Source organism: Erpetoichthys calabaricus, chromosome 4 (assembly GCF_900747795.2).
Source record: "Erpetoichthys calabaricus chromosome 4, fErpCal1.3, whole genome shotgun sequence".
Taxonomy (NCBI): Eukaryota; Metazoa; Chordata; class Cladistia; order Polypteriformes; family Polypteridae; genus Erpetoichthys; species Erpetoichthys calabaricus.
In genome coordinates this window covers 252270933-252501375 of record NC_041397.2, presented here as the reverse complement: position 1 = coordinate 252501375, position 230443 = coordinate 252270933, and the positions used below count along the sequence as shown (strand labels likewise).

Genomic DNA, 230443 nt, shown 5'->3' with positions numbered 1-230443 from the left:
GCATATTGTAATTTTTTTAGTTAGCCAATAAAAGGTGTCATTTTGCTTGGCTTTTCTCTCCATTCATAATGGCTAACATGGTACAACACCCTAGTACTATAAAAGTATTCAGTTAAAGTACTACTTCTGATTGCCAGAGGTGGCCCAAAAGTTGATAGGATTCCTTATTTTGTACAAGATGTACAAAATCTCATTGACCTAGGCCAAAGTGTTTTCAAGTTATCGTGTTTACACACAGACAGACATAATTTCTAAAATAGTATTTTCGGACTCGGGAAGGTCTAAAATGTCAAGATTCGTCATAATCTTAAGGTAAAATTTTTTCATGATTCCTATACTTTCGCTATACGAGAAAGTAAAAAAACAGAGACTAAATGGTTACAGTTACTTTTTATAAAATGTAACATGTTACTAACAACGTGTCACTTTTTCTTCTTTTGCATAACAAACCGCACATTTCATTGACCAGCATTTACTATTAAATCCTAAGCCCATATTCTAACCTTCATGAAACTGACCTAAAACACAGTCAGATTTGATCATTTTCTTGCGTTTTATAAGTATATTTAGTCCTTCATATGCTGTGAAATAAAATACACCGATCCCCATTTTCCAACCGTACCTCAAGCCCTGAAGTTTTGCGGTATGAACACTCGCCATTCTACCGCACAATCAATCTGTTTGAACAAATTGGTAGCAGATAGCTGGATGAAAACTAAACCGACGCTTTATCGATAGGTTTTTGTTACTCTGTTGCTTGAAGCCGCTTGGCTGTGCGATTGAGCCCTGCAAAAGACTGGTGTATTGTCCACCACATTTGCTTCTTGCCTTATGCCTAGTGCTGCTGTGATAATCACTGGCTCCCTGTGACCCTAAACTGGGCAGATTAAATTTACCCCTCAGAACAGGCAGGATTAAATGAATACCTATAACGGTTGTTCAGGTCATTTCACTTGATTGCACACTCCACATGGGCTTTAAACACTTCCTTAGCTGTCACTGGACGGTCAGAGAGCACATGTGCATGATGCTATACCAGCAGGCAAGTCTTTTGGGGCAAAAAGGCAATAGTTCTGCCAAATTCATCCATCTATCCATTATCCAACCCGCTATATTCTAACTACAGGGTCACGGGGGTCTGCTGGAGCCAATCCCAGCCAACACAGGGCGCAAGGCAGGAAACAAACCCCGGGCAGTTATTTTTTTTTTTTTGGAGTGGCGACAAAGAGTTGTAACTTAGTAATACAAATCTGTTTTAAGTAATGCAGGTATTTCTACTTTAATACAAATTGCATTAGGTTACTCCTTACCTTAAAAAGTAATCTGACTATGTAATGCACATCCCTTTTAACATGTTACCCCCTGCACTGCTTATAAACAAATGAAAATAATGAAAAGATTAATCAGATTAATCACTTCTCTGGACTGAGCTGAGGCATCTCAGATGATTTGAGATGCCTACTGCTTTCTTACTGGTCAGTTTTACCAGCCATATGGCCCACTAGGTGAAGACCCAAAGAAGGGCCCAGGGCATGCTGGCGGGATTATATTTCAAAAAGGCCTCAGAATGTTGTTATCCAACTGTGGATCAAATCTTCTTACACAATTATGAGCAACAAACCTTTCTTGAGCTAGTTAGGGGCAAAGTTTTTTTTTTACTTTAATATCTGGATATTACTTTGGTTTACATGCATAATTTAAATGACATTCCTGCGTTCTGACCTTTGCTAGCTGGCTGACTTTGGTTTAGCCTCACCCTAGTGGCTACTTCATCTTTTGCTTTTTTAATTATCATAATCATAAACATAATGAATAAAAAAAACACCACAGTGTTTATAAACCCTTCATTGGAAGATCTCAGAAGAGATTAAAGCTTGAGAAATAATAAAGATTATTTAAAAGTTATATTCTAGGGTTGATGTTGATAATATCTGGACAACAATTCTGGTTTTGTGCTTTTGTTTTAGTAATCGGTATAATAACCTCCTGTATAAAAGGCCACCCAATGACTCCTAGCCCTAAAACATTTGCACATCTCTGCTGCTCTCAATGTAAACGGCTGTTTAATCAGACACACCATTTTAAAATTCCAAAGGTTTTGTTATCCTTAATATGTTAAAGTAAGAGATGAACACAATATAAAAATGATATATTATTTAATGTAGATTGCAAAAGTTGAAGGATGACTATATTCATAGGAGATACCTAAATGTATGGGTTGTTTGAAATTGAAAATAAACAATATTTAAGTTAAAAAGAAGGGATTCCTAAAATACACCACACATATACTGTTGTTAAATAAAGTAATATCAACTGTATAAGAATAACTGTCTTATACAAACCACACCAGCATCCATCCATCCATCCATCCATCCATATATCCTGCTGAAATCACAATTTGGGAGCCCCTGCTAATTTTGTTATAAACTGTACTTGCTTTGGTTCTGTTTCTAATTGTTTGTTTCTACCATTTTTATTGACGTCTTCACAGTAGTTATTCATGTTTATTTTCCTAATGGTTATTGCCATTTTCAGGCATAAAATCTTTATGGCTGAGGCTATGTTGTTAATGTAACCGTGTCCATTGTTTGTTAGGTGACCTACTTAGCACTAAGCATGACATGACATCATGTTATGCCTTGTGTCCAAGATTAAAACAATTGCTTTTCTTTAGCCATACTGTAACAGGCAGTTTAGAATGTAACAGGCAGTTTAGAATGTTTATTTGCTCTTTCAATCTCAATTTTGCCTCATTTTTGGATGTTGATGATTTGATGTTTTCTTGTGTTGTTTTGACATTGGACTCACTCTTTAGTACTCGTCTATTTTGTGCACCTTTTTCCTTTATATGTTTTGCTTTCCACTGCTCTCATAACATATCCATTGATCCAATTTTAAACCAATTAAGGGTCAAAGGGGACTGTAGCCTGCTCAGCATCAGGTGAAAGGCAGGAAACAACCCTGCATATGGCAAATACTAAATTATGTTATAGATGTCAAATCATACTGTAGATAAAGTGCTATTCAACATTAGAACAATTGTGATGCGAACAGGCTGTTCAGGCCAACAACCTTGTTTATCCTATTTACTTTGATTGTCCAAAATAACATTAAGCAGAAATTTCAAGGTCCTTAAAGTCCTGCTCTTTACCACACTACTTGGTAATTTATTCCATGCGTCCATGGTTTTCGTGAAAAAAAACTTTCAACATTTGTGTGAAATCTGGCCCTAACAATGTTTACCGATGTTCTTGTTGAAGAACTTATTTTAAAGTAATAGCATGGATCTACTGTACTAATTCCATTAATATATTTAAGTGCTTCAGCTATATCACCTCTTAATCTGAAAAGGTTTATCTTCCTCAATGTTTCCGTATAGCTCATACCTCTAAATACTGGAATCAGCTGAGTCATTCTCCTTGGACTTTCTCTAGTGCTACTTTGTCTTTTCTGTAAAATGGAGACCAAAACTGATCAGAGTATTCCAGGTGTGATCTCACTAATGTGTGTTATAAATTTAGCATAACCTCCCTTGACTTGTACTCCACACATCGTGCTGTATAACCCAACATAATTAGCCTTCTTGATCTCTTCTGTCTGGGTGTTGATAATGATGAGTCTACCAGACTCCTTATTTCTTCTCATAAAGTGTACTTTCAAGTTTCAGACCTCCTATTCTGTATTTAAATCTGAAAATTCTGCTTACTATGTGTAACACCTTACATTTGCTTACAATAAATTTCATCTGCCACAACTCTGCCTAAGCCTCTATGCCCGGGGTTGGCAACCTTTCCCATATTAAGTGTTAATTTACAAGCATTAGACAACTGGCATGTCAGCGGAGTATAGCATATAGTTTATTTTTAGTTTTTGCAGTCGTAGTTGTACTTTTAAAGGCAAGTTAAATTCATCTTAATTATTATATTAACTGTTCCAAACAAAACAAACATGTTCATATTTACCATTAACATTACCGCTACAGTTTCAGCGTGATCTCTATCTTAATTTCAGCTGCACACAAACTTCTGAATGATCTGTTATAATTCAGCTGCAGGATGAACTTAACTCTGTCTTCAGTTATGAAAAAATTTGTTTGCACATACAAGTGGATCCAAAGCCAAGATTAATGCAAATGCCACCTTTCTCAAACATGAGAATTTGTCTGGTAAACTCTCTCAGCAGGCCACAGTGGATGCTTCTTGGTCAGAGTCAGAGTTTCAAATGTTTCGCAGAGCTCTGTGAATTTACATGTTCACAGTGAAAATGTTTTCAGCTCAGTTTACTGTATTTCAAACTCCTCAATTCCATCTATTCAAGCAGGGGTAAAGCCAGGTTTTTCTACTCAAACTTTTTCGGATTGATCAAAAAAGAAAACATTGGGATGTTTTGCTCAAAGTCTTGACATCTGGTGGATAATTCCATTTCAAGATCTTGAATGCACTGAATGATGTCTTCAAGGTTGACAGGCTGAAGTGATGACAACATCCTCAAGTAACTAAATAACAAAAGCTTCCAGTTTGAATATCACAAGAGAATACTTCAGTTTTCACCAGAAATGCTTTCCATGCGTCAAATACAGCTAACACAGTTTGGCCTGCACCTTGTAACTGCAGAGTGAGTGTGCTGAGATATTCTGTAATATCCCTCAAAAACATACAATTTACTATCCATCACCCATCCTCTAGAAATGTGTGGATCACATTGAAGCACTCAACAAACTGCTCCAAATCCTTCCAGGCACTGAGCCATCTCACAGGGCACTGGAGAGGCAAATCATCATATGCACTGCCCATCTCCTACCGTAGTGATCAAGACTCTCAGTGGGTTATTGATGAATGAGTGATGAGAATATTAATAATTCTAACGACTGTGTCTATAACAGTGGTCAAAGCAGGCTTAGATATTTAGACACATGGATATTCCTGGTGAATAATGCAATGAAGCTTCATGACTGGGTGACTAATCTGATTTTCAGTTACACTCACAAACCCCATCTACTTCCCTGCAATAGCAAAGACACCATCTATTGTAATGGTGAATATTGTCTTCATGTCTATACCACTTCTTTCAAAACAGGAGGTAAAAGCTCTTGCCATATCTTCTTCTTTAGTAGTGTAGTACATAGGCCTGTGGCACCAAAGTTCCTCACTTACCGGTATATCGATTTCATTGCAGTGTCTTGCAACAATAGCTAGACATGAGATGACATTGATACCCACAACTTCGTCCATAGCCACCTTGAACGCCGGTACATCTGTCAGTGCTACTTTCTGCTGGAAATGAACGCTTTCTACCATTTCAAAAATCCACTTTTAAATTGTTCTTGCTGAATCAGGAAAAACTATAATTCTGGACATGATTGTTTCTTTGTTTTGCAATCCATTAAATGGAACCTCTGCATTGCTTAGGAAGGCTTCTTTCAAGTACTTACCATTTATAAATTTTTTTATGTATTTGGTGATACACTCTGAGAGTTTATAGCTTCTTTCTGTTGCCTGAGTTTGGGTATTGCATAGACTTTGTAACACACCAGTTTGCTTTTCATAATGTGCTACTGACCTCCTTATAAATTCTCCTCTTTTGCCCTTATCCTTGATTTTGCCTTATGCTTCATTTCGAAGAGATGCCCAACATCTGATGTTCAGCACAAAACATTTTCACAATGCAGACTGCATGCAGTTCAATCCCTTCTTGGAAAAAAAAAAACAAACTCCTTCATCCACTTTGGCTGAAAAGAATGATTGCTACTTTTGCCTGCCATTTTGCACAGTATTAATTCCAGGCCACTCAATTAGAATGTGACCTATGTATATAATTTATGTATATTAAAAATTAAAAAGTGGCCCAACATTAATCTCTGAGAGACATCACTTTTAACATTAACTAATATGAAAAGTTTCCCTCACAACTATCCTTAGTATTCTGTAGTTGAGCCAATTTTGTATCCACCTACAAGTGAATTCCCACTTCTCTTACTTTGGTCACTAACCTTTCAGGTAGTACCTTATCAAAAGCCTTCTGAAAATGAAGATAAACAGCATCATATGCACCTCTCTTGTTGTATGTCTTTATCGCTTCCTCATGGACATCCGGCATACAATGTCATAAAAATCCAATGAACAAAATATATCAACCCAAATATAATTATCAAAAAAGTTCAAATGTTTTGCGGTATTAAGAAAAGGTTACAATTTCAACAAAAAACAAAACAAAACACAAAAATCTCAAAATAAGGATGAAGCCAAAAAAAGAGAAAGAAAAGGGAAGATATCATCAGCAACATCTTCATCACCTGTTTAATTGTTCTCATGTCACCAAACATCACCTCCAACATACAGTATTGTGATTCAAAGTTAGCCTTATCATTAATTCTATAAAAGTGCTGTGAGGCTACAAAATGGCAAAAACAAAAAAATGATAGCCTTGAGAATTACATAGAAATCTGTGAATCTGTTCAGGGCTGCTGCCTCACAACTCCAGAGTTTTGCATTCATATCTTATTGTTGACTATGTGGGGTTTTTCTCCAGCACTCCGTTTTTTTCCTCCCTCATCCCAAAATTATACGGGTTAGTTTAACTGGTGACTCTAAACTGGCTCGGGGTGAGTAGGTGTGAATGCGTCTGTGAGTGTGCCCACAGCGCTCTGTCAAGGGTCGTTTCCTGCCGTGAGCACAGTAGACTTTATCTCCATGTAGGTTAAATAATGGACAGATAGATTCCATTCAGAGCTCAGAAAATTTTAACAAAGTTTAGGAATAAAAAAAAATGGATATAAATGTCAGAATTTATTGGGAAATCAGATGAAATACAGTTCCTTCATATGCAGGTTAGCCATCGCCTCTTATGATTATTTAACGGCCTGCATTTCAATGATGTGTTAAGTGCAGACTTTATGAAGCCAGGGCTCAACTAGAAGGCGCTTTTCCTTTCAACTAATGAGATTTAATTTTCTTGGACTTTGATCAAAATATTCTGGGCAATTGAGAGGCCTAAGATGAAATAATCAATAAAATATGTACAAAATGAAATGTATAAAATAACATAAATGATTGATGGATCATAAACCGGAGATAGAAATAACAGATTTTAGATGTATTTTTAGAATTAACCCTAAGTCTCATGAGCAGAGCACAAATCCAGTAAGGGGGAAGCCTGTATGACTGCACCCACAAGCCTCCTACCCATCACACAACAGTTGCTTACACTGCCATTAAAATGTTCATCATACCGAATCCATCAGGCAGCAGCCTCATGTCAGCATCAATGACACAATGTTACTCTAGTTGAACACTTCTAAGAATGCTTCTTTATTACTCATTCTGTGATTTAGAAAAAAAAGTAATCTGGACTTTTGTTCTTTGTTTAGAAAAGATCTTCCATTAAAAACTCTTATTTTTAAAAGTCCATCCGGAAAAAAACCCATCTACTAACACTTGCTGTTCTGATTTCATTGACCTCTTTTTGATGTCAAATTATCTCCACTAAACTCATACAGAACTTTAAATTCAAACACTTATCATAATTGGTAAAGTCATATCAAAATGGCAGAATTACATAATAAACAGAATTACAAGTCTCTGTGGGAGTCCCTGATCAACCCTGGAATCTAATGAATATTACCAGCTTTGGCAGATGGTAACATTTATTACCATAGCCCAAGAAGTACATTTATGAAGTTAAAAAAAAATGAGTTAACACCGTCATTTATTACCACTTGGACTGCTTTTCTGTAATCACACATTTTCTCCTAAAGCTTATTTATAAATACCAGGAGGTCCCAAAAATTTCCCAGAATTGAAACATACAGGTAATTACAAAACAGCAATTCTATTTTATTCATCTTGAAAATACTCTCCTTGAGATGCAATACACTTGTCCCAGTGCTTCTCCCATTCCTGGAAACATTTTCTGCACTCATCTTTTGCTTCCATATGTAGGGCCTCCTGTGTTTTATCCTGGATTTTTAAACATGATAGCAAAGCTTTTTCCCTCAATTTTACTTTCTCACAGGCTGTGAGATCTGGCAAATACAGGGGGGTGCAAACCAACTACCACTTTGTTTTTGTTCAAAAGGTCTTTCACTGACAATGCAGTGTATTCAGGTGTGATGTCATTGTGCAAAATCCAGTTTTGGACGCACATCTTCTCCGGATGGTGTCACACACGTGTGATTAGAGGATAGCCCAGCGCTTGAAAACACTGGGAAAAGGGTTAGTCAAAGGTGCTAATGCCTTCTCTCTTAATTCATACAGAACCACAGAAGATTAAGTAACTTTCCTCCCTTCCAGATGACCTCACTTCCAAACCAACCTAGTGACCTTCCTGCTGCCTCAATAAAAATTCTCAGTCTTTTCAAGTCTTGTTTTTTTCATTGTTTTCAGCTTTCAAGACTGGTTTCAGTCTTTTTTGATTACTCTTCCAGACAATATACAGGGCCAATCCCCAAATCTTTATTTTATTTTGTGCCATTACTCTACATTGGATTTTCCTGACGCTTTCCTTGTGACAACTCAGCGGTTCAATGTAAGAGTATTGCATCTCAAGGAGAGTATTTTCAAGGTGAATTGCTGCTTTATAAGAAAAGGTTTATTTTAACAATCCCAGGAATTTTTGGTTCCCTCCTCGTATATATTTTCTTCATAACAAATTCATCAACATTTATTTCAATAGCGCATTTCCACACAAAGGATGTGGTTCAAGTGCTTTACAACATGTCAAAGAAGTAGGTACATGCAAAAGAAGAACAAATTACATTTAGGTAAGAATAATAATGAATAAAAAGTATACAAAAGATAAATAAATAATGCCCATTAACATAAGAAGGATATATAAGTAAGAGGAAGCCTGTTTTTCAATAATGCACTATTATTTTTATTTTAACATGCAATTAAAACATCTGTCTGTCTAGAATTTTATAGGTTGTATAATGTTCAAATGATTTTGAACTGGACCCCCTCGAATATTTAACTCACAAACTTAATTTCACAATTAAAAGAGAAAGGGAAAGCCATGGAATATTCTGTGCTCAAGAAGTATCACATAGCGACACAGCAGAACTCATAAGTCAGGTCATCTTCAGAATGGCTTTCTGGGATCTGTGGTAGCCACCACACAACTCAGTAAGACCAGCAAGAGAGAGGTCTACAAGCAGTTCTTTTCTTATGCACAACAATCCTCCAGATGAAAAAGAGGCTCATTAGGTTTTATTTCCTAGTGAGAATCTGGAGATCCAGAAATTTCTACTTTTTTCCAGTTTTATTTCCAAACATAACTTCTAACAGAGTTAGAGTTTTTTTGTGGTTTGCGTACCATGAGAGGATAAGGAACTGCTGGTGTTAATTAATAGAAGTGCTTTTGCAGAACCACTGGCCTGCCTGGAGATGGGCTGCGGTGTGCACAGCTTGGCCTCTCGGCATGGCCCAGGAAAACTGATCACCCTTATGCTCATTCTATTTATGTGTCTCTTCTATCCACCTATGCAGGCATAATAATGTTGTTGTTTATTTCTTTATTTCTTTGAAATAATGCAAAAAGTATTTAAACATTTTCGGTAAGAAAATGGAGGCACATTTGTTTGCAAGTAGTGGAATCTGAGCTGTGCAAACACTGAGACGAAGAGGTTTGTCAGAGAGGCTGACAGCTTGACTTGCAGACTAATGCCAGATTCCAGAGGACGGCTTTTTTTGCTGCCAAGTGTTTCTCATCTAGTCAGATAAATAGGCCATTAACGGTATTTTATTTGACATTCTCTCTGAAGGAAGTTTGACTCCCTTGGGTGTTTCTTCTAGAACAACATGATGACCACCTAACAAATTTTGCTTATACCTAAGTTACTACTTTCTACTTGAATTGTGGAGCTGCTTTGAATTTATATACAATCCAAAAATGTCACAAAAACAACATACTTTGAGATTCACTCTCAATTTACTAGCATCTACTAATAGTATGAACAGTAGAAGAAAAATACATACGGCCCTCTTGCCTTCTGTGCTTCAAGGCTACTGATTTGCTTAGGTACAACTTAAAACATTTCTCAAGCCAGAGTTTCATTGAAGTTGTCTTAGGCTGGGTTTATACTTCACGCAACGCACCGCATGCTGAAGCAGACGCTCCTGCTACGCAAGCGTTGTACTGTTTACACTTGCGCGCATACTTTATGTAAATCTGGAGGAATCTACCAGGTGGCAGTGCGAGATATTATCACGGGGAGAACAGGTTCGGCTTTGCTGTGCTGTGAATTGCCAGAAACACCCATTAAATTCCGATGACACCTTACCGCAATATCTCTGAAAAGGATGTTTAATGATTAAATCCATCAATCCAGGGATGTGTCCATTCCATCAAGCATTGGGCATGAGGCTGAAACAATCCCCGGATGAGGCATCAGCTCATCGCAAGGACAATACAAGCACACACACTCACATACACACTAGCGTCATTTTAGTGTCACCAAATCTGCATATCTTTGGAAGGAAACTGGAGCACACTGTGGAAACCCAGCAGGAAAACATGTAAACTCCAGGCAGGGAATATAAGCGACGTGACTCCCTGCGAGACAGCAATGCTACCGCTCTGCCACCATGTCACCCCCATGTGTGTAATTATTAACAGTGTTCATTATTTAAACGAAATTAACGATTTATCTATAAAATGTAACATACATACTTTAATGCATTTCATCATGAAAGTGATATCAAGTATAAATCTTAGGATTCTAAATGTGCAGAGAGTTGGAATATCATTCATTTAATGTGTTCAGTGTGGCGATCTATTGCTGTCAGGTCAGGAGGAAGCCCCAGAAAAAAAGACGGCACAAAAGATGGTATGTGAGACTTTTAAAATGTATCGTGTCATTACGATCGGGAATATGCGACGCTTGAATGTAAAAGCACCACTTTTTTCATTTGTATGTCGGCATTTTGCTTCACCACATCAAACCATTTATCAAACATCGAAGCATGCACATCGAACCTACTAGGATCCGCATAGCAGCTTTCTGTCATATATAGATAGTAAACAGAGACTCTGACATCACGTTCTGACTTTTATCACACTGCGCCCCCCTGACTTTTTGCTGGTACTGCAACTCGCGCACGCGTCTTGTTAATTTCTGAGGACCTGCTCAGAGGATGCGTCAAATGAATGCTGGGAACACATGGCAGTCATGATGTGTGCACATATGCATTCTGAGAGTGAAGTATAAACAAGCCCTTATACATTATTGGAAGGAATGACACATTTGAAAGGCATGCTGCACAATGGGTTACCAATAAATACTGAGGAGCAAAAAGTCCACTGAAGATTGGGGACGTGTCAACAATAAATCTAGTGTACTTTTAAACAAAACCTGATTGAAGCAGCAGCCCCCCTCTAATCACCACATACAGTGCTATGTAGCAGGTGACCACCTGATCTTTCAGGTATAAATCATCTGGGCACTAGCTAATGCTCCAATGGTGGTTGATTCATTTTACAATTTCTTATTAAACTGTTCAAGCACATACCATTTTAAAATCTGAAAAATGTTAAGTGAACTTCAGAAACAAAATTAAACCAACATGGATGAATGACATTTAAGATTGGCAATATATGTATTGTATTGTATTGACCCCAATCTCTTTGACACTCACTGCACACCCAGCCTACCTGGAAAGGGTCTCTCTTTGAACTGCCTTTCCCAAGGTTTCTTCCATTTTTTTCCCTATTAGGTTTTTTTTCAGGAGTTTTTCTTTGTCTTCTTAAGAGAGTAAAGGTTGGAGGGCTGTCAAGAGGCAGAGCCTGTTAAAGCCCATTGCAGCACTTCTTGTGTGATTTTTGGGCTATACAAAAATACATTGTATTGTATTGTGTAATATCACATTCTAAAACATGTTTATCAATTAATCAATGACCTGTAAATGAACTCTCTGGACACAGAGCAGTGTCGTGAACAGTGGTACTGTGAGAATGTTAGACAGCCTATAACTTTTATTTTCTTTTTCCCCAGAGAACTGGACAGCAAAGAAAACAGACCGGACAGTATCCTTCACAAGAGAAAGTGTTTGCACATCCTATTCTTATCAAAGCTTTTGGGCAGACTTGTCCATCACCAGAGTAGCCTGCCAATTATCTGTGTGTAACTGTTCTGATGTGAAATTTTAAATACAACTTGATAAATATTTTGTATGTCTTTATTTGTAAATTAGGCAAAGCGATGTAATATTAGTGTTACATTAGTGAGAAGCATTCATGTTTAAACCCCCCCCCCCCCCCACACACACTTTTATCAATGTGTCTCTTTGAATTATACGATAGGGTTTGTGGGGGGAGGGGGGGAGTGCCCCAAACCAGTTTGGCAAGTGTTTCTCTGCTAAAGTCTCTCTCTCAATCCCCGTAGGAAAGCCAGGCTGCCTAACTGCCAAGCTTTACCTTAACATATGGTTTGGAGAGCAGGTGTGAGGGTGTTCTATCCCCCATTGGTCTGAAGTATGACTGTTTGGAACTGGCTTGTATCAGAAGCCTTTAAGTACCATGATGTCCTATTGGCTCTAGGGGTTGGACAGAAAACCTATAAATTTGCTCACTCCCTCACTCTCTCACCAAACTGATGAATGACCATCTCACACCATGAACTGAAAAGGACAATACAATGAAGAGCACAGCTCGGCAGCAATATGCTCGGCAGGCATGCTGCCTGTTCTAAAGAAAGTTGACCACCAATGATGCCTTAACTAGAGACATTTTAAATAACTAACAAGTCTGTGCTGCCTGAAACTACACATCACCATTTATCAGGTTGTACCATGATGATGAATGACCATCTCACACCATGAACTGAAAAGGACAACACAATGAAGAGCACAGCTTGGCAGCCATATTGAGACAGGCATGCGGCCTGTTCTGAAGAAAGGTGACCACCAATGATGCATTAACTAGAGACATTTTAAATAACTAACAAGTCTGTGTGCCGCCTGAAACTACACATCACCATTTATCAGGTTGTATCGTTGCCAATATTCAAATGTACTTTGCATATTGTTATTATTTATGAATATTATCAATAATACATTGTTTAAATTGTAATTTAATTCCTGCTTGTCTTTTACTACACCTAATTACCTGAGGTTATAGATGTAGAAGGTAAGGTGGGGAGAAGTTATATACTGTAATACCTTATAAACAGTGGTAAGTCTGTGAGATCTGAGGCATTCTGACAAAGGCTACATATTAATAATACAAAAGGGGAAGTAGAGTAATGAGTAAAATATTACTCTACCGATACAAAACAATTGGCGTAGTCAGCAGGATTTTGGGATAACCATGTTTTGCACTCTGTTTGCAAATACTGTTGATGTATATATGTGTGTATCTATGTGAATTTTAGGGCACCCAGTGTACAAATGCGGTGGAAGTAAAACATTGGTTGCTGAATGGAATATAACCAACAAAGTGTTGAGACTTCATGTGTGTCACAAGGACACCCGCATGTTTGTTAGTGCTGGTGGTAGTGAGTCCCTAATTAAAGTGCTAAGGAGTGGTGGGACATGCATGAGTCATTCATACGGCACTTAAGTGGTTATAGTCTTAAGGAGTGGTGGGACATGCGTGCGTCATTCATATGGCACTTAAGTGGTTAAAGTGCTTATGGAGTGGTGGGACATGCATGCGTCATTCATATGACACTTATTCATTTAGGATCTTTGTGTATGTATGTGTATGTTTGCTTACAGGGGACAAAAGTAGGCCAACCCATAATGAATTTGGCAAATTGTATTAGAGTAGTATTGTAGATTTAGAAATGCCTAAATTCATAGCAGCCATCTTTCAGTGGAGTGGCAGAGGCAAGCAGGCTAAAGCGAGGAAATGGAAACCTGTAGTGCAGGTACAGAAAGCAGAAGCTGAGCTGAGCATGCTACAAAATGGAAGGGAGCTGGAAGGATTAAAAGCAGGAAAACAGAGATCAGGTATAAAGAAGACAGCTGCTGTTATAAGAGGTTTACTATCTTGTATTATTGGTAATAAGGAAGATCAGTATGAAAAAGAAAATAGCAAAGTGAATGAAAGTGAAAATTGTGGAATGTTGTGTGAAAGTTTTGAGGAATGTAACAGTTGGTGTGAAAATTGTGAAGTGCTAGCATGTAGAACACCCACTGATAAAGTGGAAAGCAGTGAAAGCTGTGGAAAAAAGAAGTGTAAACCACCCATGGTGAAAGTTATGGCAGTAGTAACAGGATCTGACTGGAACCCTAAAACATGGGTGGGTGAATTACATGTGACGGATGAGTGCTCAAATAAAGTGTGGGAATGTGAGCAAAAGGAGAGGGATGAAAGGAAGGGAAAACAGAAAGGGTGTTTCCTTCAGTTATTCTCCACCGCACCACAATCTCCAGGTGATTCTGAGGTCTGTCCAGGATTTAAAGAACATGCTACACTGATAGATATTTCACCACTGTTAGGAAAGGTAATCAGCGCTGCATTGAAATTTGATTTGGGAAAAAGAAATCCGATAGAAGGCAGAGAAGCTGGTGAGTTTGAATGGCAATTGTTGACTGAAGGGCATGAACTGGATAATGGCATATGGGTACTGAGTGAAGAAAGTGTGGAATTAAAGCAAGGAACAATGGAAATGAAATGAGTTCAAGTGCTTGTGTGTGAAAGGTCTGAAAATGCTAGTGCAAGGATGGCTGAGTTGGAAAGAAAGTGCACCCGTTTAGAAGTTGGTTTGAATGAAACAGGACAAGCCAAAGAAGAAAGGATGGGGGGTGGTGCAGCAGGAAGGTTTACAAGCTCAGGCAGCAAGTCAGGAATGCACAGGAGTGTGAAGGTCCTAATGGCTCTGCTATGCCCAGCTGTAATTAAAAAGCACACACATTTAGGTTCAGTAATTAGAAACCTAACTGACCAGTTGTATAAAAAGACATCCTATGAAACTCCATGTAATAAAATGGAGAAAAGTGAGCTGGTCTTGAGTAAAGAACAAAGGTCAGTTTTAGGAGAGGGACAAAAAATGGAATTGACAAAAAATGGAAGGGTAGCGCAGGAAGACAGGAGAGGGAAATAGTTATTTCTGTTTCAATTTCCTGATCTTTTGCAATAGTGCTACTTCTATTGTAAGATTTTACGGGCTTTGGGTTGGTGCAGGTAATAAATAGTGAAGGAAATTGGCAGAGTAAAGTCCATGCAGGAGATTGGGTTACAACTAGCATATTGGAGTGGAGTGGCACTAGTGACTTTAATTTTCATGTAGATAATCAATGTGACCAAAAAGTAAAAGAATTTATGAACCTCCTGGACTCTTTTGATTTGAGACAGCTCGTTAATCAGCCTACACATAAAGCAGGTCATACGTTAGACTTAGTAATTACTAAAGGACTAAAAGTTGATATAAAGCAGGTCATTGATACGGGTCTTTCAGACCATTTTCTTCTACTTTTTAATATAGAAATAATGATAGAAAACACTCATGAGAAGCATATTGTTAAAAAAACGCTTCTTTGACTCATCAGCAACTTTAAAACTTACAAACATTCTAACCAATCAGTCCGTTTATAGTGCCAACTATAATAGCGAGGAGAATGTAAATAGTAAGGTGGAAAGATTTAATACTAAAGTGAGGGCTGCTGTTGACATAGTTGCACCTGAAAAGACAGTTAAAAAATCTTCTAGCATTGTTATACCTTGGAAGACCCAAAGAGTGTCTGATTTAAAGAGAACATGCCGTAGAGCTGAGCGTAAATGGAGGAAGACTAAACTAACTATTGACTATGAGATATTAAAAGTTAAAATAACAGAATACAATAACACAGTCCATCTTGAGAGGCGCTGCTATTTCTCTAAGATTATAAATAACAATGCTAGTAATCCCAGAGTCTTATTTTCGACAATTGATCATCTGTTAAACCCAGGTAACTCAAAGGAATGCCTCCTAAGTACTTCCAGTAAAACCTGTGAGGCTATCGCTGTATTTTTCAATCAAAAAATTAATGATATTAGAAATAACATAGTATATCTCCCCAACACTAAGGATCCTCCGAAACCCCAGTACTCCATAATAAATAAATTAGAGTCTTTCACTAGGATAGATTTACCTGATTTACATAAAATAATTTCTCAAATGAAACCATCCACCTGTGCCCTTGACCCAATACCAACAAATTTTTTCAAAGAAGTATCGGGTGTGCTTATTGATAATGTTCTTGACATAGTAAATTCGTCATTAGATACGGGGGTCTTCCCAGACTGTCTTAAGACTGCGGTAGTTAAACCCCTACTTAAGAAAAATAATCTCGACCCCTCTGCTCTTGAAAATTATAGACCCATCTCTAACCTGCCTTTCTTAAGTAAAATTCTAGAGAAGGCAGTCATTATGCAGTTAAATGAGCACCTCAATAAACATGCTATTCTTGATAAATTTCAGTCAGGTTTTAGAACAAATCACAGCACAGAAACTGCACTCGTTAAAGTAGTAAATGACTTGCGGGTAAATGCAGACAGAGGCCATTTATCTGTTCTCATCCTTTTAGATTTGAGTGCCGCATTTGACACCATTGATCATAATATTCTTAAGAATCGCCTTAGTCAATGGGTGGGCCTCTCTGGCAGTGTCTTAAATTGGTTTGAATCCTACCTGGCAGGGAGAAAATTCTTTGTTAGTTGTGGTAATTATAACTCAAAGACACATGATATTCTATATGGTGTTCCACAAGGCTCTATCCTGGGTCCGCTGCTCTTCTCAATCTACATGCTTCCATTAGGTCAGATTATCTCGGGACATAACGTGAGCTACCACAGCTATGCTGATGACACACAGCTGTATTTATCAATAGCACCTGATGACCCCAAATCTCTTGATTCGCTAACACAATGTCTAACCTGTATCTCAGAATGGATGAATAGTAACTTTCTCAAATTAAATAAAGAAAAAACCGAAATCTTAGTGATTGGCAATAATGGATACAATGAGGCTATTAGAAATAAACTGGATGCATTAGGATTAAAAGTCAAATCGGAGGTAAAAAGCTTAGGGGTAACCGTTGATTGTAATCTGAATTTTAAATCGCATATTAATAAGATCACTAGGACAGCATTTTTTCACCTAAGGAACATAGCAAAAGTTAGACCTCTTATATCATCGAAAGATGCAGAGAAATTAGTTCATGCGTTTGTCTTTAGTCGGCTAGATTACTGTAATGCACTCCTCTCAGGACTACCCAAAAAAGACATCAATCGTTTGCAATTAGTGCAGAATGCAGCTGCTAGAATCCTTACCAGGAAAAGAAAATCCGAACACATTTCTCCAGTTTTGATGTTACTACACTGGTTACCTGTGTCATTCAGAATTGACTTTAAAATTCTGCTTATGGTTTATAAAGCTTTAAATAATCTCGCCCCGTCTTATATATCGGAATGTCTGACACCTTATATTCCAAATCGCAACCTCAGATCCTCAACTGAGTGTCTCCTTAGAATTCCAAGAGCAAAACTTAAAAGAAGTGGTGAGGCGGCCTTCTGCTGTTATGCACCTAAAATCTGGAATAGCCTGCCAGTAGGAATTCGCCAGGCTAATACAGTGGAGCACTTTAAAAAACTACTGAAAACACATTACTTTAACATGGCCTTCTCATAACTTCACTGTAATTTAATCCTGACACTGTATATCCAATTCATTATAATAACTATTCATTCAAAATTTGTACTAACCCCTACTCTCTCTTCTGTTTCCTTTTCCGGTGTCCTATTGGTGGTGGCTTGTGCCACCACCATCTACCCAAAGCACCATGATGTTCCAACAATGATGGATGGATTAAAAGCCAGAAGTCTGTATAACCATCAGCATCAAGTGACTCCGTGAGAACCCTAACTACAAAGAGGACTATTTCATTTATGTTAGGTAGAATGCCCAAAGGGGACTGGGCGGTCTCGTGGCCTGGAACCCCTACAGATTTTATTTTTTTCTCCAGCCTTCTGGAGTTTTTTTTTGTTTTTTCTGTCCACCCTGGCCATCGGACCTTACTCCTTTTTATGTTAACTAAGGTTGTCTTATTTTAATTTCTTATTTGTCTTTTATTCTTCTTTTCTTCATTATGTAAAGCACTTTGAGCTACTTTTTGTATGAAAATGTGCTATATAAATAAATGTTGTTGTTGTTGTTGTTCCAATGAATGCCTAGAAGCAAAGTTTGAGTGTTGGCGCCAAGTTGACAACCAAGAAGGTGAGATGGACAGAAACTGCTTTGTCATCTTATTTTGCAGACCTGCCTAAATAGCGGAAATGACCAAAGGCAAAGACTAAAGATGACTAGAAGAACTGAAGAGACAGCAAGAAAAAGACACTGGGGTTTAAGTGAGTAACAAGTCCACAAGTCGCATAATAATAGGACTAGTCACAATAGCTATAGTTTAAAAGGAAAGGTTTGTTCATTACTGCAGCAAATTTGTATTCCAAGGGGTGGAAACTGCGCAAACCAGTTAGGTATGTCAAAAATAAGGACATTCATTTTGGGCTTATAATAATAATAATAATTCTTTTGCATTTATATAGTGCTTTTCTCACTACTCAAAGCACTCAGCAATTGCAGGTTAAGGGCCTTGCTCAAGGGCCCAAAAGAGCAGAGTCCCTATTGGCATTTACGGGATTCGAACTGGCAATCTTCCGATTGCTAGTGCAGATCCCTAGCCTCAGAGTGTAGATTCTGGGTATTAATTAATTAAGTATGATAATTAATATAATTGATACTATTATAAGAAAAAGGTATACTAAGAAAATTGGTGAACGTTTCAAAATAGCAGGTGCAGCTGGTACATTTGCAAGTTACTGTATATGGGCTTCGATGTTAAGATATAGTTTTATTCGGAAAATATGGAAGCCCTGCTGAGGTTTTCTGAACCGAGGTGTTTAGCACAGTTAGTATACATATGGTGAGCAAACAACTCTAGGGGTGGCCTACAGGGGGAATGATGAGAGTTGCATAGCTGTGATGTATCATGGTGGTGATGCCAGCCTATACTGGTAAAGGCTGATGGCAGTCAAGAATTGCACCATGGGTAGAAAAGTACAAGAGGCAACTAAGTCAACCCCAATTGTGTGAAGAGGGGCCACAAATGTTGGTTTGTGAACAGTTTATGCAGTGGTACATGTGCTCTCACTTGGGCAGAAGTGGTTGTACCGGCACCTGTGGTATGTTACCTTTCAAATTTTGAAGTTAATATGACAGCTGCATATGCTTAAATGAATAGTTTGGGACAGGGGTCTAATTAGCAGTTAGACACAAAATCAGCTCAGATTAAGAAAAGAATTCACGCAATAGACTTAAATTGCAGACTTAAATCAAGCAGGAGCATATACAAGTCATCAGGAGCGCATCCAAGTTCTTCAGATTGTCTTTGAAATAAAGAAGATATGTAATGGACAAATGGTCACACACAACTTTTAACACTGGGAGAGCAAATACTGCAAATCAAAGCACAAGTTATTCAACAGACTCTTCAAACAATTAAGACTGTTTAATTATAAAGACATTGTACAAATGATTTATTGGGGTGGAATGTTGTGATGTGAAATTTTGCATACAACTTGATAAATATTTTGTATGTCTTTATTTGTAACTTAGGCAAAGCAATGTAATATTAGTGTTATATTAGTGAGAAGCATTCATGTTTACCCCCCCCCCCACCCCCCACACTTTTAGGAATGTGTCTCTTTGAATTATACGATAGGGTTGGGGGGGGGGGGGGGGGAAGTGCCTCAAACCAGTCTGGCAAGTGTCTCTCTGCTAAAGTCTCTCTCTCAACCCCCGCAGGAAAGCCAGGCTGCCTTACAGCCAAGCTTTACCTTAACATATGGTTTGGAGAGCAGGTGTGAGGGTGTTCTATACCCCCATTGGTCTGAAGTATGACTGTTGGAACTGACTTGTATCAGAAGCCTTTAAGTACCATGATGTCCTATTGGCTCTAGGGGTTAGACAGAAAACATAAATTTGCTCACTCCCTCACTCTCTCTCTCTTACCAAACTGATGAATGACCGTCTCACACACCATGAACTGAAAAGGACAACACAATGAAGAGCACAGCTTGGCAGCCATATTGAGACAGGCATGTTGCCTGTTCTAAAGAAAGTTGACCACCAATGATTCCTTAACTAGAGACATTTTAAATAACTAACAAGTCTGTGCTGCCTGAAACTACACATCACCATTTATCAGGTTGTATGGTGCCCAGTATTCAAATGTACTTTGCATATTGTTATTATTAATGAATATTATCAATAACTAGCAAAATACCCGCGCTTCGCAGCGGAGAAGTAGTGTGTTAAAGAGGTTATGTAAACATATATATACATAAACATATATACTTATATACATATGTACATATACACATATCTACATATATACATATATATATATATATATACATATAGACATCCACATATATATACATATATCAACATATATATACACATACATATACACACATACATACATACACACATATATATATATATATATATATAAATATATATACTGTATATACACATACAGACACATATATATATATATATATATATATATATATATAGCAAAATACCCACGGTTTGCAGCGGAGAAGTAGTGTGTTAAAGAGGTTATGTAACCATATAGCTACGCAAACCCAGGAAGACATGGAATCGTTTAAATCAAGTATCATTACATCTTCCTTTCTTAAAGAGAAGTAAGGCAGTACTTATAAGCTTACATATTTATATATAGACATACATATATATATATATATATATATATATATATATATATATATATATATATCCGAAGCCGTGCAAGCACACTCCTTTGAGAATGCAACGTATAGTTGTACAGAAGAAAAGCAATCTTGCCTCAAATGAATGGCAACCTTTTGTAGGTCTATGAAGTTAATTTAAACTTTAGGTTTACGCGGTGCTTTCTTTCCGAAGTACCTGCACTCATGAATATGTCTGTATGTGTCAGTCGGTCAAATCCACGCGCTTCGCACCGGCGAAGTACCGCTTTTAAATTTTTATTAAGAAGAAAATAAAACGTTTTTAAATTGAGGGAAAATATACAAATAACAGTTTGTTAAGGATCAGTTTTTTTGTGAAGCTGCCTTTACTCGAGTGATCACTTCGAGCTGACTTGGTGGCCAAGTGTAAGCGTTACCTGGAAGTAACCACCCATACAATCAGATTGTGAATCAGACTACGAATGCCGTGAATGTAATTACACACTCACTGCACTTGCTTACGGTAATCGAACCTCAGACGTCAGCGCTACAGGGGCTTAGCAGCGGTGAAGTATTGGTTTTAAATTTTAATTAAGAACAAAAGAAAACCTCAGAGGTTCGATTCCCGAAAGGGAGTGAAGTGAGTGTCCGGCTACCTACCAGGTAAAGCTTATGGTCGGACAGCAAGTGACGTAACATCAGCCACGGTGCCTTCAGTTGTGAGAAGCAGATCATAGAATGATTGAAAATAGTTTTGCATTTACCTTTTTAGTAGAAGGCGAGCTTTTAAGCCTGAGAAATCACCCTGTAAATGCACACGTTTATTTGCACATGTGTTAATATGTATGGTTACACAGTATTAAAAGACAGTGAACAACGTCAGTTACCTTTGTTCCCGCGTTTGATAAAAGGCGAGCTTTTAAGCCTGAGAAATCACCCCGTAAATGCAGACGTTTAATTGCACGTGTTAATATGTATGCTTACACAGTATTAAAAGACAGTCAAAAATTAACGTCATTTACCTTCGTTTGTCTGTATGTGTCAGTCGGTCAAATCCACGCGCTTCGCACCGGCGAAGTACCGCTTTTAAATTTTTATTAAGAAGAAAATAAAACGTTTTTAAATTGAGGGAAAATATACTAATAACAGTTTGTTAAGGATCATTTTTTTTGTGAAGCTGCCTTTACTCGAGTGATCACTTCGAGCTGACTTGGTGGCCAAGTGTAAGCGTTACCTGGAAGTAACCACCCATACAATCAGATTGTGAATCAGACTACGAATGCCGTGAATGTAATTACACACTCACTGCACTTGCTTACGGTAATCGAACCTCAGACGTCAGCGCTACAGGGGCTTAGCAGCGGTGAAGTATTGGTTTTAAATTTTAATTAAGAACAAAAGAAAACCTCAGAGGTTCGATTCCCGAAAGGGAGTGAAGTGAGTGTCCGGCTACCTACCAGGTAAAGCTTATGGTCGGACAGCAAGTGACGTAACATCAGCCACGGTGCCTTCAGTTGTGAGAAGCAGATCATAGAATGATTGAAAATAGTTTTGCATTTACCTTTTTAGTAAAAGGCGAGCTTTTAAGCCTGAGAAATCACCCCGTAAATGCACACGTTTAATTGCACATGTGTTAATATGTATGGTTACACAGTATTAAAAGACAGTGAAGAACGTGATTTACCTTTGTTCCCGCGTTTGATAAAAGGCGAGCTTTTAAGCCTGAGAAATCACCCTGTAAATGCACACGTTTAATTGCACGTGTTAATATGTATGCTTACACAGTATTAAAAGACAGTCAAAAATTAACGTCATTTACCTTCGTTCCTGCGTTTGACTCGTGCTGTAAATCTCTTCCTTGTTTTTAGGTCACGTGATTAGGTAGGAGGCGTGATGACGCGATACGTGACTCCGCCTCCTCCATTACAGTATATGGACAAAAAAATATGTTCCAGTTATGACCATTACGCGTAGAATTTCGAAATGAAACCTGCCTAACTTTTGTAAGTAAGCTGTAAGGAATGAGCCTACCAAATTTCAGCCTTCCACCTACACGGGAAGTTGGAGAATTAGTGATGAGTGAGTCAGTCAGTCAGTGAGTGAGTCAGTCAGTCAGTCAGTCAGTCAGTGAGGGCTTTGCCTTTTATTAGTATAGATACATTGTTTAAATTGTAACTTAACTCCTGCTTGTCTTTTACTACACCTAATTGCCTGAGGTTATAGATGTAGAAGGGAAGTTGGGGTGAAGTTATATACTGTAATACCTTATCAACAGTGGAAAGTCTGTGAGATCTGAGGCATTTTGACAAAGGCTACATATTAATAATAAAATAGGGAAAAGTAGAGTAAAATATTACTCGACCAAGACAAAACAGTAACATTATAAGGTACAGAACCTCACATGGAAGGGTAGCGCAGGAAGACAGGAGAGGGAAATAGTTATTTCTGTTTCAATTTCCTGATCTTTTGCAATAGTGCTACTTCTATTGTAAGATTTTACGGGCTTTGGGTTGGTGCAGGTAATAAATAGTGAAGGAAATTGGCAGAGTAAAGTCCATGCAGGAGATTGGGTTACAACTAGCACATTGGAGTGGAGTGGCACTAGTGGCCAAGCTGTTCCAATGAATGCCTAGAAGCAAAGTTTGAGTGTTGGCGCCAAGTTGACAACCAAGAAGGTGAGATGGACAGAAACTGCTTTGTCATCTTATTTTGCAGACCTGCCTATCTTATTTTGCAGACCTGCCTAAATAGCGGAAATGACCAAAGGCAAAGACTAAAGATGACTAGAAGAACTGAAGAGACAGCAAGAAAAAGACACTGGGGTTTAAGTGAGTAACAAGTCCACAAGTCGCATAATAATAGGACTAGTCACAATAGCTATAGTTTAAAAGGAAAGGTTTGTTCATTACTGCAGCAAATTTGTATTCCAAGGGGTGGAAACTGCGCAAACCAGTTAGGTATGTCAAAAATAAGGACATTCATTTTGGGCTTATAATAATAATAATAATAATTCTTTTGCATTTATATAGTGCTTTTCTCACTACTCAAAGCACTCAGCAATTGCAGGTTAAGGGCCTTGCTCAACATTATAAGGTACAGAACCTCACATGTGTCTTTTGGCATAAAGCACAGCCCAATCGAGAGTGACAAGAGAGAAAACTGAGACTGCAAAGAGAGATTCTCCATTCCATCAGAGAGACTCCGTTCACCTGGAGCTCAAAGACGTCATCCGCACATTAGCCCGACTGCTGATTTCATCTTTGCAAATTCATCTACTACCTTCATCTTTACAGAAAATATCATTTAAGCTTTGTGAATTTGATTCAAGGTTGTATTTTTATGAGGGCTTTAAATCCAGACTGTACTATTATTCACTATTTATTATCATTGATTTAATTTACTTCACTTGCTGTTATTCTATTTTAATATATACTTCATCTGTTCGTCTTGAGTTACTGAAGAATAAAGTAGACACAGGATGCCTGGCATGGGATATTTCCACTTTCTTTTACACAGAGCTAGTAGGCTGAGGGAGACGTCCCAATAGTGAACAACACAATGGGAGAAATGCATCATCGGCTGGTAAGTGGCATTGCCCAGGGTGTATCAGCTTCTATGTATCTAGGTTATTCTTAGGGATCAGTGTGTGCCCGTCTTTAGGTCCAAATTATATCCTGGGACACCATGAAGTTGCCTCAGCCTTTATATGTGTAGGTTATTCTTGGGGGAAACAGATCAACCTCTAGGTCTAGGTTATATTCACAGACATTTTTCATGCTAAAGCTAGTGAGTCCCTACATGGAGTACAGAGGAGTGACTGGCTGTGCAGACATCACTCATAATCTGTGCTTAAGTGGGTAGGGACTGCATGTGTGTGTTGCCATTGGCATTTATAAACTAACATATTTACTAAAATGGACTAATAATATCACATATAAATCAGGGCCTCGTTTACACTTCTGAAGGAGAGGATTGTTTTCAATGAAACATAAAATGGGATATGCTTTTATTGAGCTCTGGGGCTATTTCAGCATAAGTTTTAGGAAGAATACAGTAACAGATTACTTAGTTTATCTTAATATGTTTATGTACTTAATTTATTGACATTTTTTTTTCAATAATTAAAAAAATTAATAAGTACTCAGTGCCACATGAAGCAATCATTTAGGATGTTTTCAATTTGATAAGAATTTGTTAAAATTCTGCTGACCCCATAATAATACAAATGCTAAGTCAAATAAGGAGAAGCTTGCATTCCAGGCACTTTTCAAATCTCAAGGACACTACGGAAATCCCTTTTACTTGTTGAACTTAATAAGTCTGATTTCCTTATTACTTAGCCAGCTGTCTGCTGGAGCCCCTCAATCAGTCATTTCCCTTTATCTACAAGAGTTCACACAACTAATAATGACAGGCATTTTCATTCTTTTTTGCAATTCAATTCAGTCCATCACTATTGATTCTGTTTATTTAATTCAAAGCAAATGTGTGTCTGTATTCGGAAAATCTTTACAGAACTACACATCTCTCCTAATAAAGCTTGCTGAACCCTAGACTTTGAGCTTTTTTATTTTTTAAATTACATCAATTGAAACCAAGTGCATCAAAGATTACATCTTTATCTTTAACTACTGCATAAAGAAAGACCATGTTTGAGAAGACACAGGAACAATTCCTCCATGAATCTTCAAATCTGGGCATTTGTAATACCTGTAAAATTAACATTAAAATTGCAAAGGATGAACAAATTAAAAAATTTAGCTTAAATATAGCATCACATACAATACCAAGACTGTCGACTTAGCCAAATCTCATGAGAAGTGACAGTTTATGCTAATAAACATTAATACATTTGTAATCATTAATACATTTGTTACAATCTTAGAAAGTTAAAGTTTTGAGTTAAACTCATATTAATGTTTGTTTAATTTGAATAGAATATAATTTCTTCCATAGTCATAGACAATGGTATACTCTTTTCCCCCTATGAGTTAGTAAGAGATAGAACCTTCTTACTATAACTGAGAAACAGTGTGATAATAGGTTCAGTTGTGTTTAGAACAGGTCCCAGTAAGCAGTGACTTGAAAGACCCATTTTCAACTTAGAAATGGGATAAGCATACAGTTTTCTGACCGTTTTGAAATGGTTCACAAATGTGTTGAAATGGTTCATAAATGATAAGTAAATAGTAACGATTTAAGATGTAACAAGATTAAGCTTAGAACTGAATTTTTCTTAACATGAATTTTTTCTCTTTTTTGCTATTTTAATTTTCTTTTTTGTGTGAACTGTTTTACTTTGAAACTTAACTAAACTTTTAAAAATGAAAATATTTTGTCTGTGGAATCATTTCTGCGTGTCAGGCTTTTGTTGAATCCCATTTTTTAAGTTAGAGCTGCTGAACTTTGGTAACTTTGGAAAACCGCAGCTACAACATTATTAAAAAAAACTTACATTTTAATTATAAAATTCTACAATTTTTATCATATAATATTCCAATTGTGTAATTGTTTTGCTAATGTGCCCACATTGGACATTAATGTTGAAAAGTCACAGTATTAGTATAAAATCAATGTGCTCTGAATATTTGAATAAAAACCATTTGTACTATCAGATGTCATTTAAATTGACTGATACTAAGCGTTATTAAGAACCCACACATGTCATTACTGTTTTAGGTCTAAGAAGCCAGAGGTCAAACATTTCACATATTTGGGGTGAAGAGAAATGCAGAGCAACTGGGGAGAACAAACTTGGACATGAAGACAACGTGTAAACTCCACAGAGATAAAGGCAGGATTGAAAATCTCACCAAGACCCTTCTGTCTGCTTGGCACCATGCAGTGAAACTATTGGATTAACCTAATGAGTGATAATTTATTAATTAATAAACAATGCCAGACAAACATTTTATTATGGCACACACAGAAAAAGTGCACTTAGCAGTGAAATGAAGCAAACAAACAAACAAAATCTCATTCAAAGTTACATATCTCAAAAAAGGAATGTATACATGTTGATTTTAATAAATGTTGCCATGGCTCCAGCAGGGATTTCATTTCTATACATCTATTAATTAATAAACAACAAGACTTTCTAAAATCATAATAGTTTGTTGTTTATATCCTAACCAACCAATACAGGCCAACAATGATCACCAGGTCTAAATTCAGAAGAAAACAAAACTACAGAAGAAATGCACAATATGTGGAAGAAAACCCCCTGAGGAAGACAGGACAAGTTCAATCAATTAGATTTTTATTCAGTCACAGATGAGTACCTGGGTTGTACATTGCAAGGCAGAAGAGCAAAGTTCCATTTTTCGATTGGCTTTTTATAATTTCTTCTTCCTCCCCCGTCCCCTTACTTAATCAAAAAGCATAATATAATTTACTTATGCATTTTATTTTATTACGCTAATAGGCCATCTGTTCTTATTTTTTTCACTTGTCAGATAGACCCTAAAGAAGGAAGGTCATCTTTCATGTGTCAAATAGATGCATTCCTAAAGAAACTGGAAATTTTCCTGGGTTAGCTCACTGTACCGTCTTATGACAGAAGCCTGTATGAATAACCTGCTGTTATAGAAAAATGGCTTTGTCAGCTATTAGTAGCTTGCAAGCAGTTAATTTTTCTTTCACAAATAATAACTAATAAATTAGTTGTCCTTCATGCTATGGCTACTGTCTTACTGAAAAACTCCCCTTTCAGGAAGACCAAAAGCCTTAACCAGTGCACTTGAGTACAGCTTCCAAAGCTCATGTGGACCCATCTTGCCCTTTGGGACACCCCTGGATCTGTGCCTGAGAGGCCCATTCAGGGATCGGTCCATTGTTGTAACCCAGTATTGTTCACAGCTGCTCCAGGGGGCCACCCAAAAGCTTACTTTCTTGATTTTTTTCAAATCTAGAGTGACAACACTAACTTGAAGACATGGACTGTGTTACGTTGACTAAAGTTGACAGTACTAGTAGCAATACGCAGCAGTTTTTCATTATTTTAAAGTATGCTGACGTAGTCCACTTTAATATGTACACCAAGTGGCCAGAGGTAAGGGTGCATTGATACGATTTTTTGACAACAGAAACTGATGCCGAGCATGGAGACAATAAATCAATGTTCATAAAATGTAGACTTGTTTTAATTGCAGAGGAACTGCCATTTATTAACTAACATATTTATCAAAAAGAATTAATAATAGCACATATAAATTAGGGCCACATTTTTGCTTCTGATTCTCACCATTGAAACATAAAATGGGATGTGCGTTTATTGACATTGGGGCAAATTTCAAAGATAAGTCTTAGAAAGATTAGATTACTTTGTTTATCTTAACATGTTTATGCACTAAATTTAATGACATTTCCTTTTTGATAATTGAAAAATTAACAATGATTACTAAATACTCAGTGGAAGATAGAGGGTTGAAAATAAATAGAATATATGAGTTTTAATCATGATCAGGATTCAGAAGTTAGCCTGCAGGAAGAGCTATTCGAAAGAGTCGATAAAATTAAATATCTAGGATGAGTGGTAGCCCAAGATGGAAAACTAGAAGCAGAGATAACCCGCAAAGTGCAGTGTACATAGGACAATTGGAAGACATTATCAGGAGTATAGTGTGATCCAAGAATTAAGGTGAAGTGAAGGTTAAAGATAAGGTTTTTAAGACCAGCAATGGTGTATGGAACTGAGACATGGGCAGTACAGGGGGCTTGTGATGATGCGGGTTCTGCTCCATGTTCCCATCACTCTTTTGGGAGCCTCTTGGACCCGACACTATGGGTAATGTAACTGGATGAGCTGGACAATGAGGACACCAAACGAAGCAAGGGGAAGGTGCAAAGTTCAAACAGTGCTTTTATTTAAAACAGTCAAAGCCAAAAAGTGTTCAAAAAATGTGCAGTGCTGCAAAACATTTCAATAAATATATAATCCATAAAACCGTTGTAAAAAGTGGAGATTGAAATTCAAATAAATAATTCCTTTAAAACGAGGTAAAAACACTGATGGGAAGCAGTCACTTCTTTAAAAACCCGGTGCTTTCTTCTTTAACTGGCGGCTCCCCTGCTTCTCCCATATGGGCCATGCAACAGGGGAGTCGCCCTACCTGCAGGTGCAGCTGACTTTCCTTCTGCTGGCCTGGTAGCCTTCCATCACCTGACTACGTACAGCCATCATGCCAGACCAAGACTCATGTTCCCCAGCAACCACGGCGCTCACGCTGGGGATCACTCTCCCAAGCCTCCCCGACTCCTGCTGCCTTCTGCGGACTTATGTGGTGAGCCAACCTCCTTCTAGGTCACTCCAGTTCCTAATATCCTCAGCTGGAGCGACCGTTTCCTGCTGCCCCTACCGAGTATCAACCTAACAATCCTCCTCCAGGGCTCTCTTCCCAGCTGCCTGCATTGATCAGCGAGCCTGCTCTTCGTGTCTCGCTTGCTCACTCACACCCACACTGGATCTTTCCTTCTCCTGCCTTCTTCTTCCACTCTTAACCTCAGTTCTCTTTTCCAATCTTTTTTTCCTCCCCTCCACACTCACGCTCCTACTATACAGTATATAATGGGGACATGGCACAGGTGTAGCGATTACAGACGACTCCTCACATGTGCACTTAAGTGAGAAAATGCCCATGCCACATTGCGTCCGAGAACACTCCAGCCACACTACCACACCTCCTCTTTAAGCAGTGACTGCGTTGATTATTTATTTTAAAACTGGCAGTTCTTTCTGAGCTATATCACAGGGCTCAGGAGCTGAGGTTAGAGGTGGCAGAAATGAGAATGTTGAGATGGAGTTACAAAAAAGAACAGAATAAGAATGAGACAAGTAGAGGTTCAATAAAAGTGGGGGAGATATCTAAAAAAAGTACGGGAAAGCAGGTTGAAGTGGTATGGACATGTGATGAGCAGAGACAATGAATATGCAAGAAAAAAGCTATGGAAATGGAAGTACAGAAGAAGAGAAAGTGAGGGAGGCCAAAGCAATGGTGGAAGAATAAAGTAAAAGAAGATCTAAAAGTAAATGGCTTGACTGGTGAAGAGGTGCAGGGCTGAGCTGTATGGAGAAGGTTGATTAAGCATATCAACCCCACATAGAAGTGGGAAAAGATAAAAAGGAAGAAGACTGGATACTTAGTGCTACATGAACCAATAAACACTGGGATAATTTAGGAATTTTTCAAACAATGTTAATGTAAAGAAAATCACTAAATATTAAGGTATAAATCGCAACATAATGGCATGAATTCCACCACACAGCCTTCTTAATCCCTGGCACTGCAGTAAACCTTTGAGAGTGTCACAAAAATAGGAAGACACCGCTAGAATTGCTCAGTCTACTGCAATACAATTACCTGGAATTGTCACTTGGATTAGTCACTTTAAGACTTGGTCAGAAAAGTAGAGAAACACAGCCAGCTCAAACTAATAACACATGCAACAACTGAATGACTTTCTGTTAATAACAAACATATTGCGTTCTGGAAAAACAGCAGGGACAACAACACATGGCCAATGTGACTTATTAACACTAGTTATGTTTAATATCTTCCTGCTTTTTTGCTTTGTTGTTTTCATTTTGATCAACTGATTAGCACTTCAAACTCCAATCCAATCATGCAAGCAACCTTTATGTTAGAATAGAATAGAATAGAATGCCTTTTATTGTCACTATACACATGTACAATGAGATTAAAAGCAGCTCCTTCAGTGCAGACATATATGTAGAACAAAACAAGTAAATAAACAAATAAACAAATGGTGCAAAAAGTTGCAAAGAAGTTGCAAAAAAAGTTCTGCGACGCTATATACATATGGAAAGAATAATAACTATTGCACTATTAGGTTATTGCACATTACGTAAATACTGGAAAGAATAAATAACTATTGCACTATTGGGTTATTGCATATTATTTAAATACTGGAAAGAATAAATAACTATTGCCCTATTGGGTTATTGCACATAATTTAAATATTGCACAATAATGATGATCATGTGCAGTAAGTAGTGGATGTATATAGTATATAGTCTTTTTACAGGTAACACTATCCCAGGGTACACAACTAAAGTATAATTTGTGTCAATTGTGGCAACTGAACAGGTAACCCTGTGGTTCCATTTGTTTAGTTTGTTATCAGTAAGCTGACTGGAAGAAATAAGAGTTTTATTGTCAATGATTGTTAACTGTCCATAGTTATTAACATCCAGAGACTATGTATTATGTATTTATTTATTTGGCTGACCAAGACAACATACAACATTTGAGATACAATTGGCTACATTTCTTTTTGTTTTTCCAGTTGGACCACAGGTGGATGAAGTGACTTCCTCATGGGTGCACAATGTCAGTAGAAGATTCTACTACCTAGAGATTCAAATACCTTGACAAGGTATTCAGTGCACATGTTCAAATTAATTAGAAAATATTGTAAAATCAAGCTAATAAAATACATTAGTTTTTGTATTATCTGAACCTATGAACTGCGGTGGGTTGGCACCCTGCCCAGGATTGTTTCCTGCCTTGTGCCCTGTGTTGGCTGGGATTGGCTCCGGCAGACCCCCGTGACCCTGTGTTCGGATTCAGCGGGTTGGAAAATGGATGGATGGATGGATGGATGAACCTATGAACTTGTAAGAATCTATTGTATGTTTCCTTAGTTAGAGCAACACAGACAATATTGAAATGTAAATTCATTTATTTCACCACGGCATCTTTTTGCACACCAGTTCTTTACTGACATATTGTGATTTGAAAGGCAGCAAGCTTGTCAGTGTGTTCCAATACCAACAATTTTTTTCAAAGAAGTATCGGGCGTGCTAATTGATAATGTTCTTGACATAGTAAATTTGTCATTAGATACAGGGGTCTTTCCCAGACTGTCTTAAGACTGCTGTTAAACCTCTACTTAAGAAAAATAATCTCGACCCCTCTGCTCTTGAAAATTTTAGACCCATCTCTAACCTGCCTTTCTTAAGGAAAATTCTAGAGAAGGCAGGCAACATGCTATACTTGATAAATTTCAGTCAGGTTTTAGAACAAATCGCAGCACAGAAACTACACTCGTTAAAGTAGTAAATGATTTGCAGGTAAATGCAGACAGTGGTCATTTATCTGTTCTCATCCTCTTAGATCTGAGTGCCGCATTTAACACCATTGATCACAATATTCTTAGAAATCGCCTTAGTCAATGGGTGGGCCTCTCTGGCAGCGTCTTAAATTGGTTTGAATCCTACCTGGCAGGGAGAAAATTCTTTGTTAGTTGTGGTAATTACAACTCAAAGACACATGATATCCTATATGGTGTTCCACAAGGCTCTATCCTGGGTCCGCTGCTCTTTTCAATCTACATGCTTCCGTTAGGTCAGATTATCTCAGGGCACAACGTGAGCTACCACAGCTATGCTGATGACACACAGCTGTATTTATCAATTGCACCTGATGACCCCGATTCTCTTGATTCACTAACACAATGTCTAACTTATATATCAGAATGGATGAATAGTAACTTTCTCAAGTTAAATAAAGAGAAAACTGAAATCTTACTGATTGGCAATAATGGATACAATGAGTCTATTAGAAATAAACTGGATGCATTAGGAATAAAAGTCAAAAACGGAGGTAAAAAGCTTAGGGGTAACTGTTGACTGTAAGCTAAATTTTAAATCGCATATTAATCAGATCACTAGGACAGCATTTTTTCACTTAAGAAACATAGCAAAAGTTAGACCTCTTATATCATTGAAAGATGCTGAGAAATTAGTTCACGCGTTTGTTTTCAGTCGACTAGATTACTGTAACGCACTCCTCTCAGGACTACCCAAAAAAGGCATAAATCGTTTACAACTAGTGCAGAATGCAGCTGCTAGAATCCTAACTAGGAAAAGAAAATCTGAGCACATCTCTCCAGTTTTGATGTCACTACACTGGATACCTGTGTCATTCAGGATTGACTTTAAAATTCTGCTTATGGTTTATAAAGCCTTAAATAATCTCGCCCCATCTTATATATCGGAATGTCTGATGTCTTATATTCCAAATCGTAACCTCAGATCCTCAACTGAGTGTCTCCTTAGAATTCCAAGAGCAAAACTTAAAAGAAGTGGTGAGGTGGCCTTCTGCTGTTATGCACCTAAAATCTGGAATAGCCTGCCAGTAGGAATTCGCCAGGCTAATACAGTGGAGCACTTTAAAAAACTACTGAAAACACATTACTTTAACATGGCCTTTTCATAACTTTACTGTAATTTAAATCCTGATACTCTGTATATCCAATTCATTATAATAACTATTCATGGTGGCTCTAAAATCTGTACTAACCCCTACTCTCTCTTCTGTTTCCTTTTCCGGTGTCCTATTGGTGGTGGCGCAACCATCTACTCAAAGCACCATGATGTTCCAACAATGATGGATGGATTAAAAGCCAGAAGTCTGTATGACCATCAGCATCAAGTGACTCCGTGAGAACCCTAACTACAAAGAGGACTATTTCATTTATGTTAGGTAGAATGCCCAGAGGGGACTGGGCAGTCTCGTGGCCTGGAACCCCTACAGATTTTATTTTTTTCTCCAGCTTTCTGGAGTTTTTTTTTGTTTTTTCTGTCCACCCTGGCCATCGGACCTTACTCCTTTCTATGTTAACTAATGTTGTTTTATTTTAATTTCTTATTTTGTCTTTTATTTTTCTTTTCTTCATTATGTAAAGCACTTTGAGCTACTTTTTGTATGAAAATGTGCTATATAAATAAATGTTGTTGTTGTTCCGTAGAAAATATGTGAGAAATGGAATGTTTGGTGTGAACTATACTGTACATCTCTCAAGCATCACTTGTACAGTATGTGTTACTACAACAATGTAATCAGCTGTCATTTTTTATTTGTCAGCTTTAAAATTTGTGTAGTTTTAGAAAGAAAGGAAAAAAAAACTTATGTTCCTTAATAAGAATTTAGTAACTATAGACACAGAACTTGGTATTGACTGCAGTTTTCTGTGTCCCCCTTAACATCTAGATGAAAATGTAGAAATTTTGCATAATTTGGAAATTAATGAAGGTTTGTCCATAGGAAAGACTACATGGACTTTGGTATTGAAATGCTGAACTGACAATAATGGAATTACTTGATTTAGTTTACATGTAACAGTTTGTCTTTGTTTTAGCACTGTTGGTTGATTTGGTTAAGGTTTAATAATTAATGGATTTTTATTTTACAAAGGGTTTGATCCAATCATTTGAATTTGTATATTAATTATTCACTGAGTGCATTTAAATACTTTTTTAGAATTAGAATAAAATGGAGGCATGATATTGGTGTGTGGGTGTGTGTGTGTGTGTGTGTGTGTGTGTGTGTGTGTGTGTGTGTGTGTGTGTGTGTCCTGTGGCAGGCTGGTGCCGTGCCCGGGGTTTGTTTCCTGCCTTGCGCCCTGTGATGGCTGGGATTGACTCCAGCAGAACCCCCCGTGACCCTATAGTTAGGATATAGCGGGTTGGATAATGGATGGATGGATGGATGGATGATTCAGCCCTGACAAGCCTAACAGACAGGAGATATAAAGTAGACAATAACCTGAAGAGAGGGTCTTCTTCTCTGTTTTAAGAATGACATAAGCTGCTATGAGTTTCTCTTTGGAGAGACTCTGTAACTAAGAAATGTGCCACCTGTAACAAAGATCACCTTAAAACTACTGCAGCTGCTAGAGTCTAGGTCATATTCTGCATGTAGTACCTTTGCCTGTGATTAATTTCAGTAGAGGTGAGAGAAGACATTTTCAATAGATAGCCTGAGCATAGTGTAGTTTTGGGTGATATGGCACTATATGAGCAATTGTAGAAGATGTATATGGTGTGAGAAGAAGTTGTTACTTAATTGTCATTGTTGCCTTTGACAATGCCACAGATTAAAACAAAAAAACCCCAAAAACATTAGCATGATTCCCACCCAGTGATACCAAATTAATTTAGTATGCAAAAGGATTTTAACTTCTGCCCACCCACCCAGCTGGGATGCCAGAAATATGAAGAGATCTATATAATTTTAAAATGAGGTTCATAAATCACAATTAAATAGCTGTCACTTTCTCTGTTGTTGTCTGGAAGTGGTGATAGACTATTGTTCAACAGATAACAAAGACCTGCTTGCTGCAATAAACCAAATAAAACAATTGATTTGTAAAATTACGATAGCTTAGTTGAACATTCTCTCTACAACAGAAAAAGGCACATAACTTATGAATTCTTATCTTTCAATCCATATATAGTAGTCAAGATTGGTAAGTACTTTAGCTAGTTATGAAGTTTCTAGTGCCAGTGCAAGTGGCATTGATTTGTTTATTTAGTCATCACTGATTCTGTGTACGTGAGAGATGCTGCTCTGAACTTGGAACAGAAAATAGGGAGTGAAACTTATAACAGCTAAAATCGTATCCTTCACAAATTCTAGTATACTTCAGTTACAGTGACACCAATACTTCAACTGGCATTATCTTATCTACTAAGTTACAATTAATAGTTCTTGCAAACAAAGTAGGTGTACATATTGTCTAATGATGCATTGTTCCTTTCCGGAATAGTATTTTTCCAGCACATGTGAAAGAAGATTAAGCATACTTTCTTTGCTTCACCTTGGTTACACCATATTGTTGTGGATGGTACTGCAGTTTTTTCTTGAAGGCTTTACACACTGTATCCTCTTTTGACTAGCATAAAGTTACATCTGCTGGACAGCTGATCATCAGTCAGTCTCAATCTTTATCAAGACAAATGTGTGGCTTTTATGGATGGTCTCTCTCTTGCTTGTGCACTTGCTCTTTCTTTGCAAGTGGCCCACTTATCAAACTCCAATACAGACGTGTCTTCTACTCTTTCTGTCCATCACCAAGGTGCCCTTTGGTGTATAAAGGTTTACTGTAGCCATTGTTGCACCCACACCCTAGGCAATAGGGTCCCTGTTATACACAGCAGAAGTAATGTTCAGTTTGAGAGCAGTAAACATGTAAAGAGAGAGTGTAGGTCTAGAATGTTACAATGATTTTTAAAGGAAGGAGTAGATGTAAACCCAACCTTTTGGTTGACAGTTGGTGGGAAGTTTTGTCCATCAATGTTGTCCTTCATTGAGTTATGGTCCTTTGTTCATTAACCTGGGTGCTCAGATGGTGCCTCAAAGAGACATCTGTGGATAGTCACTAGGACTGAACATTTTAAGTCTTAGAGGCTACATTCTGAAAAAGGCGCTCTGGAGAGACAATTGACACTCTTTCTGGAATTGTCTGGTATTTTGCTTTTAAGTAAAGTTCTTGGATGCCATAGTGTAGAAAAATGGGTAAAGCCAGTCTGTCCTGCACATGGGTGTACCTTCATGGCTAAACTCCCAACTGCCTAGTGGGCATGCTATGGCTGACAGTTCTAGAGTCCAGGTAAGATGCTATATATTACTACGGTTTTTGAGTATATGCTCTCACAATGGAAAGAGCCAAAATTTAGTGTCTTTGTGAAAAGTAAGGCATCTTCCATGATATTTCACCCCCACTTCTTTGAAACACTCAGCATTCAGCTCAGGGTTCAAACTTGGTTTTGAAATGACAAAATTTGAAGGCATATTGTGTGATGATGTACTCATTGCATTTTTGAATACATTTTGTTTTACATATTATAATTTGATCTTTAAGTTCAATAAGCTTTGTAAAAAATAAAATGATAGAGATTCTATATAGAATAACACTGAATAAACTTTTTTTTAACATGCAGATTATACATTTTATTCTCTCTAATAATACACACCTTAACCCTACCCTATCCTGTCCCTATTAATAACAACAGAGTTATTTTTACAAAAAAAAAAGAAACTGCAAGAGTAAATGAATAGTCTTTAAAATATAGGAACAGAGAGATTACTCATATTAATCTTTTGAAAACACTGAAGGGTCTCTTTTCATAAGGTTGTTAATGGGCATATGGAGTAAATAAATGTTAACTCAATGATAAGAACAGGAGTGAAGGCCAGTGCAGTAATAAAGACTGGAGGATTAAAATAGAAAATAAAATGCATTTGGCTACACTTTAGTTTAAGCATCCATTATCAAGAAATGTTTAATAGTCAATAAACATTTTACTAACTAAGACAACTCTTGAAATATGTCAGTCATTTTTCTTTATTTTAAATCTTATTAAAAAGGCTTACAATATGTTATATGACGTACAGGATGTTAGAATTTGCAATATGATGGCCAAGAACATGAACGAGGAGCGTTTTTGAAGAATTAATGTCAACACAGTTAAAATTTGGCTAAAAATGACGGTTTGCCCATCTTTCCTCTTTCTCACATGAGCAAAATGAACAAAGAACTCAGGGAACTTTTCTTTCCTTACAGGCATTCCTATGCAAATGGTGATACAGTAGTTTTACTCCAATATGTCTTTAAAAATCCAAAATAGTTTTATGATGCAAATCATGTCTTAAAATTCAGATTATTTAGTAAAGTGCTATATCATAATGGATTTCATACATTATATAGACTACATTTATTTTTAACAGTAATACCTTTTATCAGTAAAATAAGTTTATGGGGAAAAATGCACAAAGTGCTAAAGAGGAATTGTTGCTTGCTGAACTTAATTAAAAGCCTTTGTTCTTGTGATTTATTTAAAGGCAATTGAGTTCTGTTGAAAATTGGAAAAAGAAGAAACCGGATTCAGAATACAGAAGGGTTCAAACCAATGTCAAATTTGAAATTGATCATTTTAACAGGACTGCTCAGGCAAATGTGCTCAAAAAGATCAATGTCGTTAGCAATTGGAAACTGAATAAGAAGAGACCATGACACGCATCCCATGTTAATGAGCCAAAAGGATGTCAGGAGCCAGCTGATTGGTAGTGATGGCTTTAACATTGCAGAAGACAAGCCTCATGAGTGAAGCATGAGACAGTATTTCATTGCTCCTGGCTGGCTATATAAGATTTATGAAAATCACTGATTTAAGTAGACACATCCGGGAAGATGACTCATAGCAAACAGAAGTGAATAAAAAAATAATCTTTTTTATTGTCCTTTACAGAAAAGTTTTTCAGAAATCTACAGAAGGTAAAAAAAATGCAAAGGCAGTCTAAATTTAAGCTTTCAGAAGCAATCCATAAGGCAGGCCCAACATCCAAAATAAGATTCTAAATAAGGGAAAATTAGGGAAAAAGTATTTTAAAGAAGTCTTAATCAAAGATGATATTTGTAGAAGACTTTGGAAGAGTGTGCTCCTTTCTTTATGTCTTAGTGGATCTGTTATGTGATGACTGCATAGCTGACACAATAAATAATGTAGTTGGAATGCAAAGCAAGCATAGTGATGGGAGGAGCCAAGGGTGGAGTCTCAGCCAATGCCGGCTTTTTGATTTGCTTAGTAACTTTAATGACCTGCTATTAGTAAAGGGCATGATTGTTTTAACTCTGTTTTTAGAAACAGAACAAAACTTTAACAAAGAATATAGTGAAAAAATACATTATTTTCAGTAAAAACTCTCACCATGCTGCTTTTCTTTTTCTGTTCCATTTTGTTTTAAATAAAGAAGATCTTATATGTTCAAATAAACTTGGATTTTTAAAGTACTGTGATAGAGAAATGAAGGACGGCTTTCAGGTTTTTCCTAAGCACAGACTTTAGTCACACAGGGTCAACAGCAAGTTCGAAGAGGATAAAGTGGTTCTGCCTAGGAGAGACAAGAGGCAGTTGAAGAAGAAAAGGGAACAAAAGACATCAGTCAAAAAGTCTAGCCAAAGTTAATTGCCAAAAAGACAGAACATCCAAGCATGAAGCTCAAAATAGAAACCTAAATTGGTGTTAAAGTTCGAAACACTTTGGTGGGGGCTGAGGCGCATATTTTCAAAACAAGGTATATTCATAACAGAAATCAGACACGTCAAAGTTAGAGTTCATAATAACAATCCCAAATAAACAGGAAGTACACGCCGCTGACCAATGTATTGTCCCAATGGTAACATCATATGTCACGTACTCCTGGGGCCTCATTTATAAAGCTTGTCTATTCACAAAAAGGGACTTGGGTACATATGCAACCCCACATAAATGTCGAGATTTATAAAAGAAAACTTGAAATGAGAACATACATATATTTATGGCAGCTCTGACCCATGTGTACATAACATTTAGAGAAACTGGGAAATGATGATACTCTTGATCAAGTAGAGAAATACAACCAAACCAGATAAATGATCACTTGCATGCATTCTTCTTATAACTGAGATGTTATAATAAAGTGTGTTGACGTGAAAAACGTATTAAAGTTCACATGTAGTGAATATGATGCACAGACTGTATTTTTGTTTCATTTTAAGAGGACCAATGGTGCATATTTGCACTGAAGAGCATTTTTGTTTTTTTCGTCAGTTTAGACATCCTGCTGTCACTTCTTAGGTTACTGGCCGACAGGTCAGGAAAATATTAGTCAAGCTTCACTATGTCATGTCCACTGCTGGAAGCATTTAACTGACCGACAAAGTGCTACATCCAGTTTTTGTACATACTGTACATATGATGTAACATGTTGTTACCACATAAAAAGGCAATTTTCAGCAGTGTCTGTTTTCCTAACGCAATCAGGGCACTCTAATGCACAAATATTGCAACCAGGGCACCTAGCGAGCATGAAGCTGCTTTTGTTAACCGTAAGCAGTTACTATACATTCTATTAACATGCAAGTAATGTGCGATACCAAGATGAGCCTGACAATCATCAGGACGGCTCTGGCATAATGCTGCATAAAAAGGCATGTCCTATTACAGATGCCCTTCACAGATTGAAATCAGAGGGCATGGATATGTTTCTTTTCCTTCTTCCATTACATGCACACTCTGTCAGTGACCAGCAATTCGTTTTGTTGGCAGACATCAGACCTTTTTTTTTATTTCAAGCATGGTGCGACTGAAGCTCACAGTATTTAGCGCAGCAGTAACATGGGGCCATTCTACATATTTGTGTTTGTTGCCGACACCTGCTGTTAGGTCACCAACTTAATGTTCTTTGTGTACCTCTAATCTAGAGACAAAAACTTCTATCTCGCACTACTGGATGTGTCATGTGGCTGCAGTACCAGCCAATGAAGGTCTGCAGCATCGTGACTGCATATGTGTGAAGTTAATTAACATGCTCCATAAATGGTTGTTTCAGGCTGGCACCAGATGGTGTTTGAGGCGCGTTCACAAATGCACATTTACAAGATGACTGAAGCAGTGTAACAAAAAACGATGTGTCATAATAGCACTGAGGCTTATAGGAGTTGTGCTACTTGCCGGCCTTACTGTTAAACTACAAACAGGGTTTAGTATGTGTTTTCTGGTCAGCTCAGCTCTTCAGTCTCGAATACAGTGCTAACTGCACTGATACTGCGTAGTTAGGGAATGTGGTTAGTGAATAAAGCTGCCAACAAGAAGAATATAAGATAAGGAGATGCTAGATTCTCCTCAAGTTGTAATCCTTATCAGTGTCTATTGCATTATATAGCAATGCTTTTTAACAGATTATAGAGAGGTTGTACAATTATGTGTTATTTTAATGCATAAAAATAATTTGTTCTGAGATATTTCAGATAAGGAAGACAGATATTTTAAAATAAAATAGTTATATTCACCGATATTGGAGACGAGTTGCATGTTGAGTAGCACATGCAAGTAGTAATTCAACTGTACCCCGTACACTTCACCATACTGACCCCATAAACATTCAAAGCCAGGCTATATTACCCCTAAAAAGTCATGCATCCAAAATATAAAAGATCTTTCAGATTGGTAAGATATGTGATTCCATGTTGGTTCTCTATACCAGGATCACTCTTTACCTAACTTTTGGTTCCATTTATGTTCCCAAAGGAGTAGGCATTAGGTCAAACGCTATAATTCACTTTTTGACAGGCTGGCTTGATCTGCAGATCTTGTTGATCTGATAACAATTTTCTTTCAGTTCTTTGCCCAAGAGCTGATGGATCATGTTAGCATGAAAACATGCCATTGTTTTATTCCACATTGCTGTCCAAATATGTGACTGTGCTGAGGTGTTGTATTTCCCACGGTTTTGCCCACTACTTCATTTTGTTTTCCTGTGTGAACTTTCTAAAAATCTGTTATCAATGTAAAAGCTGTTTTAGAAGTAGAGTGTCACTTGAAGTTCAAGCCTTTTAATATTTGATGGACATTCTATCCCGTTCGTCATCTTACACATGATTGCCACAACAAGACAAGCTGCAAGGTTTTGCTCAACAGGTATGACTAATTTTTCAAGTTATGAACAAAAGCTTCTTATTCATTTGTCCTATTAAGCACCATTTCTTATAACAGTTTATTGGAGTTGACCTCAATAAAGATGTACGTACACATGTCGGGCACACCATGTACTGGTAATGGGCGTCCTCATTTGAAAATTAAAAAAAAAAAAAAGTTTGTCTCTATCATGTGGAAAAGACAAGAAATCACTCAGATCAATTAACTATTTGTTTTTATCATTCAGACGTCTGTCCCTGGATTCTAATTTTGTCTTTTGTATTACTTTTTGCTGCACCTTTGTATCCATCATGTGTGAGCATCTTCTTGTTTTTTTTATTCATCATGCCTCACAATCTGCACAGTAATAATGGCATGCTCTGTCTGCTGAGCTTAATGGTGCGACTTCCTCATCTGAGAAGCCACAGCTTGGGGGTTGAGTAGACAGGGAGATTCCCTTTAAGGCAGAGTTGGGCAGTGCAGTTGAGCAGCACAAACCTGACAGCACCACTTAGTTCCTTTTTCATCACAAGGCAGATTGTGAGTGTGTGACTAAAAATCCAAATAGAAAATGTCCAACGTAAAGGGTAAACCCAAAAGACAGAACAGAAAACAACTCCTCCAGTTCCAGAATTGATTGTTTTCAAATGCATGGCTTGTATAGTTAAGTGAGGAAAAATCTTCAACATAATCAGCATTGGGCTCAGCTTCAAATCAAAAAGTCACCATTGATACACATATTTTTATTTTGTATAGCATCTTTCATGGCTGGGATTATTTCAAATTGAAATAATAGCAAACAACAAAACCATCTTATTCAAATTACATTAAAGTTAAATTTTTATTTTACCATTACTATCTTTTGTTTATGCAAAAAGCAGCTACATGTCACGTGACCATGAACAGCACTTAAATGACAAATGTAGAAGTTCTGCTATGTATACAGTTGCTCTGCATGTAGCCTCATGTCTCGGTGGATAAAATCTGAAAATTAATTTAAGAATTCAGAAAATTAAGTGAATATGGAAAGGTGATTAGGTAATGGTCACTTCATGGGCCAGGTGGCAAATGTGGCCTTTGAGTCAAGATAACAGTGGCGAGAGATGGATTGAAAGTAATTACGCCTAATGAGCATAAGGAAATATTGGTGGAAAAAACAAACCAACGAGATGAGGGAATTGTATTTTAGGAGTCAAATAGTAATGAAAAATATACAAAGCATGGTCCTTTAGTGATAAGAATTGTAATAAATATGAGGCTTGCCCGGAATAAGGGTCTCACTTCATTGAACTGAGATGGCTTTGTGTCTTAGTCTTACTCTGATTGCTCATCCAAAAACTTGGAGTGTTTGTCTTTGAGGTGAGAATGAGTTTTTCTCCACGACAGTTTCATTTTGTTTTTCAATTTTCTTCTGTTCCAGACTTCTCTTTTGATTTGCCCTTATGTTTTGTTTGCTGATCTGATCTATTTGATCATGACCTTCGCCTATCCCTCTTTACGAGTCTGCCTGATGTGACATGTCTTTGCATCTTACAATATTTATAATTGATGTTCCAGTTGAACATGTGTAGCACTTTGCACTTTTCCATATTAAACTGCATTTGTAACTGTTTTCCCAGTTATGAAGATCATTCAGTTTTTTTGAATGGTTGTTGCTGCCTCCTCAGTATTTGCCATCCCTTCATCTATACTGTAGTGTTATCTGTGTAATTCACAAGTTTACTACCTCTACTGGAAGTGTGAAGTACTTGTGGACTAATATGCTCAGCTAAAATAAAAGGTTACAGGCCATTAAAGGCTTAAATCTCATTATTAAGAAGCATAATACACAAAATATTGAGGAAAGCAGACCAAAGTGGAATGTATAACGTGAGGGTGACACCTGGAGAAGTAAGTATTGCACAATTAGTTGGTACATGTTTCCTTAAGAGGCATTAGCTCTCTGGAAATGTGTTCTTTTGAATTGCGGCGTTTTAATTAACCTGAATTTAAATAATTATAAATAAAAAAGGTATTATCCCCACCCCTCATGCAATATGACGGTTACAAGATTACATGAGAAGCATAAAGGATAATCTAGCTCTTTATTGACGGGTTCACGCGGTATTACAAACGGGAAGCTTATGACAGACATATCAAGCATGTGGGTATCTTGATCTACTCAGCCTTGCCATCTTTCGTTTGCCACGCTGAAAAGATTTTAACCGGACGGAATACATAACCTTCCTCCCGGCCTCGGACGGAAGACATAATCTTCTGCCCAGCAGCTTCAAAGTGTTGGCCGTAGTTCCATCCTTATATTCGGGTTGCTCCATGTGCAGGCTCCTTCTCTTGGATCCAAACAAGGACAGGAAAGGACTCAAACCCCACCTTCAAAAATACAGGAGTAGCACAATGCCTACATACAGTTCTCATTCTCCCAACAAGGAAAGTGTGCTGACAGAGGACAGAAATATACTAGTCTGTCTTTAGGCTGACTATTCAATTCTCCAGTTGTCTTTTGGCTCTCTAGTCCTGTGCTTGGCTCGGCAATTCTAAATGAAGATGCGGTGTCCCTGTGTACCATACTTGGTCTGCCTGTATGAATGAGTCCATAACAGTGGGCACAGAGAACAGTGACATTAAACTTAAATAACAAAACATAGTATAACAGTACAATAAGGCAAAAGTAAAAGGATGAAGCTGAAAGTCTGAAAACTAAAGACTGGAATGTAATTCATGTGTTTGCTAATGTGTGTGGCATTTGCCTGTTAAACCTGTGATCTCTTGGTGCCCTGAATAGAAGAATAACAAGACTAACAGCAGTAAGACCATGATGTACATGACAGATTATGTCAACTTTAAACAGGAGAAATACATGTGTTTTTCACAAACTCATCACATTGTAGTTCCCACCAATTTCTTCCACAATGTATTCATAATTCAATATGGGATTTTTACAACCTAATGATTCTGTCATTTGATAGCAGTAAAATTGATTTGATTAAGGTTAGTAGCGAAGAGTTGAAGCTGTCCACATTTCTAAATAAAAGCAGATCTTATTATTAATCATTTCAGCTTTAGTGAACACTTGCTGTCTAGAGTACAGGGTTGATGAGATACTTAAACTTGCCAATACTGATTGTTTCATTAATGCATGTCTGCTTATGTTTCCATCACATAATTGGATTGCTAATAATGCTTAAAAAATTTGCTGTTTGTTCATGCCTTGCTAATGTTTAATTTCACTTTCATCTGTTTTTCTAATTACTTTAGTAGGCAGCCTTTCAGTTTTAGCATTGACATTTTTTCCTTGTAAATGTACAACCCTGTATTGGAATAATCATGTTTAGAAAGTGAATGAAATTTACGTCTACAGCAATGATTGTACAAATATACTTTTATTCAACCAATTTTTATTCTCATTACATTGTTCAGGGTCATGAGGGCTGAAAAAGGTATGAAAGCAAGGCAGGCTCACATAAAAATCATGACCTAAACTATCACAAGTTGTAAAAAATATCTGAAAGGTCCAAATATTTGAAAAAATCTGAATAAATACAAGGAGAAAATTTAACCAACACACAGGCAATATTGTGTTAGACCACAATAATGATGTGTTGAGTAACACTGGATTTGCTGCAAAGATGGACTGCTGTCCCATGACCTGTAACTTTATTAAATGGGTTTGAAAATGTTATAATATGTTATGTAAAATGACAATATAAGGAAACACATGAGCTAAGACTTAATTGATTTTGGATAGATTTCTTCTAATTTAGCCACCGGGGACAAACAGTATAAGGAAGTGCATCCAACTGTAAAATTTTAGCTAAAACTGCAATGAAGCAATTCGATCAGCTTCGTAAAATACTAGAGTGTATTGCATAGGGGATGTGCAGGGGCCTCGTCTGACCCCTGTGAGAACTGAGTGAGGGCTACTGAGCCAACTGTTTTGCTTTTATTTAACAAAAAAATCTGCCAAAGGATTAAGCAAAATTTACTTAGAAGAAGGGGCCTGAGTTGCCTCGAAAGCTTTCATATTGTAATCTTTTTAGTTAGCCAATAAAAGGTGTAATTTTGCTTGGCTTTTCTCTACATTAAAGTAAACTAAATAATCATAAATAGCAAGATGTGGTCTTGAGTGAGCATTATAAGATCAAGAAAAGATGGAAGAGGTCCTTTGAAAAGCTGTTGAATGAAGAAAATCTAAGGACAGTATTTAGAATGGAGACCCAAATAAATTATTAATACCAGGAATAAATAGGAAGGCAGTGAAGGAAGCACTGAAAAGAAAGAAAAATGGAAAGACAAGAGTACCAGATGAAATACCAGCAGAAGTTTGGAAGAGTTCAGGAGAAGAGTGAGTAGCTGTGTTGTTTATATAATGTCAGAGATCTACAAACAGGAGAGAATACCAGAGGAGTGGAGGAACAGCATGATTGTATCCAGGAGAAAGAATATGTGGGCAAAAGAGTGATGGGAATGGAAGTACAGGGAAAAGAAAGTGATTGAGGCCAAAGCGGAGGTGGATGGATAAAATAAAAGAAGATCTGAAGGACAAAGATCTAGCAGGGGAGGTGGTGCAGGACTGAGCTATATGGAGAAGGTTGATCACACACATCGATCCCACACAGAAGAGGATAAAGGATAAATTTATTTGTATATTGCTTTTATCTCATAGCTCCAGAGTCCCAGTGTGAATCCAGTGTTGTCTATGTGGAGTCTACGCATTCTAACCAGTCTGTGTGGATGGAAGGATGTTATTATGTGTCTGAGCTGCGATACACAGTCTCCCTGTCTAGGGTTGGTTCCTGCCTTGCATCTAATGCTGCTGAGATAGGGAGAGGCTCCCAATGGCCCTGGACTGTATAAGTAATTTGGAAGATGAATGAATAGATGGTTTCATTGCAATCTGACAGTTCACAATGAATGGAGAAGAAAGTACACAGATAGGACATGCCACCCCTTCTAAAATGTCAGTATGACCAGCCTTTTAATTAAAAACTATGAACATTGGAATTGTAATAAGAGCAGGTCTTTTAGCCCAACAAGCCTGTCCATAATAACATCAAGTTGAGTTTTGATGGTCCCTAAAGTCCTACTCTCCAACACACTACTTGGTAATTTATTCCATGCTCCTTTTCTTGTTTGTTTGAAATCTGCCCTTATCAAGTTATTAACCATGTCCCTGTAATCTTGTTGCAGAATTAATTTTAAACTAATCGGTGGCAACCACTGTACTAATTCCCTTCATCATTTTAAACACTTTGATCATGCCACATCTTAATCTCTGTTTGCTTGAACTGAAAAGGTTCAACTCCTTCAGTCTCTCTTCATGGCTCATACCACTCAGAGTAGGAATCAGTCTAGTCACTTTTCTCTGAACTTTGTCTAGCACTGTTACATCTTTTTTGTAATATGAGGACCAAAACTGAACACAGTATCCAGGTGAGACCTCACTAGTGCGTTGCATCACTTAAACATAACCTCCCTTGACCTGTACTCCACACTTTGTGCTATTTAACTTAACATCAAATTAAATAAAGAGAAAACTGAAATCTTAGTGATTGGCAATAATGGATACAATGAGGCTATTAGAAATAAAGTGGATGCATTAGGATTAAAAGTCAAAACGGAGGTAAAAAGCTTAGGGGTAACTGTTGACTGTAATCTAAATTTTAAATCGCATATTAATCAGATCACTAGGACAGCATTTTTTCACTTAAGAAACATAGCAAAAGTTAGACCTCTTATATCATTGAAAGATGCTGAGAAATTAGTTCACACGTTTGTTTTTAGTCGACTAGATTACTGTAACGCACTCCTCTCAGGACTACCCAAAAAAGACATAAATCGTTTGCAACTAGTGCAGAATGCAGCTGCTAGAATCCTTACCAGGAAAAGAAAATCCGAGCACATTTCTCCAGTTTTGATGTCACTACACTGGTTACCTGTGTCATTCAGGATTGACTTTAAAATTCTGCTTATGGTTTATAAAGCTTTAAATAATCTTGCTCCATCTTATATATCGGAATGTCTGACGTCTTATATTCCAAATTGCAACCTCAGATCCTCAACTGAGTGTCTCCTTAGAATTCCAAAAGCAAAACTTAAAGGAAGTGGTGAGGCGGCCTTCTGCTGTTATGCACCTAAAATCTGGAATAGCCTGCCAGTAGGAATTCGCCAGGCTAATACAGTGGAGCACTTTAACAAACTGCTGAAAACACATTACTTTAACATGGCCTTCTCATAACTTCACTGTAATTTAAATCCTGATACTCTGTATATCCAATTCATTATAATAACTATTCATGGTGACTCTAAAATCTGTACTAACCCCTACTCTCTCTTCTGTTTCCTTTTCCGGTGTCCTTTTGGTGGTGGCGCATCTACTCAAAGCATCATGATGTTCCAACAACGATGGATGGGTTAAAAGCCAGAAGTCTGTATGACCATCAGCATCAAGTGACTCCGTGAGAACCCTAACTACAAAGAGGACTATTTCATTTATGTTAGGTAGAATGCCCAGAGGGGCCTGGGCGATCTCGTGGCCTGCAACCCCTACAGATTTTATTTTTTTCTCTTTTTTTTTTTGTTTTTTCTGTCCACCCTGGCCATCGGACCTTACTCCTTTTCTATGTTAACTAATGTTGTCTTATTTTAATTTCTTATTTTGTCTTGTTTTTCTTTTCTTCATTATATAAAAGCACTTTGAGCTACTTTTTATATGAAAATGTGCTATATAAATAAATGTTGTTGTTGTTGTTACTTTCAGGTTTTAGGCCTCCTATTGCATATTCAAAACACAATCTACGGCGACTACATACAGAAGATTAAATAGGCTCAGGAAATTGAGTTGCAGACCAACAGTAAACAGTCCATATATCAATAAACTCATTTATCAGGCAAAAAGAAACAACCAAACCTGGACCAGGTGCATTCCATGTCAGGGACTACTCACTCAGACCCTCATAAGCATTCAGCCTGGGTTAGGTAAGAGTCACCCGTCAAGCAAATTGCACATTTTTTTAACTTGAGGAGTATAATCAAGAACCGGAAGAAAATCTCTCATATACAAGGCCAGAATTTAAACCCAGTATTCTGGAGCTGTGAGGAATCAATGTAAACTACTCTAAGGTTTCAAATGTGTGTGGGAAGGCATAGTTTAGTAGTCTAGAGTCAGTTGCAATGTATAAGAAATATTTGTGCTGTTTGAAATAACAACATTAACGTAAATGCTTTGTTGAAGCTTTAGCTTGTACTGCTTCATTTTTCATAAATATAAAATAACCACAATAACAATACTATAGTTACTATTACTAATAATTATCCATATGTAGTAGCATAGGAAACACAAACATTGTAAAATGAAACTAAATGATCAATGCAACAGCATAACTGTATCTCTAGGTTTTAAATGCATTGCTAAAGTCTGATTTAATTCAAAGTCAAAATGTAAAAGTCTCCCAAATGTGCTTACTTTGAAACTTGCATCAAAACTTATCAGATATCATCCTCCATTGATCACTGTCATCTATGCATTTATTGCTGACCCTCTCTCACATCTACTCCAGGATTGCTAAAAAGATCTTTATAGTCGTCTACTTGCCTTGTGAATTGAGTGAATGATGATTCTTCACATATGTTGCAGTGTATAAAGTAAATATTAGTTATGGGTCAGTGTTTAAAGACGATTATCATATTCTGATTGCATCAGGTTTTATGATTATATTAGGCTACTTGTTTTATCTTTTTCATGGGCTTAAATTAAACTGATATGTTTATGGTTTATGGGACTGCTCTGGAATGATTTTGCTGTCACCTAGTTGGCTGACCTACCTTCACAAGTAGCCTGTAGCAATATAAAGAGGGAAATATACCAGGTATGGAGTTTTCAACTCGATTTTACCAGAATTACTTTTTCCTAATGTTGCTCCAAATTTAGACTACACATATGACTTTGCCCTATGGCACCCTTCCACATCTAATAATCTGTATGTACAGTATCTGTAAACATCAATCTTTTTGTTTGTTTGTTCTTTATGCATTTGGACATGGTACAAGCAACTGGCACAAAACTTTTCTGAGATCATCCTCTCATCCAGGAGGAAGCCAGCAACGATATGTTAAGTAGTAAGTGTTATAAAATCAAATGTTATTTCTGGGGCGGCACGGTGGCGCAGTGGGTAGCACTGCTGCCTCGCAGTTGGGAGACCTGGGGACCTGGGTTCGCTTCCCGGGTCCTCCCTGCGTGGAGTTTGCATGTTCTCCCCGTGTCTGCGTGGGTTTCCTCCGGGCGCTCCGGTTTCCTCCCACAGTCCAAAGACATGCAGGTTAGGTGGATTGGTGATTCTAAATTGGCCTCTAGTGTGTGCTTGGTGTGTGGGTGTGTTTGTGTGTGTCCTGCAGTGGGTTGGCACCCTGCCCAGGATTGGTTCCCTGCCTTGTGCCCTGTGTTGGCTGGGATTGGCTCCAGCAGACCCCCGTGACCCTGTGTTCGGATTCAGCGGGTTGGAAAATGGATGGATGGATGGATGTTATTTCTGGATTTATTTATTCATTTTACGTTCATGTTTTTACTGTGATATCGTTTTTGTGCCCCTGTTCATTGGCACTGCCATATTCTTTTACTGTTGTCGCTGCAACTGCTGGTTACTTGACATCATCATCCTCCAGCTATAAAGCATGGTGGTACAGCAATAGCTTTATCGTAGTATTTGGATAAACAACCAACCTGTTTTCATTATTGCTTTGATTTTTGCTTATAGTCCTGGCTTGTTGTTCGATTCTTTGCTGATTTTTGGTTTCGGTCTTATTTTAAGGACATTCATTTTCAACTGTTCTTTTAGGGGCACAAAGCTTTTCAAATGACCATTTTAGTACAGACTTGACATTTTCTTGTTGAATAACACTAAGACTACTTTTATACGAAAAAACATTTCTGGTATGCTTGCAACACTCCTGCATCCAAATGATTCAAATGATAAATATATAGTAACACCAGAAACATGAACAACCTGTCTGAGCAACAATACATAAACTGCAAAAGAATGGCAGCTTTCGGGGGGTTGAGACTCCGGAAGACAGGATACCCAAGCTAAAGGTCTTTTAAAGTTGTCGGCTTTAAGAAACACTTGGGTTTTTCCATGATCAACTTTACACGCCATGTTCGATAGTTGGGACTGTGCATGTCTTTGCCTCAGTTTTAAATCTAAAAAAATTGTGTACTAAGCTGCTTTAGAATGAAACATTGTTTTTCAATGCAAGACAGCCTTTCACCTCACCCATGACCCTGATTTGTATTAAGTGGTGTGAAGGCTATGGGGTGCCAGTGAACCCTAAACCCCAAACACAAAAACACAAGAGTCTTGGGTTGAAATATGGGATGTTTATTACAAGCACCTATTATACATAAACACAAAAACAAGTTATCTCTTCTCCTCTTTTTCCTCTTCTCCTCTCTCTACCACACTGCTCCCCTCCAGTCGAGTGTTGCCTTCCTTCTTTCCAGCTCCAAATCACCTGAACAAGGCACCACAGTCCCTTTTATTAAGGACCTAGGAGTACTTCCGCTGCTAAGGCTCTGGCCCGATGGAAGCATTTCAGGGTGATATGGAAGTCCCGAATAACAAGGAGTGTCTCTCTCTGCAATGCCTTCTTGTGGCACCCAAATACTCCAGCAGGGCTGCACTTCCACACTACACATTCCCTGTTGGTTTCTGGCCAGGCACCCATATCCAGAGTCACTGCCATCTAGCATCTGGGGGAAATAAACTTTCTCCAGAGACAGTCCTTCTCTGACCTTCTCTTTCATCCTGGTCAGAAGAAGGTACTACAAATATATCCAGTCAGGACAATAATCCATCTGCCTGGGGCTTCCTGTCTGGGTAAGGAATCTTCTTTCTTGGTTGGGATGTCCATCCACCTGAGGAGTCTCTTTAGGAGCTGGCACCTTTCTCTCTCTTAGCCAGGATTCCTGTCTGTCCACTTGGATGGTAAGGAACCATCCCCTCTCCCGGTCGAGATGCCAGTCCATCCCATGTGGCACTTACACCAGGTTTCACCTCTCTCTTTATCTCTCTTCTTTATGTCTATGCAGCTCAATAGCGAAAATTATATACTAAATAACATCCTACATGGGGTTATGAAAGGAAGGTCCTGCCTCTCTTCTTTTAGCAAAGCGTAGAGCTTTGATCAATCAGTTCCATTTTCAACTTGGCCCCTTCCTCAAAGACACAAATCAATACTGCGAGTACGGAGGCAATCCTTCTTGTATCTTTTATAATATATGAACATAAGGAAATATGATTATCATTTCATTTCAGTGATAATCTAACAAAAGTCCATTTCTTGTTGCTTTCCATTTGTCACTTATTTTGACTTGAATTTTTGCCCACTCTTTGACAGTAGTGTGATGTCTGAGGGCTTTCCTGGATGTTCAGCCCACTTCAGCACCACATTTTAATTGAACTTATGGTTGGATTTTGGCTTTGCTACTCTAGGACTGCCTATTTCTTCTTCTTTTTGAGCCATCTTACTTATGCTTTGCTCATATGCCTTGCTTTCTTATAAAATGTTCCCTGGCACATTGTGGAAATCATATTTAATTAATTGATAGCAAGCTGCTGAAGAAATCAAACTGAAAAGCAGTCTCAGGCTTTAATACCACCATGCATTACTCCAAGAACAAGAGGTTTCTTCCATTCAAAGTAAGTTTCTTCGGTTTATACCATATATAACTCTATATATTTTATAATAACTCTACATATTGTATAACTCTATATATACTCAACCACTAAGTGATGCAAAATTGAGTTCTGTACTCCTTTTTGATAGAAGATGGATATCCCCAGCTTTGTTTCAACTAAGACCACGTTATTTGAATCTTTTTCTGACACTTTACTGTTGTTATGTCTTTTTCATTTTTAATTCTTTATTATTTTTTATGTTAATACTTTTGTTTATGTGTACACTTTTTTGTCAGTTTGTTTATTATTTAGTTTAAGGTAGTACATTGTATGCGCTTGGTGTTGGTGAGTTTGCATGTGTTTTGCTTGTTGTTATTATTGAATTAATGGATTTTTGACCTATTTGCTCTGTTTCTTAGCCACTATATTTAGATTTTGTTTTGGGACTCTGCTTGTTACTAGATTGCCCTTTTTAGGCAACTCCTTTTGTGTCTTTCTGTCTTTGAGCTTTCTTTTGTTATACAAAACATTTTTAAAATAAATGTTTTATTTATAAGATTCAACACTTGCCCCTTTGTCTCCTAGCCAAGGCTTTACGATCATCCTGTTTCTAGTTGAAAATTTTTGATATATTGGGACATTTAAGATTATTCTTTTAACTTTAAATTAGAAGTGGATTATGTCCCTTGGGTAGGCGAAAGTTATCCAGTCGTGTTTGATCTCAGGCTGCCTTTTTTGCACCCCCTCTTGGCAGACAAGTGGAGATTCCTGCCTGCATTTTGGAATTCTCACACCATTTTGGCCATTATGAGTGAATGGATTACTACAACTGTTACTGTGGGACGCTGACAGGAAATGCTAACCTAGTATTCTTATATACTTCTTTGAGCACCATTTTTTCGGCACATAAGTGTGATGACCTGTACCTGAAAAATCGACTTTGCTCCATTGATAGAATTTGTAAATAACTGACCTTAAATTCCCTTGAAGTGGTTTTGTAGCTCCTACCATACACATGAGCTTTAGAAATGTTTCTTTTGAGAACTTCTGGAAACTACTGGATGTTGATTTTGACAGGATGTACTGTATTAGAACTCACTTGTTTGGTTAAAATCAAACTTTACCAAGCTTCATATCATTCTGATAGTTCAGCCCTTCCAGGTTTTATTCAAGAATCAGTTGCAGTGGGTTTGGTGTACCTGATGCTGCCATAAATTGTATTACAATCAGTGAAATTAGTTCTGAATATTGTTTTCTTTTTTTAATCTTCTTTTCTTAGAATTTTAATTTTATTTTTATGAAGAAGCTGAAGAAGAAGATTCCTTTGCATGCCTAATCAATTGTATTCATGGACTTGGACCTTTTTAAAGTGGCCCGCTTTATCAGTATTCAAAACATGTTATATACAACCTGCAATGACCATTGCTTTCCTAAAGACCCCCCTTTAACATGCTTTTCGTGTATAGATTGTATCTGTATATCATTTAGCTGGATTAGATGTACAAAATGACATTAAAATGTACCTTTAGGGTCTTCTTACTTTTATCTGTGCAGCACAGTGCACTGCAGCTACTAGCCTGTAGTTAGAATGGAAACTGGCTACTTGTGCTGACCCACAAAGAAAAAGTGAAAAGAAGATGACATACCACAATCCTGTAAGGAACTTTAGTGTATTCACATGCAGCCAAAGATATGAAATTCTCATGAAGAAGATGGCAACTTGACTTAACAGATGCTTCAGTGGCCACTCTACTCACTTTTAAATGCTACAAAGATATCAGGGCTTGCAACCCTTCTGTAGATTTCCAGACGGACACTACAACCCTACCTGATCTTTTGTCTCTGCTGATGATTTGATGATCATATGTGCATATAATAAGAATTTGCATTTCCAGCTATATTAGAAGTGATTGTTGTCCATTTCTGACCAACTCTGAATGTTGTATGTGTGATCCATCACCAATGCATTTAAAACCAGCTTTATAATGTTGTCAAGAGCCATCTGACCATGATGCATGTTAATATAGGCATAAAAGGAGGTACTTTGTTTTAGCTACAGATTTTTGCATTTTCTGTAATTTTTTCACTCAGTGCCAGTTTTGATCTTGTGGTTACACCTTTGAAATGTTCAAGAAATGAAATGCTAATACAGAGGTTAGACAGTTTCAAAGAGAGACGTGAGGCACCATATTGTGATTGTGACGAGCGTAGAGGCATTTTTGTGTTTTGTTTGAAGAAAAAAAATGTTAAAGTAGTTTTTGACATATTCTCACATATACTGAGTATATAAAGTGCTGTTTTTGGCCCTCAGTAAAAATGAGACCAACATTGTTGTTAACATTGTGTTGATGTCGCCACGTGAAGCTACACTGTGTAATCATTGGATTTAAAATCTCAGAGAATTCCATTGGGTGTTTAGTATTAGATAGAAAAATCCTAAACTTGACTAATGCCCTTTTTTCTCTGTATTCTGACCACAATTTTTTGAACTTTGGTAATTGATAATTTGTCTCATTCCTATTCCTTGTTTTGACCTAAGCCAATTGATTCACCCTTTTTTGCTTTCATTTGCCATTTATTTTCACCCTTTTCAAGCATTTGTCCATCTAAATTCACAACAGATTGCCATCAGTTCTAGGAATAAATAAGCTTGAGATGCTTATTTTTCTGTCAATTAAACTTGCATTTTTGTTGTTTAATTATTTGCCAAATGCAATTTTTAGGGTATTTTGTTAGATTAGTTAACCTGTAATTGACTGAAAATATTCATATGGGTGCCAGTTTTCTGGCAGTGTCTTTTCATTCTCATACTACAGTCTTGTCCTTAACAACTCATTTTGAATACATGTTCCCATGAGCCATTCATGATCATTTCTCTAAATAGCCAGAAAGGTGATAAATAAATTCATCTTTAAGAAAGAAATCTTTAAAATCTCAAAATTAATTGGCACTATTGAAATTTAAATTAAAATGGAAATTACAGGAAAGAGGAAAAAGAATGAACACTTACGATTGATATGAAAGACTTGTTGTTAAGCCTTTGGCTTGAGCATCACGCCTCTCTGTGGGAAGAAAACAAATAAAATGAGCAGCGTAAACCCCGTGAGCTGTAACTAATCAGTTAGTCTTTCCAAATAAGATCAGTGATCTAGATATACAAGTCCCACTCACAAAAGCAACAAAGTGGAGAAATGAAAAGACATCCTAATACGTCACATACAGAAATGTGTCCTTCCGTGACTGAATTTGATGCATAAATATTTACAAGTACATTACAATCTGAATTTGTTCCATACAAAGAGATAATAAATTCCCATTAGGTTCCTGAGAGAAAATAAATGAACTATGGAGAAAGAAGACTGCCATTTAATTTGAGTTAATGAAGACAAAGTGCAGCTTCAGTCTGCTGTGCACTGTGAATCTTTAGCTCAGGAAATATTTCCTTTATGAGTTTTGGTGAGTGGGCAAAGAATACTAGAAGAAAAGGATGACATTTCCGTGGCATTTAGCTTTATTCAAGTTGTCTCTACCACACTGACAAATGCCAAAATTCTGCTTAAACACCATGTGTTATTAAAATGCATGGGATGAGAGAACAACCCTAGCCTGGTTCTTTGCTTAAAGAGGAGATGCAAAGGAAGAAATGTTGCGAAATGAACGAAAATGAACAACGCTAAGTTTACAACCCCACCTGACTAACTGATTTACATTACAAGATCGAGGTTGTTATCTAAAAATGATGTGCGAGACCCATACTAACCAACCATTCCAATACAGCCAACTTTACATTGCAAAGTTTCTGAGAGCTCTAAATATGGTTTAAACACACACAATACTTTCTAAGCTGGGCCATTTAAGAGGTACTGAGGTCATGGATTCTGATGGGCTGTTTGAGCAAACCCAGGAAGAGATGCCAAGAGAAAGCAGTTGTCAAATGCCAGAGTGTAGGCAAACAGAAATATCTGTTTTACTTTCCATATAAATTAAAAAGTAAAATCTCTATTAACTACTGTGCTTCCTTATTTCCCTTGATTCTCCATCTTGCCACTGCCACGTGACTAATGTTGCCCAGCAACACCAACTGGTGAATATGATCAGAATCCAGCAGTACATATAAGATGGGAACAGGGTGAGGGGCAATGACTGTATGTGACATCGGGCAGTTATCACAACCTCCTTGCACATCTACCCCTCTTTAACAGGTAAGATTCAAATGGTCATGGTGTAGCCTTTTATTCTTCTCCAGTGGCATCATGCAATTCGCCTTACTTAACAGTTCATTGGTAATACATGATATTGACCACACAAGAAATGAACACAACAGTCTTAGCCATTTGGTGCTCATTGAGATTGAAACTCTAAAGATATCTAAAGTCAGCACATAAGCACCACAAGCAGGTTCAAACAAATTAAACACTTTCTGAAATTATCTATCTATTATAAAAAAAAATCCTGGGAGGGAGACAAGGGAGATGAGATGTGATCTTCTTGGAAGACAATTTGATGTCCCACGAGAGACACTTAAACGTCAAGCGAGACAAGGCAGTGAGATAACATTTAAAACAAGTTCACGGACATCATAACCTAGCAGTTGTTGGAATACTTTTGGCAAACACGCTTCATGTGCTCCCAGCTCTTAAAACAACAACAAGCGACAAGCAGAACACGCAGCTCGCCAGCAGCAGCAGCAAGTCAGCAGATGATTCAACCACTTCTCCTTAGCGTGCATTCAGCCCCCCCCCCCCAAATCCCCCCCTCCCCTTCACACCGTGAGTGGCTGAGACGAGAAGTGGCAAAAGGACAGCTGCTGTACAGGCTTTGAAATGATCGACACAAAGCGCAACAAGCAGAAACCACAGCTCGCCAGCAGCAACAAGCCAGCAGATGATCCGACAGCATCTCCTTAGTGTGCGTTCAGCTGACCCCCCCTTCACAACACAAGCAGCATTATACATCCTGCGAGAAAGATTTAACCACGCCCGGGGCCGGAAATAAAGGACAAGTATTGTTTTTACAAAAGTTTTAAAGTAAAAGTGAAAATAATGCAAATGTAACAATTCCCATGACAATAACAATCTCTTTAAATTGTATATCCGGTAAACCAAACCTGGGGGTGGGCGATCGAAGTGAGCAGGGGGCAGAGCCCCCTAGTATTACAGAAAAAGGAGAGATGGCCTCTACTTCTGACTGAGTTAAATAAGGACTTTTATCTTTCACAGTTTATAAGGTAATTTGCAAAATAAAGTCAATTTAGCAGAGAGCATACAAATGTGAAAATGTTTGTTTTTACACACTGTAACAGAGGGCAAAGAGAAAGATAAACATTTGTTCCGACATTGTGACCCCTGTATATAGTAAAGACAAAAATAATAAAGATTTTCAGCAAAGGACATAAATCTTAAATTAGACTATCCAAGATGGCACACTGGAAGTGACCTCAGAGGTGGTGAGGATGTCAAATATCCAGTCTGCAGAGGGAGGAAGAGAAGAGGCATTTGAGTACAGTGCCATCCTGTGGATCAGCGAGGAATTACCACCACCAGAGCCTTTAAGCTCTCCTTAAGGCGCACATGTGTGACAGTATGTTTCATCTCTTACCTGTGTCATACACGTGCGCATGGGAAACAGCTAAAGGGCCTAAATAATAGTAATTCTATGCCAGACCAGGGGACGGCGGAGTGTGCTAACTGTCTCTCTCAGTCTCTTGCAGACCATTCCTGGGAAATCCCATTTGATTCCGGCACCACTGATGACATCACTTCCGGTTCCAGTGCCAAATGATGACGTCACTTCCGGTCATGAAGACGTCACTCCTGGTTCCGGCGCCAATGATGACGTCAGTTCCGGGCACGAAGACATCACTTCCAGTTCCAGTGCCAGTGATGTCATTTCCCCTACTCTTGCTTAAAACGACCATTTTGTCTCAAGGCCAGTTAGTTCTGTTTTGGACTCTGCTCTATGCACATCGTGCTTATTTCAAATCAACTTTTTGCAGCCTGGAAACAACGGTGGCTGCCCCAGATCTTTATCACGTCTATGACTCATTCTTATGACACCTGATAATGAAAATGGACTTTGAAGATCTTCTTAACATGACTAATTTTCATGTAACTGTGAACATGATAATATGTGTGGCAAAGCATTAGATAGTAAATGCCTTTTTTTTTATGACTGTGCTTTAATACTGTCCTAATACTGTCTATTGTATATAATGTGCTCTATTCTGATTTTGTCTCCAGCTTTTGGCTTTTTAACAAATGAAAATTTCAAAAGAAATAGCAAGAAATAAGGATGAAACCACATCTTCAGAACTGGTACACTATTAGTTAAAATTCTTCTCTTTCCTCCTTCCATGTGAGGCCAATGTGTTTGAGAAAACATCTCCATACAGCTCGGACCCTTTTCCTTTAAGTCTTCTTTTTTTATCCATCCACCTCTTCTTCAGTCTCCCCTGCTTTCTCTTCCCCTGTATTTCATTTCCACCACTCTTTTACACTAGTATTTGAAAATGTTTCAATATAAAGCCATAGAGCCAAGACGTCAGATTCTCTCTGCTTGCTGCTATATTAAGTCATTAATTTGTATCAATTTTCCATCATTAGCTCTGTCTGCTTCAAATTCTGGTTATATCTTCTAACTCTCTAACAAAAGACAACCATATGGTCAGTCAGCTTGCCCTCAACTTACCTATATACAGTCATATGAAAAAGTTTGGAAACATCTCTCAGCCTGCATAATAATTTACTCTACTTTCAACAAAAAAGATAACAGTGGTATGTCTTTCATTTCCTAAGAACATCTGAGTACTGGGGTGTTTTCCGAACAAAGATTTTTAGTGAAGCAGTATTTAGTTGTATGAAATTAATCAAATGTGAAAAACTGGCTGTGCAAAAATTTGGGTCCCCTTGTAATTTTGCTGATTTGAATGCATGTAACTGTGCTCAATACTGATTACTTGCAACACCAAATTGGTTGGATTAGCTCGTTAAGCCTTGAACTTCATAGACAGGGGTGCCCAATCATGAGAAAAGGTATTTAAGGTGGTCAATTGAAGTTGTGCTTCTCTTTGACTCTCCTCTGAACAGTGACAGCATGGGATCCTCAAAACAACTCTAAAAAGATCTGAAAACAAAGATTGTTCAGTATCATGCTTTAGGGGAAGGCTACAAAAAGCTATCTCAGAGGTTTAAACTGTCAGTTTCAACTGTAAGGAATGTAATCAAGAAATGGAAGGTCACAGGCACAGTTGCTTTTAAACCCAGGTCTGGCAGGCCAAGAAAAATACAGGAGTGGCATATGTGCAGGATTGTGAGAATGGTTACAGACAACCCAAAGATCACCTCCGAAGACCTGCAAGAACATCTTGCTGCCGATGATGTATCTGAACATCGTTCTACAATTCAGCTCAATTTGCACAAAGAACCTCTGTATGGCAGGTTGATGAGAAAGAAGCCCTTTCTGCACTCACGCCACAAACAGAGTCGCTTGTTGTATGCAAATGCTCATTTAGACAAGCCAGATTCATTTTGGAACAAAGTGCTTTGGACTGATGAGACAAAAATTGAGTTATTTGGTCATAACAAAAAGCACTTTGCATGATGGAAGAACAACACCGCATTCCAAGAAAAACACCTGCTATCTACTGTCAAATTTGGTGGAGGTTCCATCATGCTGTGGGGCTGTGTGGCTAGTTCAGGGACTGGGGCCCTTGTTAAAGTCGAGGGTTGGATGAATTCAACCCAATATCAAAAAATTCTTAAGGATGATGTTCAAGCATCAGTCACAAAGTTGAAGTTACGCAGAGGATGAATATTCCAACAAGACAATGACCCAAAACACAGTTCGAAATCTACAAAGGCATTCATGCAGAGATAAAGTACAATGTTCTGAAATGGCCTTCACAGTCCCCTGACTTGAATATCATCGAAAATCTATAGAATGATTTGAAGCAGGCTGTCCATGCTCAGCACCCATCAAATTTAACTGAACTGGAGAGATTTTGTATGGAAGACTGGTCAAAAATACCTCCATCCAGAATCCAGACACTCGTCAAAGGCTATAGGAGGTGTCTAGAGGCTGTTATATTTGCAAAAGGAGGCTCAACTAAGTATTGATGTGATATCTCTGTTGGGGTGCCCAAATTTATGCACCTGTCTAATTTTGTTATGATGCATATTGCATATTTTCTTTTAATCCAATAAACGTAATGTCACTGCTGAAATACTACTGTTTCCATAAGGCATGTCATATATTAAAAGGAAGTTGCTACTTTGAAAGCTCAGCCAATGATAAACAAAAATCCAAAGAATAAAGAAGGGTTCCCAAACTTTTTCATATGACTGTAACTGAAAAGGAAATCAAATGAAATTTTATTTAGATTTTTAGTCTCAGTCTTTCTAACCCTGCTGTTCTACATGAAAGGAAATTCAAATTAGCTTAAGGGGAATAGTTTCAATTTATACATACAAAATTTTGTAGGCTTTGGAATTACTCCTGCTGTACATGGATGTTCATGTACTATTGACCCTTTTTAAGTGCTGGATGTTATCCAGCATTGTCCAGGTGAGAAAGTGGAAAGATTGAGGGATATAAAGTGATTAAAAACTACATAATACCAGACTTTAATAGCCTTAAACCATTTTCATACCATACTAAAGCAACTATTAAGCCCGCCTAAACCTTTTTCATTTCTTACATAGCCATTTTTAGGTTTTTTTATTCTGATGCAAAGAACCTCAAAATTCAATAAATAACTCCAGAGACAGTACGGTTTCAGGCCATCACAGATACAGTGACGGAAATATTTTGACCAAACAGGGCTACTTCGTTCGTACCCCAACCCTTGAACCAGTGCTCGTCTAATTATTTTGTGAGAGGAAAAAACAAGATTTCACAGACCTAATAGTCCTTGAAACTGCATTATAATTTGTACTGTGGGCCATGACCATAAAACAGAAAATGCAAGTTCAGAATATGAATGGCTTAATTGGAAGAGATTCCAAAAAAGGTGATTCTGTTACATACATTGAAATTAGAAATGAAGCAGCTAGATCATTTCCCAAAAGGGTGAAGCTCTACCGTCAATACCACAACAGGCTTCTGCTGCTTTTTGTGCTCTTACTTTTTTACGTTGTCTGTGACCTACTGAGGTGTAAAATCTGAAATAGAAAGTCAGAACATTGCCACTACTAGATGAACTAAGGTATATAATTAAAAGCCAGAAGACTGCAATCCTGGATACCTGTGGCGTCATGCCTATCACTGCCTTCAGAAACACTAAATTGTGCTGTGAACGGGCAAGGGGTTGAAGAAGGAAATATTTAAAGATGTGAAACATTTCTCATTTCTTATTATTTATTATATTTCAGTTCACCTCTAAATAGTCTGTTCTACAGTCCTGACATTGCCCTAATCCTTTGCTCACTCAACTCTCAAAAATAAACTTAAAACTTCAGATTTTCTTATTTATATCATCACATTCCTGTCTTGGGCATCTCTTATCTTCTTAGTAGCCACGGGGACGAATCTTGCACACACATTAAGCCCCCACAGGGACAGAGAGCATGACAGCACCACAGGCAGCATGAACAACTAATAATCTACTTTAGAGGAAGATTTGGATGAGTGACTTTAGACTGACTGTGGTCAAATAAAACAAAGTCAGAAGCCTGGAGCGCAGGGAGCAAACAAAAGGTTTATAGCAGTAGGTCCATAAGGTGTCAAAGAACAGGCAGAAGGTCAGGATACCAGCATGCTGCAAATAACAGGGAAAAAAACACAAGGCAAAGATATTGGCAAGAACTGAAACACAAATCCAAAAATCCAGTAAGCCAAAAAGAGACCATGAATATGGAAAACTACAAAAAAAGAGGGAAAAGGGAATCCAAGAAATCTGAGTAAGACACTCTTTGGTGTGGTATTCAGCCTCATGAGGCAGCCTTTACAAAAGCACACTCTCTCTTTTTCTTTTTTTTTTCAAATTATTAATATTTTTATGTAAAATATAAAAAATATACCAAATTGAAGAGATGCTATTGTCAATGCAGACCTGTGCGCCTGGCCATCTCAACTACCATTCGGACAAGCTGCAAACCTGAGACATATAATATCGTGAGCATAAAAGCATAAAATAGCTGCCTCCGTCTATAACATCTGAGACTGTGGAATATAAAGTGGGATTTATTAAACATTTCTTTATCCACCAAGTAGCACTTCGATCACATTTACCTAAAGAGATCCTTCATGCCCTATCGGAGAAGCTGATCGTTTGAGAATGAGAAGGGCAAAAGGGCGAAGATTTAGAGTGACAATGAAAGTAAGTTAGAAAAAATTCAGACCTGCCCTGACTTTATGTAATGAGAAATGTTCAACTGCAAGGTGTATGAACTGTTACATCTCATGGCGAGTCACAGCAAGTTCAGGTACTGTGATATTTCTGGTAATTCAGAGAACTGGCTTATATCTCTTATTTCAGATGCTTCTTTAATGTTGGGTGGTATTTAATGGACTGGAGATTTATGCGAATGAGCAATGGTTAAAAAGGGAGCATAGTACAATTAAAACTAAATGTGTGATTCAGACATTGAAATGCGGGCTGAATTCATCCATGTTATTGCCCAGGGAGACTCACAAACAGAAATGTTACCAATATCTTAATGATGAATCATTCTAAATGCTGGTGACTTCAAACAAGGAAACAAATGACCATCATAAAGTTCCATTTGTGGACGCTAAAAACTGGATGGGCTCTATTCAAATGTTAGTGACGTTAAATATAAATGCGATCCGGCAAGTCTGACCTCATCTTACTCTCACATACAAACTGTACAGTATATAAACATATGTATATATTATTTGAGCTTCTTTAAAATTTTTATTTCCCCTTAGGGACAAATACAGTATAATCTAGTCTTAATACTAGGAAAGCATCACATTGACCCATAAACATAGTAGCCAAATATACAGTGGAATCAGAAAGACATTCAGACCCCTTCATTTTCTGCAAGCTTTACTGCAAAGTAGATTACATTTTAAATGGGTATATTTGCCATTTCTGCCCATCAATCAACTCTCAAAACCTCATAATAACAAAGTGAAATCGTGTTTCCAGAGTGGTTCGCAAGTTAAATAAAATTCAATAACTGAAATTTCTCATTTAAATAAGTATTCAGTCCTTTAATTCAGTACTTTGCCGAAGCCCCATTGGCAGCAATTACAGCTTTGAGTCTTCGTGGGTAAATGTCTACATGGTTTGCACATGTGGATTTGGGGTTTATTCCATTCTTTCTGGTAGATTCTCTCAAGCTTCGTTAGTTTGGATGGGATGCATCTGTAAACTGCCATCTTCACATTTCTCCACAGATGTTCTAACAGTTTAAGCCTGGGCTTTGGCTGGGCTGGGCTTTGTTGTTGTCTTGGTTGTACACTTTGGGTCATTGTTGTGCCGAAAGGTGAACTGTCACCCCAGTGTTAGGTTGCTGCATTCTGGAGCAGATTTTCTGTATTTGGCTGCACTCATCCTTCCCTCAGTTCTGACCTTTCTCCCTGTCTCTGCCACTGAGAAATCCCCATATTATGTTGCTGCCAACACCACCATGCTTCACTGAAGAGGTGTTATTAGGCAAGTGATAAGCAGGGCCTGGTCTTCGCTAGACATAGTTCTTGCAATTCTTCCGAAAGAGTTCAATCTTTGTCTCATCAGACCAGAGAATCTTTTTCTCATGCTCTCTAACACCAAACAGGTTTTCATATGCCTTTTACTCAAGAGTGGCTTCCATCTACTCACTCTCCCATAAATGTCTGATTGATGTAGTGCTGCTGAGATGGTCATCCTTCCAACTGGTTCTCCCACCTCAGCAGAGGACTGAAGCTCTGTTAGAGTGATAATGGATTCTTAGTCACTTCCCTTTTCGCAAATTACTCCACTTGGCTAATTGGTCAAATCTAGGAAGAGTCGCTGTGGTTCTAAACATCTTCCCTTTCACAATTATTGAGGCCAATGATCATTAGAAATATTTTTGTACCCTTTCTCTGGTCTATGCCTCACCACAGTTATATTGCAGAAGTCTATAGAGAACTGCTTGAACTTCATGGTTTCTTGGTTTATGCCCTGGCATACAATGTATATTGTGGGACCTTATATTCATATACGTGTTCCTTTCCAAATGAAATCCAATCAATTCAGTTTGCCACAGGGGAACTGCAATCATGTTTTAGACACATCTCATGGAGAATTAAAGTAAACAGGATGCATCTGACCAAAGTTTGGAGTGCCACACCAAAGGGTCTTACATGAATGACAAATTTCAATTTTTGATTTTTAACGAATGTGTAAACTTTTCTTAAAACATGTTTTCACTTTGTCATTATAAATTATTAAGTGTAGGCTAAAGGTCAAAAATAGCAAATATCTCCATTTAAAGTTAAATTTATAAGCACATTATAAGTTATTGTATCATCTATGCTCAAACCATGACTCAGTACAAAGTATCTGACCATAGGGGAATGACCACTTGGTTTAGTTTAGCTAATTCAGGTTCTGAGCTGATTCCTGCAAGTCTTCCTCAATATCATCTAATTCTTTGGTGATCTACAGAGTGTCCAAAATGGATGTGTGTCATCTTCTCATGAACTAATCATCTGTTTTCATGATTGGTAGATATTTTATACTACTTTTTTGGATTTTCAAATGTCTTTTACTTTGTCCTATTTTTCAAATTTAGTTTTGTTTTAACATGATTTTTACTCATAATTCCCTCTATATCTGGTATAGTAATTCTTAATAAATATTCTATATTAGTTTGAAAATCCCACTAACATCTGAACCTGTTTTACACAGTCTGGAGGTTGCCAAACCCAAATAGACTTCATTTTAGTATCATCCATGTCCAAGATATTTCATATCCCAAAAATAAGATGGTATTTCCCAATGAAAGTCACACTTTTCCATTTTGCTAAATAAATTCCCACCAATGAGGATTAAATTATACATACGTCACAGATCTAGTTTAAAAAAAAAATAAAAAGTTGAACCAGTCACTTGATTTAATATCAAGGAAATAAGTGGTAAGAGGTAGTTTCTTTTAATGGATATTTTATTCAGCTCTCTATAATCAATACAATGTCAAAGACCTCCATTCTTTTTTCCAACAATAAAGAAATCCGCTCCAATTGGACCATTAGAGGGGGTTATAAAACCATTTTGTAAGTTGTCTCTTATATACTGTTCCACACCCTCTTGTTCAGGATGCGATTAACTGTAATCCTTTCCTTTTCTTAATCTATAGCGTAGTCATATTCACAATGAGGAGGCAATACCTGGGCTTTTTTTATACTAAATACATCAATAAATTTAGAGTACTCCGGGGAGAATGATAGAGATGATGTTACACTTAGACTTAACCGATATGGAGTAGTAAGCAGTTTTTCTACCATGACTGAGCTAATAGTTTTCTATAGTCCTAGAATCTATCAGAGTTTTAAGTTACTTTTTTGTTAATACTGTAGAACAAGCAATAACAAAAAGATTTTTGCACAGGGTTTAACTACAAATTCCCAGAGTACCAACGCTAACATAAGGTGGTAGTTCAGAACATTTGGACACTAATTACCCTGCTTCACCACAATAGAAACAGAGACACTCCTCTAAATGGTGCTGTCGCTCTTTACTGCTGATTATAGCTTTGTTTATTTTGACAGGCTCTGGAGCGGTTTTAGATAAGGCGGGACATTAAACAGGACCCCTTTCCCATCTACGTTCAAGTTGTCTTTCTACAAGTTTTTCAAATTTTTCTTTTCTAACTGTTTTGTGCCCACCTTTTGGGCTACTTGTATAGGCTCATAAAGATAATTGCCTAAATTGTGACTAGCTAATTCATTCTTAATTTCATTTCTTGAACCCCTGAACAATAAATTCATTAATTGATTTCACTCCTTAATAAGCCACTACTTCAGAATGAACTGGTGCATGAAACATTTTTCTAAACTCTTATATAAACAATTTCAAAGCGAAACAACACAGATTGTTGGTGTTGTACATAACCAATGCCCATTGAAGCAGCTTCTTATCCAACAGCGATACAATGAACATAATACGTGTTTGATTGTCAGGATAATTAGGGTCCCCTAAGTAAAGAATTAGATACAGGACATGAGGCTTGTTACTGTGATTGCAATTTGCTGCATGTACTGGATTAGACTTGGCATTAACCATAATTGTTAAATTGTTTATATCTTCGGCTAAATGCTCCTCCATTGTCTGTATTACACTCCATTTGTTTTTTCGTAGCTTATATCCCCCCCTGCAAATCCTGCATGTCCCTAAAAATACTCTGCATCTCGGAGTCACTCATAGTGATCCGATCTACTGCTCTGACAGTAAACTATCAGATAAACTTTAGAGAAAAAATTGGGAGATGCACGTAACAAAAAAAAAAAAAATACAAGGTAAAATGAGACCAAAGTCCAATATGAGAGACAATAATCATGGTAGAGAGAACAAGTGAGTCAAAACTGAAAGAACATGGAGAGCTCAAAGATAAACTATGAATACTTCAGAGATTTGGTATCCACAGATCGAATAAGGATTTTTACTCACAGCTGTCCTTTTATCCCATCGTATCAATTATGCATGAGTTCTGACCTCAGAGGCCACACCCCTAGCCACGGAAACAAAACACTGGCGGCCTTTAAGGACCTAAAATAATACCAAATCACGACAGCATCAAAATCTGCTGAGGCTACTCACAGGAAAAAGAAGAACAGCACCGCCATCTGCTGAGTGTCAACTACGGGATATGGAAGCACATGCGAAAAAGACAAACAAATGCCTGTGCAAACTGACCCTGTGCTCCTGTCCTCTCAACAAAGTGATTGTTACAACTGCAAAACATAGTGGCACCAACATGATGGTGCAAAAAAAGACTTCCGGCAGCAATAAATCTCCTGTGCATCAAGCCAGACACTGGAGGCATTTCAATGGCGACTAACAATGAGCGGTAAGCCTGAATATACCGCCATTGAGCATGTGGCTAATACAATGGCTCATCAACATGCCAGAGATGCCACTCACTGGAAAATGAGTTCAAGTCAAATTACCATAAAAGGGTTGTTACTGAGTAAGTCAAAAAAAAAGAAACCGAATAATGATTTTTGAATGTTAAGCAAAATCATAGTCAGAAAGGGAAAAGTAAGATGTTAGAATAGCAAAATTAGAAGCACATAAAATAAGGTTTAGAATTTTAGCGATTTGTCCAAAACATGGACAGAGAGCAGAGTATCACACCAACATTTAAACCGTTGATGTCGACATTGCGACAAAGGAAGAGTGACCTCCAGCAACTAGGAATGCATCTTAGCAACACGACCTATGAAATGGTAGTACCATAAACAAAACAAACCAGCATTATGAGGTGGTAATAATATTAAAATAATAAAGTAATGTAGACTTTTTTCCCGAACAATAAAAAAATAATAAACTCCACAAGGAACATTGTATGTAACAATAAACTAATAATTTACATTTTAGTTATAGCATTGCAAAATCAAGGCAATAATTTTCTAAGTGGCCCATTCATAACACAACTGTTCAGGCAAACTCAGTAGTGAACTGGACAGAGAATACACTGCAGACTTGCATAGTGCATCTCTATTTGTGTGGTTTATTAAACAAACATACCATTTTGTTGGCTTTTAGCCTTCTTGTTGTTATTCTGGACATGAAAGGTTGCTATGAGAGTGCTCCACTACTGTTACTATATATAACTACAGGTAGATTTTTCTGATTATTAAATTCTATTGAAACTTACCAGAAGCTGCTTTTAATAAAACTTCTTCCCCTGAGATGGGGAACTGCTGCATAAGAAAAATGTTACACAGATGGAGGATGAGAAAGAAGACCTGTCAGTTCAGCTTTGTTATCTGGTGGTGCTGAGGGACTTATGCAAATGTGGCGCTGAGGTCCACAGGCCACTAGAGTGAAGGCATAATTAGCTAAAAAGATCTTGTTAGTGGAGGCTGATGGGTGTAAATAACCCCCATTCATGACATTACCGGTGCGTTTTCTCACATTAGTTTATGTGTTAGGTGATGAGGTGCACTCCCTGACTTTCTCATTAGTTACAATCTGCCTGCTTTACTGACTCCTTGTGACAAAGGCAGCAGTTGTCTCTTCAGCTGATACATAGGCCTCTCCGTCTAGAGCGTATGGCTATATATGGTAAATGAAACACTGGACCAGCTCTATCCAGTGCACTACTTTCTTGAAAGTATCCAACTTTTTATGGTTAAAATTAAAGAGAAACAAAGTTTTGCAATTTAGGTATGCTGAGAAAGAAATGTGAATATCCTTACATAGTTGGTTAATATTTAACATTGTCAGAATGGCACCAGGATTCTGGAATTTTTAATTAAAATATAATAATCATATACAATTTATTACAAGTACATATATATCAAACCATAACAACATGAATTATTAAACACAAGGAAAGGGACTGCATGTAACTTAAGGGTTAACCAAATGTAACTTAAAGCTGAAAACCCAAGAAGTATCTGCCTTGTCTTAGAGATGCCACAAACGTAATTTTTCAAGATTAGAAGGCGGTAAATGAGTAATTAACACCCCTCCATAAAGCGGTGCTACCATCAATAGGACAATCCACAAAAACATCCCTCTTACGAAGCGGTCTTCAGAATAATGGAAGAATCAACATGAGTCAGAAGTTACTGGTGGTATTAGTTAATTGGAGGAGGCAATAAAGTTCTGCATATTTAGAGTCAGATGACATGAGGTATTAGATGAGTTGACAAAATCAGAAAAAAGTATAAAAGTAGATGAATTGTTTAATTGATTGCTCACTCCATGGACTGAGGCATTTGTGCATAACTCTGTGAAAATAAAGAAATCTCAGCTCTGTGACGGTCTTCTTTGAAGATGGAGGAAAAGATTTTCCACAATAATATCTACAAAAGTTATTTACTAAATAAAGTTCTCACAAAATGGGTGCTGCATAAAACAAACAGACAAAAACTTGCCCAATTGTCCTAAAGAATAATAAATGGCTATGCAAGCAATATTGCAATATTATCTGTTGTGATTCTGAAGTGTTTTTCCCCATCAGTAAATCAGTTTACAGTGATCCCTCGCTATATCGCGCTTCGCCTTTCGCGGCTTCACTCTATCGCGGATTTTATATTTAAGCATATTTAAATATATATCGAGATTTTTTGCTGGTTTGCGGATTTCTGAGGACAATGGGTCTTTTAATTTCTGGTACATGCTTCCTCAGTTGGTTTGCCCAGTTGATTTCATACAAGGGACGCTATTGGCAGATGGCTGAGAAGCTACCCAACTTACTTTTCTCTCTCTCTCTCTTGCGCTGACTTTCTCTGATCCTGACGTAGGGGGTGTGAGCAGGGGGGCTGTTCACACACCTAGACGATACGGACACTCGTCTAAAAATGCTGAAAGATTATCTTCACGTTGCTACCTTCTGTGCAGCTGCTTCATGAAGCGACATGCTTCACGGTGCTTCGCATACTTAAAAGCTCGAAGGGCACGTATTGATTTTTGACTGTTTGTTTTCCTCTGTCTCTCTCTCTCCCTGCTCCTGACGGAGGAGGTGTGAGCTGCCGCCTTCAACAGCTTTGTACCGGCGGTGCTTCGCATACTTAAAAGCCAAACAGCCCTATTGATTTGTTTGCTTTCCTCTCTCTTTCTGACAGTCTGTGCTCCTGACGCGGACTCCTTTGAAGAGGAAGATATGTTTGCATTCTTTTAATTGAGAGACAGAACTGTCATTTCTGTCTTGTCATGGAGCACAGGTTAAACTTTTGAAAAAGAGACAAATGTTTGTTTGCAGTGTTTGAATAACATTCCTGTCTCTCTACAACCTCCTGTGTTTCTGCGCAAATCTGTGACCCAAGCATGACAATATAAAAATAACCATATAAACATATGGTTTCTACTTCGCAGATTTTCTTATTTCGCGGGTGGCTCTGGAACGCAACCCCCGCGATGGAGGAGGGATTACTGTAATGTACTTATATACGTACATATTTGCCTTGCTCTTTGCCATTTGAAAGGTCTGTTTAGTCTGCTGTGAGACCTTTTTCATTAATATCAATGAGAATAATATTTTTACTTTGCAACATTGTGAACTTATTAAGAACAACAAAAAATATGCAGTTAAAAAAAGCACAGAAAGTTTGGAAGCTGATAAAGTGCCTGTGGCTGAAGAACCTGCAAGGAGCAATACAAGAAAAGGGAATGTTAAAGGGCTTAGTTGCACTTTTATGTGTACTGTACTACACTTGAGTCCCTGGTAGAGCTTTTGCGGGGAACCATGTAATAAGAGGAGACTATGGGATATCTTTAGTTGCAGAAAATGCAACAGTATTGCAAGATGTGTCCTGTCTGCTGGACTCTTAAAAACGTAAAAGCATACAATAAAGCAACTTGTCTTGTGTTGTAACTTTAGGTGGTTCACATGGTCACATGGAGAACATATGACTATTCGTGTAATTTCAGCATGTAAAAATAAAATCAAATGATTAAGAAATCAATAAGTCCACAGAAAGTGGAGGTGGGGTGACTATTTATTGGTGGTAAACTGCGAAAGTAAAGTAGTTTTGGATTTTGCAAGTGAGAGAACGACTTCACTTTACTGATGCTGTATAGGCAGGCCCTGTAGGGCAGCTAGGGTTTCTTTTCTAATTTATGCATTGCTAGTTTATATCTCTGCATGATAGATAGATAGATAGATAGATAGATAGATAGATAGATAGATAGATAGATAGATAGATAGATAGATAGATAGATAGATAGATAGATAGATAGATAGATAGATAGATAGATAGATAGATAGATAGATAGATAGATAGATAGATAGATAGATACTTTATTAATCCCAAGGGCAAATTCACATACTCCAGCAGCACCTTACTGATACAAAAAACAATATTAAATTAAAGATTGATAATAATGCAGGTAAAAAACAGACAATATCTTTGTATAATGTTAATGTTTACCCCCCCGGGTGGAACTGAAGAGTTGCATAGTTTGGGGGATTAATTAATACTCCATGAATACCATACTGAAACAAAAACCTATTTGTCTGCTGTTACTGACGCATTGATATGGCCGGCACTGGGGAGGGTAACTACAACAAAGATGGTTTCCTACTGATGTCCAGTGTTGCAGGCACTCTCACTGGACTATAATAAAAGATCTTAGTAAGAGTGAAAAAAGTCTGTCATGACTTGTCTTGATTTCAGCCTTTATATCAACGGAACTTGAAATTTAAGTATGTTTGTGTAGATCTTCGATTTTCAATATTTTATGGGATACGCTACTTAACAATCCTGAAAATGTAAATATGACATCTCAGTCAAATGTCTGGAGACCATATAAAGAAACTACTCTACCTTCTACTGTGATACTGAGAATTGCCCATAGTCCAATACTATTACTATCCTCTTTAATAAAATCCCTGTGTGCGTCCAGGTGTCTGTGTGTGGGTGTCTTCTGGTGAAGTGCGCATGCGCGGGGCACGGTGCGATGCGCGACAAGAGAAAGTTAGAGGCGTTTTACGGAAATTCAAACCAGTATTACTGCGACAGGAAATTAAAGGTACACAATACAGTGACGCATAGTACAGCCACATACAAGCCAGTATTACTGTCAGAGGAGATTAAAGGCATATTACCGACGCGCACGCCTGTATTACCGCCAGAGAAAATTAAAGGTATATTACGGATGTACAAGACGGTATCCTTCAATAAGGGCGCGCACAAAAAGGCGAGCCTCAAAAGGGCGACCTCAATTGGGCGCAGCGAATAAAGGCGCGCGTAAATAAAGATCTGCACCTTTGTTGCTCTTCACATATTCCAGAGCCATTTGAACTAAATTATTTACGAACGCCTTTATTTGCCGCACTCAATTGAGGTCGCCCTTTTGAAGCTCGCCTTTTTGTGCGCGCCCTTATTGAATACAGCCGTACAAGACAGTATTACTGTCACAGAAAATTAAAGACACACAATACACGGCGGCAGCCCATGAAGAACGGTCAGCTCAGCAAGTAAACATCAACAAAAGAAAGGCTGAAAGAAAGAAAAATACGACCAACAAAAAGAATGAGGTCAAAGTCCCTTGCCATTTAATATAGACTGTTCCTACTAATGTTTATGCACTACTGTTCTAGCGCCCGTTATTGTAACGGGCTAAATGACTAGTTACTAATAAATCACTTACTTTGCTTGCTGTAAGTTACAGGAGCATGCTGTTTAGATTCCTACAAAAAAGAAAGAGATGCAGAATTCACAATATATCCTTTAATTGACTTGTGATTTTCACGTTTTCTGTTTTAACTGACTTTTTTAAAGAAAATACTCACTTTTTGATTAAAATGAAATTTATTGGACTCTGTATTTCCAGGAGTGTGAATCGCAGTTAGAGGGGAAGGCCAAGAATGGGTCATCTCCTGGAATAAAAAAAAAAGAGGATCAGGAGAAAAGAATATATTTTTGTAATAGTTTAAAAGAGTGGACTTAGTTTAATGACAATGAATGTAAAGATTTGAAGTATACATTTCAGATACAACTAGGCTCCACTATACAAATCTAATTTGTTCCCAAAACACAGTTTGTAAGGCAGGCAATCATATAAGGAGAAGAACATTTCCATTTTATATGGAGAAAATTCCAAGGCACTCCCAAAAAAACAAAATTACCTGAACAACATTATTAAAATGCATGGTGTTTATCATAATAAGGGAGTTCCTAAAATTCAATAAATATAGAAACCATGACAAATAATAAAAAGATCATGTTATATGTTTTATGAAAGATGACATGCATATATGCATGGCATAATTTGCATCTCTACAGAGACGATTTGACTGCAATAGATACCTTAAAACAAGAAAATAAACATTGTAAACACAGTAAACAGTGTTAAGAGTATGAATTTAATAAACAAGTCAAGTCAAACTAATTCAAGTCCAGTACAGGCTCAGAAGTTCACAGGTAAAATACAATGACAAACTTTATAAATTACAAAAGGCGCACAAATAAAAATACAGAATAGTTTAAACTCTCAGTAACAAAGCAACTTCCAGTTGATTAATTAGAAAGCATCCTAACAGTAGATGTCCATTGATATTAATGCTGACATATGGCCAGCAAGCAGAAAATCTGAAAAATATAAACCTCTGGGGGTCCATGGTCAGTTATAGGAGACAAAGTCAAAAGCCAGGCAGTGTCCATGGACAACAGGTCACCCAACACTCCTCTTCTAGGCATTTTACAGTATGAGGTAAGATTTTGCTAGGGAGACTAATAAGACAAAATCCTTTCATCTTTGGATTCCCGACATCTTTGGAGTCTTTCTCTTAGACAGGAAATCAACTTAGAAGTGGAGCAGTGACACCATGTGTCACAGAATGAAACAAAGAAGTCAAACAGAATAGAGGGTTGGCAGCCATTCATAATTGTTACATTAATTATAATTTTGTACAAACCACTAGTAAACACTGCGGTGGGCTGGTGCCCTGCCCAGGGACTTGTTCCAGCCTTGCGCCCTGTGTTGGCTGGGATTGGCTCCAGCAGACCCCCGTGACCCTGTGTTAGGATATAGCGGGTTGGAGAATGACTGACTAATAAACAGAGATGCAGTAAGACCAGCTAATCAGCAGTTAATTTCTAAACTAAATGAATAAGTCTTCAGCCTGGATTTAAATGTGAAGATCTATTAGGGATTTGTTTTAAAACTGGGAGATCGTTCTACAGCTTTGTGGCCTACATGGAAGAGGACTATCTTTATCCCCACCTTGAACAAAGGTGATAACTATGAATATAAAAACTACCATGGCATTAGCTTCATTTCCATTGTTGGCAAGGTCTTTATGAAGGTTATTTAGTCAAGGCTCCAGAAATGTTGACAGCAGATAAGCAGAGAAGAACAAACTGGCTTTAGACCAAATTGTGGAAGCTGCGACCAAATCTTTTGATTCGTCAACTTATGGAAGAAAGAATCAGATGTGGTAAGCGGATGATTATCATTTTTATTGACTTCAAGACTGCCTTCGATTGCATCCACTGGCCAGCCCTCTGGCAAATGTTGGAGGCCGAGCGCATACCCAAGAAGATCATCTGCCTCCTACAAACATCCTATGTGAGCTAGGTGTGAGACCGTAATGAACTGTCTGATGTTTTCTCTCCCCTACTATTCAACACAACAATCAACACCTTCATGAGAAAAGCATTCTCTTGAAAAGCAGGAGTCCAATACGATGATCAAAACTACGTGATGTCCTTGATGCTCACTGATGATAAGGCCTTTTTTGCCAAGATGAACGCTGACACCACTGATACACCACTGATACACTATATGCCATTGCCAAAGCCACCAAACCGTATGGTGTGAAGATCAACCTGGATAAGACTAAAGTCCTTACCATCGAAGGATTGCCTGCAACTACTCACCTAGATGGGATCCAAATTGAACAAGTAAAAGAATTTAAATATCTGGGTTTGATCGTCCAAGAAAAGAAGATAGCAGGTTGACAGCAGGATCGATCAAGCAACCACGGCATTCGCTGCTTTGAAGTGGATATGTAAATAAAGTTGTCTATCTGTTGCCTGTCTGCTGGAAATTTGGAAAGGAGCGTTCTCTCTGGTAAGAAATTGTTCTTTTCATTTTTCAATTAAGGATATATAATCTGCAATTATGGGCCTGCACCATCTGGGAAATGTCATCTAGGACTGAACGAAGACTGCATGAACCCACACAGGATGTATTATTCTTTGTATTGCTTATATTGGTTATCATGCAAATAAATATGATTTATAATTAAAAGCTTGAAGCCAGTCTCTGTCTGACTGATTCCTAGAAAGCCAAAAGCTACGATTGATCATTCTCTGTCTAGCTGCGGTCCCTTAAGGGCTCAACAGGACACTCTATTGATGATAAACTGGGTTAACATAAAGGAATGAGAGTAAGACTGTCCTAGTCAGTGAAGCAGCCTGTCGTTATAGGTCCCTAATGTTGAATACAAAAGGTGAAATAAGGACAATGAGATAGGTAAGAGGTTATAGGTAACAGTTGTATAACTGCTTTTGACATTTCTTCTTATCCCCCATTATGAAAAGAAAAGGAAGAGGTTGATTGGTACCTTCATGTTAGGTGCATATCATATGTGTTCTGATGAACTGGTAAAGCAAATACACATAAAATTCAGTACACTGGAGGCATTCAATGGGCAAGCTAACATGCATGAATCTGTAGCCAGAAGAAAGACTTATTGCATCCTGATGGTAGGAAAAAAGATACTAATTACATTGCACTAAATATGAGAAATCAGTGAAAACAGAATTGGACACATTTTGTGTTGAAAACAATGTAACCATTACGTGTATAAAGTTTGTAGTTTTAGCATGTCAAGCAACAGTTGAGAGGAGTACAAACAATCAATGACAACAGAAGATGTGCTAAGTCCATGAAGCCTACCTGAAAGTCTAGTTTCCAAGATTAACTGCACTTCCCAATGCAAAATATATTTTATATCAGACTATCAAATCATATCACATAGTTTTCATCTCTGAAGATTTCGTCTGCTGCTTGGCAAGTGTTAATAAACTCTATTATTGTCTGCTAGGTTTTCTGAATGATGAGCACATCAAGTATTTCCCAATAATAAATTAAAAAATATGGAAATCATAGAATCTGGTCAGGCTTCCTCTATCAGCTATTTATCTTTGCTAATCTGAAATATTCAGGTTTGTTCCTTTCCTTCACATGAGTTCTTATAAATATTTTCTATTTCATTTAACAGCGAAGAACACACTTTGAATTACAGTATAGTGTACCCAATACTTCAGAGTGCGCCAATGCATAAGAATCTGGAGGGCATTTGTATATAATGAATGAATGGATTACACTCTTCCTTGTTTAACCAACCAAGCAAGCTTGAAAGGACTGGTGGCATCCTCCTGCTTGTCAAAATTCTTAAGTTCTTATGTTTGACATTGATTTTGTTAATTTGTCACAGATATGTGTTTGCAATATAATCATTTTAATTTACACGTCTTTTAATTTTTATGCTAAAGATATTTCATGGAGAATAAAAGTGTAAAATTCAGGCCTGATGTCACACCTGCTACCTTTTGGTTTATTCATCCATCCATTCTTTAACTGAATTGGCTTAATCAAATTGTAGGTTCAAGGAAACAGGAATAGGCACAAAACTAAAACCAACTTAATTAAACCATGTTAGTGCTATGTTCAAAGTCCAAAGTGGGATGTTTTCCCAGTGGTCCTTTAGTAGTTGAGCAGGTCCAGCAGAAGCTGCACATTTATCCTTTTTCTGAACCTGCTCAATTTAGTTAAGAGTTACTGCAAACCAGTGTCTGTTGTAAAAGCAAGTGGCGCAAGGTAGACATCATGTTTTCTTCATGTCATTTTAGATTTGCCTGAATAAAATATGGACTAACCTTCAGATATTTAAACACCTTTAGTAGGACTTCACATAAACATATTTAAGGTCAGTCATCTTAGCCCTTGTTGCTGCTTCATCCGGTATGGCCCAGTCTAGATGGCACCTCCAAATTATCAACACCAACTTCTACAGATGTGCATCAAAACTCCTTATCTACTCTATATACATATAAAATCCTAAGCCTAAAACTGTAATGATTTTGTGCAATGATTTTATGTGACTTTTTATATCACTTTTTTGTCACCCTTTAAATCAGGCTTATTTTAAAACCTACATATATATGTTTGGTATCATTCTTTTCAGAATTAATTGAACTTTAATGTGATGTTGTTAGATTTTCAGATTCTTATTCCATTTTTAAATTAAAAAAGTAAAAAATATCAAGAACTCACGTCTTGCGAGATGAGACTTAACCAAGAGTGCCAATAGATTTAATCACGCTTGGGGCCGGAAATAAAAGTCAAAAAGTAGGACAGCTGCTGTACAGGCTTTTAAATGTTCGAAGTACCGTGTGAGATGCAGATCACGATGCACAGCAGCAGCAGCAAGCCAGCAGCTGATCGAGCAAAGAGGAGGTAAATAAAACTATTTGTTTCCCATTGTATCACCATTTAAGAAGGGGTTTTGGGGGAACAACCGCGTCTCCTTGGAGTGCATTCAGCCCCCCTCTTCACAACGCAAGCGGCAGAATGGCCGTAACTGGGGGTTGGGCACCGAAAGCGCATGGGGAGCTTGCCCCCCCTAATTAGCTATAATTGTAGCATAGTGAGGAAAGTCCAAAACCATAAATCCCCCCGAAACCATAAACCAAAAAATATTTAAATATATAATAACTGATTAATAATGATCCATTAATCCATCTATGCATTGTCAACCCCACTTGAACAAATAATAATAGAATAATTTAGGAAAACAAATTAGGAATTGAAGAGGATAACAATTAACACAATGCAGACAAAATTATGCAAGCAACAATCATTTACCTCATAATAGAAATAATCAAAAAGCAAAAGAATGAGTAGAACTGAACTAACAAGGAGAGCTAAAAAGCTAAAAGAAAACTCTTAAAAAACAAAACCAATAGTGAAATCCAAGAGTTTACTCCATAAAATAGAAAGAATGGACAATACCAGAAAACACAAAACTATGATAATGTTTCAATTTTAGATTCATGACATTATGGTCTAGCCAGGATTCAATCCCTGGCTAAAGCAAATTTTTCTATGATTAAATAATTTTATTTGATTTTTTGCTAGTGTATTTAGTTATGTGTTCTATCTCCTTTGCCTAGAGAGTTCTGGGTTGGGGCCACTGTGATGTTTCAGCTGGAGAACTGTCCACTCCCTAGATATTCCAGACAGAGGACAGGTTCCGCAGATCAACATTGAATTTGTTATTGATTTCTTCTTGTAAGTATTCGATTTTTCTGGCCTTCCTGATATTTTTGTGATTGATGAATTACATAATTGCTTTATTTGTACTTTAGGCAAACCATTCACTGCCTGTATATATTTTATATAATATACTATATAATACTATACTATATAACATATTATTATCTATAAACTGGGATAATAATAGTGCAGTAATTTTTTTATGTATTATTTTTATGTTGTTCTTCTTGTGCATATTATGTGTTTTTTTTTAAACAAAAGTTGCTTGCTTGCTGCTTTTTTTGTACCCAGCCAGAGTGACGCTCGTAATTTCATTGTAATTTTTTAGAAAGGCTTTCTAATTTTTGCTCCTTTACTTGTGTGTTTATGCTTCTTATTTGACTATATAATAAAACATTTCATTATAAAGAAGGTTTGTTTGGATTGTCCTTTGGACCAGAGAGTTTTTAAAATGGTTTACCTCTCCTCTTAAAAGACCTGGGACCCATTTTTGGGCCTGTGCAGGCTGGAAGCCGTCTTTATAAGTTTAGAGCTAGGCTGCCTGAGTTTAAACCTGTTATGCAAAGCTAAACCTGTAAAAAGGCAGATGTAGCAAAATTTGTGTACTTTTGGAGGCACCCATTTTTGAGCTTTGTGTTTGGCAGGAATCAAAACACAAGAATGCAGAAGTACAAAAATCAAAGGAGTGATTATAGCTTATATAATTATGCTGGGGAATGATGAAAACCAGGAAACTTTAATTAAATAAAGTAACTTAAAAATACCTAGGGAGCCACTCAGTGAGAGATGGGGACTGGAAGGAATTCTACAGGAAATGTGCAATGCACCAAGAAGCTCTTTTATTTCCTTCAGGAGACTGCAGATGTATTAGTTGCAGCATCTGACTGCCAGAGATGATTAGCTTCACATGAAAATAATAAAGAAGGGGCGTAGGAACAAGAAAGGTAAAAAAAAGTTGGGAGAAGGAATAAGGCCCCAGAAAAACCATGAAAGGAGGGAGGAACAGAGGACATTAATCGCTGAGCACTGTCTTGGTTGTCAGAGTAATTAGCCAATCGTTTTTTATGTAATCTATGTACCTTAAAGAAAACCTGCAGAGATGATGTGACCACTTAAGTCTGCAAAGATGATGTACTATACTAGTTGTTCAAATGTCTGAATATACCACACTTTAAAGCAATACTGACAAAACTAAGGACAATCAAGCACAAAAGATTGTGTGTATAATGAACAAAGTGTCCAGGTACCAAAGAAATAACGTCAAATAAAATCTGTTGAAAGAATATCATCTGCTTTGCAGATACATAAGCTACTCTGTGAAAAACTGTAAGGCTTTTGGGTGTGCAAGTTTTATTTTTAGATACACACTCGGGGGCCAGCCTTAGCATACTCGTGCTTAGCCCTTTTTGAATAAATTAAAATGAAGAAAATTAAAGCCAAAGAAATTACTTAGTGTTTGCATTGTGTTGAAATTGTCTCTCCTCCACTCACTGACGCATTGTGTACATATCTGTACATTAGATTATGTGTAAAATCAGCCTACGGTGCATCAGGGGGCGCACTTTAAATCGATTGCCTTTGTTAACTTTAACGACGCAGAGACACGATCTCCAGTAAACATTTCCAGTAGTATGCTTTATGGTCGGTGGCTAGGCAGTCAATAAATGAAAATGAGTTTTGACAGAAAAGACTTTCCTATATTTGGGTGTATGATGGTCTTATCTATCTACTGTAACAGCTGGCATGAGAGTTATTCATTCATAATTTAGAGGAATTTATTCAAGTCACTTCATAAACTTCCAAAGTTAAAGGGATGTGATGAAAAATAATGAAAGCGTCTTTGTCTCCAAATTTTACAGTTGTCTTAATTGTTGAGGGCAGCACAGTTGCAGAGTGGTTAGGGCTGCTGCCTCGTGGCTTTAGGACCCTGCTCTGTGCAGAATTTACACATTCTCTTTGTGTCTTGGTGAGTTTTTCTTTTGATTCTCTCGCATTTCTTGACATCTCCAAGGTGAATTGACAACTTTTGTCCTGGTTGGCCTGTCCAGGGATGATTCCCACAACACTGAACTGGTTTGTTCAGGTTCAGTGATGGATGTTTGAGGTCATTTTTGACATATTTTAATTCATAACAGCTAACAGCTTCACAAGTTGCTTGCTTCTTATTCTATGAGTGTGTGTTTTAAAAGCCTGCACTTTCTTGTGTCTCATCTACAGCCAATGGCCCCCTACTGTTTCTTATATTCCAGATTTATGAGACTTGTGAGGAAGCGCATGCCTCATTGTCACTCTTGGGTTGTTGCTAATTCTGGTTCTGTGTGCATCATTAAGCATTTAACTTTAAGTAGTTTGCTTGTCATCCAAGCTGTCTTGAAAGGAGGAAATACTGGAAGCAAGTTTTCTCAATTCCATAAACAAGCTGTCAGAAATGAGCCAGATGTTAATAGCACACACATTAGCATCTTTTTTTTCCAATACCTCTTTTTAATTTTTATTTTTTTAAACACATGCATAACTGAAAAGTAATTGCACGCCAAATATTTCAGTCCTGCTTACGTTGCTGTTATTCCTCACTGGAGTTTGTAAGTGTAAATCATGACAGGTGATTGCTTGCTCATGCTAATGGAGAATATCAAAATGCAGCGTGAAGCAGAAGCAAAAAAATCAGACAGAGACATTGCAACCGTGACAGATCTTGAAAAAGACACGGGGCTATGACCGCTTACACATGTCCTACTTTAGTTGTGGTCTTTGTGACTGGCAGTTTTCTTTTTTCAAATGACCTTGTCCTTGTTTCTCTTTAAAAGAATCAGCTTCCCTGTGAGATTTATTGGAATCTAACAAATTGTCAAGAAGTGGGTCAGTTTGACCAATGACATTCTTCAAAAGGCCTGAAAAGCTGAACACACAAAAAATTAATAACCGATTAATAACCTGTTTAAGTGCACAGCTGCTCCCTCTTGTTTGCTCTGCTGTCACCATACATTGGTGATCTAAAACAGCCGCTACTTTTAATATTAGATTGGACACTGATAGTTGAATAAAGAATGGGACTAAATTTATGGAATTTTCATTAACTTATTTTCAATTCTTTTCTCCAGATGGCATGGTTAAGTGTCACCTAAGGATTTGACCCTTTTACTGGATGAAAAAGATCAGGTCACAACACTGCATATGTGTTTTAATGTCAAGTACATAAGTTTGAACTCTTTACTCCCTCCAAGGCAAATCTAAAACATCGTGCTTGACAGAAGATGTTGAATTTTAAAAGTAACCTGGAGAAAAGATGTAGTCAAAAAACAGAAATGAGTCGAATACTACTATAATATAATATAATACAATTTATTTTTCTATAGCCCAAAATCACACAAGAAATGCAGCAGTGGGCTTTAACAAGCCCTGCATTTTGACTGCCCCCAAACCTTGACTCTTTAAGAAGACAAGGAAAAACTCCCAAACAACTCTTGTAGGGAAAAAAATGGAAGAAACCTTGAGAAAGGCAGTTCAAAGAGAGACCCCTTTCTAGGTAGGTTAGGCACGCAGTGGATGTCAAAAAAAAAGGGGGTCAATACAATACAATACACAGAACAGAACACAAGTAATCCTCAATACAGTATAACAGTGCAATAGAAATATTACTAGATGAAAAGCACAACACTCTAAACAAAATCAAAGATGAAAATCCATCAACTCGGATGAGGGAATGATCTTGACGGTGAACTTTTATGCGGACATGTTGTGACTGACAGTTCATGACCTCTTAGGACATGCTCACAACATTGCAGGTTCTGCCCTGACAGCAGGAGCTCAAAATGACACCACCGGTAAATAATCAAATTGGCAGCTAAAATTCCCAAATAATATTATAAAGCTAAGCCATAAGGCGAGAAACTAATATCACCACCGGAATCATTGTGTACTAATTTTGAGTACTCAACCAAACAAAAAGAGCAAGAATAAGGTATATGAACAAAATTCCCAACATAGCCTATCTGACAATATCAGTGTTCTTTTAGCTCAAATAAGAAAGCTACTTGGTTTCATCTCCACTCCTAGTCCTTCCTTTCCCCACAGTCACATCATGGGCAGGGCAAAGTAAAAAGGGTTTTGAAGGCGGCATTGATCTGGCATTATGTAACATTATGCAGCAGCCACCATTTTGAACTTCTGTAGTATTTTTAGTGTTCTAGTGTTTTTGACTCCTATGCTTTACATTTTTCTCAAACTTGGGGTCTACAATTTTATCTTATTTTTGTGAATTCAGTGTAGGACCTCTTCCTATTTTTGGACTTGGCCTTTGTGTTGTGCCTTTTGGACATTCTGTCTCTTTATCTTACCTGCATATAGCCTCTCAATATTTCAGGGCTCTGTCTTTACCTAGTGTTTTTGGATACTCTATCCCCCCTTTTATGTTGCCTGTGTGTGACCCTGTCTGTCTTCTCAACTAGAGTTTTGGATCACAGGCTTTCAATAAAAAAAGAAAAAAAAGTTGATTCTTTTTGCCATGCTTCTCCTTGTCTTGGTTTGTGCTGATCCACTTTCAAGTAATGACACATATGATGTGTTGAGCTTTTTGGATTGCCACCTCACCCCATTGTCCTCACAGAGTGATTTTTTTCATATGAAAAGTCAAGCGAGGAAACATGCACTTTAAAAGATGACTGAAGGAAAGGTTGGAGTAACAATGTTGGTGCTAAAACAGAAGCCTAGGGCTTAAATGTTACCACAAGACCTTCACTGAGCTGACTGCATTGCAGTTAGTGGTCACCTAGGCCATACCTGCCCTCAGGACCAGTATCTTATTAAAAGGCAACACTCATGTGCTCTTAACTTCCTTAATAGACAAGTCATGAATATCAGCAGCTTCTCATTGGCTTAATCCTTGGTAGCCACAGGGCCTTACTCATTCTCACGGAAAGGAATTCCTAGATAGATAGATAGATAGATAGATAGATAGATAGATAGATAGATAGATAGATAGATAGATAGATAGATAGATAGATAGATAGATAGATAGATAGATAGATAGATAGATAGATACTTTATTTGGCAACAGGTTTATCCAGTTTATCGAAGTTATTTAGGATAGGTTGAACATTTCTATTATGTGGAGGTAGGCCAGATCTGAAACCTTTCCACCCTACTTTTATCCTCACACTGGATCTTTGACCTTTCCATCCTCAGATGAGCTGCTCTTTCAATAAAGTAGTGATAATAGTGCTACCAGTACTATGAGTATGGGAACATTTTTAAATATCCCACTTTACATTTCACAGAGCCTCAGATATTCTCAGACATTGAAGACGCAAGGTAGCCTTCAAGTCGCCCTGTGACATCTCCCAAATTTGCAGCTTGTCCAAAAGGCATTTGAGATGAGACGATGATGCTTAGGCTTTTGACAACAGCAGCATATCTTAAAATTAAAAATCCATTTGTAAACCTATAGTGACAAGCCAGATGCCAGATCGTATCTAATCTTAACATTAATAATTAATTTTATTTCCCCTACCAGACTAGCCGCAAGTATTAGCAGCCAGTTTGATAGAAAGCAGTGTTCTGTTAACTCATTTTGATAAGCATCCTGCTTTTTGCCAACCTAATGGACGGAGCTGTAGTATGCACTGAATTCAGTCCAAAGACATGCATTGCGTTAGATGTAATGCCTGTACACTTCGGGAATGCAGCATTTTTGCGTGTTGCAAATGAATGGAATCAAATAATACAACATAATGTTAACTAATGAGAGAAAAGCCATTTAAAAGTGAATGAATGTTGACTATAAAACCCAACAGCCTGCATTATGAAGGTGAATTAATGTTGGGCTATAAAACAACAGATGTACAGAGACAATACACCATAGTGGCGAGAGCTCAAGGGGTATTCTGGAGGTATTTTAGCATTTACATTATAATAACAATAAAAGTTAGTTTAGAACAGAGCTAAGTGTTAGAGGCTGTACGTGTAGAAAATGGAATAAAGAAAAGGATACTTCAGGCCTGGCTAACATCTGAAAAGTCCTACATATATACAGTAGCTAACTTGTAGAAATTCTTAACATGGATGCTGAAAGAATGGTTATTTTAAGCAATCACTTGGCATTTAAGCAACAACTGAACTTTGATTCATTATTAAATGGTTTCTTTTAAGTCTGCTGATTCTAAGTCACCCCTACAGATTTCACTCATACTATATTTATTGTAGGGTGGCGCAGTGGATAGCGCTGCTGCCTCATAGTTAGGAGACCCGGGTTTGCTTCCCGGGTCCTCCTTGCATGGAGTTTGCATGTTCTCCCCGTGCCTGTGTGGGTTTCCTCCCACAGTCCAAAGACATGCAGGTTAGGTGCATTGGTGATTCTAAATTGTCCCTAGTGTGTGCTTGGTGTGTGTGCGCGCCCTGCTGTGGGCTGGCGCCCTGCCCGGGGTTTGTTTCCTGCCTTGCACCCTGTGTTGGCTGGGATTGGGTCCAGCAGACCCCCGTGACACTGTAGTTAGGATATAGCGGGTTGGATAATGGATGGATATATTTATTGTATTCAGTGCTTAATATATTAGAGTGTTTAAGAGAATTACAATATTCTGTTTGCAATGGTATAATAGATATGTTTTCAGTTCTTGCAGGTAAGGAAAACCAAAATTTCTTGTAAGGCAGTTACTCACTAATGGTAGCACCCGACAGTTGGAACAGTTTGCAAGTTGATTAACACATACAAATAAAAATTTAATTTTGCACGTGACAATAATGGCCGTTTTTCACAACTTGACACAGGGCTTCTAGTTAATCTATGCATTCATTTTCTAGCCTGCTTATACAGTTCAGAGTCAAAGAGAACTGATTCCCATCTTGGGCAAAAGTTCAAGGTGGGAACCAAGCAGGATGGAGATGAGGGAAAAATCTCAACTCTGTGGAGTTGCACCTGAAGTTCTTCAGGTGGCAGCAACTGTGCCGTTGCAACTAGCCAAGTGAATCTTTCCTTTAAGTTTCAGTCCAAATAAACAATGAAATAACAATGAATGCATACTGCTTAACTAGATTTTTAAAATCAGTCAGATTTTTATACAATTAATTGATATTTCATTATCTTATTAATAACCTCCCTGCAAAAAAGAAAAGGTAACATGGTTCTATCTTTAATTTCCTCAGGCATACACCTGCCTTAACAGATTTATCGATCCGCAGGACAATCTTATATATAAACGTCTACTCGTGGAAGTGTGTGTGTCTCTCTGGACCGGAAGTGAGAGTGGAGTCGGGCTAAAGGCTCCACCCCCGGAGGATACGCAAACATCTGAAGAGAGAGTCACTTGCTTATCCACTATTACAGAAGTGGGTGAGCACATCGTCAAAACAGTACCACTTTTACTTTTCCTCCCACCGCTAATGCACAAACGATTCAAGCACTTCGGCAAAATGAATCCTTCTAGGAGAGAGACGCCCAGAGTAGTTTATTTCAATTACCTGACATCTCTACATTTCAATTTTTTTTCTGACAATTTCAATAGTTTCTAGGACCCCATGCTTTTTACAGCACGGTCTTACACAGCTTGTATTGATATATGTTAATGCAATATAAGCATGCTGTACTGCAATTAGCTCAATTCATTTTCTAAACAAACATAACAGAATTAAAGTCAAATAGCAATTAGCACCATAATTGATCCATGTACACTGAGAAATTACCACAAAAGATTGTTTGAAAAGCCATAAAGACTGCTGTTTTTTATCCACAATTGTGGTGATGCAATACAGAATGGAGTTGGTGTGAACTAGACGGATGAGTGCTTTTGCTGCACCAATGTGTTGTTTTTGGTGAGAATTAGTGTAGAGTGTATGGCGAGATTGCTGCAGGATTCCCTTTTGCAGGACACAGCGACAGATGTGTGTGATCAGTAATGCTATAAAAATGATTCAAAATCATTCAAGGATAATTTAAAATTGCTACAAATCAGAGCCATGTATCATCAATTTGACATCAAGTCTAAAAGGAGAATTCCCTCATTATATTGTAGACTTGAATAAATGTCTACCATCAAGAAATATTAATTTACTAATTACTCTTTTACTCACTCAAACATGCTGTCCTGAATCATTGTCTCCACCATATTCTCAATATCAGAGACTCGGCATGCACATTTGTGTAACACTGAATGTTCATTGATTTTGTGCTCTTAGTGACCAAATGTAGATGGCCAATATTGCTGTCCTTTAAAAAAAAAATAAGCTTTTTTGATCTGACAAAAGATGTAATGCAGTGTAATCAGCTCATTTCAGGTTTATCATCATAGCGTACAGAGTGCAATGAAATTTGTTCTTCACGTGCTTCACAACACACGCCACACTCTGGTGCCACAAATCTCACCGTATTTGTATGTAAGCTATAACAATTTTGATCTGTAGGGGGCTCCACTGAGCCCCCAAACCATCCAATACATGTCCCAGGTTCAGATAATAATTTATTTTAACGAATCCTTCACAAACACAGCACAGGGACAATTCCTCCTATTCTTTCTTTCTACCTCACAGGTGGCACAGTGGTAGTGCTGCTGCTTTGCAGTAAGGAGACTGTGGAAGATTGTGGGTTCGCTTCCCGGTTCCTCCCTGTGTGGATAGCACTTTGAGTACTGAGAAAAGCGCTATATAAATGTAATGAATTATTATTATTACCTGACCCAGGAGTACCTCTGTGTTACTGCACTTAAGGAAGGAAACACTTCCGAGTCAGGTGGAAGTTCCTTAAAGTGGGGACAGTGTGCCCCTGCAGTTTCTCCAGCAGCACCCATGGAACACAGTAGGGCCGTCTAATGGGAATGCAATTTCCAGCCTGTCCTGCGGGAATCAATGCAAGCACCATAGCCCAGGAAGACTGACACCTATTGTATTGGGGGAGTAAATAGTCCATGCAATTGGTCTCCCCCATCCATCCATTAAACTGCCATCAATTGCCTGCTGTCCATAACACTATGCGGAATACAATGAACAAAAGTAGCCCAGGTTTTTCCCAGGTCCAATGGCCATAGACATCAGACTTTTTAAAATAAATACTATTAAATAAAAAAATTTTTAATAAATCTTTCATGCTTTTTGTATCATTTGAGGTGTGGACCAAATCATTGATGACGCTCTTAAAAACTATTTACTAACAAGAAATTAAACTGTTTCATTTATAGATTCTCAGTGGCACTTTTTAAATATACTGTACAAGTGGGAACCCAATAATTAGAATTATTGAGTCAGTACAGGAGTACAGTAACCGAATATGCTGCTACGTACTGTATGTCTAAGGTGCTGCTGGAGTATGTTAATTTCCCCTTGGGATTAATAAAGTATCTATCTATCTATCTATAGTCTGGTTAATCAATCCACCAAGTAACATCATGGTAAATTGATCGAGTGCGTTTATACACTGCAATCGTGCACTTGACTTGGGTGATTTTTTTTCTCCAAGCCATCATGACAGATTTTCATGAGACAATGATGATCATGTTTTTTTTGACACTGATGGGATGGACTTGTTCATTAAGTGTTTTTTTCCCCATGGATAGACAGCTAGTCAGCAACATTAGAATGAACAACTGTGGCATCTCTGGGAGAGCATCAGGAAAAAAACATGGAGGAGTGATACATCTAAAACTGGGTTTTGCACCTTTAAAATGCACCTGCACAAACCATAATGAGTGTTTGACCAAAAACAATGTGGTTGTTGCTTTGAACTCCCCCACACTCACCAGAACTCACTCCCTGACTTCTTTTTATTCCTGAAATTAAAACTGAGACCGAAGGGAAGAAGAATTGACACAAATCCTAGAAAAACACAGGAGGTGTAACAAAAGACAAGTACTGGAAATGCTTCCAGGAGTGGAAGAAATGCTGGGACAAGTGTATTGTATGTCATGTAGCACTTTGAAATGACTAAAAGGGAATTGCTTAAAGTTTTACAATAAAGTTTTTTTTTTAAACAATTCTGGTCATTTTTGATTCCTCCAAGTACAAATACAAGTATCCAGGCAGGTGGCTGTCACACTGCTGCCTCATAGTAAAGAGGTCATGCGTTTGGATCCCAAGTCCGCCTTGCAAGGAGTTTGCAAAGCACTTTGAGTAGTGAGAAAAGTCATATATAAATGTAAAAAGTTATTTGAGTTTACAGTGACAGTTGGTTTCAGTAATTCAGGAGATACCTTCATGACTCCTTATCTTTCAAAAAATATGCCAGCAAACATGTTGCATTTTTTAACAAAACATCATTATTCAAGTCATATACAAGCTTTGCCATCTCTGAGGAATATTATTAACCTCATTCTGGGTGATTTTTACTTTTAATCCATTCATCCACAGATTGTCCAGCTGTGAGAGTACCTAAGGTAGCCTTGACATGAAAAACAGACTTTGCATAAAAGTGAATCAAGTATCACATTTACAAAATGCCCATACTGGTGAAGGGAAAAATACGTCCAGAGACCAGCGTGAGAAATAAGAAGTTGTCATATTGATGGTTATTGTAAATTCTGTCATGGTCAGGGACCAAGTTATGTTGATTTGGGTGACATTAAAGTTAACTGTAGAATAGCAGGGTACTTTATGCATGAAAACATTGATTTTCATTTACAAACCAATAGCTGGCAACAGCACAATACATATCTTAATCAGGCCCCCGAAGGGTTACCTGGGCCTTGATCAATGGGCCCACAGGCTTGCAGAGATACATCTGAGGTTTCCAGGTGTAACTCTCATGCAAGATTCAAGGAGTTTTATAATGACTGGCACCCAAAGTATCTTCTAGGTTAACCCAGATAGCTGGGCTAGGACTTAAAAGGACAGCTTTGCCAAATGCCAGCGAATATTGGAGACAGTGTGGAGTAGTAGGCAATGACTTATCTGGTTTGAGGAAGAGGTCAGAGTGGTTGGAGAAGAAGGAATGGAATGTAAGAAGTGTTTTGGTGGTGCTATTTATAAGGGGAAAGCCATCCTACTTGGCTAGGTGATTAGGTAGGCCGAGATGGGCAATAACCTTTGTTGTTTTGTCTTATTGTATTGTTGTATTAGTCATTTTGTGTAACCTAGTCTTGTGCTGTTTAGTGTTTGGTAATAAGTATTGTTTTCTCATATTACCTAGGCTTCCCTAACATTTCTGGATTTGTGGATAGTTTAAGAGTGTCCCTTTTTGTCACAGTATCCATTGGAAATCAACATTAGGTACAATGTAACTTTTGAAGGAAATGAGTTAGAGATGGTCACTGAAGGACCGGCATGGATACGGTCATAATCCTTGTTGTATGATGAGATGCTTTAGAGAGACAAAATTTATATTGTGGCACAATAGTGCCAAAACAACAATTTCCTCCTTTATGACTTTAGGAAGCAGGGAGCAAAACAAACACCCTTCTACATCCACAAAAATGCTATGACAATACACTTGAACTTATGCTCACTTATTCCTTCATGGCACAGCAGTGACATCCAGGCAGACTACACTGGGAGCACTCATGCAGTGTGTTTAGGAGCTGTCAGAAGATGATTTAACTTGGTGGCATTTGAATTTCCAGAGGACAAATGTTGACCCTAGGATTGATTTTGGTATTTCGCTAATAGTAATCTAATTTTCTCTCCATTTTTTTGTCTGCATGAAGCAGACTTCAGTTAATGTCATGTAAGCCATTTGATTTTTGAATTTATTTCATAGCTGCACTTGCCCACCAACATTTATGAGATTTGCTTGAGTGTTTTAATTTCATTATTCTACTAACAGGAAAGATTAGGAGCGCATGATGAATCTTTGTTTTGACACATTTTGACACATGTGGAAACAATTGTGTCCTTCTCATTATTTATTTATTGGTGACATTTTGAATGTCTTTTTCAATATTATTCTGCATAGTTTTCAAACGACCAGGGTAATGACGTAAGTGGTTGCTATGACCATTGACAGTCATGTGAGGCATAGCAATGCACCATGTCATCACACTCCACCTATGAAAGATGGTGGCACTGTGCAGCATGCATCTGAGCAGTGGATTAACTTTAAAAACTAACTTTAGATATAAGTGATAGACAGAGCAAAAAGAAATAAGTTAGTTTGAGAGTCTTTTACTTTGTATTTAGGTCTTGATGTTTGATTTTGTTTTGCAGTTTAGAGACATTGACCTCTACCCTCCTGCAATTTGAAGTATCTTGTTTGTAAACATTTTAAGTAAAAACTGAATAATAGAAAAGAAAGATCTCAAAAAAAGACATACTTAACTAAATATACTTTAGAACTTGTTGGTATTAAGAAAAAAAAATAGCAATTACTGGCACATAGCCCATGTAAATATTGTAACAGAAGGTTAATCCATGCTTAAGAGCTAAATGATTCATTCATTAGAGTCAAAAGATTACGAGAAGGTAATTGTAAATAGGAGCAGATTTCATTTTGACATCAGTCCTGCTTAAGCATTTGGTAGTCCTATCGTAAAATACAAACAACATTCCAAAATGCAGTGCATTGCACTTATTCTAGATCATAAATATTCAGGTTCTTCTATAAAGTATGCATTTTTATAATACTTTTTGAGCAGTTACAGAACATGTGAAGAATCTGTAAGAAGTAGCCAGTTGTTTTATCCAGGGAGTTAGCGTCATACGTTCTGGGTCATTTGACAGATAGTGACTAGTGGAGGCAGGATTTGCAGTCAGTAGACAATGTACAGTATTACTTAGTCCCAAGTTTTCAGTCCATGATGTTAGACTCTCTTTCTATCTGTTAGGTTCCATACTCACTCCGTTGGCCATACTTTGGATCTTCTAAGCTCTATAGGAATTAGTCATTGCTAATGTTTCTGACCTCTGTCATTTTCTTGCATGACCGTTCCTTAAAATCCTAAGAGATAAATCATTGCTTATAATTTCCCCAAGCTCATAAATATAAAAGAAGAAAACAATTATGGCATAAAATGTAAATCTCTCTATTATAAAAAAAAATCCTGGCGAGAAACACTAGGGCGTCGAGAAGTGATCTTCACGCTAAGATCACAGAAGACACTTATAAGACCCGTGAGACGAAAGGAAATGGCCACAGAACGTCTCGCGGGGACCTTAAACATGAGACATTGTGCCAAGAGATTGACCCAGGACCGTCACATGATGACGTAGAACATAAGATTCTCGCAAGACATGCCCTACTTACAATAAATATCAAATAAGACAATGGGCAGCAAAACATTCAGTCATGTGAAGGATTTGAGCACACACAGATCCAGGGCCTCACCGCATATAAAGCATATAAGGACAATACATTATAAATTAAACGTCGATGAATAAGCAAAGAAGAAAGCAGCGCAGAGAAAAGAGACTCAAAAGCGCTGGAGAGAAAAAAGAGCAAAAAAGAAAAAATAATCTAGGTGCAAATTCAGAAAATAAGGAAAGTAATTATCAGCCCGTAACAAATGGAATTGAAACAAAGCATGACCAATCGGGCTCAGAATTAAAAGACAGAGTAAAAGACAAAATAGAACTTCATAAAGACGTTCACAAACGTTGGCGCTATACACATGCAGAGCAGATTATGAAAGCAGTGGAATTCGAAAGGCTCAAAAAAAAAAAAAAAAAAAGAAAAACATTGGCGCGATACAAATGTGGAGAAAGGTACGGAATATGAAAGTAGGAAAATTAGGAAGTATAAAAAAAAAGAAAGTAAAGATCGCAGTAGCACAAACAAATAGAAATTATTACTCGAAAAAGGGAAAATAATCACAAAGGACCAGGTGTCACTGAAAAAAGCAAGACAAAGCAAGGTCAGAAATAAAAAACAGAGTAGAAAACAAAGTAAAATGTCATAAAGAGGTTAAAAAACAAGGGGGGCAAACACATGCAGAGCTGGTTAGAGATAATGAAATCTGGAATTCAAAAGACTCAAAAAAAACATAGGAGAGAAACACATGCAGAGCAGGATACAGAATATGAAAGCAGAAAAAAATGACAGTGTGAAAACAAAGAAAGTAAACATCGCATTAGCACAAAAAAAGAGAAATTATTACTCGGAGAAATAACGAAAAGGCGAATAGAGATCGAATATATGGATACAAGTGATATTTCAAAAGTATATAAATATTGTACAAAAACGTGGTTTACCTCACATGCATTTATTAGTTACTTTGCAAAAAAAATTATTAACTGCTGATGATGTCGATCGCTTTGTCTGTGCCGAAATTCCAAACAGAGAAACCTATCCCGAATTATGGTACAAAGTCATTAAACACATGTCTCACGGACCTCATTTAAAAGATTCAGCATATTGGGAAATGAAAGATTCCAAATATTTTTTTTTTACAGAAGTTCTGAAATAAAAGTGAAACTAATGAAATAGCAACAATTCAAAGAAAAAAAATCTTAACAGTGTGTATCCGGAAAACCAAACATGGGGGTTGGCGAGCGAAGCGAGCAGGGGGCAAAACCCCCTAGTAATAATAATAATTCAGTTTGGTCACTTTCAACAGCCTACAACACATATTGCTTGAATTTAAAGATTGGTCATTGGTATCAAAAGATTCTGTAGCAGAGGATCATAGTAATGATGCGTTACAAACTCTAACACATTTGAGACGCTTGGTCTATTTGATACACACATTTTTGATAGCACACTTGTGAATATTTAGAACAGCAGGAGGTCTGATGCAAATTCCTCACTTCTTCATCATGCCTCATTTTTCATAAAACAAAAAAAAACAATACCACCAATAATAATCAGGGTCAGTTACTGTATGTCTTCTGTACCACTGTTTAAGTTGGCTTGTATTTAGAAATCAAATTACTTTTCTAATCAACTCTAGTTTATGCAAATATTTCACTGTCCTGTCACAGTGAACAAGTGAGGCAAACTAGAGTCTTTAATAGCCCTCACAGGTGACTGCAGCCAAACACACACAGCAAATGCTGAGTTAGACTATATATGACAACTAGCAAAATACCCGCGCTTCGCAGCGGAGAAGTAGTGTGTTAAAGAGGTTATGAAAAAGTAAAGGAAACATTTTAAAAATAACGTAACATGATTGTCAATGTAATTGTGTTGTCATTGTTATGAGTGTTGCTGTCATATATATATATATATATATATATATATATATATACATACATATACACATATATTATATATATATATATATTTATATATTATATATATACTATAATATATATATATATACACATCCATCCATCCATCCATTTTCCAACCCGCTGAATCCGAACACAGGGTCACGGGGGTCTGCTGGAGCCAATCCCAGCCAACACAGGGCACAAGGCAGGGAACCAATCCTGGGCAGGGTGCCAACCCACCGAAGGACACACACAAACACACCCACACACCAAGCACACACTAGGGCCAATTAAGAATCGCCAATCCACCTAACCTGCATGTCTTTGGACTGTGGGAGGAAACCGGAGCGCCCGGAGGAAACCCACGCAGACACGGGGAGAACATGCAAACTCCACGCAGGGAGGACCCGGGAAGCGAACCCAGGTCACCAGATCTCCCAACTGCGAGGCAGCAGTGCTACCCACTGCGCCACCATGCCGCCCCATATATACACATATATTATATATATATATATATATATATATATATATATATATACATACATATATTATATATATATATGTTATGAGTGTTGCTGTCTTTTATATATATAATATGCACACACACACACATAAACATATATATACATATATATATACATATCTACATATACACATATGTACATATACATACGTATATACACATCCACATAAACATATATATACATATACAAATTTACATATCTACATATATATATATATATATAGACATAGATATATACATACATACATTCACATAAATTGCGCGTCCCGTTTTGAATCAATACTGGACGGGATTTATCCCGTATTTTTTTTATCATTTTTTTTTTAAAGCAGCGTCTCATGCAAATCATCCCACACGCATTTTATGAAGATGCCTCCTTTCCTACTTTTGATTGGGTAATACTTGATGTCATCGTTAGTTTGATTGGTGTTTTTAACTGTCCAGTGAGGAGGGCGTGTCTTTTAAGTACAGTCTGCAAAGTGTTGGCACTGAGATATGGCGTCAGCGCCATAGTTGAAGCCCCTAATGTTGCGGTCAGCAAGTCGGCTAACATCCGCCATGTGCCGTCTTTCAGTTGCGAGAAGCAGATCATAGAATGGTTGAAACTGTTGCCCCTAACGTTGCGCCACGGCGTGTGGTTTGTTTATACCTCGTGTCTTCTCATTAAACTTTTATGTCGTGAATATGTTATTGCAATCCGCAGCGGGAGCGTTTCTATAAACTTAATTTAAAGTTACGTTTTACCACCGTGCTTTGTTTCCCTTATGAACATGCTTGTATGCTTAACTCGCTCCGTTCTCAATTGTTTAATTAATTTTTTGCTCTTCGCTGTTTGCGGCTGTTCCTCCATTTCCCCCTACTTCGTTCTTTTATCTCGCGAATATGTTATTGCAATCCTTAACGGGAGCGTTTCAATAAACTGATTGAAAATAGTTTTGCATTTACCTTTTTAGTAAAAGGCGAGCTTTTAAGCCTGAGAAATCACCCCGTAAATGCACACGTTTAATTGCACATGTGTTAATATGTATGGTTACACAGTATTAAAAGACAGTGAACAACGTCAGTTACCTTTGTTCCTGCGTTTGATAAAAGGTGAGCTTTTAAGCCTGAGAAATCACCCCGTAAATGCACACGTTTAATTGCACATGTGTTAATATGTATGCTTACACAGTATTAAAAGACAGTCAAAAATTAACGTCATTTACCTTCGTTCCCGCGTGTGACTCGTGCTGTAAATCTCTTCCTTGTTTTTAGTTCACGTGATTACGTAGGAGGCGTGATGACGCGATACGTGACTCCGCCTCCTCCATTACAGTGTATGGACAAAAAATATGTTCCAGTTATGACCATTACGCTTTGAATTTCGAAATGAAACCTGCCTAACTTTTGTAAGTAAGCTGTAAGGAATGAGCCTGCCAAATTTCAGCCTTCCACCTACACGGGAAGTTGGAGAATTAGTGATGAGTGAGTCAGTCAGTCAGTGAGTCAGTCAGTCAGTGAGGGCTTTGCCTTTTATTATTATAGATAATTGGCAAGTAATTGGAAAAGGGACCAGATAAAAATAAAAGTACCCACAAAAAAAGCCAAAGGCAAGTCATAAGTGTCATTGTGATAGGTGTTTGTTGTGTCAGCTATATTTAACAAACATGAAGCACAAACATGCATGCATCTACTCTTATTCTGGTAATAGAAATGCCACATTATGCACTCATATCTACCAGCTGGATGTTGCTGAATAAATGGCACTTCTCCTTTTGGTTATATTTTGCTCTTAGTGTTGCAGAGTACCAATTTAAAATTATAGAAATGTTTACAGAGAGATATGAAAGACTGTAGTAGTGACTCAAAAATGGGGACTGGGTCAACACGTGCCATGCTAAAGTCATTTGCATCCTATTTGTATGTTTAAAGGTGTCTGTCAGCTTTGCTTCTCTTGTACTTTAACACAGCTTCCACCTCTATTAACCATTCATAAATTAAGGACCACATTTTCCTTCGCCCTGTAAATTTAGAGAAAAACAAAGTCACCTGCCGGAAGCCTGATGACCTCAAGGACACATTAAATGTGTTTTGCCTGAAGCTGTCAGTTTTATTATATGCACTGAGCCACAAAAGAGCCCTTCATATCCCACTTTACTCTGTGTAAAACAACAAATTGCACCATTGGGAATTTCTTTCTTTCCAGTACTTAAAAGACAGGGTTGATCTACCAGGTTATCTAAATTGTTGCATGCAGAATTCTTTACTTTGATTTAATTTCTTCATGGCATCACAATATTAATGTTATTCATGTACTTAACTAACAAAGGCGACTAATTAGGTAAATATTATTTCATACTTACATGTTAGTAAAGCTTGTAAAAACCTATATGCCATTCAGTGTAATTTTCCCAGAAAATGGTGCAGCAATTGTAAATTATCTGCAAATTGATTACACAATTAAATGAAGGTACAACTTAATTTACATTTTAACTAGAAATTGATTTTTGCAATTGACTGAGCTCCATCTACTGACACTGCTTACTGTGTGATTTGGGGCTGCCTCCCTGTAACCCTAAAATGTCACTATCATTGGCTCAGAAATTAGGCGTTTAGATGGATATATAGTGAGGAATTTTATCTGAGTTTGGGAGCCTCTCAAACTGAACAAAGTAGTACTAATTTTTGATGCATAAAGTTCAAGTTCACACTGAAATGCATCTCAAAATAGGTGTTATCATAAACTGTTTATTTCCAGTCCTAAACATCTATGCACTTATTTCACAAAATCAGTAATTGGGCAAATCAAAACAGTCCTTAGGGATCAGAGTTGGGATGGTTAGTCAAAGAAAGGAATCTATGACTAATTACTTCTTTCCAGTTTTAATAATTACTTTTCCAAGGAAGTAAAGAGTAAGTTATCTCATTACTAATTAGTTTCATTTTTTGTTACTAGTTGGAAAGCACAAGGATGACACATAATGCTCTTTCAGTATTTTAATAAGGAAGAAATAACCAATAACAGCAAATGTTAACTCAGAAAATCAAACTACATAACCTACATTAATATTGTGCCATTTTAAACATTTGAACCAGCAGGGGCGGCACGGTAGCGCTGCTGCCTCACAGTTGGGAGACCTAGGGACCCGGGTTCGCTTCCCGGGTCCTCCCTGCGTGGAGTTTGCATGTTCTCCCCGTGTCTGCGTGGGTTTCCTCCGGGCACTCCGGTTTCCTCCCACAGTCCAAAGACATGCATGTTAGGTGGATTGGCGATTCTGAATTGGCCCTAGTGTGTGTTTGGTGTGTGGGTGTGTTTGTGTGTGTCCTGCGGTGGGTTGGCACCCTGCCAGGGATTGGTTCCTGCCTTGTGCCCTGTGTTGGCTGGGATTGGCTCCAGCAGACCCCCGTGACCCTGTGTTCGGATTCAGCGGGTTGGAAAATGGATGGATGGATGGAGTTAAACAATAAAGTTTCGTATTTTTCAAGTCAAAGTTATTTCTTTACAAACATAGCTAAATATGTACCCTACGAGGGTTTTTTTTTGGGGAGTTTTTTTTTTCAGTGGGTAAAGGCTGGGTGCTGTAAAAAAAAAAACAAAAAAAAACAGGACACAAGATTGTAAATTTAATCTTTTACATTCTTCTATAGTCTCCACTTTTTTGCTGTGTTTATGCTTTGAAGTTAATGTGTTTCAGGGGTTCTAAGATCCTTGGGATTTTGAATTCCTTCTCCAGCTCAATACTTAGAACAGTGATGTCACCAGTCTGTACTTATCTGGCAATTTACATGAGAACAGTGGAATTATTTCCCACTACAATTTTCTCAAACCACCCACTTAAAAGAGTAATTTTTGCCATTAAAAGATAGAAGAATGCTGACTATTCCCCTTTACTAGCACATCTATCCATCCATTTTCTAATCCCACTTAAGGCAGGAGTCATTCCAGGATGGAAATTAAGCCATCTCAGGATGCATTCGTGCACACTCCCCTCACACTGGACCAATTTGGAGTTGCTATTTAACCCATCAAAGAAATGTAAAATATTAGGAGCACTAAGGCCACAGAACACACAAGAATGTGTTCTACCCTAAATGAGTATTTCCTACTACATTCAAATTCATATTGATTTAGTAAAATAAATTACTATACATCTTTTTTCATGTCAGGATTCTTATCCATTCTGCTTTAGCTTTGGAAAAAATATAATTTGCATGGGTCAGTCATACTTGGACTTTAATTTATACAGTGACTTGAAGAGCACTATAGAGCAATATACAACAGTAATTTATCCTCTTTAATAAAATCCCTATGTGCGTCCAGGTGTCCGTGTGTGGGTGTCTTCTGGTGAAGTGCGCATGCGCGGGGCACAGTGCGATGCGCAATATTACCGTCAGAGAAAGTTAGAGGCGTTTTATGGAAATACAAACCAGTATTACTGCGAGAGGAAATTAAAGGTACACAATACAGTGACACATATTACAGCCACACCCAAGCCAGTATTACTGTCAGAGGAGATTAAAGGCATATTACCGACGCGCACGCCTGTATTACCGCCAGAGAAAATTAAAGGTATATTACGGACGTACAAGACAGTATTACTGTCACAGAAAATTAAAGACACACAATACACGGCGGCAGCCCACAAAGAACGGTCAGCTCAGCAAGTAAACATCAACAAAAGAAAGGCTGAAAGAAAGAAAAATACGACCAACAAAAAGAATGAGGTCAAAGTCCCTTGCCATTTAATATAGACTGTTCCTACTAATGTTTATGCACTACTGCTCTAGTGCCCATTATTGTAACAGGCTAAATGACTAGTAGAAACATAAAAAATTATGATACAGCATCAGATATTTGAATTGAATAAAAAAAGTCCCACATCACAAAGACTTTATGCGATGTTAATCAGTGTCCACTTATGAAGCCTGCCTTAGGTCTACAGGACTGCGAAGAAATCTAATGCAATGCCATTACGTACCAGCTAAGATTTTTTAAATTGGGCTCTACTGGTGGGCTGATGATGTCTTTCCTGCTGTACTGTAAATCTCCTGCTTGCCTATTCTTAGCCCAACAGTTGAATGGCCGTCATCTCTCACCTAGAACGTTTGATTCCACTGCAGCTTTTAAAAAGAGCCAAAATGCAACTGTCTTTACCTGCAGAAGCCTGACATCCTAATGCCTTTAGTCCTGACAGCCTACTAATAATAACCTTGACATAATTAGGGGCATTTAAGTCTATGGAACTGTTCTGTAATTGTTGTGTGTTTCTTTTTTTATTTCCCACCATTTTTAATCTCCATCTACTGTACAGGTGTTACATTTGTGCTAAAGAATTCAAATTTCCTAATTAGTGAAAGCTTACAGCCTGTTCCAGAAATTGCCGATTTCAATTTAATTCATCATTTACCTTGCCAGCTGTGCCTATCCCATTGGAAATGAGACCATACAGGTTCACATCGCTTTTGCATTAATATCATACAGTGTATTCTGAGTTTCTGCATGGGTTTTCATAAATTGGTCCTGGTTATAACAGCACATGGCGTTAAAGGTCGGGACATTCAAGTAACAGCCTGTTTATATGTTCACAGTACCATTTCAATGTAAAGTTCATTTTATATACCCTTACTGGTAAACCTGATGACACAATATTCAATACCCATTCATTCAGTATAATGGTGTTATTTTGTCTCATCTTGGTTCTCGTGTCCATGTTATTTTTCATTTAAAGCAGTGGACCGAGACCATCAGCCAAACCTACTGTTTGTTATTAAGTGGCTTTCATAAATGAATAAAAAGATAATGTTGTTCATTTCAGTGTACTTTACTGTTCAAGAAAAATATTCACCTGCATGTAAAGTAAATTATATAAAAATAGTCACTTCAGACTAAAGCTACTCCACTTCATACAAGGTATAAACACACATTCTAGGTGGATCCATCATAGACTATGCCTAAAAACATAGCCAAAATTCATGCAAACACTATTCAAATACAAGATAGAGACCAAATTTTATGCTTCATCCATGAACTTTTTATCCGGTTCAGTCACAATTTGGTTTGTACGGGATCTGGAACTGTCTGTACATAATAAACAAACAATAACCAAATATCTAAGTCACAAAAAGTAAAGACTATACTTTATAATTGTATTTCATAAAAAAGTGTGTGTAAAGTACAAAATAGAAAACATCTGTTGGAACATTATGGAAGGATGGATTTACTTTATTATCATTCAAACCATGCAACAAGGAGTGTACAGCTGTATGAAATTGTGTTAATTCATTAAGTATATTTAATATTAAAAATGTAAGCACAATAATAAAATATCGATAGGCATTACTTAAATTATGTAAATTACACACACAGTATATTGCACGGCCCGGATCAAAGTGGCTTACAACTGTCTAGCATGTTGATTGTTTACATGAGCCATGTGTCAGTACGGCCAAGTGGAGCTGAGGACATCAGTGCCCCATCCAGTGGTCATTCCTGCTTGCACGATGGGTTCATAACTTATTATCAAAGCACAATCATTAAATAGTAAAGGCAGGCTACTTAGAAAAGGCTATGGAGTTTAAGTCCTTGTTCCTCTGGCTACGGCTTGGTCTCTTGGCACTGACTCACAGAACTTTTCACTTTGGGAAATCTTACACGTCATCAAATGATGAAGCTTCAAGGCCCCAGGCTCCAATTAGCAGTCTGACATTTCCTGTGTATATACTGTATAAAATATGTTTATTCTACAAGTAAATGATGACACACTCTGGTTCCTCATACAAAACCAAAGCAAAACCCATGTCAATGTAAAGCTTGAAAGAGCTTACTGAGAGGCAAAGATGGGAAGGCCCAGAGCAGGATATGGATTTTTAATAAAAGTATTAAAAAAAAAAAAAAAAAACACACGTAGTCAGGGGTCAAAAATCAATTATCAATTTATTGGAGCTCAATAACAAAAAAGAAAAATAAACTTTACCAGAAAGGATAGTTTGTTTTTAAACTAAGACAGCACATATGCCATCTTAAATACTCAAATGGCAGTGATGTCACATTGACTGACACAGGTCACACAATATGGTGACAAAACATATGTCCGAAATGGAAGCATATTGATGTCACCATAAAAATAATAATCAAATGGATAAACCAATAGCAACACATGCCAATCTTGAATTCCTGAGAGTCAGTATCATTAGTTTTCCTTGTGTCCAGTTAATTTTACCACAAAGCCATATGGCAATTTAATTAACTTGTATTTCAAAAGTATAACCATAAAACATTGGTGATTTGGATTGTAATATTCATGTAAACGTGTCTGTGAAAAGCAAGGTAGGAAATACAAGTCCATTGCTTTATTGAAAATTTAATACTGTATAAAATATTTTACTGTATACAGTATATTTTACTATATAAGATAATATAATACTGTACAAAACCACCTATGAAGAACAAAAAATTTGGACGGCGTTTTCCCTCGCCCGGACGTGGGTCTCTGGGGCCCTCCTCTGGAGCCAGGCCTGGAGGTGGGGCTCGATGGTGAGAGCCTGGTGGCCGGGCCTGCACCCATGGGGCTCGGCTGGGCACAGCCCGAAGAGGCAATGTGGGTCCCCTTTCCCATGGGCTCACCACCTATGAGAGGGGCCAAGGAGGTCGGGTGCAGTGTGAGTTGGATGGTGGCGAAGGCGGTGACCTTGGTGGTCCGATCCTCGGTTACAGAAGCTGGCTCTTGGGACATGGAATGTCACCTCTCTCAAGGGGAAGGAGCCTGAGCTAGTGTGCGAGGTCGATAGGTTCCAGCTAGATATAGTCAGGCTCACCTCGACGCACAGCTTGGACTCTGGAACCAATCTCCTTGAGAGGGGCTGGACTCTCTACCACTCTGGAGTTGCCCCCGGTGAGTGGCGCAGAGCGGGTGTAGGCATACTTATTGCCCCCTGACCTGGAGCCTGTTCATTGGGGTTTACCCTGGTGGACGAGAGGCTTCCTCTGCGTATGCGCTGAACAGCAGTTTGGAGTACCCACCCTTTTTGGAGTCCCTGGAGGAGGTGCTAGAGGGCATACCTTCTGGGGACTCCCTTGTACTTCTGGGAGACTTCAATGCTCATGTGGGCAATGACAGTGAGACCTGGAAGGGCGTGATTGGAAGGAATGCCCCCCCCCCCCCCCCAATCTGAAACGAACGGCGTTTTGTTATTGGATTTCTGTGCTCATCACTGATTGTCCATAATGAACACCATGTTCAAGCATAAGGGTGTTCATATGTGCACTTGGTACCAGGACACCCTAGGCCTCAGTTCGATGATCAACTTTGTGGTCGTGTCGTCGGACTTGCGGCCACATGTCTTGGACACTCGGGTGAATAGAGGGGCGGAGCTGTCAACTGATCACCACCTGGTGGTGAGTTGGCTTCGATGGTGGGGGAGACTGGGAACATCTGGCAGAGTCCCCTGTCAGAAGTAGCTTCAACTCCCACCTCCGGCAGAACTTCGACACGTCCCGAGGGAGGTGGGGAACATTGAGTCCGTATGGGCCATGTTCCATGCCTTTATTGTTGAGGCGGCTGACTGGAATTGTGGCTGTAAGGTGGTGCCGCCTGTCATGGCGGCAATCCCCAAACCCGTTGGTGGACACCAGCGGTGAGGGATGCCGTCAAGCTGAAGAAGGAGTCCTACAGGACCCTTTTGTCCTGTGGGACCCTGGAGGCAGCTGATAGGTACCGGCTGGCCAAGCGGAAGGCGGCTTCGGTGGTTGCTGAGGCAAAAACTCGGGAGTGGGAGGAGTTTGGGGAGGTCATGGAGAACGACTTTCAGATGGCTTCGAGGAGATTCTGGTCCATCATCTGGTGTCTCAGGAGGGGGAAGCAGTGTAGTGTCAACACTGTATATGGTGGGGATGATGTGCTGCTGACCTCGACTCGGGACATTGTGAGTCGGTGGGGGGAGTACTTCGAAGACCTCCTCAATCCCACTAACATGCCTTCCAATGAGGAAGCAGAGCCTGGAGACTCGGTGGTGGGCTCCCCCATCTCTGCGACTGAGGTCACCGAGGTGGTCAAAAAACCCTTTGGTGGCAGGGCCCCGGGGGTGGATGAGATACGCCCGGAGTTCCTCAAGGTTCTTGATGTTGTAGGACTGTCTTAGTTGACACGCCTCTGCGACATCACATGGACATTGGGGACAGTGCCTCTGGATTGGCAGACCGGGGTGGTGGTCCCCCTCTTTAAGAAGGGGGACTGGAGGGTGTGTTCCAACTACAGAGGGATCACACTCCTCAGCCTCCCTGGAAAAGTCTATTCAGGGGTCCTGGAGAGGAGGGTCCGTCAGATAGTCGAACCTCAGATTCAGGAGGAACAGTATGGTTTTCGTCCTGGTCGCGGAACAGTGGACCAGCTTTACACCCTTAGCAGGGTCCTGGAGGGTGCATGGGAGTTTGCCCAACCAGTCTACATGTGTTTTGTGGACTTGGAAAAGGTGTTTAACCGTGTCTCTCGGGGAATCCTGTAGGGGATCCCCCGGGAGTATGGGATACCAGACGCCCTGATAAGGGCTGTTTGGTCCCTGTACAACCGGTGTCAGAGCTTGGTCTGCATTGCCGGCAGTAAGTCAAACCTGTTTCCAGTGAGAGTTGGACTCTGCCAGGGCTGCCCTTTGCCACCGATTCTGTTCATAACTTTTATGAACAGAATTTCTAGGCGCAGCCAGGGCGTTGAGGGGGTCCATGTATGGTGGACTCAGGATTGGGTTGCTGGTTTTTGCAGATGATGTTGTCCTGTTTGCTTCATCAAGGCGTGATCTTCAGCTCTCTCTGGATCGGTTCGTAGCTGAGTATGAAGTGGCTGGGATGGGAATCAGCACCTCCAAATCTGAGACCATGGTCCTCAGCCGGAAAAGGGTGTAGTGCCGTCTCAGGGTTGGGGGGGGGAGATCCTGCCCCAAGTGGAGGAGTTCAAGTATCTCGGGGTCTTGTTCACGAGTGAGGGAAGAATGGAGCGTGAGATCGACAGGCGGATCGGTGCGGCGTCCGCAGTGATGCGGGCTCTGCATCGGTCTGTTGTGGTGAAAAAGGAGCTGAGCCGTAAGGCAAATCTCTCAATTTACCAGTCAATCTATGTTCCTACCCTCGCCTATGGTCATGAGCTATGGGTAGTGACTGAAAGAACGAGATCGCGAATACAAGCGGCTGAAATGAGTTTCCTCCGCAGGGTGTCTGGGCTTTCCCTTAAAGATAGGGTGAGAAGCTCAGTCATCCGGGAGGGGCTCAGAGTGGAGCCGCTGCTCAGATGAGGTGGCTTGGGCATCTGATCAGGATGCCTCCTGGACACCTCCCTGGTGAGGTGTTCCGGGTACGTCTAACCGGGAGGAGGCCCAGGGAAGACCCAGGACACGTTGGAGGGACTATGTTTCCCGGCTGGCCTGGGAACGCCTCAGGATAAAATGTGTGTATTCATTTTGAAAATTTGATTTTATAATGAGTATAATGCCTGTAATCTACAAACATTAGAAATGTTTTCAAACACAAACAACAAGATTACCGGATTCTACTCCCACCTCTGGAAACAAAATCAACACAAGTCCTCAGACCGTGTTCTTTAATAAGGTTAAAGCTGCAATTCCTCCAACAGTGTCTTCCAATCTGCTTTTGGAATGGATTTATGCTTGTAAATCTGTTGTCCATGTTTTGTTTACCATTAAATCATGTAGGGTTAACTGTTTTGGAAAGCAGAACACTCAGTTTTCCTTCACAAGGTGCAATGTACTTGAATCTTTCTGACTCCTGCATGTCATCAAGACGGCAGTGCAACCAACTTTCATCCTTCACATTGACGAAGGTGAGCTGAAATGGCGGCTTCATCAGTGAGTCCCAGTGTCCCTCTGTTCTACACAAGTTTCAATTAGATTTATTGCAAACCATCATGAGGGTTTCTTTTTTGTGTGCTGTGTCCCTAGGCCTTGCCCTTTAATCAATCTGCAATGAGTAAGCCTATTAGGACCACATATCTCCAGATAACAAGATGAGTTCAGCTTTCATTTGCAGATGAACTTCCTGGGGATCTTGGGAGAGATCAAAGACTTGGAGTCTGAATGAAGTCTGTTCAAGACCTCAGTTATGGAGGCAGTTACATGGAGTAATAGCCAAAAGATTGTTGGTCCCTGTCATGGCTGCAACGCTATTAGAAACTACTGATAACACTATTAGTGATGAATTTTGTCAAGTTAAAGAATGACATCTTCCATGCAAGATAGTTATAGTCTTCTCCTCTCTGCTAAAGCCTATGTTGGGGTAACAGTGTAGAGAGTTATTCTAATATTTAAATGTCATATCTTGGAAGAACAACACAGATTCCATACTGGCCATGGAGAAGAAAGGCAACATTTTGTTTTGGCATAGATATATGGGAGATCATGGAAGCTTGCTAGTCTCATCTATGTCTGTTTCGTTACTCTTATGATTGTGTAAATTGTGGTAGCTGTTGAAATGTTGTAATAGAGTTTGGCATTCTGGTTCTGCTGCTGTGAAACAAAAGACTCCACCAAGAGTACATCTTATTTCCTTGCTTTTTCATTGATTTTCATGGATAGACTACCAAGGCACAGCCAAGGCTTGGAGAATATTTGACTTGGGAACTAAGAGCTGAATTATTTTCTTTGGCTGCCCTAGAGGTGTATGGCGATTCCCCAGATGGAAGCCTGTCTGTTGCCAAGGACTGGAGGAATGATGGATCTGATTTCCTTGGTTTCTGTTGTTTCTGGAACTGTATTAAAGGTGTCAGTCCAGGACAGTCATTTGCATTCAGTCAGTCAAGGAAGGTTTTTTTTTTGTCAAATGGGATAGTTTTTTTTTTCCTTCAATGGTAGATTCGTGTGCCTTCTTGTATCTGTTTTATTATGTGAGAGGTTATGTTTAAAGATGATTAATTGAACACACACAAATAAGATCTTCCTAAGGTGGTCTAATCTGTCCTGCTTGGCATATCGGCGCTGTGACCCTAATCAGGAAAAGTGGATCAAAAGTGAAATAAATTACTATAATTAAAATGATAAACATATCGTCCCATTTTAGACATTTCACTTTACCAGTCATTATTTTCCCAATCTTGTCCAAAAATAAAAATTGAACAAATTATCCAGGACTGTTCTGGAGCGTAAAAATAAAATAACTGTATCCAAGATGAATTTATAAACCACTAGAAAAGTTTTGATGAGAACAGGCCATTCACCCTAACATGTTCACCCAAGCCTATTCACATAATTCTTCCAAAATAACATAAATCAAGATCTGAATGCACCCAAAGTACTACTCTCTACCAAACTACTTAGTAACTTATTTCTAATTTTTGAACGTTTGTGTGTAATTTGCCCTTAAAAACTTTCAATCCGTGTCTTCATTTTCTTGATTCAAAGTAAAAGCTGGGATCCAGTTTTTGAAATCCCTTCATGATTCACAACTCTTCAATCCTTTCACCTCTTAAACTCTGCTCTTTGATAGACTGAAAAGGCTCACCTCAGTCGGTGTTTCTTCTGAGCTCATACCCCTCAGTCTAGCAATCGGCCTGGTCTTTCTGTGGCTCGTTCCATTGATAAATTTAATTTTTCCTAATGTCAGATGATACACCACATCACTAAGAAAGTGTGGTTCAGAAGTCAGTATACGGTTATTTCAGTTGGGCAAAATTAGGGTGACATGCTAATAAGGTAACAAAAACTACTATGTTTTATGAAACATTAAAGAAAGGAGGCTTAAATAAGATAAGTCCAAAGGGGTCTGTTACTGTAAATGAGCGAGGATCTATTGAGACGCCAGCGTCATTTGACATCTGAAAAAAATAAAGATCTACTGGGGTGTGAATTGGGAGGAAAACAGCAACACATGGTTAAGAGAAGCTGGCTTCTTGGTTGGGTCTAATTACAAGGTAATCCGTTTGGAGAAATGAATATGTAGCAAAATGTAAAATACTGCTTGCCTGTGTTTAGTACAAATTGAAAAGGAGTGCATTACTTGGAGGATGGCCTGACAAGATAATTGTATAATTCTACTAAGTCTATTTAAAACGGACAATTGTCTTTATATTTGGCACTGTTTTAGCAGACAAGGGAGGAGTGATTGAATTGGAAATTGTGGTCTTTTGCAACAAACAAAATCTAATTTCCCACTATTAGGAGAAGTACATTTCAGCATGTTTTCTCAACTCAAATTGATCATACCTCTGCCGGTGCATACGGTACTTCTGGAAGCAATTAACCAATTTTGATTATTTTATTTATGTAGCTAGAGGTGAGCATTTAGATTTGCTTATATATTTTATATAAAATGTATTGAAGTGCCTAGAAAATCAACAGAATGTTTTCCAATATGTAAGTTAGAACTATAAAAGAACATACATAGAATAAGTTCTAACCCTGATTTTATTAGTCAATTTCTTTATTATTGTGGATACCTTTTGTAAAACATGGAGGCAAGGAAATTATTTATTCTTAAAAAAAGATTTGAATGTATGCAGGCATTATGCTGTGCAGGCTGTTACATATGGCACTTGTTTGATAAAATAATGCAGTACATTTAATCAATCATCACATATATTCAAAACCGACAAGATCTGACCAATCAAATATCCTGAGATCATGAAGCCTTATGGGCTAGAAACTGAGATTACTGTCAACATACTCATTATCCAAACAGCTTGCTTTAGTCATGCTTGCTTCTTGCAAAAGAGGACTTCAAGCAACAAATTCGGCCATCAAACATTGAATGACTGACACAAAATTGTTAAGATATACTGAAGCTGTCAATGATGCTGTCAGTTATATTTATGACTAGTATTAATATAGTACTTTAATATTTTGGGGGGTTTTCATTTTCAAGTACAAGCAGCTAATAATATATTGTTACACATGCATGTCAGAGGATCACCTTCTGGGCTCACTTAAGGTATGTGGTAGCACACCAGGATGAGAGGGGGCACAGCCTTGAGAAACTGTCCCTTGAGGGCAACAGACCCAAAGAAGTCCTGTACATTCTAGTCCGGTGGTAGAAAGGAGGGACACTCTTAGGAAATGTTATCTCAGTTCAGACCTGACAAGTCATGAGGAAGGTCACACGGATGCCTCAGAGCTATTCACACAATGGTAACTTGCCAAACCCTACTGCACCACCACATGCTCCTTTCAGTTAAAACTGTTCTTTATTTTCTGTGATAATGACTTAAAAGGGGTTTTACCAAGTTAGCAGCCCAATTATTTTTGGTCTCGCCGAGAGTCATCAATATATGATATGAGTCACCATGTAGGAGTCCTTCTAGTTTTAAGGAATTGTTGTACAATATATGTGAGCGCTTTTAACCTGGGTGAATGATAGGAGTGAATTTGAGAAATATTAAGGTAGATAATTTAAAAGTATGAAACAAAAATGTAACTATACTGATGAATTAGTATAAACCATAACAAGTCACTTATAATCATAAGTAGCAAACCCAAATTGTCTTTTACCTCTGGGGGCCATCTTGTATTGGTTCAGAAGAATCTGGTTATGCTACAAATAAGAAGAAGTACCTAAGGTATATTTATATTATATTAAGAAGTGAATAATATGGCCAGACTGTGGTTTTCTGGCAAACTTGTTGCTTAGCCATGACTGTCACTGACTGTCTGTTGTATATGATAAATCTCTCTAAGGTTAAGGGTTTACATTCATCTATGGAGTTAGTCATTACTGAAGGTGTTTATATGGTGTTTATTAGACCGAGGTCAACAGTTGATCTGGCTCAGATACAGAAGTTGACTGGTTCTGACAGATATTATTAGATGATTAAATTTCAATTTCTTAAATACAGTCTGCTAAACAATTGAAGAGAAAGAGAGAGACAATTGCAAAGGCGCATGCTGGAGGAATTTAAAGTAGTGGTCACCAGTAAGTGCTAAAGTTCTCCTCCTGAAAGGTCTGTAGCAAATCCTGCTACATTCTGTATTGCTGTTTCTTTAGACAAAATGTTCTCATTTGACTGCAATCTGAAACAACTGATGCCTTGATGTCATTGATTTTTATGTTCTTCTTTAACTAATTCAAATGGCATTATGTGTACCAGAGAGGAAGACAATTATCTGACACAGGTTGCTCAGTGATGGTCAAAGGAATAAAAACGTATAAGTTTATGCCATAAACACTAAGATGTTGAGTGCTCACAAAAGGTGGAATGTAGAAATGTTTGTCAGAACCCCTCTGAGGCCAATCAAAACCAATTTATCACAAACTCACTAAACTCTTCGTAGACAGGGGCTTTTGGTTTGTCCACTGCCCCAGCTGCCATCTAAACATTTTTTAATCCAGCTTGATTACTTAGAATTTAAAATTTTTTTACTAATTATTTTTTTATTATATGTAGTACAGTGATCCCTCGCTATATCGCGCTTCACCTTTCGCGGCTTCACTCTATCGCGGATTTTATATGTAAGCATATTTAAATATATATCGCGGATTTTTTGCTGGTTCGCGGATTTCTGAGGACAATGGGTCTTTTAATTTCTGGTACATGCTTCCTCAGTTGTTTTGCCCAGTTGATTTCATACAAGGGACGCTATTGGCAGATGGCTGAGAAGCTACCCAACTTACGTTTCCCTGTGTCTCTTGCGCTGACTTTCTCTGATCCTGACGTAGGGGGTGTGAGCAGGGGGGCTGTTCGCACACCTAGACGATACGGACGCTCGTCTAAAAATGCTGAAAGATTATCTTCACGTTGCTACCTTCTGTGTGCAGCTGCTTAGTGAAGCGACATGCTGCACGGAGCTTCATATACTTAAAAGCTCAAAGGGCACGTATTGATTTTTCACTGTTTTGTTTTTCTCTGTCTCTCTCTCTCTCTCTCTCTCTCTCTCTCTCTCTCTCTCTCTCCCTGCTCCTGACGGAGGGGGTGTGAGCTGCCGCCTTCAACAGCTTTGTGCCGCGGTGCTTCGCATACTTAAGCCAAACAGCCCTATTGATTTGTTTGCTTTGCTCTCTGTTTCTGACAGCCTGTGCTCCTGACACGCACTCCTTTGAAGATGAAGATATGTTTGCATTCTTTTAATTGTGAGACAGAACTGTCATCTCTGTCTTGTCATGGAGCACAGTTTAAACTTTTGAAAAAGAGACAAATGTTTGTTTGCAGTGTTTGAATAACGTTCCTGTCTCTCTACAACCTCCTGTGTTTCTGCGCAAATCTGTGACCCAAGCATGACAATATAAAAATAACCATATAAACATATGGTTTCTACTTCGTGGATTTTCTTATTTCGCGGGTGGCTCTGGAACGCAACCCCCGTGATGGAGGAGGGATTACTGTAGTCTTTTTAGCATGCTGTAGTCCAAAGCAATTTATATTAAAATACAAGTTGAAATATTTCATTCCATGAAAGTAACTACATATTCACAAAAGAGGAGAAAAAAAATTTACATTATCAAAAATGGTCACAATGCATAGCAATACAATTTTTCAAAGAGTATATGAACTTTGATAATGCTAAAGGATGACTGGATGGTAGTTCTAAGTTTACAGAGATCAGCCAGTTGCATGGTGGTGCACCAGCTTCTCTCACAATTTCATGGACATGGGTTCCATAACAGGTCTGGAGATGGTCTCCTTGAAAATTTCATGCTCTCCTCATATCTGCATGGACTTTTCTGCAGATGCTCTTCATTTTTTTGTAGATGTGATCACTGGATTAAACTTGTAAACATAAATTGGCTGAGTATAGTTGTGTCCTATGACAAAGTGGTGTCCCATCGTGGACTGCTTTCTGCCTTGTATCAGCTGCTCTGGAGATAGTGTTAAGTAACAGAAAATGTAGGTTCAGAAAAGAATGAAAAAATGTTTTTTCTATCTTTCTTACTTATAAAATATGCCATAGTGGCTTATACATTAAATGGGAAATGGTAATTGATTATGGGAGAGGGATGTAGAATTCTAGGAAAAGTAATTGCCCACTCATGGAGCTGAAGTATATGACCTGTCATCCATCAAGATAAAACAGATCAATTGGCTATTAAGTGACCAGGCAAGAGAGGTGGAACGAGTGACCTCCTTTTCTTGGTATAGTTTCTTACTTAGATGTAGAATCTGTGCACATACTAAGAATCTGAAAACCATTTAACAACAACAAAGCTTGCAATCCACCAAACAATGAATTATGAGACACTACTTCAAAGACGTTTAAATGACCCACACTAAGAACAATGTTATATCTTAGTTTCTTTTTTGAAGTTAAATCAGCAAAACCTAATGATTTTTCCAAGAAGTGACTAAGCTACTGATCTGAGCAACATAACGTGTGGAACTGTAGCAACCGGGCAAGGTTTTTCCCTGGAGAGATGTGTGTTTACAACCATCTCCCCACAGAATCCTTCCCTTAGTTCTTGTTTTGTAGAAACCAGGTGCACTACTGACAGGGAAGGGATTGCAAGTCCCTAAAAGCCAACTCTTCGAAAGGAAAACTTTCATTAGTGGAGAGCGTAGTGGAAGCACTTCTCTGATACAGTGAGACAGAGCCGAGAAGAGCAAAGTGAGAAACAAATTACTCTTAACAGCAGAGTTGCAAGTCAACGCAAGTGTGAAATCACCACGCTCCCCAGTGTTCATTGCCTGCTCATTGTAGGATAAAGAAAATTTCATTTAGATACTTTTTTCAAATATTTCTGAATGTCAAAACCTACAATATATAATCCAACTTATATACTGTCTGGCTTTGAATCTGCCAGTATATGCTCTTCAAAGTTAGAATGATTCACTTTATTTTCTGTATTTTTATGAAAATATGCAGAACTTATCATGTTCAATTATTCATCCGACGCCTATTTTTTTCTTGTGGGTTTTATTCAAAGTATAGCATAAACATTTTTTTAAATATTTTCATCTGAATATAGCAATTGCATTTTTATAGGATATCTTAATTAATTAATATGATCTCTTAATATCTCAGACAATTAATTAAACTATATCTCAGGATGAGTGCACAAGCTTTTTAGAACTTCCTGCATCAAATAGCCTTCTGTACCACGTCAAAGCTTATACTGAGTGACTTTTTGTTCCTGTATCGCCTATAGCCCAAAACACCTACTGCAGTATATTAAGAAAATGTTAAACAGTACTGTTATATCCCACACCTGGAACCATAAAAGGCTCATTTAATATAATGGCCTGGACTTTAGGCCACATTCAGATCTGTTCCCTATCTGAAGTACAACACCCACCCATAAACCTGTCAAAGTTATGGACTCATTACGCAGTGATGAGCCAGAGATGATTAAAATCCAGAGCCATGCTTACAACATCACTCATTGGCACACCAACGGTTTTTATGCTTTCAGTGTCTAATTTGGCAGTGCTGCCTGCATTCACCTGGGATAAGAGGCACGCGTCTCTTGAGCACTTCACTCAGCAATGCTCTTAGAGAAGATCAGGCTTTCAGAAATAAGGGAAACATCTGTTACCTCTGCTAGTTTGCAGTGATAGCTTTAAGCTTCTGCATGGCCGCAGTTAAAACCCAACTTTTGACCCTTCTGTGGCTGAGGATAATTAAACAGAATATTGTTTAACAAAGTTTTATAAAAGCTGCTCTTTATCTTTGAAATGAAACTTGAATGATATTAATTACCTGTGAAAGAAGGACATGTTAATGGCTGTCATTTCAGTTGTTTAATTAAACAGGGCTACCAGGGTGGCACCCCAACCTATTTTCTGTGTCTCTACCTTGTCTACCTACCCGGCTGCTTGTTACACCTGTTTCTTCCATCCTCCAACACCCAGTTTATGGTTGTTGTGACAAATATTAGTGATAGCAGAAACAAAACAGGATTCAACAGCGGATAGGGCAAACTCCATCTGAAGACTCACACATGTATCAGTGCTCACGTGACTCATTTTGATTTGCCAATTAGCCTAACGTTCACATTTTTGGGATGCTGGCAGAAAACTGGAGTAAATGGGGAGAAAGAGAAAACTCCTTATGGACACTGACTGGGCCATGAGGTAGCAAGACTAGACACTTCCACACTTTTCCACGTTCTTTAAAAAATGTATTCATGTCAGTGTGAAAAGTTAGACAACTATGTTTCCCATGTATTGCTATATACACAACACATACTGCCTGTCCTTACAAAAACTTTTCTTACATTCTTTCCATCCATAACGTTATTTTTTAGTCAAATGCATCCATTACAAATGATTGACTCTGTCCATGGGGTTCAACTTCAACTATATCTAGCTGTAGGTTTTTGTAGGTGGAGGTGTTTAGAGAGGTGTTAACACTGTTCATCAGTTTGCATTCATCTAATGTTCCTCATGAGATCTCGTATTTTCTTCAAATGGCAGTCAAAAAGATCCATAAAATTTTAATTGCTTTAACAGTCTGACAATCAATTAGGCCGGCTTTAATTCTATATCATCTATGGGTGAATAAAGACAGAAGATTAATTATAACGCATGGTGCTATCACGCTAGCTAAATGACAGATAGCTTTTTGATTTTACCGTTAAACAGAAAACACAAAAAACTACACCAGCAATAAGTAGCTGATTCCAGCCAAGAACGAGTCAGTTTTGCCAGGCCATAGATTTCACTCCACTATAACCTACCAGACCAAATCATAGACCTAAGCAGTAAGAGGTTTGTGTCTTATGTGACTCTTAATTCAAAAAAGCTGAGCAGACAGTTACATTGCATTAAGTTATTTATAAGAAAGAAAATACACACCAGTTAATATGTATGTAAAAAGACACAACTGACCCACAAGACAAGTAGGGCCTTTCCAGAGGTGTGACCAGAACATCATGTGTGGGTGGGCATTTGGCTTGTCTGGGGGGCAAAAAATATCCATCCATCCATCCCCATTTTTGTAGTGGGTCAAATAATAATAAAAACATAGTTGTATATAACATATAAAAGCAAAAATTGTTGCATAAATCATAACCTATTGTTCAATAAAATTAACAGAGGCAATGGAACTTGTATTATTATTTTTTGTGAACAAATATAGAACTATGTCTATAAAGTAAATATCAATAAAGTCAAATGTATACAACATATGAGAGCAAGAACAGAAACGTGGCTTATTGTAGTCATGGGAGGCTATAGGACATCGGTTTCCAGTGTTTAACCTGGATATTATCTACAGGACCAGTCTGCGGTTACTCTTAGCAAATTCTGAAATAAATTAATTCATGTCTAGATTTTCTGTGATGTTTTTCTCATGTGCCAGAATGACTAAATTTCTCTTCCTTGAATGCAGCATTGTTCGGCGGAGTGGAGTGAGAATGCGGTTCAAAGTAGAGAAAGAGCTTTCGCATGCAGCTGAAGACACACCAATGATGAGTGCTGTGATGCAGACATGGCTCTGACGTGCGGGATACTAGACGCATGTTTGTGGAAGCCACCACCATCTTTTTCTAGAGCTTTTTTCCAATTAGTGTAGCCATGTTTGGTGAATATGTCCTTGCGGTCTGAATTGGAAATAGTAAATTTGTGGCAGGCAAAGCAAAAGCTGCCATCACGGACAACAGAATATTCAAGCCATGGTCGAGACTGATACCAGCTTGCACTAAAACATCTGAGTGTCTTTCCGAATGCGCGCTTGGGATAATTAATTAAAATGGGCTGGGATGGACTATCCATATTTAAGTCTGGCAGACCGGACTGTATATTTTGTTGAAGGCAGAGGTTCGGAGTACCCAACACGGACGCAGAGATGGAGGATTGTGCTGGCTTATCTACATTTTTTGGAGTTTCAGTTCCCGACGTGGGTGCGCTGTGCTCTGTGATGGTAGCAGCAGTGCTGGGCTCAACCGTGGAGCCAGCAACTTGCGGAGGGACAGAGGTTGAAGATGTCTGCTTTTTAATAAGCCACCTATGCATAGCCTTTGGTGTTACCAACCAGAAAATAAAAGAAGAATGGAACGTATATGCTGTTTTAATTAAAGAATGCGGTCAACAGGTTCAAAACGTGTGGCGAAGTGAACTGTGAGCAGCATGGTGCCTGTCAAGTGGAGGAGACACTGCCAGATACGGCCCAAATTCAAACGGACCGATTGGAAAGCAACTCAGTTTTGAAAATCAAATGTTATTCTTCTCCAGAGTTTTCATTGGACAGACAGAGCATTTCGCAGGGTGGGCACGGCTGGTCTCTGGGGGGGCAGTGCCCACCCCAGCCCCCCCGTGGTCACGCCTCTGGGCCTTTCATATAATATTTTGTGTTGTGTTTAGAAAGGACTGTTTAAAAGTTAGGTAACCATTTGTCTGCCTGCAGTGCAGAGTTAATCTAATGGAGACAGGGTACAAGTTGGTCTCAGAGGCTTAAAGATTGGAAAACACTAAGTACAAGTAAATAACTAATGATTAAAGGATGATACAGGATAATAGCAAACACCTAAACATTTAACACAGATAGAAACAGTGCTCATTGAAGTATTATGGAAACAGCAGACATACAGTACGTCATCAATAGACATAGATAGACTCTGTGTCAAGACAGAATGTACAGCCTGCCCTCCATTCAACATTGTTTTATCAGAGTCTGAATGTACTCCACTTACACCATGTCCAGGGCTCATTCCTGCCTTGCGACTAACATTCCCAAGACACACTCCAAGCATTTTCCGCCTTCATGTGAACAAGTGAATTTAATAAAATGTTGAAAAATATTGTCTATGATTCTTCTGCTGTATATAATCAGTTTGATTTTAAGCAGGTAGCTTAAAGGATAAGTTTAGTATTTTTCAAGTCGAAGTTATTTCTTTATTTCAAAGTTACTATTCACAATCATGGTAAAGATTAATTTGACACATGCAGAGGTGACCATAAGGATTGTGCAGAGCTGGTTACGTCAAACACTGTTACCGGTATGTGTGGACTGTATAAACTTGCACGAGAATTTAATAAAAATAATGTTAACATACACCAGATTTTCTCATTACAGTATTCAGCTAAATTTTTGCAAGATAACACAGAGACTTTATCAAAATATAACGATATAATCTCTCTATTATTAAAAAAAATCTTGGGAGGGATACTAGGGAGACGAGATGTGATCTTTTCGGAAGACAATTTGACGTCCCACGAGAGACACTTTAACATCACACGAGACAAGGCAGTGAGGCAACATTTAAAACAAGTTCACGAACATCTAACCTAGCAGTTGTTGGAATGCTTTTGGCAGACACACTTCATGTGCTCCCAGCTCTTAAAACAACAACAAGCGACAAGCAGAACATGCAGCTCACCAGCAGCAGCAGCAAGCCAGCAGATGATCCAACCGCTTCTCTTTAGTGTGCGTTCAGCCCCCTGCCCCCTTAACAACGTGAGCGGAAGAGACACGAAGTGGAAAAAGGACAACTGCTATACAGACTTTTAAATGATCGACACGCAGCGTGACAAACAGAACACGCAGCTCGCCAGTAGCAGCAGCAGAAAGACAGCAGCTGATCCGACGGCATCTCCTTAGCATGCATTCAGCCGCCCCCCCCACCCTTCAAAACGCGAGCAGAGAAAGATTTAATCACGCCAAGAGCAAGAAATAAAGGACAAGCATTGTTTTTACAAAAGTTTTAAAGTAAAAGTGAAAATAATGCATATGTAACAATTCCCATGAAAATAGCAGTCTCTTTAAATTGTATATCCAGTAAACCAAACCTGGGGGTAGGCGAGCAAAGTGAGCGGGGGGGGGGAGCCCCCTAGTCTATTAAAAAAGTGCAATTCATACCACGACAGTGCAAAATGCGATGCGTTGTCATGCGGAAATTAGCAGGGCCTCTTCTAGAAAAGTACCCAAATTGCAAGTATACGGAGTCTCGATATGTAGGATGTCATAGTTATAACTCACGTTGATGCCATGTCAGCTGATTATCATTAGCGATACATGTTTTTGTGCATTAATATTCGGACATGTTTATGGCCTACAAATAAAATGTGAGTTTCAGTGATTCGACAGGAAGTGTGAAATTAATGTAGAGGTATCATCATGAAATCTCTTACTGGTTTCCAGGTTCAGAGACAATAATCCACTTTTCTTGCCTTCTGATTGTAAAAGCCGTTGATGACATCTTTGTAGTCTAATCTGGATGCAGTGTATTTTTCTATAGATAGGAGAAGCCAACCCAGAGACATCCGACCCTTGACTTTAACAAGGGCCCCAGTCCCTGAACTAGCCACACAGCCCCACAGCATGATGGAACGTCCACCAAATTTGACATTAGGTAGCAGGTGCAGATAGCAGGTGTTTCTCTTGGAATGTGGTGTTCTTCTTCCGCCATGCAAAGCGCTTTTTGTTATGACCATATAACTCAATTTTTGTCTCATCAGACCAAAGCACTTTGCTCCAAAATGAATCTGGCTTGTCTAAATGAGCATTTGCATACAACAAGCGACTCTGTTTGTGGTGTGAGTGCAGAAAGGGCTTCTTTCTCATCACCCTGCCATACAGATATTCTTTGTGCAAATTGCGCTGAATTGTAGAACAATGTACAGATTCACCATTGCAGCAAGATGTTCTTGCAGGTCTTTGGAGGTGATCTGTGGGTTGTCTGTAACCATTCTCACAATCCTGTGCATATGCCGCTCCTGTATTTTTCTTGGCCTGCCAGACCTGGGTTTAACAGCAACTGTGCCTGTGGCCTTCCATTTCCTGATTACATTCCTTACAGTTGAAACTGACAGTTTAAACCTCTGAGATAGCTTTTTGTTTAGCCTTCCCCTAAACCATGATACTGAACAATCGTTGTTTTCAGATCTTTTGAGAGTTGCTTTGATGATCCCATGCTGTCACTCTTCAAAGGAGAGTCAAAGGGAAGCACAACTTCCTTAAATACCTTTTCTCATGATTGGACACACCTGTCTATGAAGTTCAAGGCTTAACAAACCAATCCAACCAATTTGGTGTTGCAAGTAATCAGTATTGAGCAGTTACATGCATTCAAATCAGCAAAATTACAAGGGTACCCAAATTTTTGCACACCCAGTTTTTCACATTTGATTTAATTTCATACAACTAAATACTGCTTCACTAAAAATCTTTGTTCAGAAAACACCCCAGTACTCAGATGTTCCTAGGAAATGAAAGACATACCACTGTTATCTTTTTTGTTGAAAGTGCAGTAAATTATTATGCAGGCTGAGAGGGGTTCCCAAACTTTTTCATATGACTGTATAAGCAGGGTCTAGCCACCATAATCCTGAATTGGCCCGAGCACTCTTCAAAATGTATGGATTGTATGTAAGTAACATGTAACATCCTCACAGGTGGTGCAGTGGTAGTGCTGCTGCTTTGCAGTAAGAAGATTGTGGGTTCTCTTCCCGGTTCCTCCCTGTGTGGATAGCGCTTTGAGTACTGAGAAAAGCGCTATATAAATGTAATGAATTATTATTATTATTAAGTGAAATGCCAGCTGACACTGACCATTAATATCAAAACCTGAAGTGCTATAGCTAACTATACAGTAATTTAAAACTGATGTCTGTGTTGTACATGTAAATGATACCTTTAAGAGTTTCTGTGCACTGCTTCATAATACCCTTCCTTTACCTGAGATATCTGTTGCTTTTTGGGCTAAGAAGCTGACTTAATCATGAGCCATATCATCCATGATGAGTGGGATCAGAATATGTGTGAATGCATGGATGCATTCTCCTACATGGCAAATGACCAAATTAGTTTGGGATACTGTGCATTTGAGAAGAATCCAGAGTACCCGGAGAAAGCTCCATGATCTGTTGAGACAGCATGATTAACAATCGTACCATCTTATTGTATATAGATTAAAATGCATTTGGCATTTTTAAAAACAAAATTCTGCTACTCTAGTTACTTAAGAACACGAATGACATAATCAAAGTCATTTTGAGAGTAAAGAAGGCTAAAATAAAAATAAAAACACTGTAACAGTGACCTTCTTCTGGATTGGTAATACAGTGTATTTTATTGCAAAGCCAGTCATGGACTGTGTGCTGTACAGATGTCTGGAAACCTTTAAGTGTTATAAGTAATTCGGCTTATTCTTTTATTAAAAAAGAAAATACTTTGTTTATTCCTAAGACAATAGTGAGACGATTAATGAAATTAAGATGTATTTCAAAGTGTTAACTACATTTAGCTCATTTTAACAAGACACAGGTGTAATGCTAAAACTGAAAAAAACACAACTGTAGGATATAAAGAAAGGGATTACAATAATTAGTGTAACCTGCACTGAAAGGAACCCCACTGCATAAATTAAACTAATCAGTTAACAGCTTAGCCCTTGTTATCCTAACAAAAACAACTTCGATCTATTATGCAAATTTCCTTTACATTTCACTCTACAAAACAATGGTTACTGCTGTTATTATCACTTACCCAGTATCCTGTTTGTAATCTGTGTGGTGTTTTTCACATGGTCACCATCTCTGAATGTGCTTTTGTTGCAGATTTCTTTTAAATAAATGTTCTGAAGTCACTATGCATAGAGTTTAGTATATTTATTTTAATTCAACAGTTCTATAGGAGAATGTCAAGTGAACTCTTCATTCACCTTGAGCCACTGACTAACACAAACAGATGTAGAGTTTTTTAGAAACTAGACAAGAATTGAAAACTAGAAAGCAGATCATCTTTCTATAGACTATGAAATCTAAAAAACAAAGTAAATAACATCACTTGGTGAAACCGAGGCCATGTTTTAAGTGAGCCTGGAATTAATCCTTTATCCAATATTAGCACTATAAATTTACAATTACATTTATTTGGTTAGCAGACATTTTTATTCAAAGTAATATACAGAATAGGTCTACGTAATCCAGTAAACATTAGCCTGGGGGACTATTCAAGAGCAAGTGTTTCAGAACAAGATTTTAAAAGTGATCATCACAAGTGAAAAGCACAGAATAAATGGAGAAATGGTTGACTTCAGGAGGAAACAATTGACACATACTAGTTATAATCCATGGCTTTACTGTGGAGTCAGGAAGAAGAACCGAGTTCCTGGGGGTGCACATCACAGATGACCTGACATACTCTCCTCATTCGTTGCAGAAAGTGAATTTAATACCCAACCTCCACCAAACGCTATCTTCACAACATTCTATAAGGGCATTATAGAGAGCATCTTGACCAGCAGCCTCACAGTCTGGTATGGCAGCTGCATTGTTTCAGATCAGAAGAATGGCGAGGATGGCAGAGAAAGTCATCGGACTCAAACTCCCATCTATACAAGATCTCTGTCACACTGCCTTAGGAGAGCCACCAAGATAGTCAGAGAATGGACTGTTCACACTTTTGCCCTCTGACAAATGCTACTGCAGTATGCAGTGCAAAACTGCCAGACTCAGTAGGAGTTTCTTCCCACAAGCCATCAGACTACTGAACTCCCTCTAACAACAAACAACATGCTAACCTATTTGGACTGTTAAATTCCTGAACACATATACAGACTGTTTGAACACGTAAATTCTGAATCTCATATCTCCTAAAATTCTGCTACGTCTATGAATTATGTTAATGTTTTTTGTCACTTGAACACTTCACTACTATTCACCAATGTTGTCTATTGGATTATACATATATTCTGTCTGTATGTACTGTCTATTATGTCTGTCTGTTGATGTATAACATGTTTGTGTTCGAGCCTGGAGAAACAAAATTTCGTTCTGCTGTGCACTCCTTGTTGTATGGTTTGAATGACAATAAAGTAAGTCCAAATCCAAAAATGCAAAGGAAAATACACTTTTTAAGGCATATAAAACTAATAACACCCATGCAAACTGTAGGGCTTATGATAGCATGAGGGAAAACACTAAGATATTAGAAAAGCTAAAATGCATTTAGAGAGGAATATAGAAAATAATGCTAAAGATAACCCAAACAGATTCTTTCAGCATTTTAGTAGTGAAGGAATGGTCAAGGATGAGGTGAAGTGCATCAGGAATAGTAAAGGGGAATTAAAATACATTGAAGTAGCAAATGCTCTAAATTTGCATTTCACTGATGTTTTCACATGTGAGGAAATGGATTTGGAAATTGTAGAGGGAGAAATGCTGTCTAGATTAAATAGGCTGAAATCTAACAAATCACCAGGACCAGATAACATTTATCCTCAAGTGCTTAAGAAGGTTAGTGAGTACGTATTACAAACTCTTGACGCATATTTTTAGGAAGTCATTGCACACTGGGGGAAATCCCTTAGGACTGGAATATGGAAAATGTTATGGCTACATATAAAAAGGATATATAGATAGATCCAGGTACCTGCATCATAGGTAAATTGATGAAATTACTTATTAAGGATAACATTGAGCAACACATGGCAAGAACAGAGGTTTTACTGAACAGACAGCATGGGTTCACATGAGGGAAGAGTCATGTTTTACTAACATCCTAGAATTTTTATGAGAAAAAACAAAAAGATACCATCTGAGTAGTGCATAGAATATTATTTATCTTGACTTTAAAAAGCATTTGATAAGGCACCACATGAGAGATTGAACATCAAACTAATAGAAGTGGGAGTTCAGGGTGTAAATGTGTAGATGAGTGCAGAATTGGCCAAAATATAGGCAGCAGAGGGTTATGGTGCGAGGAACCTTACCAGAATTGGGTGATGTTAAGAGTGATGTCCCTCAGGGGCCAGTGCTAGGTCCACTGGCCTGTGCTACGCACCAATCACTTCGCGTCTCTGCCGCTTGTGTTGTGAAGAGGGGGGCTGAACGCACCCCAAGGAGATGCGGTCGTTCCTCCGAAACCCCCTCTTAAACAATGATACAATGGGAAACAAATACAGATTTTTTTTTACCTCCTCTTTACTCAGAATAAGAATCTGAAAATCTAACAACATCACATTAAAGTTCGATAAACTCTGAAAAGAATGATACCAAACATATATATGTAGGTTTTAAAATAAGCCTGATTTCAAGCATGACATAAAATCGTTGCACTTTTAGGCTTAGGATTTTATATATATAAATATATATATATATATATATTATATATATATATATATATATATATATATATATATATATATATATATATATATATATATATATTATATATATATATATATATATATATATATTATATATATATATATATATATATATATATATTAATATATATATATATATATATATATATTCACTGCATTCGTAGTCTGTGTCACAATCTGATTGTATGGGTGGTTACCTACCAGGTAACGCTTGTGGTTGGCCAGCAATCTGCTAACATCCGCCACGGTGCCCTCAGTTTGTGAGGAGCAGATCATAGAATGGTTGAAATAGTTTACTGTCAAATAAATGCAAAGAGTACGCAACACGTGTTTCGCCCTCATTCTGGGCTCATCAGGCGTACACACTCCACTGCACTCCCTCTCGGGAATCGAACCTCGGACGTCAGCGCCAGAGGCGATGCCCCTAACGTTGCGCCACGGCGTGTGGTTCGTTTATTTGACCGCATGTAGATCGGGGTAATTACATTCACGGCATTCGTAGTCTGTGTCACAATCTGATTGTATGCACCCATACAATCAGATTGTGACACAGACTACGAATGCCGTATTTGTATATATAAATAACTACCTGCTTAAATCTGCAGATTATACCAAGGTGGACTGGCAGAGTATCTACAATGTATTGAATTATTATAGAAGGACATAAACAGTATACAGGCTTGGGCAGATTTGTGGCAGGTTAAATTTAATGTAAGTAAATGTAAAGTATTACACATTGGAAGTAAAAATGTTACATTTGAATGCACAATGGGAGGTCTGAAAATTGAAAGTATGCCTTATGAGAAGAATTTATGAGTTATAGTGGACTCAACAATATCAACTGCCAGATAGTGTTTAGAAGCCATTAAGAAGGCTAACAGAATGTTAGGTTATGTAGTACAGATTGTAGAGTACAAGTCCAAGGAAGTTATGGTCCAGTGTTGTAACAGACTGGTGAGGCCTCATCTGGTGTACAGCTTAGGTCTCAAGGGTACAAAAAAAGACAAGTGCAGAGAAGAGTGACTAGGCTGAATCCAGGGCTACAGGGATGTGTTATGAGGAAAGACTAAAAGAAATTAATTATTCCAGTTTAAACAAGAACAGATTAAGAGGTGATATGATTAAAGCATTTAAAACTTTGAAAGGAATTAATACAGCAGATTGAGACTGTTACTTTAAAATGAGTTCAACAAGAGCACAGCAAACAGTTGGAAATTTGTTAAGGGTAAATTTCACATAAACATTATGACGTTTTTCTTCACACAGAGAATCACAGACACAAGAAATAAGTCACCAAGTAATGTGATAGACAGTAGGACATTAAGGACCTTCAGAACCTGACGATTTTATTTTTGGAGGAATTAAATGGATAGGAGTGGTGAATGTTTTTGCGTTGAATTACCTGTTCTTGTCAAAAAGTTTCTATTGTTTTAATGTTCTAACACAATACAAGGTGGTCACACTTCATGGGTTACAAAAAAAACTAACAGCCAATATCAGTTGCACAGAAATTCACCAAAGAAGAGTGTCTTCAAATTCTTCTTAAAAACATTGAGGGAGTCAGAATTTTGAATGGAAGTGGGTAGTTTATTACACCAGCTAGGAGTTACACATGAAAATAGTGTGGATTAAGGTTTGATGCCATGCAGGGATGACATCACCAAATGCCATTCATCACCAGACCAGAGTGGACAAGAAGGAGTATAGGACTTCACAACTGTCTCCAAACAGTATATATACAGTAGGTAGGTCCTGACCCACACACTACTCTATAGGCAAGCATCAAGGATTTTAACTTAATATGTACCAATAGGGAACCAATTTAGTGATCTGAAAATAGAAATAACATGTGCCTTCCTCAACGGGTTGAATATCAGACATGCCACTGCATTTTAAACTATCTGTAGTGGCTTGGTGACACATATTGGTGCTCATGACAGCAGATATTTGCATTTGTGCAGATATTACAAGACCAGAGTTGTGCTGCATAGTCCGTCAGATATGGCCTAATCTTGCAGATGTTAGAATAAATGTGCAAGGCCAAGAGGCAGTTGCAACATTGTCCATTAGGGACAGCTGGTCTTTGATCATGATAATGGGCCAAGCTGAACAGAGATAGGGTGCTGAATAGATTTGCCAACTGGGAAAATAAGGAGGTCTATCTTTGCCACGTTGAGCTGGATATGATACCCTCTCATCCAAGTTGCAATATCAGTGTGACATGCAGAGATTGTAGCTGATACCATGTAGTTCTCTGGAGGGAATAGCTGTGTAATATTGGCATAGCACTGAAATGAGAAACAATATGACGGGATGATGGGGCCTAGTGAAAAGGTGTATAACACATGTATGAGTATACATACATCTATATAAAATATAGAAAAATGCACAAAAAAGTAATTCCTTCACACTTTCCTGCAAGTATGCTGGTTTTACTTTGGCACCTTCGAAGATGTATGGGTTAGGTTAACAGGTAATAATAAATTGGCTTTATGGAGTGTGTGCACTTTCATCTATTTTATAGTTTTTTAGCATATAGATTCATTTTTGATGGCTAACTTTCATTTTGATTAATTTTGGAAAAGTTTAATTTTGCTACCATTTTAATAATATTTGTTTAGGCAGCGCTAATGGCTCAGCATAACGTGACCCTGTTGTCATTTTTGTGAAGTCATGATTGTTATAGAATTCATGCCAGTGCCAGTTTGCATTATCTTTTGGTGGATAACAACTTCTCGCTTTATGTGGAATAGTTAGCTTATTTTCCAAGTTGGCCCTAGCAGAAGGTGAGCTTTTGGCTTTTTCAGTCTCATTTTTTTGTCACGGCTTTGATTAACATCTTTCAATGCGATTCTTGGTTGTATGTTTATTGTTTTTGATCTCGAAGTTTTGACCCATTTTTGTGTCTGGCTTCAATACCATTGCCTGGTCTTTTCATTTTCTCATAATAATCTTCTGACACTTATGCTTCTCTTAACACCTGCCTTGTGTTTGATCTTGCCAATGTTCCTTCTAAGGACTAGGTTGACGTGAGCTCCTCTTCATTAGAGGTTCAACAGCATGCTGATAAAACAGATCTGTATTATCTAAATACCTATCACAACCCAAGAGACAGCAAAGGAGCAAATATTGTGACAGAAAATGAGCTGAAATATGACTTGTTAGTTATGCTTAATAGTCCTGAAGTTTCTTTTTCTAATTTTGTGTTTATATGTCTTTGTCACAATAGCCATAAAGATTAATTTCATGTTATTCTTTCATGATATTTAACTTTAATTTCTTTATGGATTTGTTGCCAAAGTACTTTGAAGACCTCCTCAATCCCACTAACATGCCTTCCAATGAGGAAGCAGAGCCTGGAGACTCGGAGGTGGGCTCCCCCATCTCTGGGACTGAAGTCACTGAGGTGGTCAAAAAACTCCTTGGTGGCAGGGCCCCGGGGGTGGATGAGATACGCCCGGAGTTCCTCAAGGCTCTGGATGTTGTAGGGCTGTCTTGGTTGACACGTCTTTGCAACATCGCATGGACATCAGGGACAGTGCCTCTGGATTGGCAGACCGGGGTGGTGGTCCCCCTCTTTAAGAAGGGGGACCGCAGGGTGTGTTCCAACTACAGAGGGATCACACTCCTCAGCCTCCCTGGAAAGGTCTATTCGGGGGTTCTAGAGAGGAGGGTCCGTCGGATAGTCAAACCTCAGATTCAGGAGGAACAGTGTGGTTTTCGTCCTGGTCGCGGAACAGTGGACCAGCTCTACACCCTTAGCAGAGTCCTGGAGGGTGCATGGGAGTTTGCCCAACCTGTCTACATGTGTTTTGTGGACTTGGAAAAGGCGTTCGACCGTGTCCCTCGGGGAATCCTGTGGGGGGTGCTCCGGGAGTATGGGGTACCGGACCCCCTGATAAGGGCTGTTCGGTCCCTTTACAACCGGTGTCAGAGCTTGGTCCGCATTGCCGGCAGTAAGTCGAACCCGTTTCCAGTGAGAGTTGGACTCCGCCAGGGCTGCCCTTTGTCACTGATTCTGTTCATAACTTTTATGGACAGAATTTCTAGGCGCAGTGAGGGTGTTGAGGAGGTCCGGTTTGGTGGACTCAGGATTGGGTCGCTGCTTTTTGCAGATGATGTTGTCCTGTTTGCTTCATCAGGCCCTGATCTTCAGCTCTCTCTGGATCGGTTTGCAGCTGAGTGTGAAGCGACTGGGATGGGAATCAGCACCTCTAAATCCGAGACCATGGTCCTCAGCCGGAAAAGGGTGGAGTGCCCTCTCAGGGTTGGGAGCGAGATCCTGCCTCAAGTGGAGGAGTTCAAGTATCTCGGGGTCTTATTCACGAGTGACGGAAGAATAGAGCGTGAGATCGACAGGTAGATCGGTGCGGCGTCCGCAGTGATGTGGGCTCTGCATCGGTCTGTCGTGGTGAAAAAGGAGCTGAGCCGTAAGGCAAAGCTCTCAATTTACCAGTCGATCTATGTTCCTACCCTCACCTATGGTCATGAGCTATGGGTAGTGACCGAAAGAACGAGATCGCGAATACAAGCGGCTGAAATGAGTTTCCTCCGCAGGGTGTCTGGGCTCTCCCTTAAAGATAGGGTGAGAAACTCAGTCATCCGGGAGGGGCTCAGAGTAGAGCCGCTGCTCCTCCACATCGAGAGGAGTCAGATGAGGTGGCTCAGGCATCTGATCAGGATGCCCCCTTGGACGCCTCCCTGGTGAGGTTTTCCGCGCACTTCCACCCGGTAGGAGGCCCTGGGGAAGACCCAGGACACCCTGGAGGGACTATGTCTCCCGGCTGGCCTGAGAACACCTCGGAATTCTCCCGGAAGAGCTAGAAGAAGTGACCAGGGAGAGGGAAGTCTGGGTATCTCTGCTCAAGCTGCTGCCCCCGTGACCCGACCTTGGATAAGCGGAAGAGGATGGATGGATGGATTTGTTGCCAATTGTTCTAATGAAATACAAAGTGAAAGCAAAATTCTGTGAATGTTTCTAGATTGAAAAAAAAGCCAGATTCCTAAAAAATAACGTATGTCAGAAAGGCTTCGCATTTTTTGACAATGCAATTTATCTTTTTGTCTTTGGAAATTTGATGGTGTAGCATATTTTTGAATGAAACAAAATCCTATCTCAGACTAGATCATGAATCTATTATTGTTAACCCACTCCAATGTGACTTTGTGTATATTTTGCGTCAACGTCCTATTTGATAATGAACCTTCTCCTGTGTCCCAGATATCATAATGTAGAAGGTTTAACCAGGATTTGGAGTGGTAAGACAGTGCAAAATTAGCATTCAGACTAAATATTACTGTAGTTTACGGTTTAGCTGAGGTACATTTTACTGAAGAAATATATGAAATGTGAGCAGAACTTACATAACTTATATGCAAAACTTGTGATCCACACAAAACTTGCTTCTTTATCCCAAACACTTTCAAAATAGAAAATAAATAAATAAAGTGAATGTGCCAGAGTCAACATCATACAGAAGATAGTAGCATCTCAGCATATAAAGGAGAGAGAACTCCTCACTTCCATCACAACAGTCTCTTATATGTCTGAAATCTGCCAGAAAGCATACAGTATCTCCGATACATTTGACACAATACACATTCCAATGTAGATGTCACCACGTAAAACTGTGAATATAAAAGCTACCCTTGATAAAACATGCCATTTTTTATTTGTGATTTATTTGTGCATCAAGCCACTAGTTTGTCATGGTGACACAGCTGCTGCCTAACAGAACTTCGAACCATTTCTCAAAAATGGGTTTCCTCCCCATTTTAGCCATTAGGTTGATTCATATCTTGAATGAATGTGTGTGTGCAGGAGGAGTGTGCTCTGAAAAGGTTTCATTCCTATATCATGCCAGGCAGAATCAAAAGAAATAAAGAAAAAAATATCAAAATCACAAGAAGTGAAAAGAAACCTAATTTCAAAAGGCTATATCCTGGGAAGAGAAAAAGTTGAAATCAGATTCTTTGGAAGTGAAACTAATGATTAAGGTTGAGTTAGCATAAAGAAGCTTTTATTCGCTGCCAAGAAAACATGGTTATTTCTCCTATTGTATTTTATTTACTTTAATTATATGTTGATATAAGTGAAAATGGGATATTTTGATAACTTTTGAAAAGTTCCACATTACACTCTGATTTGTTTACTTCAATATTTTTCTGGATACCATTCTAACATGTGATAGTTCTCTCTTTATTGGACACTTAAGGGGTATTACGTTATGCTAATTGCAAAATTGCATTCACAAACACCTTTACTTCTTTATATGGTGGGATCAACATAAGCACTTGGATACCACTAGACAATGACAGTGAAGCCAATACACCTCATAGGCTAATAAGCAAATGACACCCACTGCTGTTTACAACAGTAAACATCGAGATACCAGTGTCTGTATATGTTAAACAAGCATCATTAAGAACAGAACATCAATACAACATCCTTGATAGCTTTTAATAATAATTAACAAAATGACATATATTTATACAACACTTATTGAAAAAACAGAAAACCTAGTGCAATTTATAAGCAAATGCAAATAAAACTACGGTATACACACAAATACGGTCTCACACAAATGTTCTTATTCAGCATGTTAAAACAAAGCAAAAATTAATGTAGGCCGATCTGATGAAGTTGATTATAAACAACTTGTACTCACCCTCAAAATTTCTTCAACACAATTTTTGTCCCCAGTTCCACCAACCTGTAAACCAAGACAAAGATACACATATCAGTTATGGAAACTAAAATTACAAAATGGCAGAAATTTACTTTCCAATAGAAAGTATAATAACGTGATTAATCCTTAAAATGTCTTCAGGTCAAATTTGGTCAGGTTTTGTGTTTCAAATTAGCAGAAGCATCCTAAATTTAATCTATTCACGAGAAACCTTTCTAACTTTTCCAACATTGCCCATTTCTCCCAAGTAATAAACAGTAATATGTTCATTCCATAATTTGTACACCTTAAAACATTTTACCTTTCCATGTCTTTTGGGACAGTTTTCACCTACTAATGACTTTCAAGGAATTTTCACTGTTAAGTTTGTTTATTACTAATCCATAAAAAACATCCTAAATGCTTGTTTTCAGCTCAGAATTGTGAAGGCTTTTAGTGAAATGTCCTGTCTTTATAAAAAGCAAGAAGTAATTCCAAATGTCACGTTTTGGTGCAGCTACAACATACCTTGAACACTGTGTAAGAAAGGTGCTATATTGCGCCTGACCCAACACAGATTCACACGGGAGGCACGGGTAAAATAAAACAAATATTTATTTTTCTTCAGCTGGAGGGCACATCTTCCCCGTAATCCCTCCAGTCACAACACAGTCCCAAAGCACAGCACACCAAGTATCACAAAAGCACTAAACACTCCTCTCTGGCACCCCACTCTTCCCAGGCAACCTTGTCCTCCTCCACCCGACTCTGGATGCTGAGTGGTGGTCGCTGGCTCCTTTTATAGTCCACCCGGAAGTGCTCCAGGTGCTTTATCGCCGAATTCCGGCTGCACTTCCGGGTGTGATGAATATGCCTGCGGGACCCAACAGGGCTGCACCCAATTCCAATTCCCATGGAGCCCTGCGGGAAATCCAGAAGGAGGTATTGCACTGTCTAGGGCTGAATATAGTGTGCAGGGGTGTCCCAGCTGGGCATGGACCCCGCCCGCCTGCCACAACTGTCATGTCCTTTGGGTAAATTTTGACCCAGCATATACACTAGTAGACCTTACCTTCCATTTAGGGTACTTTGTTTAGAATCCATTAAAACATCTTAAATGCCAGCTGTACTAAAACACAGGAATACCTCTAATGCAGGTTGAGATGGTCGGTCAATATAAAATAGGTTTGGGGTGAAAAATCTGATGTCCCAGCACCTAATGTTCATGGTATCAGAATTGGGTCATACTGTATTATGTCTCAAATATCTAAACACTAAGCTCTGTGTGTGTGTGTCTGGCTCCTAGTAGCAATTTAATTGGTCAATTTGGCTTTGGTGTCACAATCAAAAGAGTAAGCATAAGTATGAAAAACACAAGGAGGAGAAAAGGCATGGGAGGCATGCTGAGAGTCACCTTCAAAGATGGGAAGTATAAAAGCAGACAGAAAGCAAGCAAGGAGCTTCAAAATGACAGAGTCTGAAGAACAGGCTTTATTGAAACATGATTGAAAAAATAGAGCTCCAGTCCAGAGAGGTTCAGACTGACAAGAATATCAAGGAAAGTGCTAAAGGTTACATGTAGTTACACATTTGGCAAACCTGATGCAACAGCAGACACAGCAGACATGGCACGTCAGATTTTACTGCAGATTTGATGTTTATAGCCACAAATTTTAGTTTAGGAGTAGCTGAAGTAAAGAGCAAGCCTCTGTAATGACAATAATAGAGATTCAGATTTTGGGGTAACTTTTTCTGATGCCTTGTTTTGCTAAGGATTACAACTACTGTAGGGATCAGTCAACTGTACATGTTGGTCAGGTAGGGAACTGCACATTATTAGCTAAGGCCCCCAGGGAACAGCTGGTTAACTACTTTCTTTCAAAGTGAATTCCATATACATATAGTATCATTCTCATTCTCAAATACACTTATTCCAAATAGCGGTGGGGGGTTCAAGCCTTAGAGCCACCCAATAGACTTTCTCCATGGCCTCTCCAAGCTCCTGTCATGCTGGAGTTTGTAAATATGTTGTCAAGTTCCACTCCATGTTTATTTACTGACTGCCTAACTAGTGGAATGTTTTCAGAAATGCCCGATATCTAGAGACATTGGTATTATAATTCCCCATTTTAGAGATGGAGATCTTTGTAGTTACTACAGATGAGTTTACACTTTACATCTGGTGATAAATTGACCATTATTTAAAACACTACATTGTTAGCACATCAGTTAATTCTCCTTACTTTTTAAGCATCCTAATGTACACTCCATAACTAATGATATTTTATATTATCTATGACTACATTTTCTTTACTTGGAACTGTGCACACCCCCATTCAATTAATTTCTGGTCATTAATATTAGAGAAAAAGAAGGAATGTTTGTGTCATATTAAAACTTTGCTATTTAAATATTTGTACATCAGTAATTTACTCTATTAGAAAACATTGAAACATATTGTATATGTTTGCTGTACCTTTATTGCAACAAATGAAAAAGAAGCATTATTAAACACTAAATTTTAAAATTTTCAATTAATCCAGCATTTAACTATTTTATATTAAGTTTTTAAGTGTTTCCCTGAACAGTGATGGTTGTACTGTCCTGTATTATGTGTAAAGATAATACACAATGTGCATTTCTATTGTGCTGCTGATTGAAATTAATGATTGTAATTATAATATCAAGGGTTATAATCATCAGTTATTCATTTTATCATAATCGTGCATCCTTTCAAAACATTCAGTTCATTGCATACGCAACGTAAACGTGCAGCCTGTAAATGTCAGTGCTGTATGTGATAAGTTAAAGTAAACCACAATTCAGTGTATATTGCTTTTGATCTAAACCCTCCAAAACTTTGTAACGGTTGTCGACTGATGGAATACACAGGGCATAGAGGAAGTGCTGAGACATCAAAACAAGCTCTCAATGGTGCGTTCAGTAAAGCAAAAATGAAAAGCAGGTTAATAAAAATTAAATAAGAGGCTTCTTTGACCTTTTTCTGTGGTTCTTCAATTTCAGGTGTGAGCTCCAGTCATCAGTCTGCTCTCTCCTGAGTGAAACACCCCATGCAGGGAGGGAGCGTCTCTCTTTTATAGCATAGTAACCACAGGGGGAGGACTCAGTTTCCCATCATGAACATTTCTCAAGGCTGTAGGGAAAAGGGGGAGCTATTACCATCAGTGTCCATGCCCTCATGTGTCCCAGAGTGGTAGCGCTTACCGCAGATGAGCCTGGAAGGTAAACCTCAGCAGCGTATGCATGACACGGTACAAGATTACAGATCAAAGCGTTAAATTCAGATTTGACTGAACCTACCATTTTTATAGGATGTGCTACAGGGCAAAATTATATTTATACCCAACATTGCCATTATTCCTACTAATTACCTGTTTCAGTTCAAAAGAATAAAACGTTTCCTGTAAAATTGTGTTTTGCAATGACCATCAACAAAAGTTAGGTCATTCACTAGGAAAAGCAGGGACTGGAAGGAATGTTTTACTCATGGCCAATTGTATGTAGTATATTCAGGGGTAAGGAGCTTCAGTGAACTAATAATAAGTAAAAAAAAAAAAAAATAAATATTGTATAAAGTCCTCAATTAGTTACATAGTAGTTCTGATACATCTGATAAACCAATTGCACCATAACTGAGGTCCAATATCTTGGGAAATTTCTCGGAGAAGCTGAGTAACACAACTAGTTACAGTATATAGCTGTTTTTCTTTTTAATTGTTTCCTACATTTTTTACTGTACAGTATTTGTTAGAGATCTTGTATCACATGAACATGTGTTCACTACCTAGTCATGTTGTAAATTTAGATTATTAGTCAGTTATGAGAGGTACTTTAAAATAGAAAGCCATGTATTGATTATTATCCATCCAAACAATTAATGTAATGTTTTCAAAGTGGGACGAAATCCAGCAATAATGAACACAACATGTGGACTAGCCCTTGAGAGATGTTAGTTCACTGAAGAGCACTCCTGACAGCATGTTTTAGAACTTCTCTTATTATTAAAGGAAAGTGTGAGTGTGGATTGTTGAGACAAAAGGGCAAGCAGTAGAAAATTGTAGTCCAGTTCACCAAGGGTCATCTTTTGACAGGTCTTCTGGCTTATGAATACATCTGTGCTGCTGATCAGCCTAGCAGAACAGTAAAGATAAGTACTTGATTTTGTATGTATTAATAAGGACAGCTTTATTTCCGATGGGATATATTTATGGGTGGAAGCAATCAATAGTTGTGTGTGCCCATTTTTTCATTATTGTCTGTGTGCTTAAATTTTCACATTTTGAAATTTTGGTTATTCTTCTGGCTGTCCTTGTGAACTGTTTTATCAGAAGGAAGAAGAAGAGACTTTTTGTTTTTATTGTTTTGTCATCACTTTTTGCTTTGAAGCCACGGTAATTATTGTATAGTACCCTCCATAATGTTTGAGACAAAGGCACATTTTGCTTTGATTTATCCCTCTACTCAACCGTTTGAAATTGCAAATAAAACAATTCAGATGTAATTAAAGTGTGCATTGCAGACTTTAATTTAAGGGCATTTGCATACATTTCGGTCACACCATGGAAAAATTACGACAATTTTTCTACATGGTCCACCCAATCACTTTGAGTATGGGAAAGATGCTATATAAATAAAATGTTATTATTATTATCATTGTTATTGTTGTTGTTGTTATTGTTACTTCAGGGCACCATGATGTTTGGAACATAGCAATGGTTTTATTCTTGTTGTCTTGTTGTCCAGCCTCATAATGATTTCACCGGTCCAACTCTTGCCCTCATGTTGAACAATGGCAACTACAGACTCCAAAAGGTAGAGGCAGGCCGAGGTGTCTTAGGGCTGCACTAATGAAGCAATGAAACACATCTGAGTAATCTCAAACATGTGTGAAGCCAATTGTCCTAAGCATCATGGTGCCCTGAAATGGTTGGACCATGTAGAAAAAGTGTTTGTCATTTTTACATGGTGTGACTGATAAGTATTCAAACATCCTTAAATGAAAGTCTGCAATGTGCACTTTAATCACATCTGAATTTCTTGATTTGTAATTTTAAACCGTCAAGCAGAGGGGTAAATCAAGGAAAAATGTGCCTTTGTCCAAAACATTATGGAGGTTCCTTCATATGGTATCTGCACTGATTTTTTTTTTTGTTTTTTGTTTTGTTAATGTTCTTGCAAGACATTATTGTAAATAGTTTTTGGGACATCGGGAATAAACCAGAATTTCTGTTTTTGGGCAGCCATTGTTGTCAGTGTCTCAATTCTCCTATTCCCTAATCACTTGGTTACAGCTCTGGGTGTCCGGAGTTTGAAACTGTGCAAAGTGTGGAGGCAATGATACTCTCAATGAGACAGTAACACCCTGTTGAACATTATAATTTATATAAAAGATGAAAAGAATTAGGTTTATTTTCATTAGTTAGCATGTCTGATGTAGTCTTTGGATTTTTTTAAACCACTGGATAACACATTTAAATTCATTCTTGAATTCATCACCTTGCACATAAAATTAATTTACAAAGTGAGTCTTTGGAGACCAAGTGCATGTCCTTGCCTTCATAAAAGATAAATGAGTTCTCCAAAGGTATTTCCTTACCAGATATTAATTTATTCTTTCTAACATCTAAAAAGCATGTATTGAAAAATGGCGTCAAGTTGAATTTTAGACAATACTGTGTTGCAAGAATCAGATTACATATAGCGTATAAGCCTTTTTGAATGTGGCAGCACAATTTTTAGCTTAATTGTGGACTTTTATTTTCAAAGGTTTATATTAACAGCACTGAATTAGGTGACCATAGCTAGAGATTATCAATGCTAAGTAAGCTTAATATTATAAAACACTGTTGGAATGTAAGCATTTGGCACAATATGTTCTGCAGGTAAATTTACAGTTCTATTGCTGACAGATAATTTAAAAATTTTCACCTAAACAGGTTAAGTGACTTGCCCAAATTTCTACAGTGTGAAGACAGAGATGTCAGTTTTAATAACATAATCAGCAGTGGGAGAATGGAGAGATGCCAGTTTATTTTAGTTAAGGTAAGTTAGTTCATAATTTATTCACTGCCCTCTAAATTAATATTGCAGCTCATCCCAGTCATATTACAATATGCCCAAAAATAATTAAGTGCCTTCTGTAATTCAGTGTCGAGTTGGAGAGAGTATGCCAATTTATATCTGGGAGAGTTTCCCACAGGTATTTGTGATTTGGGAGGAAATTGAGGTCAAAGAGATATAAACTCTTTTAGTAGATGATAATTGCATAAATGCATGTTGTATTAAAATCTGTAATATTTTAAAGATGGCAAATGTGTCTTATTATACTGGTAAGATTAATAAATATTTATAAAAATGTTCAGTTCACATTACTGAATGTACAAAGTTAGACACTACAGCATCCTGAGATTAAAATGACACAATTATATTACACTCATTGAAATATTATTGATATCATGTTAAAAAGGCAAAAAGTGGTACAGATTTAGGATTTAATCAAAAATAATAATACAACTGTAGGCTAGGATGTCTAGTTGTTAATGCCTTTGACTTTGGGCAACAAGGTTACCAGTTCAGTTCTTATCACAGACTCTCTTAGAAGCTCAGAGCAAATCACATAATTTACAATTGTTTAAATTTATTGTTGTTTTTGATCATTTTAAGAAACGTATTAACTACATAACTAAATAAGAGAAAAATATCTCTGTAACAGTGTGAGATTTTACTAGGCCAAGTGTGCAGTAGATAGCACCTTTATCACAAAATTAAAGAAAATTAATCAGTGATGCTTGTTTTCTGGTATTGTCTGTAAAGATTAGCAAAACATTATTCTTTTTGTGCATCACCCTGTTGCAATAGGAACCCTTCATCTAGTGCAGCAGTCCCCACTGGGGGACATCACTGCTTCTTACAGCAGTTTTGTATTTGAGCTCACCTGCTACCAAAAACACCCCAATAAAAGAGCTTCTATGTCCTATGTGTTACAATGGCTTAGAATCCCACAGAGTACTGTTGACGACAGTTTAAATATGGGGAAAACATGTTTGTAATGTTTCATTTGTTAGCAAAATTCTACGTCTACATATAATACATGGTCAGCATTACACCCATTGGTATTATGTATGTCTATTCTAATGCTTTGTGTGCATTTACATTGTCATTGTTGCCTTATTACATCCCATTTTGTCAACTATTATAGATTTCATAAAATATTTAAAGATATTGCAGTCAACAGAAAGCAGTTATGTCATTTGAAACAATAGTAAACCAGCTGAGCTATTTTCACGGTGCAATAGAGAAAAATTTTAAGGTATATTATAACATGTGTCCTTTCATATGATTACATTTAAATGCTTCTCATCTTCACAAGTACAGTTGTCCCTCGGTGTCTACCAGGGATTGATTCCAGGACCCCTCCATGGATACTAAATAATATTTATAATACAACATAAATCCTATGTAAATAGTTGTTATACCTTATTATTTAGGAAATAATCAAAGAAAAAATCTGTACATGTTTAGTCCACACATGTTCATGCCTACATATCACTTCATTCATGTGGATTAAGCGTAGTGCTCTTGGTTACATTGCTCACAAGTTGAATGTTGCCCTGGGTGCATTTTAGACAATTTTAATTAGGGTACATTTTTTGTTGATTTAAAACATATGTAGAATGTATGAACTGGAATGTAAATAAATATTCCCATCCAACTGTGTCAAAGGCTTTTTTCTGCATGCAAGGATAGTAAGACCTCTGGAGAGTCAGTTTCTGTAGATGAGTATACTACACTAAGCAAAAGTGGAACATTGGATACTAATTGTTAGTATTAAATAATCCAGTTTAGTCTTGTACTTCTACAGAGGAAATCACCTTCTTGATTCTTCTAGCTAATGCTGTTGCAAATTAGCATCATTATTCAGGAGTGAAATGGGTCAGCACTTTGTAGAAAGTCTTTATTTTTCTTTGGAAAGACACTATTTACCCATGGTGATGTGGATAGAATTTTATTTTCTATAGCTTCTACAAGTAACAGTAATGGCATTAATTGAGTTGAGAGCATTTCATAAAATTCTACTAGATTGCCATCTGGACTAGCAGATGCTTTTTTGACATCTTGTGTTTCCGAATGTTTATGAAACTGTTCTAAACTAAGAGCACTGACCTGTCATATTTGTATTTTATCAAACGAATCAATAACTTCTTTATACTGTGATGAATAAATGGACTTACAGTGTTTGTTTAAATATGTTAATTTTTTTTGCACTATCTGACTTTATTTATTTCTGGTTACATTATTAACCTGTGTTATTGCATTGCATTGGTTTATGTTTTTGATGAGCTGGAGTCTTATTGTCCTTTTCTTTATGTTCATAGTATTGGTGACATGACTTAAGAATATGTTATTCAGTTTCTCTTGTAGTCAAATGATGACATAACAATTGAAGAGCCAACCTTTTCCTATAGAGCGCCTCATTTGGCGATATAGCATATTTTTTATCAATTCTGGAAATCTGTGTAATCAGTTCTGATTTCTACCTAGTCTGAAATGGAATTTTATGCAAAAGTAAATGAAATGTACCCTCTTAAAAGTGCAGTAATGGGTGAGGTTGGTGTTGCAAGTCAAGTTTTAGGAAATAGTGCTCCAAAATAAAAAGAACACAATTTTAAGATTTAATAGAGTGTAGTAAATTATTATCAATAAAGCTGCAGTCAGTTCTTGAGTAACTATAATATACCGATTGATGGGAAGAAGGAATATTCTCTTGAGCTTGGATACAAAGCTCTCCATTGGTCAAAGGTTGTGATTTATAATAAACTGTGGAATTTCTGTCACAGTTTTAGATGTCATTGTTGCAGTTGGCCAATGACCAATTCTGAATTTAATGTTTGGTCAAAGTCTCCAGCCATTATAAGTTTCTGAATGTTCATAATGGGAGCTAATGTTAACACCTCAAAGGTGAATTCTCTTTTATAAAGATTTGGTATGTATATGTTATTCAGAATTAAATTAAATTCATATAGGTTCCCCACCCCGTGACATATCTTTTTTCCCAATTTGACAATATGCCCGTCACTACAAATGGAATTGCTTTATGGATTAAAATTTGAACACTGCTGACTTTCTTATCATAGAATGAAAACTTCATTTAATCTAGCCTCTGTTCAGCCAAAACTGGTCCTTATTTTCTAAGTAGGTCTTCTGTAAAAAAAAATATATATATATCTTGGCTTTTAAGAAATTGAGATGTGAGAACACACCTCATTTATTGTTATGACTGAGACATTTAATGTTTCAATTTGGAAAATATATAGATTGATCAGGAAGCATTAGGTAGCATTTCTGATATTAAATGAAAGGGTTATGATGTTTTAAATTTCAGCTTTATCACTAATTTCATATTTTCACATCCTGTGAACAAATCAATAAATCAACAAGTGGAAGAAAAATACAAAATAAAATATAATAACTTGCTCTCCAATTCCGTGAATGTTGAGCTCTATTTGCATTGTTTTCAAAGCATATGCTACTCTCTTGTCTGAATGAGTTGTGTTCTGTTATAATATTTTGTTTCCAGGTAAAATATAATAAAATTATAAAAAAATAAAATCCTGATACATTTATGAAACACTTTTGTCCACGGGCTTTCAGATCACAGGAGCGGTAAACTGTTCCCATATTCTGAGAAGACAAACTCTGTTGGGTTTGGCGATATATAACAGTATGTAAAGCTGTAAATGCTGTAAAACTTCACATCCAACCAAAGCTACAGTCCTGATGTTATAAGATTCAAGCAGTCTTGACACTGCATTCAAAGTTAAAAGATGTGTCTTCAGATTTTATGCCAAACAGTGTCCAAAAAATGTTCACACTTCACTGAACATCATCAATAATAAAGTACAACGTGCAGTAAAGGTTGCTAGCACTGGATGCACCCTCAGTCCTCAGAGTGAAGATTGAAAGTCTCCAAAACATGCTGTCTAATTTGGGAGGGATCTTTCCTAGCATGTTTGAGGCTCCTGAAAGTAATTACTACAGTTAAACACTGACCATTTTCTTAATATTATAACAATGGAATTTTAGAAAATGTATTAGAAATTTTATTGACTTTACTTTCTGTAAACTTGTATTTTAAAACTCTTGAACCAATACGTAGCATTGTTCCTAAATATTTATTTTTACTTCTAATTTGTATATATAACAAGTGCAATTTGTATATTTTGTAAAGTACTTTTATTACTATTCGTTTTGTTATTATTTTCTCTCTTCTGGTCTTTTTAACTCTTATGCCTCACACTGAGTCGACAGCACCTTCAATTTCGTTGTTCCTTTGTAAAATTGACAATGACAATAAAGATCAATCGATCTATCTATCTAAAATACTAATATTAGAATTTACACAAATTTAACATTTAGAAATTAAAAAATAAAACTATCAAGATGCAAACAGTATTTATCAATTAACAAGTCTCTGCAGATAAGCAGGGTCTATCTGTACTATTGCACTCATTTTGCTTGGCTACCTAATGAAACTAAGAGGTTATTTAAAGACGTAAAAGACCTCACTTATTAACAGAAAGGCTGCAATGAAAACCCTCAGCACTTATAGATTTAAAGCATCCAAGATCACATAAAGACCACACTGTGACAAACTGAGGAAATCTAACAGTGATTATTTCATCAATGCATTAACATCGTTCAATACAACATACTCCAAGTATTAACACATTAAAATAAGCAGTTTGCAAATTAAATATGTATCACCTTTTTCCCAGTATGTTATTGAATCATGCAGACAATCCAGTGTTTGGTTGACACAAATTCCAGGCCACGGGACCAATGTATATTATATTTTTTATATTCTTTTTGGAAATGCAATTTTATCTTCTTCTGACACTAAAGTGAGAAATGGAAAGATTTGTTATAGCAAACTGATCCAAAGTAGCAAGACATGAGTTACCGCATCACCATGTAACATAAGGAATATATGATAATATGTCGCAAAGTCTCACAACACATAACACACGGGGTAACCATGAATAATAAGGCCGCAGCCATAGAAACCATCCCAAAATATTGGCAACCATGGAAAGCATCTAAACATGCTGCCATGGTGATGTCACCACCCTAATTATAATAACAAGCCATCATCAGAATTTTTAATTTAATTGTCAAAAAAAATCAGCAAAAAATTGATTTTTAGCAGACAAAAAAAAAATGAAAATCATGGCGCTGAAAACAGTTGGTCCAGATATTTTATCAAAAGAGGTTTCTCTGAGAGACAAAGTATGCGATCCAGTTACTCTGAATTTGTCTCTGCTCAAGAATCCACACCACGCTGTCATCAGCTAAATGCTGCCCATTAGCCACAACTATGAAACTTTTGCATTTTCAAAGAAGCGGTCTCATCCGAGTGAGCCTAAGGGGAGAACTGACTCTTCTCTCCAGCTTCTAAACTGCAATGGATGACATACAGTACTTACTGTACTTGTGTGTGGTGTTAGGCTAGCCATGTACCAGCACCTCACTCATGCCTATGCCTGGACTGTAACACTTGCCCTTCCACATCCTGACAAGCAAAACAGAGCTACAGCACCATTTGTTTGTTCTCAGTAATCTGCTTTGTGGCGTCACACTAAATGCTGTCTGCCAGTTTTGAACCACAAGAACTTTTACAAACCAGGCACGTCATGCAGCAGAGTTACAGGAGACTGTGCTGCCATGTGTGCGGTGATGGGCTTTCTCATTCAGCCTCAATCCATGTGCGTTCTTTGACGGTTTCAGATGTTAGACTTATTTCTTGTTAGACTGCTCATTAAACATCTAACTTGCCTTTTAGTAATTTTTTATCAGATAGATTTTAATCTTCAAGATTTAAGTTACCTTTTTTGCAACAATTTTCTTAGAAACATTAAACATTCTAAGATGTTTTTGGAAATTCAGGAGATTTGGTATGCATATGCCATATGTAAAGAGGGTAGTAATGTGAACTTTCTAATACACATCAAACATGACAACAGCATATAAACTGCATTAATCCTCTGCACATATGTGGTTGTGGAGAACATGAGACTCACAGCAGCATCAGTTGCAAGAAAGGAGTCAAGCCAGGATGGGATACTTGTCCATCAAAAAAGAACACATCATTTTTTTTAGTTTAAGAAACATATACAGTACAGTAAATTAAAGAATAAATGATCTTACAATGCTCATTGTTAGTTGTTATGGCAAACATTTCATAAATTCCTGTCTGTCCTTTCAACTGGACACCAAGATAAATGCCTAACAGGAAAAGGATGCAAATTAGGTGGCTTTTGGCATTTAAGAGGCAGGATAAGGAATACCAAATAAGTGACCTTTGTTCACGCAGACCTAATGAGATCTATGCAGGGTGAGTCAATAGACTACCAGATAAGGATGTAAATTAGCTGGCTGTTAGTGGTGGAAACCTGAGGTTAATAAGGACATAAAATGTGGTAATGGTATTGGACCAGAGCAGCTGACAGAGTATAATAGTGCAGCAAATCGTTTTGAAGGAGAAGTACATGCTGGAAGAAACGTGAGCAGTTATCTCTCAGAGTCAACAGGGTGACTAATCTCATAAATGAGCTTTCAATACATGCCCCTCTTTCAGAATTATTTGCTACCTGCATTTTTATTACATCTTTTTTCACATTTTATTTCAGTGCGTAACATATTTTAATGTTGCTGTTTGCTTTCCTTTTTTAATTTCAAAGTTTTTATTTACTTTTCATGTTGTTTGAATTTCCTGATTTTGGAAATTTAGACAAACTTAAGAGAAGCAAGTAGCCACAAATTAGTTAAAGAGCCGCAAATAAAGCAGGCCGTATATTGGTGTAAACATTTATTTCTTACCTTACCATTGGCCGTACCCTAATTTCATTTGGATGATAAGATTCTCTAAAAAAAAAAATTGGAACACATGAAGGATGATTTGTCATTGCCTTGAAGGGTATTGGAATGACAGTTGACCATGTTTATCAAATGGAAGAAAGAGGGGCTGTACATGTCTAAACGTGGCTGCGCCGATGCTATTTGTTTACTAATCTGAAACTCCTAATATACGTTTCTCATACTGTCAGGGCTAAGTTGGCTAAACAAAATCGGAAACAAACTTTTTTTCCTTTTTTTTTCTTTTCTAGTGGACTTTGCCCGCTGTAGTTGTAGTTAGCATCTCCTAACTGACGCGTTAGCAGTCCTGGCGCTAGAAGATTACAAACCTTATAAACCACTTTCTTAACTAAAGAAAAAAATGTGTCTTTCAGTTCAATAAATTATTCCTGCTTTCATTCCTCTGTTTGAATTTCTTAGATCATAATTTTAAAAATTATATTGCAATAACACTGCAGTATCACACATGTCTGTTGTTTTTTTCCCTCTCAAATAAAAACCCACCAGTGGCCACTGATGTAGCAGACTACATTTTGCACTATTGAAGTAACAGTTATGCTTACTCTAAATACACATATTTTACATATTCACCAAGTTAAGGATAGTTTAAGGATTCATAGCTGACAGTGTAATCTGGGTGACATTTTCATTTACTTACTTACGTAATTCTTCATTTTTGTTTATCCCTGTACACTGCTGGCATTTGCCTGCTTCTTCCTCTACCTGCTTGCAGCACCACAGTGGTTGTCAGGATTGATCTACTTTAAGGCTTGTGTATGTGCTCAGTGAGCCTTCCTCCTCTACTTGCCTTTGTCATCACAGTGGACATCAGGTGTGAGTCTGCTTGAAGACTTGTGTGTGCTCAGTCAGCCCTCACGTTCTGCTGTGCCGCTCTGCCTGCTGCTAATACTGTCGTGTGATATTTAACAGAGATGATCTACAGCAGGCAGATTGTTGGTTTTTTTATGGTCTTCTCATGGAACTGCTTACCACCTTCTTTGTGAAGTTTATTGTTCTATTTTTCCAGAAAAGTTTACCATTTTGCTTGTTTGTTTTTTGCCAGCCTTTTGCCTCTCTCTTGATATTTTCTTTACTCTTTTTGATTTTTTTGTTGGTAATTTTAGTCTTCTTTTTGTAGCAAGTTAGTCTTAATCTTTAGAAATTACTAGGAGGCTTTGCCCCCTGTTCGCTTTGCTCGCCAACCCATACTGCCTGTGCTATGCACCAGCCACTTTACATCTCTGCAGCTTGTGTTGTGAAGGGGGGGGGAGACGCAGTTGCTCCTCCAACATCTCCTCTTAAATGGTGATACAATAGGAAACACATAGTTTTTTTTTTTTACCTCCTCTTTGCTTGATCAGCTGCTGCTGCCGTGCCACATGATCTGCATCTCACGCGGCACACTTCTGTCATATCACCTATGTCCAAATATTCGATCTCTTTTCACTTTTACCTTTTCATCAATATTGCATTGAATTTTGATTCCATATTTGGAATTACATCATGACAAAGCAACGTATAACTGCCCATGAGTGAATATCATTTCTTTCTCTCTACAAGAAATATGTGTGACATAACCACGCAGGACTTTTCCAAATCTCTGTGCATAAGCTCTTGTCTCACAGGGCTTCCGGCCCCGGGCATGGTTACATCTCTTGGCACGAAGACTCGTCTCACGGGATGTGAAAGTGTCTTTCTGAGACAATCACGTCTCGTTTCCTTCCAAGATTTTTTTTTATAATAGAGAGACATTGTAATAACACTGTAATATCACACATGTATGTTCTGTTCCAATCAAACAGAAACTCACCAGTGGCCACTAATGTAGCAGACTGTATTTTGCATTATTAAAATAACAGTTGTGCTTACTTTACATACACTTATTTTATATACTCACCAAGTTAAGGATGGCTCGACAATTCACAGTTGACAGTGTAAACTGGGTGACATATTAAATTTACTTACTTATGTAATTATTTTTTTTTTTTTTTTATCACTATTTACTGCTGGTGCTTGCCTGCTGCTTCCTCTACTTGCTTGCACCACGACAGTGGTTGACAGGATTGATCCACTTTCAGGCTTGTGTATATGCTCAGTGAGTGAACAGTGTTTGTCTGCTTTTTGAAGCAAGTTAGTCTTAGGGCTATCTCAGTGTCATAGAGCTGGAGGGCCGGAAAAGACACTTAATAAAGCACTTGCTAGCTTTCCCTCATAAGGAGTCACTGCTGGAGGAACACCATATGCTATTTGGATCTCCCTGTTAATATATACAAATGAAACACATAAGCAAATGTGCAATTTTTCATCATGGGGATGCAACAGACTTATTTTTATACAGCAGCAATCCAGCAACAAACTTTATAAAAGAATATACTGTAAGCAAGTCCACTTCAGGAAAGACTGGAGCTAATTTCTAAAGAAGAAGTTGTGGAATAGATGTGACAGTTTCAATTTTGTGTGTCATACGAGATTTTCCTTCCAAAACACAGCTCACACACTGGAATGTAGCTTTTCAGAAAAAAAATTACTAAGACAACTTGTGGTCATGGTATTATGTAATAACAGGAGAACGGAACCCATGTTTACCCTTGCTGAAGTGAGAGACTAGAAAAGAAGTAAAGTAATTTAGAAGTTGGTCTTTAATCCACAAGGTTGTAGATCTAAATTCAATTAGTGTCTCATGAAGCATTTATAGAAAGTGCACCATACTAAGCATTAAAAGTTAATTGATTGATTATTGAGTAAAAGGATGTTGTAATGCAGGAGTGCACATGCCATTGTAAAGGCAAGCCAGGAATTAAGAAACATTTATCATAGCATAATAGGCCATCCCTGACAGGCTGCCATCTCTAGTTAACAGAGATTTGCAATTTACGTCGGATACTAAAGTTAGCTAGACTGAAATTCCAGTACTGGTAAGACACTGGAAATTTCAATGTGCTGTTACAATTTTCATGTTATCTGTAAAGAGATATTTTAAGATTTGTATTATTGTTTTCATGGCTCTCACTAATGATGTCATCACCTGCTCCATTTTGAATATTTTTGACGAAATAATGAGAGTCTAAAAGTTTTTTGCACATACAGTATGTGTGCAATACAGCATGTAAAATCATGGTAGCCATCTTATTTAAGGTCAAGTAGCATGTGATGACCCCTAGCAAAGGAAAACTAGTTTATTAAGCAATCTACAGTAATGTTTGGTATAGTTAGGTTATGTATCCTTATTGTTTTGTCCTTCTGTTTGGTTGAAGTTTGTTCTGAAATGTGTTACATTTGATGTTCCTAATTATTTTGCTCTTAAAAGATCTTTGCCCCTTACACACTTTCTCTTCTGTATTGATCTTCTTCCTTGTCTAGATAAATTAACTTTACAGCCAAATATTTAGCCCAAAAACAACCCTCCATGATGTTCCACCAAAGATTAAACCTGAAAGGGAAATTTCCATGAATATGAGGTGACTTTTTAAAATGAATACTCCACAAATGAGGCAATCATAACATGACAGTAATAAACTACCTGTGTGTTTCTTTCTCAAACACTTAATGGGCAGGCAAATTGACCAATTACAACCTGGAACAATTGAAATCCTGTGGGCTTAAGGGACTACATTCTGTCCAATCAATGAAATACACTTATTTATCATAAACATTACATCTCTGTTCCTCTTTATTAACAGTGACCTTTAGTGAAAGATCTACAGTAAGTAGCACCTTGTTATTACCAAGCAACTTGAGGAAAAGAAAGAGTGTTGTAAAAATAACCGCAAAGGATCCTGACTGTCCTGAGTGAAGACGAAAGAAGAAGACACTAAAACAAGGAAGAAGAGAATGAAATGAAACATCCAAACACTTGGCACCAAAGCATTGTCACATATTGTCACACATGCACGGCTCATTTGAGGTAGGTGCTGAGCTTGCACTAACCTTCTTCTCTTTTGTTCCCTCTGTAGCACAGAGAAGTCACATGGTGAGGACAACTGACAACACCTCTTCCTGTCTCCATCCTATAAAGTCCTCAGCTACCAGAAAAGAAGTGTTCAGCTTGGAACATAGAGCACCGCAAGATGTAGCTCCTTCTAGCCTGACCAGAACTGACAATTTGCTAAGCCAGATGGCTTTCTTGTTTTTGATTATTCTTTTTGAACCTTGTATTGATGTTCATAGTGGACCTTTTTGTTATTTTTTGGACTGAATTAAATGGGAACAACTGGGTTTGCGCCCCAACATTTATCCAAAGAGCTTGCAGTGCTTTCCTCAACCACAACATGTAACTGTCTCACTTGATGCTGAACAAAAGTTTGTCCGATTCGGCTACTTACACTTTTAAGGTGTTATAAATGATCAACGTTTTTAAATTCCTGAAATTACAGAATTTGTTTAATATCATTTGAGAACATCAATGCTTTATTATTAAGTATACAGTACAGTAAAATGTTACAGTTAGTAGTGTTGATCATACATTTACAACACCTTTTTATGCAGACTACAGATTCTTTTCAAGTGCCTTATGTTTCAAAAAGAAAAAAATAAATATTATGCTAGGTGGAAAATCATAGATGAATGTTAAACTACAGCTGTGGAACATGATAGACACTTAGTTTACAAGGTGAAGATTTCTGAGCTTCATTTTTATTTCATTGACTGAACTTTTTTTTTGGTTTAATACATTTTATTCCACACTGTAGTGAAGTAGGTGGGCAAGGTTTCTTCTGTTTGTGGACAATTACTGCAGGATAGCAGTGTGGTGAAAGATATCATAATGGAATGCTGATGTTGCAGTACTTTTTTCACCCAGTATTACTCTTAAAAGGGGGAAACCTTATGGTAACCCAGATTGTGCTTGATAGATTAGCAAAACTACTAGTCCAGTGGGGTATAAACCATGTACATAGTGACAATATGAAGTAAATGGTGCAGGGACTTAATCATAGACATAGATTGTTGACAGTGTAATATTACTCTAATTTATTTAATCTTATTTCATAATAAAGTAGCAGTGCATTTTGCTTGGAATTTATTTTGGTGAAGCTTGTACAACAATAATTAGAACAAACCTTAAAACATAATGATGGGATTAAACTTAGTCTAGAAGATTCTGTGGCCAACCCCAACAGAGATCATTTGCTTAGCATCCATTAGTTAAGTTTCCAAACTAAATCCAAAGTTTTAGCTACTGATTCAAAAGGGAAATTAATATCCTGAAAGTCTAAGTTCTTCCTTTTCTTTTTTTTTTAAAGTTCAGACACTACATTAACCGAAGGGCCAGCTTATACAACATGGCTTCTATGATGTCTCAGGTCACGTGACATGTTGTGTAACACATCTCCACCAACCACACAGACACATGAAATTACGGTGCCAAAGAAAACCAAAAGCATAAAATGGCAGCGTGTGAGCAAGCAAAATCACAAATTGAAACAACCCATGAAAACCCATGAAAAAACAGGCACTGTCATATTGTAAAGACTGTAAAAAAAATACAGCAAAGATGGAAAAATAATTATTGCAATCCTGACACTATGCCAAATGCCCAATGTGTGAAATAATGTCACCTGAGTCAAGGCACATTTTTGCGATACGCCCCCCTGACCCTAATAACTCAAATAGTAGGCATGATTCAATATACTTAATCCACATAAAATATATTGCTATACCGAGTTCATAATATAATACTCCCATGATACTGTACATATTTGGAACAATGGGCAAAATAAATGAATATTATTTCTGGAAAAAATATGGAGTAAAAGATTAGCTTAAAATCAACATCAGTTACTGATATTATGCTCCTGCACCATTTTGATGCTCTGACACGTGCAGTGTGGCAAAGTGTTACAAATTGCAGTTCTGAAATATTTTAAAGTGAACATATTTCCTACAATTTTTTAAAATAGTATATACTTATTTAGACACATGATACAGTTAGGTCCATAAATATTTGGACAGAGACAACTTTTTCTAATTTTGGTTCTGTACATTACCACAATGAATTTTAAATGAAACAACTCAGATGCAGTTGAAGTGCAGACTTTCAGCTTTAATTCAGTGGGGTGAACAAAACGATTGCATAAAAATGTGAGGCAACTAAAGTATTTTTTAACACAATCCCTTCATTTCAGGGGCTCAAAAGTAATTGGACAATTGACTCAAAGGCTATTTCATGGGCAGGTGTGGGCAAGTCCGCCGTTATGTCATTATCAATTAAGCAGATGAAAGGCCTGGAGTTGATTTGAGGTGTGGTGCTTGCATGTGGAAGATTTTGCTGTGAACAGACAACATGTGGTCAAAGGAGCTCTCCATGCAGGTGAAAGAAGCCATCCTTAAGCTGCGAAAACAGAAAAATCTCATCCGAAAAATTGCTACAATATTTCATGTGGCAAAATCTACAGTTTGGTACATCCTGAGAAAGAAAGCAAGCACTGGTGAACTCAGCAATGCAAAAAGACCTGGACGTCCACAGAAGTCAACAGTGGTGGATGATCGCAGAATCATTTCCATGGTGAAGAGAAACCCCTTCACAACAGCCAACCAAGTGAACAACACTCTCCAGGGGATAGGCATATCGATATCCAAGTCTACCATAAAGAGAAGACTGCATGAAAGTAAATACAGAGGGTGCACTGCAAGGTGTAAGCCACTCATAAGCCTCAAGAATAGAAAGGCTAGATTGGACTTTGCTAAAGAACATCTAAAAAAGCCAGCACAGTTCCGGAAAAACATTCTTTGGACAGATGACACCAAGATCAACCTCTACCAGAATGATGGCAAGAAAAAGGTATGGAGAAGGCATGGAACAACTCATTATCCAAAGCATACCACATCATCTGTAAAACACAGTGGAGGCAGTGTGATGGCGTGGGCATGCATGGCTGCCAGTGGCACTGGGACACTAGTGTTTATTGATGATGTGACACAGGACAGAAGCAGCCGAATGAATTCTGAGGTGTTCAGAGACATACTGTCTGCTCAAATCCAGCTAAATGCAGTCAAATTGATTGGGCAGCATTTCATGATACAGATGGACAATGACCCAAAACATACAGCCAAAGCAACTCAGGAGTTTATTAAAGCAAAGAAGTGGAAAATTCTTGAATGGCCAAGTCAGTCAGTTGATCTTAACCCAATTGAGCATGCATTTCACTTGTTGAAGACTAAACTTCAGACAGAAAGGCCCACAAACAAACAACAACTGAAAGCTGCTGCAGTAAAGGCCTGGCAGAGCATTAAAAAGGAGGAAACCCAGCATCTGGTGATGTCCATGAGTTCAAGACATAAAGGCTGTCATTGCCAGTATAGGGTTTTCAACCAAGTATTAGAAATGAACATTTTATTTCCAGTTATTTAATTTGTCCAATTACTTTTGAGCCCCTGAAATGAAGGGATTGTGTTAAAAAATGCTTTAGTTGCCTCACATTTTTATGCAATCGTTTTGTTCACCCCACTGAATTAAAGCTGAAAGTCTGCACTTCAACTGCATCTGAGTTGTTTCATTTAAAATTCATTGTGGTAATGTACAGAACCAAAATTAGAAAAAAAGTTGTCTCTGTCCAAATATTTATGGACAGTATGTATGTAACTCTTATGTTTCATTTTTGACTTTTACTCTTTGTATTATTAATTGAAATGTTAAAAAAAATATTGCCTTTCCCTTAGTACCACCTGAGACACTTGCTCTGTCACTTCACTCCTCTTGCCAGCCCTGCTAAGCCATTTACCAGATGTAAAGGAGAGGGCAGAGGATGTTTTGATTAGCTTGTGCCTGGCACAAACTGAGAAAGAACATATCTATAAATATCTTTTTAATGCAAAGTTGACTCACTCACTCACTCATCTACAAAAACACGGCAGGATGTTACAGCTGGGGCACAAGGATTCTGCTAAGAAATGACATTTCAATATATCAGAAGTTAGGGGTAAACCTCTACCCCACAAAAGAAAAACTAAATACCCTAAAATCTCAAAAGTGCTTTATTGAAATTTGGTGACATTGTAGAAAAAGGAAAATTAGCTGACAAGTGTTTTTCTTTGTCGATATTTATTAATATGCTAACTTACAAGCTCTTTGCTGCTCTGAAAGCATACTTTATGCAAATGAAGGATGCAGCAGAAGTGATTGATGGGCCACATGAACACCACCAATGACCAATAAGGTGGATGAATGACTTAAAATAGGGAGATGCCCGGGACAGAAAAAAAAAGAGTTGTGATCATATTTTGAAAAGGAAAAAGAAAGTTTATTGAATCTCGATGAAGACTGAAAACTCAATGAATAGCAATTGTTGTTTTTTGCTGTTGACTGCTGGCTCTCTTAGATGCAAATCAGCTCTCATCTTGGTTATCCATTCCAGCCCCTTGTTGCAGCACTGAAAACCGACCCCCCTCACTCTTCAACTGCAGCACTTTATCCTTTAATGAATGACCCCTCCGGTACGGTGCTGCAAACTTCAAGGGATAAACGTCAGGCTTAGATAGTGGTGCTTGAATGTCCAACAGGGAAATGCTCCATGCTCCTCTCTCTTGTTAATACATCAGCGTTAACACATAGGATCTCTGTACTTACAGTATGTATACACTTCAAGCACTGCGTTGTACATGCATTCACATCTAAGGACTTAAAATAGGAACTACATACAGCTGACAAAAAACACAAAGAGAAATACTGTACTTGAGTGAACGACATAAACAAATCAAAACTTATTCTTACTGACTATCCACTTCAATTCAACAGAATACACTTTCCTGTAAAATTACTTTTTGCAATGGCCATCAACAAAAGCCAAGTCACTGGGGAAAATTAACTGGACCGATCTAATGCTGGAACATTTTACATATGGACAATTGTATATAGCATGTTCAAAAATAAGCAACTCCAGTAACCTAATATTATTTATCATTTGACAGACACCTTTAGCAAAGGTGGTTTACAACAGTTGGGATACAATTGGTTACATTTCTCTTGTTTTTCCAATTGGAGCACAGGCAGGTGAAGTGACTTGCTCAGGGTCACACGGTATCAGTAGTGGGATTTAAACCCACAGCCTTAGGGTTTGAAGTCCAAAGCCTTAATCACTGCACCACCCTGCCTGCCAATATTATTAGCCTTTGATGAATAAACTACAAATATGGCATATAGAAAAGCACTTAGTTAGTTACATGGTACTTCTGATACATACAATTAACCGAGGACACAGTTAGCTATCACCCATTGTCACTCTGATAACACGGCGTGTTACTGTATATGTTACATTAACAGCTATTCGCTGAGATGAAAATCAGATTATAAAGTTCTGCTTTTATTTTAGATTGTCTAAGGGTGGGGTATTAAAAAAGCACTGCCATACTTTTGACATACTTCTTTTGATCGTAGTGCAGCTGGGTAATAAAAGTAGAGAAATCAACCAAGTGTAGAAAGCGATTTATATTGCTTTAGAGCAGGGGTGTCGAACTCCAGTCCTGGAGGGCCGCAGTGGCTGCAGGTTTTCATTCTAACCATCTTCTTAATTAGTGACCAATTTTTGCTGCTAATTACTTCTTTTAATTATCTTGACTTAGGCCCTTTAGTTGTTTCTTTTTCCCTAATTAGCAGCCAAACAATAATGAGACACAAAACAAGCCACCACATCACACAATATCTGAAAACAAAGAAAGGTGATGGTCTCCATAAGGTTGATTTCTCAATTCACCAAAACACTTTGATGATGTTCTTATAAAAAACAGAAAATCAACAGTTTTGGAAATGTCTGCTGTTGCAGAACGAGAGCAGTAACAAGCCGTGGAATTAAATAACAGGTTTAATTCACAGCAAGCATCGGCTTCTCATTAAGAAACTGGTTGGAGTTTGAAGCCCCAGTTTAAGCTGGTCATCTGTTGGCTCGTTTCATATCTCATTTCTGTTTGGCTGTCATTTAATGAGGAAACAAATCAATTCAAAGGACTGAATCCTTCTAACATGGCTGTTAAAATAAAGGGGAAAAAAGTGAATTAGCAGTGAAAACTGGTCACTGATTAGGAAAAGGGTTAGAATGAAAACCTGCAGCCACTGCGGCCCTCCAGGCCTGGAGTTTGACACCCGTGCTTTAGAACAAACTTAAAAAAAATTAACATTATCAACATGTCTTTGAAGGCAGTGATACTCTACATGTGTTGTTGAATACGGAACATTTTAGCAAGAGAAGTTAAATGTTTGGTTTGTAAAGATGCCATTGACAGACATTGTGATTTAATGTATCAACTCTACTTATTCTAAATTCTCAGTGTGTTCTAAGTCTTTGGTAGATATAGGCAAACACTAGCACTGTGGTGCAAATAAAGTAAATGAAATATTAGATATTCTTTCCAGCATAACACAATTATTTGATTCATTCAAGAGCCCAAGCGTTTGCCACCTAAGAATTATTTTGAGAATTACGTAAGGTAAGACCACCCCACCCCTCTAATTTAGATCTGTGACAGGGTGCTTATTCATTAACTAATATAAAATACACATTGACAGATTTATAATAATGAGGATAATTTTGATTATACTGATTCTCTTAACTAATGGCAAGTGAACATCTGACCAGATAGCAAAATCCCTTAGCATGCTAGACAAACTATTTCATTTAAGTAAGTCTTTAAAATGTTTTGTTACTAAATATTTTTGGGAAACAAAATTAAATGTTCAAATTTGCACTTAAGTACTATATAATTAGAAGGGAAAAATAAACTCTTGCTCAAATTAATCTTAATCCAGTTACAATTAAAAAAACAGTCATGCATTGCATGCGACACAAGTACAAGTAATAACTTATGTAAACAAGCTGTCATGAATCATGAATTATTTGCCATAAACAAATTATTTTCGTGCATGTACAGTAGTTTATGTTTTTATGCCTGTGGATTGTTTTTAATATTATAATGATGACATCAGCTTGCTGCCATCGTGTAAGAATTTCTTGTTTTTTGTTTTATTCTTGTGCGTAACTACACACATGCATTGCTGGTCATTGTGCACATACTGTATGTTAACCCCAAGAAAAAAATTCAAAAACTTTGGATTTTTTTCAGTAATAAAAAATGTTATTACGTGTAACAAAAACATGTACATATTAAAGCGTCAACATAAATACAGTAGGAAATGTATGTTTAGTGTCTACTGCTGCTCTGATGCAGATTCAGCACATATCCTGAAACAGGGACCAATGCACAGCCCATTAGGAGTGTGTTTCTTTGCACACTTTTTCTTATATTATTATTTTCTGTTGAATGCCCACAAGAGGGTAAATGATACTGCCTGATCCGCAGATTGATGCTGCCCATTGTGTGCTTAGAGCTTCCACATTTCCCCTGACATGAACAACAGCTTAAGAACTGTACATAGTGATTAGAGGGATAGTGTCTTTTTTGTCTTTTCACCTGCTTGCAATCATTTTTCCTTTTTCCCCCGCACCATGGTAAACTTTCATGCAACCGATTTCACTAGGCATATCATGGTGGTTCAGTTGTACAGTAGCATATTTATCCTTTTTCATGTGGCAACATCTGATGACTAATTCACACGGTCATTCCTATTGCCTGATTCAACTAATGGTTCTGCTCGAGTTTGTTTGAAAACTGGCTTTACAGCTTGTCATTTACACCCCATTGGCTCCAACTCACTCAAAGATATTGATGTGTTAACTTAGAGTGGCAAAACACATGGAAATATTCATGATTTTTTGAAGTTTAATGTTACTTTATCCACTAGATAGCATCAGAATAACATCCCAAGAGTTACTGTATTTGGGATTTACACTGTAAAGTAGATTATTAAACACCACTCCTAGTCTGACTCAGGCTTAACCGTATTAACATAGAATTCCGAGCCCAAATCATACTCAAGGATAACGCCAAGGAAGTCAAGATGGTTGTGAATTGCACATGGTTTCAGAGTTTTGGGAATCTCTTACTTGAAATCTTCCACTTTCATAACAATAGTTCGTGGTCGACACTTTCAAAAAAAAGAAAACTTAGCATTAGGTCACCCTGCCTATTTCTTTAACTTTGTGTAGGTCGTGCCTGTTAAGCTAACTCACTCCTGGTCTTAACTTTTAAATCTTAGTTTTGTGGCTTTTGTTGCCTTCAGGATCATAACAGTAGCAAATATATCATCATAAAGGGATATGTTTTGTTGAAAGTCTGTACATTTTATTTTCATGACGTTTGACCTGCTCATAGCAGATAAATAGGAAGTGGTTCAAAAGTGGCAATAGTGAAAGTAATTAAAAATATTACTTTGTGGCCTGCAGAAGGCGCAGCAGCTCCTCAAACCCAATACAGACAAAAGCAGACACAAGTTCAGCAACACACAAGGCTTTTATTCAGCAGTAGGAAACTCTTCCCAATAGTTTTCCACACCATAAGCACAGTCACAGTATAAGCACAATAGAATAAAGCACACGGCCCTTTCTTTTCTTCTTCTTCTTTCTCTCCATCTCTTAGTCTTCCTCTTCTACTTCTCCTGGCAAGTGTTGTCCTCTCCTTTCCGACTCTGGCTCCTGGACCAGTGGCAGTGGGCTTCTTTTTTCCTGTACCCGGGATTACTTCTGATCCCATTAGTGTCACCCAGAAACACTTCTGGGTGAGGCAGAAGCCTGACAAAGTAGGGCTCCGTAGTCCCTGCAGCACCCCCTTGTGGCACCAACAGAATCCAACAGGATTATGCTGAACTCCAACTCCCATGAAGCCGTGTGGTAATCTGAGGCACCACTGCAAGCCAGAGGGGCTGCCATCTAGTGCTCCGGGGAAGATAATGCCCTGTGTATGTTTTCTCCCTCACTCCTTCCATTAAGAAGGCATCCTGGCTGGACAAGGGCATCAGCTGTCTGCCACATACTTGAATGAACTGGAGGTGTCATTCCTAGGTATTGAATATTTTACATTCAAAAACACATTTATGCAATATAGTAAATAAGTTGTTCCAATTATGTCAAGTTTTTATTCCATGTCCAGAGACAGCAGTAACACAAAACATTAAGGTCCACGTTTGTGGGTGTGCATAACAATTAATACACTTTAATTTTTTGACCAGAGTTACAGAACTAAACCAAACCCAATGAGAATTTGACAGAAACAGGAAAAAATGTAAATAGTATCACAGTTTTGATTCCTTTGTCTCATCAGATGCTACAAGCACAATAGCTATAAAAAAAATCATGACATAGTCAGTCAATAATACTTTTTAGTATTTCTGTATGCAAAAATTAATATATGGGTTAGTAATATTAGTAAGTGAGTAATATATGTATATGATGGCAAATTTGTGCTTTTTAAAATATGAAGCGTAAAGAAAAGGTAGAATAAACACTTGCTCTTTTAAAAAGCACAGAGCAGAACTCTTTTGCCTTTAGGTTACAAAGTGACAGGCTGTGATATCAGGTTGCACTGAGCTGCTAGGACAGACTTAATCTGTCATCTTTTTGCTGCAAATGTAACAGAGGAACAACTTACTGGCAAACCAGGACTTTTTCGTTAATAAACCATAAGGCATTAGAAATTCATTGTCTTTTGGCCTGCTCTTTTATGAGACAGATAATGAGATTAGTTTAGAATCTGAGATAGACTGAGAGTGGGAGGGGGTGGGAGTGCACTCTCTGCTCTTTTAATAGAATTTCAAGGCGCCTGCAGTACTGTGCACAAGTCTTAGGCCACCGATGAAAATTATTTTCAAGCTAGTTGTCTGGACAGTAATTGTTTATTTACTTGTGAAAACACTATATAACATTTAAATAAACAAAAATAAATATTGATATAATAAAAAGATTTTGTGTGACTTTCCTCCAAATACAAAACTAAATTATTACATCTGTCTAATTTTTCAACCAATTCTGTGGTAAATTCTTCCAGTCTTTTTACAGAATTTTCCCTTTACCTTTTGCTACTTTTCTCTCATTTCTCCATCCAAGTGATCCCACATGTAGTCCTGACCTGAACATACTGTAATTGAATCTAAAGTGGCCAATCAAGTTTTGTTAGTGTTCCTTCTGAGACTTCTGCTCCAAGTAGGCCTTAACTGTGTTTGCTGTGTGTTTGCGAGCTGTTATCATGCTGAAGGTCTGACAATAAGTTGATTTCCCTAAAGTACAGCATAATGGAACAAAACCTGCTTATATCTGTCATCATTCAATCCATTTTCACCAATTCCCTTTACTGTTTGCTGAAATGAACCCCCAGGCCATAACAGAGCTGCCACCATGTTTTGCAGAAGGCTGCAGACAGGCATCAATACATTCCTTAGCAACTCTTCTTCTGACATAGTGGCATCATTGTCAACCCAAAAAATTCAAATTTGACCAAACTGCTTTAAAAGCCTGTCCGTCAATAAACAGTTGCTACTCTGTGCTTTATGACCTTTTAGGTATGGGAGTCTCTTTTGCGTATTACTTTTCCACAAAAATGGTCTCTTAGCTGCAACAAGGCCCAGAAAACTACATAATTTCATTTAAGATTTCTTTGCATGGCTGAAGTGTGTACTTTGGCTTGAGATGATTCTGCTGGAGGCTAAGCAATCACTTTACTGGATTTCATTTTCTACCTTTTAGAAAGCAACCTTTCGGTACAACAAATTAGATACAGACAACTTTGAGTCTTCACTTGGTTTTCTGACTTCACACCTTGATAAATTTCTTTAAATCTCATTGTGACAGCTTGAATACTTCATCCTAACAATCCAGTTTGGTGTGCTATTGGTCACTGGCTATAGCCTATTAAAATGTGTTAGCTTAGCCATTTCCAGTTTTCTGCTCAAAGTTCACCAATATTTGTGGTTACCATCCAACACACCTGTTTATTAAATGGCAGTATTAGCACACCCAGATTTGTAAAACTTGCATATGTACATTTTGAGCCTCTTTTGTGCTTTCCATGCAACAATCAGGATTTATAACAGAAAACTTGACGGGAGAACTTGCATATATCTATGGCAACTCGAATTCGCATTCATTTTAGAGAAACGGTGAAATGACGACACCCTTGTTCAAGTAGAGAAATGCAGACAAACTAAATAAATGACAACTCAGGGGTATAATAATATTACTGAGACATTATTATAATGTGTATTGATGTGACAAACATATTAAACCTCAAAAGTGATGAATATTATGTATATGCTGTATACCATACCATTGGGGTCATGCACTGATTACTGTGCGTTGCTGCACCTACCACACGACGAACTACCTGAATTGGGACCCAAGTGCAGCCATGCGATGGGTAACACCTCAGCACGACTATATAGACTATATTTTGGATCCCTCTTAAGAGGTTAAATGCAGCTTATTGCATTGAAGAACTGTTTTTTGTCAGTTTATATTGGCTACCTTTTGTCAATATAAGCTGCTTAGAATCCAAAGCATGGTAAAAACAGACAAGATTTACTCCCTGAGAACAGAAAGCTTTATAGCCTAATGGTTTGACACAACATGGTTTGTTTGGCACTGCTTGAAGACTATTCAAACAGTCCTTTACAAAAGGAACAAACTTTTAGGGACCAGCAGGATTTTTTTGCTCATGATGTTAACTGGCTTATGAGCCGATTTAGACTTGCAAGAGCCATTCTCTTTGAACTATGTGCTGTTTTGCGCCAGGTGTACAATACAATAATAATAATTCATTACATTTATATAGTGCTTTTCTCACTACAATACAATTTATTTTTGTATTGCCCAAAATCACACAAGAAGTGCCGCAATGTACAAAAGACAGACTTCACGAAACTGGGCTACATCTGTTCATATGTAGATTTTAACAACAGTTGGATTCCTGGCAGCAGGTACCTACCAGATGGAACTGGCTGACAGGTCAGGAACATCTCAAGCTTCAGCTCTGTCATGCCTACTGTGTTGGAAGCCATAAATGTCTGACAAGGCCATACATTCATTTTCCATATGGTTTGGTTGTACATGCCAATAAAGAAAGGAAATTTGCAGTAACGTAACTGGAACAATAATGACAGCACTGCTGTTGAAATAAGGGCACCTAGTGAAAATGAAGTTGCTTTTGTTAACAGTAAGCAGTTACATTAATGCACAAGTCATCTGTGGTTCCAAGATGAAACTGACAAATGTTGTGGCTCGGTGGCCTGGGTTTACCCATGATGTGTCAATCAGCCGACTTAGAGAAGGTGCTGTATGTGGTGGCAGGCTTGTTGGTAAGATAACTGGCTGAACCCAGAAGTGTTTCATATGGCCTGTACTACCTGTCATTAGATGTGCCAATGATAGTGGAGATCCACACAGACATTGGTGCTTTATCCTATTCTGTTATTGTAAATTAAGAATTACATGGAATGGCTTGGGTGCCTCAGAAAGTGGTTTGGTAATGAAGCCTATGTTGTTCAAGCCATCTAACAAGATATCAGTGAGTTTTTGGACAACATGAGAATTGTTCATTAGTGTTTATTGTATTAATGTTAACTTGTTTATTCTAATGTTGTAAATATTCCTCACAAGCAGAGGAACCCTTAGTAATAAATAGGTTTAAAAGCTTAACACTTTTTGCAGAATACTGCATATACTGTACTGTTTCATCCAAACAGGTGACTACCTTGGTGTGTTTAAGAACTGTTTGAAGATGGTAACTGGTTTTGATGTTAGGTTCTTGTGTAGATAGGGGAAGTCAGCTAGTCTTGTGTTTGAAATGATTAATGGTTGCGTACTTACATGGTCTAGTGCAGATTTCACTTGTTTTGGTCAATTTTTGCAATATAGTCTTGTAACACTTGATTCAAAACAGATCCTAAGTGATGTTAACTCAGTTATGTTGACCTTATTTATAAGTTGTTTTGGGGAAGAGGTCAGCTAAATGCATATATATATATATATATATATATATATATATGTATATATATATATATTGCAACAGTTTGCTCTGCCTATTAGGTTTAATAATATTTAATAATATTTAATATTTGGACAAAATAAAACAGATCTTTTCTACTGTTTTTTCAATAAAGAACTGGAAAAAAAACTACACTAGCTTTGGTAAATTGTACATCTGCCAGTGAAACTGCCATCACCAGAGGGTACTATTTCCCAAAATTATTAAGAATAAAAAATGAGAATAGTGGAAGGAAGCCCTTGTTATCCATTGTAATTAAATAAAAAATGTAACACATGAAACTTGTCAGTTAAAAATAGAAAATATGATTTAACAAATATGGCACCCAGTGTCACCTCTCACCCACTTGACCTCAAATAGATGCTAGGAGCATAGTGACAACCAACAACACACTAAGAAAAGCATCAATCATGTCACAAAATGAACCTAAGTATGTTATAATTTTAATGTCAATTGGCGACAAATAATAGGGTTTTCATTGTCAAGACTGAAATGGACCAGTTGTTGTCCTCTTAATTCTAAACATGGACTGTTCTAAGTAAATGTGATTTGATTAAAAAATGTAGGTTCTCCAGTCATCAAAAGATTAAAGCTTGGGAAATTTCCAATGAAAGTCAAGAAGGAGGAAGCCCTTGCTGGTATGGCTTCCATCTATTCATTCCATTGTGCAGACAACCTGACTTGCCCTTTTCTTGGAAGATGAATCCCATCAGGGATATTAGGTGGGCAGTCCCTGGAGTTAAAAGTCATTCGTAGCCCCTTAACCCCAGGACACCCCTAGAATTAGTCCCCAGATGGAGTTGAAAAGTCCTCCACTAGACAGAGAAAGTAAATGGAAGAGCAGTAGTTATCTTGGACTGCCACAAAATGCCGACAACAAAAGGGAAACAAGAAATATTGTAGGAACACTCCTGGCAATTCAAGAACTTAACTGCCATAATGAATTTAATTAAAAAGAAATCAAGCCAGACAATTAATTCAAAGCATAGAAATCAAAAATACAAAACGAAATAAACTCAATAAAAAAATGACACTGGGAAAAATTAGAAAATTTCAAAGAGAAAAAAAAAACTCAGTTTGGCAAAAATTCAAAAAAGAAATAAACAAATGTAAATATGGAAATTCAAAAGGGAAAAAAGGTTTAATTAAATAACTAATTAAATCTAAATAAAAAATTAGAAGAAGGAAAAATTCAAAAGGGGACACAAAATTCCTAAAACCAAAATTAAAAAAAACAAGAACAAGAACAATAAATGGTCAAAGGCCTAAACAAAAATCAAAAAGACGGATTTTCAAAATAGGAGTAAAAACATAGCAAACATCGGCTAGCAAGTTTAATGTCAGTCTGGGGTCAAATCAAAATATTTATAGCCCTCATGTGGTGTAACATGGCCTAATTACAGCAAAAGAGGCCAAAAACACACAGATCAATTACATATTTAATCAGCAAAGAACAATGCACTTAACTATTACAAAACTAAATTAAACTGAAGCAAAAAGTTACAAAGCAGGCAAGGGAAACAAAAGAAAATAAAAGAACAAAATTCAAGTGGAGGAACCTCCCTACCTAGACAGCTATAGACAGGAACACCCAGAGAGTGCCTGTAGGGTTTTCTTTACTCCATTTTATTTTGTACTGTTTATTACATGTATATTGCTTCCTTCTTATATACTTACTAGCATAGCAAAATGCCAGTTTATTAAAACTGGTTTAATAGTACAATGGTAAGTCCATCTATTTCAATCTCGCTGTGCATTTACGCACCTCTGTTTACTGGATATGCCTTTCATCCCTCTTTATATGTCTTGTCGCCTTCCTTCATTGAACAAGAAACATTCCATCCCTGTTGTGGACGCTGGATGACATGACGCCTGGAAGCACGGACATATGACACAAGGTTTAATATCTTACATCAGCATCTTGCCTTTGTTCATCAGACACTGCTGCCCTCTTATGGATGCTCGATGACATTATGCCTAGGCATGGATGCCACCCGAATGGACAGATTTCCTATTGCTATATATGAGAGTGATAGTATTTGGTTTGGCTTGGTTTGGTTTGGGTTTATTTGTCATATATAGGTTAACACAGGGTCAATATGCAATGAAATGTGTATGACGAGAAAAACAAGTCACTCAGCCTAGATCCAATAAAGCTAAAAAATAACTAAAAAATAAAATTACAAGTTAAAAATAGACTAGCCATATAAAATAAAATGTGTACGTTTTAAAAGAAGTTATAGAGCAATATGAGTTGAATGAGCAGCAAGTACAAATGACAGTTATTTCACAGATAATGTTCCATAAAGTGAAGATGCAAGTTCCAGTCAGTATTCAGAGTGTGTGCAGGTTCAGTTTGTGTGTGAGTAGTGCAATGTAGATGCAATGCAATGTAGGTGTAATGTAAGTGTATGTAAGTGTTCAGGTGTTGCTGTTGAGGAGTCGAATGGCCTAGTAGTAAAAACTGTTCTTAAGTCTTGTAGTCCGAGCAGCCAGACTCCTGTATCATCTGCCAGAGTGTTATTATAAATGTGTAGCTTGAATTACTTAAATCTTAGTCTGGGCATTGTTTGGGTAGAGTTTCCACGTTCTCCCGACATTTTAGTGAGTTTGCTCTGGCCACTTCTTTTTCCTCCCATATCCAAATGACACAATTTTGTACTTTTTGGTAACTGTAAATTGTATATTATGAGTTTATGTGAGTGTGTCAGTGACTATGCTGTGTGACAGATCGACATCTCATCCACCGCTGTTTCTTTCTTTGAGTCAAATGCTACTTCAGTCTCCCAGAACCCTTCATTGGATGTTGCGACTGTAATGCAAGTATTTTTTGACTGTATTATGGAAACTGTTTTTGATACGTTATTCTCTTTGTTCAAAAGTAAATTCAATAAAAATAAGTACAACAAAAGAAATAAATTATTGCATGTTGAGAAATGTCTTAAATGCTTTCAAACCATATGATTTAAAAATTAATAAAAACCGCCACACTGTAAAAACATTTTCCATTTAAGTTACAGAACCTGTGGTGAGCCTTTTAAATACAACACCAGGCCTCAAGCATTCACAGCAATCACACAGCATGTGTAAGAGCAGAGTTGTGTTTCAATGAGATGCGTGGGATTTCATAATGTACACGACGTGTCCCTCCTTCACTGAACGGCTGGTAAAGCAATACAGAAAGTTCTTTAGACTTCAGGTGAGGTTAGTCTTTTAATTTCATGGTGGCTAGTAAACCTAATAGTGACTCACATTGAAAGGCAGATGTAAAATGGAAAAATGTGCCTATGACTACTGGCAGGTCAGTCTATTTCTTTGCTATTGCTTTTCTGTCACTTCAATAAGGCTATGATTTAAACTCTTCCTGAAGATTGTAGTCAGCAGACAGTTCACAATCACATTTTCTTGTTCTGAGACATTAACTGTGGATCTACAAAAGGTGGCTGTGCAGTAGTATCAACAGGCATGGTGCATTAACAAAATATTTGAATGTAAAATATAAACTTATTCTTTTTCTTTGTATTATTTGCTAATAATGTTGTTTTATTTTACTTAATTGCTTTTGTCTGTAGAATGTCCTCTTTAAGAAAAATTTGGATAGATCAATTAAACAACACAGATCATTACTTACACCAAAAAACAGAAATGGAGGGAAAAAATCAGTTATACTTTTCATACTTAAATGGACCGGACTTAGATTTGTTATTAGCAAGATTAATGTTGCATTTTTTTCTTTGTTTGTTTTGGCTCAAAACAAGTCTTAGTATCCTCTACAAGCTAAACGGTAGAAAAATAATTTTGGGGACAAACTGAATTTCAATTTACAATTAAAATCCATGGATGAAACAGTAGTGTCATGATTTAGGCTGTAAACAGATGCTTTGTAGCCTATTTCGTTAAGAGAAGCGATTTGCGTACCGTTGTCAGGGTCACGTCCCTTATCTCTAGGGGTGGGGTCTCCAGGGTCATGACCTTGACTGGATCAACAAACAGTGTAAAGGGTCAGCCTTTTGCTAGGCACCTTATCTGATCCAAGGATAAAATCCATTATTTTCTTTTAGATATTTTGTGAATTATTTCCTTGTATTGCCTGGCTACGATTTATGGCCTGTTTTTCTGACTTTGCCTCTCGTCTGGGTTACAGTTGCTACAGTTCATTCTTATTTTCCTATGTTTTGGCCATTTGCCATTTCTCCCAGTATACTCACAAATTCAGCTCTCCTGTTTTCCCGCTGAGTCAGGACAAGTAGTGTAGTGAATAGTGCTACTACCTCTCAGATTCAGCATCCTGGGTTTGACAAGAAGGGTAGGCAGGCTGTTGACTCAGAATTAGTGTGTGTTTCCCACCTTGCACGTTAGTATTGCCATGATAGGCTCAGCCCACTTGAATGGATTTGAGATCAGATTAAAGTTAAAATCAATTCTTAAGTAACATGTTTGCTCTGTTTGTGCCTGGTCAAATTAAAGTACGGAAGAATATAGTGTTGGTGAAACAGGATTACTATATACTATAACTTTGTTACTAAAGGAGTTGTTTTGTCTCGGTAGAGTATTATATTACTGTACTTTCCCCTTTTGCATTATTAATATGTGGCCTTTGTCAGAATGCCTCAAATCTCACAGACTTACCACTGTTCATAAGGTATTGTACCATGTAACTTCTCCCCACCTTCCCTTCTACATCTATAACCTCAGGCAATTAGGTGTATCAATAAGCAAAGTACATTTGAATATTGGCAACCATGCAACCTGATAAATGGTGATGTGTAGTTTCAGGCGACACACAGACTTGTTAGTTACTTAAAATGTCTCTAGTTAAGGCATCATTTTATGGTCAGCTTTCTTCAGAACAGGCCGCATGCCTGTCTCAATATGGCTGTCGAGCTGTTCTCTTCATTGTGTTGTCCTTTTCAGTTCATGGTGTGAGATGCTCCTTCATCAGATGGTAGTAAGCAAGAGAGTGTGAGGTAAGCAAACAAATTTATAGATTTTCTGTCCAACCCCTAGAGCCAATAGGATGTCATGGTACTTAAAGGCTTCTGATACAAGCCAGTCCCAAACAGCCATACTTCAGACCAATGAGGGAAAAGAACACCTTCACACCTGCTCTCCAAACCATATGTTAAGGTAAAGCTTGGCAGTTAGGCAGCCTGGCTTTCCTATGGGGGTTAAGAGACTTCAGAGAAACAATTATCAAACTTGTTTGAGGCACTTCCCCCCAACCCTATCGTAAAATTCACTTTCCTGACTTAGTTCTAGGAGAGGGGGGGTTGTAAACATGAATGCTTCTCACTAATGTAACACTAATATCACATTGCTTTGCCTAAGTTTCAAATAAAGACATACAAAATATGTATCAACTTGTATGCAAAATATTACATCACAACAGGACTGATACTTTAACCATGAAAATGCATTTTTCTAAATGAATTGGGCAAGATCTACAGCAGGGCAGTTCAATTACTTTTCTAGTTGGACTTTCCAGAGAGAATACAAACAGATTATGAGGTTAGCACCTATAATTGAAATTTGTGCTCTGGCCTTGTGTAGGGAAAATCTTGTAGATTAAACGAATATTTACCATAAGTAACTTTGAAATACATCATATTCCTCTAAGGAGGATTTTTGTTAAATGCAGAAAATCCTTCTCAGATTGAAAATTATATTTCTGTAAAATTATTACTATGCTCGAGTACTGCAATGTGTGGAATTTCCTCTGAGGTTGAAACCAAAATGGCCAAGGCTGGCTCAAGCGATTCCTTACGGAAAGTGAATTGAATTGATTTGTTACATAATATCTTTTCCAACCAACAATAAATTAAAAAATATATTACATTAGTCCAATATCCAAATTTAATAATGTATGTTACTTGTGGACAGAGTAGAAGAGGAGAAAAATATAGATGTGGAAAAAATGAGAATGATGAAATGGATGTGTGGAGTTACAAAGGAGAGAATAAGAAATTAGGCAAATTGGACGTACGACAAAAGTGGGAGAGATATCTAAAAAGTACAGCAAAGTAGGCTGAAGTGGTATGGACATGTGATGAGGAGAGACAGTGAATATGTGGGCAAAAGAGAGACATAGGCCATGAAAGTACAGGAGAAGAGAAATCGAGGGAGGCCAAAGTAGAGGTGGATGAATAAAGTAAAAGAAGACTTGAAGGGAGAGGATTTGACTGGTGAGGAGGTACAGGATCAAACTGTATGGAGAAGGTAGATCAGGCCCATTGACCTCACATAGAAGTGGGAAGAGACAAAGAAGAAGAAGATGTTTGGTGTATTTGTCTCTGCCCAGAAGTAAGTCTCAAGATACAAAATGTCATGATTTTTTTTTACTAAATCAATCTACTTCATAAACAGAGTGAAATACTTCCCATAGTAATATATTGAGAGTTCTTGGTGGAAAAAAGTATAGCATAAAGCAAACTTTATTTTATATAGCTCCTTTCCAAAGAGATTATGATGTGAAAGTACCTTATGCAGTGCCTTCAGAACATATTCAGACCCCTTCACTTTTTTTATACTTTTTGCTATGTTGCTGCCTTTTGCTTTAATTGTGTAAGTTCATTGTTTCCCCAAATAAAGCAACACTCAAAACCCTTAAAATGACAAGGCGAATTCAGGATTTGAATTTTTTGCAAAATGTATTAAAAATTTACAAAATAAATTGACACAATTATTCAGTCTCTTTTCTCAGTAATTTGTAGAAGCCCCTTTGGTAGCAATTACAGCCTGGAGTCTTCCTGGGTATGACGCATCAAGGTTCACACACCTGGCTTTCGGGATCTTCTGCCCATCTTCTCTGCAGATCCTCTCAAGCTCTGTCAGGTTGGATAGAGACTGTCTGTGGACAGCCATTTTGAAGTATCTCACAAGATATTCAATTGGATATAAGTCTGTTGCTGTGGCTGGGTCGCTCAAGAACATTCAGAGAGTTGAACCTAAGCCGCTCCTGTGTTATCTTTGCTTTGTGCTCAGGGTCATTGTCCTGTTGCAAGGTGAACCATTAGCCCAGTCCAAGTTCCAGAACACTCTTTAGCAGGTTTTCATTAAGGATATCTTTGTAATTAGCCCCATTCAGCTTTCCCTCAATCCTGTCTAGTCTTCCAGTTTCGACTTCACCATTGGCATTGTATTGATGCTTAGGATTAAGATGAATCAGTTTAATCTTGGTTTCATTAGACCAGAGAATCTTGTTTCTCATACTCTGAGAGTCTTTTAGGTGCCTTTTTTCAAACTCCAACAGGCGTTTGTGTGTCACCTGGCCACTCTGCCATAAAGCCCAGATTAGTGGAGTTTTGCTGTGATAGTTGTCCTTCTGGAAGTTTCTTCCATCTCCACACAAGTTTTCTGCAGGTCAGCCAGTGACCCTTGGCTCCGTGGTCATGTCTCTTACCAAGGCCCCTTTCCCACAATTGCTCATTTTTGCCAGGTTGTCAGATCTAGGAAGAGTCATGGTTATTCCAAACTCTTCTGTTTAAGAATTATGAAGACAACTGTGGTCTTGGAAACCTTCAGGGATGCCTTGACACAACCCTGCCTCTAAGCTCTGCAGGAAATTCCTTCAGCTTCATGGTTTGCTTTTTGTTCTGATACACACCATCATCTGTGGGACATTCTATAAAGAGTTGTGCACCTTTCCTAGTCATGTACAATCAACCAAATTAATCAATTGATTGAGTTTATTTTTTATAAATTTGTAAAAAATCATAAAATCTGTTTTTGCTTTGTCATTCTAGGGTATTTGCTTGATGAGGGAAAAAAATCAATGATATTAGTACAAAAACGTAACAAAATTGTGAAAAGTGAATGGGGTCTGAATGCTTCAACTGAAAACCAAGCCACAAAATGATGTGGTCCTGCTGGCTTCATCAGGCTGTAACCTAGACACCTAGGTAACCTAGGATATGAAGTGCCGGGATGAGGATCAGCTCTTCCAAGTCTGAGGTCATGGTTCTCTGCTGGAAAAGGGTGGTGTACCCTTTTTGGGTAAGAGATGAGTTTCTGAATCATGTACAAGAGTTTAAGTATCTCAGGCTCTTGTTCACGAGTGGTGGGAGAAAGGAAATGGAGATCACAGCAGCATCCACAGTAATCTGAAGGATGTACCAGTGAGTCGTGTTGAAGAGGGAGCTGTGCCAAAAGGTAAAGCTCTCAATTTATTGGTCAAGCTATGTTTTTACCCTCATCTGTGGTCAGAAACTTTGGATAGTGACTGAAAGATCTAGAGTGTGGATTCAAGCGATAGAAATGAGTTTTCTTTACAGGGTGTCTGGGCTCAGCGTTAGAGAGAGTGTGAGGAGGCCAGACATTTGGGAGGAGCTCCTCTGCATTGTAAGGAGTCAGATAAGGTGGTTTGGGCATCTGGTTAGAATGCCTCCTGGACACCTCCCTGATGGGGTGTTTTTGGCATGTACAACCAAGAGGAGACTACAGAGCAGACCCAGAATACGCTGGAGAAATTATATCTCTCAGCTGGCCTGGGAATGCCTTGGTGTCCTCACCAAAGGAGTTGGAGGAGGTGGCATGGAAAAGGGATTTCTGGGTATCTTTGCTTAGACTGCTGCTCTTGTGACCCAGACCCAGACAAATGGCAGAAAACGGATGGATGGATAGAATTAGTATGTACATTCTAGTGAGAATATCAAGCAGTTTGATGAAAGGCTGCCCACTTTTTTGGTGCTTGCTGAAGACCTAAAATTGTTCCTATTTGGTAGTCCTGCCTGAGCTGCAGACACAGGAATGCAAACCAATGGCTGCAGTAGACAGACACTTGGAGAGAGCAGACACTTGATTATAACAAGCAGAGATGATACACGAAGGAGGAAAATCAGAACAACAAAACAATGCTAAGCATTGTTATATAAGTGAGAACTATTGCTACTGTATTTTGTACAAAGCACAAAAAGCATGATTAAAACAAAAAAATTCTAGGAACTAGAATACAAATGAGAGCTAAGACAATAGTCAGACTTAGCAGAAGTACATTAAGTGAATTGGTGCAGAAAGATAATTTCAATTGGAGCGCATTATGATTTTTATGAAAACAGTAATTCTCTGTGTGGAAATGGACCCAGCCCGTCTTCAACATTTTTGTTGAAAGATTTACTGATAAATCTCTGTTGTAACTTAGCTGAAGGTGGCCTGATAGCACAGTGATTAGCACTGCTGCCTTAAACATCCGGTATCGGAGGCTTCAGTCCCCCTAATGGCTGTATTTGTTTCTTCTTGCAGGTGCTCCAGTTTTGCTCCCACATTGCCAGAGACATGCAGGCTTGGTTAACTAGTGACTCTAAACTGGCCCTCTGTGAGAGTCAGTATGGGTGTGTAGGTTGGGTCCTGCCTTGTATCCAGTACTGTTGTACTAGCTAAACCCTCATTCAAACCTAAATTGGCTTAGGTGGGTCTGAGAATGGTATAATTTAAAGTGTACTCAGATAGGAAAAAACTAAAAACTCAAAAAACAGGAGATGGTCAAGGGATTAATCGATTACAATGGCATTTTTCACAGGTTACACTGGGCATATTGTGTGTACAGTTGTTGGTCTTGGTTTTATATAAAATAGTCCGCATATTTTGCACTATTTTTACTATTTCGCACTATGATCTGATATTCAGTGTTGCTGCTGGAGCACCTGAAGTTTCCTTTGGGGATATATAAAGAACATCTATGTCTAAGAGCTGTAACCATTGCAGTGACATCGCTTAGAAACACTCACACGCCAGTATATGCCAGTGTGGTATGAAAGGTCACTTTCTATCCTCTTGTATTAAGTAGCATTTTGCCATTTAACAAAATCGGCTTTTCATTGCATTTTAATGTGTAAAGTGTGTATGCAGTTTTCACCCAATTCTGATCCAATGCTACAGCAAAAGCAAGAAGTACAGTAAATGTTAGAAAATTCTTACCACACCATACCATTTTCTAAGCTGGCTTTATCCTGAGCAGTGCTGCGGGGGTGCCAGAGCCTTTCCTAGCTAGCATATGGCACAAGGCAGGAAAAACCCAGGCACGGCACCTCACTTGGAAACTCTTCATCATTTTATTTTTTAAATATTATGTAATCCAAATTACTTACTAGTATAAATTCCTATTATTTAGTCCAATATGTTTTGGTCAGAAATTTCCTAAAAGTTCAGTTGATACAGGAACATAAGTGATGCAACAGAAATTTAAATGAAACAGATTTCTAAAACACAGACTTGTTTAAGAATTTTTGAGAAAATTCTGGATATTCCTTCTTAAAATACTTTTAAACCACATAAAAAATCCAAACAAGTCTATTGTTTTATGATTGTACTGAAACAGTACACACCTAGAACAACCTTTGACTTTGATTTTGAATGTAAACAGAATTGAAAATAGTTATTTGATATTGTATTTTTAAAACTAATTATGTTTAGTATACATTATAGCAGCTAAAACAAGGACAGTTTTTTCAGGCTGGGACCATCATGGCTTACAACAAATGCCTGGTTGACAGATAGTCAAAAGAATGTGCAGGAGTATTAGAAGGACATAGTCCATATTTAGAATATTCCAAAAGCTCAGTTGGTAGTCACCCTTACCTGGTATTTTGTCACAGAGTATACTAAACATGTGTGTATTTAAGGCTTGTCAGGGAACCTCTAGCCAGAAGTCTGCAGCACAAATGCGATGTTGATTTTGTGCAAAGAAGGATACCTCCTGTGCCCCGCCAAAACAGAACTTCAGTCATCAGCAACCCCCACGGAAGAACTGAATGACAATTGCATTGTTCCAAAGGCATCTCTTAGCTGTTTTTGCATGTGTACGATTATACTGCAATGTATGTTAGGAGTGAAAGCTGCATTTTAAAGCAAGTTAAATATTATTTCTTTGGTATTTTATTTCTTATTTCTCTTGTTTTGGTATTTCCATTTTGCTTACTGAAGGGGTATATTTACAGGTTCAAGCTATGATTTGCATTTCTAAGTAAGAATATATTCCCACGGAGCATGCGCTCTCTGCTGGACATGCTGAGCTGAGAAAAAACAAGCCACAGGACGCTGAAAATAATAGAAAGCCTGACTGCAGGTAAAATGCACAATGGTGAAGTGAAGGGGCAGGCTACCTCTTTTATTGTTTCTCCCATCAGGTGACTGCAGCTAAGTACAGATGAGATCAGTGGGGTCCAGGGGAAAACTTCAAGAAGAAAGAGATACCAAGAGATGACCATAATCCCCATTCTGACATCTTCATTTAGAAGAATTTTCAATGATCCATCAACATACTGTATATATTTTTTTTATTTTTACAGAAAATGATGAACATAATTGTGTGTAATTTTTGTGAGAAAAAAAATCTAATAAATAACAATTATTTATAAATATTTCAGCTAAAGCCTATGATCAAAACACACATCATCATTTACGTACAGAGAACTGACTAAAATGTTAGATAAAAACACATCTGCTGTTCTGGTAAGGGGTTTGACAGATGAGTCATTCAATGATTCACCTCTCCTCTATTTTGTCATGTAACCTACAAAGAACATATGGTGGCTATGACATTCAACCCAATATCCATTTTATCTTAAGTGGGGGCCAATGACATTTATTGATTATATACCCTACTAACTGAATTATAGAGGACAGTCCAAATGAGTATGGCAATCATTTTCATATTAGGCAGAATCCTTAAAATGGCGTGTGTATCTCACACATGCTAAAATGCATGCACAGTAATCATTTTCGATAGAACTGGAAAATGAATTGTGAAAAACATCAGCCTGCCCACTGTATAAGCCTCTGCAGCAAATTGCTAACTAACCCCGACTGTCTATTTCAGTTTGAATGCCTCACCTGCCCCCGGCAAAGCACTTTCACAGCATTGTTGTGTTTCTAATCGACCTTGTAATAAAATGATTTCACCTCAGCAGGCGTGGATTTCATTATGTTGGGGTAAAACATCTCTAGGAGATGAGGGGGGCTTATGAAAGATGCAAAGTTAAAAAATATGGGAAAAGAAAGAGGATATCTGGAGACTAATTACCCCAGAGAAGTATTTCACTAAAAGGTTGCTGGGGTATTAGCCTAGGAAGGGAATTAATATGATAAACTATCCAACCTTGCGTAAAATGCCATGTTGTGGAGAAAACAGCATTTTCAGTGTGGATCCAGGTTATCTTTTATGTAATTATTTGTGGTCATATTTCTTTCCACTATTATGCCAATGAGACACCATTCTGGTCAGATAGCTAGCTTAATTCCCATCAGGTCTGACATATTAATGTTGGAAACCTTTAATTTTATCAAGCATAACTCTAATAAAACAAGTCTAAATTATTGACCCTACAATAGATTTATTTCATATCAGCTTGAGGTAACTTCCGCCCTTCCGACTAGTGATATAATGTCCCTTGTCAGAAACACTGGGGAGACATTTTGACTCTTCTCTTAATCTTATAAGAAGTTCAGACAGAGATGCACAACTAGAAAAGGGATGAATTCTGTGAAGGCATAACCAGATTGCCTAGCTGAGATTTGAGCCCTATCAGGAAGAGGTGGACAAAGCTGACAGATTGAGAGGCGGATTGGGAGAAAGAGAGAGAAAAGAAAAGAAGGAACTGTGTATTCGCTGTGAACTGTGCTGTAAAGGTGGGAAACAGAAAAATGAATTTCCAACGGGGGAAAAGGAAAAAAATAAACGTGTGTGTGTTGAACTTGTGTCCTGCGTCTATCTGTGTCTGGTTTGGGGAGCAGGAGCGTCCTCTAGTGGCCACAACCCTTAGATAGATAGCTGGGGCAAGATGCTTTTACAGATCAAAGTCAGGAAAGACTGACAAAAGGCCAGCAGTTTCCTGCCCAGCTGCTAGGTGGCAACATAAGCTTATCTGTTTAAGGCCAAGGGCAAATGCATGAGAAAATCCTCATTTTAGAGGCTACTGAAGAGCCCTTACATGTTGTGTGTGTAACAGAAAAAAAAGAGCGTCATCTGAAGCCACAAGTCTTCATCAGAGGAGATTTAAAAGAAGCTTGAGGCCTGGCGTGCAGGCAGGAAACGCAGTGGAGTTTGTGAGAGAAACAAAGGGAGGAAGAGGCCAAAAGAAGATGAGAAAGTAAGAGTGCTTTGGCGTCACTTTGTAATTGGTCAAGTGCCCAATCCTCTCCACCTAGTAGTAGGTTTTTTTTTTTTTTTTTGCTTCCATGGCATTATTCCAGTTGCAGAAAGACAGCATGATGGGTCCTCTCCTGGTATTCCTGCTATTATCATCTAAAAAATGTACCAATCCAAGTTTAATTTTTTTACTTTTAAAATCATACCGAGAAACCACACATGCTTATACTTTCTTCATATCTGGATTATTCCACTTACTTAATTGCTCATCTTGGATCAAGCTCTAATAAGTACAACACTCAGGAGATAGACTCTAACTAGAAAAAAAATAACACCACATGGTACTTAAAATGTATCTGTCTTACACTGTGAAGTAAAATTTCTAATAATTGCTTATGAAGTAAAACTTATTGTGGCATCTTAATATATCACTGAACTTTGTCACTCTACTCTGCTGGAAAGCCATTTTGTATGAGCAAGGGTGGCTGTGTGCCCAATGTTCATTCCTGCCTTACTCCTTAAGCTGTCAGAGTATATTTTAGCTGCTTGCAACTTTGTAAGGGAAAATTTTTAGCTTTTGTCTTTATGACCAATATTATTGAAATTGATGAAAAATAGTGTAATTTCAGACAAACTTAACATCTTGCAACGAAAGATTCAGACTTTAAAAGTGAAAATCATGTAGACACACATGCAGTTATGAAGGATGCCACTCCTGGAAATTGCTGCATACTGCCTTCTAATGATAAAGCAAAGTCAATGGCCAGTTGACTATATGTATATACATGATATATATGATATATGTATATCACTATATGTATATACACTCACACATAAAATGATGTTCTGTTCCGTTAGTATTTTTCACTGTATTCCTATTATATGCTCATTGCTGAACGATGACCATGACATGTGATGTGGCAGCGACAACTGATGCTGTCATCTGATCCCGTGAAAGTCAATGAGTCAGGAACCTATTCATTCAGATTTAATTACTGAAGAGCACTCAACCTTACACATGTTTTAAAGCAACAAAATGACAGGAGAGACATTCTTAACTCATTTACAAAGTGTTCTCCCACCATACCTGTAAGTTACCATAAATAGCCTCTTGTGCTGTAAAACGGGTGTCTGACAAAACAAACAGTAATTTTAACACAAGTGAGAGTGAAATTTTCTGGTTAATATCCCTCTAGCTAACTGAGGGATATTTATTATGTGATTATGCAATACTTAATTTACAAATGTGCAATGAGTAGTTTTGTTTATTAGTGAACCTACAGAAGAATCCATTTTCGTGAATCATTGAGGCCAACTGCTTTATGTAATATGTATCCTCCTCTTACCTCCAGGGCTTAAGGTCAACTTGAAAGATTGCCACACGTAACGGGAAAGTACAAACTGAATGCTCTGTATTTCAAGCGTTACAAGCGTTCCCCTGAATCTTATTATGGTTCTGTCTTATCATGACCTGAATCTGCCTTTAGACATGTTTTAATTTACTGTCTTGTATGATTTTATTGCCCTGTCTAAATGTTTAGTCATTTTTGATTGCTTTGAGAGTTCTCACTATGACAGGCATTACAGAGAATAAATACTGATTTACAGCTCCCTTACACAGGCAGACACTGATCATAATTATGTTTTCGTAATAAGGTTCCTAAAAACAGGTTTACTGACTTGAGTTAAAAAAAAAAAAAACGCTAGTAAGCAATGAAGCTTAATTTAAATCAATAGGTGTATTTGAAAGCAGCTACTATTTCAAGTTATTAATTATTCAAAAATATGTTGTAGTAAATATTTTACAAAAGGTGGTTAATCTAGCTACAATGACTTGATGAACTATTTAGTCCTCATGGTTTTTAATGTTCGCTCACAGTCTGGTGCATTAGAGAAGAATTTTATTATGTATTAGTTACCCCATGTAGTTTGTAGTAATGGTTGAGAAAATTTGTTAATCTCATGTTTTCAAGAAGAATTAAGATAAAATAGTTTACAATATAATAGAAGCCAAAGTGGCAAATGTTGTACAATGGCAAATGATGTAGAAAATGTTCAAGTAGAAAAGATTTAAAAAAAAACATCTCTCGATACTCTCTAGTGATGAGCAAAAAAATTGAATTTGCTTTGCCTTGAGTTTGGTGAAAAACTGGAAAGGTTCGGGAAACCAGCAATAAGTAAATACAAATTCACAGATTTCCAAGCTTCAAGCACACATTTCCTTGCCACAAAGTAGCGGTGTGGAACTGGTTTGTGAAAGGGTGCAGCTGTAACGTCTTTTTTGTTTCCCATTTATCTGTACCATTGTGCCCTCCCAAGATAAAATTATACTCTAAATTCACAATAATTCAAGACCTTTATTTCTCTCTGCATTTCCTGAGTTCTTATCATTCCAACTATCTAATACCAAAAAATCCTGTGATAGAAAAGATCAGTTTTATATACTCAGTTGATTGTTCTTGTCACTACTCGATCTGCTCTATTTAGCGTAACATGCTTAGTACAGCAGTGAAAGAAACAACATGCAACGAATATATGCAGAACAGCCGAGTATATTCATAATATTCTCATTATGGTCAGCTAATGTAATGTAGTGTATCTGCATGCACATTTCAGATCAGGCTGTGTCATTAACTGTAATGTTGAATTAGGCTTTTTATTTTTTTTTTTTTTAAAAAATGGAGTACTAATCAATTATTGACTTCACACATGTGTGTACACCATAAATTATTAAAGTGTGATATGGAGTACGCTTTCAGTATGCATGTGTGAAAGTTCGAAACATGTGCAATGCAAATTGGGCAAGTAGTACGGATTGGGTAGTGATATCCTTGTCCAACATTGGCCTCTCAAAGCATCATGGGCCAACAGGGGAAAAAAACGTTTGCCTAATCTAGCCGCTTAGGGAAAAATTTAGTAAACAAGGTCACAGAATGAGGAAGAAGCAAAACTTTTCTAGAAGGAGAACTTTTTGTAACATTTAAAAAGTGGACATTTACAAAAATGCTTGAGTCTTGCCAAGAATCAGGTTAAATCAGAACATCCTTATTCTATATTTTTGGTCCCTACTGTGTTGCTCTGACAGAATGCTTTAGATCATTTTTCTGTGAAAACATACCATAATCTTCTTCTTCAGTTTTAGTTTTATGAAAGTGGAGGCACAGATTTTTTATATTTCTTTGAAGTAGGTGTGGCAGACGGCCAGGGATCTTGCCCTACCAGGATGCTTGGAACCTGGAAGGACTGGGAGAGGGGCAATATATTCCCCTGAACGCAAGAGGGCAGCCTCCCTGGATTCCATCAGGGTCATGGATACAGAGCTGGGAAGCTCATCCCTGTGGGGATCCGTGGCCACCACCAGGGGGCGCCGGGATGATTCCTGAGCCATGGATTGCCGCACTTCTGCCACACTGGGAAGTGATAGACTGAGGAGAAAAGGACTGTGAGCTGTGTTTAGGTTAATTTGTGTACTGTGTTTGTTCTGTGTAGTGTTGTGTAAATAAACGTGTGTGCTTTCTGTCTGTGTACGGGTATCTTTCACATAGGTTACAGTACTTTTTATATTAATTCTGATGTCACTGTCTGTTCTTTGTAGAAAATACTTAGCCTCAATCAGGGCATAATACCAATTTCTTTATCTAGGTCATTTATTTCTATTTAGAAAGTAATAATTGGATAAACCTTAGTTTTTGTCAGAAGCTTGTGTCTCCTGTATGATTGGTACGCAAAACTCAGTAGCTACCTCTTTAGCAGTTCCTTTAATAACCAAGTATTCTTTTACCATGATTTCTTTCCAGAGGTGCATTAGAGCTCCTCCTCCTTCCTGCCTACCACACTGGAGGTGTCACATTTCAGGAAGAGGTAAAAGCCAGACAGTGACCCACTTGTCTCAGCTTTACTCAACTGGGATTTATCTTACAATTACTGAAGTGCATTATAACCCCCTTAAGAACAGTTGAGCAAGCTCCTCTAATTATTAAATACCATTCAGGACTACTCCACCCCAAAATTATTTTTTTTCTTTATACATGTTTCTTAGCCCATGTACTTTCTAACAGTGGGTGAGAAAAAGTATATATTAATTTCATGTTTTTTGAAGAAAGTATATAAGAGAGATTTTCATAAATGGAATAGAATAAGGGGCAACACTGGACAGTGGCAAAAATTGTGAAAAATGTCCTTGTAAAAAAGAAGAAAAAAAATCTCACATTGTTAGTGTCACATAATACACATGTCAGTTATCCAGTCATATGCTCAAAACATGCAAAATACATGCTATTTTTTTTTTACTAAAATGTTGTTTAATAGTTAATTCCTCAATTATCAGGGACTATGTAAACAGGAGATGCTAAGCCTCATGGGATGGACTTTTTTTAAAATGAAGACAGGACTCTTAACCAATTATTGATGAAGAGAGGTGGGCGTTAAGATCAAAATGTCCTTTCCTGAGCCTTGGAGTTCCCTTTTTACATAGCCCCTGATAATTCAGGAAAAAAACTACTTAACAACATTTCTGGAAAAAAGCATTCATTTGGCACATTTTGGGCTAACGACTGGATAAAAGTTATGCAGATTATTGTTTTACATATGATTTTCAAAACATTTGCCACTGTCTAGTGTTGGTCACTTAATCCATCCTGTTTATGATAATCTCAAAGAAACTTTCTTAAAGAAAACATGAGATTGAAAATGTTCTCTCGTGCATCACTCCAACATTTTTTGGATTTTAGTGTGTGTGTGGGCAGTTACAGACCTACATTTTTGTGGGCCCTGAAGCTTGAACTATTATGGGGGCCTCTTTTCAAATGAGCACGAGGTTTGAGTAACTTCTGCTATCTTCTTTAATGGGGTTCATCCACCACAGATCAACACACATTTTTTTAAAATTTTTGATTATTATTGATTAAAATTGCTGTATTGATTATTTTACACGTTACAGTCACTACTGTGAATAAAAAATTCCAATGCCTTATAGCATTCGAATTATGGAGGGATGGAAATTAGGAAAAGGTTATATACCATCACGGAATGATGAAACATAGAAAAGACTACAGTCAATGAGATGTTTTATTTTAGACATTAATGAGAATACATAATAAATCCCATTTTATGAAAAGAAACAAAAAAATAATAATTTGAATACTTGTTATTTATGGGTTTAATAAACTTTAAATTTAAGTATTATTTTGTATTGAATTACACTATATCATTATTTTAAAACCTCTTCTCAAGCAGTAGACACTCAAATTTTTTAAGCAATTTGTACTAATGTTGCTTCTGTGTCCGCTCTGGAATTAGGGACCCTCAAGCTTAAGCAAGCTTTAGTTATATAGCAGATCCACCCCAATGTGTAGGGCTTATTTTTATGAATTAAACGTTATACAGTACATTTTCTTGAAGTCTAAAGATGTTCACATTCTGTGTCTACGTTAAATTAACCTGTCAGTTGTGTGTGGCATCACCTGGTCACCAACTCTGTCAAACATAAGTATGGTTTAAATGAGATAAGACCAATGTACAGTGCATCCGGAAAGTATTCACAGCACATCACTTTTTCCACATTTTGTTATGTTACAGCCTTATTCCAAAATGGATTAAATTAATCTTTTTCCACAGAATTCTACACACAACACCCCATAATGACAATGTGAAAAAAGTTTACTTGAGGTTTTTGCAAATTTATTAAAAATAAAAAAATTGAGAAAGCACATGTACACAAGTATTCACAGCCTTTGCTGTGAAGCTCGAAATTGATCTCAGGTGCATCCTGTTTCACCTGATCATCCTTGAGATGTTTCTGCAGCTTAATTGGAGTCCACCTGTGGTAAATTCAGTTGACTGGACATGATTTGGAAAGGCACACACTTGTCTATATAAGGTCTCACAGTTGACAGTTCATGTCAGAGCACAAACCAAGCATGAAGTCAAAGGAATTGTCTGTAGACCTCCGAGACAGGATTGTCTCGAGGCACATATCTGGGGAAGGTTACAGAAAAATGTCTGTTGCTTTGAAGGTCCCGATGAGCACAGTGGCCTCCATCATCCGTAAGTGGAATAAGTTCGAAACCACCAGGACTCTTCCTAGAGCTGGCGGGCCATCTAAACTGAGCAATCAGGGGAGAAGGGCCTTAGTCAGGGAGGTGACCAAGAACCCGATGGTCACTCTGTCAGAGCTCCAGAGGTCCTCTGTGGAGAGAGGAGAACCTTGCAGAAGGACAACCATCTCTGCAGCAATCCACCAATCAGGCCTGTATGGTAGAGTGGCCAGACGGAAGCCACTCCTTAGTAAAAGGCACATGGCAGCCCACCTGGAGTTTGCCAAAAGGCACCTGAAGGACTCTCAGACCATGAGAAAGAAAATTCTCTGGTCTGATGAGTCAAAGATTAAACTCTTTGGTGTGAATGCCAGGTGTCACGTTTGGAGGAAACCTGGCACCATCCCTACAGTGAAGCATCCTGGATGAAAACCTGTTCCAGAGCGCTCCTGACCTCAGACTGGGGCGACGGTTCATCTTGCAGCAGGGCAACGACCCTAAGCACACAGCCAAGATATCAAAGGAGTGGCTTCAGGACAACTCTGTGAATGTCCTTGAGTGGCCCAGCCAGAGCCCAGACTTGAATCCGATTGAACATCTCTGGAGAGACCTTAAAATGGCTGGGCACCGACGCTTCCCATCCAACCTGATTGAGCTTGAGAGGTGCTGCAAAGAGGAATGGGCAAAACTGGCCAAGGATAGGTGTGCCAAGCTTGTGGCATCATATTCAACAAGACTTGAGGCTGTAATTGCTGCCAAAGGTGCATCGACAAAGTTTTGAGCAAAGGCTGTGAATACTTATGTACACATGCTTTCTCAGATTTTTTATTTTTAATAAATTTGCAAAAACCTCAAGTAAACTTTTTTCACGTTGTCATTATGGGGTGTTGTGTGTAGAATTCTGAGGAAAAAAATGAATTTAATCCATTTTGGAATAAGGCTGTAACATAACAAAACGTGGAAAAAGTGATGCGCTGTGAATACTTTCTAGATGCACTGTAAGTAGTCTTTTTCACTGTATTTAATATTCTAGAAAATATTGTTTCATTGAGATTTGGAGGTCTCTAAAGTTCTACTTTCAACAATACTATTAAGGAAATACTGCATCCAAAACAATTTTTAATATTTTCATACCCCATGTAGTTTGTAGTGATGGGCGAGAATTTTTTTATATCATGTTTTCACACAGAATAAGGATGACAAAGTTTCTGATGTGATAAGTATCTATTGTAACCAATTGCTGGATAACAGCAAGCAATATCAAAATCATTAAAAAAAAAAAAAAAAATCTCACACTGCTTGTGTCTCATAATCGACATGTCAAGTTATTTATATGCTCACAACATCCTAAACATGTCTATTTACTAAGACAGACCTCCTGACATCTTTTCGCCTTGCTTTTACATCTTAAATTCATTTCTCTATTGTAAAACATCTGTCTTCTGGTAGACACACCATTTGTTGATAACTCAGACCCATAACAAGGGTTTACAAGCAAACAGAAACAGAAAAAGCATTTCCATAATGCTATGCTTTTGAATTGAAGACAGGACTCTTGATCAATGAATGAAGGGAAAGGCAGATCTTCCATACTGAGAGCGGCTAAGCCAGTATTTGATTTCAGTCTCCTGCTGCAGGCTGTTATTTATACTTCAGTATTTAAGGGCCTTCCCCAGCATAGTTAACACTAAATTTATAAAGCAGTAAAGTTTAGAAGTATCTATTATTGTAAATATCTCAACATCTAGAGGTACTAAGAATGTATGAACAGATTTTTTTGTACACTTTAGTTTAGGTACTTACTTATTTACTCCTATGTAACAAGACCTTAATAAACACTTCTTTGTGTGATCATAACAAAGCATCAGTAAAGTGTTTATTCATCTCTGCAATGTAACCTACTTCACTTTGGAGTGATATGAGGTGGCTTAACTGAGGCACATTTCTTTTGATATTATATATTTAGTATAAGACCTGTGAATCCCTCATATTATCAAATAGTTTTATCATTGTATCAATATTTCACACTGCACAGAGACGAATAATCTACCTACTGATGTTTAAAAGTGTTATGAAGACCAAAAGAACCCCTTGTCATAGTCTTGTTATATAAGGGCAAAGGAGTAATAGATGCATTTTTGCAGTACCTAAACTAAAGTGTTACCAAGAGTACTATATACACAATTTTGTCTAGTGCCTTTTATTATCTGCTCACAGCACTCTAAAACATTGATATACTACAGTCAACAATATGAAACTTTTTTTCCCCCAATTTTGGCAGTTGCGGGTGAAGTTGAATGGAAGTAAAAATTTTAGTAAATGGAAACATAGCAGTAGAGTATTGTACCGTGTTAGCCATAGATTGATACAGGAGAAAATAGGGTGAAATGACACCTTTTATTGGCTAACTAAATAGATTACAAATGCAAGTTTTCGAGGCAGCTAAGGCCCCTTCATCAGGCAAGGTGTAACAAAGAAACTGAAAAATACTCTAGCTTATATTGGGACAGCAAAGTGATTTTTTTCTTTCATCTTAACAACCTTTTTATTCAAATGTTAGCAAAATTAATAAACCTTAGATGACTTAACCCTGAAAGAAGAGAACAATGAACTAATAAAATGTAGCGATAAGATAACCATCACTAGAGAAAGTCCTGTAAGGTTTTTTTGAAGTGCATTATCTGTAAGATAGGCCTCTGATGTAGTCAGCTGGTCAATCAGTCTGTTAGTCCACATATCTGGTCATAAAACTCTTGTCTCTATTTCGACCATTTTGTAGAGTATTGAATTTAAGAATAAGTTTGTATTCCCATTCTCTCCGCTCCTGTTGGATCTTGAAATTACCCATAAGCACCCTCAGATCCTTTATGCTGTGGCCATTACTGTTAAAGTGTGCTTCCACCGGAAGATCAATACTGTTCTGATTAATATGAAATCTATGAGTTCATTCGCTGGCACAGTGTCTGACCAGTTTCCCCTACATACAGTCTGGTGTTGGGGCACCTTATACACATGATTAGGTAGACCACATTAGCAAATTTGCATGTGAATGGACCCTTTATTTTATGCTTTTGCTGGCAATGTGGTATAACTACCTGATCTGTCGTGTAGATACAGTTAGGTCCATAAATATTTGGACAGAGACAACTTTTTCTAATTTTGGTTCTGTACATTACCACAATGAATTTTAAATGAAACAACTCAGATGCAGTTGAAGTGCAGACTTTCAGCTTTAATTCAGTGGGGTGAACAAAACGATGCATAAAAATGTGAGGCAACTAAATAATTTTTTTAACACAATCCCTTCATTTCAGGGGCTCAAAAGTAATTGGACAATTGACTCAAAGGCTATTTCATGGGCAGGTGTGGGCAAGTCCGTCGTTATGTCATTGTCAATTAAGCAGATAAAAGGCCTGGAGTTGATTTGAGGTGTGGTTCTTGCATGTGGAAGATTTTCCTGTGAACAGACAACATGCGGTCAAAGGAGCTCTCCATGCAGGTGAAAGAAGCCATCCTTAAGCTGTCAAAACAGAAAAAACCCATCTGAGAAATTGCTACAATATTACGAGTGGCAAAATCTACAGTTTGGTACATCCTGAGAAAGAAAGCAAGCACTGGTGAACTCAGCAATGCAAAAAGACCTGGACGTCCACGGAAGACAACAGTGGTGAATGATCGCAGAATCATTTCCATGGTGAAGAGAAACCCCTTCACAACAGCCAACCAAGTGAACAACACTCTCCAGGGGGTAGGCGTATCGATATCCAAGTCTACCATAAAGAGAAGACTGCATGAAAGTAAATACAGAGGGTGCACCACTGCAAGGTGCAAGCCACTCATAAGCCTCAAGAATAGAAAGGCTAGATTGGACTTTGCTAAAGAACATCTAAAAAAGCCAGCACATTTCCGGAAAAAACATTCTTTGGACAGATGAAACCAAGATCAACCTCTACCAGAATGATGGCAAGAAAAAAGTATGGAGAAGGTGTGGAACAGCTCATTATCCAAAGCATACCACATCATCTGTAAAACACGGTGGAGGCAGTGTGATGGCTTGGGCGTGCATGGCTGCTAGTGGCACTGGGACACTAGTGTTTATTGATGATGTGGCACAGGACAGAAGCAGCCGAATGAATTCTGAGGTGTTCAGAGACATACTGTCTGCTCAAATCCAGCTAAATGTAGTCAAATTGATTGGGCGGCGTTTCATGATACAGATGGACAATGACCCAAAACATACAGCCAAAGCAACCCAGGAGTTTATTAAAGCAAAGAAGTGGAAAATTCTTGAATGCCCAAGTCAGTCACCTGATCTTAACCCAATTGAGCATGCATTTCACTTGTTGAAGACTAAACTTCAGACAGAAGGCCCACAAACAAACAGCAACTGAAAGCCGCTGCAGTAAAGGCCTGGCAGAGCATTAAAAAGGAGGAAACCCAGCATCTGGTGATGTCCATGAGTTCAAGACTTCAGGCTGTCATTGCCAGCAAAGAGTTTTCAACCAAGTATTAGAAATAAACATTTTATTTCCAGTTATTTAATTTGTCCAATTACTTTTGAGCCCCTGAAATGAAGGGATTGTGTTAAAAAATGCTCTAGTTGCCTCACATTTTTATGCAATCGTTTTGTTCACCCCACTGAATTAAAGCTGAAAGTCTGCACTTCAACTGCATCTGAGTTGTTTCATTTAAAATTCATTGTGGTAATGTACAGAACCAAAATTAGAAAAAAAGTTGTCTCTGTCCAAATATTTATGGACCTAACTGTATGTGCACAGGTGCCACATCTGTTCTGTAGGCAGGGAGATGTGCCACTTGCTGCCGAGCCACACATAGAGTTTTGGACAATCAGTTGTTTGAGGTTTGGTGGTTGTCTGTATGCAAGGAGGGGAGGTTCTGGGAATATATCTTTCAGTTTATTGTCTTTCTGTACCATGGGTTGAAGCTCTTTCATAATTTTGCGAAGTGTTTCCAGATGTGGATGATAAGTTACAACTAGTGGGACCTGGTTCTTGGTTTCTGCACCTTTGGAAACAGTAATAATCAAAGATGAGTAGACATAGTCTAGCCGAGTATAATAGCTGAATGCTCCATCTATTAGATGGGTTGACTTTCCTGCACACCCCCTACCAATATCAAAAGCAAACTCCGAAAACCTTTTGACATGAAGCTTGAACAACAGGGGGAGACACGGCATTGCTGAGGTCAGTGCAGAAGCTTCATCGCTCCAGTAAACTGAATTCATGTGTGTGAGTGTGATATCATTGCCTTGTTTCACTCCAGAAATGACCAGGAAGGCATTGCTGCTTTACATTTTTAGTACAGAAGAAATCTTAAGAACATGCCCATCCATCCATTCATTTTCTAAGCCATTTAACCAATTCAGGGCTACAGGGAGCCTGTGCATTGAACAATAATGATATTGTTAATAAGTTAGCACATACTGTACATACTTTTTCATTATTTTAGCACAGTTTTATGAGGCTGCTCAAGATCAAATTTATTATTTGACTGCATACTCTGTATAAACGACAGAAACACATTAGAAATACTATGTACTGACTTCAGTAAATGGATAGAATAAGTACTAAATTTAGTTTAAATAATCTCTCCTGTATCTCTGGGACATCCTGACCTCTCTTTACCTTGTCTGTGATTTTAATGAATAAACGCATTTGAATCCACACATCAGCATGTGCTGTACCTCCGAAGGAAATCCTGGAACAACTTCTCCTTTCTTTCCTCCCTCTATCATTAGAGTCCCTACAGTCCACTCCATCAAAATGAGTAACATGTACAACTTGTGATTTAACTGTGTGTGTCTGGCAGGTATCATCAGAATGTGTCTGTAACTGCCTGCTCTGTGAATAATAATGAATGCTTTCACTCCGACGCCTAGAAATACCTCAATTGGCCAAAGAATGGACACATTTTACCTGGGATACAGCAGTCTTTTTAACAGGGGAAAACACATCGTCAATGTACTTAGCCCCAGTGCACAAAGTGACGCATCCTGTGTGTTTGAAACAGTTTTTGAAGAATGAATGGTGCCAATTATTTTTCTCAACCAGAGTATTTTTTGTATGCTCAGGAAAAATGAATACCCTTAAAAATGAAATCATAACATCCCACACTACAGACAACCAAATTCCATAAAATTATCTTAAATTCTATTCTATGTATTATCATTTGTTATCCTTTATATACTATCCATCACAAAAAAGAACTTTGGAGAAAAATGAGAAAAAGAATTCACTCTAATATACAGCATGCTGGCATAGCAGAGTCATTGTCACCTCTCAGCTGTAGTATCCCAGTTTGATTCCTGACTAATGAAGTCTGTGGAATTTGAACGTATCAGTCTGTGTGGGATGGATTTTTAGTCCCTTTACTGTCAAGGTTCATTCCTCACCCATATGCATTGATACAGCTTTGATTCCATGCCACTCTAATCCCATTAGGCCTTGAATTCACTCCCTCCAATAGTTTCAGAATATATTATAACAACAAAGATCAACGTGCAGGTCTGTTTTGGTGTGTTGATGACGCTGGCACTGAAAAGAATACCAGCAATTCTGTTTTTGCTCAGATATTAAGCTTACTTGTGTGTGTGCTTTGCAGGGGAGCTGTGAATAATCCCAATTATGAATCCAGCTATGCTTGACACAAAGGTTAAATCAGACTTCAATAACAACAATTTCAATTTTGCAAAGTTAATTGTGGCATAAAATCTTGTGTCTTATCTTTCACTAGAAACAAAACAAAGCATCATCTTTGAGAGGTAAATATTTGACTTAGAGGAACTTAAAACATTAAACTAGCCTAATGGTTAGGCATTTTATACTGTCATGTATGAACACTGTCACTGATTTTAAAACGCTGCACCTCTGTTAGAAGATACTGGTAATTGAATGCTTTTTTTTGAAGTAAGATGTACTGACCGCACTATATAGCAGTAGTTTTAAATAATGGCAAGAGAATCAGAAGAAGTCGTGCAGTCAAAATACGAAGCCAAATGTCTTAACCATGAAGTCATTAAATAAACAAAGAGCTCAGAATGTGAAGCAAGAATTAAAGTTGGGACACAACATTGGATTTTGTACGCTGTAAAAAATGTCAGTAAATTTAAAGGTAGAAATATTGTGAATGGTAAAAGTAAAATACCTTTTCTAAAAAAAAAAAGAAAAGTTACCTTATGTTCTACGGAAAATTACCTGTATATCTTAAGCAATACATTTCACTATTCTTTACAGCCAAATTCTGAGAAAAGCTAAGCAAAATGACACCTTTTATTGGCTAACTAAAAAGATTGCAATATGCAAGCTTTCGAGGCAACTCAGGCCCCTTCTAAAGGTTCCTGGTGAATCACATATCTTTGCACAGTAGAGAAAAAAACTTAAACAGTTTGCAGACTTATTTTTCCTTCAGTGCTGAAGGTGTTTTGAGGTTATGGAAGCTGATTTATGGTGCATTGTACTCAATAAGCTGGCACACTTGTAGGACACTATACACCACAAAAGCAAACTTTACGTCTCCACTAAACAATGTGCCATAACTTCCTTAAACATTGCTTTTTTTCAGTGCGTACAATTAAATGATACAACATGTTTGCTATTGGTTGTTGTTACTTTATTAATGCAGACAGTGTACTGATTTCTGATCCTGACAACATTTTCTAATGGTTTAATGTTAGGCATATTTATTACAGTGCATGTATTTCAGGTTATGGTCAAACGTTCACTTCTATTGTAATGTGTTGTGAAGAAAAAAACCAGCTATTTATTATAAAGTTATACCGTAGACCATGGGTGTCAAACTCCAGGCCTGGTGGCTGCAGGTTTTCATTCTAACCCTTTTCCTAATCAGAGACCAGTTTTCACTGCTAATTCACTTTTTTCTCTTTTATTTTAACAGCCATGTTAGAAGGATTCAGTCCTCTGAATTGATTTGTTTCCTCATTAAATGGCAGCCAAACAGAAATGAGATGTGAAACGAGCCAATAGATGACCATCTTAAACTGGGGCTTCAAACTCCAACCAGTTTCTTAATGAGTAGCCAATGCTTGTTGCTGCTCTCGTTCTGCAACAGCAGACATTTCCAGAACTGTTGATTTTCTGTTTTTTATAAGAACATCGTCAAAGTGTTTTGGTGAGTGGAGAGATCAGCCTTACTGAGACCATCTCCTTTCTTTATTTTCAGATATTGTGTGATGTGGTGGCTTGTTTTGTGTCTCATTATTGTTTGGCTGCTAATTAAGGAAAAAGAAACAACTAAAGGGCGTAAGTCAAGTTAATTAAAAGAAGTAATTGGCAGCAAAAATCGGTCACGAATTAAGAAGATGGTTAGAATGAAAACCTGCAGCCACTGCGGTCCTCCAGGACTGGAGTTCGACAGCCCTGCTGTAGACCTAAAAATATCGTCACCGTATTTTTTACGCAAATTCTGGCCAACACAGTTGCCAGTTTTTTACCGTAAATGTAACATTTTTTACAGTGTAGCCAAAAAGGGACACATAGCCAGAGTGAAATAGAGACAATAAATGTAGTCTAGGAACAGAAAACGATTTTGCACTGACAAGAAAGATCTCCAGAGGTTTTGTTTATCTTTAGTAGAATCTCAACTCTCAAGATGATAGTGAAATGCACTACATTGACCATTAAATAGCCATGCTGATGACCTCACATGTTGCACACTTCCAGTCATCTTGCCTGGTAATGGAATAGTAAATGTCAAAAGAAATGGCACTGCCCATAGGAAAACAATACAGTGCTGCAGGAAAACGTAATTCCTTTTCAACATCTTTAAAAGCAAATTAAAAAAAACAAAAAAAACAAAAAAAAAACTAATGTAATCAATGGATTCCTTGGTCTTGAATACCCTGGAAACGATATTTAAAAAAATGTAAAAGACCAAGGAACAAATAGAAAAAATTTAAGTCATATGTCATATCATGACAGAAAGCATGCACCTAGTTGGCCCCTTTGTTGATTTTAAACATTTTTTGCACTGTTTTAATAAATTTTTTAGTGTTGGCTTTTCACTTTGATTTATTTCAGTTCTGATATTCTTGGTGTGCAGTGGATATTGTGTTGATCTACTTACAGATGTTCTCAATGTTAAAATAACCCATCAAGCGGTAGTTCTTAATTGGCTCAAATTTGGCTTCTTTAATTTCATAAAGACTCACAATCGTCCTGGGGGTTGAGGTCCCCCTTGCAGAACTGCCACCAAAAGTCATCCCCTTTTTGGTGGTCCCCCTTGGAGAATCATTGTCACACGTTTTAGCATTTGCAATGGCGTTTGCTTAAACTACCCACGTCAACACATATCACAATACAGTCCACAAACCATTCATGACGATTGAAAATCATGTCTCAAAAATCTTACAAACACGATACAGAAAATAGGTGCAATAGTGGTATAAAGTATACTTCAAGCACAGCACCACCTTTCAAACTCTGTAACAGACGGGTGAAAAATGCTGCTTATATGAGCAACTATACAGTGGTGTGAAAAACTATTTGCCCCCTTCCTGATTTCTTATTCTTTTGCATGTTTGTCACACAAAATGTTTCTGATCATCAAACACATTTAACCATTAGTCAAATATAACACAAGTAAACACAAAATGCAGTTTTTCAATGATGGTGTTTATTATTTAGGGAGAAAAAAATCCAAACCTACATGGCCCTGTGTGAAAAAGTAATTGCCCCCTTGTTAAAAAATAACCTAACTGTGGTGTATCACACCTGAGTTCAATTTCCGTAGCCACCCCCAGGCCTGATTACTGCCACACCTGTTTCAATCAAGAAATCACTTAAATAGGAGCTGCCTGACACAGAGAAGTAGACCAAAAGCACCTCAAAAGCTAGACATCATGCCAAGATCCAAAGAAATTCAGGAACAAATGAGAACAGAAGTAATTGAGATCTATCAGTCTGGTTAAGGTTATAAAGCCATTTCTAAAGCTTTGGGACTCCAGCGAACCACAGTGAGAGCCATTATCCACAAATGGCAAAAACATGGAACAGTGGTGAACCTTCCCAGGAGTGGCCGGCCGACCAAAATTACCCCAAGAGCGCAGAGACGACTCATCCGAGAGGTCACAAAAGACCCCAGGACAACGTCTAAAGAACTGCAGGCCTCACTTGCCTCAATTAAGGTCAGTGTTCACGACTCCACCATAAGAAAGAGACTGGGCAAAAACGGCCTGCATGGCAGATTTCCAGGACGCAAACCACTGTTAAGCAAAAAGAACATTAGGGCTCGTCTCAATTCTGCTAAGAAACATCTCAATGATTGCCAAGACTTTTGGGAAAATACCTTGTGGACTGATGAGTCAAAAGTTGAACTTTTTGGAAGGCAAATGTCCCGTTACATCTGGCGTAAAAGGAACACAGCATTTCAGAAAAAGAACATCATACCAATAGTAAAATATGGTGGTGGTAGTGTGATGGTCTGGGGTTGTTTTGCTGCTTCAGGACCTGGAAGGCTTGCTGTGATAGATGGAACCATGAATTCTACTGTCTACCAAAAAATCCTGAAGGAGAATGTCCGGCCATCTGTTCGTCAACTCAAGCTGAAGCAATCTTGGGTGCTGCAACAGGACAATCACCCAAAACACACCAGCAAATCCACCTCTGAATGGCTGAAGAAAAACAAAATGAAGACTTTGGAGTGGCCTAGTCAAAGTCCTGACCTGAATCCAATTGAGATGCTATGGCATGACCTTAAAAAGGCGGTTCATGCTAGAAAACCCTCAAATAAAGCTGAATTACAACAATTTTGCAAAGATGAGTGGGCCAAAATTCCTCCAGAGCGCTGTAAAAGACTCATTGCAAGTTATCGCAAACGCTTGATTGCAGTTATTGCTGCTAAGGGTGGCCCAACCAGTTATTAGGTTCAGGGGGCAATTACTTTTTCACACAGGGCCATGTAGGTTTGGATTTTTTTTTCCCCCTAAATAATAAAAACCACCATTTACAAACTGCATTTTGTGTTTACTTGTGTTATATTTGACTAATGGTTAAATGTGTTTGATGATCAGAAACATTTTGTGTGACAAACATGCAAAAGAATAAGAAATCAGGAAGGGGGCAAATAGTTTTTCACACCACTGTATGTCTTAGAAAACAATGAAATTAAAAATAAAATTAAACGTTTGAGCTCCTTATTTTGAGGTTAATGATGCTCTGATGTGTTCTAGATGGTTGGAGAATTAGGGGAAAAAAATAAAAGGAAAACTTTAATTTAGAGTAGCCAGAAAAAAATTACAATCTTTTCAGTTTAGGGAATAAAAATGCAGTTACAGTAACACCTCGTTTAGCTCTTAGGACACAAACATGGACCTCTGTGTGGTTATTATGACATTGTATTATATTATAATGGTGAAATGGTGAAAATACAAATACAGTGTAACAATAATGAACATTTATTCAGTGATAAGTAAGCATAATTATGAATGCCATTCCATGTATTTATAATTTATATGAAGGACCAGTCTTCTTAATGATTTACATCCATCCATCCATCCATCCATTTTCCAACCCGCTGAATCCGAACACAGGGTCACAGGGGTCTGCTGGAGCCAATCCCAGCCAACACAGGGCACAAGGCAGGAACCAATCCCGGGCAGGGCGCCAACCCACCACAGGACACACACAAACACACCCACACACCAAGCACACCCCAGGGCCAATCTAGAATCACCAATCCACCCAACCTACACCTGGAAGGAGCTTGTGCTTCATATCCAGATTATGTAATTTAGCTGAATTACGCTTACACCTGAGATTATCATGTCTGGATAGAGACTGAATGGAGAGGACACGAGACATGTGTACCACACCTGTGTTATGTAAGATTTGCACCACAGCTACTAACCTGAAGTTAGAATGGAGACTGTCTAGCTTTTAATGACTCAACATGGAATAGTCTAAAGAAGGTGACGTGCCACACCAAGCATGTGACAGGAAATGATAGCTGAATGTCATACACGCCATAACACTAATGTGTTCACTTTCAAATGTTGTACAGTTGTCAATGCAGGCCACCTTTGCAGAGTTTACCCATCTTCTTTCAGCACCCTATGTGACCACCATCCTCTGCCGCAACCCCCATACGTTATTGTTGTATGTGGATAGAAATGCATTTGCATTGACACTTCTGTCAAATATGGTCACTACCCATTCCTGACAACATCCAGTTACAATCTGATCACTGGTCTGGTTAAACCCAGTTTTTAATGTGGTTAAGTGCTATCCAAGTTTGTACAATGTTTTCTATGTACAATGTCAACTTCCTCTATGTTCTGTCCATGGGTAATACCCTTACTGAGGAATGTAAAAGTGTTACAACTGATCAAAACAATGGCCTGTGCTGTGCCTGAAATGGGCCCGGAGTGCACAGTCTGACCACCAAGGGGACACCCCAGTTTTCCACAATATTGCATGTATTTTGCCACTAAGGGACCCCACCACCCATCCCGTTGTTGGAAGTACGTATATGTACTGTATATAAGGCAGATTGACAATCCAAGGGGAACAACCATTGCCCCCAGATTCCCACTGAATTATATGTATTTCATACCTCATCATGAGCAGTTAGAAAAAGTTGACAGAATGGAGAGTACTGTGGGTACCCAAGGATAAAACTTGTTAAGCACATCCTTCTCGAACTTCCACTTCGGCCTTCTTTTGCACAGAGCAGCAGCCACATTTCTGTGCGCGTGATCACTTATCAATGCTTAGCGAAAAAAAACAAGACACCCTGCCTAAGAATAGCTCCCTCACTAGAGCAATATTATCAACAAATATCGACAAATTTAAAAAAAAAAAAAAAAACAAAAACCACATATCAGCTAATTTTCTTTTTTCCATAATGTCAAAGCAATTTCGAGATTTTGGACTATTTCATTTTTCTGTTGTGGGGAGGTGGGTTTACCCCTAAATACTGTTGTAGCAAAATGTCCTTTCTTAGTGGATGCCTACTGCCCCATAATAACCATCCGAATTTAACTTTTTTATCTAAATGGGAAACAGTATTTTTGTTGAAGTGTGAGTGAGTGAGTCATCACTGTTTTTTATATACTGTACATTATATAAAGTACTTTTTATAATGCTTTTATGCTTTTTATATCATTACTATATTTTTTTATTATATATATATATATATATATCTCAATTTCTAAACTCTTTTGGGGCTCCCCCCAATGGGACATCACGCAGTAGAGCGTCCCAAAGTACGATCGCTACATCTATGGAAGATAACCTATAGGTTGCCATGGCAACCACAACCTCCCAGCACTAGAGCAGTTTGCCACGAAAACAAATCCGAAAAGATCGCAGTTGCGCTATGAGCACCTGCCGTCGTTGGGTGATGCAAGGAACATTGTAAATGCAGGGAACAGTATTACTTGGCCATTAACCTGACCACGGCCAGCCCGACTGCTGAGTATAGGATTGTGGTAGGTCCCGTTAAAATAAATAACCGTGCTGTTCCTCTTTCAAGCTGAATAAAGTTGGTTTTGCTAAAGTACTGAGACTCAGCCTCGTATTTTGGGGTGCAAGACAGGGACTCACACATCATAATATCTTATGTACGTAAAAACGTCTATGTATGGAAGTGTGTGTGTCTGTCTGTCCAGCCCAGAAATGAGGGGTGGAGTCAGGGTAAGGGCTCCACCTCTGAGGATATACAAGCGAGTCCAGCATGTCAGCAAAACGAAACCTCCGAAGAAAGAGTCACTTGCTTCATCAGCAAAATGGTATCCCTTTTACTTTTCTTCCCACAGCTAATACATAAGCGAGGCGAGCATGTTGGCAAAACAAAGCCTCAGAAGAAAGACAGTCACTTAGCTGCTAATGCACAAACGATGCAAGCACTTCGGCAAAACAAAACCTCCTAGGAGAGAAACGCCCAGAGTAGTTCCTTTCAATTACCTGACATCTCTACATTTCGTTTTTTTTTCTGACAATTTCAATAGTTTCTAGGACCCCATGATTTTTACAGGATGGGCTTACACAGCTTGTATATATTAGCACACACACACAAACACATACACGGTGATCCTCTACTCCAAATGTGTACGTAATGCCACAACATACAAAGGAGGTATAACCAAAGAGAGAACACAAATAGAACACCAAATTAAAATAAAAGGCAGATCCTGTTTACTGAGGGCCTCCTAAAATGGCGTTGAGCCTCTGTCCACCAGGTGGGGTCCTACCCACTTGCTCACCTTAGTACCATTAAACACCCCAGTGCCCAATTCTCTTTTTATTACATGCATCTTTACCTTCTCTCCTACAACCTCATAAGAGACTCTCCCAACCTGACCAGACCCCTAACTCAGCATATGCTCTGGTATGAAATTCCCTTTCTCCTTACATGGAACCATGTGATGCCCCCAATCAGCCAAAAGGTGTTTTGACCTCCTATAGCATCAGTCTCTTTTTGACATCATCTGAAGTCTAAACCTTTAATGACCTAATGTTACATTATAGGTTTCCACCCAACACTGCCACTTTATGTTTCTTAAAATGTTCTTTTACTCATCCAGGAAACCCAGTGCAGGACCAAGGTGGTGAGTTGCTATCATCTGGCCAGTGTAGATTTCTGTCTTTTTGTTGCCTTGCATGGGACTTTCCTGTGCTCTGATGTCCCTCCCTAACAAACTCACTTCATACTATACACTTACTGAACAAATTATTAGGAACACTATACCATTACTGGATAAGGACTTCTTTTGCTCTCTAAATAGCCTTAGTTCTCCTTGGTATGGATTCTGCAAGATGTTGGAAACATTCCTTTGAGATTCTGGTCTTGCTTTTTCTACAGATTTGTCAGTTGCACATTCATGCTGTAAATCTCCCCTTCTACCACATCCCAGAGGTGTTCTATTGGACTGAAATCCTCCAAGATCCTGGGTAGGCCACTAAAAGACACTGAACTCATTGTCATGCTCATGAAACTAGTTTGAGATGACTTTTGCTTTGTGACGGTTTATTATCATGCTGGAAGTAGCCATTGGGTAAACTGAGGCCTAGAAAGGATGCACATGGTCAGCAACAATACTCAGGTTGTGACATTCAAGTATTAATGGGCCCAAAGTGTGTCAAGAAAACATCCCTTACAACAATTACATTGCCACCAGCAGCGTGGAACCACCACCAACCATCTGTGTGCCTTGGCAGAAATTGAGATTTATTAGGCCAGGTTACATTTTTCCATTCTTCAACTGTCTAGTTTTGATGGGACTGTGCCCACTGTAGACTCATCTTCCTGTTCTTGGTTGAAAGGAGTGGAACCCATTATGATCTTCTGCTGCTGTAGACCATCCACCTCAAGGTTTGACATGTTGTGTATTCTGAGACGTTTTTCTTCTCACCCGTTACACAGAATAAATATTCAGGTTACTGTAGCATTTTTGTCACCTTGAACCATTCTGCCCATTCTCCTCTGACCACTCTCATCAACAAGGGGCTTCAGTCCACAGACCTGCCATTCACTGGATGTTTTTTTGTTTTTTGTATCATTCTGTAAATTCTGGAGACTGTTGTGTGTGAAAATTCCACAAGATCAGCAGTTGCAGAAATACTCAAACCAGCCCGTCTAACACCAACAAACATACCATAGTCGGAAGCACTGAGGTCACATTTTTCCCCCATTTCTGGTGTTTGATGTGAACATTAATGAAGCTCCTCACCTATATCTGCATGATTTTATGCATTGCGCTGCTGTGCCACAAGACTGGCTGATTACATAATTGGATATATTAGCAGCTGTAGAGGAGTTCCTAATAATTTGCTCAGTGAGTGTTTATAGTGATAGGTTGCCAAGATGAAAATGAAAGGGACCACCAGAATGTGGCCAGTAGTGGCTATGTGTGAGTAAAAGGCAACTTTCAGATGGTGAGAGCGCTTTAAGAAAACTCAGTGCCCCAGACTTCCTACTGTAGAAAGACACTTCAATTGCAAAGGCCCCTGTGAGCATAGATATTCCAGAATATTGTCCTCTAGCCAAAATGGATTCCCAGAGGTTTAGTACAGGGCCATGCTATATCAGAAGCATTTCCAATGCCTGGCAATTTAAGTAAAAAGTAGGCCTCAGGTGTGTAGTAGAACCCGAGTCTGTAAGATGCCACATTTTGCCTGGTGGGCTTGTGTGTTGGGTGGGAGCCCCTTGACCCTAGGAATGTGCATATAAAATACATATACAAACATACAGTACATGCTGCCTAAACCGAGACCGCATCCTCATTTCAACATCAAAGCAAGCACTTCACAATTCTCTGATTTTCCACACTTTACACCTTGAAGCTTGTCAGATATTCTCCTGAATCAAAATAAGAAATTTTAATGGAATCACAGGTGGTTGGTCTCAGTAGTATAAACGGTTATCAAGGGTCTCTAAAAAAGCTTAAAAGCAATTACTGAGGGAACAGGGGGTCCTATTTGAGCTCCTGAAAGGCAACAGCAAGATCTAGTTTTCACTTTAGTGTAAGCTCTCAAGGCAATTATTGTAATTAGATGGAAAAAAAGAAAAGAAAAGAAATGGTTCTTGAGAGCCCGAGCTGTTTATGAATGGATGCACCTCTTAGTAAATGTATGATTCAGTTTAAAAGCAGACACTTCATCAAACTCTATAGCCCAGTAAAATTTAACATTTCCTCAAGAGCAAACAGGTTAATGAGTTGAACAAAGAAGTTTAAGAGGAATGAAAACAAGAAGACACTTGAGGACTGATGTCTCTAAGTTACAGCACTTTATCTTAAGCAACAAATCCATGCTAGGTATTTTAAACCTATTTATAATAATAATTCCCTTATGGTTTAACTGCAGTTTTCTGCATTATTTAGACCATTGCACTATTAATGAGGTAGATAATTGAACTCGTTTAACCCAATTAAGCAGTAGCCACTCATACAATTATCATAAAGCTAAACAACCTCATAATGTTATAATAGGGCAGAATAATTATAGAGTAGCGGTTTAATCATGCTCTACTTTGTGGCTCTCAATAGACGGCAGCGCATCCACAGAACATAATGCAAAACAGCATTCAGCAGTTATTCGGTTAGCTGAAAGAACGACGAGTTGCTCACCTGTTTCTGCAGTTAGTTAGCATCGACCATCCACATTAAATTCCTATACCAGGTGCAGGCCAGAGAAATGAAACACGAGCACATAGGATATCTTCTTTAGGAAGATGCTCTCTCGGTAAAGTTTGGAATGGAGTAAGTGGCATGCCTAAAATTCATAGCCAATCACACTTGTGGAGTTGCCTGTGGCTAGTGGATCTCACACGACACGTGCACAATAAATTGCATAATACATTCGGCGAAGTGATGTAAACAAGCATGATGAAAAGATTTGACTGGACTGCATCATGTCAGACCTTTAAAAAGCACTCGCGTCTACTTGTCTAACACTGATCGGAAAGAAAAAGTAGGAAACTCTTTTCATCCATAAGCAAAATGTGCTGCCAGATGTAAGATGCAATTCACCACGTAACGACCTGTGCCCCAGTCATCCCATTTCTGCAATAAAAACACACTTAGAACAGCTGAGCTTTTTCATTAACCACCAATCAAATCACCACATTGCGCTCGCCACTCCATGTATGCCTACTACAATATTCCAGCAAAACACTCGTGCGCTTGCATCATTTGCAGGTACTGTAAGCCGGGTTGCTACGATCGCTTCTCACCTGACTGCTTAATCGAACCATTAAAAAGATGCTGGCAACTTTGTTCTCCTTCTCAAAGATAGTAGGCATGGTGATATCCTCACTCCTTGGATTTTGCACCCATCACCTTTATGCAACAGTCACTCAGGGTCAGCAGAAGCTCGGGGGAAGAGGCACAGTTAACGGCGAGTCGTGAGCGAGGCTAAGTGAAGGTCCCTTCTTGGTAACTGAGCTTGCAGGCGACAGCCACAACAAGAAGCATTAGAAAGCAGCAGCAGCAGCATGAGGGAGAGAGCCAGCGCGCGCGTGTCCGCATATGTGTGAGCGGTAGCGCGCGCACGCGTTTCTGCATGTGTGTGTGTGTGTGTGAGTGCGTGCGGCGCCGACAAGCAACAGCACTGACAGCTCAGGAAACGACCAGGAGAGCAGCAGCAACACATCATTGATAATAAAAAAAGAGCTAATTACCATGCAAAGCACAGTCCGCCTTTGGGAAGATGAGAGGAGTGTGCTGAGATAAAGACCACATCTGGCACTGGGGAATGGAAATGGGAGGCGGAGGTATTGTGGAGGGCCGGGGGATTTGGTGTGTACAGTTGAAAAAGATTAGCCCATCACTCCTGCTAAGAATTGCAAGACTTCCTCACCTCTTTCGCATTTTTTAACTTTTCCATTCATAATATAACTGCTAGGTGCACACGCTAGTTGATAGACAGCTATACTTCATCCTGTTTGTCTCTCTCTAATCCATTACAATTACAGGAAAGCTTCAGTTTTGCTCCTGTGTTAATAATCTTCTTGTCAGTTTGTGTCTTCATCAGTGGCGTGTAAAGTCCAGGAATGAAGTCATTTAGTGCGTGTTGTTGATTTCTTTTCTTAGTATGGCAGCATGGTTTGAAACTTTTCTGTATTACTCTTGCATATTTTATCTGTGATTTTAATTCCTGCAATCTACAATAGTGATATGCAGCTAAGTTAATTGGTAGTGTCCAATGTATTTATTCATTTTTATATCCTGCCATTACAATACATAGCAAACTAATCCATCCACAGGGGACACTCACTGTTACCAATCAAACAAAACCTGAATGTCTTTGAGATGGAGGAAAGAAACCACACCTAAACAGAGGAGAACATGCAATCTCCACACTAGCAGTGGAACAGTAAGATTTTAACCCTGGACTCTAACTGCCAGAAGCACTACCCACTCTGTGTAAGGCAATTGGCATAGATAAGTTGGCAAATGTAATAAGGATAATATACAGTCAAGAAGAAATCCGAGTTTATTAATTTCACAGAAACATTCTTTCATTCATCTAATGGACTCACTCAATCTTTTTTTAAGATGTCAAGGAGCTGGAGATTCTCTCATCATTCCTGCTGCCTTAGACAAGCCCCAACTCTTAATGGCCACCTACACTTATCTGCTTCAAAGCCAATATCAAATTTCGTGATTTCTATTTGGAAGTAATGTCAGACTTGCTGACTCCAGCTGCTGATCATGTCGCCGGACCATGCAAATTTTAATGACCAAAAATCACTAGACATGTTTAATTTACTGACTGTGTGCCTTTTTATGACAGTCAATAGCGTGCTGCCTGACAGAGCCAGTGCTGTATGGAGGGTTAAACAGGTAGAGCGAATTTAGCTGCAATCTCTGATCATTTTTTTTTTCTATCTTACATCTTGCCTGAAGAAGGGGCCTGAGTTGCCTCGAAAGCTTGCATATTGTAATCTTTTTAGTTAGCCAATAAAAGGTGTCATTTTGCTTGGCTTTTCTCTCCATTCTGTTATGATATGTAAAACACAAGACATGAGACAGACAAGCTTCTCTTCTGTTTGTGAGGTCCAAGAGATGTGTGTTTCTTATTCTTTGCTGTTGTGTTATATGACATGTACTTTCGGATGAACATTCATTGGTTGTCAGCGCTCATGCACACAGAGCCCGCCCCATGACTAAAGACCTAATTAAACTTGTTTGATTTTGTTAGAGTTAGTTACGGACTAGTTGGAGTGAGTCCCTGGGTATATCAGGCTACAAGAATTGCTTCACAGGATCACACCGCTGACTACCCCTGACTTACTGAGATAATGTAAATGAAGGCTATGTCTGAAAATCGGTGGAAATGTCACATAATGTGACATGGCTTTAAGGGTATTTTCACTCTCTAATTAATTCCACATACAAATTTTTGGATGGGAGAGGAACAGCAGAGTATCTGTAGAAAACCACAGGGAGAACAAGCAATCTTCCCACAAATAGTCCCAAGTCTGGGATTCTGACTCTGTCATTTTTAGCTGTGAACCAGCCATGCTAAGCAGTGTGATGATTTTGATATTGCAAGGTCTGCAATAGTTGAATAGTTGAGAGATTAAAATGAAAACACACTGAGGCAAGGCAAGTGTGGACTGGAACGAAGTAATACAAAGGACTGTGAGTGAAATAGAAGTCCTTGGAAGCAGTGGAGTGGTCTGTAGAGAAGTATATAGAGGTAAATATTGAATTTTGATTTGTCATTTTAGATGGCATATTTCTGACCTTATTACTAAAAAGTCATTGCTACCCTGCCTGCTGGAATTCTATTCTCCAGAGTCATGATTCTGAGTTTCTCTACGAAACGTTGGATCCTGCATTTCCACAAATAGTGTTGCCCAATTTATGAGACTACAAATAACCCAAAATCTTATAAATAACTATACAAACAGCTCACATTTAAAACTGAGCTTATTAGCTTCCACTGTTAGGTGTCAAAATGGTTAGTGCTGCTGCTACTCTGTTGGACAGGGTTCCAGTTCCTGGTCTAGAAACCTTCTGTGGAGAGCTTGTACGTTCTTATTGTGTCCTTCTGGATTTTTCTCTGAGTATGCTGTTGTATTTTCAATGCCCAAAAGATGTGCGTTTTGACAACTTTAGATTTGGTGAGTTTATATTCGTCCCGTGTTAAATATTGTTTATGTTCTGCCATTTCCTAGAAATTATAGATTATGATCTAATGAAAGGGATCAGAATCAGGTCAAAAACTGTGACAAGTTCACAACTAAATGTTCATACATCCAGAGATAATTTACCAAGTTCATATCATCCAGAAATCTAAGAGTATGCAGAGGTTTAGGCACCAGAGAAGCTAAAGAAATGCACTACAGTTTTTTTTGATAATATCTGCAAACTCTGATGACCAGGAAGTGCCTGATGCTAAAACCTTTATACTGTTGCTCATGTGATGTTACATGTCATGCACCTCTGGCCATCTTACATTAGCGACACAGTAGCAACCTCTAACAAAAATATCTGCAAAATGGCAGAGGCCATTTTCCAAATTCAAGATGGTACTACAGGAAGATATGAAAATATTTTAACTTCCTGAAAATGAAGTCCATTTAAGAAATACATGCAAAATGTGGATTCAGCACCCTTGAAAATAGAAATGCTACTCTAAAGATAAAGGGAAAGTTCCTGCCTTGTAGTTTACCCTTAATTGGATTAAATGGTGTGATAGGAGGTGGTCCTCATAGAAGAAATACACCAAGAATGCCAAACGTACAAATACATGGTGCATTTATTAATATAAACTATTCATAAGGTGGGACAGACAAAAGGGAGTAATCAAAGTTGCAGAATAATCATAAAGTAAGTAAAATGCTGCTGCCTACTAGACCTTTCTTTGCAGGTTTGAACCCCTGTGTAATTGGTAAGATGGCGTGCCCAGTTTCCCATTAACTTTCTCATGTCCTGCTTCACTTTTTCCATCACTCTGTCCAAAGCCTGGGAATTCTTCATTCCAAAAGTTTAGTGTTCACCCCTGCACTCTGGCCTTAAAGCTGCTTTAAGCTGGATGTCATACAGACTTTCTGCCAAGATCTGGACTCAGTTTCTGGGGTGATCAGGCTAGCAGTACTTCTAATAGCTTCTAGAGTCCCTTTACCCTTGAACTTCACATTGCTCGTAAAAGTACCAGGGCCCCATGGCAGCTCTCCCACCACCTGCTCCATTACAAGGAGAACACAATTCTGTACATTTCCATGTTGGACTCATATGCCCTCTAGCCATCAGGAGGTGTTGCCACTTCTGGCACCTCCTATATGGCCTGGCTGTGCTCTCTTTGTTAAGTTAGCATGCCAAGCATCCCAGCTCATTGCTGACTCACTTTCCCCATAGTGTCCTCGTGGAAAACTACACGCTTTAATAAAGAATGTCTCTTTGTCATATTTTTGTTGGTGCCTAATTCCCCTTCCACAGCTCCTAGCATGCATGGAAGGTAAACTGCCCACCCAGCAGTTCCTGTGTCCACTACACTGTCATTTGCCTGAGAAGCCTTGCTGTCAGTGTGACTCTTGTTTAGAGGGAATCTGCAGGACTCAGTCCTTCAAGTTACATTTTAATTGTGCTATTGAAACTTCTAACATCTTTCCAGTGGAGCTCCTACTCACTCCTGTTCTGTCAGCTGTAAAAACAGGCATATGTAATTATTTAAAAGAAATATCTGGAGATGAAATGTAATCAAAAAGTCAGGGAAAGTTCAATACCAAAAAATTGATAAATTCCAAAGCAAAATTAATCATAAAAAGAAAAACTTACTGACAAATCTTCTTAAATCATATTGTACTTTATATTCTTACCCAATAGAATCCTTTCAGCATAGGGGTGAATCATGTACCTGAAGACAATCAGTGGAAATTAAGAGGAAGTGCCTTTAGGACCAAAGCTAGGAAGCTCTTCTTTATGCAAAGAGTCGAGGGTACCTGGAACAAACTACCAAGACATGTAGTTGAAGCAGACACTTTGACAACCTTTTTAGAAAAATTTGGATGAGATATTGGGACAGCTTAGCTATTAGCTAAACAAATGAGTCTGATGGACTGAATGGTCTCCTCTCATTTGTCAAACTTCTTACTTGCAGTCTTAGATGTATGATGCGGACCTTTATATTTTTGACTGAATGATGTCACATGCAACACACTTCTCGTTGACCTTACCTAACAATGGCATAGCAATTGTCAACAGGAATTCTTTAGTGATGGCACCCACGAGAGAACAAAATCGCGTCATGGGAGGAAGCAAAAATTTTGTAACATTGTGAATATGTCAGTAATAGATTTCTTGGGCTTTAAAATCAATTTCTGCATGGGGAAGTTTGATAAAAGCCCAATGGAAATTTATAAAAAGTTAAATAAAGCAGCTAATCATAACATCACTGAACTGGAAGCTATACCAATAAAGGTAGCATCTAGTCTAGTTGAGCCAATATTATACCCATGTAGCTCCTTGGGCCTTTGACGGTGGGTTAATTATATATTTATTATGTTCATAAGAATTACCTATGAAAGCTTTGAAATCACTTCAGGTTTTTTTGTCCAGTGCCTCCTGACTCACCAATATGAGAAAATCCCAATAAGGAAATTACCATTTGGCTCATCTTGTTATCTAGTTATGCAAGATGTTGGGCTTTTTGGGATTGCACTCTATAATTAGTCCTTTGTAGGGCATGTTTGAGCCATATTTTGAACCATATTTTGTGGAGGAAATTACATCCTTATGAGAAAGAGTAAACCAAAAAGTATCTTGGGCAAAAATGATCAGAGGGACCTGAAACTGTGCATGCCAAATCAACTGACGTTAGTAGTTCAACCTGTAATGGGAAACAAGGGGTCAGAGTTAGTCCTTTTCACAAAACTTTAAAAAAAAATGGGGCTCGGTAACAAAGAAAAAACACGTGGAGTGTCGTTTTATATTAATTTGAGGTTGCTGACCACGAAAGTGATGATCATTTTTCACATTTGGTTCCTTACTCGTGGTCTTAGCCCTCTAAAAGCCATTCCTTGATGATTAAAAGCAACAAATTTCAAACATAAGCATGTGGGGTAATCATTTTAGACAACTTCAGGGTCAGTTATTACGAATTTGATGTTATTTTTCATCCTTTACTAGGTACAGTATCTAGCTCTCTGTGGACCTCTATCAGAGATTGAAAAAAGATACATTTCTATTACAATCAAGAATTTTTAGATTTTAAACATTTACACTGAAGCACCCATTTTAATATTTCAAATGTTTGATGCGACTATTCTTGTTTATAAGGTAATTCTACCTCATGAAGTAAATCATTACTTTTACCCCAAATTACTCCGTCTTATGCTAATATATATTTTTTATATCCTTGGTTTCTGTTACAGTCTTCTCTTGCGAACTTCATATTCTGTATCCAATGGTTCCCTGTACTACCAATCTAAGCTTTAGAATCCATGTAACAGCCTTGCTTCAAACAGCAAGTACCACCAAAATGTGAACTCATTCGTTCTTTAATGGGACATAGACTACAAGCCACTCATTCAGCTGACATTAAGGAGTACGACTTTAGTTAAAGGTGCTGTTTTGGATTTTGATGCTCATTTTTGTATAGTACTTACTTGCTTGAGTATTTCTCAGCCTAGAGAAGGTTGGTAAGTGTTAGCTTGGGAAGGAGTAGAGTGTCATTTTATTACTCTTTCTATTTAATTACATCTATTCCTTTTGTACAATTTTATTTGCCTGCTCATATTAATTTGTTGATTTGTAGGGAATACTGCAGTTCGGTGTCTCCTCCTGAGCAGCACGATTTAAACAAGTACCCAGAGAGAAATAAGAGGTAATATAACAGAGACATAAGCCTGCCTGAATCTGCTGATAAATTGAATTTTTGTTTTTCCAGGTTTCACTGCTCCATTTTTAACACTCTCACTGTTGAAAAGTGATACATAACAAAACAGTTCAGCAGTTAGTGTAATTTATAATATGAAAAGAAATTTTATTTAATGACCTACAAGGGGATGCCTACCTACTGTGACAATAGGAAACAAATCAAAATGAACAGTTGGGGTACTTCCACGTTGAAACCCCATATAATTGAAGAAAAAGCAAAAATGAATAGTGAGAACATAACTCAAAGAGTTGAATGGACTCAGCCAGTTGACACAAGGTATCAGGCTTGTGTATAGAGCAAGATAGGAGCAATGTCTCCTGTCTTCTCTTGCCAAAGAATGAACAACCACTTTCTGTAGTTTTTAAGCTTATATTATGTAGGTTCCTGAAGAGGTGGGATTTCCGGGGAAACAAGAGAAGTGATCTCAGTTGTCTTCTGCATGTGCTTCAGAGTGTGGAGGAAATGGAGAAAGCAATAGCAACTGTGCACCCTCTTGGCATGGAACAGTACTGCTTACCTTATTAGAGCCCTGAGGGTCTCCCCTAAGCTCTCGTGCTCTACATTACAAACAAGGTAGTTTCTGTCTATGTTATGGACCCCACAAGTGAGCCACAGCAACAAAAATGACAGAAGTAGCCAATCCCAAAGTGCATGCGAACTTTGCCTCCACCAGAGGATGAGCAACATTAACCAGGTCTGGAACTGAACTCTTCCGGCCCTCAATGGTGATGTAATCCGGGTCTTTAGTTCCGAAGTCTTCTATCTGTGGAATAGGTAAAGTGGAGCAGCAATGAGAGGACACCGCTTTCAGTTCATTGTCCAAGTTGCGTCTGAGGGGCGGGCAGAAGTTCGGCCATTTACTGCAACCCTGACGGAACTACTTCAGTTTGAAACACATTCCTACCAATTACTGCTCCATTCCACAGTCCGTTTTCATGGTCCACTCTATAACAGGAACCCTTTGTTTCCCAAATAGCATAACTTTTGGTGATTTATTATATTAATAAAAAAAACTATTCTGGCCAGTATCTCTCTTTTTTTTTTTTTGAGTGCACCACATCTACATCGTGGGGATGCTAGTCCACTTGCTCATGTAAAGTACAGTATGTCTTCTGTCACCTACTTTCTAGTGCTCATTCTCTTCTCAGTATATGTACCACTTTACATCACAGCAGTGGAGCCCTTGCAACTAACTCAACTCCCAACTCCAAATCCAAACAGGTAGTGAAGCTATTGGAACTTTATATCCACAGTCCTATGCTTCCTCTGGAACAATTCCATGGACTTTTTATTGGGTTGTGAAATCTGTACAGAAGCCTTATGGCTATATAGCTAGGGGTCCTTCTGGTGGTCCCAGGGCCTTCACACAGTATACATAACCTTGAAAGTAGTTCTGAATTACTTCTAACATTTAAAATAGTGTGTCCCCCAGGTAGCCCAACAATGGGACTCTTGGTATGTTTAACTTCATTAACGAATCCATCCTTTGTTTAATCGTATGCTCTTTTCACTAGTCCTTCCAAGGAACCCAACATAATTATGGAGCATAACATTGACTGACTGCGGCAGTCTGTTCACTCAGGTATGGCCACAAATGCACCGATACCAGTGCATCATCTGTGAGGGATTCTGATGATCCAGCTCCTGTCCAGAAAAGAGAGAAATGGCCTGCAGTCCCACTCCTGACTAATCTGTAATTAGAGGGATTTATTTAGTTGACTTCTTTGTGGGTTGGAGTTTCAATTCTTCATAATTATTTGCTTGCTCTGAATGAAGTGATCTCTGGTATGCTTACTGAAATATTGTCTTTGAGTACAGTTGGGTAGATTCATTTAAGTCCAGGGTTTGTATTCATCTTAAATGTGTCCAGATGTTTGAAATAAATTAAATGCCGTAAATATAGAACACATTCTTATGTATTCTTAGGAGAAGATTGAATTATTTATTTATTTAATTAATTCATTTGAACTTTTATTTTGATCATTTTCATCTATTTTTCTTTGTGTCTTTAATGCCTTTTTAATTTCAGAAATGAAAGGATACTTGCTTTGATTTAATCTTTTTTTGCTTGAAACGTCTCTGCACCTGTTCTGATGTGAAATTTTGCATAAAAGTTGATAAATATTTTGTATGTCTTTATTTGTAATTTAGGCAAAGCAATGTAATATTAGTGTTACATTAGTGAGAAGCATTCATGTTTACTCCCCCCTTTTAGGAATGAGAGTCTTTGAATTTTACAACAGAGTTGGGGGGAAATGCCTCAAACCAGTTTGGCAAGTGTTTTTCTGCTAGTCTCTCTCCCATCCCCGACACAAAGCCAGGCTGCCTAACTGCCAAGCTTTACCTTAACATATGGTTTGGGAGGCAGGTGTGAAGATGTTCTATCCCCGCATTGGTCTGAAGTATGGCTGTTTGGACCTGGCTTGTATCAGAAGCCTTTAAGTACCATGATGCCCTATTGGCTCTAGGGGTTGGACAGAAAATCTATAAATTTGCTCACTCCCTCACTCTATCTCTCTTACTAAATGATGAAGGAGCATCTCACACACCATGAACTGAAAAGTACAACACAATGAAGAGCACAGCTCGGCAGCCATATTGAGACAGGCATGCAGCCTGTTCTGAAGAAAGCTGACCACAAATGATGCCTTAACTAGAGACATTTTTAAGTAACTAACAAGTCTGTGTGCCACCTGAACTACACATCACCATTTATTAGGTTGTATGGTTGCCAATATTCAAATTGACTTTGCATATTGTTATTATTTATGAATATTATCAATAATACATTTTTTAAATTGTAACTTAACTCCTGCTTGTCTTTTACTACACCTAATTGCCTGAGGTTATAAATGCAGAAGGGAAGGTGGGGAGAAGTTATCCTCTTTAATAAAACCCCTGTGTGCGTCCAGTGTCCATGTGTGTGTGTCTTCTGGTGAAGTGCGCATTCGCGGGGCACGGTGCAACGCTTCAAAGCAGATGCTTCAAAGGCCTCCTGACACGTCACACAAAACTGAGAGGGCGGGACCTATAAAATATCAAGCGAAAAATCCAATCGGGTACTGAGACATGGAGACCAGCTTCCCCAAAGGGGTGGGATTAGTGTTTGTTGTGCAAGTGTTCACTCTGAGGATGTAGATTTGCGATTAAGAAGCATGGCCCGGTAAAGTGTAAAGTGTCAGTCGTTGAAGGGGTTTTCCTAAATATACGAATTTTCATGATATTACAATAGGATCACTTTTAAAAGTAGATTTATTTTTGCGCACATAAAATCCGTTGCTTGGGAGACGCCACACATACAATAATCAGCTGCACGCCAGCACGGATTAAAATACTTGCTGGGGAACTGCACAGTACTTGCTGGAGAGATGCCACAAGCACGATTATCAACTGCACGCCACACATTACATCAGTTGCTGGGGAGAATCTGCTGATTGCCCACTGTTGGGACAGAAAATTGAACGCATATTACGGACATCAAAGCCAGTATTACTGTCAGAGAAAATTACAGGCATTTTACAGAAATACAAACCAGTATTACTGCGAGAGAAAATTAAAGGCACACAATAAAGTGATGCATATTACAGCCAAATACAAGCAATTATTACTGTAACAGAAAATATTACGGACGTACAAGCCTATATTGCTGTGACTATCTACTAACAACATGCCACCCAAAAAAGAAGAAAAAGAAAATGAGCGTCAGAAAAACGCTAAAAGAGAAAGACTCAGAAGAGCAAATAGATCTATAGAAGAACAGGAAAATGAGCGTAAAAAAATTATGAAAGAGAATGCCCTACTGTTCTAGCACTGTTATTGTAACGGGCTTAATGTCTAGTATACTATAATACCTTATAAACAGTGGTAAGTCTGTGAGATCTGAGGCATTCTGACAAAGGCTGCACAATAATAATACAAAAGGGGAAAGTAGAGCAATATATTACTCTACCGAGACAAAACAGCACCTCTTGAATATTTTTATATTCATACTATCCATCCGTTCAGTTTCCAACCCGCTGAATCCGAACACAGGGTCATGGGGGTCTGCTGGAGCCAATCCCAGCCAACACAGGGCACAAGGCAGGAACCAATCCCAGGCAGGGTGCCAACCCACCGCAGGACACACACAAACACACCCACACACCAAGCACACAGTAGGGCCAATTTAGAATCGCCAATCCACCTACCCTGCATGTCTTTGGACTGTGGGAGGAAACCGGAGTGCCCGGAGAAAACCCACGCAGACACGGGGAGAACATGCAAACTCCACGCAGGGAGGACCCGGGAAGCAAACCCAAGTCCCCAGGTCTCCTAACTGCGAGGCAGCAGCGCTACCCACTGCGCCACCTTGCCGCCCATTATTCATACTATAATTTCTTAAATTCCTACAGTATTAGTCTGTAATATTTGTTAATTTTACATTCTCTGTACAGTGATCTTTTTGGTGTTATTTTGTTCAGGTAATATCTTCATTCATCTACTTTTGTAATTTCTTAAATATCTTATTTTTGCTTATGAATGAAGATAATAGCAAAATTACAATTTAAATTTTAATATGTAATATTTATAATAGTTTTTTTGCTTCCTTCTCTATAATAGTTTGTCTTCCTTCTGAGATTTTACTTGGCAGTGTAGACAGTCTTCTCCTTCTTCTTCTTCTTCTCCAACTGTTTGTTCTTCCATAGCTATTCCCATTTCTATGTGGGGGTCACTGTTTTGTTACTAGACTTCTCCAGTATAGCCACAAAATGATTTACAAGGTAAATACAACTAGAGTTGGGGAAAAAAATAAATAGAATATATTCTGATCTTTGAGGGGTGCACTTGAGTAGCCCCAAACTCAAATAAAGCCAACAAAGCCAAAAGTATCCAAAGGAAATGCTATTAACAGTCTATAAATATTGCATTAAGTATGCTATTGGATGCTATTATTAAATAATACTATTAAAATATGTTACTGTCATTTTTCATTCTTATATGTCATATCAAAAGGTTCATAATGTATTATATAACATGCAGACATTTAGCAGTTGCTTGTAATGGACACTTAAACTCTATCCAATAAGATATAATAAACAGAAAGACATGGTAATGGGTTACAAATGAGAGAGCGAAAACAATAAACCTCCTTCTCTAATGGCCTAACTACTGTATACAGGGAGTGATATCTGTCCACCTAGCAGGGTGGTGAGCCCACTTATCTATCTTGTTGTATTTCCTGCTTCTTCTCCTTTTCACTTTCTCCACCTTTTTCTCTCTTGTCCAGCTCTTCTTCCTCCTCCTTCTCCTCTTGTTGTCGGGTAAATTCTTGCCAATTCACTCCTCAACTCAAAGTTCATCCAGTCAGAGGCACAGAGGTTCTTACAATTTGTTTCCTGAAGCTGTTTTGGGGAAAGCCCATCTGGGATTTCTAAGGTAAGGAATCCCTAGGGTCATCCTTTATGGGCCACAGGCATCCCTGCAACCTTGGGCTCCAGCCTTCTGTTAAAGTGCTCAGAAAACCTCCTAGATGCCTGGCCATTAAAAATGGAAACAGGCTATCCCCAGTATGGTCAGTTTACATTCATAATCATGGAGTAATCTACTCCAGGCATATAATGGTGACATAGTGCCTCCTATCAGTGATGGCCTGTATTAATGATAACATCAACTGTGTCTCAACTGCCTGGGCACTTTACAGTATACAGTCTGTATAGTATTTGTCATAGTTTTCATTGCTTCCTCTTAAGTATTGTTCTGGGATGGATGATAAAGACTGTGGTAAGATAAGGCCTTCAGCTTCTTACATAATTAGTTGGAAACCCAAAAATTGTTTGCTCAAGAGGAAAAATAGTGAGGTGATTGTGCAAATGTAAAGATGTTCAGTCATCATGTGGTATATGTTTTCTGCTGTCTTGATTAAGCTCTGTTTTTGCTGGTGTGTGGGACCTGCCACAAGGGTCATACAATTTAACAGGTCTCAGCAGGCCATCCTATTAACACCTGCAAAATTGCACCTGTCAGGTGACACATAGAAGTTTAAATCCCTATATGCTTTCACATGCACCCATTATATGCAAAGTGGCACCTCTTTACATTTATGAGCTCTGTATTTCATTTGTAAAACCTAAAATTTAGTAAAGTCTTGCCGTTTGATAGTTTTGTAAGAGTAGATGGCTTGAACTTGAGCTACCTCAAAAGGCCACAATATCAATGAAATTTAAGGCACGTTTTTTATTGCAACATATATTCATCATTCAAGTTGTAAATAGGGATCACAAAGTGGGGGAGGTAAGACATTTAAGTGAACATAATCAAAGCACTGCTGTTGCTCTTTCTCCTGAAACCCTTTTCTGTTGGTTTCCACTTTGCAATTTTCCCTCCTCACTAATTTTCTGGCCTCTTATCATGTATGCCCTGCGGCAGTGTTAACCTCTATGTAGTTTTACATAGTTGTTAGAGAGTGTTGACCAGAAAATGGAAGAATATTAAAGGAAGCTAACTGAATCATGCAAAGTGGTCAAGGAAAAAGCCAAAGTAACCAAAAGAAACTGTCATAACAGCATGCTGACATAGCAGAGGTGAAAAGCTAGCTAATTGCAAATGATTTTAGTCACAAATCCAAAAGTCTGGTTGTTGTTGATCACACATGGCCATCTTATATAGGAGTGGATGATTACACAAGTCATCATGTCAGCTCCATGTCACTTTACTTTCAATAAACATAGTGACCATTAGCAGTGAATGAACCTTGCAGAGTTCATCTCGCCATGAAATGTTAAGGACTTCACCAAACTCCATGAGATCTTTTGAAGTCAAATGGGAAGAAGGAACTGAACTAGTTTTGAGAGGATTATAAAAGTACAATGGTGTTTTAATTGTCCCTGAAGGCTGAGCTAATTATTGTGGCCAGAATTGTGATCTTAGCTGTAAGGCTATAGTAAAAAAAAAAAAAAAAAAAAAAAAAGGTATCATTGCACCCACAGTGCTCCAATCTTAGGATACACATTAGCCATTCAACAAACCAGCAACATGGACCTGACTTGTTCCACTGTTTGAAGTTGAAGCTCCAGGTGCAGCTGAAACGTCTTTCATGTTTACAATATCTGTGCAGATGCTTTGCACTTTTTTCCCTTGAAGAAGATAGAAATACTTTGTAAACAGTAATAAATCTTTTGTTACAATTATTATTTCACAGGATTGCATGCGTTTTCTTTATCAGGGTGGTAGAGGGCTTCTTTAAGGCTTGCTTTTGGCCATAGCTGTAGCACATGGCTATGCAAGCACTCACAGGAATCAGTGTTTTATATCCAAGGGCAATGCTCATACTATTCTCATTAAGATCAGCTAACGTACCCCTCAAATGAAAGTTCTGCAAATTTTTTTACATAAATGTTTTTAAATGCATGTAGAATGGAATGGGTGAGGCAAATCAACAATGATTTTATATTTTGCATGTGTAGTTCTGTGCATGGCTGCTATAGCTCTGTGTTATCACTCTGGGCTCATGAAGCATCATGGAGCACTGGGAAAAAAAAGTGTGTCTAAGCCAACCGCAAAGCAAATTTCCAGGAAAATATTCAGGGAACAAGATCACCAGCATATTCACTGTGCAAAACACTTTGGTGAGTTTTGCCGATCAACATTAGTGACCATATACAATATGGCTGCTGCCATGCAAAACCAATGATAAAGAGAACCAAAATGGCTCTGCCAGGATAATAAATAGCAGAAAACCAAACTATTAATGCACAAAATATGTACAAAATGCATTCTTTAAATTCCCAAGCCTTAGAATAATAAAAGCTGTATAACAAAATCAAAATACTAAGCCAAAATCATTGTCAAAGTAAATGTTACAAAAAGTCAAAGTTTCAGTCTGCCACTAACTGTAAAGATCTTTAAAAGTTTTAGAAATTGATACAGTACTCAGATAACAAAGCATCACATGCTTCCATCTGAAATAGGTGGAGCATAATGACATAGCATCCTTGTCACATGACGGGCAACATACAGGTTATAGCAACTTGGCTGCATCCAAGTGAAGAGATTCACAAAACAAACATGAAATATATATATTGTGATAAGGACGCTGTATTGCGCCCGACCCGACACAGACTCACACTGAGGCACATGTAAAAAACACAAAAAGACTTTATTTTCTTCAGCTGGAGGGCACGTCTTTCCTGTGAACCCCCCAGCCACAACACAGTCCAAGTAAGCACAGACTAATCAAACCAACACACACCCTTCTGGCACCACCACTCCTCCCTTGAACCTTCGTCAACCTCCCGACTCTGGCCACTGAGTGGTGGTGGCTGGCCCCTTTTATAGCCCACCCGGAATCGTTCCAGGTGCTTGACCACCTGGTTCCAATTGCACTTCCGGGTGGGGCTGAAGAGTTGCCCAGCTGGGCTGTGAAATGCATGCAGCACCCCCTGGCGCCCACCCCAGCTCCCAACCGGGCTGTTGAGGACTCCATCTCCCATGGAGCCCTGTGGGAGGTTGAGGCAACATCGCCGGGCAGGGATGCTGCCACCAAGCATCCTGGGGGAGGTATTGAGTTGCCCATGGTTGCTCCCCCGGAACATATGCAGCAGGGGCGTCCCGGCCGGGCATGGGACCCAGCCGCCCACCACAATATATATATATAAATTCTGGGCGGCACGGTGGCACATTGGTAGCACTTCTGCCTCGCAGGTAGGAGACCAGAGTTTGCATCCTAGGTCCTCCCTCTGTGGAGTTTACATGTTCTCCACGTGTCTATGTGGGTTTTCTCTGGTTGCTCCAGTTTGCTCCCACAGTCCAAAGATATGTTAGTTAGGTGGATTGGTGGTGCTAAACTGGCCCTTGTGTGTGGTCGGGGAATGTGTGTGTGTATGTATGTGTATGTATTTGCCCTGAGATTGACTAGCACCCTGTCCAGGGTTTGTTCCTGCCTGGTGCCCCATTCTATTTGGGATAGGCTCTAGCACCCCCTGAGACCCTGTTTAGGACTAAGTAGGTTAGAAAATGACTGATATATAAATTCCAAATTTTAAAATCAAATTTAATGAGGTCCTAAGCCTGAAAAAATGGGGATCGTTGGTATCAGGAAAGGTATCTGGCTGTAAACATTACACCAGAGAAATCTATTCCAAAAAAAAGTGAACCCAAGTGTAGATAAATCACACCATCACCTCACAAAAGGAATGGCATGGTGCCTGGCGCAAGACAGAAACTGTCACCAACCTTGTATCCAGTTTGGTGGACAAGAAGACAAGGCCATGCCTCTTATTATTTATCTCTCCTGAGCATCATCTTCTAATGGCTTTACACAGAATGACTGAATTGTAATAAACATCATATGTAATCATTCTCCCAGCTCAAATGGACATTTCTGAGAAGTTACTCTTAAGCCTTCTAACTTCAACATTTGGATCTTCTCTTGTCTTCTATACAGAAATAACAAAACAGTGTCAAATACATTGTAGCTGTGTTATCATGATATTTCCCTTTACTTACCTTTTACCTAGGGGTAAGTGTACTTATCAGGTTCGTTACCGGGTTGGTCTACTGTCACACCTTAAGATTAACATACACATGGTTAATCTCCAGCACTTTAAACCACACTAGTGCCTTATAAATAACACAGCTTGTCACTCTTCTGGTACTTCAAGAGACTTACTTATTGTCGGCATGAACAACATAGGATGTTTTAAATATATCTCAGACATAAATATTACTTTAGTCTCTAGGAATATATTAAAACATACAAAGGCTCAACATCCTTGGCTATAGGCCATTTATCAACCAAGAATGCCTTACTTTACGTACTATTCCCTATTATTGGGTGGAGCTCACACCCTCAGCCCTTAATAAACCTTGCAGCACAGAGCATATGGCAAACTTCCGGCTGCACCAGGTGCTCTTAAAAATATCTACTTTATTACTTCAATCACTCTAGACATGAAGACAAAGTATAGAAAGTTAAAAGCAGCATTGTATTTATTACATGAATAATAATACCAAATGCAACAAGGAATAATAGAAAATAAGATTGATAGTAAAGTCTGGATATATACAGTCTTTAGAAAAAGCTTACAAAAAACTAAAGATGTCAAGGATGAATGTCCCAGGGTAGCATTGATCTAGAACTCAAAGTTGTTCATGAGATGCTTTGCTGATGATCAGATGGAAACGGCAGCACGTTGCTGGCGCCCTCTTCTGATTCGCTCTTCAGACGAGGCATATTTATTATAAAATTCTACCAGGGGGTTTCGCAAGATGTGATTGCTACATGCACCTGATTGGCTGGCTGTCAATATGATGAATGAATTTGCTCAAACTCTTTCATCAGTTTGAGTACATTCATTTTCCAAAACAAAAAAGATTTTGATGTTGCTTAAGTACCTACTAGCATGTTTTCCTTTCCCAGGCTGTAAACCCATTTAGGAACTTGTTGTGCTTGATGCCCATCCTTTCTCAGGTTATAAAGTAATTGATAGCCTGAGGCATCACCATTTTTTCCTCTTTTTGTTTGAACAGTTGTTTTAAAAGTGCGGTACAATTCGGGAAGAGGATATACTTTGATGTGTTCTGTATTTCAGTTCATCTAGTGTTGTCTGGAGCAAAATATAATGAAAATATAGACAAAAATCTGTGAATTTTGCACACCACAACAGTAGCGAAACTCTGCTGTTTGCGTCATAAGCGAAAGTATAATCATAATGGCTGTGAACTCTTCCTCAATTGCCTTAAAATGAGTGATTTATTTTACTTTGTTTTAATGCATTTAGTCTTTTGTTTGAGGCAGCACATTATTCTCCTTCAAGAGTTAGCCTCAATTTAGGACTATCAAACTGTCCTCTTCAGCAATCTGTGTTAGACATTAACGCAATTGTGGATAAGGCAGAGTATGTGTGGGATTGGGATGAAATGCTGTTATTCTTTCTAACATTCTCTCTTTGTTAAACAGACCTGAATAAAAGAATGTGGCCCTTATCAATAATTGTGAGTCTTTAATGACACAACTAAAGCTACTTATTATTAAATTTCTTTGTTTCTGTTTTCTGGAGCTGTCTGCATAAGTCTATCCAAATGTCCAATGTTATTTTCCAAATTACACCTGTAATTCTGCATGCTGATTATGTAGTTGATCCTGGTTAGGATCAAGTACCTTGATATAATTTGATAAACCCAAACCGATTTTGAATATATTGCTTGAACAAAAAATGCATATGTTACTTACTCTAAAAAGCATAAGCTATCGTATTTCTTTGCTAGAAGCCCATCTAATATCAAAATTACTTAATACACAGTAGCAAGAAAAAGTATGTGAACCCATTAGAATTACCTGGTTTTCTGCATCAATAGGTCATAAAATTTGATCTGAGCTTGTATTTATCACAGAATTACTCCTAGGAATTGCACTAAATGTTTGACTATGATAAGAATGTGTCCGCCCCTGACAATAGGACATGAGAAACATTTATGAAGCCTCTAAGATTCACTTCCAGTTAGGAGTAGGACTTCACATTTGAGAATGAATGATGTCATAGTTTTATGATAACCAGAGCCACAAAATGGCACTCATGAAGGCATTTTGTAGTTTCTTTGGAAATCATGATGATGTTTTGTAGTTTTCTGATACTAACACTAAGACTTCTCCACAGAGATACTAATAATAACAATAATAACAATAATATTCAAAGTAGTAGGAGAAGAAGAAGGACAACATAATAAGGTAGACTAGTGTGCTAAGCTGCATGTAATTGTCGTCACTTTGGAACAAATTCAAGAATAATATTGTAATGAGCACCAAGATGGAAAGACTAAGACACACACACCAAATGAGAGCAAAGCCTGATAATGTGTAAGATTATTTAACAATGAATAAAACACAGTAGCACTCTCAGAAGAATCACCTTCCTAGTGTTATGGCCACAGGAAATGCCTTGTAAACTAACAGCTATTGAAACTAGCTGTGACTTGTGCTCTTTCTGAACTCATGTTCACTCTTCCAGTGTTCCCAATTGTCTTCCAGATTTATGTGCTTTGCCCCTCTTCATGATCTTCACTTATCTTCAGTGAGGCTCTATTTATCCTGTGTTCCGTGAGCCTATGCCTGCCTCCTTGAACTTTCCTGGACTTGTAAAATGTAATGTCAGTCTTTCAGGTGTTCAAGGAATGCAAAGCTCAGCTACCTGTGTGACACTTCACTGTCAATCAGCCATTTAACCCCACTTCAGGGTAATATGCTGGCTACACAAGACAGTTTGCATCCATGACTGCCTGCGTGTTGATGCTGTGATATCACTTGCAATTCACATATTTGCTCATATATATATATATATATATATATATATATATATATATATATATATATATATATATATATAAATTCCCATATTTGCTCACACATTTGCTCATCCATACTTCTCATCTCATCTCTTTATGTGCATGCATTACTCTATCTGTGTTTTGTTAAATTGCAGATGTTCTAAAATGGCTACTATAGTCTAATGGGGAGGTTAAGTAGTATTTTACGTAAAATTAAACTATTTATTTTGAATCTATGCATGGTACATTTTGTATTATGTTACATTTGGTTTGATAATGTTGCTTGTACTGATACTTCATTATGTTAACATCGATAACTAAATTATGCACCATTAATTACATTTTACTTCCCTTTTCTTAGTTTTATGTATAGTAGAAAAAAGTAGTATCTTTATTTTCCCAATAATTATTAGCATTCAGCCTTGCAGAGGTTTTTCATATTATCTTATTTTAATGTCATTAATTTTATTCTAAACTTTTTCACCCTGCCGTAATTAAATTATTAGATATCATTAGTTACCTAATCACTGTACATTTTGTAATACACTGTTGACTCATACTGTGGCTTAATATGACATGAAATCACTTGTAATACAGTCAATGGTTGTCTGTGATTTTTTCACTTGCTATTAAGCTGAGATCACTTAAAAATTAGTCTTTGCATAAAGTATAAATCAGCCTTTATATGCCCCTATCTGAAGGTCTTTTGAGATTATAATGTTATGCACATATTGGGTGAAGACAAACAATGCAGCCCACATAAGGAAAAGAAAAGACTGCTCTTTTATGCTTTCTAGAATGCTGTCCATGTCATTGTTGACAAGAGAAACAATCCAAACAAAAATATCAGTAGGCTACTTCTGGAAGTGGTGTGAGAATTAAAGATAGTTATCCAAATTTTAATTATGTTGTATAGTGAGATCCAAAGAAACAGATTGTTGAAAGGAGACAAAGAAACTGTGTAGCAGGCAACAATTGTTTTTAATGCAACTGGAGGTCTGAAATGCAAATCGTTAAATATAGCCAATACCAATGTTGTTGTGCTAGCGTGGTAGTGTTTTCAGCAGGCACAGTATATTTTATGTACTGCAGAGTAGAAAATAAAGGTTTGGGGCATCTTGCTTTGAACCCTGTTTAATGGTGCACCTGGATGGGCCAAATAAATCAAAAATTAACAAAAAAAAGGTTGTGGTCACTTCTTCAGTGAAATGCTCCTCTTCGTGAATCCATTGATTACAGATGCCATTTCAACAATGAGTGTCAGCTTCCAGCATTGTAGTATTTTATATATGGAGCATTGTGGAAGGGGCAGAACTTTAAGAAATGACACCAGTCTTTCAGTTGGATGTTTTCATGTCAGAGGAGAAGGAATTACTAACAGTGCCACTTTATGTGTTGGTGTGGTAATACAGTTAAGTCCAGAGCCCTGACGATGACCACTAAGCACATGTATCTAACAATTCTTACACTAACATAAACGCAAGTACAAAACAGACTCACTTGTAATGAGATTAAATATCTTTACTAAAAATATTAAGTTTTATTGGATGATCGGTGCGCTTTTAAACCTTCATAAAGGAACATCTAGATCTCTCATATGAGCTCAAGCTGAATGTGCTTAGATCACTTTTTATCTTTTGGCAATGTATTTGTATTATAAGTATACTTGAATTACCCAAACTTCGGATGAGGAATCCCTTGCGATTGCCATCTTTTCTTAGAAAGCAGCATAACTGTAGTGACAATTATTTCAATTATTTCCCTCTTTTTGACTGGCTTTTTAAAATCATCTTCCACATTTTGTCTCTCCAGACTTCAGCCTCTCTGCAAAACCAATATCAATCTGTTGCTGTGAGCTGCATATTTTCAATACCCTTTTTGTGCAAATAGTTGCCAAGATTTTATTTGAAACCATTGAAAAGTTCTTCTTTTATAGAAAAACAGTAGTGTTTTCATAAGACATGAAATGAGCAGACATGCGATCTTAATAATCGTTATCAAAATTCACTTTTCTGTCCTTCTGCAGAAATCTATTACATGCACAAAGGTTCTATTAACCTGACAAATGACATTAAAATAAAATAAACAGTATAAATGTAAAAGCCTCTGTGGGTCAAAATGCATTCTCTTTATGGGAAAAATAGAGTTTCATCACAAAAGCTCAGCTTATGTAAAATGCAACAAAAAGACAGCACGTCTAAGTCAAGCTTTGTTTTGCACTCACTTAGAATACCTTGGAGGACAGGGCATCTTACATTGGATGCATTTACATTACATTTACATTTATTTAATAAGCTGGCATTTTTATTCACCTAATAAATCACAAGTGTATGAAAACAAACACCAGGGCAACCATGTGAGAGCTAACTAAAGTATGGTATCAATTATTCATAAATGTGATTTAACTAGCTACATCACACGCTACATGATGAACTAAGGATTGACATTTACACATTTACAAATGAGGGGATCCGAAAAAAAAAGAATTACACCAAGTAATATAATTGGTTAAAATTCAGACATCAGGTATCAAGGAATAAATACAGCCTGGAAAGATGTATCATTGATTCTTTTAAAGAACTGGACATGTATTTAGCTGTTCTAGTCTTGATGGGTAGGCTGCTCTTGCCAAGAGGTTGTGAGCTAAAGATTTGCTCTCTTCCTGTAATGGCATTGCCAGGTGTTCCATGGAGGTCAGCAATAGAAGCATTGCTATATGGTATGAAAGTGTTGTGGAGTTATACACTGATGGGCCAACACTAGAGTTTTCAAATGCAAACACATACCAGTAGCTAATGGACTGTGGTTGAAAGGTGTGTTATATGTGACAATGTTGGATATATGTAGGGCAGACGGGCTTTTGCAATCTGCACAAATTAAGTGACCTAATGGTTCATCTAGGAGCATTCTTCAGCTTCATGTAGCAAAATAAAAGAAAGCCAAGTTTACTCGTGTTTGCATATATTTCTGGTTCTGCCATGTCTGTAAAAATGTTGATAGTGAGCCGCCTTCCAGCATTGTGCTCTTCACTCGTGGATGTGCAGTTTGTACTATGCTATATCAGACACTTGGCACGTGCATATCCAGGGAAATGGTGACTGTGGTGGTGTGACTCATTATTGTGATTTCTCCTGTTTTGCAGACAATGGGAGAAATGTCACTGCTAACATACTTTTTGCACCATTTTCCCTGGCAAATAAGTTATATCTGCTAAAAAGACAAGCCTGGTGATTACAGTAAACAAAATGAGATGGGAGTTGCCTCCTCCCTGTGAAAGACAACTCAAGAGATGTTGATGGAGACAGCAACTGAGAAAGTGCAGACACAGTGACAGACTGCACAATGTACATGTGAAAAGCAATGGCATTATGTGCCACTTTTTTCAAGCTTCTTGACAAAAACACAATCCTGCTCCGCACCAAACTGTAAACAAAGGGAGAGAAATGAAAGTTACCTCTCCCTGTGAAAGATAACATGAGGAATGGTGAAGGAGGCTAACACTTGTAAAGGGTGGAAGCAATGCCAGGGGAGAGTATACACACACAGCAAAAGTAACATGAACGAAGTGTTACAGTTTTGTGTGCCAGAGCTGCTCACTGGCAGCAAGATGAATGTGGACTAGTAAAGTGAACAGTTTTATAATCAGTCCAATAGATTAGTGCTTCATGACTAGCTATTGTGACTCACAATACTAACAGTTACTTCTTTGCCACTTTGCTGTTTTAAACTTGTGTCAGTCAATCAGTCTCAGTTTTTATAGTACTATTAGCGACATGTATCATAATCAGATGCAACCAAGGATAAACTACAGGATCATTCACTCATCAATTCATTTACTGAACATTTTTTTTAATTTTGTAAAGTCACATGGATATTTAAATTTATCCATCCAGTCATCCATTTCCAAGTTAATCAGATTCATGACCATCTGGTTTATATTGCCTATCCCATTGGCATCAAACACAAAATATGCAGTTTTTAGTTAATAATCTTTTCCAGTCTATTACAAGTATGTATGTGAAGCTATACCAGTGTGAACTATTACACAGAAGAAAAAGGAATATACCGTATATACTTGCTTATAAGTTGGGTCTTGCAACCAGAAAAATCGATCATAAAATCAGACCACAATGTATGAGCCTGTTCAAAAATACGACACTTAATTTTTTTCTTTTTACATCTTCTTGCTTCCTCCAATCTCGCATCAGTTTCTCAGACACATTGAATTTTGTTGCAGCAGCACAGTTACCAATTCTTTCGCCACTTCAATAACTTATAATTTAAAACCAGCTTCATATTTTCTTCTGATCAAACACTCCATCGTAGATACAGGATGCTCTTATGATAAAGGTGTATGAGGATGTGAGATACAAAAAACACAAAACAGTGCAAATGTCGCTTCGGAATAGTTTGGGTATTACCGTGTGGTCACGCAGGCACAATACATAGGAAAAAAAGGCAGTGTGCTCCGTGGTTACTGTCTCAGGTCGGGGTTAGCATATCATAATCTCTTGGACCAATAGCATAGTTTTCCTCATTCGACTTATATGACCGAAATTGTAAATTACCGAAAATAATACAGTAAAATCAAGCCCTGAATTATCTGTGGGAGAATTAAACGTGAATATATACAGTAACTTGAATGTAACTGAAAGATTAACTAGATGTAAGTTAAAGCGAAAGTGCAAGAGGTCTCCGCCTCATCTCAGAGAAGCCACCAATGTAATTTTTCAAGGTTAGAATGAGGTAAACAAGTAAGAAACAGCCCTCCAGAAAGTGGGGATAAACTGATGGGAAAGCCTATACATCCCTCCTGTGAGTCAATTCTAAGATCAATGGGAAAACTTACTAAACATCCCTCTAAAAGAAGTGGTGTTCAGAATAATGGGAGAATCAACAAGAGTCAGAAATTACTAGTGGGTTTAGTTGATTGGAGGAGGTGATAAAGTTCTGTATCTTAAGAGTTAGATGTCATGATGTATTAGATGAGGTCATGTAATCAGAAAAAGTATAAAGCAGATGAATTGTTTAACTCTGGGCTCACATGGACTGAGACATTTGTGCATAACTCTGTGCAAATAAAGAAATGTTCTGCATTCTCATTTGAACTCTATAACTGCCTTCTTTGAAGATAGAGATCATTTTTTTCCCCACAACAAAGGCAGGCACACTTTCATACATTTCTCGCTCACTCATTCTCAGTCAATTTAGAGTTAGCAATTAAGCCAAAGTCTAAAAAATGGATAGCCAGAATATTTGGAGAAGAATACACAAACAAACACTTGGGAAACAGTGTAGTCTCCGCACACAGTGCTTTTGATAAGAGTAAGCACAGAAGAGCATTAAGTGCTGTGCGTTACTTTTTTAAAAATTACCTTGAATTAATCTTTTTCTTGTTGATCTTCAATCTACAGCAAAATAGCTTTTGATGGCCAGTTCTGTGAAAGGTGCAATATAATATAAAGACAATAAAGAATTGTCTAATAAAAGTTTTAATGGGACAATCACACTAGGAATTAGTGCATAATAATTTAAAAGCTATACAAAGATAACCACTTTAAGAACTATTTATGGAATATTTAAGGAATATTTAAGGCTTCAGAGTTGATCTTACCCTGTAGACCAAGCTTAGTTCTTCTCTATAAGCATTCTGGGGCAGCTACAGATTTCTTTTTCATGCTGTGTGTCCGGACTTTTAGAAAATGCCCTGAATGCAGCCTTGCTAGTGCAGTGCAGTGTATGAGCTGCACATCCAGTGATTTATATTGTGCTGTTTTTATGACAGAGTCTAACATTTTATTAGCCTTTTAAACTGCCCCTACACATAACATGGGAATGAGAAAGTTATGTCAACATAAACACCTAAATCTACTTCACCCTTAGGGGCTGTCCCATTAGAAACATAAAATGGAACAAACTGATTCCGCAGCGATGAAAAAAAAAGTAAAACATAGCAATGATTGGAATGACAGAAAAGGTTAGCCATAAGAATGAATCTAGATGTGCCCTGCAAATATTTAAAGAAAGCAGGAAGCGAGAGATGTGTAATTCCTGAGAGTGGGGTAGGATTAAAGAGCCATGTCGGTTGCAAGGACTCTAATAAGACACAAGCTGCTTCACAATGGTAAGATGATCCTTCGTCTCTTGCTCCTTTATTGCAAGTGGAGTCTAAGCTAGTGTCATCTCATCGTATTGACGCCTGCCAGAGGATTCAGTGAAAGGTCAAGGCCAAAAACTTGTTGCGGCCTTTCATGTCTGAAGAATTATTCTCCTCCTGTCTGCCAAAAGAGGTTTACTGGTATCCCGCTGCTTAGATAAATTGGCAATAAGCAAGCCAGGATTTACTTTTGGTGGAAAGTGAGGATAGCCTCTGTATTTAAGAGATCTGTGTTACACTAATGAGAAAGTTACACAACAGCACGCTGCTTTGGGCTCATGGGCCAGTTTGCTTTGCAGCAAGTGCCTCTAAGCCACAAACAATCTGTGCAGCTTCAGTGAAAAGCAGGCTTTGTCTTATAAGCAAAAGCCTCCGTAGGGCTACATGACCTTTGTGTCGCTTTTAAGATGTGAAACCGCAGAGCAATCCTTTGCAAAGAGATTTAAAGAATCTGAGGCCAGAATCATTGCTGAAAGATCATTTTTGGTATGCAGATGGTAAGAGGAAAATGGAGGTATATCTTTAATGCAATTCATTGCCGATTTGACTGTGCATAGGACAGAAAGCAGAAGGGATTTATATTGACTAACTCAATTAATCTGACACCCTGTATCTGAAGAAAAACACAGGTTAGAAATAAAAGACACAAGGCTGATGCACATGAAAACTATGTGCATGTGCTTGTGCAAAGACACACAGAGAAGTAGAGAGAATATACAAAATACACTGTTATGATTCTTCCTATTTAATGCAGTGTTTCCACACTGGCGGAGTAACTTAGGTTTGCCTCAAAACTGATTTATACTCTGCAATTCCTTTCATGATCACTTCTTCTCCTTAATAGGTAGTTATTTCATGGCCCTCCTGCCCAAAGCTCAATTTAGCACTTTGAAGTGGACATTTATTCTTCATCCAAGAACATGTGATCACTCAGCTTTTAGGTTCTGATAAAGGTTGGAAGTCACTGTGATCAAATTAAAGTTCACATTTATTGTCATGTGTATGCTAACTATTTACGGTAATACGCACATATATATGAGGGTAAGTCAATAATTATCCACACTTTTGTAATGATTTTTGAAGAAGAAGCAGAATGGCTGTTCTTGTCCACTAGCGATGACAACATTGAGTGTGTTCATAAAATGATTCTAATGAACCCATAAGGTGAGCTAAGGCCCATGCTCACCTGTAGAATCTTTTATGAATACAGTAGGCCTGCTAACTTCTTTGAATGTCCTTTTTGTGTATTTCATGCTATATTTCTTAACATTTGAGTGAGTAGTTATCTCTCTCCCATTAAGTTTCCCTGGGGAAAGCTTTGTTAATTATTTTTCTGTGTATCTTATGTTATTTTCAGACATTTTTAATGGATCAAATCTTGAGCAGCATCTCTTTGTATTTCCTCTGAACTGTCACTGAGTTGCTGTCGCCATCTTACCTGCACTCCCCCTTTCCACCTTCCCCACTGTACTGCTCAGCTGTTCTTTACTCAGTTTTGCCATTTCTCAGATAAATACTGGATTTCCACTATGTTTGTAATATTCTTGAGATATACTTTTGTATTTTAAACACTTTGTCCAGAGCAAAATGTCATACTGGAATATTCTAAAAGACATTGGTATTGCACAGCATCCAAAATATTTACAACTTTGATCAAGACATCGCCATCGCCAGGCTGTGACTGGAAAGTTCATCTGCAGCCTTTGTTCTGGAATACACCATCCTACTCAAGGTTTTGGGAATAAGGGTGTCAGTGTACCAAATCTATGCTATATTGAAATAAATTCTGAATTTGGACCTGTGCACAACAAACTCTTGGCTGCTAGCATCACCTGGCTTAACACAAGGTCTATCAATAGCAAATCACTCAAATTGTCTGAATTCATTATGGACTTCAACTTTCATATATTGTGCTTAATGGAAATGTGGCAGAAAGCTGATTAGTTTGCGTCTCTAATTGAAGTGACATCATCTGGTTATGTTTACTTTGCAGAGGCTTGGAGCTCGGGTCAGAGCAGAGGACTTACTGTAATTGTTACATCTGAACTAAGCATCAAAAGAATACCAATTAGATGTCCATTGTACTTTGAATGTTAGGTTCTAAAAATGATAATGAAATCGGGTCCAAATCTTCATTTTGTGCTCATGCTCCACCCACTGAGGTCAGTCTGGACCCTTTTAACACATTACAATTTCAATTTAGGCAAATGCCGGCATCCTTCAAATGGGAGCAGTGGAACAACAACTCCCTGAAGATTGCCAAAAATGCAGTAGTCTCTGTAAATGATCAATACACTTTACATCCAATGCCATCAGGACCCTACTTTGTTATAGAAAATGACCTGTTAAACTGGGCATGAGGGGGAGGTGAGGTCACTGTTGCTAGTACCGGAAACCTTCCGGCAGCAGGTCTGTGAACTTGCACACTTCCACCTTCTAGGAGCCCATCTGGGAGCTGACAAAACACAGAAGAGAGTCAAACTCTGCTTTTATTGACTTTGGATTAATACAACGTTTCTGCTCTTCATGTCCGGAGTGTCAGTTACATCAGATTCCTCTTCCCCTAATTGATGTCCCATTTGAACACATAGGGGTTGACATCATAGGACTCCTTGAGACCTCAGCTATAGGACATAAATATATTCTCGTCCTTGTTGATTATGCTACCTGTTATCCTGATGCTATCCCTTTGAGAGTAACCAATTCAAAGACTATCACAAAGAAACTCGTATGGGTCTTTGAGTGAGGTGGTATCCCTAAAGAAATTCTAACGGACTAAGGGACACCTTTTACCTTGGAGATATTCAGTTGAAGTTGCCAAGTTACTCAAAAGAGTTATAATAGTGCTTGTATATTACTTATACTTGTGGCTGTGGTGGGAAACACCTGTAAGAAAGAGTTTCCCCACAAATAAAAACTCTTCAGCTTTTTAACTCATATCTGAGTCTGCTTGTGTTGGGTGTATGGGAAGCTGGAGTGCCCCCTGCTGTCCACAATATGTATGTTACACATACTTGTCTGAAAACAGTAAAAGCAGAGAAAAAGAATCCTGAGCTCAATGGCACCACTATGTTATCCTCACCTCTGGTGCTGAGCAATCATCTTATAGTGAAATTGTCCTTCCTCTTTTTTTATAAAGATACTTACAGCATTAAGCTGATGCACCTAACTTTGTTTTCTCAAAAGGCTATTGTTGCTCAGAATGGAAACATTGCAAAGCTTTTAACACACCATTCTTGAACTGATGTTTGTTTTACTTCAAAGGTAACATTTAAGAGACAGGTACAGGTTATGTTTAAATGGCCTACCCATTGTTTTACATTATTCCAAACACGCTGTGTTACTTCATTGTCTCCATCTGATAGTGAGATCACTACAGAAGGGTTTGTTTGATAAACCTTTACCATCAAGTTTGATTCAATGTTCTTCGTCAACAACAAAGTTACCAGGCCTCCCTAAGAATGGAAGTACAGTATGCTTGCCCTAATATTTGACCTGGATTTATGCTGGAGCATGGCCACAGTGCACATCTTTAAATGTGTATTTTCTCTGGATAAAAGCAGTGCAATCAGCAGGAAAAAATGGGATGGCTAGAAGAGACACTTGCCTGGGCTGTGTGCCTCATTTCAGCATGACTGGTCGTCAGCCTCTCCCTCTCCCTAGTTCTGCTATAAATCATCCCCCAGCTCTTAATAGAAACTGAAAGTGGAGATATTAAAATGAACCGCACAGCTCGGCTGATGACAAAAAGACTACCAGGAAACTGGACGTTAGGGACTTTCTATAAAATTACTCTCCTCAGCCTTCTATTTAAATGAAAAAAAGCATTTAAGCGGTGGCTGATTGGTTTGATTTGTGTGATCATTGATGATCAAAGGCTTAAGGTGCAGGGCCACCCAAACAGTCTACAGGAAAATGTGTAATATGAAGGCCCAAGGAAGGCTGCTACATGAGTGATATCACATTCTGCATGTTAAATCTAGAAGTTTCATGCTGTGAGACGAAATTTACCAATCCAACTGTTCAGATTGAAAACACTTATCCAGTTCAGGGACACAATGAGACTGAAGCTTATTCTATCATCATTAGGTGGAAAGTGGGAACCAACTCAGGAATGAGTGCCACTCCATCATAGGACAAACTCACACATTCTCATATAGGTCATCTCAACCTGGGAAATTTTATTGCACATCTTAATAGGGACAGGCTAGGCAAAATACATTTAGGCTCTTACTGCGATGTTGAACTGGCATACAAAATTATTTATAACTTTATTAGATAATAGGAGGTTCAATACAAAATTATGTTATTAGGCATACGAAATGGAAAGTTTTGCCACAACTCAAAGAAATTACAGTGTATACAAGTTGTGCACAGGGAAGTTAAATACTCTGAGTAACTGCTGAGGACCACTGTGACCTGATGTAAGAAAAAGGTCAGCATCTCTCCTGTGTGTCATAAAAGGTAGCTAAAGGATGTTGACATCAGGAAGGAAATCAAGCCATAAAATTTATGCTCTAGTGCTTCCTTTGAAGACAGCTATGAGAAAGGTGGTTCAGGGCATGTGGAGCAAAAGGTGAAAGTTGATTGAGTGAAAAGATGCACTGTGATGAAGGTGGAAGGGGTGAGGCCCAGAAGGAGGCTGAAAAAGATTTGGCTGGAGGCATTGGTAGAGAATGATATGTGAACAATGGGTCTCACAGCTAGTAGTGTCCAAGACTACATACAGAATAAAAAGATATGGGGAGCCACTGTCCAACCTGCATAAACATGGAAAAAGGCAAAATTGCTGATGGTTGATGATAGTGAGAAACAAGGATAAAACTTTGTGGTTTTGAGTTTAACACAAAGCTGGCTACAAAGCATTGTTCTTGAAGCCCAATAAAATCAAGTCAGTGCCACCATCAGCAACCACCATTATTTTACTGTTTATATTACAGCATCAGACAATGAAATAGCAGTTGCTCTAAACTCACATTTTTCTGATGTCTTCACATTTGAGGAAGTGGATTACCTTCTACCGGTAAAAAGGACAACAAAGGAGGTACTGAATGATTTAGAAATTGTAGAGGGAGAAGTGCTGCTCAGATTAAATAGGCTGAAATCAAACAAATCACCAGGACCAGATAATATTTACCCTCAAGTTGTTAAGGAGGTTAGTGAGTACATATATAAACACTTCACGTATTTTTTAGGAAGTCACTGCGAACTGGGAAAATTCCAAAAGGCTGGAAAATAGCAAATTTTATCCCATTATATAAGAAGGGGGACCGGGCAGATCCAAGCAACTATAGGCCAGTAGGCTTAACATGCATCACAGGAAAATTAATAGAAGGAATTATCAAGAATAAGATTGAGCAGCACCTGGCAAGGACAGGAGTTTCACTGAACAGTAAGCATGGGCTCAGAAGAGGGAGGTCATGTTTTAACAACGTACCAGAATTCAATAAGGAAGCAAAAAAAGAATATGACCAGAGTGGAGCATAGGATATTATTTATCTTAACTTTCAGAAAGTATTTGATAAGGTGCCACATGAGAGGTTGGGCATCAAACTAAATTAAGTTGGAATTCAGGGTGTTATAGATGGATGCAAAATTGGCTCAGACACAAGAAGCAGAGGGTGATGGTGCGAGGAACCTTATCAGAATTGGCTGATGTTAAGAGTAGTGTCCCATAGGGGTCACAGGTAGGGCCACTGCTATTTTTAATAAATTTAAATGATCTGGATAGTAATACAAGTAACAAGCTGGTTAAGTTTGCAGATGATACCAAGATAGGTGGATTGTCAGATAATCTGGAATCCATTGAATCATTACAGAGGGACTTGGACAGCATACAGACTTGGGCAGATTTGTGGCAAGTGAAATTTAATGTAAGTAAATGTAAAGTATTACATGTAGGAAGTAAAAATGTTAGGTTTGAATACACAATTATTGGAGGTCTGAAAATCGAGTGTACACCTTATGAGAAGGATTTAGGAGTCGTAGTGGATTCTACGCTATCAACTTCCCAACAGTGTTCAGAAGTCTTTAAAAAGGCAAACAGAATGTTAGGTTATCAATCAATCAAATCAAACCAATCAATCAAAATCAAATCAAATCAAAATCGTTATTGTCATTGTAGCAATGAGACATTGTAAAATGAAATTTTAGGTGCAATTTTCCAGTGCAAAAAAAAAATTAAATAAAAAACACAATTACTCAAGTTAAAACTAAAATAAAAAGGAAATACAATAAGTACCAAAATAGTCCATAACAGCAGAACAATGTTATATAGTACATATGCAAAGCAAAGTCAAATGAGGTTATGCTCAAGCTTTATAATGCACTAGTGAGGCCTTATGATGGGTACTGTGTGCGGTTTTGGTCTCCAGGCTACAAAAAGGACATAGCAGTGATAGAAAACATCCAGAGAAGAGCAACTGGGCTGATTCCAAGGGTACAGGGGATGAATTATGAGGAAAGATTAAAAGAGCTGAGCCTTTTCAGTTTAAGTAAAAGGAGATTAGGAGGAGACGTGGTTGAAATGTTTACAGTTATGAAGGGAATTGGTACAGTGGTTTGAGACTGTTATTTTAAACTGAGTTCATCAAGAACATGGGGACCCAGTGGGAAACTTGTTAAGGGTAAATTTCACACAAATATTAGAAAGTTGTTCTTTACACAGAGAACCATAGACACATTGAATAGGCCACCAAGTAGAGTAGTAGACAGTAAGACTTTAGGGAATTTAAAAAGTAGATTTGATGTTATTTTAGAATAATTAAGTGGATAGGATCGATGAGCTTTGTTGGGCTGAATGGCCTGTTCTCATCCAGAACAAACTACCGAGACATGTAATTGAATCAGAAACCTGGAAAATCTTTAAGATGTTTCTGGATGAGATATTGGGACAACTTAGCTAAACAAGCAGGCTTGATGGACTGAATGGTCACCTCTCATAGGCCAAATTTCTCATGTTCTTATGTTTTACCACACTTCTATAGTGAGCACCAGCTATGAGCGAATCGATTGCCACAAAACTGAATTTGAAGCTAAACGATTTGTACAAAATTGAATTTCAAGTGAAATTCAGGGATATTCTTCATAAAAAGAAGGGAAGGGAGGACGATCTTTGGTAGCTGTGACTTTTAATATACTGAGTTTTCCAGTGGAAAAAGCAGTGTAATATGTACAATATTTAGTTTTAGTGCATCTTTTGGAGAAAATATGCAGCATGGCATATTTGTAGAAACGAGAGGCCCAAATAGACTTGATTTTACTGGTGTGGTATGAATTACATGCTTTATGCAGCTGCAGAAAATAACATTGGTAAACATGGAAGTGTGATTAAGGCTTTAGGGAGCAGTATTTCTTGTATTACACTCAAAAAATTCTTTAAACCTCCCAAAAAACTCTTTATTGAGCTTTGTAAAATAAATTTTAGTGGCAGTTTCACAAAACTTTATCCAAATAGTAACTTACCTGTTTCACTCATGACTAGTGAGCATCATTCCAATAAACTTTATAAGCACAGAGCTTTAATATAGTGGTTTACAGGTTCAGACTACTTACTCCAGTTTACAAATATAAAGTGAAAACTGCATATGTAAACATTTATTTATTTAAAAACGAGTACAGGGATAAATAAACCTTGTCTCTACTGCTCTCAAAGCGGTAATTTATGAAACAAAGTGTACCCTAAAAAGAAATTCCATTCAACCACAAGGCATTTTCACACAAATGGAGTAAATTTCTAAATAAGCTTATTCTGTGCTCTACAATGGACTTGTTTGTACCTTTCTCCTGATGTTGCCAGGATAGGCTTTCACACTTTGCAGTCTTTAAAAATGGATGAATGCTTCTGGAATGATACTGGGGAAAATGTGCTAAAAAAACAACTCACAGGGCATGAGAGGTCACTGTGGATATGACTAACTACTTGCATGCTGGGGAGTTCTTTTAACTTCATTATTTATGTACTGTATATTCCTACATTGATCTAACAAAATATGTTGCACAAGGGTGATTGATTGGGTGACTCAAATGACTGAGGAGTTTAAATTGTATAATGAAGGCTTAACATCAATGTACAGTAGCATACAGTGTACAAAAGTGTGTAAGAAGCTGAACAGTATGCTGAACAATGCAGTATACTTCACTAAGGAAAATAAAAGTCTAGACAGGATATAATTAAGTTCTATTACATACTTGAAAGGTACACATCTGCAACACTCCATGCAGGTTTGATGAAGGATAGAATACTGCTAGAGGAAGTCCAGAGAAGAGCTACTGAACTGATTAAAGGACTGCATGAATGGCCGTAGTACTGGAATCTTTTCATTCTTATCAAAACTAGACAAAGAATAAACACAATATGAGCTCAAATGTTAGCTATTACTTCAACGGGAACAAAAAGCCAAAATTACAAGATGGCTAGTTAGAACAACTTGAAGAAATTTCAGACAGTACTTCATTACCCAGAGAACTGTAGATGTGCAGAATAATCTGGAAAGAATTGAGTGGATGGTAGATTTGCACCTTGTAGACCTACAACTCTTGTTTTTACATTATACGTAAAATGAACTGAAAAGGCACACAGAGATTTGTGGTGTTATGGGTCCACAGCTCTCCCAGCAAAGTCCAGTTTTTGTTTAAATAAATAATAACCGCGCTCGCGGCATAGCGGGGGGGCGTGGTGGCTGTAGCGGGTCTCAGGGTGATCTGTGGTGTGGGCGTTTCTCACCTAAGTGCACAGGTGAGAGACTGCCAACATCCGTGATTGTTCCTGGGGCTAATGTGCTGCAGCTGCTACGTCCTCTCGGCATAAATAGAAGCGTGAGCTGGCTGGAGAGAAAAGAGAACGAGGAAGAAAGAAAGAGAAAGACGGAGGTTGCGAGCAAGCAAGCAGGTACAGGCGAGTGAGCGTGAGCAGGCTTGCGGCAGCTGAGTAGGCAGCCTGGGTGTTTAGCCGACACCCGGGTAAGTAGTAGAGGTGGTCACTCCGTAGAGTTTAGTTTGAAGGGCGGAAGTGACCGGGAGACGAGTGACTCTCCGCTTAAGGCCGCGGAAGGCAGCGGGAGTCGGGACTTGGGACGTGGTGTCTCCAGCGTGGGAGCCTTGGTCGTTGGGGAATCCCAAATCATTGTCAGGGGGATCCGACCAGAGCCAAGGATCAGTAAGGCGACTGACAGTAGCAGAAGCAGAAGCACATTGAGAAGGTCAGCTGCAGAGAGAGCATCTTGCCTGCTGCAGGGCCCTAACGGGAGAAGCAGGTGAGATGCTAGTTTAAAAGAAGCACCTGGCTTGGCATTTGTTTTTAAAAGACTGCTTCCTGAACAACGTTTTAACCTCGGTTTTAAAGGATTGGTTTTTTTTGCATTGTTTTTAACCTCCACGTTTCTTTTATGGATTATTTATTTATTGGATTTAATGAAGACTTTGAATACACTGCACTTGATTTGAACACTTGTTTTGATTTATTGTAATAAAAGCACTTTTGCACTTTTTGTAACATCCCCTTGCTCCATTGTTATTATCTCACTGTCTAGCTCATCGGTAACATTACCGACGGTGTTGGGTTCAAGGGCTCCCGAATAGTGGATGGGAGCATAGGAGCAGAACCTGCATCGTCCACAAGATTAATATCTCTTCTGTGTTCAACAGAAACATCTCGTAGAATCTATACTAATAAAAGGCAAAGCCCTCACTGACTGACTCACTGACTGACTGACTGATTGACTGACTGACTGACTGACTCACTCATCACTAATTGTCCAACTTCCCGTGTAGGTGGAAGGCTGAAATTTGGCAGGCTCATTCCTTACAGCTTACTTACAAAAGTTAGGCAGGTTTCATTTCGAAATTCAACGGGTAATGGTCATAACTGGAACCTCTTTTTTGACAATATACTGTAATGGACGGCAGCTCGATGGCCGTGGGAGGCGGAGTTGAGTGTCACGTCATCATGCCTCCCACGTAATCATGTGAAAAGACTGTGAACGCAGTAGGGAGAAATGAAGGAAGAGCCGCAAACAGCGAAGAACAAAAAATTCATTAAACAATTGAGAAGGGAGCGAAACAATAAGAAGCGAGCGACTGAAGCATACAAGCATCTTCATAAGGGAAACAAAGCACGGTGTAAAACATAAGTTTAAATTAAGTTTATAGAAACGCTCCCGCTGCGGATTGCAATAACATATTCGCGAGATAAAAGTTTAATGAGAAGACACGAGGTATAAACGAACCACACGCCGTTGCGCAACGTTAGGGGCTTCACCTCTGGCGCTGACGTTCGAGATTCGATTCCCGAGAGGGGATGCAATGAGTGTGTACGCATGAAGAGCACAGAATTAGATCGAAACACGTGTCGCGTACTCTTTGCATAATTTGAAAGTAAACAATTTCAACCATTCTATGATCTGCTTCTTGCAACTGAAAGACGGCACATGGCGGATGTTAGCCGACTTGCTGACCGCAACGTTAGTGGCTTCAACTCTGGCGCTGACGATAGAGATTCGATTCCTGAGAGGGGATGCAGTGAGTGTGTACACCTGATGAGCCCAGAATTAGGGAGAAACACGTGTCACATACTCTTTGCATTATTTGAAAGTAAACTATTAAAACCATTCTATGATCTGCTTCTGGGAATAGAAAGAGGGCATGTGGCGGACGTAAGGCGACTTGCTCACCAACCACAAGCGTAACCTGGCAGGTAACCACCCATACAATCAGATTGTGATTCAGAAAACGAATGCCATGAATGTAATTACCACGAACTACATACTGTCAAATAAACGAAACACACGCCGTAGCGCGACAGCTGTGAAAAGGGAGGTTCACAAAAAAACAGATCCTTAACAAATTGTTATTGGTATATTTTCGATCCGTTTAAAAAGGTTTTCTTTTCTTCTTAATAAAAAATGAAAAGCAGTACTTCGCCGCAACGAAGCGCGAGAATTTGGCTATATATATCTGCTTCTCGCAATTAAAAGAGGGCACGTGCCGGATGT

At 38.1% G+C, this 230443-nt stretch overlaps 1 protein-coding gene across 1 annotated transcript; it reads right to left on the bottom strand.

Moving 5' to 3' along the window:
• Nucleotides 1-71882: 71882 nt before the first annotated feature.
• LOC127527565 (AF4/FMR2 family member 4-like) lies at nucleotides 71883-194595 on the bottom strand. Its single transcript, XM_051926658.1, has 4 exons — nucleotides 194340-194595; nucleotides 127725-127769; nucleotides 72033-72119; nucleotides 71883-71930 (listed from the first exon to the last, which is right to left on the bottom strand). Exons 1-4 carry the CDS (start codon nucleotides 194406-194408, stop codon nucleotides 71883-71885), a joined length of 249 nt encoding a protein of 82 aa, XP_051782618.1. The 5' UTR covers nucleotides 194409-194595.
• Nucleotides 194596-230443: the final 35848 nt, after the last annotated feature.

What these genes read in the sequence shown, in the direction of transcription:
- LOC127527565 (XM_051926658.1), bottom strand. Translation starts at nt 194,408, where the DNA reads ATGCCTACTATCTTTGAGAAGGAGAACAAAGTTGCCAGCATCTTTTTA. An exon ending in GTGTTGAAGAAATTTTGAGG is followed by an intron (nt 72,120 to 127,724) that starts GTGAGTACAAGT and finishes TTTTTATTCCAG; the next exon opens with GAGATGACCCATTCTTGGCC. An exon ending in AATTTCATTTTAATCAAAAA is followed by an intron (nt 71,931 to 72,032) that starts GTGAGTATTTTC and finishes TCTTTTTTGTAG; the next exon opens with GAATCTAAACAGCATGCTCC.